Genomic DNA, 288,358 nt, shown 5'->3' with positions numbered 1-288,358 from the left:
GATAGACTCCTCACACTCTCTGGACAAGATGCAGAATCTTATGACCTCATGAAGGGTACCCTGATTGAGGGCTTTGGATTCTCCACTGAGGAGTACAGGATTAGGTTCAGGGGGGCTCAAAAATCCTCGAGCCAGACCTGGGTTGACTTTGTTGACTACTCAGTGAAAACACTAGATGGTTGGATTCAAGGCAGTGGTGTAAGTAATTATGATGGGCTGTACAATTTATTTGTGAAAGAACACCTGTTAAGTAATTGTTTCAATGATAAACTGCATCAGCATCTGGTAGACCTAGGACCAATTTCTCCCCAAGAATTGGGAAAGAAGGCGGACCATTGGGTCAAGACAAGGGTGTCCAAGACTTCAACAGGGGGTGACCAGAAGAAAGGGGTCACAAAGACTCCCCAGCAGAAGGGTGATGAGACAACCAAAACTAAAAATAGTAAAGAGTCTTCTACAGGCCCCCAAAAACCTGCACAGGAGGGTGGGCCCAGAGCCTCTTCACAAAACAATGGGTACAAGGGTAAAAACTTTGATCCCAAAAAGGCCTGGTGTCATAGCTGTAAACAGCATGGACACCAAACTGGAGACAAGGCCTGTCCCAAGAAAGGTTCCACTCCAAACTCCCATCCAGGTAACACTGGTATGGCTAGTCTCCAAGTGGGATCAACAGTGTGCCCAGAGCAAATCAGGGTCCACACTGAAGCTACTCTAGTTTCTGAGGGTGGGGTGGATTTAGCCACACTAGCTGTCTGGCCGCCTAACATGCAAAAATACAGACAGCAACTCTTAATTAATGGGACTAGAATAGAGGGCCTGAGGGATACAGGTGCCAGTGTCACCATGGTGACAGAGAAACTGGTTTCCCCTGGCCAATACCTGACTGGAAAAACTTACACAGTCACCAACGCTGACAATCAGAGAAAAGTACATCCCATGGCAATGGTTACTTTAGAATGGGGAGGGGTCAATGGCCTGAAACAGGTGGTGGTCTCCTCAAATATCCCAGTGGACTGTCTGCTTGGAAATGACCTGGAGTCCTCAGCATGGGCTGAGGTAGAGCTAAAAACCCATGCAGCAATGCTGGGTATCCCTGAACTGGTGTGTGTGAAAACAAGAGCACAGTGCAAGGCACAGGGTGAAAAAGTAGAGCTGGAGTCTGGAAAAATGGCCCAGCCTACCAAGAGAACAGGAAAGTCAGTTGGGAAACCAACTGCAACACAGCAAAAGAAAGGGAACCTCTCTTCTCAGGAAGAAGTTCTGCCCTCTGAGGGAACTGAGCCTTTGGAGCTTGAACCTTATCAGGTTGAGCTCTTAGGCCCAGGGGGACCCTCAAGGGAAGAGCTGTGTAAGGGACAAGAAACCTGTCCCTCTCTTGAAGGCCTTAGGCAGCAAGCTGCTGAAGAGTCCAAAGGCAAGAAAAATGGAACCCATAGGGTCTATTGGGAAGATGGGCTCCTGTACACTGAGGCCAGAGACCCCAAACCTGGTGCCACTAGGAGAGTGGTAGTGCCTCAGCTGTTCAGAGAGTTCATCCTAACATTGGCCCATGACATTCCCCTTGCTGGACATTTGGGACAAACCAAGACGTGGGAGAGGTTAGTCAACCACTTCTACTGGCCCAATATGTCCAACATGGTTAAGGAGTTTTGCCTCTCCTGCCCCACCTGTCAAGCCAGTGGTAAGACAGGTGGGCATCCAAAGGCCCCCCTCATTCCACTCCCAGTGGTGGGGGTGCCCTTTGAAAGAGTGGGTGTGGACATAGTTGGTCCACTGGAACCTCCCACAGCCTCAGGAAATATGTATATCCTGGTAGTAGTGGATCATGCTACCAGGTATCCTGAAGCTATTCCCCTTAGGTCGACTACTGCCCCTGCAGTAGCCAAGGCCCTCATTGGTATCTTTACCAGAGTGGGTTTCCCTAAGGAGGTGGTGTCTGACAGAGGTACCAACTTCATGTCAGCATACCTAAAGCACATGTGGAATGAGTGTGGAGTGACTTATAAATTCACTACACCATACCATCCACAAACTAATGGCTTAGTTGAGAGATTCAACAAGACATTAAAAGGCATGATCATGGGGCTCCCAGAAAAACTCAAAAGGAGATGGGATGTCCTCCTGCCATGTCTGCTTTTCGCTTACAGGGAGGTACCACAGAAGGGAGTAGGGTTCTCACCCTTTGAACTTCTGTTTGGTCATCCTGTAAGGGGACCACTTGCCCTTGTTAAAGAAGGCTGGGAGAGACCTCTCCATGAGCCTAAACAGGACATAGTGGACTATGTACTTGGCCTTCGCTCTAGAATGGCAGAGTACATGGAAAAGGCAACCAAAAACCTTGAGGCCAGCCAACAGCTCCAGAAGTTTTGGTATGACCAAAAGGCTGCACTGGTTGAGTTCCAACCAGGGCAGAAAGTCTGGGTTCTGGAGCCTGTGGCTCCCAGGGCACTCCAGGACAAATGGAGTGGCCCTTACCCAGTACTAGAGAGGAAGAGTCAGGTCACCTACTTGGTGGACCTGGGCACAAGCAGGAGCCCCAAAAGGGTGATCCATGTAAACCGCCTTAAGCTCTTCCACGACAGGGCTGATGTCAATCTGTTGATGGTAACAGATGAGGATCAGGAGGCAGAGAGTGAACCTCTCCCTGATCTTCTGTCATCAGACCCAAAAGATGGTACAGTAGATGGAGTGATCTACTCAGACACCCTCTCTGGCCAACAGCAAGCTGATTGTAGGAGAGTCCTACAACAGTTTCCTGAACTCTTCTCCTTAACCCCTGGTCAGACACACCTGTGTACCCATGATGTGGACACAGGAGACAGCATGCCTGTCAAGAACAAAATCTTTAGACAGTCTGACCATGTTAAGGAAAGCATCAAGGTGGAAGTCCACAAGATGCTGGAATTGGGAGTCATTGAGCGCTCTGACAGCCCCTGGGCTAGCCCAGTGGTCTTAGTCCCCAAACCTCACACCACAGATGGAAAGAAAGAGATGAGGTTTTGTGTGGACTACAGAGGGCTCAATTCTGTCACCAAGACAGATGCTCATCCAATTCCAAGAGCTGATGAGCTCATTGATAAATTAGGTGCTGCCAAATTTCTAAGTACCTTTGACTTGACAGCAGGGTACTGGCAAATAAAAATGGCACCTGGAGCAAAAGAAAAGACAGCATTCTCCACACCTGATGGGCATTATCAGTTTACTGTTATGCCCTTTGGTTTAAAGAATGCCCCTGCCACCTTCCAAAGGTTGGTGAATCAAGTCCTTGCTGGCTTGGAGTCCTTTAGCACAGCTTATCTTGATGATATTGCTGTCTTTAGCTCCACCTGGCAGGATCACCTGGTCCACCTGAGGAAGGTTTTGAAGGCTCTGCAATCTGCAGGCCTCTCTATCAAAGCATCCAAATGCCAGATAGGGCAGGGAACTGTGGTTTACTTGGGACACCTTGTAGGTGGAGGCCAAGTTCAGCCACTCCAACCCAAGATCCAGACTATTCTGGACTGGGTAGCTCCAAAAACCCAGACTCAAGTCAGGGCATTCCTTGGCTTGACTGGGTACTACAGGAGGTTTGTGAAGGGATATGGATCCATTGTGACAGCCCTCACTGAGCTCACCTCCAAGAAAATGCCCAAGAAAGTGAACTGGACTGTGGACTGCCAACAGGCCTTTGACACCCTGAAACAGGCAATGTGCTCAGCACCAGTTCTCAAAGCTCCAGATTATTCTAAGCAGTTCATTGTGCAGACTGATGCCTCTGAACATGGGATAGGGGCAGTTTTGTCCCAAACAAATGATGATGGCCTTGACCAGCCTGTTGCTTTCATTAGCAGGAGGTTACTCCCCAGGGAGCAGCGTTGGAGTGCCATTGAGAGGGAGGCCTTTGCTGTGGTTTGGTCCCTGAAGAAGCTGAGACCATACCTCTTTGGGACTCACTTCCTAGTTCAAACCGACCACAGACCTCTCAAATGGCTGATGCAAATGAAAGGTGAAAATCCTAAACTGTTGAGGTGGTCCATCTCCCTACAGGGAATGGACTTTATAGTGGAACACAGACCTGGGACTGCCCATGCCAATGCAGATGGCCTTTCCAGGTTCTTCCACTTAGAAAATGAAGACTCTCTTGGGAAAGGTTAGTCTCATCCTCTTTCGTTTGGGGGGGGGTTGTGTAAGGAAATGCCTCCTTGGCATGGTTGCCCCCTGACTTTTTGCCTTTGCTGATGCTATGGTTACAATTGAAAGTGTGCTGAGGCCTGCTAACCAGGCCCCAGCACCAGTGTTCTTTCCCTAACCTGTACTTTTGTATCCACAATTGGCAGACCCTGGCATCCAGATAAGTCCCTTGTAACTGGTACTTCTAGTACCAAGGGCCCTGATGCCAAGGAAGGTCTCTAAGGGCTGCAGCATGTCTTATGCCACCCTGGAGACCTCTCACTCAGCACAGACACACTGCTTACCAGCTTGTGTGTGCTAGTGAGGACAAAACGAGTAAGTCGACATGGCACTCCCCTCAGGGTGCCATGCCAGCCTCTCACTGCCTATGCAGTATAGGTAAGACACCCCTCTAGCAGGCCTTACAGCCCTAAGGCAGGGTGCACTATACCATAGGTGAGGGTACCAGTGCATGAGCATGGTACCCCTACAGTGTCTAAACAAAACCTTAGACATTGTAAGTGCAGGGTAGCCATAAGAGTATATGGTCTGGGAGTCTGTCAAACACGAACTCCACAGCACCATAATGGCTACACTGAAAACTGGGAAGTTTGGTATCAAACTTCTCAGCACAATAAATGCACACTGATGCCAGTGTACATTTTATTGTAAAATACACCACAGAGGGCACCTTAGAGGTGCCCCCTGAAACTTAACCGACTATCTGTGTAGGCTGACTAGTTTTAGCAGCCTGCCACAAACCGAGACATGTTGCTGGCCCCATGGGGAGAGTGCCTTTGTCACTCTGAGGCCAGTAACAAAGCCTGCACTGGGTGGAGATGCTAACACCTCTCCCAGGCAGGAATTGTCACACCTGGCGGTGAGCCTCAAAGGCTCACCTCCTTTGTGCCAACCCAGCAGGACACTCCAGCTAGTGGAGTTGCCCGCCCCCTCCGGCCAGGCCCCACTTTTGGCGGCAAGGCCGGAGAAAATAATGAGAATAACAAGGAGGAGTCACTGGCCAGTCAGGACAGCCCCTAAGGTGTCCTGAGCTGAGGTGACTCTAACTTTTAGAAATCCTCCATCTTGCAGATGGAGGATTCCCCCAATAGGGTTAGGATTGTGACCCCCTCTCCTTGGGAGGAGGCACAAAGAGGGTGTACCCACCCTCAGGGCTAGTAGCCATTGGCTACTAACCCCCCAGACCTAAACACGCCCTTAAATTTAGTATTTAAGGGCTACCCTGAACCCTAGAAGATTAGATTCCTGCAACAAGAAGAAGGACTGCCCAGCTGAAAACCCCTGCAGCGGAAGACCAGAAGACGACAACTGCTTTGGCTCCAGAAACTCACCGGCCTGTCTCCTGCCTTCCAAAGATCCTGCTCCAGCGACGCCTTCCGAAGGGACCAGCGACCTCGACATCCTCTGAGGACTGCCCCTGCTTCGAAAAGACAAGAAACTCCCGAGGACAGCGGACCTGCTCCAAGAAAAGCTGCAACTTTGTTTCCAGCAACTTTGAAGAACCCTGCAAGCTCCCCGCAAGAAGCGTGAGACTTGCAACACTGCACCCGGCGACCCCGACTCGGCTGGTGGCGATCCGACACCTCAGGAGGGACCCCAGGACTACTCTGATTCTGTGAGTACCAAAACCTGTCCCCCCTGAGCCCCCACAGCACCGCCTGCAGAGGGAATCCCGAGGCTTCCCCTGACCGCGACTCTTTGAACCTAAAGTCCCGACGCCTGGGAGAGACCCTGCACCCGCAGCCCCCAGGACCTGAAGGACCGGACTTTCACTGGAGAAGTGACCCCCAGGAGTCCCTCTCCCTTGCCCAAGTGGAGGTTTCCCCGAGGAACCCCCCCCCTGCCTGCCTGCAGCGCTGAAGAGATCCCGAGATCTCTCGTAGACTAACATTGCGAACCCGACGCTTGTTTCTACACTGCACCCGGCCGCCCCCGCGCCGCTGAGGGTGAAATTTCTGTGTGGACTCGTGTCCCCCCCGGTGCCCTACAAAACCCCCCTGGTCTGCCCTCCGAAGACGCGGGTACTTACCTGCAAGCAGACCGGAACCGGGGCACCCCCTTCTCTCCATTCTAGCCTATGTGTTTTGGGCACCACTTTGAACTCTGCACCTGACCGGCCCTGAGCTGCTGGTGTGGTGACTTTGGGGTTGCTCTGAACCCCCAACGGTGGGCTACCTTGGACCAAGAACTGAACCCTGTGAGTGTCTTACTTACCTGGTAAAACTAATCAAAACTTACCTCCCCTAGGAACTGTGAAAATTGCACTAAGTGTCCACTTTTAAAACAGCTATTTGTCAATAACTTGAAAAGTATACATGCAATTTTGATGATTTGAAGTTCCTAAAGTACTTACCTGCAATACCTTTCGAATGAGATATTACATGTAGAATTTGAACCTGTGGTTCTTAAAATAAACTAAGAAAAGATATTTTTCTATATAAAAACCTATTGGCTGGATTTGTCTCTGAGTGTGTGTACCTCATTTATTGTCTATGTGTATGTACAACAAATGCTTAACACTACTCCTTGGATAAGCCTACTGCTCGACCACACTACCACAAAATAGAGCATTAGTATTATCTATTTTTACCACTATTTTACCTCTAAGGGGAACCCTTGGACTCTGTGCATGCTATTCCTTACTTTGAAATAGCACATACAGAGCCAACTTCCTACACCGGCCTTCTACATATGTTATGGGATTGCGTTCCCTTACTTCCCTGTTGGACACAAATAAACAAGGCCCTTAATGAACTCACTAATAACAATCGGTTGCACACGTGGGAGTGCTGCCTCCCAGGCTTATTCCCAAAACCCAAAGTAGTAACTGGCTTTGTAGACTTAACACTGATACTAGCAAAAGTGCCTTATAACCAGACCCTGGAAATCACAAGTGGCGCCATTGGCATCGTTGTAGCAGGAGGTGAAGTGTCGGGGTCTGTGGAGAGCGCAGCTGTGCGCCGGGAAGAATATGGAGAACTGAGGAAGAAACCCATAGCTCGACAGTGGGAGGCATTCAAACATCATCGAGACATCTGGACACATCTGAAGCTATTACGACTACATAATGCCCTGAACACAACATAGATATCACAGTTCTAGACTGCATTCACAGGACAGACACCAAGACGCCCTCTCCCTATCATACATGCAGTGTTCGATTCCAGCTCCGCTAACACTTATGCGGCAAAGTTTGATGAATGAGATAAAATAAATACTGTGATAACGGTGTGGTTTCAAGGTAGTGGGGGAAGGCATTGTTTTTGTTTTTCTACAACATGTTCTTATTAAACACCACAATGTAAATAAATTGCACTATTCTACGTACTTTATCTACAACATGGAATCCCTGACTCTGAGTTGGGAACTTTAGCCCTGCGTTATGTACGATACGGAATAGATACTATGAACAATTATGGCTGTAACTTCTTGATGCTAAGAGAAATACAATAAAGTTTGCATAAAAAACAAGGAGAGTTGGCCACCTCAACTGATGATGCTATGTCATGGCATCACATCTTATAGGCCAAATGAGGTACACATCTACCCCCAAAGAAGCATATTTTCAATCAGGTGGGCACACACTCTGAAGTCTCGTTTGGTGACCCTCTTTTTGGTGGACTCTCTGTTTTTAAGTCTGATTTTTTTCAAGCTGAGGCAGGAAATCCCTGCCATATTTGGCTAATTGCAAACTAGATTAAAAATGCCCTGGCCATTGGGAGGAAGCTAACACATAAAACTGCCTCTAGTTACTCTGCATTGTGTACGTCCGGTTGAAGGTACAGCCTTAAAGGGGCAAGATTTAATTTTAGTTCAGGGGAGAAATATGCACTGGTTTTACATTTATATATAAGAGAATTTTACAATCATCTCTGTTCCAACCACGGTTCTCATTACCAGAGTTAGGGCAGGTAATACCTCGCTGGATGTCCCCGGGAGTATTGTTAATACCGGGTCTTACTATTAATGGGAGATCACAAGTTGATCCCCTGTAGCTAGGTATGCAATAGTGAATATCATATAAACCCAAAACTGCTGGCTTTGTACCAGGGACAAAGTCCTTTTAGTATGACCTGAAGGATTTGCCCCAGTAACATACGCAGGTGTACCAATCCTAGTGATAATGGGTGCGGTAATCTTGCATAATTTATGGTTTCTGCTGGGGTCGGTAACTCCAGTTACTGGCCACATATGAGATTACTGGCCACTCATAGTGAAGGCCTAAATATCTTCATAGCAAAGTATGGCACTGATCAGACTAAAAACATATTATTTAGTAGAATCCAGCTACAGGTCCTTATGCTGTGGACCAGTTGGTGCCTCAGAGCTCTTAAGGCAGCAGAGTGTGATATCCACCTGTTGCTCTAATGCTTGTCATCTGCCAATCACAGTATGGAATGAGGGCAAAGACTGATTTAGTCCTTCATTCTATTTATTCATTCAATTTCTACATAGCCTGCAGACCCGAGAGCATCATTACACTGTTCAAGCAACAAGATTGATGTAGAGCATCTATACAAGATCACTTTCGAACAGTCTACAAGAGTGAAGGATAAGTACATCAATAAACAACAGCTCAGTTGAACTAGGAACAGTGAAGAAATAGAGGGCAAGATGGACAGAGGGCGAATATTTACAAAGGTGGTTAAATACTGATTACAGATGAAAGACATGATTTGTATATTAGAAGCTATACATATTTCAAAAGACGATGAGTAACAACACACGTTTTTAAATAAATGTTGTTATTCGCTTTTCCTGGTTCTTTTTATAGGGACACAGTTCTGAATACTTTGATTTCAGATTCCGAGATTACAACATAATCCTTTCTTTCTGTATCTGCTGGTGTACCTTTTTGCAGGTTCTGAAAACATGTATGTTCGAATAGTTCTAACCTACCTGTGAGGGTTTGCTCAGCCATAGTGTCTGACGGCGGTTATAATGTGCATAGAACACAACAAAATGGCAAACAAATCTAAATACAGCAATAGTGTTTGTGGATTTAGAAATATACAGTGGAGTGCGGGGACAATTGTAGGTGCTTGAGTGGTGGGATGGGTCTATGCCAGTGGTTCCCAACCTTTTGACTTCTGTGGACCCCCACTTTATCATTACTGGAACCCGAGGACTCCCATTAAATCATTATGGAAACCGGAGGATCCCCACTGAGCCATTACTGGAGGCCAGGGACCTCGGCCTGAACACTGTTGATGATTTGAGCCACAAAACAAAAAATACAGAAGCAATCATTGATCAAACACATACACAAATGATAACACATTTGATTTAATTTGGAAACAAATTTAAATAAAAAAATAAAAATTTTAATAGGAAGGTTGGAGCTTTTCTACATTTAATTGGAGCCACACATCGTCCATACTATATTATTTTTGATGCATCTACACTACTCCCATCAATCTGAGAATACTAATTCAGTTTTTAGCCTATTTCAATTTTTTAAAATTTTCAATTGTACTTTTAGATACTTTATCACTCTATTAATATGTTAATAATATTTAATTTTCTAAGCAGTTGTGGACACCACTGAGGAGGCTTCAGGAACCCCCAGGGGTTCCTGTACCCCAGGTTGGGAACCACTGCTCTACACAGCCTTGATATTCGGCAGCGCCTTACTTGTATATATAAGAGCAGCATGGCAAGTGGCTTCTCCGCCTATGCTTCCATAACAGAGTATTACCTCCCTCTTGGAAATTCCCTTTCCTTCTGTCTCTTCTGACCCTCCTTTTGGAAGCCTCTGCTGGACTTTGCTATACCCATCACCCTTGAGACCTCTCTTGCACCTACAATTGTCCCCCGATTCACCTTCGTGCTTTCAAAGGGTGACTCCAGATCCCTTCCATGCTTCTTTCCTCCTTCAGCAGACGCTCCCTGCCCAGGGGAGTAGCTTGGTCAGTATGACTGGGGGGGGTGGGGGGGGATGGAAGGGGTTCGGGGGGTTGGGGTTGGACTGTTAGCTTCAGATTTCCGTCATGCTTGCACATAATGTTAAAATACATTATACAACAAGCAGGGTGCACAAGAGGTGCTTAAGGGGCAGTGGAAAGAGTGATGAATTATTTAGTGGGATAACCAACATTTATGAAGTCTTTCCAAACAGAGAGCAAGAGTGTGTGTGTGTTTTTGTCTGTGTGTAAAAGTTCCTGGTGAAATCCGACAGACACCTCACCATACCCAACTGAAAGCACCTGCACCAAACTATTTATCACAAAACACATTTACTAGGGGGTGTAACAACCACCTCCCCTCCCCGAAGCTACGCCCCGGTCCCTTTATCTCACTCTTTAATGCATTTGCTTCTTTTTCTTTGTCACAGGTTTTCGTCTTTCTATTCTTTCTCCTTCGCCACTTTTGTGTTTCCCTTTCTCTTGCTCTGGCTCAGAGTTTGATGAGGAAAAATAATCGCTGGTCCCCAAAAATAAGTATTGGTGGGCCCCACCAGCAACCACCGGCTCAAATTAAGCACTTACAGCCCCTCTTCTCCCCATGTGAGGGTGCTGGTGACAGGGGAGTGAATGTGGCGTCAATCAGGAAGTAAGATAAACAGTGTGTGAATCTGAGCCATCCCCGTGGACTGAAAAAAAGCACTGCAATGAAAAACAATATAGCGTCTAAAGTCACAATATATGTACGACTGTCGGGTAGTCAAATAATTGCACTCGTTGTAGACATGTATTTATCACGTAACTCCGTAGTATTTATTTCTATTGCTTAGCAACAACTGATAATTACCGTCATTTTATTGCCTTCAGAAAAATGAAAGAGTGAGTAAGCTTTGTAAAGGGTCAAACACACATTAGGTGCGGCGGGGCGGGTGGGGAGGTGTTCGTACAATCTCTTGAGCTATCTTACAGACAGCAATTTTGACCTGTAGGTTACACTTGGATTTCTGTATTAAATGCATCAACGGAATGGATGCAGAAACTTTCTGGATTCAGATAGTTCTGTGCAGGGGGTGCATTGACAAACAGATTTAGACATTATGGGCCAGAGGTAGGAAGCATTTTGCATGGTGCAAACTGCGAAAATCGCAGTTTGCGCCATGCAAAATGCTCATCGCGATGCTCATTCACATTTTGTGAGTCGGTACCGACTCGCAAAATGTGAATGCGACTCGCAAATAGGAAGGGGTGCCCCCTGTCTATTTGCGACTCGCATCGCAATGCTAAATTGCTTTGTGACCGCGAACGCGGTCGCAAAGCAATTCGCAGTTACCACTAGTGTCACACTGGTGGTAACCCATTCGCAAAAGGGAAGGGGTCCCTATGGGACCCCTTCCCCTTTGTGAATATTGCCCAAAATGTTTTTTCAGAGCAAGCAGCGGTCCAATGGACCACTGCCTACTCTGAAAAAACGAAACCAAATAGTTCCGTTATTTTTTTTGTATTGCAACTCGTTTTCCTTTAAGGAAAACGGGCTGCAATACAAAAAAAAAACTGCTTATTTAAAAAGCAGTCACAGACATGGAGGTCTACTGTCTTCAGCAAGCCACCGTCCCTGTGAGTGCAGGGACTCGCTATGGGGTCGCAAAATGCGACCCACCTCATTAATATTAATGAGGTGGGTCTTTGAGACCCCATAGCGATTCGCAGACGGTGTCTGAGACACCGTTCTGCATCCGAATCGCAAATTCGGAACTCGCTACATCTGGCCTTAAGTCCCTGTCTACAAGTTCTTCAGCTATACGATGGGGTGTGTCCTACAGCAGGTAAATACCATTACAGCGGATATAGGTATTCACTCACTGCAGTTGATACCTCTTGTTCCGAATGTGCAAGTTGGAAATGAAGTATAACAATGCAAAACTGCGAAATGCGAAACTCTAAGTTTCACCTTTTTTCCTGCTTTGTCTTCAGATAAATTCCAATGTTTGCAGCTGCGACCTACCAGATGATTACAATCTGTGCAGAATAGTTAGGTCATTTCCATGGCTGGTAAATTCCATTACCTAGGAGTGCTGTATTTACTGGGTTCAGTAAAAACATTCTATTCAAATTGTTCATCTTACAAAACAATCATAAAATGCAGAATTGGTACTTCACACAAATTCCGCTTATGTTGCCTTTCCCTGATACGTTTCAATATCGGTATGAGTTAAATGTAAAAACTATGAAGGTGTGATAATTATCACACAACTTGTAATTCCAAGTTTCCACATGAAGGCAATTTAGACCTGAACTTGTTAATCACTGCTGGAGATAGTTCACTGGGCTAATGCTCTAGTGCAGAAATCTGTAGACAGCTTAAAGAGAAGTTCACGGTTTCAAATTCCCTGTTTTACTCTGTCGGTTATTTTTTGCATAGGCAGCAACATTCATGTAAAACGACGTTGTTCACAATTACCTCTTGGTATTCGTAAAACTCATCAAAAGGGTGGGGGGTGGGGGGGGGTGTGGTGTGTGTGTGTGTGTGTGTGTGTGAGAGAGAGAGAGAGAGAGAGAGAGAGAGAGAGAGAGAGAGAGAGAGAGAGAGAGAGAGAGAGAGAGTGTGAACATGATCGGACCTTACATGCAATAATGCATACCTATATTAGCAAAAGCGTATCAACACTTATCTTAATTGTGGAACGCAAGTGGCGGTTACCTCACTTCTCAAGAGTGAATTAGGACATCTTCAAATATCAGACAATATGCCTACACAATAGCTCTACGTTCTGGTATCAAGATATTTGTTTACTACCCAGAATATGTATATAAACCACGACTGTGGTTGTTCTGGAAGGCCACCTTTGGGAAGGTGTGACATCACCAATATACATGTAGTTAAAAGTGGGAGGATATCTAATTATTATGGTGTGAGTAACATGTTTCAAAACTATTCTTTGTGAAGAAGGTAGACAAGCACAAATACATCCGACTTTACCAATAGTAAGGGAGAGTGGTTTTGCAGTAAAGCTTCAACTTTTCAGCCAGGTTCTTACATCTCATATTATTTGAATGAGTTAGAACGACTATGTTGGGTGATAAGACCAATATTAACGACGCTACATAATCACATGACTGTGAAACAAAATGCATTGAAATTCAGTATTTTGTGTGCCATGCAGAAGTGCCTAATCGGTTGTGCCACAGTCCTACAAAGTAGAACTAAAGCAGGCACTGCATCCTGCCTCCCACATCATAGCCAATTTCCTATGACTTGCATTGTGGAACACTACCCTAACCCATCAGTCACTCTCAACTACTTACTGTTGAGAAACTATCAAACAACGTCTATTTCAATAACCCAATGCCTGTTGTGGTGATCAGGTGTGGGTTGTTTGTGCCTCAAAGGCATCTTTGGTCTGCGAAAGTGCTAAGTGGCGCTTTGATTTTGATTGCCACATTACAAAACAAACTTCAAAAAACAAATACAATAAACACTGCCTATGAGGTGAAACCCTAATGGATCAAATAAATACAAGCAAGCATGTCTATCTGTACAATAGAGGGATTTCATGAATAAGACCTACCATGAAACTATCCTTCTTCAGGAGAAAATTCAGGAAGAGGATAACAACCAGTGGGATCCAGAATGCTAGGAAAGTTATGAAGATATATCCAAATCTTTTGGCAACTTTCTCTTCCATTCTCTTTCGAGCATGTTCTTTGGATTTCACAGAGAGGAGGCAGACGGCACCAACGATTTCAGGGATGTCTTGAGGGAGGTGGATCAGTGGCATAGCTGTTTGGCTTTCAGGGGTGCATATGGAAACAGAGAATGGGTTTTCATTAATGGTCTCCTCTTCACTTTCGGTCATCACGATGGCTGTCGGGCAGTAGGGCACTGGAGCAGTAGCCTGGGTTTGGCACTGTAGGCTGTTAGACTTAGAGAGCTTGACACAAGACTTCCCAGCCATTTGTGTGGCTGGTTTCAGAAGTATTCCGCTATCAAAGATTTTATTAGAGTGCTGCTTCACGACAAAAAAGATTCTCAGGTAGTGGAGTACGATGAGAGCCAGGCTGATGATCCAGATGGGAACCAGAATGCAAACCCCAAAGGGGTCAAAGTAATTCTGAACATTTATCGGCTGGTGGCGGCAGGTCAGGTAGACAGGAGTGTGTTTTGCAAATGTTATGGACATAATAGGCACCAGGAACCCTGCAGCCCAGATCATCAAGATCCACCGCTTGATGCGGACCGTCCTCTGCTGTATTTCAAATGGGAAGGCAATGGCTTGGAACCTCTCGGCGCTGATGATGACTAAGGTCAGCAACTGGACACAGCTGCTGAGCGAGTAGGAAAACTGCTGCACGGTGCACACCGTCTCCCCCAAATCCTCACGGCTCACTGCAACAGTCAGCAGCAGCAGAGGAATGTCAAGGGAGCACTTCAAGAGGTCGATGACTGCCAGGTTGACCAGGAGAGCGTTGTTGGCCGTCTGCAAGGACTTGATGCTGTACACAACCCAGCATACAAGGACGTTCCCAATGACACCAGTAATGAAAGTGCACCCCAGAACTAAGATGGACGCAGCCAGAGACATTGTGTGGAGCGATAAGGCCATCTTCCCAGTGGCGTTGGTCTCTCTTTCGATTTCCCCCATTCTTCTTGGATCCTCGCTAGAAAAGCCAGCAAACTGAGCCTGAAAGATGCAGGGGGTTGCAGCCTGCTCAATAAGTTGATAACAAGCAAATAAAGCAGTAGATCCCGAAGGCAGAGAGGCGGTGCGCCCTACTCCCCCTGATCAGCAGCATTTCCTTAGAAACACCTGCTGCACCAGGCTTCAGTTTCCCTGGACACATGAGCCTCTTCTGAGGGCAGCTCATTGAATTACAGCACTCCTTGAATTAAGGGGCAGGTACTTGTGAGCTGAACATCCTCCGCGCGCTCTGCTTGGAATTGAATTGATTTTCTTTTTGTCGGCTTCACACTTACGACAGCAGGCAGAAAAAAAATGAAATCGGCGACTATTTGCACCTGCTTGTGTTTCTGACCAACCCAGAAAAGCTCCTGCACCGAAACTGCTTTTCAAGTCAGAGGAGCGCCAGTTTTTGGCGCTCGACACGTCAATGGGCTGACAGTGTTCCGGGGAACGGTTCAAGAGGCCCCGTGATGAGACCGCTAATGACTTCCAGTTCCACGCTCACATCTATTTCCACGGAGAAAAAAAAACATAATAACACAGCCGGTCCTTGGAGGATGTCAGATTATGATTTGTAATCAAGACCCCTACGTTTTCATTTTTCCTAATTTCCATTTCGCTCCTGGAGACGAAAATGTGTTTTTGGCATGCCGACGAGATGCTGCGTCGAGGATGAGCCTTCAAAAACAGGCAAAAAAATAAGAACTATTCTGCAGAAAGGGGTGAGAGGCGGGCTATTTTAAAAATACCCTCTGGTGTATTCCAGTAAAGTCGTGAATGTCTCTGTAAATGCAGTTTAGGCTTAACTTAACTTTACACAGCGCAGTGCGTAATTTAATCGCTTCCAGGCACTTTGGAGACCTTCTGGCAAGGGGTCGGGCCTTACATTAACTTTTTCAGGCTCAACCGTGGGGAAAGGAACACAGGTAAAATGTAAAGTATATATATACATCTATATATATACATATGGGATGTTAGAATTAGGTTCTGAATTTACTCATACAAAACCATAGAAATTCAGCAGTTAGAGTTCTTTTAAATAACTATAACTTGCACTCTAAAGTAACTATAACTCGCACCCTTGCCATGCACAGTTTTCTTATCAATAATTTTATTGCAAATGTTGCAGTGATAATATCAAAGATGCCATACAAGATATCATCAAGGATATAATATGTGGAGGTAATTAACTGTGCATGGAGAAGGCGAGAGTTATATTTACCTTAGGGCGCGAGTTATAGTTACTTAAAAGAACTCTAAAACCGCTGCATTTCTATTGTCTTGTATGAGAAAATTCACAAGACCTAGCCTGTAGCAGGCCTTGCAGCAAAGACCTTATAGCCACCCAACCGCATGCCACTCACGTCCTTTGGATGTGGGCAGTGCGGGTTGGCCACAGGGCCTGTCTCCATCAGTGGATCTGTGAGTGAATCCGTGAATGTTTGAGTGGGTCTGAAAGTGGGTGTGTGAGTCTGAGTAAGTGTGAAAGTGTGCTGAGTGTCTCAGTGGGTGTGTGAGTGGACACACAAGTCTCTGAGTGCATGTATGACTGAATGAATTAGTGTATGAACGAGTGTGGTCTTTTTTTTTCAAACTTTTCCAAGTTTGCGAATAATTCATGAAAATTCGCGAATATCTCTCATGGTAACGCAAAATTATTTTAAATCCATAATTTGTATCTAAAACACACCTATATCACAGCTTTGGGGTCAGGGTATCTTCACCCTAACCCCTTATGCCACTTTCAGTTTGGATTTTCATCCCCTTGGACCATGTCCTGTGAAATAAACTGGCGGCTGCAACTTCGTAGTCAGGTTGCGGTCAGCCAATTGCAACACTTCTTTTCGCACATGTATACGTGAAAAATTCACTAATTTCGCTAATTATTCACGGCCAGAGAAATACAAATTTATTTTCCCTTCAATATCAGATTCACACCAGATAAGTGAATGCGTAATCTGCATACTAACAGCTAGCTTTCAGCCAAATCTGGTGTAATTCCATCCAGTGGTTCTTCCTGTAGTCGGGTCTAAAGAATCATATGAGAATTAACAAGGGAAATGCAACGGTTATTGAGCCCCCTTTTTCTCGACCCCGCTTGATGGATCACCCAGAAACTTTCCATGCTCAACAAGAATCAGTGAGAACTTTTTTGGGAAAATTTTGTGAAGATTCGTCAAACGGTGACAAAAATATAGGCAAGTCAAAAAACGTTTTTTTTTTTAATGGAAACATGGCCCTAACTATAACTACCTACTGGCATATATTTCACTTAAAAAGCAAAGGTTACAGGGACATTATAGTTAGATTTATATTTTACTTGCAGAAAACCATAGAAATTCAGCAGTTGTAGTTATCTCAATTAACTATAACTCATACCGTAAGGTAACTATAACTTGTGCCCCTGCGTTGCACAGTTTTCTTATCAATAATTTCACTGCAAAAGTTGCAGTCATATTATCAATGATGTCACAAAAGATGTTATGAGTTTTGGACTGTGTGGGGTAATTAGCAGTGCATGGCAAAGGTGCAGGTTATAGAAAACTTAGGACAGAAGTTATAGTTACTTGCGATAACTATAACTATAACTGCTGAATTTCCATGGCTTTGTGCAAGTAAAATATGAACCTAACTATAACATCCCTGTAACCGTTTGTTTTTTAAGTGAATTGCTATGTTTAAAAAAAAAAGTTAAGTAATATTTAATGACTTTACTTTAATCCAACTACCGCTGCGCAAAGGCCGTGCTCTGCAGCCAGCCACCCAAAAGCACCCATTCGTGTGCTACCACAGCCTTCAGCCGTGCTGAGTGGGGGTTGGTATCAGGGCCTGCGGCCTACTCCTTAGAAGCACCCAAACCATGTGCGATGCACTGCCTTGCTTCTGTCTTGAAAATGTCATGGTGGTCCATCAAGAGGGGGGCCGGGAAAAAGGGGCCGTCCCAAAAAGGGCTTTCCCCATGCATTTTCGCATAGGTATTTTTAATACAACTGGAGCCCGAACCACAGGATGGAATTACATCAAATTTGGCAGAAAAAGGCCTCAGGACAGACAATTCATGTAGGTCACTATGACCTGTACCCGGAGATCACATATCAGTGGACACGCCAGACTGCAACAGCATTAGGCACAGCAGTGGAGTGCATCCTGAGACTTTGGAAAAGAAAACTTAGCCATACCCATCGAGTCTTCATTGCAGGAAATGTACAGTGTTGTCTGTTATGAACATATGATTTAAAGCCTGAATGACCAGTTAGATAAAAATCCAGGCTACGTAGTGTTGGACCTGGCTTTTTGACAGGGACATCCCCAAACTTTTTGCCTCCTTCCTCCTATTTTTTCTGACCTGTTGTTGTTGGCTTTTGACCTCTGGGCACTTTACCACTGCTAACCAGTGCTAAAGTGCATATGCTCTCTGTGTAAATTGTACTCTTGATTGGTTTATCCATGATTGACTATTTAATTTACTTGTAAGTCCCTAGTAGAGTGCACTACATGTGCCTAGGGCATGTAGATTAAATGCTACTAGTGGGCCGCAGCACTGGTTGTGCCACCCACCTCAGTAGCCCCTTAACCTTGTCCCAGGCCTGCCATTGCAAGGCCTGTGTGTGCAGTTTCACTGCCACTTTGACTTGGCATTTAAAAGTACTTGCCAAGCCTAGAACTCCCCTTTTTCTACATATAAGTCATCCCTAATGTGTGCCCTAGGTAACCCCTAGAGCAGGGTGCTGTGTAGGTAAAAGGCAGGACATATACCTGTGTAGTTATATGTCCTGGTAGTGTAAAACTCCTAAATTCGTTTTTACACTACTGTGAGGCCTGCTCCCTTCATAGGCTAACATTGGGGCTGCCCTCATACACTGTTGAAGTGGCAGCTGCTGATCTGAAAGGAGCAGGAAGGTCATATTTAGTATGGCCAGAATGGTAATATAAAGCCCTGCTGACTGGTGAAGTCGGATTTAATATTACTATTCTAGAAATGCCACTTTTAGAAAGTGAGCATTTCTTTGCACTAAAATCTTGTTGTGCCCTTCAATCCACGTCTGGCTAGGTTTAGTTGACAGCTCCTTGTGCATTCACTCAGACAGACCCCAAACACAGGGTACTCAGCCTCACTTGCATACATCTGCATTTTGAATGGGTCTTCCTGGGCTGGGAGGGTGGAGGGCCTGCCCTCACACAAAGGACTGCCACACCCCCTACTGGGACTCTGGCAGACAGGATTGAACTGAAAGGGGGCTTGGTGCATTTCTTAGACACTCTTTGAAGTCACCCCCACTTCAAAGGCACAACTTAGTATAAAACAGGGCCTCTGCCCTACCTCATCAGACACTTGCTGGAGAAGAAACCTGAACCAGAAACTACATCCTGCCAAGAAGAACTGCCTGGCTGCTCAAAGGACTCACCTGTCTGCTTTTCTACAAAGGACTGCTGCCTTGCTGTTGGCCTGCTGCCTTGCTGAACTCTTGTCTGGCTGTAAAAGTGCTCTCCAAGGGCTTGGATAGAGCTTGCCTCCTGTTCCCTGAAGTCTCAGGACCAAAAAGACTTCTCACTTTCACCTGGACGCTCCGTGCGCCGAAATTTTCGACGCACAGCTTGCTCCGCGGCAAGAAAAACGCCGCACACCGACGCTGATTGACGCAATGCCTTCGGGACGATCGAAACTTCGACGCACAACCTCGCAAGGACAACGCCGCCCGACTTCCAAGGAAAAATCGACGCGAGGCCTACCGTGAGCTCGAAACTTTGACGCACGGCCTCGCAAGGATAACGCCGCCCGACTTCCAAGGAGAAATCGACGCGACGCCTGCCGTGAGACCAAAACTTCGACGCACGGCCTCGCAAGGACAACGCCGCCCGACTTCCAAGGAGAAATCGACGCGACGCCTGCCGTGAGATCGAAACTTCGAAGCGCAGCCCCGCAGAACGACGCGCAGCCGGAAAACAAGCAGGAGAATCCACGCACAGACCCGGCCACACCTGGTAATCCCAGCGATCCACAAAAAGAGACTGTCTGCGCGCCGGAAAACGACGCACGACTTCCCCGCGTGGAAAAGAACGACGCAAGTCTGTGTGTGCTGAGGAGAAATCGACGCACACATCCTTTTTCCACGTATCTCTTCTCCTGTGGCCCTCTGAGGAGATTTCCCACCAGAAACCAGGTACTTTGTGCTTGAAAGACACCTTATTTGATCTTTAAAGACTTAAGACACTTTATATCACTTTTCAGTGATATCTTTACAAATTCATATTGCAACTTTGATCGTTTTGACCTGCAAATACCCAGATAAATATTATATATTTTTCTAAACACTGTGTGGTGTATTTTTGTGGTGTTATATTATGGTATTGTATCATTTATTGCACAAATGCTTTACACATTGCCTTCTAAGTTAAGCCTGACTGCTCGTGCCAAGCTACCGGAGGGTGAGCACAGGCTGATTTTGGATTGTGTGTGACTTACCCTGACTAGAGTGAGGGTTCTTGTTTGGACAGAGGGCAACCTGACTGCCAACCAAAAACCCCATTTCTAACATTGGTGATCAGCGGTGAGGATAGGACTTGTGTTTGTGCAGTGACATACAGTAGCTAAGTAAATCACTACCTACCCACAGTTGAAGGTCAACTTGATTTTTCATCTTTTTTTGCTTTTGGTTCTCTGATGTCCTCCTGGATATACTATTGATATTTTGGACTTTGGATTTTGTTTTTTGCTAGTAAGATCTTATCAGAATGGGATTGCTTACCTACTCATTCTTTGTTCGTACTGACCACCTCACTAAGGCTGACATAAGGAAGCTTTGCAGACAATGGGGCCTTCCTGTAGCAAGGAGATCTACTAAAGCGGAGATGCTACATGCCTACATAATCTGGGGGGAAGAAAGATGGGCAGAGAGAGAGGCAGCAAGAAACCAAATGACTAAGTACCCCTCAGATGAGGAGGAGGACTACTCACATGAGGAGGAAGACTGCTCACATGAGGAGGAAGACTACTCAGACGAGGAAAGAGACCCAGTGAGAGATGAATGGCTCATAGCTCAAGAACGGTGGGCGGAAGAGCTAGATGAGTTTCTTGAAAGGGCTGAGGCGGCAAGTCTCTTAGCCCTGGAAGAAGAAAAGATTGCAGCTCAAGAGCTGAGCTGTAAAGAGCTGAAACTGGAGGCCGGAAGGGCTGAGTCCAGTTCAGATGGTGGCAGCAAAAATCTTGCATCCAGTACTGCTGAAGAAGGGCACAATCCCAGAGATGTGGTGCTCAACTTGAAGAAGGGAGTTGACACACCCCAGGTGGTTCAAAAGTATGAGGTAGTTCCCGTTATGCACAGGGTCCCTGAGAAGGATTGGGGAACTGGCACAGGGAGTCATATTCCTACTGGGGGGAGGGACACTTTACTGACTCTAGCAGAGAGTGACAGAGAAAAGGGTTCCCCCCTGGTGGACGTCCTGGATATAGAGTGTAGAGACATCCCGGAAGAGTATGGGTTGAGTGTCAGGGACAGACAGATACTGTCTCACCAGTCTCAGGAGGGTGATGTAGAGTGCTTTTCCAAGGCTGAGTTACTGGGTGGTTGGGTGAAGGGTACTGTGGTTAATACATGTGAAGGGCAGAGTGATGTAATTGCTGGAGAGCATATGTCTGGTCCTTATTTTCCAGAGCTACGCCAACACCAGGTGGAGTGTGAGTTCTCTGACCCCAGGGAACTTACAATGGAGGCAGACTTCTGGGTGAGTACCAGAGAGTCTGAAGAGGCATTTGGGGGTGCTCCTGAAGGGAGTGGTCTAGGTGGTTCCCGACCAAGTGAGGTGGGAGAGGATTGTAGTGTCCCAGGTAGGTCTCAGAGCCTAGCCTGTACCGTAGGGCCACCTTTTGAGGGAAGCCCCGCAGTGTCAGAAGAACTTGGGGGGGTGACTGTAGACAGCATCCCAACAGTTCTGGTGTCTGGCAGTACCACTCCTAGTGAGGGGGTGCAGAAGTCCAGACATAGGGTTGAGAGGGGGTGGCAGACCCCAGTGGAGGACCTTGAGAGTCAGGGGGCAGCTCTGAGAGCAGAGCCCCCCAGGAATGACCCAGGTGAGACCGTTTCTGGTTTGGGGGAAACCCAGACTCTGCCGGATGGGCAGAGGTCGGGAGACCTGCGCCAACCAGACTCTTGTGTGGCCCTTGGGGATGGTGTGTCCCTTGTGGGGGGTGAGAGTGCCCCCCAGGAAGTCCTGGCATGCCAGGCACAGATTCAACCTCACGGTGGTGACTCTGGGTTGGATAACCGGGTTCAGAGGTTAAACTCTGATCTGGTGGGGGTAAATGTGCCCCCCAGAAAGTCCTGGAATGCCAGGCAATGGTTCAACCTCAGAGTGGTGACTCTGGGTTGGATACCCCGGTTCAGAGGTTAAACTCTGACCGGGTGGGAGGTAGGTGTGCCGCCCAAGAAGTCCTGCTGTGCCAGGCAATTGTCCAACCTCAGGGTGTTGACTCTGGGTTGGATGGCCAGGTTCAGAGGTTAAACTCTGACCTGGTGGGGGGTAGGTGTGCCCCCCAGAAAGTCCTGGCGTGCCAGGCAGTTGTCCAACCTCAGGGTGTTGACTCTGGGTTGGATGGCCAGGTTCAGAGGTTAAACTCTGACCTGGTGGGGGGTAGGTGTGCCTCCCCGAAAGTCCTGGTGTGCCAGGCATTTGCCCAACCTCAGGGTGCTGGCCCTGGGTTGGAGAACCAGGCTCAGAGGTTACACTCTGACCTGGTGGGAGGTAGGTGTGCCTCCTAAGAAGTCCTGCTATGCCAGGCAGTTGTCCAACCTCAGGGTGTTGACTCTGGGTTGGATAACCAGGTTCAGGGGTTAACCTCTGACCTGGTGGGGGGTAGATGTGCCCCCCAGAAAGTCCTGGTATGCCAGGCAATGGTCCAACCTCAGGGTGGTGACTCTGGGTTGGATACCCAGGTTCAGAGGTTAAACTCTGACCTGGTGGGAGGTAGAAGTGCCTCCCAAGAAGTCCTGCTGTGCCAGGCAATTGTCCAACCTCAGGGTGGTGACCCTGGGTTGGAGAACCAGGTTCAGAGGTTAAACCCTGACCTGGTGGATGGTCAGTGTGCCCTCCAGGAAGTCCTGGCGTGCCAGGCAATTGTTCAACTTCAGGGTGGTGACTCTGGGTTGAATGGTCAGGTGCAGAGGTTACACTCCGACCTGGTGGGAGGTAGGTGTGCCTCTCAGAAAGTCCTGGTGCGCCTTGCAATTGCCCAACCTCGGGGTGGTGACCCTGGGTTGGAAAACCAGGGTCAGAGGTTAACCTCTGACCCGGTGGGGGGTAGGTGTGCCCCCCAGAAAGTCCTGGCATGCCAGGCAATTATTCAACCTCAGGGTGGTGACCCTAGGTTGGAGAACCAGGTTCAGGGGTTAAACTCTGACCTGGTGGAGGGTCAGTGTGCCCTCCAGGAAGTCCTGGCGTGCCAGGCAATTGTTCAACTTCAGGGTGGTGACTCGGAGTTGAATGGTCAGGTGCAGAGGTTAAACTCTGACCTGGTGGGGGGTAGGTGTACCTCCCAGAAAGTCCTGGTTTGCCAGGCAGTGATCCAGTCTGAGGGTACAGACACTGGGCTGGAAGACCAGGTTCAGGGTGTCCTCCCGGACCTGGAGGGAGGGGCTACTGATAACAGTGCCCCTACCATGTTGTCTTCTGAGGAGGCCACTCCTAGTTGGAGGGTGCTGGACCCCAGAAGGGAGGGCAGGGGGAGGGAAGCCTCACCCCGGGCCCTAGTCCAACCTGAAGGTACAGACCCCAGGTTGGAGGGCCAGTTGCAGGTTAACAGCCCTGCACTGGTGGAGGAATGGTACAGGGCAACTTCTATAAGCACCCTGACCATGTTGGACTCTGGGGGTACCGCTCCAGGAGGGAGGGTACAGAGCCCCAGAGGGGAGGAACAGGTTCAGGCTGTCATCCCTGACCTGGTGGGAGGGAGAGTGGTTAAAGGGGGCCCAGCACCTGGGGCTACCGCCCCCCACTCTCCACAGCCACAGTGGTGGGAGAGCTTTGAGAGGCCTGGGGCCTGGCTCTCATCCCTGGCAACTGTCAGTAACCACTGTGGCTTGCTGTCCGGGTGGACAGAGTTATCCCTGGGGAGGGGACAAGTGTCCCACCCCGGGGGTAGAGTGGGCAACACCACTGTGTTGGTCATGGTGGTACTATCCTGCTCCTGGGATACATCTGTGAGCAAAGTAAGGTTAGGTGCTGCACAGATGGGATCCGCAGGTAAGGAGAAAGGTTCCCCATGGGTTGGCTTAGTGGGCCCTGAGAGTATGGACAGAGGGATCCAATTGGAGTCAGGAAGGCGAAGAACTGGAGCATGCCCCTGCTGTTGTGGGCCTGGGTCCTTGTTCTGTCGCCTCAAACAGGGAAGTACATCAGGATAGTGATTGTTCTCCCCTGGCTTTAGGCTTGTGGGGGGTCATGTTGGACCTGGCTTTTTGACAGGGACATCCCCAAACATTTTGCCTCCTTCCTCCTATTTTTTCTGACCTGTTGTTGTTGGCTTTTGACCTCTGGGCACTTTACCACTGCTAACCAGTGCTAAAGTGCATATGCTCTCTGTGTAAATTGTACTCTTGATTGGTTTATCCATGATTGACTATTTAATTTACTTGTAAGTCCCTAGTAGAGTGCATTACATGTGCCTAGGGCATGTAGATTAAATGCTACTAGTGGGCCGCAGCACTGGTTGTGCCACCCACCTCAGTAGCCCCTTAACCTTGTCCCAGGCCTGCCATTGCAAGGCCTGTGTGTGCAGTTTCACTGCCACTTTGACTTGGCATTTAAAAGTACTTGCCAAGCCTAGAACTCCCCTTTTTCTACATATAAGTCATCCCTAATGTGTGCCCTAGGTAACCCCTAGAGCAGGGTGCTGTGTAGGTAAAAGGCAGGACATATACCTGTGTAGTTATATGTCCTGGTAGTGTAAAACTCCTAAATTCGTTTTTACACTACTGTGAGGCCTGCTCCCTTCATAGGCTAACATTGGGGCTGCCCTCATACACTGTTGAAGTGGCAGCTGCTGATCTGAAAGGAGCAGGAAGGTCATATTTAGTATGGCCAGAATGGTAATATAAAGTCCTGCTGACTGGTGAAGTCGGATTTAATATTACTATTCTAGAAATGCCACTTTTAGAAAGTGAGCATTTCTTTGCACTAAAATCTTGTGCCCTTCAATCTACGTCTGGCTAGGTTTAGTTGACAGCTCCTTGTGCATTCACTCAGACAGACCCCAAACACAGGGTACTCAGCCTCACTTGCATACATCTGCATTTTGAATGGGTCTTCCTGGGCTGGGAGGGTGGAGGGCCTGCCCTCACACAAAGGACTGCCACACCCCCTACTGGGACTCTGGCAGACAGGATTGAACTGAAAGGGGGCTTGGTGCATTTCTTAGACACTCTTTGAAGTCACCCCCACTTCAAAGGCACAACTTAGTATAAAACAGGGCCTCTGCCCTACCTCATCAGACACTTGCTGGAGAAGAAACCTGAACCAGAAACTACATCCTGCCAAGAAGAACTGCCTGGCTGCTCAAAGGACTCACCTGTCTGCTTTTCTACAAAGGACTGCTGCCTTGCTGTTGGCCTGCTGCCTTGCTGAACTCTTGTCTGGCTGTAAAAGTGCTCTCCAAGGGCTTGGATAGAGCTTGCCTCCTGTTCCCTGAAGTCTCAGGACCAAAAAGACTTCTCACTTTCACCTGGACGCTCCGTGCGCCGAAATTTTCGACGCACAGCTTGCTCCGCGGCAAGAAAAACGCCGCACACCGACGCTGATTGACGCAATGCCTTCGGGACGATCGAAACTTCGACGCACAACCTCGCAAGGACAACGCCGCCCGACTTCCAAGGAAAAATCGACGCAAGGCCTACCGTGAGCTCGAAACTTTGACGCACGGCCTCGCAAGGATAACGCCGCCCGACTTCCAAGGAGAAATCGACGCGACGCCTGCCGTGAGACCAAAACTTCGACGCACGGCCTCGCAAGGACAACGCCGCCCGACTTCCAAGGAGAAATCGACGCGACGCCTGCCGTGAGATCGAAACTTCGAAGCGCAGCCCCGCAGAACGACGCGCAGCCGGAAAACAAGCAGGAGAATCCACGCACAGACCCGGCCACACCTGGTAATCCCAGCGATCCACAAAAAGAGACTGTCTGCGCGCCGGAAAACGACGCACGACTTCCCCGCGTGGAAAAGAACGACGCAAGTCTGTGTGTGCTGAGGAGAAATCGACGCACACATCCTTTTTCCACGTATCTCTTCTCCTGTGGCCCTCTGAGGAGATTTCCCACCAGAAACCAGGTACTTTGTGCTTGAAAGACACCTTATTTGATCTTTAAAGACTTAAGACACTTTATATCACTTTTCAGTGATATCTTTACAAATTCATATTGCAACTTTGATCGTTTTGACCTGCAAATACCCAGATAAATATTATATATTTTTCTAAACACTGTGTGGTGTATTTTTGTGGTGTTATATTATGGTATTGTATCATTTATTGCACAAATGCTTTACACATTGCCTTCTAAGTTAAGCCTGACTGCTCGTGCCAAGCTACCGGAGGGTGAGCACAGGCTGATTTTGGATTGTGTGTGACTTACCCTGACTAGAGTGAGGGTTCTTGTTTGGACAGATGGCAACCTGACTGCCAACCAAAAACCCCATTTCTAACACGTAGGTTATATTCGCTGGAGATCTCAGAGGACCCACTTTGTCTACGTGTACTGTGAATATGATGTAAGTTACCCCCCATTGCAGTTTAAGTGCAACCTATCTACTCAGTAGATGTATAGCACTCGAAGGTCAGTAAATCAGATCAACATTAAAATTGGACACCCTGCACTTAGGCCTGGTTAAATGCAAACTATGAACCTACAATCAATCTGTCCCTAGGCTAAACATGTGTAGTTGATGCCTGTTGAAGTTCCTGGCCATCTTGAAGGAGAAAAGAGAGAAAGTGTGCCTACAATCTGTCCCTGTACTAAACATTTTTAGTACACCTAGGAGAAACAAAACAAAAGTGAGTTTGTCTTGAACCAACTGTACAAAGTGGTACTGTGGTTCTCATGCCAGCAAAAGAACCTCAGTGAGGGTATTGAAGGAAGGCAAAGTGAAAAGAATGAATCAAGAAACTAACCCTGTGCTAATTCTAACTATGTTTCCAAGTTTAATGGTCCATCTGCAAAAAAAAATAGTATGCCTATAACCTAACTCTATGGCTACTCATGTTGAAAGTGTAGGAAATAGATCCGGAGTCCCAAAAATATATAAAGGTGCTTCTTGTGAGCTTCTCAGGATGTCCACAGGTTTGGTATATCTTCTAGTCACCAACTTACCTTCATAACACCTCTTTGGTAATGGCCATCAGTCTTGCCTGCAAGTCAATATGTTCTTCTTCACTTTGCCTTCAACACACCTAACATCATCCCAGTACGGTTTCCAAAATGTGAAGAAAAGTAACAGATTTTAACAATTAAGTGCCAGTAGTCGATACGTACCATTGTCTTCACAACACTAGTAGGTGTTGAGTCTTACAATTAACACTACAGTTACGGGAAGCTGTGCAAATAAAGCTATATTAGAATGTGTTGTTGAGGTGGCAAACACTTGGAATCATATATGCTGAGTTCCCACTGCAGATAATTATACTGAAGACAGGATTGTGACAGAAGTTAAGTTGCTGTTCTCCCTCTAGGCTTCTCCCAAATATGAAAAGCATTTGTGACCCATCTAAAACCACTATATGTGGCTTGTATGACTACGTCCATGTCTGCGTTTATTTAGGTGTGGTTGGTTAAGTTAAATAATTCAGGGAGGTTGCTTTGTATTCTGATGAAATGAGGACAAGAGAGTCACACCAATGAGTGCAGTAAACGAACTATAGGCCCAGCCAGCCTGTACCGCTAAAGGACAAAATGTGATTATGTCATGTGGCCCCCTGGGGGGAAGGAACTACTGTCTGTATGGGATAGTGGAAACACTAACTATTGAGGTATACAAAGTGTATTGGGCATAGTAAATTGAGTCACAAAGATCAATGTAACAAACTCATGGACTTCCTCCATATACAGCACCTTCAACCAAACCCACTTGAAAACACACCACTGCTCCCCTCTGTACAAGAAACCATCTGTGGCCCCATCTACACACACCAACTACAAGCCCATTTCATTGCTGCCATACCAGTCCTAGAGACACTCAGTAACAGGTGACTCATCAACCATCACAACAGCCACCAATTCCACAAATTCACATATTTATGCATGTTCTTAGTGTTCAAGGTCATTAATCCATTATCTTTGGATCATTTCTCACAATGTTCATGTTTAAGTTGGTAGAGGGTTCCTGCCACTATTCATTTGGCCTCTGACACATTTTTTACATATTAAAATTACTTTATTCTGTTATTGTTGAATACGTTTTTAGAAATGTAGTATTTCAATAATCACGACGTGTTCTTGAATTACTATGCATTCTTGAATATTACCTGGTCAAATTAGTGGAGGGGTTAGTTCAATTTGGACTCAGAATCGAAAATATGACTTTTCTAAGTCCTTAAGTCTGAAAAATGTCAGGAAAGGAACATGACACCTTGACCTGACATTATTTACCGATGCTTCCAATCTCACTTGTTCTTACTATCAAACACAAATGTCCACAAACACCCAGAGCCCCACTGTACTGGGCAAACTGTTTTTCACACATGAACATCATCAATCACCCATGTGCATCATCGGATACTGATGCATTCATCAGATGCCTCACATGCTGTCAGTCTCCCACACATTCCGGCACCCACTCCTGCCATCTGACAACCTTGCACCATACCAGAAAATAATGTACACTATCATACACTCGTATACTCAATCATCACCTATGGATATTATGAGGTGCTACCATGCAGTTAGATATTAAGCACATAGACGTACATGTTCACAATAATACTACCACAATATCGTACATACATACATTAATGCATTCCAAAACGCATACATCCTAACATATACTCACACACAACCAGCAACTCATCACACATTGTTAGGCACCCATGCAGATGATCAGACAAAATAACTTACTCACATAGACCATCGGCCATCTATGCATGTCAAACATACATGCATAACTAACAGACCAACACTCTCAGACAGCCTCATTTATCATGGACACCAACACACACATACAGGAACCCAAGCCCACAATCAGGTACTTTTTCGTGCCAGACAGCCCACATATCACCACACTTGCATGAATGCGGTAGACAACCAACCATGGCAAAAGACACTATTCATGCTTGATCAAACCACCACACATATTATTGTCTCGTACTGGTGTTTATGATTGAAGATCAGCAGATGTAATCAGACACACAGGACATCAATACACACACCCACATAGATGATAATCAACCTTTAATGAAATCTGATACTCACAAACTTTCAAACACACATTCAGGCCATGGGACCATCGTTCAGGCCATCTGACACCCATGTACAGCATCAGACAGCCATGTATAAACGCTGCCTTTACACCTTCTCAAACATCTTGCCACATGTGTGTTTGATGCAGAACCTACCCTGGCATAGATTGAAGACTGCAGAGTATAACCCACAGAGAGAAATAATATTATTTTGAGCCGAAATCGTCAGCATATGCAAACTATTCCTGGGGATTTTCTATCCTAAGAGAAAGTGTGATTGCAGATTAGACACTTAGGGCCTGATCCACAGTGGCAAACTTACACTTTTGTGTACGTTTACGTTTATGTAGGAATTCTCAAAACAGCAGTTTAATAGAAGGTTTATGAGTGGGGAGACTCCACAGTGGGGCCAGTGAACTCGGCACATAAAAAGATATGGCATGACTATCTTTTTATGTGCAGAGTTCTCCACCCCAACTGCGCACTCGTAAACTTACTATTAAAATGTAGTTTTTGAATTCTAAGATAAACGTAAACTTTCACAAAAGTGTAAATTTACCTTTAAGAAACAGGACCTTTTTCTTAGCCTCATATACCCGTGCAAAAATTCAAATACCAATGAGTAAAGACACCCATACACCTCAAAATACTAGATATACCGTTTGTCTCACATGAATATCATCATTCACCAATGCACACGCCAGGCATCCTAACGTGAATATTTCACCCTTGCACAATATCAGATACTGATGCATGCCATCATGTAGTCTGCACACCATAGGCTCCCCCATTCCATCAGACTTGCACATTGGGAAAAAAAGGCCCTGATTCCAGTTTTATTTTCTTCTTTTCTTCAAAATATAGACAACAGGACAGGCTCAGGAAGAAGTTGCTTGCAGACCTGTAATTCAAATCCTATTAATCAACTCCCATACCAGACATTCTATATTCCTATTACCTATTGACATGCACAGTATGAATAATCTAAATTCTATATTCAAACACAAACATCTTATCTCTAAAACAACGCAAGACCAAAACCATGCATTCCACCAGACAACCACACACACCATCAGAGACCCATCATAATGAAAAATAAGTCCTTGACCCAAACATAAGTGTTTATGCCCACCATCTGCAACCACCAGTACAAAATAAGTGTTGGCAGTGACCCAAAGACCCCAAGACACCCTCAGGAACCCATGATGGCTCATTCTCGCTTTGCTCGTTTTTTGATTTGGCAGGAATGCTAAATAAGGTTTAATTGGTTGGTGACATAATTAGAAACTCGCAACCAGAAAATGATTAATGTCACCCGACACTCAAGTATACAATTCAGCTAAAATCAACCATCACACTGCTCCAGAAAGCTATAAATTTCCTAAGTCAATGTTGCACAAAGTGTCTAATATTGCTGCCGTGCTCTGCTGGTGCGGCGTTAAGGCTACACCAAGCCTGTAGTAACATTTTAGATCAAGTAGACGCAGCACTCCTGGAAATTCTTTTTGCAATAGTTTTATTCTCAATAAGCACAGTCCAAATCACTGATGCGTTTCGACTACTAAAGTCTTTTTCACGGTTGATGAGTCCATCATTGTTGTCACTATACATACTTGGTTTTCCTTTACATAACCGACGCATTATAGGTCATATAGTCCCTATAAACTTAATTGTATTTTCATATGTTCAACATATTTTGCCACAAGTGTCTTATAGCCACATTGTATCAAGTCCTGTGGATTGGGGGGATAGTTCCATTGACATAGAACTAGAACAACATTATGCAGTTTACCTGTTTTCCTCATGCTTTTTACTTTCAATATTTCGTTTCTGTTGTTGAAGTGTATTCGCAGTTATCTGTTTTTACCCACAATGCGGGCTCAGTGCCCTTGTCAATAGATAATACACTCACAATTCTACCAAGACTTATTGCTAGCTAAGGGCCATTGTCAGAAACTACTTACATACACGTCTGTACTGAGTACTTAACAATGCTAGCTAATAATCCAGTGCTGCACATATAAATAAATATCTATGATGAGGTTGTGTCCCTTGATTTCTAGTCTAAAATCGGATACTTCCCTGTAACCATCTCTCCTACACACTACGGTGTAGTATGACATATTGTCCTCGATTCATCCCTTAGCAATACCATATATACACCATTCCTATTATTCAGGAATACTTCCATTTCATTGATTTCACTTATTTGCAAAAACCCCTGTGTTTACAGATGCAAGTAAAGTTCCTCATGCATATTAAGTCCTTGTAGGGTCTTTGTATGTAGCCTAATGATAAATTTGGATTCCAGTCTCCGGAGTTTAAGAATTCTGTCCCCACCATGCTCATCCTTGGGTATGCTGGCTGTGCCATAATATTGCATTGCCCTCCAGTTGCTTTCATGATCTTTCATGATCACCTATGTGATGTTTTGCCATGGCATAGATTATATCCCTATTCTGGACAGCTATGATGTGTTCCAAGATCCGTTTCTTAAGTGTGCAGATCGTGCAGCTCACATTCGAAAACATACACCACAAAGGTCATGTCACACGTAATTCTTTGCTTTATGCTACTGTTTGACCCTGATAATCTTTTATTTCTTTTTTGTTTAAGCCAATCTTGCACTCTTTACAGTTTTGGCATTTCACAAAGCCATCCTTTTGTGTATACAACCAGGTCTGATATGGTTTGTTAGTGAAATGACTCCTTACTGAAATATCTGTCAACTATAGCACTTTCTTTGTATGTTATCATTGATTTATTTCTTCTCAAGTGTTCGAATCATTAATCAAAAGCTTCCAGTGTTTTTTGAAAATTCCTTGCATTTCTGTGCTTTCCTTGCAGTATGTGAGCATGAGTTGCATGTATTGATCATCATTTTCAATGTGATTTTCCTTTGTCTCAAGTAAAGTTTTGGCTCTTTTTGTGGATCTAGCTTGATCAATTTCTTGTTTGATATATTTCCATGGATAATCTCTTCTGTGGAATATCTGTTTAACTTCTTCCAATTATCTCTACATTTCAGCATAATTTGCACAATTCCTCCTCACTCTTAGGCACTCCCCATACGGAATGCTCCTGATAAATGTACGTGGATGGAAACTAGTGCGATGTAAAATGCTATTCATGGCTGTGGGTTTCCGATATAATATGGTTTACAATTTGTTGTTCTCTGCATAAACTCTTATGTCTAGAAAATCAATTTGTGTTCCACTCATGTTGTAACTGAATGTCCGACCACAGTCATTATTGTTCAGGATATAGAAATATGTTTCAAGCTCCTTGGATGTCCCATTCCATAGGATGAAGAGATCATCAATTAACCTGAGCCAAATTAATACCTTCTCTACATAATGTTGATTGTCCTGTCCCTAAGTTATTGCTCTGTTCCACCATCCCATCATGAGGATAGCATAAGATGGAAAGAAGGAAACTCTTATTGCAGTCTCTCTTACCTGTCTGAACAGTTTGAGTGAACATAATTTTTTTTTTATTAAACATAACTTTACCATGTTCAGCAATATCCGCAAATGTTCAAGTTCCTGAATATTTCACTGCTTCAAAAAATACTCCACCGCATTTAACCCAATTTCATGTTCAATAGAAGTATAAAGCAATACAACATCAACTGCACATAGCAGATAATCTTCCTGCCATGCCATTTCCTCAAGTATTTTGAAAATATCTCCTGTGTCCTTTATATAGGAACTTAATATTGGTACCAACTGGGCTAAGTAGCAATCCACACATTTTTGTTTTCAAACAAGGAGCCACAACTTGAGATTATTGGTCTGCCAGGTGGACTTGTCAGGGTTTTATGTATCCTAGGTAAAAAAAAAAAAAATATGGTGGGGATTATCAGAAAGTCCATTGGAAGGTATTGGTACTCATCATCATTGATTAAAATCTTATCCTGCTATTTCCTAAGATTTTCATTCAATTCAATTGTCATGTATCGGTTGGATTTTCTTTCAGACTGATCATTCTTCGTGTCATTTAATTGGACTACAACGCCGTCAAGACTTACAATAGCTGCATGGGATTAAACCCAGGACCTATATGTTACTTGGATGAAATACTTGCTACATTTGATTGGCCCTTTTGGAAATGTAAGGAGCGAAACGTGTGTTGGCTATCTCTTTTCAAATCATTATAAGGAATTTGGATGAACAATATGATTACGACCAATGTTTTGAATGTTCTTGCACATTTGAATTGACTCAATTGCCTTAAGACATCATCCAAGAGTGATACAAATATTCAACTTTGGGTGGTTTCAACTATTATTTTACAGTTGTTTAATTGTCAGTATGACTCTTGTAAATAGTCACTTTTCTTTTGAACCACTATATTGTCCCCTTTGTCTGCTGGTTTAATTATTAGGGATGTCAGTTGTGTCAGATGTCCCAAGGCTTGTCGCTCACTCCTTGTTAGATTTTCTGTTTTCATCTCATTAAGTTTGTTCTCCAATTTCTCTAGGTCCGCTATTACAAGGTCATACAACCCATCAATCTTGTTTCCTGGAGTTGGAGCTGGACAAAATTTAGATTTTGGTATAAAATAAGTTTATGTTTGTCTGTGTGGATATCTTAGTTTTCACATCCATGGCTTGTTCCACTGTAAAATCAGTGTTTTATTTAGTTTACTCAGTCAGTTAAACTAAGGTAACTATAACTCGTGTCCTCACCATACACTAACTACCCCATATATTACATCAGTCATGACAGCTGCTATGGTAGCATTGAAATTATCACTGCAACATTTGCACGAAAATTATTAATGAGGAAATTGTGCGTGGCGAGGGCACGAGTTATAGTTACATTAGGGCATGGCTTATAGTTACTTGAAATAACTATAACTGCTGAATTTCTCCCTGTAACCTTTAGTTTTTTCAGTAAATATATACTCAGAAGTGGGGAATTCCTATAGCCGGACACCCAGTACATATTATTTGGGGTCAAGGACAACAAGTTTTCAGTTTTATTTTGTCCTTAGGACAACTAGGCCCAACACCCTGTAGCACAAACCCTTTGGCTGCCAATTTACAGTACCACATTATGGAGCAAGAAAGGGAATTGTCTGCAGTTGGGGTAATATTTGTATCCATCTGTTAATACTTTTTCGAACTTGTATTTATATTTCATTTATGCAAAGTCTTTATTATTAGGGCGAGCGCTCTAAATAAATGTTGTAAGTTCGGACTGCACTACTGACAGTGGTTCCAGTAAAACAATGTGTACACACATTTGCAAAGTTTAACAATATGAGACTGTGTATAATGCTCCCAGAATGCTCTGATTAGATGCAATTATGTGCAAAAGTTTGAAAGCAAGATTGAGGAATCTTTGCTTTCAAAATAAAATGTTCACAAAAATGCAACTAAGGAAACAAAAGCTTAACGTGTTGATGTATGGTAGTCTTTCCAAATAATATTCATAATTTAAAGTCAGTAGCACCATTTTCAACATTATGTGAAACATGAAAATAAACAAGCACTGGCAAAGCCAATGGGTCTGACATTGGTGGTAAGTCATTTGGTTTTGTCAATGCGTGCCTAGTTTAGAGATGGTTTTTGTAAAACTTTATTTTTGTGGGAGCTGCTGGGCCCTCACTATTATAACAAACTTTGGCAAAAAGCACAAATATTTTTTGGTCTAAAAAAAATCACACATTGGCATAGTAGTTCCTAGCATTAAACAAAACTACTTAGTGCACCAATGTGCTCGTTGTGAAAGAGCAGATTGCGATCAGTCACAGTGAAATGTGACAGCAAACAGGTGGACAGAAGATGGAGCACCAGCAAGGACACCTCTGACAGAGCAGCCTTTAAGACATTACTTAACCTCTACCAGTGCCTGCTGAGGGCAACAAAGAAGACAGACCATTCTGCACCCATCAAAACCAGAGGCAACAACACCAATGAACTTTTCAACATCGTTAAAGAATTCTCCAACCCGGCTGTCCGAGAAAACAACATCACACCCTCATCACCTCACCCAGTTGTTCCACAACAAGATTGCATCCATATACAGAAACTTCAAACCCCAACCCACACCTACAGACTTCCTCGACAGATACACCACCACCGTAACCAACACAAACCACACATTTAGCACCTGAAACATCCTCTTCACCCAGGACATCACCTCCACCATGAAATCCATCCATTCGAGAGCTCCCAGAGACCCATGCCTGCACCACATCTTCACTCTTGTAAACCAAACGATTGGCCAGGAAGTCACTACTCTGCTCAAGACCTCTATCACCACCGCAACATTTCCCTATGCCTGAAAACATGCCGAAGTCAGACCAGTACTCAAAAAAATCAAAAACTACTGGCCAATCTCCCTGCTCCCATTCCCAGCGAAGGTACTGGAAAAGACCACCAACAGGCAACTCTTGACATACCTGGAGCAGAACCAGCTACTCAACACCTCCCAATCCAGCTTCTACAGCAATCACAGCACCCAAAACTGCCCCGATTGCAGCAGACAACATCCAAACCCTTGACGGCAGAAGAGAAACAGCAGCTTTAATCCTCCTCGACCTCTCAGCAACCTTCCACACCATATCCCACCACATGCTGATCAAAAGACTCCACCACATCGGCATCCAAAGGGACACGCTCAGATAAATCACCTCCTTCCTCACCGGAAGAACCCAGAGGATCCACCTCCCACTTTTCACCTCCGAACCCAAGGAGATCACCTGTGGTTTCCCCCGGGGCTCATCTCTCAGCCCTACGCTCTTCAACATATATATGTCTCCTCTGGCCAACATCGTTAGATCCCACGGTCTCAACATAATTTCCTATGCAGACAACACTCAGCTCATCCTCTCACTCACCGACGACCCCTCCACCACCAGAATCAACTTCCAAAGATGCATGTGTCGCTGAATGGATGAAGAACAACTAACTGCAGCTGAACACAAACAAGACTGCAGTACAGAACTTTGGCAAAACAGCAACACATGGAATCACTCCTGGTGGCCATCAGACCTAGGACCCACGCCCACTCCCTCCAACCACACCAGAAATCTCAGAATCACTACTGACAACAAGCTTACCATGAAATCACAGATCAATACCATATTCTCCGCCTGCTTCATCACTTTGCACATGTTACATAAGATCTTCAAGTGGCTACCTCTACACACAAGATGCACCTTGACACAGGGCCTCGTCACCAGCTAACTGGTCTACAGCAATGCCCTCTATGTAGGAACTGTTGCACACCTCCTACAGAGACTTCAGACCATACAGAATGCCACAGCCAGACTCATCCTTGGCTTTCCCAGATGGGCCATACAACACCCCACCTCAGGCAATTCCATTGGCTCCCTGTACAGAACAGATGCTAATTTAAGCTGCTGGCCCATGCACACAAGGCCATACACAACCAAGGACCTGCGTACATTAACCACCACCTGAACTTCCACCAACCGTCAAGAAGACTATATTCTTCCTCCCTTTCACTTGCCCATACTCCCCACATCTACCAAAGCAAAAGTGGAGGACTCTTCTTCTCTCACATCGCAGCAAGAACCTGGAACATCCTCCCCATGCACCACCATACCATCACCTTAATTCCGGAATTTCGAATGCCCCTCAAGACCTGGCTGTTTGAATAAGCTTCCAGGACCTGCAAGCGCCTGAGTACCCTAGCGGATGATTAGCCGTGCTTTATAAATCCTGATTGATTGATTGAATGATTCACAGTGAAGTCAGCAGATAGGTGAATAGAGAGACAGAGATAGGATTTCCAACCTTTCTCAGTATGAGAAAAGATTATAGAAGAGCTGGTGAGAACCCGCATAACATGCAAATTAGTAGGTTTTCACAGACTCAAAAGGGCATTCCTATCCTGGAACTATTACTTATGGCTACCTCCAGCCCCAGTATGTAGATTTGCAGAAAGGTGGCAAAATAAGGAAATTGCTAGTATTCAAGTACTACTACAGTTTTAGGCATGGTATAATCAGAAAGGATAGTATCTGAGCTCTTATATAATGAGGTTGCTGCCATAATATGCTACCACACTACATGGCACGAAAGAGACAAGTAGATTTTTTTATAGGGGAAGTAGATTTATGAAGCAGGCTGTCCCATCGACAAATAGATATTTTACAAAATTCCATACCCATATATATATATATATATATATGTATATATACACACACACCGTTGAGAAGACTACGTTCTTCCTCCCTTTCACTATATATATATATATATATATATATATATATATATACACATATATACATATATATATATATATATATATATATATATATATATATATATATATAGAGAGAGAGAGAGAGAGAGAGAGAGAAACAAAGAGAGAGAGCACAAAGTCAGGAGCAGCAGACTAGTTTAATGTATCAGTTACAGATATCGTTATGTCCTACAGTGTTTTGGGGAAATACAACAAGTACTTGTGATCTAATCAGTTTAAATGTTTGATTTCTATGAGGACCCTTTATCACTGGGTGCTCATATCTGAAAATGTTAAGAGAAATAAAACAGTTATATAACCTTTATCATGGCATGAAATGTTATGTATTTCAGATCTTTTTGTCACCGAATGTTAGCATCTGAGTTTCCCCTTTTTCTTTACAAAAATATTATTTCTACATAGCTATGTATTTTGAAATGTCTCTTGTAACACCAATCCCCTATCAGTACTCTCCAAAATATTGAGTAGTCAGTTTGCAAATGACGTTTACCACTGCAAACATGTTGGGTGAGAGAACATTCAGCCTTAAGTAAGCCTTAGTGCAGCCGTGGGTGTCTGTGGGTAATGGGGGGTGACGCATGTATACAATAAGGTACAAAGTCGGTTAATGGCATAAAAAGTCAGACTCGTATACACAGCAATAATAGTATCTTCCGTAATCACAATTTCAATCTCCAGGTTCTTTTTTCAAAGCCCAAAGTAATTTATTCACTTTTTAGGGTCGAGCCTATGAGTGCAAGTGCTTGCGCTTGTGCATGCGTCTCCATGTGATACGCTATTCTATTCAGTAAAGGGCTTGGAGCCCGCCTGTTGCTCGCCATTTGTTGGTTTGCATTACACTCTGCTTTACAGCCTCGCAATTCGTTAAAGCACATCTGGCATCATTTCCGTTCCTTGATGTGGAGGAGGGATCAAGCACTAATTCATGCAACTTAATTAGTGCCTGTCTACTGCTCCTGATGTCATCGAGGCACTATGTTGTTCATTTTAACTTCTAGCACCCCAGAAACAGAAGGCTTGTGACTGGCAAAGACGTGAGCAGCAGGACAAACAAAAATGCAAAGTTTTATTTTTTTAAAGCTAACTTTATTTTATTTTAAGTCATCTTTTTTCAGTTTCCACTCATGTTTTTTTGTTTTTCCTCGTTGGCACTGTTGTCAAAAGATGACAATTAACATTTTTTTTTTTTTGCAGTTTTACTCAACCCGAGTGTAGTGATTTGCCTGGAATCATAGGATGTTGGATCCGATGCCGAGATTCAAACCTAGTTCCTCAGCTCCAAAGTTAGCAGCTGTGGCTATTATGCCATATCCAACAGTTGACCTCCATGTGAAGCAGTCCCCTTTATGGGTGCCTAGGCTCCTGTGACAATTCAAAAGAAGTTGAGCTTTTGTAGATGGTGCAAAATAATACAGCCAGCTGAATGCCCAACACGGTGATCCTGAGTAATCAACAGGCTATGGCGTTGAATACAAGCAGCGCAGACTAGCCTTCTCCCGAGATCCAGAAAATGGCATATGTATGGATCGCTCATCTGTCCTTGAAGGTTTCTTGGCACTGGCCTGCTGATCTGGTGGGACCTAAAAGGATTAGTTGTTAATGGCCTGCCTTATGAGACTGTTATGAACTCAAGATGTCCAATGAGCGTTCTGGTGATGCAGGCTACTACATTTTGCCAATAGAACAGAAGTGATACGACACCATCACCCATGTGTCTGCTCTGGATGTGTATAACCCGAGACACATGGCAACTGAGATAGAGTGAATTAAAGTTCATATAGGGTACCCAGAGTTTGAAAGTGCTATGGGGCCATACAGACGGTAGGTAATAAAGTACTTTACAAATTCATATGACTGTAACATGGCGTGACCTAGACCGCATTAAAATAAATTGAGGCAGATCAAATGAGCCTAACGCCAAATAGGCGTCAGAGCGCCAACAAGCACCAAGAAAGACTTGGGAAGCCCAACGAGAGAGACACAGGTAGTGCACTCTTCCAAAACAAGTGGAGCATCTCCGCAGAGTAATGCACAGGACCCAACATCCTGACCTCTGGTTACCCTGAGAAAGCTTAAGTTGAGGAAGTACTTCTGGCTTGGACTGGATCCAGTTTGACATTTCACAATATTAAGTGGAAAAGCAAGTATAATACTGATGGTTGATAAAAAATGCAAACTCAAACCAATAGACTCCATTAGAGCTCCCAATACCAATTGGAACATGCTGCAATTTTCTCGCTAGAGGTTCTTAAATTGTAGGCCGGGATATAATTCTCAGAAATATTTTCTGAAATAAAAATTAAGCCCTAAATATTGCTTACAAACACTGCGTCCCTTTGGGTGTAGACTTTCTGTCACTAACCAGCTAGTGGGCTGATAATTTTCTAAACAATAGTTATGACTTCATGTTTCTGTCTGACGATATTCTAGTACCACACTGGTGCATTAGATGCTCAAAATAATAAATGCTGACCACTAGTTCCAGTATAAAGCATCCATTACTGGCCAACTGGAATTTTCACCAGTGATGTTTGGTCTTAGTAGATCATCATAGAGTAAAAAAAAACATATTTCCTGGTCCCTAGGTTCCGAGGCTTCACTTGAGTCACCAGCACTGTCTGACGCGTGCCACAGAAATAGGAGCTACTGCCTCATGGGCCACTGCATATAGTGCCTTGTGGGAAAGCTGGCATTAGTTATTAGAAAGATTAGAAACTGCATTTCACACTGAATTGTTGAACGATCCAGTCTTTTGGGCTACTGCTCATCCAGCTGAGGTCCGAATGACCGAGAGCTGCACATCTTTCACAAAACAAAGAATTCTTTCTAAAGCAGGGCCTTCTTATTATTGCATTAACAAAGGAGATTTAGCTACATCAGCTTTATTTACAGTATAGTTTGGAACTTTGTATTTACTAAAAGTAACTATAGGAATAGCATCGTGTTTGGGCTGATCAGAAATGGATCTCATGAAGTTGAAACTTTGCTGCCTTTACATGCAGTTTTAGGTGACTGATGCTTGAACACATTTTCTTACATTTTACCTTCTTGCTTATGGTGACTGTAGCGGAATTTTAATTCGTATACACTATAACTTTGTGTCCCTCGGTTAGAATTGTTCATATAGTAACCTTGTGACTGAAGGCTGAGTCCGTTTTATATGCGCTGTAACCGTGTGTTGGGGTCGGGTGGGCTAGGTGGTATTGGCTTCATTTATAAATAGCAGAATGATCGAGGCTGGTCTAGGATTGTTTTGGCTCCTTTTTACATATATATAAAAGATAAATAACATGCTAGTATTACCACAAAGGTTTCTATTAAAGCCAAAAACCGAAGCCATGAGATGGCAATATAGAACTTTTTTATACATTACCCGCTATGCATTTTTAGGTCGAGCATACAAGCGCTTTGCCCTGTTGAAAGTATTGTAGGCTTTTAACCATGCCCACTGCACACCCATCACTTTCACTCGTTCCCAGGCTTGCCTTTCAAATATCCTTGCTTTATGCTTTATGTTTGTCCCTCCTTAGGGCAGTTTTGTCACTGCCTTGCAGACTGCTTCTGTTACATGGATAATTGCACGATTGCCGACACGTTTGAGTGCAAGCACACTTCTTTTTCTTTTTTCTGTCTCTCCTTCAGGCTTGTGCTCATGGCAGCCATGGCTTTTTTAATCGGCTCGCTTATGTCAACTGGTGTTGTACTTTTCATTTTCAATTTATGTGACAGGAAAAGTCCAGGTAGGAATTTAGAACGCTAATAGCGCTTACTCAAGCAAACTCGAGACCCAGTGCATTGCAAATGCTTGTTCTCTTTTGCAGACATGATGATAAAACTATCTCTGCCTTTCCTCCTGTTCTTGGTACATCTGGAAGATTCACATTTTTTATTAACTTTAACTAGCACAGATTTACTTTTCTTTGCCGATTGTGGCAAGTTGTTACCTCTAATGTCTTTGTAAGCAGGCAAGTGTGAGAAAAAAACACGTCTCTTGGGGCCATATGTACTAAAGCATTTTACCATAGAGACAGAATGGGTAAAACCCTAGTGATACATCTGGCCCTTGGTCTCTACCTCTCCTAGGAATTTTGGGTAACTGAGTCCTTCCTTGCTGAGACTGTTTTTTTCTGTCCTGTAGACTGTTCAATCCTGTGGCCAAAGATGAGGTTTTATTTGGCGAGTTTATTTTTTTCGTATTTACCCCAAAGAGATGTTCAGCTTCTGCGTGTTCAACACTTTTTTCCTGATCATCAGTGTCTGTGTAACTTGTACAGCTGCTCTGAGTAGTAGAATTTATATGTCATTCGGCCATTCCTCCTCTCTGTACATTTCCAGGTTAGAAGATTGTGGGGAGCTGCTACATTGGGCTAATGGGTCTTTGAGGTATATTCAATTGATTTGTTGGAGGATTTATCGATTTAGACTTTCAGTGTGACCATGGATGGTATCTGCATCACTTTCTTGAGGCAGTACATCATTGATATGGGCAGTTTGGAAGCTGACACAGTGCCTCTTTACTGAGCTAGAGGTGCAGGGTTTCGGGTGTAATACTTGCCCCGTTCCACATCCTCTTTTCTTGTTAGACTCGACAGCAGTCCCATGAAGTAAGATTGAGGAGGTAAGATGGTTGAAGAGTTTTGTCATTAATTTTATTAGTGGAATGTTCTTTTTTTAATTCCTTTTATTGCCAGCTTAAAAGCTCATGCTACACATATTGAGCCTATGGAAGTACAGTCTGTGCCCGACCTCTGAAAAGAAAAAAGAAAAAAAAAAACAAACAAAAAAAACAACTTCCCTCAGTTTTCCTTTTATCTTTCCTGAAAGATAACAATTTTGAACTTTTGGTTTCCCCCTTTAGGGCTTATGTTTTGCAGCAGTCTTCCAGGAGACTTTATATTGTGCTGAAGACCTGTTCTATGTAGGTTCTACGACACATAGGTCATCTGCATACGACAGCCAGTTATAGTTCAGTCTTTTGGCATGCTTCTTGAGCCTGAAGATATGTCACACAACGCTGAGAATTTTATGACAAGACCGGAGGCTCTTATTATGCCTTCTTTTCTTGCTTTATTTAAAACAGCAGCAAAAAAGAAAAACCACAATTCCCATGAGCGTGGTGAAAACCAGCCAATGGGAAACAAACGATAGTCCATAACAAATAACCAATGAATAACCACTTGAGCCCTTATGACGTAACTGGACAACTAACAGCCCTCTTTTCTTGCTGCTCGTAATCCAGTTAAGTCGACTTTTTTATTCTTCTCATACTATTGTATATTATTTTCACGGTTACAGGCAACGCGAAATGTTTATCTGGTAATAACCTTCTGTTTGTCCTAGTCGGCATGTTGCCGCATTTCCGTGGTGCCTCCCCGCTCTCCGGCGCGCGCTAGTCTAATTTAACGGATTTAACCGTTCCTCGCTGCGCGCCATTAACTCGACGACGCGCGAGGAACGGTTCACTCTCGTGTGCCTCCTATTATTCTGACATCGCTTTACTTCGCTCACGGCCGCTACTACGTTAAGAATAATTACCGCTTCTCCAGCAGTTTTTTCCGGACACGTCCTTTCCTTCCAGTCCTGCCGTCGTTCTCAGGGATTTCAGTAAGCAGAATTAAACACGCCCTGGGGCGGAGCTGTGGCTTAGTTTCCATTTCCTTTTACCATTAACCCCTTATTAACCAGTTTGCTCTGAACATGGATGCTGGCAGTTCAACCTCACATCAGGAGGATCCTGAGGAGGTTTCTGCTATTAAGCAAGATATCAGCCATTTTATTCAAAATACAGTTCAACAAGCTGTAAATAATTCAATGAATAATTTGTCAAAGACTCTGGAATCTTCCGTTTTGAAAATGTTTAATAACACATTTAATGCCCAGTCTGCAGGGGAATGCAGACAGCGCCCTTCACTTACTTCTAAGACTTCTCATAAATTGGCGCAGAAAGTTTGTGAGGTTCCCTCACCCATGGCAGAGGACGCGGCTCCTCAAAAGGCTCCAATTAAGGAGAAAAGAGTCACTGAGAGCACTGCTCAGAAACGCAAAACAAAATCTAAGAACATTTTGGCTCCTGTAGTCATCACCTCCATTCCAGACACAGATGACGAGGTTCCAGATGTGGATTCAGATGTTGATCCATCTGATCAAGACGATTGTGACTCGGCCCCTGTTCCTAAAAGAATTAAAACTTCTTCTGATAATATTACTCCACTGCTAGACTCGGAAGGTTTGCCTATGTTTGACCCTTCGTTTATATTGCATCCCAACTCAACTGAATGGTTTCCGACTCCTCACGTTGGAGAGTACATTTCAACCAAGTTATTTTGTCCTTTAGATAAACAAACTCGATCTAAACTTAAATCCGAGTGTCCTCGCCCCTCTCTAGAGCATAAGGCATCCGTTACTCCCTCTATCGACCAACCCATCCTCACCTTTTTCACTAAATTTGGCAAGGACCCCAGGAAAGGGGTAGATAAAGCCTGGTCTTCTTGCCAAGACAAATTATTAGACATCATTGGACCCCTCACACGTATTTTTGATATGGCGGAGTCCGCCAGAATCGATGGTTCCACGATGGATCCGGAAGAACTTTCGCTTTGGGTCCAAAGAGTTGTATGTCTGTTAGGCAATGCAAATGCTGCGATTTCGCAAGAACGTCGCAAAGGAATTTTGCTCAAACTGGATCCCAAACTAGTCCATTTGGCTTCACTTCAAGCGCTTTCCAACACAGAAGGTTGCCTATTCGGCAATAACTTTATCAAGGAACTAGGCAAGTACGTGGCTACTTTTACTTCAATCGACAAGGCGCAACAATCTTTAAAGAAAATGTTCAACCAACGGGTTTTCAACAGGGCCGGCAGAGGCAGGAGCCGCTTTGCCGGCCGTTCATATTACAACCAAGGCTCCCGTGGTAACCAATCCTACAAAATTTCTTACCAAGACTTCAGGCCCCAGTTTTATCCACAACGCACCAGAGGTTTCCGTACCAGAGGCTTCAGGAACAACAGAAATGCCACCCAGTCAGGTAAATCCTTTTCCGTCTTCCGTCCATGTGGGCGGCCGGCTTTGTCATTTTCTCCCAAATTGGCTAATGATTTCTTCAGACCCTTGGATTCTCAATACTGTTCGAGATTACACAATAGAATTCTATTCAACTCCAATACAATCAGGGGCTCCCTCACTTCCACGATTCTCTACAGATATGTCCGCTCTTATTTCCTCAGAAGTTCAACTACTCCTTCAAAAGAGAGCTATTGCCCCCACTATACCTCATCCGCTAGGCTTCACCAGTTCCATTTTCCTAGTTCAGAAGAAGAACAAGAAAATGAGGCCGGTTATCAATCTCAAGTCGTTCAATCAATTTGTGGTTTATCGCCACTTCAAGATGGAAACCATTCTCCATCTCAGAGATTCTCTCCTTCAAAACGACTGGATGGTTCGCTTGGATTTACAGGACGCTTACCTGGTAGTTCCAATTCACCCGGAACACAGGAAGTTTCTTCAGTTTCAGTGGCTAGACCAATTTTATCACTTTACATCTCTTCCTTTCGGTGTGTCGTCAGCTCCATGGTGTTTCACCAAGCTCATGAAGCCAGTGACTGCACATCTCAGAGCACAAGGAGTCAGACTTCTAATTTACCTAGACGATATACTTCTCATGAATCAATCTCCTCTTGTCCCATCTCAATCTTACGTGTTCTCTTTTGACAGATCTTGGCTTTATCATAAACAAAGAGAAATCTATTCTTCTTCCTACCCAAACTATAGAATTCTTAGGTTTCCTTATAAATTCAGTTTCGTCCACGTTGCTTCTCCCTTCTGCAAAAATCAAGTCTATAAAGTCAGAGATTCTTCAAATTCTTCGTCATGCGTCCATTTCCCTGAGAACCCTTGCCCGGGTCGTCGCTCTCCTCTCCTCGTCCATTCAAGCCATTTTCCCAGGCCCTTTGCATTACAGGGCTCTCCAAAGGTTAAAGATTCAACATCTCCGCAAAGGGCTTTCTTACGCAGACGTTATTCCCCTAGATCACAATTCCCGTACAGAACTGCAATGGTGGATAGACCATTTAGATGCCTGGAACGGAAGGACTATCTTTCCATCAGCCCCAGATCTTGTATTAGAATCCGATGCAAGCCTAACCGGTTGGGGGGCCCGATGTGGACCAATCTCGACTGGAGGTCCATGGTCTGCGAAGGAGTCCAAATTGCATATCAACTGTTTAGAGATGCTTGCAGGCTCCTTTGCGATCTCGAAGCCTAGCAAAGAACAGGGTATGCTGCGCTATTCTCTTAAGGATGGACAACATTTCCGCGGTCCGCTATATCAACCATCTAGGGGGTACGAAATCCAAACCCTTAGCAGAACTGGCAAAAAGTTTTTGGGAGTTTTGTCTTGCAAACCAAATCTCAGTCCAGGCAGAGTATCTGCCAGGATCTCTAAACTCCATCGCCGACTGGCATTCACGTCATCTTCACGATTCAAGCGACTGGAAGCTCCACCCCGCAATTTTTCAATTTCTTCAAAACAGATGGGGTCCCATGGGGATAGATTTATTCGCGTCACGGCTCAACACACAACTTCCCCAATTTTACAGTTGGAGACCGGACCCTTCAGCCCTGGCCTGCGATGCTTTCCTTCAGGATTGGTCCAAGTTCCTTTCGTACGCTTTCCCTCCATTCGTCATGATCAGCAGAGTTCTTGCCCAAGTCCGACGTCAACAAGCTACCTTAGTTCTTATCGTTCCTTTTTGGCAATCCCAAATTTGGTTTCCAACTCTTCTGGAACTGGCAATAGATTTTCCTTTTCTCATTCCTTCTTTCCCGGATCTTCTTCTAGACCCCCTTCAACGACCTCACAACCTCATTATCGACAATCTTCTTTCCCTGTCAGCCTGGAAAATTTTGGGAATTACCAGTCTTTCCCTTGCATTTCGTCACAAGCTTCGGAATATATCAAACAATCCTGGGCCCCCGGAACTAGGAATGCATACAAGTCAGCCTGGTCTTTATGGCACAGCTGGTATTTGGGAAAACACATCGATCCCCTTTCAGCAGATGTTACTTTTATAGTGAATTTCCTTGCAGCAGAGGCTAGCAAGGGCAAAGCGTTCCGTACTATTAATCTGTACAGGTCCGCCATCTCATCGAATCACTGTCTCATCAATGGAAGACCAGTGGGAGAACACCCGCTTGTTTGTCGACTTCTAAAGGGAGTAACATTTTCTAATCCTCCTCTTCCCAAATATAGAACTTTGTGGGATGTTAACATTGTACTGAATTTCTTTCTCTCCTGGCCCGATAATTCGGCTCTTTCTTTAAAGATGTTATCGGCTAAACTTGCCATGTTATTGTGTCTGGTTTCGCTTAAACGAATTTCTGATGTCAAAGCTTTAGATATTTCTTCTCGTCAGTTTACTCCTTCGGGAGTATTATTTACTATTTCTAGAAGAACGAAAACTAACTTGCATTCTGTGTTTTACCCTTATTTCCCTAATCATCCCAAATTGTGTGTAGCACGATGTTTGAAAGCATATGAGAATATGACTGCGCATCTAAGAACGTCCTCTTCCTCCCAACTGCTCATTTCCTTTCAAAAGCCTCACAAGCCCGTATCCGCAGCTGCTTTGGCTCGTTGGGTCAAGTGGATTATGTCTTTGGCTGGCATTGACACTTCCATATTTGGAGCCCATTCTTCCAGGGGTGCCATGGCATCTAAAGCTTTCTGGGCGGGATCTCGTCTGGAGGACATTCTTAGATCTGCAGATTGGTCTAATGACAATGTGTTTAAAGTATTTTATTGTAAACCAATTGATAATACAATTATGAATGTTATTAATTCGCTTTAAACATGCATAATAAGAGCCTCCGGTCTTGTCATAAAATGTAGATTTTCCTAGTTTTAATGACGGAAAGTCTTAATTTTATTAAAGACACAGAGGCGAGTATTATCCCACCCGTTGTTTTCCTGATAACTACTGTTCTTTATTTATCTTCCCTCCCTTTAGTGCCATCGGCGGTTCAACCTTCCACTTAAACCAATTCCCTATGGTTCGGAGGGATCGTCATCGTCAGCGCTTTCTCCGTATCCTCTGCTCTGTTTGGCGGATCATCAGTGTGCTTCCCTTCATCACCAGTTTCCTGGTCTCATGAACTTTTGTACTGAGTTGTTGTCTTTCATCATGGCCCTGTTAATTTTGGCAGCTATATTTCCTTTGTTTCGTAACAGCTGATTTTAGCGCAAGAAAAGAGGGCTGTTCGTAGTCCAGTTACGTCATAAGGGCTCAAGTGGTTATTCATTGGTTATTTGTTATGGACTATCGTTTGTTTCCCATTGGCTGGTTTTCACCACGCTCATGGGAATTGTGGTTTTTCTTTTTTGCTGCTGTTTTAAATAAAGCAAGAAAAGAAGGCATAATACTCGCCTCCGTGTCTTTAATAAAATTAAGACTTTCCGTCATTAAAACTAGGAAAATCTACATTCATTCACATGATGGTTGAACAAGGGTGTGTTGAGAGCGCAGCCTTGTCTGGCTCCACATTTCTGGTTTTAGGGTCAGTTCTCATGTTATCTTCACTCTAAAATGGACTGAGGTATGCCTAGATTTTCATTATTCCATCCCCCATTAGTTTAACGTTCAGTTCTTGATGCAAGGTCAAACTGAATGATTTAAATTCAGTGAAGCAGTCACTTAACGGACCACTCAATGCCTGGTGTTCTCCCCGATAGGGCCCATCTTTTAGTATATGGAGGATTCCTGTTAATTATTAATTCCCTAATATGGGTTTCCAATTACTCAAGGATTAGTTAAGTGTCATGGTCCTGATGAATCGTACTAGATCATTTTTGACTAGTTAGCAAGAAACATGTGGACCAATCTCTAGAAGTAGCACAGGGGATCTTTTGTCTACTCTCACTATAACTTCATATTGAGTGATTTAGTGATTCTTCTCATTGTTTAGTTGTTTGGGGAGTTTAAACATTGTTTTATTTTCTCCGCCCCCCCTTTTTGTTTTTAACCATGGCAGAGGTCAGACAGTCTAATAAATTGCGTTTTACCTCTAGTCATTTTTAACAGTTTCTCATACCAATCCTAGATCAGTATCTTTGCTGACCGGCTTTCTCTCACAAAAGAAGATCTCCGGCAAAGAGCCCCCTTGTGGGTCCCGTCAGGCATTGCAGCACCGGCCTGACGAGGAGCATAGCCATATGATGAAGCATATCACCATGAGGTGAGTGAGGGCTCTTGCTCCAAATATTTTATATTTCTAGTAACCTGTTGTTTCCAAAGACACTTTGTGTGGAACTGTGTGTATCTTATTAAGACATTGTTGGGAGAAGTACACACAGGACCAGGGATTGTTTCTGAACCTCCCGCCCCTCATTTTTCTGTTGTTTGATGGTGGTATCTTCATGTCCTGTTCTCGATAATTTCACCTCAGATCAGTCTTTTCTTCTCTATAACTCATTAGTAGGCTCATAAGTAGTCTCGTTCTGTGGTTAAAATATTTGTACATGTTTGAGTTTAATTGTGGTGTGTGAAAACTGGGATCTGTAACAACTTGGGTACTTTTTTACTCCTCCCAAACCGCATTTACTACTGTGATCTACCTAATCCATCTCTAGAGATTCTTCCCTCCTCCATCTCTCATTTTACTCATCCCAAACCTCATCTTACTACTATGGTCTCCCACATAAAGCTTTCTAGATTCTTCCCTCTTCTATCCTTCCATTAGCCTCTTTCAATCCAGTTAACAGACTTGCATGTCCACCGCTCAAATTAACTAATGTTTCCCCTATACTAATCTACCACTAATCCTTTTTGGGTTCCGGAGTAGTGTGCAACTCGCCAAAAAGTGCATTGAAGCCTCATCAGGGGTAGTACATGCTATCTACATATAATTACCATTACTTCCCATCTGAAGGATTGCTATGAACATTACTCAAGTTGAGGTTTGTGATGGTAAAGTAGTCCAGAGAAGTAATGTATCCATTCTGGAGATCTCTATGTAGGTTAAATGTTTCAGGTTCAAATCACGACAATCCCACTTAGCTTTTCATCATTCAGAGATCAATACAACTATTACATATGAATTAGGTAATAATTGGCATTTGCAATCAAGACATAACAATGAGGCAAATCATGGACTGCACTGTATAAGTGCATTGATTATTATGCACAAGAGGTGACAGATTATGATGTCTTTTTAAGAACTACACCATCCCTTTAAATCAGTTCAACTGTGAAGTGTTGGTTTGGGGCTAGACTTTGAGCATCTTGGAGAGATGTGTGATAAGTATCACTCCTGATATAATTTCCATAATTTGCTAGGTGATTTTTTTTTTTTAAATAGACACTGCTCTCTATAAATCAGGATTTATTGAAATGTGGTTTGAAGAATAGTAACAGGCTTTTTTGTAATAAACATAGAGGGTAGTTTTAGGGGGACTATTCAAGTTTATTCAGCCGAATTGGGCTTTTTCAGTCAGGTGTGGCTTGGTTCTAGTGACACAAGAAGCACGGGGCCCACAAGTGGGCATACCCGTCGCACCTAGAGTGTTGCACCTGCTCACTATGAAGGTGGAATCAAGCTGAGCCCAAAGAAGAACACACTCTTGCTGTTGTAAACTCCCAAAGCTAGACTCCATTTTGAGCATGTTAAGTTAGCCTGTCTGCCTTTGGTCCACATTTAGCATGTCATTATCTTTTGCACAACTTGTGAAAGTGTCAGTTCATCTAACCATTGACTTTGCTAACACATAAGGTGACAGAAGTCTGCGGCAAGTTCCATGATATCTACCCTTCAAGGTCTGAGAGTGGATGTGTAAAATAAACATGTAGTTCATGGTGACATTTCCATTAAGGTAGCTCACACTGCTTATTTCTCAGATTAATGGAAAGCCCCCACAGTGTAGGGTAAAAGTCAGTGTTCAACCCTTTATAAATCACATGAATTGACCATTAAATTGGAGAGCCATTCATACCAAGTTATCCTGAGAGGTTCTGCCAAATTGCTCCAGCATCCACTCCTATGCAGAGAGGTGATACAGAGAGGAGAGAAGCTAAGCCTAGCTGATGTGGGTTTTCCTTCGAAGGGAAAACACTCTCCTGGCAGAAGTCTGATAACCACTGCTGATCCTCTGAGAGCAGGTGTGCAGAGCCCCAAGAAATTCTAGAGGCAGTTAGCTATTCAGTACTCTCCTAGTGTAGCATATAGAAGTAGTCTTTATGGAATTAGGTTGCTAAGTAAAGTTTTATCATGGTAGAAAGGTTTATATTATTGGTTCTTCAGACAACATTCACTGGCGCTGTTTTATTTATATTCTGTGTAGTTATCACTCATGTACCAAGCAACAGGATGAGACTTGAAACAGAACACTTTCATGTATATAGTGTCTTTTCTTAGTTCAGTATTTGAGTGTGATCTTCCAAGGATAAAAGGGTTTAGAAGAAAAAAAAAAAAAAGAAAAACACTATGTCCCTGACCCTTTTACAGGACTTTTAATAACCCAGAAGGCACAGACATCAACAGGCAGGTATACTCAGTGGGGTTGTGTGGAGCTACAATAATCTACACTTCCCCGGTCAAGTGATGATGCACTGAACTCAGTCCAGGCACTTGTGGGTGGGAAAGCCAAGCCTTGTAGACCTAGACCAGTGCCCTGGGTTATGTAAAATTGGGTTGCTTGGGTTCTGGTTCAGAGAGGTCCTGGTTTGGCAGCTCAGGCTATACTGTTCCTTTTAGACTGACTTGCATGTGGCTTAACCATATCTAAGGTGGCATAATTCCCCAAAAACTATGAAGTGGGATGCAGCACACGTAATTACAAGTGGCTGAGATTAATACAAGAATTCCGCCCAAAAGGTTTTTGTTTACTTCATGGAATCATGTCAGGCATTGGTTAGCATACACTGGTGGATCTTTGTAATGAAAATGGTCAATGTTTGGGACTATCTGATTTTTGGGTGTTCTTACCGTTTGGAGGTCTGGACTACATATGCTTGGATGGAGTTTGAAAAGAAAGATTCCAGTGGATGATTAATCATGTTTTGCTTAGTAAGGGATATCTGTTATGTTCGAAGTGTTTACAACTTAACAAGCTGTCTTTAGTGTTATCTGTCTAGGAGTACGAGTTTAGTGACCCTGGGGTTTGTGGTAAGGAGTGGGGCAATGAGCTCTTTAAGAGTTTGCTTCCCCCCCGGGTATAAGGTAAGTTTGGAGGTAGTCAGCTGATGTAGCTCAAGGGTAGGTCCGAAATGTGAAGGATGCTTGTTTCACTTTCTACCTGGAGTGCTAGAAAACATTTCTTTGAGTTCTGTGGAGCGTTCTAAGGTTTAGAATGAATTTCTATTTGTGCAGACTCAGGCTCTCATTAGGAGTCTGACTCATGGTGGTCGGCAGTCCAACCGCCACATTACGACCGTGGCAGAGCTGCCACGGTCGGACCGCCGACCCCATCAGGTTGCTGCCAGTCGGCAGCCTGGCCATTGTAATCCACCAGGGCGGAGCTGCAAGCAGTGCTGCCCTCCGGATTACAAGTCCCTGATATCGACAGCTTTTTCATGGCGTTTCCACCACAATGGAAAGGCTGGTGGAATGAGGGGCATTGTGGGCCCCCATGCCCAGCCCCGTTGCACATTCCAGTGCTCAAATTATGGGCAATGGAATGCGCAACGGGTGCTGCTGCACTGCCACATTGTCACTGGCTCGATTATGAGCTGGCTATAATGTTAAGGCCCTGTCCACCGCAGGGCCGGCAGGTGGGAACACTGTTTCCGCACGCCAGCCCTGCAGTGAACTCCAAATAGGGATGGTGGTGTTTGGACCGCTCAGGCAATCTCTCGGCGGTTTGAGTTTGCCGAGAGGCCTCCGCCACCCAGCAAACTCATAATGAAGGTCTAAATGTTTTCAGTGGAGTTAATGTGTCTCTTTTGTAGCTGTACAGTTTTGGCAAGGCTTGGGGAAAAGATTATGCATTATGAGAGGAAGCGGAGCGAAGCTAAGGAGGGAATTGAGCATTGTAATTCAAGAGCCAGAATTTGTTGGCATAAAGAAGGGGTGCTGGATACCAGGGCATGATTGTCGTTATTCAGGTATGCTGTTTGAAGGAAGTATAAGTTGATGGATTTTATGGAAGTACTGATAGTGTAATAATTAAATGTTGTCAGGAGTCAGTGAAAAGTTTAAGGGAGGAAGCAGAGGGGTTAATGTTCATATTATTATTCCTTCATCCTTGCTATTAGGAACGTTTAGAATTGTTTCATTGCCTAAATCACTATGTCAATTATTTGTTATGTGGGATGTGGCCTGTGTTTCCTCCCTTTTAAGGCATAATTTGTGGATGAAAGCTGTAGTACTGGGAGGTTACAGAGCTGTTTTTCTGGGGGGAGAGCACTTAAGATTGATGGTGGCAGAAGTTGGTGGTGTCAGGCTTTATGTTGGACAAGGATCAGGAGATTGTTGTGTTTGGGTGAGGGGAAGTAATGTGTTATCAGATGGTTTCTTTTTGTAGCCACTTCTAGGCTTACTATTCCACTGCGTAGTATGGGGGACATGCCATGTAACATGTCTGTGGTGCTAGGTTGTGAGAGACACATTTCTTGTGGGACATATTATAGATTTGAGAACGGAAGTAAAGGTAGTGTCTGGAGCTCTGCTGTGCTTTTGCTGCAAATTGTTGACAAGGTTGTTGGTAGATGCTGAAGGGTTAGACCCGCATGTGTGTTGATGTGTGTTGATGAGGTGTTCAGGAATTATCTAAATGAGACTCTAGGTTCAGGTAGGAGCACTTTATCTTTATCCCACTAGTGTGTACACTAACCAATGGGAATTGTGGTATAGCCCGAGCATTAGGTTTCAGACTTGCTGCTGTGTGTTGCAGGCAGGATTTGAAAGAAGAAAAAAAAAAATAAGAAGAAAACAATAAACAGAGGAGACACTTCAAGAATACACCAATGAGGCAGCAAGTTTTATTCAAATGCAGCTTGTGCTCCTCCTTGTTTATGTACTTCTTTTGTGCATGGAGGACTATGTTGCCCAGCTTGACACCTCCTAACTATTTCCCTATTCTTCACACTTTTTGATGTGCTACTTGATATTGATTTGGCTATCTACCCCTGATTAGGTCAGAAGGCAAAGCAGGTCACAGGGCCTGATTCACGACAGTAAGCTTACACTTTTGTTTTAGTTTACTTATTTTTGGTATTTACAAACAAATGATTTAATGGTGACTATGACTGCGGAGAGTCCGCAGTCAGGGTGGAGAACCCCATACATAAACATATTGTACAGGCCCTTAATTTTATGATCCAGGTTCCTATACTGTTGACAAGCACTGTGGCTATTGGTTCGTTTTGTTAAGCAACCACCATATGACCTTAGGAGTTGATTAGTTAAACATTCTTTAACATTTTTGGAGCAAAAAAAAAAAAGTAGTGTAGCATGCAGACGTCTCCTTTACTGGGGTTGATTGGGTTCATCTTGTTTCATAAAACGTCGTTGTCACTGCTCCAGTGCACAATCTTCTTTTGTCAGCTGCCTTCCTGTGCTGAATTTCTGTCTGAGTTCTGGTGTCTTTCATTCTATCTAACGTCCAAATCACTGTCACAGATGGTGTCTTTTTGACTCCGTGTTGAGGATTCTGTCACAGTGTTGGTGTTGCAGTGTCCCACTGTCAATGTCGTTCTCACACCATGCTCTGCATTATTTCCTTATCATGTCCAGGCCTTCCTGTGTCTCCGTACACAGTGTTTAAGTGAAACACTATAAATTGTGAAGAACGAGTTACACACCTTCAGTAAAAATCCTTCTGGTAGGGGGTCTATCAAACCGCAGCTTTTTCACCTGGTGTATACTCGTCCAAGTGAAAGACTGGATCTGGAAACTTCAAAGCAGCACTCATGCATGCTGGTGGGTGGCATCATACAGCTTTGGCCTAACACCCTTCAAGTGACAAGCAGAGCCATATATACACTCCACCCACGCATGCTAATGTTAGTTACCTTTGTAGGCTGGCCACTCCCTCAGACCAGAGCCTACTGCAGACTGGCATGACCATTATGGAGATCGCTAAACTGGGTCTTTTTAGATGAAAAAGAAGAGACCCTTCCACAGAATGAGAAGGTGGGAGGGTAGGTAAGGAATCTGCAGTTAAGATTATCCACCAGAAAAATCATTACTGTAGGTAAGTAACTGTTTGCTATTCACTTAGGGATTTAAGAGTAGTATATTTAGGAGTACAGACTCTCTGCACATAAAAAGACCTATCTTTGTATGATAGGAGATTCCACACTCTCAAAGATACTGTTCGTAAAATGTTTTTGTGACTAGCAAACAATTGTAAACTTAGATAAAAGTGTAAGTTTAACTTTGTGAATTACACCCTTGGTGAATAAATACCATAGCAGTACCTCCCCAGGTGGGTGGTTTGTGAACTGACTCAGACCAAAAAAATCCTGCAGGACTGAGTGGGCAAAATGCCCCTTTCAGCAGTCCAGACTATCAGAGACAGTAGTGCTTCGTGAACATATGTACCAATGCCCATGTAGCCACCTGACAAATATCCGGGACAGACACTTTGCGTACCAGGCCAGTGGTAGCAGCTTGGTTGTGGTGGAATGAGCATGTGTGCCTTCTGGAGGACTGCTTCTTAGCCAGTGCATATCTTTATGCAGAGAACAACCCGAAGGGAGATTGTCTGCTTTTGCACTGGGTTGCCCTGGTTTGCCCCAGAAAACCCCACAAAGGGGTGCTCGTCCAACCAATGTTCTTTGGTTCAATCTTTATAAAGCCTTAGTGCTTAGGTTCCAAACTACGGAGTCTCTCTTCCTCCTTAGCGGGAGAAGATGGAGCATAAAATGCTGGAATGGTGCTGGCCTGCCTGATATGAAATGGAGTGACCACTTATGACAGAAAGGAAGGTTGTGTCCTAAAGACCAACTAATCTGGAAAGAATCTAGTATAAGGCAAGTTGACAGTCAGAGACTGCAGCTAGCTCACATGCCTAGCTGATGATACTGTGATGAGAAAAACTGTTTTTAATGTCAAACAGTTTCATAGAGAACTGTGTAGTGGCTCAAAATGCTGCATATAAATAAACTGTGAGAACTAAAGTCCACTGCGGCATTACAAAGGGTTTTGGTGGTAACAAGTGTTGCCAATCTTCCAAAAATCGAACCACAACATGTGATTTACATAAAGACTGATTCTGCAAACACAAAAAAGCTGAAAAGGGATGACAAATAGCCGTTAACCATGTCCAAGGCAAGTCCTTGCTGGGCCAACAAGACTTCAGGACATTTGCTTTACACTGAGTCATTTTAATGGTGCCGCACCAAGCCACAAATTTGTCCAAAGGACTGGTGGGCACTGATTTCATACTCAGACAACTCGTGGCCAAGAAAACATCAATGACCTCAGGAGGAAGGTGAAGAACAGTCAACTGCTGCCACTCAATCTCCACACACGCAGATTGCGCAGGCTCGGGTGAAGGACCCTGCCCTGGTGCAGCCAGATGCTCATGCTCAGGAGGTCTTGATACAACACTCTCCTGGTTAAATCCTGTGCTGTTAGGATGACTTGGACCTGGTAGTTTCTGATCTTCTTCAGAACTCGGGGAAGGAGAAGCAGTCACAAGAAGGCATAAAGGAATCATGCGTTCCACTCTAGGTGGAATACGTTTCGGAGAAAGTTCCTCTTTGGGAACTCCAATGTACAAATGTGCTCACATTGCACCCTATTGCCAATGGTGACAATACTGAAATAGGGTTCACCCAATTGAGGGAAAGTGACCTGCACCACCTCCGGGTATAGCTGCCATTCATGGTTCACTAGACTTTGGCAGCTAAGTTCATCCACCCTGGTGTTCAGAGATCCCTCAAGGTGGTTCACCACCTGTGAAATTCCCTGGCAATCGAGTTACTTACAGAGGTGTAGGGATTCCTGACACAGAACCCAAGTCCCCACTCTCTCCAGCCTGTTGCAGTACTACATGGCGGTAGTGTTGTCCGTGAGCACCTGTGTTACCCTTGCCGTAGAGACTCCCATTATAGTAACACGACTGCTGGATTTGGGCAGCAGTACCACTGAGAACGGGGAACTGAGTCCGATCAAGCGCCATGTGACAGCTGTGGGCCTAACCCTCCTGGCCAGCTAGCAGCACCTCACCAGTACCCAAGAGTAAATTTGATTTGTAGTAGCCCTCTGCATGATATTTAGATTTCGCAGGGAAACTGTGGTGGAACAGATCTCACCAATTTCTCTCATATATGTGTCACACATAATAAAAGCAAAACAGTGACAAGGAAAGTGAAACATAGGAATAGTCCCACCATACGGTCACAATAATGGTACTAGAATCCCTCCTTGCACTTCTAATATTCTATACAAGAGCATGGCTGTATAAGCCCTAATCTGTCCATCAGGCCCCCTGGAAGGTACTTGTCTCCCATACCTGTGTTTCTAGTTAAAGAAGGGGTCTGTTGGTCTACTGAGAGTCGTCCCACATGGAGGCAAAGACAGAATCTGTTCTCAGCAGAAACTGCAAGGACGACATGTGACATGCAATGGCAACTAGCTTGAATTCCCCTCTTTCCTGTAGGGGGCAGCAAGGTGTTTTATAACATACATCTGATGTTCTGAGAAAACTGCTGTAGCTTGACAACACTTATATTTCTATGTATAAGAGTTGGGGACACGATGAACACTTTGTGCCATTAATAACTCATAAACTTATCACGTTCAGCCTTGATTGAAGCACAGAGTGAAAGTATTGTGCAGAGAAAGGAATAACAGAATTCTGTGCGAAAGGACAACTGATAAAATAATAAAAACATCACCACCAAAATAAAGCTTTTGCTATAATAATAATAAAAATAAAAATGTCATGTATCGGAGTGAAAGGGAACAAGCTGCAGGCCAGAGCTAAAATAATGTGCCTGTGTAATTGCTGAAGTAATCGGATTATAGCCTCACTCTGATGGTGGGTATAAAGGCCAAGCAAATTGCCCTTAACTCCAAAAAACTGATGTGGATTTCAGCTTCTGAAGGAGACCAGAAGCCTCTGAACCCCACCTCTACCAGATAGTTTTGCAAACCCAGAAGCGATGCATCTATCACTACTGCTAAATCTGGGTGGGGTAAGGAGAAGGGCCTGATACTGACCGAATTAAGGTACCGCAGCCAGCACTGTAGGGCTTTTACAGTTTTCTCCAAAATCTGGATAAAATCTCTTGCCCTAGTGTTGTGCCCACTGGGACTTTAGGTTCCATGAGCCCACATATGCCATCTGTAATATTTTACCAGCAGGATGCAAGAAACCAACAATCCCAGCAGCCTCTGAGTCATCCGCTCTGAGATCAAGGAAAGAGGCTGAACAACTTCTCACACTTGACAGGCAAATGTCAGGGACTCTCTGCTGTGTGGGAAAGGCACAAAACTGCACCATATCCAGAATAGCTCAGATGAGAAGGGGGGGTCTACGAAGGAGTCAGGTCTGACTTTGGCATGTTGATACTGAACCCAACAATATTATGGGATTTGCCTTCGCCTGGAGTGAGCTCGCCTTAAAAAAGCCATTCGTTATAGGAAGACTTGTACACCAACCTCTGAAGGTGTGCTGTGACCACAGACATCACTTAGTGAACACCTGAGAGGCCGTGGTAAGGCCAAAAATGAGCACTGTGATCTTAAAATGCTCCTGGACCATCGCAGGTAGCACAGGTGGGTCTGAACTGTGGAGATATGGAAATAGGCATCCTGCAGGTCCAAAGCCAAATCCAGCCTCCAGGGTCTAGGGCCAACACAACATAAGCATCTTGAATTTTTCCTTCTGCAGGATGACATTGAGATGGCAGAGAAGCCACTCTTCTATATTGTGCTTGCTCCCAAGCCTCTTATCTTACAGAGCCAAAAGGGAGAATGAAATCACGTCCTAGTGCACAGGTTACTTTTGAAACATTGTTTTCTTCCTCAAATTTACCATGGACAATGAAAGAATGCTAGTAGACGAATAGAACAAATTAGTAAATTAAGTATGTTATTTCCATAGAAGATATAACCAAAAACGATGTTTGGAAAATGCATAAATATCTAGAAGCTATAATATCTAAAAGATGATAGTAGCCTGTAGTTCAAAACATGACATTAGTTGAGACTTACAAAATAAGCTTTTGGGATAGTATATCATCCTTAGTTTCAGATTCTATCACATGTAACATAAATCATCACAATGGCTTTTCAGCAGATTGATTTTATTATTCTGAATTTGTAATAAAAGAAAAAGTAACATTGAGCACACATAGTTGAGGTACTAGTTACCCACAGTATGAAACAGGTGTGTAGCTGGAGCACTGTTATCATTCAGCACAGCTATCTATTCAAATGGCATCATGTATTTATAAATCATTATAAAAACTATTGGTCTGTTTTGATTTGTAGGGGTTTTTCAATCAGGTTAAACTGGTCAAGCCTACGTTGCCTTAACTGTTGATGTGGCTAACTTCTCCAAACAAAGCTTGTCTTTGTATTTTGAATAACTCTGAAAAAAGATTACAAAATGAATTTGCAGAAACACCATCTGCCTTAGAACTTTACTGTTCATTAGGCCTAAGGCTAATGTTAAAATGGCAAGAGATACGTCAGTGCTTCAGCAGTTCTCTGAGGTAGACAGAGTGCATGTGATAAGCAGCCATCCAGCTGGACCGCTTACAGAAGTTTCTGTAGTACGGATTGGAGGCCGCAGAATAGTAGTCCTGCCATGCCTGGTAATAGGACCGCCAGTAATCTTCATAAGCTTCCCTTTCATATGACGGGAAACCTGGGTTTCTAGGCTCCAATGTAGCTGAAAACTCTTCCTCCCTATGCTTATGACTGCTTCTCTGAGAATTGTTTGGGATATGCTTCGCTTGACTGCTTTTAGACCGCTTTGTCTTTACTTTCACTGGCTTTTGCCGGCTCATTTTAGATTTTGTGATTGGTCTGTTTTCTGAGAGTCCCTGCAAATCACGGGAGAAATGTTCCACATCGGCCACCGGTGCACTATTTGGCTGAACATGGTCTGTGCTCGATGAAGAAAGAAACTCATTCTGATCCCTTGTGTAATCAATGGGTGGTTTATCAGTTTCATGCACTTCTTTGTCTAAGGGCTCATTCTCAAGATACCGCTCACGGCACTCATAGTCTGATGAGGAGCTGGAGCTGAAGGACTCATTTTCACTCTTACTACCATATGTTGCACGGACACTAGAATTTGCAATGGAGCCACTGCGGCCAGGCCACTCACTGTCGTCATTTGTTTCAGTTTCAGGGCAGTCGGTCCTTTCAGTTTCAGAGCTGTTATTCTTTTTCAGATTAGGGTGGTAATTTCTTTCCTTTTCATAGTCACCGATCATTTCCGTGTTAGGATCCTCACACTGCTGAGGGTATCCATGCTCACCAGGCCCTGTGTAAACCTTGATGATCTCTACATGTTTATCTAAACCCTCCTTGATGAACTGCTCATAATCGTCCACCAATTCAGCAAAAGTCAAGGTGAGGTCACTCTTGTGCTTAAAAGAAGCTAAGGAAAGTATTTTCGGACGTGAATGATCCAAAGTGTCTTGGTCCTCAACCGTTTCAGAGGAGTTCTTAAGTAACTGTCCTTTTCCTGCATCAAGACTTAAACTCTTCTTAAGAGTGGGGACTACAGAGGTGTCAGGACCTGATTTTGTAGACAATTCCTCTATACATCCTTTCATAACAGGGTTCAGTTTTGATTCTTCTGTGGTTGCTTTCAGGGTATGTTTCTGCTTTGGACCCTTCTTGAAATTTGATTTTATGGATTTAGAAATTAAACCAGTTGGGCTTTCATGTGCACTCTGTGGAACTGTACTCGTACTGGTGACAGTCATAGCTTCATTGGGCAAAACGCCACTCTTAGGACAAGTATTTGCTTGCTTGAGAGGTGTCACTTCAACGTCCCACCTGGGAGAATCTTCCATTAGATCAGCTGTGATAGGCTCTGAAAAACATAAGCATGGCACGCGGTCAACTTATGTCTTAACGTCAACACTCCAAACAACTAGAACACACAAACCAAATATGGGCTGAAGAAACATTGGAAGAGTATCGTGCAGAGTTAACGACAATTGTGTATCAAAGCACATTTATCCAAACCTGGCTATAGGAAAGTGGCGTATTAGGTGGTGCCGGGGTTAGCCCTCACAATGTAATACTCCCACAATACTTCAGAGACGGTTCTCAGATTCGAACTACCAAATCCTTAGCTCAGTCCTGGTAGTTTGACAAAGAGCAATCGGGGTTTGTTTACAGAAACGTGTTAAGCATTTCACAGCACAAGCATGGACAAAAAGTAAGTGACAACTCAAAAGTAATCCAACACCAATTTAGAATAATAGAGCTTATTTTTATATATAAATTAGGCACCAAAACCAACAGTATAGGTTTGGGAGGACTAGAGTTATCTATTTTGGAAGCAATAGAAAATCACTGAAGAAATGGAATTTAAACGTTAACGTGAAGTAAATGGGAAAATGTCATAAGTTGCAAAAATGCACTTACTGGATAAGTTGCATTGAACCTTTGGGGGGTTAAGCTAGTGCAGTCACTGAGACCAGACCACGACAGTCAGAACAGTTTTCCTGGCCCGTGGAGTCCAGCTGCAGAGTAGTCCTGGCTGTCCATGGTGCTGAAGGGGACTTGCGTTGAAGTCAGTGGCAAGCATGCCACTGGTGACAAACTAGCACTTTGTACCCTTGCAGTGTTAAGCTAGTCCTGAGCAGTCCAGGGCACAGTCAGTTGACTTCTACCAGGTCCGTGGGGTATGGGTGCAGAGTTGTTCTGGCTGTCCATGATGCTGAACAGGTCTTGCGCTGTAGCTGATTTTACATACACACTGTGTTGTGACAAAGGGGATGCAAAAACTCAGCTGTGGGGTTGTTGCTGACGTTGGTCGCAAGTGCTGGGCAGTGCTCTTCTCTTGCAGCATTGAGTTAAGGGGTCAGCCACCTGATTGGTGACAAACAAGGGTTGGTAGCGGTAACCACAGCAAAATGCTTTGGAGACATCTGGAGGTCCGGCTGGTGTGGTAGCAGCCTGTAACTTTGTGGAAAGCTGCCCTACGACTCCCACAATGCACTTCAAAAACTGGATCCAGTCGATCCCTCTGTGGGCCCGATGGCCAGCGATTCTTTGGTTCCAGAGTGTCTTTTTACCTCCAGTTTGCAGGGTATGTGTGTCCTCCTGCGCAAGGGAGCCTGAGGGTACCTCTGGCGTCCACAAGGATCCTTCTGGTTGGTAGTGATGAGTTTTAGCCAAGGACGATCACGCATTTCCCAGTCTGTTGCCTCAGGGACAGAGTTTCCCTCTTTTGCTTTGGAGCAGTGGGCAGTGTCCAGATGTCACTGATGCAGAGCTTCTGTGTGTCCTTCTTTGAAATTAGTTCATCAAATCTGAGGTTCTGGTGTGATGGGTGTCACTTAAATCCTGGGTTTAGGGGAACTAGGGGTGGGCAGACCAGTGGCAAATGGGCAGCTAGCTCCTACAGCTAATCTGCCACAGAGGTGACCACATCCAGTGTGACAGGTCCCCTTTAGCTACCTAGAACCCTCTATTCTACAACTCCTAAGATGGCAGAAACTAAAATTAAGTGCACAGACTGGGCTGCTCCCCATAGAAGTGTGGTCAGCCTGCTGGGGCTGTGTACAGTCCTGCATACCTAATTTCCCGCCTGTCCACAAGCAAAGGTGCCATTTGGGCAGGGGGGGTGCTGTTTCTGCGCTGGAGGACAGTGCTCATGGCTATCAGGGGCAGTGCACCCTTTGGAGTTCACCGCCCAATGGCTCTCTTTACTAGCCTGGCTGGGGGCGGGAGGTGTGACCTTTTGCCCACCTCAGCCCTTTGTTCTGAATTCTGGGAGAACCTAGGCTGCCAGGCAGGCGGTCAGAACTCTGTCTTGGTGGCAGCAAGCGCAGGAAAAAGTGCGGGCTGCTGGGCCAGAGCACAAAGGAGGGTGGCAAACAGGTGGGCAACCTCTAGTGCGCCACCAGGGTGCAGATTTGTGCTGGGGGAAGAGAAGGCACATTAACACCAAACTCAACATATCTAGGGGGTACCATAATAGAGCTAGCAGCCCTGGTCAACCGTACCTTAAGTCCCATGTTATCCTATGGACTGTCCTGCATTTACAGTGTACCTTAATGGCAAGGACGATATAGAGGCATATAAGCTCATGCTTACGTGCCTGCACCTCAAATATAATGAACCCTGAGCTGCAGGGACTTTTCTGAGGGGTGACTGACATATATGTAAGGAAATGCATGGGACTGTGCCACTCATGGTGAAGGCGCAGTCGAACTTGAGCAGTTTGCACCTCTTTGGTAGTCTTCAATGACAGCCCTGCCATCAGTAGTTTGCCTGGGTCCTCTAAGGTGGCACAACCTTGTCCGTCAGCTCTGGGGACCTCTTTACCACTTATGCACGGAGTACCCTGGGTACCACTTACTAGGGGCTTACAAAGGAGAAAATTTTTGCAATCAGGAATTTACCATGCTGACATGACAATTTAGAGAGAACACATGCACTGGGGCCTGGGCAGCAGGTCTCAGTGCACTATCACAGTCAAAAAAACAGCATCGAGGGGTTCAAATGGGGGCAAGAAGTGGGGGCATCTCCAAAGAGCCCAGTTTTCTTACACTGGCTTACTCGACAACAGTGCTGTTCAAGTACACTTACAGAACCATACCTATAATGCACATAGCACAACTACAAGCACTGGCACACAAAGTATTGTTGGTTAACCAGCCAGGGCTGGATAAAGGTGTGCCTGATGACACAGGGATAGTTAGAATTTCAGTATGTTACCTTCTACATGATATAGTGGAAGAACAAAAGGAATGAATGTAAACAAAATACTGTGACAAAAGAAATAAGTAGTCTCCCAGAACTAGCAGCCAAGGGCATTTTTGTGCTCAGTAGAGGCTGCATAGAAACCCAATGCACTAGATGAAATACGTCACCGAAAGGCCCGGTGGAGTTTCATGTCAAGAACACATGCCCCTGAAAAGGAAGTCTTTATCGAACTCCACTTAAGTGCTGCAAAGATAATCCACTTTGAAAAGCGCAGTATTTGTATAAAATAGTTATAGTGCAAGAGCGAGAATTTCAGAGGCTTCTTTCTCGGAAAGTCAGGCTTCTGTACAACTCTGCAGCAAAGGTTTCCCTCCAGACATGCTTTTTCCCTGCAGATGTTGTTCACTTCTAGGAATCTCGACCATCCTGCACATATCAATAGGATTAGAGAACACCCGCTCTCCACGGTGTGCCCTTTTAGCAGCTAAAGGCAATTGCAATATAGGTTTATCTAGTTAACGTGTTTTGATCCTTCTTCCGCTGGAAAACAGAAAAAAGCAAACAACTGATACGTTAGTTAAGAAAAACCATACTTGCCTGCAAGGAAGTAGGTCGAGAGGAAATGGAAAGTAGAAAACATCTGTCGGTGAGCATATGAAACAACAATAACATTACGTGGTTTTCCATGACATCATCGGCCTTTGGAAAGGGAACCCATACACTAAAGGTCACAGCGCTCAAGGGTACAGACAGCAATGACTAGAAGACTAAGCAGCCCAGTGATTACATGGCAAATACTTTTCACATCTGCAGTTTTACACAGTGGCGAAACCGACATGCGCTACTCAGAGCTGTACAACGAGGGAGCTGATCCGTTTAACAGCTGGACTGCACATAACTAGAACCGTTCTCCCTCGGATGGGTGCAGCACAGAACATGGCAGCCGTGAGAATGCAAGATGTTTGTGAATATTAGCAGTTGGTACAAAAAACAGGAATCAACAGTAGGAAATAACCTGGCCCCAAATTATGACAGCACCAAGAAAACATTCGACAACGTTGTCTTGCTTTATGAGGCAGAGGCAGAGGCACCTAGCAGGCTAAACCAAGAAATTACTTTCATCATTCAGGCATGGCCTTCTGAAGAAAATAACCAACGATGGACTGAACTGCACGCATTTATTAAAACTACAGTACAGAGGGCTTGTGACCACTGTGAAGGGCACAAGGCCAGAAGGAGGGCTTCAAAATTGGCCACATAATAATTAGCAGAAACCTCGCCTGAGCGGTGTCTTTCAAGGCTCTCAACCAAGTTAGTAGCAAGAGTTGGCACTGCAAGGCTGGCTTCAAATGAATATTCCTTGATAATTACAAGTATTTACAAGTACAAGCATTACACGTAGATAGCATGACAATGTATATGTATTTCTGTGGAAGCAAAGAACTGTATATTATCACTGTTGCTGGTTAACTGGGCAGATGACAATTGCAAGGTCAAGCTACGCCTAAAAAAATTCCAAGACTGCCCTCCTCCCATCTGTGCTACTGCCGGAGAAAACAACATAATTTATATAGTTATCTAAGAGACTTTAATAGATTTAAAATGTTGTGTGTGCCCCTGAAAGTTCAAGCTCAGGCAGTTGGACTAATAAGCAAAATGATCAAAGCTACATTGAGGGCAAGCACATTTTTGTAGAAGAACACAACTACTGCCCAATCAAAACATCTACTCCTGGCTCCCAACGTGGGAAGTGCCAACGGGACTCTAGTGATGCTCATATAACTGTCTGGCAACAGCTGCACTGTCAAGCCAGACCCTAATAAGGTACTGGTCATGGAGTTCGGCCTTTCTGAGGGTAGAAACCCATCACACAACCTCCCAGTTTAATAAAATGCATTAATCAAATCAATTACACATGCACCTAATAAGGCAGGTAACCTGCCTACACATCTATGCAGGAGGTGATGGGCCTCAAGAACCAGATTCCCACTGTGAACCACCACCCAAAGACAATTCACTACATATTCGACATTCCTAAAGAATAAACTTGAAGGTCTCAGGACCAGACTACCCCTTTATAAACAACCTAGTGAGAATAAACTAGCACACCCACCCACCTCAACGTCTTCCAAAGACACAATGTCACCAGAAGAACCTTCATTAGATGAATCACAACAGCAGACCAATAATTGCACAAATGTATGGAAGGCAAAGTAGATACTTTCCATGACAAAGAAGATCAACAGTACAGATGCGAATTACAAAAGAGAAAAAAATAAAACAGTCTCAAGATTTTTATGAAGGTCTATACATTCAGTAACACATAGAAAACATTTAACCAAAAAACGTTATTAATAAAGCAGAGAGCCTGTCTTAAAGAGTAAGACATCACAGCTGTAGAATGCTGAAACTATCTCCACCATCTTCACTACGCTGATTTACTAGGCGTTTTTGGCACACTTATTAGAAACACACCAACAGTTTATTTAAATATTTGGGGTGATGCCATCTGCGGCGGGGCAGCTGTTTCAATCTACCCAAAACCTAAGAGAGACCCAAATGAATTTGGCTCTTGCAAACCTTATTGCATTTCTCAATGTCGATATGGTGCGGCCCAGTGAAAAATACCTGTATAATTACTGCACCTATCTCTGGACAAGTAGATTGGTACTATGGGACTGGTCAATGAAATGACAAGAACTTCATTTTTGATTTATGGTGGAGAAGTAACACCTGCCTGTTGACAGCTGATGTGAATGGGTACTGAATGTCTATTTGGATACAAAAGTTGACAGATTTGTGAATATGTTTAGACTTGCTAGTTTTTGAGTGTGTGTGAAACTGCAGCCCCAAGTGTAGTTTGCAAGTGACCCAGGTAGCTGCACTGTTGGTCACTGGTGCTCGCAGTTTGCCAACGGGGAGGTTCAGGTGGCAGGGCTGACTGTCCGGATATAGCACAGGTGACTGAAGAAGGGTCCCTTAGCCTTAAAGAACCAAACTCAAGAACCAAAAAGTGGGTGCAAGCACACTAGATTTGCTAGTGAGGGTGATCATCTCCAGGAGTTGATGCTGGCGATGAGAATTGGTGGCTGAGTTGCACAGTGAATTGCCAGCAACAGGTGCTCAGAAGTCCATAATGGCAACATAAGGAAAATGACGGGGCAAGTTCAGAGGCAGCCTTTGGTTAACAAATTGGTCAAAGAAACTCTCTTGCATGGTGCGTCATTGAGAGAGGGTTGGCAAAGCAATTCCCTGCATCAATGTCTTTTCTCTTGGGTGGGATGGGCTTCTGCCACAGCACTAAATTAATGGAACAAGCTCATCCCACAAAAAGGAGAATCTCATTGTGGGGGTTGCTGTTGGTTGGTCTTTGTGCATCTAGATGGTAGTTCAAATTGGGTCCACAGCACATGCAGCACTCAACCTCTTTCTACTCTGAGATACAGCAACAGTAGGCTTCTTAATCATTTTTAAGAGTTTATTCTTGAATCCAAAGGAGGACAGCAATAGAGGTCCTGCCCCTGGTTCCATCCTTCCTTTGAGGTGGGGCATGGAATTTCTCTTAGGTAAAAGACAAACGGATATTCTGATCATAAACACCAGTTTATATTCCAACATTGTCGCAGTTGGTGCCAGGACAACCAGCTACTATGGTCACAATCTGTGTCAGGCCAACCAACAACTCAGATCATGAGCTGCGTTAAAAAATTTTTAAGGCAGAGAGCCAAATTCCAAGAGCACTTTTCAAGGCATACAGCCAGGTTCTATGGTAGCAATGCATGGCATCATATTTTCAGTTTCTCAAAATATCTAGTAATGGGACACAATATCTGGTGATCGGATGAATCTGCAATACTTTTGCAATATGCAAATTCCCTCCATACAGGTGACAGGCAATTCAAGGCTGTTGGGTGGGCAGCCTCAGTTTCTCTGAAGCTAGACTGCCACAGCTGAACACAGGTGATGACCAAAGAGCATTCCCTATTAAGAGAATTTGGTCATGCCCTTGGCTCCATCTTCAATTTGCTGCCTTCAACTGCCAAAACTGTCATTACCTATAGGGCACAATAACCTCCCTTCATGAGGTATATATGGTGTGATTTTCCTACTACAGCAGAGTTAAGTATCAAAACTTTATTTTGCAGTGGTATTATGTAGAGTCTATTTTTGACTTACAGTTCAAGTATGGGCGCCACATTTAGAACTAATGTGTTGGTCATTTCTGAATGGTAAAACAACAAAACACTGAGGACAAAAGTATTCCTTAATATCCTTCTGGTTTATATGGGCGGTCATGCAGAGTGCGGCACACTGCAGGTGAAATAAGCTGCAAGCATACGGCCCTTTGACACTACCTGAGGAGCTGTAATATCCTCTTAAGAATAAAAAAAAAAAAAGATGAGGTAAGGAGAGGAAAGGGCAACTATTGAAGGAGGAAACTGAAAATGAAGACTGATCAATCAGCCCTGACATTGAAGCACACTTATTTTTAGGGGGGTGTACACAAATAATCAGACAATGCAATCATTCACAGCACAATTCAGTGATTCCATCGCTGACGTCAGCACTCAAGCGCTTGCGTCTACGTACTACATCCTCCTCAGAGACCTGAACTTCCACCTCGAGAACACCAATGACAGCAACTCCACCGTCCTGCTCACCAACCTCAGACTCAAACAGCTCGTCATGTCACCCACCCACTTCGCCGGACACACGCTCAACCCCATTTTCTCTGCCAGCAGCCACGTCACCTTCAGCCACACCACCGAACTCCACTGGACCGACCACCGCTGCATCCACTTCATCTTCGAGAAACCCACCACACACCACCACCCGCAACAGATTCCCCGCTGCAACTGGGACAAGGTCACCAACGACCCGCTGATCTCTGCCCTCGCCCGAGCCCCACCAGCCGACACCACCGACACTGACACAGCTGCCAGAAACCTCAGGCAATGGATCGACGACTGCGCCAACACTCTCGCCACAATCAAGAAACCCCCAAACAACCATACTGTCAGAAAGGCCACCTGGTTCACCATCGACCTCCGGACCTCCAAGCAGACTGGTTGAAAGCTCGATAAGAAGTGGCACCTAGAACAGACACCGGTCACCCACACGGCCCTCAAGAACGCCATCCGCAGGCACCAGCAGCTCATCCGGACCGCCAAGAGATCCTCCTTCAAGGAACGCATTGACAACAACGCGCACAACAGCAAAGAGCTCTTCAACATCGTGAAGGAACTCTCCAACCCCAGCTCCAGCACCAACGACATCCCACCTTTGCAAAACCACTGTGATTTCCTTGCCACCTTCTTTCAACGCAAGATCGAAGATATCTGTCAGGACCCCGGCGGCGCGCAGGCATGAGCACACCCTCACCGTTCCCACTGTTGTTCTCTCTGTTCGGCCACACGGTCCCCGCCTCTGTCTTCCCTTATCAACATTTGCATACCGCTCTGAGCCACCTCCCCTTTGCAGTAGAAGCCACCTGTCAGGACGTTTGGGCCGTTGGTGGCTCCAGTGCTCTCATCATGGACCATGGACACCAACACGACCTATGAGGAGGTAGCAGAGGACTTTGTTTCCCAGCTTTCCTGGGTGGCGGCCATTTTGGGTGTGGTCGGGCTATATATAGCTGCCACACCCTTCCAGCCGATGCTTCCTATTCTGAGCTCTTCGGAGGACCCGGTGTTTTCCCTCGCTCCTGATTTGGCCTGGTTCCACCCTATGCCTTTAATGCGAGCGGCCGGCTCACGGCGGTGAGAGATTTCCAATGGGCCTCCCCGTCCTCTTGGTGAACTCCGAGTTCGGAGTTATTTACTGGTATTTGAGAAGACCGAGAGCGTTGCTAGGCAACGGCTGTTCCCTCGGCCGCTTCTCGTTTCATTACAATAACACTTCCTTCCTTGGAACAAAATAACAGTTCTTCGTGTCATTTCTTTTGAATGGTTACAATGTAGTTCTTGCGCATGTTTCACATTGCCCTGTGAGCGCGTTATTTTATTTCTCTCTATGTACGTGCTATGAATCAACAGTATCGCTATATTCTGCAATGTTATTTTTGACTAAAAGGACAGTGATAATAGTGGTTGTTGTTTTCGCCCACACATTTAGTGAAACAAGTGTTGTGTGACGTTTGTTATTAAGACTACTGAATTTCAGGTTTTCTCTGAGTGCGTGTTATATCAGCCTATTGTTTCAGTAATGATTTATGGTTCTTGGCATAGGAGGATTTCGGTGAGAGAGATTCTCATTCTAGTGTGGAGCTCCTGGCATATGCTCATTGTGAGAAAGGTTGTCGGTGGCCTGTGTCCTTTGGCGCAACTCGAATTTCTGGCACATGTGTTGTGAGAACCTGGCATTCTACTTTTGCTTATAGCCCACAGACGCTCAGAAGAGCCATTGAGTGTAGTAGTTCTTTGCTGGTATTTTAGATTGAGAGCAATTTCAAAAGTGATAAAGGCCATTAATGTGTATATTTCTTCGTTGCATGGTTATTAATGCATGTTCTGTATTAACCTTTTCCTTTTCAGATCTCCCTCCTGGCTGTTCCTTTCCGGTTATCCTTTCCCTCAACTAGGCCCCTCCAATGTTCAATGCTATAACAGCATCTGACTTGGTGTTGCCTGGAGGTGGGCCTCTTATCTAGCATCATACAGACCCCGAGGATTCGGACCATCATGTGCTGTCGGTTCGGGGTGTGGAAGGTGAGTCGTTCATTGAGGTATGCTGGTCCGGCGTTGCGGATTGCTTTGTGGGCTTGGGTGAAATGAAAGGGCATGACCACTTTTGGCAAAAAGGAAGCCCAAGTATTACTTTCTCAAGATAGATGGAACAGTAAGGTGGCTTAGATGACAGTGCCTGCAGTTTACTCACCCTGTGGGCAGATGGCCACAAGGAAGGCTGTATTTAATGCCAGAAGCCAGAGAGGACAATTATGGAGCGCCTCAAAAGGAGCACACACTAGGAAAGTAAGATCTAAATTCATATCCTATTGGGATTTACGAATGGTGATGGAGGAAACATATGGGTAAGACCCTTAAGGAACCTAGGGCCATATGTACGAACACATTTTCCCATTGACACTGAATGGGAAAAACCTTTTGGTACATCTGGCCCCTACTAACTATAGAAGACTTAAACAAGGAGGTTTAGTCATGTAATCTCAGAAATGCAGATATAGCAGACAAACACACTTTGAAGGTGCACAAACCAGAGCCCTGCTGGGCCAAAGAAAGTATAAACAGTAGGACCTTGGAAAGGGGAAGAGAGGGGGTAAAAAGACTTGTCCGTACACCATGCCACAAATTTGTTCCATCGATAGGCGGATTCAGTTTTGGTGGAGGGACGCCTAGCTACCAAGATAACATTACAGACTTTGGGTGGAAGGTCAAAAGCTGACAACTTCGGCCGCTCAATCTCCATGCAAGAAGGCGGAGACTGGACAGGTTCGGGTGGAGAACCCTCCACTGTTGCTGGGACACAATATCCTCCCAAAGGGGCAGCCTGATCTGAGGATTTATGGCCATGATCAATAGCTCAGGATACCAGACTCTTCCTAACAAGTCCAGAGCGCCCACTGGAACTTCAGGTCGCACTGCAGAGACCACATAAGCCATGGAGGCCATGAAGCCCAGCAGTCTCAGAGTCATTCTCACCGAAATCCAGGATAGAAGCTGAAACATCAGAATCATAGCCTGAATATCCTGGACTCGCTGCTCGGGAGGATAATCCCGAAACTACAGTGTGTCCAGAACAGCTCCGATGAAAGGGGGCATCAGAGAGGGAGCCAGGTGTGACTTTGGCAGGTTTAAAGTGAATCCCAGTGAATGCAGGAGCTCTGCTGTAGTCTGGAGGTGGTAGACGACAGCCAGTCATAGAGGTAGGGGAAGACTGAAACCCCTGACCTGTGCACATGAGCTGCAACCACGACCATCACCTTGGTGAACACCTGAGGGGCGCTGGTAAAGCTAAAGAGGAGCACAGTGAACTGGAAATGCTTGTGGCCTACCATGAACCGCAAGTAACGTCAGACGGCAGGCAGGGCAGTAATATGGAAATAGGTGTCCTGCAAGTCCAATGCTACCATCCAGTGTCCTGGGTCCAGGGCAGCTAGAACCGGAGCCAGAGTGAGCATTCTGAACCTCTCCTTCCATTGAGGAACCGAAGATCCCAGAAAGTAGCAGGAGTAACAACCATGACCTACTTCTGGTGCAGAGGCCCGCTTTATGACTCCCTCGGCCAAGAGAGCTGTAACCTCCTTGCGGAGAAGTGCCAGGTGATTGTCTGTCATCCTATTGTCATCATATTGTAGGATGGTGGCATGAATGGAGGAGTTGTCTAGAAGGGGAGGGTTTAGCCCCTTTGACTATTTGCAACACCCATCTGTCTGATGTGATGGACTGCCACAGGCGTGTGGAATTTAATAAAATATCTACTTATCCATTTTGACAGGTTGCTTCTTAAATCTACTTGTCCTGTACAAAATGTGCCATGTAGTGAGGCAGCACATTATGGCAGCAATCTCAATATGTAAGAGCTATGATAATAGCCTCTCTGACTATGCCAGAGATACTACTATAGTAGGGCTTAAATACTTGCCTACTACATAATAATGAAGGCTTTTCATTAATGAACCATAAATACAAGTTCGAACAGTATTAACATATGGACACACATATTACCTCAACTGCACACAGTTCCCTTCTCTGTAAACTGGCAGCCAAAGGGTTTGTGGTGCAGGGGGTTGGGCCTACTTGTCCAAAGGACAAAATGAACTTGTTGCTCTTGACCCCAAACAATATGTCCCGGGCATAGGGCGATAGGAATTCCACACCCCTGCTTCTAGCGGGGCAGGTGATGGTGCATCCTACCTCTGACTGGAACGTGGAGGGGAATCATCAAACTATGATGGTTTGGAGGCTGCTGGCGGGGGGGAGGTAGGGGACTGGACTGGCCAGACCGATGGACATGAAGCCTTCCACCCCTGGCTAAGCAGAGACTCCAAAAGCAAAAAATACAAATGATGTACGGAATGGGGAACAAATCAAACATTCACCCCCAGTCACAGATCTGGGTTTAATCCATCAATTCTTTTGCTCACCATGCCACCCTAGTTTGAACCCAGCCATTGTAATGGCATGCGGGATTCAGCCTTCGTTGTAAAAGCTGTTTCCCCTACAGGAATAACCATTATTTCTATGACAAAATGAATCCCCTTATTCAGTTCCTTTATATATTAAATATTTTAAGTTTTACCAGTTTGATTCAATCAAGATGACTTCAGGTGTGCCACAATTTTGTGATAAGTACGTGTTAGCGCTTTAGTTGTTCTATAGAACACACTGAATGCTGCAGTAGAACAATAGGGAATCAACTGACAACCTACTCCTGTAGGAAAAACATGTTTTACTGAGAATGTCAGACTCATATGGCTAAGAAAGATGGTGTGAATTTACATAACATACGCTCTCATTTTAGCTTTTGGAGCACCTTCCATAACATCTATGGGAAAATCATGAGAAAACAGTTTGAGAGTAAACATGATTCATGAAATCCCAGCAGGGTAAACTCTTAGAATACACCACAATTCCTAAAATTAGTATGGTATCATCATCAAATGATTTATGTTGTAACTAAAATTTGTTATCACCCTTCATATGTTCTTGTTTTTGTGACCCACAAAACCTGCCATTCACTACGCTACATTTCAATGGGTGCTATTATGGATATTGGTCCCAAGATGGCTGCCAGCACTTCCTGGTTAAGGTGCTGGCAGCCAACCAGATCCCACCAGGAGATCTGTGAGTAGGCTCCACCCAGATATACAAATTAGGGTTTCCATTAATATCTCAAAAACTACTGAACAGATTTACACCAGATAAGTGAAAGCGTAATCTGCGTACCAAAACATACCTTTCTGCCACATCTGGTGTAAGTTGGTCCAGCAGCTCGTGCTGTAGTTGTATTCAAAGGTCCTATGGGAATTAACATCGGAAGCAGATGTTTTCTTAACCCTCCTTTTTCTCGGCTCCCACTTGATGGTTCACTCTAAAACTTTTCATGCGTAACAAGAATCACAGGGGCACTTTTTTAAAATAAATTTTATGAAGATTCAGCAAACGGTGCCAAAGATATAGGCAAGTCAAAAAAAGTTTTTTCTATGGAAACATGGACCTAACTATTTTGGCAAACGCCAGTAGGTCATATACATATATGTTTTTTTTTCTCTCTGAAAAACACAAATGTTACAGGGATGTTATAGTTAGGAAATAGAGTTTAAAAAACATAGAATTTCACTTACCACTTGCACAAAACCACAGAAATTCTGCAGTTCGAGTTATTTCAAGTAACTATAACTCACGGCCTAAAGTAACTATAACTCGTGCCCCCGCCATGCACAATTTTCTCTTCCTTAATTTGACTGCTAATGTTTCATTGATATTTTTATTGACGTTATAAACATTTTCATGAGTGATGTATTATCTGGGGTTATTGGCAGTGCATGGTGAGGGCACGAGTTATAGGTACCTTAGGCCTCAAGTTATAGTTACTTGAAATATAACGGCTGAATTTCTCTGGTTTTGTGCGAGTAAATTCAGAATATATCTATAATGCCCCTGTACCCTTTGACTTTTTAAACTAATTTTTATGGGATTTTTAAGGTAAAGTAAATTTCATTACTATACGTTAATCCAACAATGCCACACATGGCCTTTGGCCCTACGTGGCAGTGGTTGGCCGCAGTTGAAGTGTTGGCAGACAATCAGCTATCAGCACGGGGATAGTTGGATCTGCACCCCTAGATATCTATCTTTTTAAAATTCTAATATCTCAAAAACTACTGAACGTATTTACACCAAATCACAAAAGCACACCTTCTTGTCTAAGAGTTGACTTTCTGCTAAATTTGGAGTCATTTTGTCCAGCGGTTCTGGCTGTAGTCTTGTTCAAAATCCCTGTGAAAAAATGCAGGTGAAAATCGCATTTGGGAGCCCCACCCAGCTTGACGGATCACCCTGAAACTTTTAAGACAGCAGCTGATCCTACTAAGACGTACGTTTTGAAAATGTAATGAAGATTCGTCAAAGTTATAGGCCAAACACAAAACACTGTTCCTACGGAAACTAGGCCCTAACTACAACTATATACTGGCGACTGCTAGCGGGTAATATCTATATATAGATAGAGGTCATGTCAAGAAAATCATCATTTACCAGGAAATGAGATTCAGCTTAAGCCAGCAAGTGCTAAACCAAAAAGGCCAGCAGGTAACACCCGTTTTCCATTTTTAACATAACATTTGTAACAACAAAAACCCAGTCCAGCAATCTTTTTTCACCAATGCCTGTAGTCAGTCACATACACTGCGCTATTCACGTAAACTACACACAAGTGTTTCTCATCATAGGACAAAAATATAAACCAACTCCATAAAGGGAAACATACACACACACACACACACACACACACATTTCTCCCATCAACAATTACAATACATGTAAGCATCAACACTGAAGGAATGAATGAGAGAAAAATCTACACGTTTAATAATAATTTTGTTTGGAAATGTCCTTGTGCGAGTATTTTGCATTTCCCTGCCAACTTTAATACTATTCTGTCACCTTGCTCCCTCCTAGGATTTCAACAGTGGTACAATCGAGGTGGGAGCTGTAATAACGGCTGTTACTTACTACACACTTAAGTCCATTTCTTGAGGTGGATAATACTATACTAATACTTAATTAAAAAAAAAAAAAAACGTCTATCCCCTATAGGAGTTGCAGAGGCTAGAATGGCAATACATGTGGTTTCATAAAGAGTTTAAAAGATACATTGTTTATACAAACAAAAAAGCACTAGCTGAATGGATAAAAAAACACAAATACAGTAAAGTGACTGAGAAAAAATACAGAAGATGTGCCTAAAAAAAGAAAAAAGTGACCTTGCAGTTTAACATAGGTTTTCCTTTCACATTTCAAAATAAGTGCTAATTTATACCAAGCAAAGCATTATTTAAGTAAGTAAAAAAAAAAAAAAAATAACAGAAGTGACAGCAGACAGCATAAACGTTAACTGCATTTTATAAAAATCTTCTGCATTCATGTTGGCACAAAATCGACCTTTCAGAAGATAATGGATGCTGTACACTTATAATGGCTTTGTCATTTAACTCAATCATTACTAATTAGGAGCAGGGAACTGGATATGAATAGAGGGGACAGTAAAGCCATACCAGGGAGGCAGAGCAGTTGAAGGTTGCACTTCTGAGCAATTAGCATCATCATGTTCTCCTCTTCTCCACGGCAACAGTAGGTTACGGCTAGCCCATGTGTTCCTGCAAATCAACATGTAAAAACATGTTGTTTAAATGTCTGAAATTCAAACGGTGGAGGCGTTTTCTTTAAATCCCAACTGCACAAATGCTATTAAATAGTGTACTTTTTGATGTGGTCACTAAAAACTGACAAAAGTCTTTGAGCTTTTATAGATATTGTCAAAATTACTTATCGGTAAACTGCATTACTTCGATTCAACATGTCTCATCACAGGGTTAACTTAATGAAGTACGAAATCTGGATCTGGAAAAACATTTCTGTATTCATCATAATCACCCCAAACCTGCTCCAATTCAGAAAGAGCTGAAGACTTACTTCTTTAAAGACCACTACTTCATAATTCATAATTCATTAACCAACCACAATCCACCATCCTCCTCTATTTCCCGTTGACTTCATGCTTGCCTTTTATCATGTATAAGACTCCGATGCCTTTTGGCTAGGTTTGCACTACATAAATACTATATACATTGTGGGAAACTGGTACCGTGTTGCAGTACCCCCCCCTGCTTTTTGCCTGGTTTCTGTATGCAACTTGGACTGGAGTGCACTGGGATCCTGGTAACCAGGTACCCAGTGCCGGTGTTCTTTCCCTAAAATTGCAAAGGCATTGATACAACTGGCAAAACCTTTAGCTGCCACTATAAGTCCTCAGTAAATGGTACTTAGGTACCCACCACATGGGGTACTAAGGGTAGGTCCCTAAGGGCAGCAGTACATATTGTGCCACCCTCAAGGGCCATGCATCCAGATACACTCAGAACTGCCATTACAGCCTGAGTGTCTTGATGCAATCCCAAAATGCAGACCGACATGGCACACAGGCTGTGTGCGCTGTCCACTATACTAGGCATGTAAAATAGGTAGGTCACTACTCTGGCAGGCTTTCTAGCCTTAAGGCAGGGTGCACTAAACTGTATGTGAGGGCAAAGCTGAATGAGCAATATGGCCCTACTGTGTCCCTGCCAAACATGGGACATAGTAAGTGAACAGAGCAGCCATTTAAAATGGATGTGCTAGACACTGGTCAGTACGAGTTTCCCAGCTATATGATGGCTATTCTAAACCCTGGGTTGCTTGATATCAAACAACACAGAATGATAAATCCAAACTGGTACCAGTATCAGATTTATTACCTACCAGTATTGGATTTATTAAAGAATATAATCAGGGGTCACTTAGAGGTGCCCTGTGCAAAAGCTAACTACCCTGTGATGGCTGCTGGCTGGTCTCAACCAGCCTGCCACCACCAGACAGGATTCTGGACCATGGGGAGAGAGCCATTGCTCTCTGGGGCCAGAGAACAAAGCCCTTCCTGGGCAGAGGTACTACCCCACCTCCACTAGGAATATGCACAGCCCTGCCTAAAAGCTTTTAGGGGCTTACTGCCCTTGAAACTCGATCCCCAAGCCTGCTGCTAGCAGCAGATGGCCTCCCCCATCGAAAACCCCCACGTTTGGCGGGAGCAACGGTGGGAAAACACACAATGGACAGGAGAGGTGGTCAGCCCCTGCTTGCATCACCCTTAAGGTGTTCCATGCAAGATGACCTCACCATTTCATTTTCCTCCATCTTTCATGGAAGGAAAATAGTCAAACAGGTGTAGGACAATGACTTCTGCCCACAGGAAATGGTTACTTAGTGGATGTAGCCACCCTAAATTAGATGACCCATGGGTCACTACTAGGTACCCCCTAAAATGCCCACTAAATACGGTATTTAGTGGGCATTCATAGACCAAGAAATCAGATTCCAAAGACAAAAGAATACCAGCAACATAAAAGACCCAAGGCTCGAGAACTGAAGTCCTACTTCACCAAGAAAAGGCTCCAAACCCTGCCTGCTGCACCCAGAACTCGACAAGTGCCGCTGAAGGGTTGCTTGGACATTGGACAGGCTCTATGAACCCCCGGAGGACCTCCACTCTTTACAGATCGCCAAAGATCTCCCTCCAGAGTAGAGGCATCACTTTACAACATCAAGGAACCAAAGACCCAGTGAAGGCCACTTCACTGACTGGCTGCTGACCAAGGAACCGGACATCGCAGCCGGATGAAACTTCGCCCATTGGACCGAGAGGACAACCCCTGCCAGTGTGCCAAGTTTGGTGCCACTGCACCCTCCAGTGGGCAGACTGTGCAATAGCCCTAGCTATTGGTCACCTCACATCAGACACCCAGAAGGACAGTTCATTCCAGACTGAAAAAGGATCAGGAGGAAGTACCAGTCGAGGGACTTCAGGAACCACCTGGACCTTCCGCCAGAATGCCCCTGCTGACCTGCAAGCGACCCTCGAAGAGACCTACCTTCTGCTTCTAAGAGCACCTTTGCATACAGCTCCTGGCTCACTGATTCGCTCTGCACACAGCCGTCCTGTGCCCTGCACCAAATATCCGGCTGTGCCCTAAAGGTCCTCCACCCCTTGTGACATCGACACTCTAAGGGGACCTACCAGACTTACTTTTAAGTCCACCTGTGCAGTGCTTTTCCAAATGGTCCCCCGCAGTGGCCTGGCACCAGCTCTAATAACTTTCTGCAGCTGCTACCACTGAAACCAGGAGCGGGCAAACTTCTCCAGCTGTTCCATAGTGTCTACAGACGACCTTAATATACCAGCAAAAGTAGACATTGGTAAATGCACTGCCTGATTCATAAGTATTTTCTCCATTAATTAACTTGAAAAATTGATAACTTAAAAAGTACTTACCAGATTTTGATGATCTTGGTCTTACATTTTTTTTATAAAAATTGGTCTCAAGTTATTCTTTTGAGTATGCAGTCTCATGTTTTGATATGAGTACAACAAATGTTTTGCACTTCTCCAAGATTAGCCTAACTGTTCTACCAAACTACCATAAACATTAGAGCATTAGGTGGTCTAGTCTTTACCTCTGTAAATCAGTGTGTTGTTGCCCGGACCCTCTGCACAGTGTGCCTAGTTTTGTACACTACATAGAGGGCCAGCCTCCTACATTTGGTGAATCAGAGGTGGGATAAAGACTTTGCATTTGCTGATATAACTTTGTCAATTTGTGAGCACACGAATAACTCAAATTGTCTTTAGCTAAATTGCTTTTTTTTTTTTACCAATTGGCAAAATTTTTGCAAATTTGTAAAATAACGGTTAGGGCCCTGGTTAGGTCCCTACAACAGTAGTAAGTGTTAGTAAGGTAAAGGAGACACATGCTGAGAACCAGAGCCAGGAACTTGACCTGGCCCCTTACCAGGCATATATCTATGACCGTTTAAGGAAACTCTATAGACTGTGTCAAATTCCTACTAGCAACAAAGTCCCTGTGCAGAAAAGCTTAGGCTTCCGGTGGCTCAGTATGAAAAAGATAACCCCACAGATGAAATAGATGATGATGCATCTGTGGGGGTAGAAGATTCTGTGGACAATGGGGGAGAAGGTAGCTCTTCTGCCCCAAGTCCAAGAGCCCCCTAAGAGGAGGCTGTGGCTCTAGACAAGTTAGCCCAAAGGTTGGCCTTAGAGACTCCACTTTTAGAATAAAAAAGAAAAGAAGAGAGATGGGCTTAGCACCAATCTCTGGTGGCAGAAGCAAGACCTTTCAACCTAAGATTCCAAAAGTAGTTGTCCCCCCCCCTACCAAGAAGGAGATAATATCCAGAAATGGTTAATTGCCTTTGAAAGAGCCTGCGTTGGGAAAGATGTCCAAAAGAAGCACTGGATCACTCTGTTATGGGAATTATCATCAGGAAGGTGCAGGGATAAGTTCCTGACACTGAGTGAAACAGATGCTAACCCCTATGATGTCATGAAGGGTGCCCTGATTGAGGGCTTTGGATTTAGCAGTGAGGAATACCGCATAAACGTCAGGGGGCATCAAAAATCCCACAGTCAGTCCTGTGTAGAGCTTGTGGACTTCTCAGTAAATATGCTAGGTGGTTGGTTAGAGGGCAACAAGGTACATGATTATGAAGGGCTGTACAATTTGCTGATGGAACAACACATTTTGAGTAGTTGTGCCAATGAAAAGTTGCACCAGTACCTAGTAAATTGGGGGTCAGTCTTCCCCCAAATATATGGGAGGAAGGCTGATCATAGGGTGAGAACTAGGGTGTCCAAGCCAAAACTGGAGGGGGTGACCAAAAGACAGTTAGGGAAGCCCACCGCCCTCACCCCAACAGAAAAAGATGGATTACCCTGGAAATAAAGAGAAGGAATCCTTAGGCCACCACAAATCTGTCCAGGAGGGTGGGCTCAAAGACACCTCACAAAACGGAGTGGTTACCAGGGTAAAAACCGGGATCCCACTAAGGCATGGTGCAACAACTGTCAAAAGACAGGACACCACAGCAAAGAAACCTCTTGTCCCCAAAAACAAACCCACTAGTAAGACCCCAGGGGTAGGCAGTGTAGCCACTATGGATGACTCCTCAGATGAAGAGGGCCTCATAGCCTTTAACTGGAGAGTGGGCCCAACAGGTGAGTTGGTGATTCCAGAGGGGAGTAGACGCTTCCACCACCTACTAGTGAATGCTGTAGGGACACTGCCGTGGGGACACCTGTGCCAGTCACACAGTTGTGCATGACAGGCTGGTCCTCCCAAACCAGTATTTCACAGGAGAGGCTGTCAGGGTAAGTGTTATCCCAGGGAAAGTCACTGAAAGGCCAGTAGCTGTAGTGCCTATAGAGATAGATGGGTCTCTTAACTGGAGAAGGGTGGTGGTCAATACAGACCTCCCCCTTGACTGTCTTGTTGGAAATGACCACCCAGAGGCTGAACAGAGCCCAAAACAGAAACTGGTCCAGCTCCAGTCCTCTCCCAAGAATTCTGGAGGTGCTGCCCCTGCAGTGTGTGCAAGTAGGCGCCAGAAGAAAAAGAAAAAAACAAAAAGGGAAGGTGGACAACCTTTAACTAAGGCACGCGAGAGCTAAGGAGTTTCTGCTCCATTAGGGAAGAACGCCACTATTGGAACTGGTGAAGCCCAGCTTGACCCCCAAGAAGTCCCGATTAGTCAGGCAACTGTTGAGCCCGAGTTGGTGGCTCCTCAGCTGAGAGAAAGAGTGGAAGAAGGGTGTTCTCTGCAGGATGTAGAGACCCTCACTCCCTTGCAGCAGACAGGCACCCTGAACTCAAAGAAGCCTGTAAGTTAGCCCTGTCCCCTGTGGGTGTGGCGCTAAACTAGTGGTTCTGGGCACTGACAGCTGTCAGTGGCCTCTGCTTGATGCTAGCCTTTATGGCTGTACTGCTTGGCATAGTAGTCTGACCCCATACTAAATATTAGGTTAGGTCCCCTGACCCTGTTGGTCATGGTGGGGTTACTCAAATTATGGGTGACCTCTTTGGGTAAGCTAGGTGATGCCATGGCTAAGATAGGGATAGCTGAGGCGGACACCTCTGACCCAAAGACAGAAGGAAAAGGTGCAGTTACTGGTGGTACATTTCAGATTGGGACCTGTAGCTATAGAGGTATGTCAGTTCCCCAGAGGGAATGACCTGGACAGTAGGATGTGAGGCAGAGTAGGCCATGCAAATAACAAGCCTGTTTCCCTTCTTTTCCATGCCTGACAAACTAGGAAGCCTCTCCTAGATATTGGCTGAGTCTCCTGGCCTGTGGGGACTTGTGTGAGAAACTTGCACCCTGTGCAGTACCCCCCACAAACACTTTTTGCCTGGTTTCTGTATGCAACTTGCACTAGAGTGGACTGGGATCCTGCTAACCTGTCCCTAGTGCTGATGTTCTTTCCCTACAATTGCAAAGGTATGGATACAAACGGAAACACCTTTAGCTGCCACTTTAAGTCCCTAGTAAATGGTACTCAGGTACCCAGTGCATGGGGTACTAAGAGTAGACACCTGAGGGCAGCAGCACATATTGTGCCATCCTCAAGGGCCATGCATCCAGATGCAACCAGGACTGCCATTGCAGACTGAGTGTCCTGTTATAATCCCAAAATGCAAAATTGACATGGCACACAGCCTGTGTGCCCTGTGCACTATAGAAGGCATGCAATATAGGTAGGTCAACCCTCCGGAAGGCCTTCTAGGCCAAGGGCAGGGTGCACTATACTGTATGTGAGGGCACAGCTGAATATGCAATATGTCCCTACTGTGTCCTTGCCAAACTGGGACATAGTAAGTGAACAGAGCAGCCATTTTAAATGAATGTGGTGGACACTGGTCAGTAGGAGTTTCCCAGCTACATGATGGCTACTCTGAACCCTGAGTTGTTTGGTATCAAACAACGTAGAATGATACATCCAAACTGGCACCAGTATTGGATTTATTACAAAATGTACCTAGGGGGCAAAAGCTAACTACCTTGGCATGGTCGCTGGCCAGTCCCAACCAGTCTGCCACCACCAGACATGATTCTGGACCCCTGAAGAGAGAGATATTGCTCTCTGGGGCCAGAGAACAAAGCCCTTTCTGGGCAGAAGTGGTACCCCCACCTCTCCCAGGAATGTACACAGCCCTGCCTAAGAGCTTCAAAGGGCTTACCACCCTTGAAACATGACCCTCAAGCCTGCTGCTAGCAGCAGATGGCCTCCCCCATTGCAAAACCCCTTTTTTGGCAGGAGCAATGGTGCAAAAACACACAAAGGACAAGAGGGATTGTCAGCCCCTGCTTGCACCACCCCTAAGGTGTTGCACATGAAATGACCTCTCCATTTCGTTTTCCTCCATCTTGCGTGGTAGGATAACAGCCAAGGAGGTGTAGGGAAGTGAGCTCTGCCCACAAGAAGTGGTCACTTAGTGGATGTAACCAACCCTAAGGTAGATGGCCTGTGGTCACTACTAGGTACCCCCTAAAACGCCCACTAAATACAGGACTAAGTGGACATCTGTAGACCAAGAAATCAGATTCCAAGGACAAAAAAGACTAGCAACAAAGAAGGCCCAAGGCTCAAGAGCTGAAGTCCTAATGCTCCAAGTAAAGGCGCCAAACCCTGCCTGCTGCACTTAGGACTTCACAATCGCCACTGAAGGGTTGCTTGGATGTTGGACTCAACAAACCCCTAGAGGACCTCCACTCTTTACAAATCGCCAAAGATCTCCCTTTAGAGTGAAGGCATCACTCCACAACATCAAGGAACCAAAGATGCAGTAAAGGCCACTTCACTGACTGGCTGCTGACCAAGGAATCAGATACTGCAGCTGGATCAAACTTCACCAATCTGACTGCCAGGACAAACCCTACCAGTGTGCCAAGTCTGCTGGCACTGCACCCTCCAACGGCCAGACCGTGTAATAGCCCTAAGTACTGGGCACCTGACGTGAGACACAGAAGGACAGTCCATTCTGGACTGAAAAAGGACTGTGAGGAAGCCCCAGTCGAGGGACTTCAGGAACTATCCGGACCTCCAACCAGAGTGCCCCTGCTGACCTGCAAGGGACACCCAAAAAGACCTACTTCCTGCTTCCAAGGGTCACCTTTGCACAGCTCTTGGCTCACGGATTCGATCTGCACCCGGCCACCCTGTGGCCTGTACCGAAGATCCAGCTGTGCTCCAAGGGTTCCCCACCCATTGCAACCTCGACACTCGAAGGGGACCCACCAGACATACCTTTAAGTCCACCTATGCAGCTCTTTTCCAAGTGGTCCCCCGCAATGGCCAGGCACCAGTGACTTTCTGCAGCTGCTCCCATCGAAACCGGGAGCTGCCCAAACATCTCTAACTGGTCCATAGTGCTCACCGATGACTGATATAGCTGCAAAAGGTAAAAGCACTGCCTGATTTTATATACATTTTCAAAGTATTTTCTCCATTGAGACCCATAGGGCGTAATTACGCACAAAAGACTATTTTTTTTATTAAAACTTCAAAAATTAATAATTTAAGTACTTCCCCGATTTTGATCATTTGCTCCTACATTTTTAATAAAAATTTGAGGTATTTTTATCGAGTTATTCCTTCAAGTGTGTGGTCTCATTTATTGATACGGTGAGTACAACAAATGCTTTGCACTTATCCAAGATTAGCCTAACTGCTCGACCAAGCTACCATAAAAATTAGAGCATTATTTGGTCTAGGTTTTACCTCTGTAAACCAACGTGTGGCTGCCAGGGTCCCCTACACAGCGTGCCTAGTTTTGTACACTTCATAGAGGGCCAGCCTCCTACATACATATGTACATACCTATCCACAAAGAAGATTTCCAGGTGGGAGAGTGATAACATTAGTACAACTTGTTTTTCTTCAAAGAAACTTTTTGAGTTACGGGACAGAGTGACTCCCCCTCTCGGTAATACTGCGCATGGACATTGAGTTCTTTCTTAGATTGGTTCTCTGCCGTCGGGATAGCGAAGTAGTGAAAATAGAGAGTAGAATAGAAAAGATGTCCATGCTATGTATTTACATTATTTACATATTATTACATTGCAACATCTACATGCGTCCTGGGAGGAGGAAGGGTGCATGTGAATCTATAGTACTACGTGCCACAAACAGATGTCTACTGGTAAGTAACATTTTCTGTTCGATGGCATGTGTGCCTGTAGATACACAACTGTAAAGCAGTCCCTCCATAAAGCGGTGGCTAGCGAGCAGGAGTTGCAGTTGTTTGAAAAAGCATTTTGAGTACAGCTTGTCCAACATTTGCCTGTTGTCGACCAAAGATGTCTACACAATGTTTTGTAAATGTGTTTGGTGTAGATCATGTTGCTCTTTACAAATATCTGCTATAGGTATGTTGCCTAAAAATGTCATAGATGTACCTTTTTTCCTAGTGGAGTGTGCTCTAGATGGTACAGGTAATTGTCATTTAGCTTTACTATAGCACGTCTGAATACATTTGACTATCCATCTAGCTATAGTTGTTTTAGATATAGGCTGTCCTTTGTGTGGTTTGGAGAAAGCCACAAAAAGTTGTTTTGCTTTCCTAAATTTTTTGTTCTATCTACATAATACATAAGAGTCCTTTTAACATCCAGAGTATGTAGAGCTCTTTTGGCTACTGAATCTGGTTGTGGAAAGAAAACTGGTAATTCTATTGTTTGATTAATATGGAATTGTGAAATTACCTTTGGAAGGAATTTTTGGATTTTTTCTTAACACAATTTTTTTGTTATGAACTTGAAAGAAGGGTCCTTCCAAAGTTAAAGCTTGGAGCTCACTGACACATCTAAGGGAGGTGATCGCGATTAAAAATGCTACTTTCCATGAAAGGAGTTGTAGGTAACAGGAGTGAAGTGGCTCAAACGGTGGAGCCATAAGCCCTGTCAGTACAATGTTAAGATTCCAAGATGGACATGGAGGAATTCTTGGTGGAAGTATTCTTTTTAGTCCTTTGATAACTGGAATTCTAAACAAATAAATATGCGGTCTGTTTTGAAGATATGCAGATTTGGCTGCTAAATGTAAATTAATAGATGTGTACGCTAGATTTGCTCTTTGGAATTGTAATAAATATTGCACAATGTCTTGTACTGTTGGTTTGAGAGGGCCAATGTTTTTTGCTTGACAATAGCAAACAAAATGTTTCCATTTTCCAGCATAACATTGTCTAGTTGAAGGTTTGCCTGCTTGTTTAAAAACATCCATACATTCCTGTGGTAATTGTAAATATCAAAATTCTATGACCACAGGAGCTATATCACTAGGTTGAGTGATTTAGGATTTGGATGTCTTATTTGACCCTGTTTGTGTGTCAGGAGGTCTGGTTTGTTGTGAAGCTTCTGATGTGGAACAATTGAGAGATCCAAAAGTGATGTGAACCATGGTTGATGTGCCCATGTAGCAGCCACTAAGATCATGTTGAGGTTAAGATTGTTTGACCTTCCGGACCAGAAAGGTTAAGAGTGGAAGAGGAGGGAAAAGGGTAAGAACGGGAGAAGGGGAAAAGTGTAAGCAAATATCCCAGACCAACTCCTCCATTGAGCATTGCCCTTGGATTGAGGGTGCAGGTATCTGGAGGTGAAGATTTGGCTTTTTTTTATATTTTGCAAAACGGTCTATTTGAGGTGTTCATCACTTTTGAAAGTACTGTTAAAGGACTTGTGGGTGGATTTCCCACTTGTCTATTTGTTGCTGCATCCTGCTCAGTAGGTCTGCAAAGTGATTGTCTGTCCCTGGGTGATATTGTGCCACTAGTGCTCCCCAGTAGGCCATGGGCAAGGATGGAAGGGAATCGCTTCCCTATCCAACCTCCCACCCCCCGAACCAGTGACGCTTGATGACATCAGTGCGCCATCGCGCGCTGAACTCATCAGAGGCTGCCCTATCGGACTAGAAGCTTAGCTTCAAGCGCGATCGAAAGAGAAATGCTTTCATTTCTCTTCCGATCAGGGGTGGGGGCAGGCAGAGAGACATGAAAGGAAAGGAAAGCCTTTTCCTTTCCTGTCTTTCTGAGCATTCCTGCAGGCCGATCGCATAGCGATAGGGCTGCAGGCATGCCCAATAGACACCAGGGAGTTTGTTGTTTTTTGATATTGGCATGAGGGGAGAGGCCCCTTGGGCAAGGGTTGCTCCCCAAGGGGGGCATTTTTTATAAGGTCATTTCTGCCCCACCCGTCCCCCGGGGGCCAAATCGGCCTATTTTAATTAGACCGATCTGCCCCCAGGGGGGCAGAAGCCACTGGACTCCAGGGATCATTTTTTTAAATTATTTTTTAGACGTGGCTAGTGACCCCTTTATGCAAGAAGCGCTACCCTGGGGTGGAGATGGGGTTAAGGAGGAGGTAATTTTATTTTTAGGCCATTTCTGCCCACCTTGGGGGCAGATCAGCCTATTTTTCCCAGGCCAATCTGCCCCCAAGGGGGGGCAGAAACCACTAGTCACTAGGGATTTTGTTTGCGCCAATTTTACGCAAGGGGAGTGACCCCTTAGTCAAGGGTCGCTCCCCTGTAGGGCAAATTTATTTTAGGCCATTTCTGCCCCCCCTAATATCTCTATTAGGCCGATCTGCCCCTGGGGGAGTGGAACCACTTAGGCACCAGGGATTGGGGGCCACCCCTTGGGCAAGGGTCGCTCCCCATGGTAGGCAGATCGGCCTATTTTTGTAAGGCCCATCTGTCCCCAAAGGAGACAGAAAGCCTACCAGACACCAGGGAAGATTTTTTTTTTCTCCAAAATAAGAGGGTTGGGGTATGGCTATATCCCCATCCCAAATAAATGGGGACAAAGGTTTTCGGCCCACAAATGGGCAGATTGGGCAATTACCCCCGATCTACTCCCAGAAAGCGAACTAGATGCCAGGGAATAAAAAATATAAAAAATTGGGGTGGTGGCTACCAACCAGTATGGGCATGGTTATGCCCCCACCCCAACTGAAGTGATAACAGTCTTTCAGCTTTCCCCCTGCACACTAAAAGAGCTTATCCCATTGGCAAGCAAGAGGACATTTAATTATTTTGAGTTATGGTTTTACATTCGGGCAATGAGAGCTAGTCTAACTCTCAAAATCGTCCCCCTTGGAATGGTGAGGGATGCACTTTTTGGACTTTGGGACAATGCCATGTGGAAAAATCTACGAGACAGACACATCTGAAAACTAAGCATCTGGGTGAGTCCAGGGTGGTGAGCTTCACATGCACTCTCCACCATTTTCTTACCAACAATGCCCTACAAACCTTCAACTTTGCTTAAAATCACACATTTTCCCCACATATTTGTGACAGAACCTTCCGAAATCTGCAGGAATCCACAAAATTCCTGCCACCTAGCATTGTGTGATAACATTTGTAAGGAAATGCCTCCTTGGCATGGTTGCCCCCTGACTTTTTGCCTTTGCTGATGCTATGTTTACAATTGAAAGTGTGCTGAGGCCTGCTAACCAGGCCCCAGCACCAGTGTTCTTTCCCTAACCTGTACTTTTGTATCCACAATTGGCAGACCCTGGCATCCAGATAAGTCCCTTGTAACTGGTACTTCTAGTACCAAGGGCCCTGATGCCAAGGAAGGTCTCTAAGGGCTGCAGCATGTCTTATGCCACCCTGGAGACCTCTCACTCAGCACAGACACACTGCTTACCAGCTTGTGTGTGCTAGTGAGGACAAAACGAGTAAGTCGACATGGCACTCCCCTCAGGGTGCCATGCCAGCCTCTCACTGCCTATGCAGTATAGGTAAGACACCCCTCTAGCAGGCCTTACAGCCCTAAGGCAGGGTGCACTATACCATAGGTGAGGGTACCAGTGCATGAGCATGGTACCCCTACAGTGTCTAAACAAAACCTTAGACATTGTAAGTGCAGGGTAGCCATAAGAGTATATGGTCTGGGAGTCTGTCAAACACGAACTCCACAGCACCATAATGGCTACACTGAAAACTGGGAAGTTTGGTATCAAACTTCTCAGCACAATAAATGCACACTGATGCCAGTGTACATTTTATTGTAAAATACACCACAGAGGGCACCTTAGAGGTGCCCCCTGAAACTTAACCGACTATCTGTGTAGGCTGACTAGTTTTAGCAGCCTGCCACAAACCGAGACATGTTGCTGGCCCCATGGGGAGAGTGCCTTTGTCACTCTGAGGCCAGTAACAAAGCCTGCACTGGGTGGAGATGCTAACACCTTTCCCAGGCAGGAATTGTCACACCTGGCGGTGAGCCTCAAAGGCTCACCTCCTTTGTGCCAACCCAGCAGGACACTCCAGCTAGTGGAGTTGCCCGCCCCCTCCGGCCAGGCCCCACTTTTGGCGGCAAGGCCGGAGAAAATAATGAGAATAACAAGGAGGAGTCACTGGCCAGTCAGGACAGCCCCTAAGGTGTCCTGAGCTGAGGTGACTCTAACTTTTAGAAATCCTCCATCTTGCAGATGGAGGATTCCCCCAATAGGGTTAGGATTGTGACCCCCTCCCCTTGGGAGGAGGCACAAAGAGGGTGTACCCACCCTCAGGGCTAGTAGCCATTGGCTACTAACCCCCCAGACCTAAACACGCCCTTAAATTTAGTATTTAAGGGCTACCCTGAACCCTAGAAAATTAGATTCCTGCAACAAGAAGAAGGACTGCCCAGCTGAAAACCCCTGCAGCGGAAGACCAGAAGACGACAACTGCCTTGGCTCCAGAAACTCACCGGCCTGTCTCCTGCCTTCCAAAGATCCTGCTCCAGCGACGCCTTCCGAAGGGACCAGCGACCTCGACATCCTCTGAGGACTGCCCCTGCTTCGAAAAGACAAGAAACTCCCGAGGACAGCGGACCTGCTCCAAGAAAAGCTGCAACTTTGTTTCCAGCAACTTTAAAGAACCCTGCAAGCTCCCCGCAAGAAGCGTGAGACTTGCAACACTGCACCCGGCGACCCCGACTCGGCTGGTGGCGATCCGACACCTCAGGAGGGACCCCAGGACTACTCTGATTCTGTGAGTACCAAAACCTGTCCCCCCTGAGCCCCCACAGCGCCGCCTGCAGAGGGAATCCCGAGGCTTCCCCTGACCGCGACTCTTTGAACCTAAAGTCCCGACGCCTGGGAGAGACCCTGCACCCGCAGCCCCCAGGACCTGAAGGACCGGACTTTCACTGGAGAAGTGACCCCCAGGAGTCCCTCTCCCTTGCCCAAGTGGAGGTTTCCCCGAGGAACCCCCCCCTTGCCTGCCTGCAGCGCTGAAGAGATCCCGAGATCTCTCGTAGACTAACATTGCGAACCCGACGCTTGTTTCTACACTGCACCCGGCCGCCCCCGCGCCGCTGAGGGTGAAATTTCGGTGTGGACTCGTGTCCCCCCCGGTGCCCTACAAAACCCCCCTGGTCTGCCCTCCGAAGACGCGGGTACTTACCTGCAAGCAGACCGGAACCGGGGCACCCCCTTCTCTCCATTCTAGCCTATGTGTTTTGGGCACCACTTTGAACTCTGCACCTGACCGGCCCTGAGCTGCTGGTGTGGTGACTTTGGGGTTGCTCTGAACCCCCAACGGTGGGCTACCTTGGACCAAGAACTGAACCCTGTAAGTGTCTTACTTACCTGGTAAAACTAATCAAAACTTACCTCCCCTAGGAACTGTGAAAATTGCACTAAGTGTCCACTTTTAAAACAGCTATTTGTCAATAACTTGAAAAGTATACATGCAATTTTGATGATTTGAAGTTCCTAAAGTACTTACCTGCAATACCTTTCGAATGAGATATTACATGTAGAATTTGAACCTGTGGTTCGTAAAATAAACTAAGAAAAGATATTTTTCTATATAAAAACCTATTGGCTGGATTTGTCTCTGAGTGTGTGTACCTCATTTATTGTCTATGTGTATGTACAACAAATGCTTAACACTACTCCTTGGATAAGCCTACTGCTCGACCACACTACCACAAAATAGAGCATTAGTACTATCTCTTTTTACCACTATTTTACCTCTAAGGGGAACCCTTGGACTCTGTGCATGCTATTCCTTACTTTGAAATAGCACATACAGAGCCAACTTCCTACATTGGTGGATCAGCGGTGGGGTACAAGACTTTGCATTTGCTGGACTACTCAGCCAATACCTGATCACACGACAAATTCCAAAATTGTCATTAGAAATTGATTTTTGCAATTTGAAAAGTTTTCTAAATTCTTAAAAGACCTGCTAGGGCCTTGTGTTAGATCCTGTTTAGCATTTCTTTTAGAGTTTAAAAGTTTGTAAAAGTTTGAATTAGATTCTAGAACCAGTTTTAGTTTCTTAAAAAGTATTCCAACTTTTAGAAGCATAATGTCTAGCACAGATGTGAATGTGGTGGAACTCGACACCACACCTTACCTCCATCTACAGATGAGAGAGCTAAGGTCACTCTGTAAACTAAAGAAAATAGCAATGGGCCCCAAACCTACCAAAGTACAGCTCCAGGAGCTTTTGGCAGAGTTTGAAAAGGCCAACCCCTCTGAGGATGGCAACTCAGAGGATGAAGATAGTGACTTGGAGGGAAATTCCCCCCCTCCAGTCCTACTTAGGGAGAGCAGGGCTTCTCAAGCCCTGACTCCACAAATAATAGTCAGAGATGCTGGTTCCCTCACAGGAGGGACCAACAACTCTGAAATCACTGAGGATAACTCCAGTGAAGAGGACATCCAGTTAGCCAGGATGGCCAAAAGATTGGCTTTGGAAAGACAGATCCTAGCCATAGAGAGGGAAAGACAAGAGATGGGCCTAGGACCCATCAATGGTGGCAGCAACATAAATAGGGTCAGAGATTCTCCTGACATGTTGAAAATCCCCAAAGGGATTGTAACTAAATATGAAGATGGTGATGACATCACCAAATGGTTCACAGCTTTTGAGAGGGCTTGTGTAACCAGAAAAGTGAACAGATCTCACTGGGGTGCTCTCCTTTGGGAAATGTTCACAGGAAAGTGTAGGGATAGACTCCTCACACTCTCTGGACAAGATGCAGAATCTTATGACCTCATGAAGGGTACCCTGATTGAGGGCTTTGGATTCTCCACTGAGGAGTACAGGATTAGGTTCAGGGGGGCTCAAAAATCCTCGAGCCAGACCTGGGTTGACTTTGTTGACTACTCAGTGAAAACACTAGATGGTTGGATTCAAGGCAGTGGTGTAAGTAATTATGATGGGCTGTACAATTTATTTGTGAAAGAACACCTGTTAAGTAATTGTTTCAATGATAAACTGCATCAGCATCTGGTAGACCTAGGACCAATTTCTCCCCAAGAATTGGGAAAGAAGGCGGACCATTGGGTCAAGACAAGGGTGTCCAAGACTTCAACAGGGGGTGACCAAAAGAAAGGGGTCACAAAGACTCCCCAGCAGAAGGGTGATGAGACAACCAAAACTAAAAATAGTAAAGAGTCTTCTACAGGCCCCCAAAAACCTGCACAGGAGGGTGGGCCCAGAGCCTCTTCACAAAACAATGGGTACAAGGGTAAAAACTTTGATCCCAAAAAGGCCTGGTGTCATAGCTGTAAACAGCATGGACACCAAACTGGAGACAAGGCCTGTCCCAAGAAAGGTTCCACTCCAAACTCCCATCCAGGTAACACTGGTATGGCTAGTCTCCAAGTGGGATCAACAGTGTGCCCAGAGCAAATCAGGGTCCACACTGAAGCTACTCTAGTTTCTGAGGGTGGGGTGGATTTAGCCACACTAGCTGTCTGGCCGCCTAACATGCAAAAATACAGACAGCAACTCTTAATTAATGGGACTAGAATAGAGGGCCTGAGGGATACAGGTGCCAGTGTCACCATGGTGACAGAGAAACTGGTTTCCCCTGGCCAATACCTGACTGGAAAAACTTACACAGTCACCAACGCTGACAATCAGAGAAAAGTACATCCCATGGCAATGGTTACTTTAGAATGGGGAGGGGTCAATGGCCTGAAACAGGTGGTGGTCTCCTCAAATATCCCAGTGGACTGTCTGCTTGGAAATGACCTGGAGTCCTCAGCATGGGCTGAGGTAGAACTAAAAACCCATGCAGCAATGCTGGGTATCCCTGAACTGGTGTGTGTGAAAACGAGAGCACAATGCAAGGCACAGGGTGAAAAAGTAGAGCTGGAGTCTGGAAAAATGGCCCAGCCTACCAAGAGAACAGGAAAGTCAGTTGGGAAACCAACTGCAACACAGCAAAAGAAAGGGAACCTCTCTTCTCAGGAAGAAGTTCTGCCCTCTGAGGGAACTGAGCCTTTGGAACTTGAACCTTATCAGGTTGAGCTCTTAGGCCCAGGGGGACCCTCAAGGGAAGAGCTGTGTAAGGGACAAGAAACCTGTCCCTCTCTTGAAGGCCTTAGGCAGCAAGCTGCTGAAGAGTCCAAAGGCAAGAAAAATGGAACACATAGGGTCTATTGGGAAGATGGGCTCCTGTACACTGAGGCCAGAGACCCCAAACCTGGTGCCACTAGGAGAGTGGTAGTGCCTCAGCTGTTCAGAGAGTTCATCCTAACATTGGCCCATGACATTCCCCTTGCTGGACATTTGGGACAAACCAAGACGTGGGAGAGGTTAGTCAACCACTTCTACTGGCCCAATATGTCCAGCATGGTTAAGGAGTTTTGCCTCTCCTGCCCCACCTGTCAAGCCAGTGGTAAGACAGGTGGGCATCCAAAGGCCCCCCTCATTCCACTTCCAGTGGTGGGGGTGCCCTTTGAAAGAGTGGGTGTGGACATAGTTGGTCCACTGGAACCTCCCACAGCCTCAGGAAATATGTATATCCTGGTAGTAGTGGATCATGCTACCAGGTATCCTGAAGCTATTCCCCTTAGGTCAACTACTGCCCCTGCAGTAGCCAAGGCCCTCATTGGTATCTTTACCAGAGTGGGTTTCCCTAAGGAGGTGGTGTCTGACCGAGGTACCAACTTCATGTCAGCATACCTAAAGCACATGTGGAATGAGTGTGGAGTGACTTATAAATTCACTACACCATACCATCCACAAACTAATGGCTTGGTTGAGAGATTCAACAAGACATTAAAGGGCATGATCATGGGGCTCCCAGAAAAACTCAAAAGGAGATGGGATGTCCTCCTGCCATGTCTGCTTTTCGCTTACAGGGAGGTACCACAGAAGGGAGTAGGGTTCTCACCCTTTGAACTTCTGTTTGGTCATCCTGTAAGGGGACCACTTGCCCTTGTTAAAGAAGGCTGGGAGAGACCTCTCCATGAGCCTAAACAGGACATAGTGGACTATGTACTTGGCCTTCGCTCTAGAATGGCAGAGTACATGGAAAAGGCAACCAAAAACCTTGAGGCCAGCCAACAGCTCCAGAAGTTTTGGTATGACCAAAAGGCTGCACTGGTTGAGTTCCAACCAGGGCAGAAGGTCTGGGTTCTGGAGCCTGTGGCTCCCAGGGCACTCCAGGACAAATGGAGTGGCCCTTACCCAGTACTAGAGAGGAAGAGTCAGGTCACCTACTTGGTGGACCTGGGCACAAGCAGGAGCCCCAAAAGGGTGATCCATGTAAACCGCCTTAAGCTCTTCCACGACAGGGCTGATGTCAATCTGTTGATGGTAACAGATGAGGATCAGGAGGCAGAGAGTGAACCTCTCCCTGATCTTCTGTCATCAGACCCAAAGGATGGTACAGTAGATGGAGTGATCTACTCAGACACCCTCTCTGGCCAACAGCAAGCTGATTGTAGGAGAGTCCTACAACAGTTTCCTGAACTCTTCTCCTTAACCCCTGGTCAGACACACCTGTGTACCCATGATGTGGACACAGGAGACAGCATGCCTGTCAAGAACAAAATCTTTAGACAGTCTGACCATGTTAAGGAAAGCATCAAGGTGGAAGTCCACAAGATGCTGGAATTGGGAGTCATTGAGCGCTCTGACAGCCCCTGGGCTAGCCCAGTGGTCTTAGTCCCCAAACCTCACACCACAGATGGAAAGAAAGAGATGAGGTTTTGTGTGGACTACAGAGGGCTCAATTCTGTCACCAAGACAGATGCTCATCCAATTCCAAGAGCTGATGAGCTCATTGATAAATTAGGTGCTGCCAAATTCCTAAGTACCTTTGACTTGACAGCAGGGTACTGGCAAATAAAAATGGCACCTGGAGCAAAAGAAAAGACAGCATTCTCCACACCTGATGGGCATTATCAGTTTACTGTTATGCCCTTTGGTTTAAAGAATGCCCCTGCCACCTTCCAAAGGTTGGTGAATCAAGTCCTTGCTGGCTTGGAGTCCTTTAGCACAGCTTATCTTGATGATATTGCTGTCTTTAGCTCCACCTGGCAGGATCACCTGGTCCACCTGAGGAAGGTTTTGAAGGCTCTGCAATCTGCAGGCCTCTCTATCAAGGCATCCAAATGCCAGATAGGGCAGGGAACTGTGGTTTACTTGGGACACCTTGTAGGTGGAGGCCAAGTTCAGCCACTCCAACCCAAGATCCAGACTATTCTGGACTGGGTAGCTCCAAAAACCCAGACTCAAGTCAGGGCATTCCTTGGCTTGACTGGGTACTACAGGAGGTTTGTGAAGGGATATGGATCCATTGTGACAGCCCTCACTGAGCTCACCTCCAAGAAAATGCCCAAGAAAGTGAACTGGACTGTGGACTGCCAACAGGCCTTTGACACCCTGAAACAGGCAATGTGCTCAGCACCAGTTCTCAAAGCTCCAGATTATTCTAAGCAGTTCATTGTGCAGACTGATGCCTCTGAACATGGGATAGGGGCAGTTTTGTCCCAAACAAACGATGATGGCCTTGACCAGCCTGTTGCTTTCATTAGCAGGAGGTTACTCCCCAGGGAGCAGTGTTGGAGTGCCATTGAGAGGGAGGCCTTTGCTGTGGTTTGGTCCCTGAAGAAGCTGAGACCATACCTCTTTGGGACTCACTTCCTAGTTCAAACTGACCACAGACCTCTCAAATGGCTGATGCAAATGAAAGGTGAAAATCCTAAACTGTTGAGGTGGTCCATCTCCCTACAGGGAATGGACTTTATAGTGGAACACAGACCTGGGACTGCCCATGCCAATGCAGATGGCCTTTCCAGGTTCTTCCACTTAGAAAATGAAGACTCTCTTGGGAAAGGTTAGTCTCATCCTCTTTCGTTTGGGGGGGGGTTGTGTAAGGAAATGCCTCCTTGGCATGGTTGCCCCCTGACTTTTTGCCTTTGCTGATGCTATGTTTACAATTGAAAGTGTGCTGAGGCCTGCTAACCAGGCCCCAGCACCAGTGTTCTTTCCCTAACCTGTACTTTTGTATCCACAATTGGCAGACCCTGGCATCCAGATAAGTCCCTTGTAACTGGTACTTCTAGTACCAAGGGCCCTGATGCCAAGGAAGGTCTCTAAGGGCTGCAGCATGTCTTATGCCACCCTGGAGACCTCTCACTCAGCACAGACACACTGCTTACCAGCTTGTGTGTGCTAGTGAGGACAAAACGAGTAAGTCGACATGGCACTCCCCTCAGGGTGCCATGCCAGCCTCTCACTGCCTATGCAGTATAGGTAAGACACCCCTCTAGCAGGCCTTACAGCCCTAAGGCAGGGTGCACTATACCATAGGTGAGGGTACCAGTGCATGAGCATGGTACCCCTACAGTGTCTAAACAAAACCTTAGACATTGTAAGTGCAGGGTAGCCATAAGAGTATATGGTCTGGGAGTCTGTCAAACACGAACTCCACAGCACCATAATGGCTACACTGAAAACTGGGAAGTTTGGTATCAAACTTCTCAGCACAATAAATGCACACTGATGCCAGTGTACATTTTATTGTAAAATACACCACAGAGGGCACCTTAGAGGTGCCCCCTGAAACTTAACCGACTATCTGTGTAGGCTGACTAGTTTTAGCAGCCGGCCACAAACCGAGACATGTTGCTGGCCCCATGGGGAGAGTGCCTTTGTCACTCTGAGGCCAGTAACAAAGCCTGCACTGGGTGGAGATGCTAACACCTCTCCCAGGCAGGAATTGTCACACCTGGCGGTGAGCCTCAAAGGCTCACCTCCTTTGTGCCAACCCAGCAGGACACTCCAGCTAGTGGAGTTGCCCGCCCCCTCCGGCCAGGCCCCACTTTTGGCGGCAAGGCCGGAGAAAATAATGAGAATAACAAGGAGGAGTCACTGGCCAGTCAGGACAGCCCCTAAGGTGTCCTGAGCTGAGGTGACTCTAACTTTTAGAAATCCTCCATCTTGCAGATGGAGGATTCCCCCAATAGGGTTAGGATTGTGACCCCCTCCCCTTGGGAGGAGGCACAAAGAGGGTGTACCCACCCTCAGGGCTAGTAGCCATTGGCTACTAACCCCCCAGACCTAAACACGCCCTTAAATTTAGTATTTAAGGGCTACCCTGAACCCTAGAAAATTAGATTCCTGCAACAAGAAGAAGGACTGCCCAGCTGAAAACCCCTGCAGCGGAAGACCAGAAGACGACAACTGCCTTGGCTCCAGAAACTCACCGGCCTGTCTCCTGCCTTCCAAAGATCCTGCTCCAGCGACGCCTTCCGAAGGGACCAGCGACCTCGACATCCTCTGAGGACTGCCCCTGCTTCGAAAAGACAAGAAACTCCCGAGGACAGCGGACCTGCTCCAAGAAAAGCTGCAACTTTGTTTCCAGCAACTTTAAAGAACCCTGCAAGCTCCCCGCAAGAAGCGTGAGACTTGCAACACTGCACCCGGCGACCCCGACTCGGCTGGTGGCGATCCGACACCTCAGGAGGGACCCCAGGACTACTCTGATTCTGTGAGTACCAAAACCTGTCCCCCCTGAGCCCCCACAGCGCCGCCTGCAGAGGGAATCCCGAGGCTTCCCCTGACCGCGACTCTTTGAACCTAAAGTCCCGACGCCTGGGAGAGACCCTGCACCCGCAGCCCCCAGGACCTGAAGGACCGGACTTTCACTGGAGAAGTGACCCCCAGGAGTCCCTCTCCCTTGCCCAAGTGGAGGTTTCCCCGAGGAACCCCCCCCTTGCCTGCCTGCAGCGCTGAAGAGATCCCGAGATCTCTCGTAGACTAACATTGCGAACCCGACGCTTGTTTCTACACTGCACCCGGCCGCCCCCGCGCCGCTGAGGGTGAAATTTCGGTGTGGACTCGTGTCCCCCCCGGTGCCCTACAAAACCCCCCTGGTCTGCCCTCCGAAGACGCGGGTACTTACCTGCAAGCAGACCGGAACCGGGGCACCCCCTTCTCTCCATTCTAGCCTATGTGTTTTGGGCACCACTTTGAACTCTGCACCTGACCGGCCCTGAGCTGCTGGTGTGGTGACTTTGGGGTTGCTCTGAACCCCCAACGGTGGGCTACCTTGGACCAAGAACTGAACCCTGTAAGTGTCTTACTTACCTGGTAAAACTAATCAAAACTTACCTCCCCTAGGAACTGTGAAAATTGCACTAAGTGTCCACTTTTAAAACAGCTATTTGTCAATAACTTGAAAAGTATACATGCAATTTTGATGATTTGAAGTTCCTAAAGTACTTACCTGCAATACCTTTCGAATGAGATATTACATGTAGAATTTGAACCTGTGGTTCGTAAAATAAACTAAGAAAAGATATTTTTCTATATAAAAACCTATTGGCTGGATTTGTCTCTGAGTGTGTGTACCTCATTTATTGTCTATGTGTATGTACAACAAATGCTTAACACTACTCCTTGGATAAGCCTACTGCTCGACCACACTACCACAAAATAGAGCATTAGTACTATCTCTTTTTACCACTATTTTACCTCTAAGGGGAACCCTTGGACTCTGTGCATGCTATTCCTTACTTTGAAATAGCACATACAGAGCCAACTTCCTACAACATTTTTATCGGGGAACGAGGGGGAATGTTGGGTGGTAGGAAATTTGTGCTGGTGCAGTGATCCCACACAGAAATGTGGGGGAACTGTGATGTTTTTGGCAAATTTGAGGTGTGCTGACAATTCTGGGTAAGAAAACACTGGGGGGATCCACGCAATGAACACCTTCCTAGACTCCCTCGGGCGTCTAATTTTCATCAATGTCTGGCTTTGGTAGGTTTCCCTAGATGGCTGCTGAGCCCAGGACCAAAAAGGCGGGTGCCCTACCCAGCCCCCCAAAACAGGTGGTTTTGTATTTGATCATTTTGATCTTTCCACGTAGTGTTTTGGGGCATTTCCTGTCACGGGCGCTATGTCTATCAACACAAGTGAGGTATTTTAATGGGAGATTTGGGGGAATGCTGGGTGGAAGGAAATTTGTGGCTCCTCTCAGATTCCACGACTTTCTTTCCCCAAAATGTAAGGGAAAAGTGTGTTTTTTGCCAAATTCTGAGGTTTGCAAATGATTCTGGATAACAGAACCTGTTGTGAGCCCCACAAGTCACCCCATTCTGAATTCCCCTAGGTGTCGAGTTTTAAAAATGTGTAGGTTTGCTAGGTTTCTCTAGGTGCCAGCTGAGCTAGAGGTCAAAATCCACAGCTAGGCCCTTTCCAAAAAAACACGTCAGATTTCAATGTAAAAATGTGTTGCGTTTCCTGTACCGGGCATTAGGCCTGCCCACACAAGTGAGGTACCATTTTTATCAGGAGGCTTGGGGAAACACAGAATAGAAGAACAAGTGTTATTGCCTCTTGTCTTTCTCTAAATTTTTCCTGCCAAATGTAAGACAGTGTGTAAAAAAAGATGTCAATTTAAGAAATGTAAAACACACAGAGAGAGAATGTGGGAGTAGGGGGCAAACAGGGAACACACCCGTACTCTGCTCCCAAAATACAAAAACACAACTGGGAGTACGGGGTTCTTGTAAGGGGGGCGAATCACTAGTATGTCAATTATAACACTAGGCCCCTTTTGTGCCCATTTTGGAAATACAAAGGTTTCCTCGATACCTATTTTTCACTCTTTATATTTCACCAAATGATTTGCTGTATACCCCGTGTACAATGAAAACCCATTGCAAGGTGCAGATCCTTTATTGGCTCTGGGTACCTAGGGTTCTTGATGCACCTACAAGTCCTATATACCCCCACACATAGAAGAGTCCAGCAGACCTAACAGTATATTGTTTTCAAACATTTGTCATAGCTGGAAAAAGTTATAGAAGAAAACGTGGACAGAAATGCCTCTTTTTTCACCTCAATTTAAATTTTGTTTTTATTTTAGCTGTTACTTTCTGTAGGAAAACCTTGAAGCATTTACAAAATGACCCCTTGCTGAATTCGGAATTTTATCTACTTTTCACACCTATTTCTGTCACTAACTAGAAGGAGGCTGAAATCACCAAAAAAAGTAAAAATGGGGTATGTCCGAGTAAAATGGCAAAATTGTGTTAAAAAAGATGTAGTTTTCTGATTCAAGTCTGCCTGTTCCTGAAAGCTTGGAAGATGGGGATTTTAGCCCCACAAACCCTTTGTTGATGCCATTGTCAGGGAAAAACCACAACCTTTCTTCTGTAGCCTTTTTTCCCCCCATTTAAAAAATAAATAAAAAAAAATAAAATAAAATAAAAAAAAGCTCTATTTTGTCTAATTTCTTGGTCTCCTCCAGGGGAACCCATCAACTCTGGGTACCTCTAGAGAACCTAGGATGTTGGAAAAAAAGGATACAAATTTGGCATAGGTAGCTTATGTGGACAAAAAGTTATGAGAGCTTGCCAAGCTCCCATAGCTTTGGCAGTTTGATGGTCTATGTTTAATTTTTCAAGTGATCCACTCGTGGCCCAAATAAATGCTCTTTATCAAAGGGCATGTTTAAAACTGCCTTGTACCTCCACTTTATAACCTGAACATCTGGGCCAGGCATGACGCCTAATGAGGACGCTGGCGTTAACACTGCATGCTGCTGTATCAGCAGCCTCACAGATACATCTAATAGAGTTGTTGGAAACTGTTTTCCCTCATTTACAATTTCTACCCCCTTAAACAATGTTCTTCTGGTAGGTACTGTAAAAGCTCCTCCATGGCATCCCAGTGAGCTCTATCATACAGGGATAACAACGCTTGTACATTTGCAGTTCGCCAGAGATTGGCTGCTTGAGCTGCCACTCTTTTCCCTGCTGCATAGAATTGTTTTACTTTGTTTATCAGGAGGAGTGTTTTCTGTTGATTTGCTATTAGCTTTTTTGCGTGCAGGAGGCAACAATAGAGTCCGGAGGGATCTGTGTTTTTATAAATAAAATATCCCCTAGTGCAGCCTTATAGTGTTTATCCACTCTGGGAGTTAAAACCCTTGATCTAACAGGCTTTTTAAATATTTCATCTGCATGTCTGAGCATTCCTGGAATCACTGGAATGAACAGACTTTCCTTAAGTGTTGCACCTTAAGGGTGTCAAATAAAAAATCCTCCTCTATTGGACCAGTGTACATATGTACATTGTGAAATGCTGCTGCCCTAGCTATAACCTGTTGATCTGAGGTGGAATCTTCAGGTGGTGAAGGCGTAGCTGGGTAAAGATCTGGATGATTTGGTGTAATAGGATCCGGGTCATAGTCATCCCATGGGTCTAATGTATCCCCTAAATCTTGAGTTCCACCAGGTGGTGAACTAGGTGGTGTGAACCCTAAAGGAGGGGGAGATGTTGGTGGAGGAGTATGTTGTGGCGAAGTTGGTGGAGAAGTTTTAATAAGAAAATGAGTCTTTCATTTAGTAGTCTTTTTTGGAGGAGGAAAGGAATCAAGACTCTCTTGGAAAGGTAATTTCCTCTTTAAAGGCGGCAGAGGTGATGTTATAATCCACCCGTTCCTTCTAGAATTTGAAGTCTGCGCTGCAGAGCATCCATAACTTCTAGAATTGGTTCCAAATGTGATGGAGTTGTGGTTAAAGACTATCCAGAGTCTCTGAAAGTCTTTTCTAATATTTTCTGTTCCAAAGTTCTTTTTGGACAGAACATTTTTGGTGCCGAAACTGTAGCTGGATGTTTTCTCTTTTTCGGTGGCAAAGAGGTTGATACCAAAGTTGTCGGCACCGAAGCACCATGTATTTTCAGTCTTGTTGGAGCTGAAATGGAGGTGCTGGAGGTCGATGCCGAAGATTTCTCTTTGGCTTTTTTCGGTTCCGAGCTGGAATGTGGGGCTTTCAAATAAGTTTCTCAGCTCCGACCATTGCTGGAAGGCAGTGGCGGACTGGTGACCTTTTTTGTTGTTGTTTTGGTTGATGGAAAAGGGGTCATTTTACTCACAGTTTGCGCTGCCTAAAATGGTTGACTCTCGATGTCCGACTGCACATCAGAGTCTGAATCTTCTACTGAGAAGGCCCACTCCTGTTCTAACTCTTCTTGCGCATACTCTTCACCTAAGATGTCCGGTGTGTCACCTGGAAGTCGAAACGCCATTTCCATCTGACAAGTTCTTTGATCTCTAAGTGTCTTCTTTGATCGAAAAGAACGGTACTCTTCGCAGGTCTGCTCGTTGTGGTCAGAAGAAGGACAGAAATTACACACCTGGTGGTGGTCAGTGTGTAAAAAGTTTGACTGGCATCAAGGTCAAAACCGAAATGGAGTACTTTCCATTAGGGCTGCATACTTCGATGTCATGTGGAAGAGGTAGGCCCGAAGAGGGGCAGAGAGGGCCTGTTTTCGTCCAGAAAGGCTGAAAAATGTAATTCCTCATGCAGAAATGGAACCGAAACAATAAAGTGAAGAATACACAATCAAAAACAAAACCGACAATGATAGAAAGACGGAGAGAACACCGTTTTAGACTGTATGGAGCTGAGAACTCTGAGCGAGAGGAACACACGTCCGAACCTGATGACGGAGAGAAATAATCTAATAAAGGATTCTATGCCCATGCACAGTGTTACAGAGGGGAAGAGTCACTTGATCCGGTGACTCTAAAAGTTTATTTGAAGAAAAACAAGTTGTACTACTCCAAACCCAGCACTAGATGGCGAGCTTGTGCACAGCATGTGTATCTACAGCTACACAGGCCATCGAACAGTTACTTCTGACTGCATGTTAACAAGAAAACACATTTCAACATATTTTCAAGGACCTCAATTGCCATGAGCTTATCATCCCAGACCACTTCTATACCACTGTGCTACAATGCTACTCTCTTTTCAGTTGCTTCGCATATTCCTTGAACAAAATATACCCTTTTTGCCCTCAGCCTTGATGAGGAGGAGAATAATTTGTTCAGAAGAACCTGTTGCTATATTTTTTATCCCCATAACATGACTTGCTCTGAAAGGCCACTCTTTTCTCTGTCCAAATCAAAATGTCTCATACCAAACTATTCAAGGAATATGTCCTGGATTCAGACCATCTGTCCTACAATCATGATTGATCCCTGACTGTCTTTTGCAAAAGTTCATAGAGGTCCCTTTCCTGATAATCTCTAATTTGAGAGGTGGACTTCATTCCTGAGAAAACACTGACTCTGAACTGTCATTAAACCCCAATGCTCTTATTAACCCCTCTTCTTGCCTCAAAAAATAGCGTAAATGGGAAAACAGACTCAAGAATCTTTCCATTTCCAGTATTTCCATCTACAAACCAACATTGAAGCTGCCATGTGAGAACTTGAAATATCCAAATCAAGAAAGACAGGAACTGAGACACTGATGCACCATTCTGTACAATACGTGGGAACAGAGGAAACATACTGGGGCTACCCCAAAGTCCTACAAAAGGTTCAGAAAAAATAGCATCCAAAAATAGTTGGAATACATAGTACATCCTCTTGGGCCTGGAGCCAGTTCAGGGCGGGCAAAACATTCTTCCACACCACTGACACAGTCTCTGCTCCAACTTCATGCTCTTCTCAAATGAAAGATACCATATCTCGGTCTATTCAAACACAAATGTCAATACACTAAAGAACTTTATGAAAGCCACAAAAGAGAATAGTTCTTTATACGTTGTGTTTTTTAAACAAATATTTGTGATAACTGTCTGGCAGTCAATTTGCACTCAGTCCAAGCAGAGACCCTCACTCTAGTCAGGGCAAGAGAAATATTCACTTAAGATAACCTCTGTTCGCCCCCTTGGTAGCTTGACACAGTCAAGCTTATCTCAAAGACAATGTGTGAAGAATTTGTACTAACACACACAGTAATACAGTGACAACACTACAAAATAGACACGACACTAGTTTAGAAAAATAGTCAATATTTATCTAAATCAAACAAGACCAAAACGACAACAATCCAACATACACAAGTAAAGTTATGAATTTTTAAAACAACAGAATCTTACTACATAGAAAGTAATGGAAACATTGTTGTAACTCAAAGTAACTGGTTTGCGTCAAAAATAAAGCTGCACGGGCGAGCCTGCATCAGAAAAGTCAGCAATGTGTCAATTCCTTTCTCGCAAGTGAGGCGGTGCATTGTTTGTTCCCCGGTGGGGCAGACTATTCATCTTTTCTCTCTCCCACAAGAGAGCGATGCATCGATTACCAGACGGGGTGCCTTGGCTCTGCAAAGGTTCACGTTGATTTTGATGCCCAGCGATTATGTGTGCGAAATCCGGCTGCATGGTGATGGAAAACCGCGCTGCGTGGGGTTGCACAGTTTTCAGCAGCTGTAAGCAGGTATGAGGTCATTTCTCCAGCCGTGATGCAGGTGTTGCGTCGATTTCATAGTCGAAATGCAGTGGTGCGTCGATTTTTCCGCCACGATTAAGGCGGTGTGTCGTTTTTTTACAGCCACGTCGCAGGTGGGGCATCAAAATGTTCCCCACACGGCTTGTGTGTGTGGATTTCAGTCTTTATTCCACAAGCTTCATCTTTCAAGGGCCCAGGGACTGGACAGGGCACCACTCGGCAGGGTAGGAGTCAAAGTAGAGTCCAGGTGCTGGCAGAGGAAGTCTTTGATGGCCCTGATACTTCAAAACAAGAGGCAAGCTCAGTCCAAGCCCTTGGAGACACTCCACAAGCAGAAATATACCACAAAGTCCATTCTTTGTCCGCAATCAGGCAGAACCGGCAACTGTAGGCCAACCCAGCAAACCAGAGTCACAGGCAAAGAGGCAGTACTCCTCCAGCTCTTCAGCTCTTCTCCTTGGCAGAAGTTTCTCTTGGTTCCAGAAGTAATCTAAAAATCTGGGATTTTGGGTCCACTATTTATTCCCCTTTCTGCCTCTGAAGTAGGCAAACTTCAAAGGAAAGTCTCTGATGTTCACAAGATCAGACCTTGCCCAGTCCTGGCTCCAGACTCATACAAGGGGGTTGGAGACTGCATTGTGTGAGGGCAGGCACAGCCCTTTCAGGTATAAGTGACCACTCCTCCCTCCACTCTAACCCAGATGGCCCATCAGGATATGTAGGCTACACCCCTGCTCCCTTTGTGTAACTGTCTAGTGGAGATTCACAAACAGCCCAACTGTCAGTCTGACCCAGACAAGGAATACACAAGCAGTCAGATTCACAGAATGGTTTAAGCAAGAAAATGCCTGCTTTCTAAAAGTGCCATTTTCAAACGGACAACTTAACAAACAACTTTACCAAAAGATGTATTTTTAAATTGTGAGTTCAGAGACCCCAAGCTCCACAACTCTATCTTCTCCCAAAGGGAAACTGCACTTAAGTTATTTAAAGGCAGCCCCAGTGTTAACCTATGAGAGGGATAGGCCTTACAACAGTGAAAAACAAATTTGGAAGTATTCCACTGTTAGAATGGCACAATCATTACTGCAGGCCCACTGGTAGCATTTGGGTTACAGACCCTGGGCACCTCTACTGCACTTTACAAGGGACTTACTAGTAAATCAAAAATGCCAAACATGGAAAAGCCAAGTACACATACAATTTACACAGTTAGCACTTTCACTTTAGCACTGATCAGCAGTGGTAAAGTGCCCAGAGTATCAAGACCAGCAAAAACAATGTCCAGCACACAGACAAAGCATAGGAAGTAGAGGCAAAAAGACAGGAGACTTTGCCAAGGATGTCAGGTCTAATAATACTCATATGAAAACTCTGGAGATATCCTGAGTCTGAACAGAAATTACGAAACCAACAATATAATTGTACTATCTTAATCTCAGGTACCATACTCTCTTAAAACAGGGAAATTAAGGAAGGTATGTTGAAGTCCACTGGTGCAAGATGTTCGCCAGAGTATCACTGCTTGGTGGATTCCTCTCAAACAGACCTTTAAATGGCCTGGTACAGTACTAATATTGTGTATTAATCACATCACTTTCTCCTGTCAGGGCCTCTTTCTGACAAGCAGAGGTGGGCACATTCCACTCCCGACTCTGTATTCGATGCTTTAAAGCACACTGTGAACCCCTGAGATCAGCCTTGACGGAACCATCTGCCTTCAACCCATTGTAGATGAAACATGGACAACCATCTGTTTACGTTTTCTAGAGGAACTGGCTTCAACAGGGAGAGGTCTTTTAAAACCTTGCCCCAAATATAGCACAATATGTGTTTGGTCCACAACCCCTTGTATTACTAAAAGTATTTCTATCCTGGTGCCAAGTATGGCCAACCCTGCTTAACGCCAGCCCTCAAACCAGCTCATGTGCATTCAGGATAGTATGTCCAAAACCAGCTATAATCACTTTCGTCTGGCTGCCAACTCTTGACCATATCAAGCACACTAGACTTGTGATCGATTTCTCGTTATTGTTGACAGCGATCAGGGATGGTTTCCAGCAAGGGACAGCAGACCATGATCCCTTTGATTGGGTTCTAAAACTGAAAGCCCTTTTGTTCTAAAAAAGCAGCATGTGCTCTTTAAAGAAACCAGTGCTGCTTTAAAAAAGGTTTTCGGTTTTTGAAAGATTCAGGGGTAGCAGGCAGTGGCTCCCTTCCAGACTCCCTTCTCATGGAACCGCGTCTCCTTTTCAAATCAGTTACCATTCCAATACAGGAGTCGGTGACTCATTAAGGGTTTGCAACAGCAATCACAGTTGTAAACCCTCTGACATTCCTTTGAGAATACACCCCCTTACATTTGTGATTTGGATAAGATCGCACAAGTTTTATACATTTTAAGTCAAAAACATAAAAGGGCTTCTGTACATAAAGAAAAACCATTTTGCAGCCTCAAATCCTATGATTTTGAGGATTACAAGGTTTGCAATCACAAAAGGGGTTTATACACGAGGTCCAGTATTGCAAAAGATTAACAAAATGCTCACACAGATTCCACTGGTGCATGAAGAAAGACCAACCCCAAAGGAGGGCATAAAAAATAAATAAATAGTATGTTTGAAAGACAAAATATTCCCTTGAAATAGTAAAGGTAACTGGTCCAACAAGGGTTAGTTAAAATAAAACAAAGACTCTTTTAGGAGGGAGAGGCAGTCGTTTAGGGTTTGAGGCTGGCAAGAGTGCTGCACGCCTACACTGCATGTGATAAGGAGTGTGATGCGGACTGCTGGATTAGTAGGTAATGAAAATGTAAAGGAAAAAAGGGACTATTAAGGCATCACTGAATGGGTTACATTGTCCTCATCCACCAGTCACCTCTGAAGCACTTTCACAGGCTGGTTTATCATTCAACCTTCTTACAATCCAAAGTTATGCCCCAAAAAAATCAACAACAAGCCTCACACTGGTCTGTCTGGTTGAACAATAAAAGGTCTTTTTTTAGAGGTATAAATTCCTACCCCTGTGCTACTCACTGTAGTAATCAAAGGGAGAACTCTGCACATTCTCTGATTTGCTTATCAAACTGACAAAGTAAGTTTAGCTTTTCTGGGTTTATGTAGCAAAGCCATTTGTTAGGGTGCATATTACTTAATATGATACTGCCTCGAGTTTTCAATAAATATGAATAAGAAGTTACATGATATCACACAAGAGTCCAAGGACATGTATCTTCACCTCTTGTTATTTTATCTGCCTTACTTTGCCTATCCTTGTTCTTTGGCTACCCTAACAGTTTGGTGCTGTAAGATCACTAGGTTCAAATTGCAATACAGAGAAGAGCACCTTCCAACAAAGAAACTGCCTGAAAAAAAGGTCCAACCTAAAAAAGACCAGTAACCAAGTTACATCATGTACAAGAGCAGAAAGTCAACACTATGTACTAACTGAGATGGTCAGCCTAATGTCGGTTTCTGGTCTTCTGCCAACATTTTAAAAAGGGTCAAAGTGTCTCATTTTTAAAAAGCAATATCTACTGAAAGATCACTGGTAGAAAATTCAAGAGAGGGTCTCAAGAACATATGCTCTCTTATCTGAATTTCTTATTATTGTATTAACACATGGACAACCACAGATGTTTCTGCAAGGATTAAATACTGTTAATTACAGAGCACATTACCATAGCGTCCAGCTCTTCCTATACGGTGCATATATGTTTCCCAGTCCTGGGGAACATCCAGATTAATGACCAAGTTCACTTTCTCTGCATCGATTCCTCGTGATGTCTGAAAGGTAAAAACAGAGTGGCTCGTCCACTTATCAGTACTTCCAGAAAGGTGCCAAATACTTTAAGAAAGCATTCACACATGTTGGCGATCAAAAATGTATGTAGGATACCCAATTAGGATAGTATGGATAAGAACAGACCAAAAAACAAGATTAAAGCATGGAAAGATATCTGCAATAGACAATCTGGCTGTAGGATTTCACTTCATAACTTTAGATAACACATCAACTAGCTAAAAATAATGGTGTTCATAGGGCGAACAGTAAAACAAGGATTCAAATAATGATCTGGATTATTCAAAATGCTCTTTATGACTGGCGGGCATAGGAACAGCCAGCAAACTTTGAGAAATGATCATAGGGCACAAGACTTCTGAGGAAGAGAATGCTGTATCTATAGTTTTGGTCTAGTCATCTAAAGACGTCAGAATAGTATTTTTAGTTGAAAGTAACTTGAAGATACTACCGTATTTATCGGCGTATAACACGCACCGGCGTATAACACGCACCTCATAAACTTAGATTTCAGTATGTACTATGGGTCCTTAACATTATATCGGCGTATAACACGCACACATCATTTGCCCCCTATTTTCAGGGAGAAAAAGTGCGTGTTATATGCCGATAAATACCGTAAATTAAAAAAGTTGTGTTATACAAGCCCAAAGTAGTTAATTCTGTGATTTTAGGGGCTTAGAGTAAAATTTACAACCATGCTACTTCTCTGAATATTTTTACTAGCCCAGAGATAGCGGTCAAGTCGTGAAGAATCGCTGCTATCCTTAAGCCACCAAGGCGAATATTACGCCTAGGATGCACTTTTCCCATTTGCGCCACGGCGCACCTTCAAATACGTGCGCTGTGCACAAACAGGGTAAGTGCGCCCTATTATTATAGAGAATGCACTGCCCTCAGGGAGGCCGCAAACTTGGGCTGCCCTGGAAGCAGCGCATTAAAGTGAAATATGGAGCGGCTGCTTCAAAGCCACTCTGTGTTTCAATGTGGAGGCAGCAACTTACCTGCACTTTAAAGAGGGATAATAGATCCCTTTGCAAAAGGGTGCAGTGAATGGCTGCACCTGCCTGCAAGGGGATGTCGGGGGTTAAGGGGCATGGGACTTCATTTCCCCCTCCAGAAGGCTGCCATCAGAGGGTGCACTGACCGTGCACAATCTTTTTGTCGTGCATTTTCAGTGCTCCTCCCCTTCTTTGCCTGTGCCCGCATCCATATTAGGCGTGGGATCAGAGGCAAAGAGAGTCTCTCATTTGCATGAGGGCACGCCCCGTATCCAAAGGAAGTAACGCCATCTTGTGATAGCGCTAAAACTACATGGGCCATCCCTATCAGTGTTACAGCAGAGGCTGCACAAGCGTCTGCAGCCCCTTCTATAATATCAAAGTACCCTGGGGTGTGCACAAAGTGGGTGCACATGCTCGCTGGGTCCCTAGGGCACTTTCATTAATACAGCTTCGGGAGTTGGAACCATGGTAACTTGCTAAATTATTTAGGTGATACTGTTATAGCATTACTACCAACTCATGCCTATTCCATTATGTCACAATTGATACATGGCCTCTAACAGCTTTCAAGTGTCTCCAAGATGAAAACCATGTGGGGCGATTAGAGCATGAAGGTGATTAGTACTAGCTGATTACCCATCTTTGGGGACATGCTCTGAACTGGTTAGAAGGCCTTGATTGCTGCTCCTGAGTTGGTTTGCTTAACCACCATCACGTGCTCTGTATAGACGGATACCTCTTGTGGCAATAAAGTGTTAAATGTCTCTTAAAATGTTATTGTCATCATTTTTATGCCCACAGGAAAATATGCATGCATTTCAGAGGTCTTAAAGAGGAGATTCAAATCGAAGATGATGCACCATGTAATCACATTCTTATCGAGGTTCGCCTCCGGCCGCATCCAAAGCAAAGTCTTGGATTAGAGTGTGCCAGATATCCTCACATTCAGAGAAACCCCTTCACCACCTGTTTGGCCTCCCTGGAACAGCATGGAGTGGCATCTTCCATCTGTAGCAATGGGATCAGGTGGGGGAAAGTATACAACAATATATGTACAGTATAATTTGCATATCATGTGTTTTCGCAGTAAATTAAGATTCCTAATTCAGGTACCCTGAGTGATTTTGTGAAGGAACCTTAAAAAGCGATTTGCAGAAATTCTGTAAATCACTACTAAAATCCGGATGTTGTAAAAATACTTATATGCCTAAAATTCATAACTGTGCATATTCACAGTTTTATTTTGACTCACCAAATCAGTTGAGATCAGTACACGACAATGAAACTGTTTCAATTTTGCCATTGCATCCAGTCTGTGGTCCTGGCTCATGCTTCCTGTTGAAAGAAACCAGCAGTTACGACCATAGTGCAGATACGCTCTCTTGACACAGGTTACAGGAATCGTTTTTTTTCTTACTCTTTTTGGTTTGTAAACTGTCAGTATTACTGTTAGAAATAAATATTTTTGTAAATGTTGTTAAAACCTACTCTAAAACAACGTAACTTAAAAAGCTCCTTTTACACTTTAAAAATTCAGCACATTTGCTAGTAAAATGTAGGTATCCTATGTATACTTTAGGCATGCAAGCTGCTTTATTGCTGTTAATTTTAGCAATCTGTTTATTATGCTACATTAAGTGAGAAACTGTAAGTAACCATTTAAATTGCTAATATTTTACACCTCAAACGTGCACTGTAACCCATCAAGATTGTTTTGAGTAAGTACCACTATAAATGCAGGTAGTCACAAAAACCAAGCCACTTGCAGGTGTAGTATGTTATGCTTATTTGTTGAGACACAAATACCAGTGTTTTCTTGTTTCTGCATGTTTTCTTTAGGCTCAGGCCAGGACAGCGAGTAGCCAGGTTTTCTAAGTTTACTACCCAGGGCCAATGAGAAATCATGAGGCTGAGGAGGCAGAACTAAAATGGAGCCTGTTCCGCTCAAGTGATCAGTGAAGAGACTCCAGTATCACAGAGATTTGACTCTGCTTTCATAAACGCAGGAGAGCCCATGCTAGGCACCAGTCAGAGTGGCTTGACAACCACAGAGTAGGGTGTAATTTCCTATTTTAATAAGAAGAAGCTATGAAAAACCTCCTCTGTGGAGTACCGCAAGGTTCTTAGCCTGAACTCACTTTCAAGCATACATGATCCCTCTAGCCAACATTATCCGCTCCAAGAGCTAGACGTCCTATCCTACAATGACAACACTCCACTCATATTCTTTCTCTCAGGCAAGGTAGCAACTGAGAACAAGTTCAGATAATAACAGAAATCGCCAACTGGATGAAGACCAGCTGTCTCAAACTTAACACCGACAAGACAACATTTGTGACCTTTTGGGCAAACACCTCACCATGGGACTCCACCTAGAGGCTGGCAAAACTAGGACCCACAATTACCAAGATTGGTCGGGATCGTCAATAGCAAACTTGACATGACCACCCAAAGTCAATGGTGTCACAGCCTCCTGCTTCCACACACTGAAGATGCTAAGAAAAATCTTCAAATGGCTCCCAAGCAGCACCTGCACAAACATCACGAGTGCCCTCATCTCTAGCAAACTGAACTATGGGAACTACCCTTTGTATGAAAAAAACATTTTTATTAGGCAATTTTATAGATTTACAGTCACAGCATAGAACGTAGCCGGCAATCTGTAAGTAAGGCATACGGTTGGCAATACCATCAAGCAATATATTCTCATGAAGGACACACCACTTAAGACAGAGGGGTGTAACACACTAGCTAATATAAGTGTGCAGACTGCAACATCCGAGTGAAGAACTCCCTTTATGGTGGGGTCAACAAGCATCTCACTAGGTGACTACAAACCATCCAGAACTTAGCAGCCCGATTCACCCATAATCTCCCATGTAGCTCACCTATCGCACCACACCTCAAAGAGCTCCACTGGCTTACTATACACAAGTATCCACAATTCACTCCCACCTTCAAAGCACTATACAACTTTCACACAGCCTACCCCAATGCTCACATGCATTTCACAAACCATCCAGACATCTCAGTTTGGCTGGATTCCTACTTGCACACACCACACACATAAGCAGAACCTAATCTGGAGATCGGGCCTTCTCCTACATCACTCCTAGAGGGTGGAATGACTTACCAATACACATCAGAGCCCCCTCCTCACTTCTTGAGTCCTGCAAGAAGCTGAAGACTTGGCTCTTTGAATAGCCTGTGCCACCCACCCTACGCGAGACTAGAATCACCTGCCCAGCACAGGATACCCATCCAGTTGCACTTTACGAATACACATAGCATAACAAGGAACCAGGCTCCAAGTTACTCATATAGGGCACACTTTAACGGTTTGTGCCACAGGGTATTAAAGCCAGGTGAGTGAGGGCACAGCAAACTGTCCCAGAGTTTGACCTGCAAAGGGTACAGCACATCAATACAACGGACCTGCAGTTTTGAACAGTTGCTCCTTATTTCAATGGAAACACATCCAGCATTATTTTTAATAGGGCCAGGGATCCCTCCGTAAAAGGATGCAGTTTATGACTACTCCCACCTGCATGATGATGGTTGTGGGATCTATTGGAGCTCTCTTGCGTTGTACACATCACAGTGTCTGAGAAATCAGTGCTCCTTTCCCACAGACAGCTTCTTTGGCCCTGCACTCTTGCATGTCACAATGTCTGGGTATCAAGACAAAGGGACTTCCTCATTTCCATGGAACCACTACCCCACACAAACAAGGGTACAACCACTGGGGATTGCGCCCACTTGGCTCAGCCACACAAGCATTTTTGGCCCTTTCTGTAATACCAAGGCTTTAACAGCAGATGTAAACACCTACTGCACACTGAGGGCTCAACACCTAATAAAGCTCACTGAGCACCGCAAGTTATACTGCTAACAAGACAGACTTCTGGTAAACATACACTCCCTTAATAGTTGTGCATGTTAATTAATGCTTGTTAGGACAATTTCTAAGTAGGGAAATAAAAACATGAATAAAATTGTAAAAAAAGATGGTGGTTAAACTTGGGTTTGCACTGTATTTAGGGCTGGATACTCTAGTTTTAAACTGACCAAAATAATGCTATGCAGTGTAAAAACTTCGAAGCAAGAGAAAAACAACATTGATTTATCAAGTTGCTCTATACCAACTGTAATTAAGGGAAGAACGGAAATTGACGTGAATTTGGAGGTGAAAAGGAGAAGAGATATAGGATCACACCTTTGTGCAGTGATAAAGGAAAATACATTTCTTTCTGGGAACTGCCATCGTTAGAACTGGTTAATTTCAATTTATTTTACAAATTGTTCACATAGGAAATAAGATCTCACCTCAGCATGCACAGAAAGTGAGCGTGAATGACTTCTTGGAAACTGGAATTGTTTCATTGTCTTCGATTGGCCCACACACATTTAGCAGTTACATTCAGCTTCATAATCACCCACAGTGTGGCAGTTCCCAGTGGCCCACTACTCTATATCTACTGACATTGAGAACTCACAGATAATCTGAGAACACTTAGGTTAAGGTGGTAGTGGCTGCACACATTCCACAAGTACTGCGCAGTAACATTGTGTACGCTCCATATTTGTTTGGTAAACCAATTTCCTTGTTTGTCTTCCTGTGAGATAGTGTATACCGAAGAACACTGGTGTAACAGTTTTCATGTACAGTCTACAACAGTTGTGTTCTACTACGGAAACTAGTGACTGCAGTGGGAGAAGATGTGCCAATCGTGAATGCAGAAAAAGAAGAAAGGATACTTTTGAGAACGTGGAGGAAATGTAATTGGTTCTGACCTAAACCACCCCATAGACTAACCAATAGAAGCTTGGCTAGTTGCTTTCTAGGACTTTAATATAACAAAATTAGGTGATGTAAGTTCAGTTCCTCTCTGTTCCTGGCTGTTCTCAGTTGTGCTCTCTTATTTTGTTAGTGGTGTGTATTTGGCTTTCTGCCATGGACAATTCAGATGCATTAAGGCCAAACATTACTGAATTGTTCCCTATTATGTCACTGTCCAATGAAGAAGACCAGAAGATGCTCCTCTGAGGAAGACATTGATGTTTGCTGATCCGTTTAGAAGAGGTATACCCAAAATGTGCATTTGCCTTTCTTGCAGATTTTTATGTTTTCTCTTTTAGAAATCCAACCGATATTTTTGGTTAGCGCCATAGTCTAAAGTTTTCCAAATTCACTTTTTTGTGTTCTTTTCTTTTTACATGAAGCCCAAATATGTTTATTGGATTAGAGTAATAGTTCAGGATGCCACAAACTAAATTTGACTGTTTTATATCAATTGATTGTAAGCAATTCATCTGTGATAACTAAATGTATTCTGCCTATCATTCATCTGTTATTGTTGTTATTTTGCACGGTGGTCCTTGATTGCTTAATGATAAAATTTCTGATTAGACTGCAAGATTCTTTAGAAGATTTGGTCACCCTGTATTATTAAGGTACTCTTATTATTCGGTCTTGCATTTGATTTACGTGATTTTAGCATTGTTAATCTAAAGGGCAATAAATGTTAAACTCTACTAAACTGGTGTGGTGATTCATGGCCACATAGGTCATGGTGCGTATAAATTACTGACTCCAATACTGAAAGTGATGTTTATTGATTTGATCTCATTGTTGTTGACTATCTCACTCCTATCTGAGTCCAAAGATTTGGGTCGACCTCTAACGGTAATTGATAAGTAACCTATACGTGTCACCTTATAATTAAATTATAAATAGAAATATAAGGCTGGACACACCCACGAAAGCGACAGGAGCTATTGCCAAGTAGTGTATTTAGACCACAGGTTCCAAAGTCCGAAGTCTTAGCTACATCAGAATTTTACATTCCCACCACTGCCAAAGTCTGAGGCACTAGGGTAATAAAGCATACACTTCAACTAACAAGGAACCTTGAAGAAAGAAGCGCTTGGCCTTCACACTGTTGCCAAGATCCAAGGAAAAACGTCTATATATGTTTATCTCTCTCTCTCTTTCTGTCGGTCTCGGTCTCTCTTTCTCACTATTTCTATCTCTATATCTCACTGCAATCATCCCACGTCAATTAGGCCAATTTCCCATTAGGTACTGCACCCACTAACTAGAAGATATGGCCGCAAATTGATGGTTGAGAACAGACGACAATATGGAGAGCCAACAGAGAACTGATGTCCCAAACGCACAATATTCAATTCAGAAAGTAGGCCACTGTCTAGTAAGAGTTGTACTGCCTAGCCCACCCTGGGAATATAATTGGTGTTACTGTTCATTCTCAGATGATGCTGAAGACTAGATCAGTTCTCTAATATCTGATGATTTTTAATATTAAAATAAAGGAGACAGAGGAAACAATTTATTTTAAATTTTCTAGTGCTACATTTCTGATTGCACTGACGAACAGATACCTAAACAGGTCAATCAGAAGTCACTTTTAGCTTTTCTTAAATTGGTCATGTCTGGAGATTAACTCTGGAGGATCAACCTTAGTAGCGGTTTGCTCACGTGTACTGTGGAGTTAAGTTAACACCGCCAGTTTTTTTCATCAACGCATATTAATTTCCGTCAAACACTACTGTTCGATTAAAAACTTGTTTAATCCTCATAAGCTGTGAAAATGGTAAGTGATCCAAAGCTGGGGAGAAGTAATGAGTTGTTACGATCACTCTTTTTTAGCAAATTATGAAGCATTTAAAGAATGTGATGTTATTTCTAAAGGATCATTAGCAATACTCTGTAGTAATCTCACTGACACCCTAATAATTTGAAATAATTTCTGGCACAAAGAGGAAGCCAGAGTAGATCTTTCAGGAAAGATGTGTAGTACGTAAAAAGCCTACTGCCTAAGTGACCAAAAATGCTGCCTGGGCTCAATCACTTAAAGACGGTTAGAAAGAAAAGATTTAATGGCCAAACAAGCAACACTGCAATGGTCTAGAAGCAAGCTGACATCAGCTGATATTGTAGAAAGACGACCACCAGCAATCAGAAAAGGCAGGGAACTAAGTTTTTTTCTTTATTGAAAAGAGCAGGAAGAAATAGGCGCTAAGACCTGAGCTGACCTTTGAAGAGAAGGCAGCCATCACTGCCTCTGTCTTATTGGCCTTAAGTTCAAGCCTGTGTTTGCTTGTCCACTCTGTGACCAAAGTATACACTGCCCCCAGTGGCTTACCATCATCTGAACAGCTGTTAAGTTGTTTACATAAGTGTATAGTTGGGAGGCAATAAGGGCCTTGTAAGCCTCACTTATTGATTAAAGAGAAGAGTGCATCTTTCTACCAGACACTGCAGGAAGTAAAGGATACAACACAGAAGAACAGACACAAAGAAACAAGATGAGGGTGGTCTCAAAGGATGTATAACAATGAAGTATGGCTCGCCCTGGGGTCCAGACTTGGAAGCAGGCCCTCGGCAGTGTACGGATGACAGTGTTAGCTGTTGCAGACAGATGTAAAAAGATCGAAAACATATTTGAGCTGACGAAGACCCTGTCCCAGAATAAGGTTAAGTGCAAAACATCATCATAGGCTCAAACGCACTCCCACTTCTAGAATTCCCTAGGTTGAAGCGGAAATGGACTGCAGAAATTTTGTCGGCAAAATAAGTAATACATTGATAAAAAAAAGATCTGATAATGTGGCAAAGAAACTGACAGATTACACCATTCATATACTACTTTAACGAGCTCCCTTTCTTTATTATTGGGCTGGAAAGTTCTGCAAGCATCTTAATCCTTGCAAACCATGTGGGTGGCTCTCTTGTGGATAGGAAGGCAGGACAATTTTTTCGGTTTGGCCTAATGACAGTTTTAGTAGGCTTGTCAGCTTTACTTTTTGGAAAAAAATAAGAAAACAAATACTTATACAGAAACACACACAAAGAGGCTTTGAATCGTCCCACTCATCCGTTGGTCTGTTCAAGTGTCATTCATTTTTTGTTCAACGCACTACACAATAGAGCACAGTGCACCATGCCAGTCCACTTAACCCACTGGCGGTCTTGCTCTATGACTGATGCCATTTCTTTCCTGAACACATGTACAGTCATCTCAGTAGTAGTTCACTTATGTTCCATTACTGGTAGCCCAATGTATACCCCTCAGTGCCCTTACATAAATATGTGAGAACACCACGGGGTGCCTACTCCAGTGCATTCCACTCAGTGCCCTTACATAAGTATGTTCAGTAGTCTAGGAGTATGCCCTGCTCTGTTGTGGTTTAAACAGGGCTGGAAGAGGGAACAGACACTCTGGGGCTCATTCCGACCCCGGCGGTCAAGGACTGCCGGGGCCGGGGTCGGCGGGAGCACCGCCAACAGGCTGGCGGTGCCCCGCAGGGCATTCTGACCGCGGCGGTTTGGCCGCGGTCAGAAGAGGAAAACCGGCGGTCTCCCGCCGGTTTTCCGCTGCCCGACGGAATCCTCCATGGCGGCGCAGCAAGCTGCGCCGCCATGGAGGATTCCGACACCCCATACCGCCATCCTGTTCCTGGCGGTTCGCCCGCCAGGAACAGGATGGCAGTATGGGGTGTCGTGGGGCCCCTGGGGGCCCCTGCAGTGCCCCGTAACAGGGCCCCACAAAGAATTTCAGTGTCTGCTGTGCACTTTCGGAGCCGGCTTCCTCGTGGGAAGGGGTTTCCCGCTGGGCTGGCGGGCGGCCTTCTGGCGGTCGCCCGCCAGCCCAGGGGGAAAACCAGAATGGCCTCCGCAGTCTTTCGACCGCGGAGCGGCCATTTGGCGGTTCCCGCCAGGCGGGCGGCTACCGCCGCCCGCCAGCCTCAGAATGAGGCCCTCTATGTTTAGAAACCACTGCAGATTAAACTTTATCTGCAGTAGTTTTTTTATACACAGAGGGACTTCTTCTTCAAGCCCTGTTAAATAAAAAAACACTGCAAATTAATTCCTTGGGCACAGTGGCAGAATTTAATTAGTAATTCTGCGTTACAAGAGTAAAACCTAATTACCAAGTCCCTCCAATTTCGCTGGCGGAATTAAAATTCTGCCCACCCCTAGTTTTTTCTCTGCATTGCTTAATCAGCCCATGGGCTGCATGTGCGTGGCAATTCTACTTATGGGCTTGTAGGGCTGTTTAGGTAAGCGAGAGTGCACACCATTCTTTGCAGTCCACCTTTACTGTGATGTCAAAAGGATCAGTGCTATCCAAACTTAACATCCTTGCAGTAACTGTAGCAGATCGGAGACCCTGGCTGATACCCTGAAACCGGTCCCAGGATGCTTGTTTCCAGTCCACGGAGGACCTGGCTTGGCAGTTTGGGCTGTACTGTTCCCATGGCGTCAAGACTGATTTGCATATAGCTGGGTCCAAACTGGGGTGGCGTGGTGGGCAAAAAAAACAATGGATTAAACCCAGATCTTTGTGACTGGGGGTGAATGTTGGCATTGTTCAGCATTCCGTCCAGTAGCTGTTCTTTCTGCTTTCATTCCAAGATCCAGGCACAGAGCTAAGAAGAGGTTCTACCAAGAATTATTACAGTGCAAATCTTCTCCCCTTAGAGTTAGAAGTGGTTACCAGCACCAAAATCATTTCCTACAAGGGTAATCAGTCACATTCCAAGTAACAAAATTCCTATCTGTCGGCTTTAATACAGTGGTATAACAATCCCCTCTCAAATGGCTATTATCTTTAACATATACTTTTCACAATGAGTATGTCATGCCTACTGTGCTTATTATAAACTTTGCAAAATAAACAGATCAGACCTATGGCATCTGCAATATTTTTCCTAGTAACTAATTAGGCATGTAGCTGTTATTCTTGATTTGTCACCGTAACCAACTGAGGCGTCCTTTACTGAATTTCAATTGTCCTACAAGGGAAATTTACAGCTGGCACAGCAAAATACTCTCTCTCCTAAATCCGTCTAACAAGGATTCTGACAGTGCAATTCTTCGATAGACACAGCTTGTCGGATGGTGTAACCAGCACCAAAGCCTTGTAAACTATTGTAATCTGAATTCCCTTGGGTCATCCGTCTATATGCCTCAACCAGTGGAAGAGCTTCTGTTGCCACCACTAACATCCCTCCCTTGGCGATCTGATGATGTTGGTGTTTGCCTGGTGTGCCAACATCATGAAATGCAGCCGGAGACGTGACAGAAGCCAGTTGCTTACACCACGCTGGGAGAATGGACCCCCTTTAGGTGAGTATGTCTCTGGGGGGAGGAAGGGCTTTGGAGGAGATTGTAGACAACTGGTATAGAGGGAGAAAAACTAAAAAATTCCTTTAACCCTGTGCTTGTTTGGAGTGGATTCCTGCTCTTGATCGTGGTGGTGGTCCTGATTGTGGAGCAGTAATCATACCACTGGATCACCTGGGCTGTTGGCGCGGGGGGAGATGGGCGGGGCATGGCCAAGGGTCACTCCCTGGGGGACATACTGAACATCCATGGCGTGCCCTCACCAATCTATTGGGGGCAACCGTGAGCGTAAAGGTGAACTGACTGGTCTGTATCGTTTTATATTTTTTGTTCAGTTACACGGTTGGCAGTAGTTTGATGAATTTAGTTAGACCTGTTGTGCTTGTAGTACTAGTTGGTTTGTGCTTTTTTTGAAAAAATAAAAATAAAAAAAATGCGGTGTGTGTAGACAGGAGTCTGGCTGGCAGTGTGTGTGGACTGGTGCCTGGATGGCTGTGTGCGTGGAGTGGCGCTAAGCTGGCAGTGTTCGTGGACTGGCACTTGGCTGGCGTGTGTGACCTGGCATTTGGCTGGCAGTGCGAGTGTGTAGTGACTGGCTGTGGGTCACTACACACACATTGCCAGCCAAATGCCAGTACACACACTCAGCCAGCCGGTGTATGAAAGTGACGAGTCCGTGAATGACGCTGTCTGTTGATGTGAGTGTTACAATGTGCTGGGCCCGCGGCTCGAGGTGTGAATGGTTTTGTGTGTGTCACGCATGAAAGGTGTGTAAATGATGTGTAAAGTGGCTGGTGCCTTGCCTTGTCGCAGCTTTACTGCTCCAGAGCTGTTTCATTGGTTCAGTTTTTTGAACTTTCAACTATTAACAGTGTATTTCATTTTTGTGAAATCTTGTTACTAAGATTTACATTCTGAACCTTTCACTCACCATTGTGTAAAATCCAACTAGTATGTGTGAGTACTTGAAGAATAAATGGTTGTGCAGTAACACTGGTCTTTTTCTGCCAGGGTGTACACTGTCTCAAGGGAAAATCTACCAACTCTAGATATTTTCGTAAAGTAACCATCCAGGAGAGTGCAGGGTGGTGTGCCTCTTGTGGATTCCATCACATTTTCCTACCCACAATCCTCAGCAAACCTCAACATTTGACTAATAGCACATATTTTCCTTGCATTTCTGTGCCATATTCTTCCAGATTCAGAAGAAAACCACAAACTTCCTACCGCCCAGTGTTTCTCCACTTGTCCCAGTAAAAATGATGTCCCACTTGTGTGGCTGGGCCTACTGCCCACAACAGGACCAGATCAAACTAACATCAATGGGAGTCCTCTCAAAGGGACAGTCATTGACCATGCTTTGATTTGTTCTGCCGCAGGCACTAGGCCCAGCCCCACAAGTGAGGTACCATTTTTATAAGAATATTTGGGGGAATGTTGGGTGAAAGGAAGTTTGTGTCTCCCCGCAGATTCCAGAACTTTCGATCAAAGAAATGAGAGGAAAATGTTTTTTGTAGTCAAAGTTTGAGGTTTGCAAGGGATTCTGGGTAAGAAAACTTGAGAGCCATGAAAGTCACCCCATCCTGGATTCCTCTAAGTGTGTTGGCTGAGCTAATGACCAAAATCCACCACTGGGTAAAAAAAAAAAGCATTAGTTGTCTGTGGAAAAATGTGATGTGTCCACGTTGCATTTTGGGACATTACCTAACACGGGCACTAGGCCTACCCACACAAGTGAGGGACCATTTTTAATCCAGAGGCTTATGGGAGCACTGAATAGTTGAACAAGTGTTAGAATCAACTGTATTTGTTTGCATTTGCACCCTCCAAATGTAAGACAGTGTGTAGGAAAGAAGTCAATAAGAGAAATGCCCTCTAATCCACATGCTGGTATGGTTACCCACAAATTCAGAGATGTGCGAATAACCACTTCTTCTAATCTCCATATCTTGTGCCCATTCAGATACCTATTTTTCACTATTTATATTTTACCATATGAACTGTTCTACACTTGGTACACAATGAAAAAAACATTGCAAGGTGCAGCTCAGTTATTAGCTCTGGGTATCTCGAGTTCTTGGAAAACCCACAAACCTTATATATCCTCGTAGGCGGGCATAGCAGATGTAATGGTACAATGCTTTTGTAAAATTGACCATTTTTTCCATACTAATTTTCAATATATTTTTTTAATTCAACATTTAGTTTCTTTAGGAACACCTTGAATGATCTACACAAATGACCCACTGCTGAATACAGAAATGTGCTTAGTTTACAGAAAGGTATAGCTTTCCGGGATCCACCATGGGTTTCACACCAGTTTCCAGCACAAACTGGAAGGAGGTTGAAAGCACAAAAAAAATAGGAAAAAATGGGCTATCTCCCAAGAAAATGCCAAAACTGTGGCAAACTTTTTTTCCTCCCCATAGTCAAGTGTCTCTGTTCCTGATAGCTGGAAGATGGTGATTTTAGCACCGCAAGCCTTTCGTTGATGTCATCTGCAGGAAGAAAGACACTTTCTTCTGAAGCATTTTTTCCCATTTTTCCCCCACAAAAACAAAATCTATCTATAATGTGGCTAATTTCTCTGTGAATCAACAAACCCTGCGTACCGTTAGAATTCCCAGGATGTTGGTAAAAAGGACTCACATCTAGCATGGATAGCTTTTGTGGACAACAAGCGTGAACTACCCCAAATAGCCAAAAAAAGGCTAAGGGTGTGGGCTTATATAAAAAAAAATGTATATGGCTGTCAAAGAATTTAACATACAATTATGTTTATTTGTGTTCTGTATTTAGCCAAACTAACAGGCCTGGGTGTCACGTGCTACACCTCTAGCCAGAAGTGGCATTTAAGTCAAAAACCCTTTGCATTTTGGGGTTTTTGAGCCCATTCACACACTGTTAAATGCGAAACTGCAAGGCATAAATTACAATGGACTGGGTCTACAATACAAGAGCTGGCTGGCTGAAGGTGTTTCGCAAGAAATGGGTCCACCTGAAAGCTAGAAATATATTCCACAATTATGTACAGCTATCCCTTTTAAAAAACACACTTAGATCCAATTGCCAATACGTCATTGGCAATCTGGTATCCCTAATGAACAAGTTAGTTACTTTTGATAATACTCTTTGTGGTAGAGACTATCTAGACACAGATTTCCCATCTTCTTAATATTCCCCAAGCGTCAGACTGGATCAAGAAACTTTTCAGCAGTACCTGGAAGGTGGTGCTGTGTGGCTCCTCATGGACACCATTCCGCTCCAGAAATTACATGTGAAGCATCACTGCCGTGAACTGACATCCGTTGCTTTAGGGATGGTCAACACACCCAGACAGAGCCCCAAAAGCAAATTAGTGCGACCAGTGTGCAGGTTTCTAGACTTGGGATCTTACTTAAGGATAAAGTTCACCAAAGAACGGGGAGGATGGAAGAGTAAGTGAGGAATCTGCAGCTAGGTAGTCTCTACCAGAAAGAGCATTATGAAGGGTAACTTGCTTTTCTGTTAAAGACTTCTAGCCACAAATTCCTCACCTTTTAAATAGACACCAAAGAAGAATGTATTAGGAGATGGGTCTGTGAGTGGACTTAAACCAGAAAGCAGGACTTAGTGGGCAAAATACCCCTGGCGGTGAAATAGACTGTCCAGACACTAATGCACTGTAAACATATGGAGTGACACCCACATATCAGCCCAGCAAATGTCCAGAACAGAGACTCTGCATATCAACATAGCGGTAGTAGATTTGGCCCTGGTACAGTGAGCACTCAGTCTTTCTGGAGGCTGCATTCTAGCCAAAGTGTAGCAGACCTTAATGCAGAGCACCATCCAGCTGGAGATGGTTCTCTTCTGCCGTGCTTTGCATTTTTTCACACTAGAAATGTGGATCATACTGTAGGAAAGTACCATCTTGCCTGGCATGTTACCTCCATTTTTTACCTGCATGTCTGTTGTTTTTGCCTGTGTCACTGGGATCCTGCTATCCAGGACCCCAGTGCTCATAGTTTGTGGCCTATATGTGTTCCTTGTGTGGTGCCTAACTATCACTGAGGCTCTGCTAACCAGAACCTCAGTGTTTATGCTCTCTCTGCTTTTAAAATTGTCACTGCAGGCTAGTGACAATTTTCACCAAATCTAATTGGCACACTGGAACGCCCTTATAATTCCCTAGTATGTGGTACCTAGGTACCCAGGGTATTGGGGTTCCAGGAGATCCCTATGGGCTGCAGCATTTCTTTTGCCACCCATAGGGAGCTCGGACAATTCTTACACAGGACTGCCACTGCAGCCTGAGTGAAATAACGTCCACGTTATTTCACAGCCATTTTACACTGCACTTAAGTAACTTATAAGTCACTAAGTGTGAGGGCACCCTGACACTAGCCAAGGTGCCCCCACATTGTTCAGGGCAATTTCCCCAGACTTTGTGAGCGCGGGGACACCATTACACGCGTGCACTACATATATGTAGCTTCATAATGGTAACTCCGAATATGGCCATGCAATATGTCTAAGATCATGGAATTGTCCTCCCATGCCAAATCTGGTATTGGGGTGCCAATTCCATGCATTCCCAGGGCTCCAGCATTGACACTTGGAACTGCCATATTAGCTCTCTGGTGTTTTCTCTGCAGCTATCGCTGCTGCCAACCCTCAGACAGGTTTCTGCCCTCCTGGGGTCTGGGCAGCCCAGTCCCAGGAAGGCAGAACAAAGGACTTCCTCGAAGAGAGGATGCTACACCCTCTCTCTTTGGAAATAGGTGTTAAGGGCTGGGGAGGAGTAGCCTCCCCCAGCCTCTGGAAAGGCTTTGAAGGGCACAGATGGTGCCCTCCTTGCATAAGCCAGTCTACACCGGTTCAGGGATCCCCTTCCCCCTGGTCTGGCATGAAACTGAACAAAGGAAAGGGGAGTGACCACTCCCCTGTCCATCACCACCCCAGGGATGGTGCCCAGAGCTCCTCCAGTGTGCCCCAGACCTCTGCCATCTTGAATGCAGAGGCGTGAGGGCACAGTGGAGGCCTCTGAGTGGCCAGTGCCAGCAGGTGACGTCACTCCTGATAGGTGCTTACCTGGTTAGGTAGCCAATCCGCCTCTGAGGGCTATTTAGGGTCTCTCCTGTGGGTTTCTCGTCAGGTAAAGAATGCAAGAGCTCACCAGAGTTCCTGTGCATCTCCCTCTTCGACTTCTGCCAAGGATCAACATCTGTCCAAATTTGGTGGAGGTAAGTCCTTGCCTCCCCACGCCAGACAGTAATCCTGTGTACTGCGTGATCTGCAGCTGCTAGGGCTTCTGTGCACTTTTGCAAGGATTCCTTCGTGCAAGGCAGAGCCCAGGTCCCCAGCACCCCGTCCTGCATTGCTCAACTCGCTGAGTTGACCACCAGCTTTGTGGGACCCTCTTTTGTTGTGTAGAGACGACTGCCGTACTCAGATTTCTTGAACGCCTGTTCAAGTGCTTCTGCGAGTGCTGCCTGCTTCTGCGTGGGCTCTCTGTGTTGCTGAGCGCCCCCTCTCTCTCCTCCTCCAAGGGGGCAACCTCCTGGCCCTTCCTGGGCCTGGGCAGCACCCATTATTTTCAACCGCGACTCTTGCAGCTAGCAAGGCTTGTTTGCGATCTTTCTCCAAAGAAACAACTCTGCATCCTCCAGCATGCTGTGGGACATCTTCTAACCAAAGGAGAAGTTCCTGGCACCTTCTGTTGTTGCAGAATCTTCGGCTTCTTCCACCTGGAGCCAGCCCTTTTGCACCTTCATCCGGGATTTAGTGGGCTCCTGCCCCCCCCACCCCTCTGGACACTTGCGTGATTCTTGGACGTGGTCCCCTTCCTTTGCAGGTCCTCAGGTCCTCAGGTCCAGGAATCCGTCTTCAGTGCTTTGCAGTCAATTGTTGCCTTTGCAGAATCCCCTATCTCGATTTTACTGTCTTTCTGGGGTAGTAGGGTAACTTTACTCCTACTTTTCAGGGTCTTGGGGTGGGGTATCTTGGACACCCTTAGTGTTTTCTTACACTCCCAGCGACCCTCTACACACACTACACTAGGCCTGGGGTCCATTCGTGGTTCGCATTCCACTTTTGGAGTATACGGTTTGTGTTGCCCCTAAGCCTATTGTGTCCTATTGCATCCTATTGTATTCTACAGTGTTTTCACTACTTTTCTAACTGTTTACTTACCTGATTTTGGTTGGGTGTATATTTTGTGTATTTTACTTACCACTGAAGAGAGTATATCCTCAGATACTTTTGGCATATTGTCACTAAAATAAAGTACCTTTATTTTTAGTAACTCGTGAGTATTGTGTTTCTTATGATATAGTGCTATATGATATAAGTGGTATAGTAGGAGCTTTGCTTGTCTCCTAGTTCAGCCTAAGCTGCTCTGCTATAGCTACCTCTATCAGCCTAAGCCGCTAGAACACTACTAATAAGGGATAACTGGACCTGGCACAAGGTTTAAGTACCATCAGGTACCCACTATAAGCCAGGCCAGCCTCCTACACATCCACTCAGTGTTCTTTCGTATGATCTATGTAAAAGCACAGAGCTCACTTAGAATCCAAACAATGGAGAATCTCGGTCTCCTTGCAGGGGTGAGGCGGACCATAGAAAGCCAGCAAGGTGATGCTCTGAACAACATGTAACAGAGTCACAAGTTGGGGCAAGAAAGAATGTCTATATAAAATCAGACTGTCTGCGAAGAAGATGGCATATGGGAGATTGACTTAGAGAGCTTGAAGCTCACTCACACGCAGATCTCATGTTATGGCATTGAGAAACCCTGCCTTGAGGGTGAGAGCTGCAAGGAGCAACTGGGAAGTGGCTCGAAGGTAGTGCACATCAGACAGTTAATGACGAAGATACGGTGTGACTATAGTATGACAAAGTGAGAGGGAGGAAACAAATGTTGCATGTATTTTCAAAAGTGCATAACACCTAGAGACTTAAACGATGAGGGATGACCCGGCAACCATATAACAACCCAGAGCAAAGCTTTGCCAGGCTAGCATCAAAACAAATAACAAAATATCAGATAATTGTGCCTGAATGGGATCTATCTGCTGAGCCCTGCACCAAGCCACAAATATGTCTCAACGTCAAGATGACTTCAACCACAGCCGGAGGAAAGTCGAAGGTAGTCAGCTGTCACCGCTCAATCTCCAAGCATGAAGGTGGAGATTGTGAAGGCCTGGTTGCAGAACCCTGCTCTGTATATTAGACAGCAGATCCTCCCAGAGAGGCAGCCTGATCAGAGAACAGATGTTGAATCCCAGGAGTTCTGGATACCATACACTCCGTGAACAACCTGGAGTGACTAGGATGTCTTCAGCCAGGTTGGTCCTGTTCTTCTTCAGAACTAGGGGCACACAGCGAAAAGGCACAAGTTCAGAGTTCCACTCGATGCGGAATGCATTTCTGAGGAAGAGAGGAACTGTAAACTACAACGCGCAGAGATGCTGACATTGTGCATTTTCAGCGGTGGAGAATAGATCAAGACAAAGTTCTTCCCATTCACGGAACAGACCTTGCGCCACCTCGGAGTGTAACTGTCCCTTGTGATCCACAGGTTTTTCACCATCAGGAAAATTCCTTGTTGGTCCAGTCATGATTGATTGATTACACAATTTATAAAGCACATGGCTACACATCAGGTTTTTCAGCGCTAGCTAAGGTTACAGTAATCGTCAACCAGACCTCCAAGAGCTATATACTGAAATTTTCAAACAGCCAGGTTCTCAGCAGTTTGCAGAATTCCAAAAGGTAGTTATACATCTTTCAAAAGTAATGGGAGGTTATTCCAGAGTTTGGGTCCCAAAACACAGAAGGAACGACTGCCTCGACGAACCCTCTGAGTTCTAGGGGCAAAAACCAGATAAGTCATGTCCTGAGGTGCAGGGTATCTGTCCAAAGTGTTTGTGACCCCACCCTGGTCTGCTTGTTGCAGCACAATGTGAGAGTGGTGTTGTCCATTGGTTGCCAATGCCTGCTCCACCAAGCTTTCAGGGGAGGGGTGCTGAAATAGAAATGCTGAGTCACCCAGGGCAGGGCAAGGCAGTGACGTTGCGCAATCTGGTGAATAAACGGCAGGCCAGAGCAAAGTTTGGCACATGCCCCCAACAAAGTATCTGTAAGTGACTTACTAAAAGGGGCTCCCTGCGTTTCAATCCCAGTTAAAGGATCTCAGTAAGAACACTGGTCTTGATCTCCAAGGTGGGAGCCTGGAGGTGAAGGACTTTGGCTGCCCTAAGCATTACCATAGCGTAAGAAGTACTCTCAGTGGCAGGGCCAGGGGGTGAGAGAAGCCCTGACTTAGGTGAGGTATCAAGGCCACTAGCCTCCTGTAAGTGGTCATACCAAATGTGCTCATGATAAGGTTGGCCAGTCTCATCACCCGCATCATATTCATTGTCTGAATCCATGCCCCACAGGGAATGGAGGGTGTCCGTTCATCATTGTGGATCAGATAAAGTGGAGGAAGTGGGGCCTCTATGGTGGTCAAGGATGGCTTCAGTCTAGGATGGACTGGCGCTGATTCAGCATCAAAGAGGACAATCGGAGCCTCATCTTCCGGTGTTGATAGAGTTGGCATAAGTGTCGAAGTATCAGGAACCAATGCAGACCGTAGTGCTAGGGGAGGAGTAAGTACTGGAGCCAGAGGCAGCCCCTTCAGGGTGCAGAGGATCCATCAGGTGCTGAGGGTGAACTTGTCAGCTGTAGTTCAGATGAAGAACCTCTCAGCTCCCTGGGGCCTGCAGGAACACAAGAGGAGTCAGTAAGGATCCAAAGATTCAGAGCATGACCTTGTAGTACTCTTACCTATTTAGAAGTGATGGATGGCCCTGTAAAGACAGGTTGTGCTGGAACACGGTGCAGCTCCAAAGACTTTAGGAGCAAGATCGAGAACTATGGGGTTGCTCCTGTGCCTTCTCAGGAAGCGTAAATGGTGGGAAGGGGCAGAGGCCCACTTAGAATTCTTAATTTTCTTCAACTTATCCGAAGATTTTGATCGAAACGAACATCAACCTCTAGAACTACTCCTGTTACTTCTAGACCTTGAATGGCACCAGGACAGAACTTTCGACTTGCACTGGTCTCACTGCAGAATCTTCCGGTATTTGGTGAGGTGGAATTTCACCTCATGGTCTCATAGACTTCGAGTTCATTGACATGAAGTCATTGCAGGCCTTAGAGTTGTGACTCGGCCCAAGGCACCACAGGCATATCTGATGAGGATCTTCATACATTTGCTTGTGAAAGACCTTAAAGGGTTTAAAACCTGTTGTTTTGAGGAGGTCACATATCTCTTGCATACCGAAAAATAATTTTCAATGTGCACTGTAAGGTTTCATAGGGACTTGAGGTTATTCTAGAAGCATATCTGGTAGCATGGTAAGAAAGGAACTGACATCAGCCCTGGGAGTGGCACTTATATAGACTCCACATATCATTTTCGGAGTGGGGCGGAGTCAGTGTGGAGTTGCACAGCACCACCTTCCTGCGCCTAGGGGACTGCTGAAAAGATTCCAGAAAGTGGCTACAGAGAGACCCTTTACCAGAAATGGGAGAGAAGGCTTTGACAGTTATTTGATGCCCCACTCATATGACACCTAATCTTGGGCAGGAAATGACAAAAGTAATTACTGATGGCCCATTACAGAGAAGCCCTGGGCCACTCTGTTTGCTTTCACTTGCATCACAGCATTCATTTCTGAATTAAGACTGTCTTTGTTCCCCAAGGGCATACTAAATGCTCCTCTAAGCTTGAGCTTAGTACACCCTTGGAATAAATTCACGCGCCACTCCTGAGGGAGCCTGCTCCATGCTTTGAGGCGCTCTCAAGGATCAGAGGATGCTTTCCTGGGAAAATCTCAAACTTTACAACAATAGTATAAGCTGAAGCATCGGAGGGTAGTAACTTGACCGCATCCATCAACACATTTTGGGGCCTGCAGCCTGCCTGGGTCACAAGACAGGGTGTAGTTGGCAGTTGGGCTTTGTGTAGTCTTCCTAACCAGCCACACACAATGGGAGCTTCGGTGTGACTGAAAGGGCCATCACTGGCATGTTGGGAGAGAGGAGCTGGACCCCAGCCTCACTTAAACCTGAATAGGCTGTGTCCTGTCGCCACACAAAGGGCCAACGACCCTGCATTGTCACTTCAGACAGTTGGAGCCAGGGCAGTGGGGGCAGCGCCTCTAGAAGTTTCTCCCACGTTGAAGGCATAATTGTGTATAAAAGAAGGACCTCACACACCACCACTTCAGTACACTTCTGGACATGTGAATACTCTGCCAGGAAAAAGGACTGCTGTGTTGCTAAAATGAGCATTACTGCTGGACGACTGCTACTCTGAAGGAGCTGCTACCTTGCTGTACTGACCTGCTACCCTCTTGCCGAGGGGAAAAAGAATTGAACCTGCAACTTCATTTTTAATCCAGGTCCCCAGAGTGACTCAAAGAGTTTGTTTGCTGGCCTCCTGATCTGAGCCTCAGTCTTCTTCATAGCTCCTGGACCCGTCTTCAGCGAGTTCTTGACCTCCAAAAAGGCACCTCTCAGCTCCTAGGCCCTAGGTGTGGCTCTCAACCTCTTAAATTCAAGGTTTCAAGCTCTTCGAGATGGCAAATGGGCCCATTCACACAAGAACCATAGCACTTACACAGAAAATCAGCATGAGCTGCCACAAGGTCATCTCTTCGCACAGTAAGCATCGATCGCCTGTGTGTGTAGACAATGCATAGAACAAGCCTGCCCGTCTGCAACGCCCAGCCTGCTCCTAACCAACCACAGACAGCAAAGCTCTCCTTGCTCCCATTGATGAGCTTTCACGCAAACTGGACTCTTGGCACACAACTTGAGAAGGTAAACCTTTAACGGGTCTAATCTGAGACTGTTTTTGACCTGCGCTACATTGCGAGCGGCTTGAACTTTTGACTCTGACCCAGTCCACCGTGACCAGATATCCCCGGTTAGCACTTTATGCTTTTAAGAGCTATTTTTCAGTTTATTATTTAAAAATTTATAACTTCAATTTGATACTTTATAAATTGCCTCCAAGTTAATCCTGACTGCTCTGTGCCACGCTACCAGGGGGTGAGCACCAGTTAATTTGGAGTTTGCTTGTGCCTTACCCTGACTAGGATTGGTGGTTGTTGCTTGACCAGGGCTCACACCCCAGTCAACCAGTAACCCAATTTCTAGCACAAGGTCATGGATAAAAAAAACAACAGTATGGTATTTATGGACTCCAGATGTGTACTTAGGCAAACTTAAATAAATACACTTGGGCCTTTTCTTGGATGCCCTTGCCCTGCCACCACCGTCCCCAGTGCAAATTCTAGGTATTGAGTTGGCATTCAGTCCTCCTTGATATTCGCAGTAGAAGTATTTGCTCGTTGGACAGTGTGATCTCTTCTCTTTCCTGGGGTGAAAGAAGTCCACCTCCAAGATCCCAGTCTGCTGGCACGCTGGCTAGTCTGCACTGAGCCCCATTGAAATAGTCTGGATTGTGGATGAGGCTGCGCACTCCAGCTCAGTTCTTGAAGATCAGGACAGCCTGGCTTTCCTTGGTGGTTGATGAACATCCAATAGCCTTGAGCCTGATACGCTTCACAAACCTGTACTTATTTTTTGGGACATTGGTTAGCAGTTTGTTAGGAAGTTGTACATACTGAGGGTCACGGTTGTTCTAAAAAAGCAGGATAACCTTTAAATGCAACCTTGCCCCTTCCTTTAGACAGCTGCATGCAAGGTAGATGGACCGTTGACTTTTATCCTGCATTTTATAGCAGTTAGAGATCAAGGTCAATAGCTTGACAGTGGACATCAGCAGTACTGAGATATTCAATAATTCATACTTTAAAAGTGTTTTATATTGGTCGAAATATTTATTCCTTTGGCGTCTAGCAGTCCCAGTTGGCCTACTGCTGGTTAACACACTGGTGAAACTTCAGAGTCTGCTATTTTTGGAACCATTGATCACAGACGAACCATTGATCATAGACGAACTGTCTAAGGAACAGTGGGGGTGTATGCAACCTTTCTGGAAAGGTTCACTAGTTTTTAAGCAAGGATATTGTGGGATTACTAAAAAGGAATCATAAACCTCAGGACTTACAGGGGCTCTCTATTGTTGTACGCTCTACGCTTCTTAAATTTTACAAATTCTGTGTATTTTCAGACATCTTCAAAGCCCATCATGGAGATCTCAATACCCAAGCATGAAACCCAGAGCGCTGGAGTCAAATAGGGAGACTGTGGATCTGTATAATAACTCCTTTGGTTCTTCCACTCCCAAGTAGGTTATTTATAGTTTAACAATGGGAGACAGCCACCAGAAATTGGCAGAAGTCCAATCCACCCCATTAAGAGTATACAGAAATATAAATACTCTAGATATACATTTGTAAGCACTTAAATAGAGTGGATGGGACTTCTGCCAAATTTTGGCAAATATCTTCCATCTACCAAACGCAAAATCATAATCGACGTTCTTTTGGTTGACGCAGGATAGCAAGCTCTCCAGACAGAGTAACTCTAGAGTTTATCACCAGACCACTGCATCAGCTCTATAACCATCACTTTCCTTTACTCAGGAAGCATCTGCAGTTACAACCATGTAAGGTACAAGGGTTAGCCATCCTTGGAATCTTCACTTGGGGCCTCAAATTGTGGATGCGTCTGTCACTGTAGTGACACAAGCAGCCTTCTTGGGAAGGACTCTGTTCCATTCCTCAGTGACTGACAAGGAGTTTTGCAATAAGAATTTGTATATGCACTGTCCCATAATACTGCTGCCCTATTCTATGAATGATATATACTGACACACAGATGCTGTGGCACCTAGTTCCATACTTGGAGAAGTTATTCATGATTTACAAAACAACGGTTTTGCTAATGTACTCATTTTTGTACTTCTGGATGTTGTAATAATGTGTATTGCAAAAGCACATATTTGCTCCCTGGGATATCTTGGCACCGAATAAAAGATGTTTATTGTCATCCAACGTAATATCAATCATTTTATCAACCTCAGAAAGATGAACAGTTGTTTGAAGCTGTTGAGATTCAAATGCATATTTCTGTACACACACACACACACACACACACACTGCTGCACAAACACAGGTGTGCACACATATACACACAACCATGTGCTCACATGCACATGTGCACGGACACTTATTTACACACTCTGCACACAACATGTATTCACAAAAAACACACATTTACCCCAACTCAGTGGGACTAATTTTATTGACTTTAAGAACCTGAAAGGCTGGGTAAAGCTGCTGAGATTCAAACACATTTCTACACACACACACACCAGTTCACAAACACACAGTCATATACACAATATCATGTCCACACACACACACACCCATGAGTACTGTAATGCACACACTCACAAATTCAAGTGCATACTCACCTGCCCACATACACAAGCTTTCATGTGTGCACACTCACATATGCACCCACATGCTCATGTGCATACACAGGCTCACAAGCACACAAAAAATTGTGTACACACACTCATAGGCCCACACTCATGCACATTCACACATGCATACACACACACACACACACACACACAGTTCTATTCACACACATGCAAAAAACATTAAAAACATATTTTGTTTTCTGTAGAATACAGACTTTTTCTGTGGTAGAAGAAGAGCAGCCCCCACCATCATCCCCAGGCACCACCAGGCAGGCCCTGCACCCCACTGCTTGAAAGCAGCAGGGTACATGGGGATGCTGGAGACCAGACTGAATGTTGGACCAGGTGGATCCAGGAAGAACAGAGCAGGATGACTCACGAATAACTCCTTAGATCGGACTCAAACAAAAGTCTGGCTGTTTTATTATGTCTGAGGAAAGCTATTTTGCTGAGAGGTAGAGGAAACACTATCAGACACAAATGTTTTGTCTGTAACTCCAATCATTGTTCACTGAGGAGAATTATGAGAGGGGTCAATGTGACAGCACTGATTTCAGACCACACCTGTGCCATGAGCCCTTTGACAGCGTCCTACTCTGTGTCAGTTAAGTCACCCTGTATGTAACAGGAAACCAACTGGAGCTTGTTACTCCTTCACCCACCAATCACCGAGATATATATTGTAGCCCTTGTATTTCCCTCTGGGAATAGTAAGTTGCCACCACCAGCAGACATATGGTGAACACTCTGAAACCTTTTTTGCTGCATACCTATATCGCAATCAATTGGCTATTTTAGCCACCTGCAACATTTCCTTCATTTATGGTATACTGGGATTAGAAGAAGTGTATTTTTTATAACGATCTTTGCAAGGAAGTTCCTGTAGACACTGGTGCTAAGCAAATACTTCTTGGTGCTCAGGTTTTGCCATGACCTCAGTCTCCTCCCACAACCGTGATATGATCAGTGAACAGTAAAGCTGATCGGTTCTTGGACAAGCAGGCATCTCTGGGGATATGGTCTCTTACTTTGTCTAGAAAGGATAAGTCTCTGTGGTAAAAGTGCATGGTGCAACATATTTGTGGATTCCTTCCAGGGGATAAGCGGATGATGTTGGTATGCTGGAGTGGCATACGTCACCATCTTGGAAGTCTGTGTAGAATGTGCCTTCATATGAAAAGTTAAAATTTTGTGTTGTGGTTCAGTAGAAGCGCGAGTTTCCATATCAAATTCAATGCATTCCAAGTCGGGATCTACCACTTCTCCAAAGAGGATTTCAATACGAAATGGCATGGCAAACTGGCTTGGACAATCTGCATTATTTTCTTTTTAATTCTCTATAGATGAACTAGGACTTCAGGATTAGAGGAAACGGGTTTCAGCTGTGCATCTTGCATTTAGAGGCATCTTGCATCCTGTGTGGAATATTATGGAAAGCACCACTTCAAGAGTACAAATGTACCTAGGATGTTGAAGACTTAGGGCCTGATTTAGAAGTTGATGAAGGGGAATACTCCGTCACAAACGTGACAGAGAATCCGTCCGCTGTATTATGATCCCATTGTATCCTATGGGGATCGTAATACGGCGGATGGGATATCCGTTGAGTATTCCCTCCGCGACTTCAAAATCAGGCCCTGAGTCGTGGCAAATTGGTGACATTTGTACCAACTAAAACTGGTAGCACAGATAGGAACAGGCTCCATCTGCAGTAAGTGTCTCCACCAATATACAGGGGTCCTCTGTCCAGTCCTCAAGTTGAGCACCATACAATTCGTTGTCTTCTGTGTGACATTTTATAACACAACCTCACCAGGAGGAGACTGCCTTGCAGAAAAGGAATTGAGATAATAAGACCAGTAAGCTTGATACTTGTACCTGGATCATATACTTCAATACGTATCACCATTACATGACCCTGCAACATGAAGCTATACTGCATAAAGCTCATACTGCTCGTCTTTTGTACCATGTTTATGAAACTTATTTTATTCCCCTTCTTTATACAGGGACGTATCAGTAAACATTAAAAGTCACTTCATTGCCTTTTTTGCACATAATTTTATTTTATGCCGACATCGAGCGTACTTAGCGTTACAGGCACAAACAAGCATTGGCATAGCCAATGTATGTCACTACTTTGGCATTCACATTTTTGTGCACCTGAAAATCTGCAATTTGGACTTTTCCGTTGCATACCGTAGGCAGTTATTTGAAGTCACTCAAGTTAGGACATTAGTACTTTCTGTAGCAGGCAGCACAATTGTGGCCGTTACCACGGCTCCAAACATTCAACTTGCCCCTTTTTCACAAAACTAACACTCTAGAGCAGGTGTAAGATATACACTCTGCAGAGGTGGATGTAGATTAAGTATAGTAGGTATAGCAGGAAGATAGGAAGGAATAGTAGGGTAGGTAGTATACTGGGTATAGTAGGTGGGAATGTACATTATGGTAGGTGAAACAGTGTAGACATTGTAGCTCTAAATAGGTATTTTTGGTAGGTATGTTAGGTATGCTATGTAGGTATGATATGTTAGTTATGGTAGGTATGGAAGGTTAAGCAAAGTAGTTAAGTCTGTTAGGCAGGTACGGTAGATATATATTGCATGATGGTCTGGTATGATAGGTAGGTTAGGTTTGGCAAGTTGGTGTGGTAAGGTAGGCATGTAGGTAGCTTAATCATGGTAGCTTTACTGCGGTAGGCTAGAATAGGTATGGTATGGTCTCAATTTAAAAAAAAATAGCTATTAGATTAAAAAAAAAAAAAAAAAAAAAACTTTTCCTGAACAGGCTGCATTACCGGAGTAAAGTTGTGCCCACAAAGAAAAAGTTACTTATCTTTGGTAATGCTCTTTTTGATGGTTGCTTTATCTAGCCACACATTCTTCACCATGGAATATTTCCCCGGTGCCAGACTCAATCCGGACATTTTTCACAGCATTTCTCCTGTGCACTGTTAACTGTGCTACCTACAACATGTGTGTGTCTTGAGTTGTACATATTTGGCGAATAATCTTCAGTGAACGTCTTTGTGAGAGTCTCACACTATAAGAATTGGTATTTTATGTGAGGTTATGTTGGGCTTCTTAAAACAACTTAAGGGATTTGGGATGGGATATTTAATAATGAATTAGTGATACATGAGGGGTTTTAGTGTGAGAGTAATTGATGTTTTTTTTACATATTTTTCATTTTTATATTTTGTGTTGATCTTGCATTTTATATGTTGAGAACATTATAAAATTCTTGTCATGGGTGCTGACCGATTAGCTCTCCGGTCGTTGTATATACGTGTAGATTACACTACCAGGTAGAAATCAAATGGAGCCCATACATTTCGAGGCCTACTAGTGGGTCTCATAATTAGCCAGTACTCAATCAAGTGTTCCTGTCAGTGTGTCACATCCGTTATTCAGTCTTCATCTTTGGGTAAGGCCACCCTCCCCCAGTGTTGAGCGTTTCGCCATAAGGATCAACACTAACAAGCCTTCGCATCCCAAGAGGTTCATCTGTCACATAATCTAACAAAGCCACAGTGGGGTGGCAGGCATTTCAGTGCTAGTTGTTTCTTTGATTTTCATGTAGACATTTTCCAAGTAGTGCCTGTTTTGAGGATATCTAAACACCAAGTGGAGAAAGTCATCCTGGCCCTCCCCACATTTAGTACATTTCGTATCGCTGGTAAGCCTCATTTTATAAAATTGGAGGGGTGCGCAGTATAATCTATACAAGTATTTAATAGGGATGAGACAGTCTGTACTTTGAGATAATGCACAAGTTTGGGTGCAGTCATAATGCCATTGTTGATCAGTTATGTCTACAGCGAAGTCTTGTTGCCAATTGCTCAGAGTCTGGACTTGGTAATTGGGTCTGCAGCCTGCATAGTAGAGGAGGGTCATCTGATGAAGTTTCTTTGGTGAGGGTGCAGTTAATAGGATGTCAAGCGCAGGGAGCCTAGTAAGTTTCTGATGGAAGAACAGGTGTGCTTCCCAGCACACACTGCACAATGGGTAATATAGAAAGTTATCCAAAGATGAGCATTCTGTGGCAGCCCTCAGAGAGTCCATGTCAAAGAAAGTTGCATTTGGGAAGAGGTGAAGTACAGTAGTGAACTGTAAGTGGCATATCCACTAGCATGCTATATCCATGAGTGTGGGGGACAAGACCAGATTCTGTGCTGGGAACAGGGTCAAGACTGATTTGCATATGGCTGGGTCCTAACTGGAATGGCATGGGCAGCAAAAAAACGATGGATTTAGGCCCAGATCACTGTACTGGGGGTGAATGTTTGACAATGTTCAGCATTCCGTCCATCACTTGTTGTTTTTGCTTTGTGGCCCTAAGTGGGAAGGGTATGCCCAGACGTGGGTCCTGTGCTTCCCATGCCACTGGATTCAAGCTAGCCTGGCTGATGAGGGGTGAAACCCCGAAACCGGTCCCAGGATGCTTGTTTCCAGTCCAGGGAAGACCTGGCCTAGCAGTTCGGGCTGGACTGTTCCCATGGGGAACAGGGTCAAGACTGATTTGCATATGGATGGGTCCTAACTGGAATGGCATGGGCAGCAAAAAAAACGATGGATTTAGGCCCAGATCACTGTACTGGGGGTGAATGTTTGACAATGTTCAGCATTCCGTCCATCACTTGTTGTTTTTGCTTTGTAGCAATGCAGGTGAATACAGGACTGGCAGGCATGCCTATCTGCAAAGCCCCGGCACAGATTATACAGCCCGGTGTCAGTACTGTCAGTGCCGCCTTCTGGGCCAGTCAGGGCCATGCATATTATCATATTTAGTTGGCAGGGGGCAAGGCTATTCCATTCAATGGTTACCTGAGGGACAAAGGGTACAGGGTGTAGCCACTGGTGCACGTATTGTGCTTGTACACAGTTGTGGTAGAAGTCCATATCAAGGGCAAACATGCCTACCTGCTCGAATGGGCAGGTTGATACTTCTCATGACAGTCGCAGCTGCCCACCACCCCAAAGGTGATTAATGAAGACCCCAGCCAAACAAGGAAAGCCACTTCTAGGGGAATTTGATGTTAAATTCAAGAGTGGCAAGGGCTAAAGGGAAGATGAATGATTTGATCCCATTAGCGGTGAACCCAGTGAGCCACCTGAATAGAATTAATTTGTGCAGGATGGGTGGTAGTTTAATGTCCGGCTCCTTCACGTACACTGTCACATCATCAGCGTACATGAACACTATGAGTCCCCGCAATGTGAAGTGGAGCCCACGGGCAGAGTGGTACTGACGGAGACAAGCTACCAGGGGCTCCATATTGATTGCAAAAAGTATTGGGGACAGCAGCCAGCTGTGTGCTGATTGGGAAGGCAGGTGAGACCACACCATTTACCTTGAGAAGTACAGTTGGTTTGTAGTGGTTCAACCCATCGGAAAAGCCCACCACTGAGGCTTATTTGTTTTAGAAGCTAGAAGCGGTAGGGCCACTCGAGTGAGTCAAAGGCTTTGGTCACGCTGAGAAAGATAGAAAGGGTTTGCAGATCAGGTGCCAGGGAGTGCATCACGGCAAACAAGGCCTGGCCAAACAATGCCGGAAAGGAGTTTCAGCTGTTTGTCTGCGATGAGGCGTGCTAGAATTTTATAGTCAACATTGTTCATTACAGTGGTCAGCATGAGTTGCACAAAGTGGCTCATTTGTCTGGCTTGAGTATGGTCACTATGAGCACCTCATGTATTGAGGGCTGCAATTCTCCAATGTGCCGGGCCTCCTCGAACGCAGCCTTCAGATGCAGGGCCAGAATTTCAATGTATTCTTTATAAAATCGGACTATCAGGCCAGCTGGGTCAGAAGACTTTCCTCTAGGCATGCTGTGGATTGCCTCTACAATATCCTCCCCTTTGAAGGGTATGTACAAGTACTGTCTATTGGCGTAACCCATCCACAGCAACTGGATGGAATGTAGGTATTCTTCCAGAGAATTACAAGTGAGAGAGATGTGAAGTATATATTGTTTGCAATACCATACCATAACCTTTATGCTGTCGCTGGTAGAGTGGCATTGGTTCTTGCTATCCAGCATCTCAGTAAGGTATAAGGTGGTCTCTGTGGATCTAAGCAGCGAGGCCAAGATTTTGCCAGTTGTTTCCCTCCCCATAGCTCCTGGAGGTAGCCTCCTTGTGCAAATAATGTTTCCCTTTGAGCTTTCTCCTGTTAGAGCATGAACAACTGTTCGTTACAGAGTTTCCGTAACCAATTTGGTATCTTTTCAGGGGCCACTTCACAGAACAAGGTGGCAGGAGCACAGCAAGGTATCCACCAGAAAATCGTTAGCAAAGGTGAGTGACTTGTTCTCCTTATGGGTACTTCTATTCACAGATTACTCAGATTTCAATAGATACCAAAGCAGTACCTCCCCAAGGTGGCGAGTCTGTGGGGTGGACTCGGCCAAAAATGTCTGGCAGAGCCGAGAGGGCAAAGATTCCTTCCGGCAAGACCTGGTTAAGGGAGTAATGCTTCTTGAACATATACATGCACATGTGGCATTCTGACAAATATAACATGCACTCCTCACACCAGTACAGTGGCAGCTAGATGCCTTAGCCCTGGTAGAAGGGGTCTCACCCATTCCGGGAGCTGCTTCTTAGCCAATGTGTAGCAGATCTGAATACAGAGGACCACACACCTACACAAGGTCCTCTTCTACAGAGACTTTCCTTTCACTGCTTTAGAGATCCTCACAAAATGTCGATCATCTACTTGATGATCCTTTCTTCGATCAATTTAAAAGAAAAAAGGCCTTTGACCGCCAACCGACAGAGCACCTCCCCCCACCTCCCCCTCTTTGGAGATTTGAGCAGTAGCAAATGATGGTAGAGTGATGGATTGGCAGATGTGGAAGGGAATCAGAACTTTTTGGCAGGAGGGCCACCCAACACCAAGGCACCAATGTGTTGGGGAAAAAGGTGCTGTAGGACGGTTGCATTGAAAGTTCTGTTGTTGACTCATGAGACAAGCAGACGTAATTGCAATAAGGAAGACAGTCTTCAAAGTTAGCAGATGCAGTTTCGTCATCAGGATCAACACTGCAACAAGCCTTCGCTTGCCTTCAAAGGAATGAGATGTACAGAATCAATAATTATACAACGGAATCATGTACAAGGATGCATAATATCATGTAATAAATTATGTGAATCATCCTAAATGTGGTAAAAATGTTAAAAACAAATACATTAATACAAATGTATTGGTAGCAAGAGTTTGGCTTCTGGTCAGACCGTTTGAGTGGTTTACAAGCCATATGGGAAGAAATTCAGGTTGAGTGGGATTTTGTACGTTTATTTGTTGGTTTGGGATCTGACAAAGGCGTTGGCGCCAAGTCATTGTCCGGAGGCATCAGCACTGCTGTTGTTTGTGGGAGGTGCGGGAGTGGAGGGAGGCTGGAGCCAGCATGGATCAAGGGGCCGGTGTGGAAGTCTGTACCAGAGTCGGAACAGGCCTGGTAGCAGGTTTTAAGTGAGCAGACAGCATCAGGGGAGGGTAACCTGATAGGAGGTCTTTGTGGTTCCTTGGGGCCCAAAGGTGCATCACAGGGAGCCCCAATCCCACTGAATAGCTGTAGCATGTCCTCTTCAAAGTCCTCAATGTGCAGCAAGGTTGACAATGGCCAGGGAAACTCTTAGTGTGTTGGGATCAGCTGAAGAAACAGATCAGTGACCAGAGACCTCAATGGAGTATGACTTGTACCTTGATGCTCTCACATCTTTCCTTTGGAGTCGGAGTGGCAAGATGGACTACCGCCCCACTTTGCTTCTTTTTTTCTTTTTCTTTTTTTTCATAGGCATGTGAACTTGGACTTACTGGAAGACTGAGTGGGGAGTGGAATGTTTGGAATTCGGGCCTGCAACGTGGAGCAGTACCCAGGAGAAGCAGCCAGGTGCACTATCACATGGCTTAGAGATGTGTCCGAGCCCAGACACCAAAGACTCACTGTGGGGATCCATGACAAACATCTGCTTCGTGCATTCACGGCATGGTCTGAATACTGCCACTTTTGGTGGAGAAATCAGTCTCTGGCATACTGATTGAAGTTTGGAAGTCTTCGGAATACTGACAAATTTGGGAAAGAGCTTCAGATCCATGTTAAAGGGCATAGAAAGAAAGGGACTGACATCAATGTTCAGGGGTCGTGCTTTTATATGAGTCTGTACTCTCACTTATGGGGAAGTGTGGAGCCAGTGAGGAGATGCTCAGCGCCACCTGACAGCGCACAGGAACTCTGCTATGAAAACATTCCTGATCCACTCTAGCACCTGGGGAATTTTCTAAGGTGAAGAATCTGTGGTGGTTTTGCATTGTAAGTGGTGAACTTAAAAGGTGCAAACTGTAACATATTTCACAGTAAATTCTTTTAACGAAAGGCCAGAATTAATTGTTGCATCTTTAGGAAAGCCTGCTTACACATCTTTTTTTGTAAATGAAAACACTGTAAGTTCAACAACATGGTGTCATGACAGCAAAGTAAAACAAATGAATGCTCCAAGGCGTTTAGCACTGTGCCTTTTTCATGCATGGCTTAGGCATCCAAACAGTAAAGCCATAAATTAGCAATAAAAATAATGTGCCAGCAAAGTAGATACACCAAACAGCACACACTGTGGGCTCATTTTCAAGCTATGTTGCATCTCCAGTTAAACAAAATAACTACTTGAGGCCATCACCAAATTCTAATGGGAACTCAAATGACCATCCTTAACTTACAAATGGGACAATAGAACTTTCCTCAATTGACAGGTAACTAATTCAAGCAACAAGCCATGAAAAACACACGAAAGCCGCTGGCTTTTGAAAGTTGCCCGAAAGACCATTCTCTCTTTATACTTCGTGCTGTTCAAAGACGAGAGCTCTCACAATAGACAACTATAACTGTAGCAAGACTTTAACAACATAAATAGTACAGCATTTTCATACATACAGAATTTGAATGCAAAACATTTTTTTTCAAACAAGACTTGTGAAAAATGAAACTATCAAAATGCCTTGAAAATATCCTTACCAGATATACACACAGCAGGAAATCCTTTCGAGGTGAGGATATCAGCAAGATGCTGAGCTCTGAAAGGAGGAAATAAAATTGAAAGAAGAACATTTTTAAAGGCGGCCACATTTTACCCCAGGATGACAGGTTGTATGCCATGAAGCGTTGTGCTGCAACAGTGTGGACAGAAACCTCTACAAATATTACCTGGTTTCACAAGTGATACAACCCAAGCAGTATTTATTGCTCTAGTCAAAGCCCTTGTCACTTGCGTCTGGATTAACAGAAGGCACAAAAGTCACATATGATCCGAGATTAATTTTAATACTTCCTGTTCTAAATGTCTGCAGTTGTAGCCTTAGGAACACATCAAAATACTTGTTTAATATGGATGATAAAGAGGTCCAAAGTAAAACAGTGTTGTGGGGGCATCAATATATCCAGAAACTAATAAAACACATCCTCTTGACGTCAGTTTTATCTTCAACACTATGTGGCAGAAAAGCAATGTACAGCAATACAAAATACAGAAACTGATAATTAGGGACTGCTAAGGTTCATGTTATCTGTCCATTTTTCATGCACTCACTATACACAAGGCAGGCATGAAAGGATATGTGTCCCCTAGCGAACATTTCTGGTTATGTTCCCATTTGACTTGGAGCAAAAATAACTTAGTGGATTGAGTAGACACTGTAAAGACAAAGTCCTAAGATAGCACATTCAAAGTAGATGACATATTCTCTTCTGGTGTCAAGTATACCAGAATACAAAATATTGTGGTAAATAAACAAGGAGACTGGGTTTTGTTGCTGTGCTCCATTGCCCTATCGCCTACCACAATTGGGACTTAGAAGAGGACAGAAAAACCCAGCTGCTCTGCTATGCTGGTAAGACTGGAGCTGTACTGACCTGAAAAGACCCATTACTCATAGAAATAGCAAGTTTCAACAGGCTGGAGCCTACGTGGATACTTATTTGATTGTCAAGACTGTATTTAGCAGACCTGCCAACCCACACACAAAAAAAAAAAAAAAAAACAGTGAGGAGAGGGGCTTCGGAGGAGTGGGGCCTAGTACCTACAGCAATCTGAGAAGCACTGGGGTGTTTTCACTCTCCTTACTGCAATATCTTACGATTCATCGTCCTAATTTGCCTCAGAAATTGCCTGGAACAATCTTCAGTTTTTCCTCAACTCAAAAAACCTTAACTAACAAATCTGTTCAAATTACTAATGACCAGCCCCTTTTTCGTTTTCGTTTCCCTGCCAAATTCTTGAAAAAGCAAACCAGAGCCGTCTTTTATCGATGACAATAACCTTCTCCGATGGTTGCTGTCTGGTTTTTGTTCCAGCCATGGTAAGGCACTGTGCATCTTACCATCTCTTCAATTTTGGACAAAACAGGGTCTGTTACACGAATCCCACTTGGCCTCTCCCCAGATTTCTATATGGTCACACATATATCCTTATTTCACTTCTCTTCACTAGTGGGATCTGCAAGAAAGGATGGCAGACCTCTTTTCTTGCAGATCATAATGAAACTGTTCATCTTTCTCTGTTCTAATAGGCCAGTCTCTTATCAAAGGCCTGTTTTTCCCAAATACACACACATATGTGTGTATATATATATATATATATATATATATATATATATATTACACACACACACACACACATATTTCTGATTAGTTCTTTTGTGTGTGATCTTAAGCTGTCAAAGTACAGTCAAGACAGGTTTTGTCCCTGTATGCAAGCATAACAACGATAAGACCTTCTGTACTTCCCCCTCCATTTGGTCTTCCTTATGCTGGCAGTCAGTGCATGGGGCCATACCTGTCAAAGTCACTAAAGTCCTTCTCTACTCAGGTTGGTCCGCTACCTTAGAATGCTCTGAAAGTTTATTCCTTTGCCTTCCATTGCCTCTAGAAAGACTATAGTTTAAACTCATTATTTCTCACTTGGACTTCAAGAATTCTCTTTATTTGGGCATCTCTGCCTACCTGAGTAATGGACTTCAAGTGGTCCACAATGTAGCCATGTGCCTCATTGTAAAACTTCTTCCCAACCTGTGGCACATCCTTTTCCAAACACTTTAAGAAACTACACCAGCTCCCAAACACAAGGCACTCTATTTTCAAGTCCCTTTTTGTTTGGCATCATGCCACAAATACTTACCTTAGAAAGAAATTCCATAGGTACTGTCCCAGTCGGCTGCAGCCCATCATATTGAGCAGGGGGTGGTGGGGCACGCCCCCTCATCTTTCCAGCATGACAAGCACACTTTATTTTCAGGCCAGGCAGCCAGGAGCAAGACATGGGTTAAATAAGCAGGCTCCTGGCTGCATGAGCTGAAATTTGCCAGGCTGAAGAAGTCACAGTTCTTGTGGGCATGACCTCTTTAGCCTGGCAAAGCACCATGAGGCCTTGTGACAAGCATCACTAGTTGCCTCAGACTTGAGCGTTTCACTTCTAAGCCCTCGAAGTCTCACTGACCCTATCCCACTCTGTGATGAGTGAGGAAGGGCAGCAGTCCCAGCCCCACTAGGATCTCTGAGGTTGAGCACTGTGCGTGCAAGTAAGTACAATTTTATTTTTAATGTTTGGTGGTGTGTGTGGTGTGTGGTGTGTGGGTGTGTGGGTGTGTGGGTGTGTGGGTGCGTGGGTGTGTATGAATATTTGGGAGTAAATGTTGTGAATGGATGTGTGTGCACACATGAGTGTGTGAAAGTTTATATGTGTGTTTGTGCCCGACCACAACACTCCCTGCTAAAAGTACAGGCCGCCACTGGTCCCTGTTGCCACATTCATTCTGCCTTAGTTTTCCTGCTCTCTCTCCCAAAGTCAGGAGAGCTTGGGCTATTGACCGCATGTTTGCCTTTTTGGCTGCTAGGCTCTGGAACTTCCTCTCCTTCTTTGTATAAGCAAAATCCAGCACCATTTTACTTTTCAGAAACACTTGAAAAACTTGCATTTCAAGTCTTCTTAAGTCTCACCCCCGCCCTTCTCGTTAGGTAGCAGTGCATTCTATAAATCCAATTAATTCATACTTGAAAGACCTATTTTGGCGCCTGGTTCCATTCATTGTGTCAGTAATCCCATTTGTTGGAGAAGTGACTTTGAAGACAGTGCAAAATAAAATAATACATTTTTGATTCCCTGCTGCATTGTGCACTCGCAACCCATAATCCACCAATATTTAACATTTTTAACCATCACGTAAACTACAGATTCTGTGAATCATGAATTACTATCCGGATTGCATTTTTTGGACACTCATATTCGATTTGAAAAAATAAGTCTATGATAAGCTTCAGTTGAGCTCTGGCACTTTGCATTAAAAAAAAGCTCTGAAGTGGCCCTGGCAGATTTGCTTCTATTTGGGATGGGCTTCTCATGGTGACGGTCTACATTTGCTCTGTTTCATTACTGACTGGAGTGATGGATGGGTTCTGAAGGTTTACTTTTACTTACGCAATACAAGTCCTCCCCTATGTTGATGTCGGACAATTTGAACATAATTTCTCGTTTTATTTAGACTACTTCTGCCGGATTCCACTTAATGCACTGAGTAACATGTTCATGAAAAGTCGCATATATAATATGTAGAGATCCTGGGAACCTAAAAGACTGCAAATGCCACGAGCTATTACCCAAAGCAAAGATACTCATTTATCTATCTCAGAAAGGAAGAATAACCTATCCTAGATTCGAACAATTGACGAAGAGGTTCTGCAGCAAATCCATTAAGCAAATCCATTAAGTCAAGCAACCATTTTGTCATTGTCTATTTCTTTACTGATATACATAATGCAGAGTGTCATTCCAACAAAATACCACGTTGTGGGAATGCCCCTGGCCAGACAATGCAGTCACTTTTACTGTTTTTTGCAAAACAACAAAGTACACAAAATTGGAAAAACATATTTGCTTAAAAAACAGATGCAAAACACACCAGCCTGTGTGTACTAAAATTTGAAAAAACATTAATCTGTCAAGCTTGGTTTTATGTAAAGAGGGACACTAGCATTCAATTCATTCTTATTTCCAGAAAAAAAACACTGTTTCATCAAGTTACAAATTACATATAAAATAGTTTTGTTTGGTGCAGTGAATATACAAAACAGATATCGCTTATTCATAACCCAACATGTACATTTTCTGGGTGTTGACAAAATTAACAGTAAACATAGGGCTCAACATTCACAATGTTTTATCAGACATCACTAGACATAAATCGCAGTCATCCTGGAACCCTTTATTTGCATCATTGAGGGATTAAGCTTCAAATAAATAAAGCAACATACTTGGAATAAAACAAAGCGTTCTAGAACACATCACAGTGTATATGTGAACCAAGGAAACTACAATAAAACAGAATTAAACGATAAAACAAATCACAGTATAGATGTACATCTATGTTTTGAGGTTTCAATAGTTTTAACATTTAGTAAGAGTTTGCGTTGCAATATATGTGTAGTGAATTCTCAATTAAGCGGATGCCCAATAGTAATGATTTCTAGCGTCTTTTAAATTAATTCTATGTTGGAAGTTCTTGTTTATATTTATATGTAACTGGGTACCAAAAGTGGACAGACATATTGTAAATTCATGGTGCGACTTTAAGACTAACCAAATTGCGATAATCTCAAATGTTTGTATTTTCTGCTCACTTGCTGAAAAATACCCTACGTTATAGTTTGATCTGAAATCCTTTGACAATCACTTACGGCCAGGGGCCGAACGAAGCAGTCAATAGAAGATTATGGCATCCTCCATAAATTTCACACAAACTATATTTAAAACCTATTTGAAAGCCTGGCTCGCCTGCACCAAGCCAACCAGATGTACACAGCTAGTGCAAACTGGAAGAAAGGGTGTAACTTTTTACAAAGACAGAAGGCACATCTAGGACTGTGGTGGCAAGTCAAAGAGATTCTGCTTCAGCTCCTGGCACTGAATAGACAGAAATTGTAAGTCTCCTCGCTACCCACTACAAGTTCTGTGGATGCAACACAAGGATTTGTGGTCATTCCACCAGCTAAGAAAAAGAGCATGCACAGTATTGAAAATGTCACTTACCCAGTGTACATCTGTTCGTGGCATCAGTCGCAGTAGATTCGCATGTTCTGCAATAGCTCGCCATCTGGTGTTGGGCCGGAGTGTTACAAGTTGTTTTTCTTCGAAGAAGTCTTTCGAGTCACGGGACCGAGTGACTCCTCCTTTTGTCTCCATTGCGCATGGGCGTCGACTCCATCTTCGATTGTTTTTCCCCGCAGAGGGTGAGGTAGGAGTTGAATTGTAGTAATAGTGCCCATGCAATGGAGTGACTAAGTATGCACCTATTTAAGGTTGAGATGATACATATATAAATAATTGAAGGTAACTTCCAAACTGCTACAGGCACCCGGGGAGGCGGGTGGGCACATGCGAATCTACTGCGACTGATGCCACGAACAGATGTACACTGGGTAAGTGACATTTTCAGTTCGATGGCATCTGTCGCTGTAGATACGCATGTTCTGCATAGACTAGTAAGCAGTTATTTCCCCAAAAGCGGTGGATTAGCCTGTAGGAGTGGAAGTAGTTTGAAATAATGTCCTTAATACGGCTTGACCTACTGTGGCTTGTTGTGCGGATAACACGTCTACACAGTAGTGCTTGGTGAATGTGTGAGGCGTAGACCATGTGGCTGCCTTACATATTTCTTGCATTGGGATGTTTCCTAGAAAGGCCATGGTAGCACCTTTCTTTCTGGTTGAGTGTGCCCTTGGTGTAATGGGCAGCTGTCGTTTAGCTTTAAGGTAGCAGAATTGGATGCATTTAACTATCCATCTGGCTATACCTTGTTTTGAAATTGGGTTTCCTGCATGAGGTTTTTGAAATGCAATAAAGAGTTGTTTAGTCTTTCTGATGTTCTTTGTTCTGTCAATGTAATACATCAATGCTCTTTTCACATCTAATGTATGTAGTGCCCTTTCAGCTACGGTATCTGGCTGTGGAAAGAACACTGGAAGTTCCACTGTTTGATTTAGATGGAACGGTGAAATAACCTTTGGCAAAAATTTAGGATTGGTCCTTAGGACGACTTTATTTTTGTGTAGTTGTATAAAAGGTTCCTGTATAGTGAACGCCTGAATCTCGCTTACTCTTCTCAGGGAAGTAATGGCGATGAGAAATGCCACCTTCCAGGTTAGGAACTGTATGTCGCAGGAGTGCATGGGTTCAAAAGGTGGACCCATAAGTCTAGTTAGGACAACATTTAGGTTCCATGAAGGAACAGGTAGTGTTCTTGGTGGTATAATTCTCCTAAGGCCCTCCATGAATGCTTTAATGACTGGTATTTTATATAGGGAAGTTGAATAGGTAGTCTGCAGGTATGCAGATATTGCTGCAAGGTGAATCTTAATGGAAGAGAAAGCTAGGTTAGATTTTAGTAAGTGAAGCAAGTAACCCACTACATGTTCTGGAGTTGTGTGTAATGGTTGTATTTGATTAATATGGCAGTAGCAAACAAACCTCTTCCATTTACTTGCATAGCAGTGCCTGGTGGATGGCCTTCTTGCTTGTTTTATGACTTCCATACATTCTTGGGTAAGTTGTAAGTGCCCGAATTCTAGGATTTCAGGAGCCAGATTGCTAGATTCAGCGATGCTGGATCTGGGTGTCTGATCTTTTGGTTGTGCTGTGTCAACAGATCTGGCCTGTTGGGCAATTTGATGCAGGGTCCCACTGATAGGTCTAGCAGCGTTGTGTACCAGGGTTGCCTTGCCCAAGTTGGTGCTATCAATATGAGTTTGAGTTTGCTTTGACTGAGTTTGTTTACCAGGTAAGGAAGGAGAGGGAGAGGAGGAAAAGTGTAAGCAAATATCCCTGACCAGTTCATCCATAGGGCATTGCCTTGGGATTGTTTGTGTGGGTACCTGGATGCGAAGTTTTGGCATTTTGCGTTCTCCCTTGTCGCAAACAAGTCTATCTGAGGTGTTCCCCAGAGTTTGAAATAAGTGTTCAGAATTTGGGGGTGAATTTCCCATTCGTGGACTTGTTGGTGATCTCGAGAGAGATTGTCTGCGAGTTGATTTTGTATCCCTGGTATAAACTGTGCAATTAGGCGAATTTGGTTGTGAATTGCCCAATGCCAAATTTTTTGTGCTAGCAGGCTTAACTGCGTGGAGTGCGTCCCTCCCTGCTTGTTTAGATAATACATTGTTGTCATGTTGTCTGTTTTGACGAGAATGTATTTGTGAACTATTATTGGTTGGAAAGCTTTTAGTGCTTGAAAAACTGCTAGAAGTTCTAGGTGATTGATATGCAGTTTTGTTTGATGTACGTTCCATTGTCCTTGTATGCTGTGTTGATCGAGGTGTGCTCCCCACCCTGTCATGGAAGCATCTGTTGTTATTACGTATTGTGGCACTGGGTCTTGGAAAGGCCGCCCCTTGTTTAAATTTATGTTGTTCCACCACAGAAGCGAGAGGTAAGTTTGGCGGTCTATTAACACCAGATCTAGAAGGTGACCCTGTGCTTGAGACCACTGTGATGCTAGGCATTGTTGTAATGGCCTCATGTGCAGTCTTGCGTTTGGGACAATGGCTATGCATGATGACATCATGCCTAGGAGTTGTAATACCATCTTTGCCTGTATCTTTTGTGTTGGATACATGCGTTGTATGATGGTGTTGAAATTTTGAATTCTTTGTGGACTTGGAGTGGCTACTCCCTTTGATGTGTCTATTATGGCTCCCAGGTATTGTTGTACCTTGCGTGGCAGAATTTTGGATTTTGTGAAATTGACGGTGAACCCGAGTTTGAAGAGGGTTTGTATGATCTGATTTGTGTGATTTGAGCACTGTATGAACGAATGGGCCTTGATTAGCCAGTCGTCTAGATATGGGAACACATGTATTTGCTGCCTTCTTATGTGTGCTGCGACTACTGCTAGACATTTGGTAAAGACTCTTGGTGCGGTTGTTAATCCGAAAGGCAGTACCTTGAATTGGTAATGTATTCCTTTGAATACAAACCTTAAGTATTTCCTGTGCGATGGGTGTATTGGTATATGGAAATAAGCATCCTTGAGGTCTAAAGTTGCCATGTAGTCGTGCAGTTTTAGCAATGGCAATACTTCTTGTAGTGTGACCATGTGGAAGTGGTCTGATTTGATGAAAGTGTTCACTACTCTGAGGTCTAGGATTGGTCTCAGCGTTTTGTCCTTCTTTGGTATCAGAAAGTACAGTGAGTAAACTCCTGTGTTTATTTGTGTGTTTGGCACTATTTCGATTGCATTCTTTTGCAATAGTGCCTGCACTTCTATCTCCAGGAGATTGGAATGGTGTGTTGTTAAATTTTGTGCTTTTGGTGGTATGTTTGGAGGGAATTGTAGAAATTCTATGCAATAACCATGTTGGATAATTGCTAGAACCCAAGTGTCTGTAGTGATTTCCTCCCATGCTTTGTAATAATGAACTATTCTTCCCCCCACTGGTGTTGTGTGGAGGGGGTGAGTGACATGTGAGTCATTGTTTAGTAGTAGGGGTTTTGGGGCTTTGAAATCTCCCTCTATTTCTAGGGAATTGCCCTCCTCTATATTGTCCCCGAAAACCTCCTCTATACTGTCCCTGGTAAGTGGACGGTGTCGCTTGTGAGGTGCTGGCTTGTGTGCTTTGACCTCGAAACCCCCCTCGAAAGGGCGTTTTACGGAATGTGCTGTAATTCCCTCTGCTCTGCGGGGAGTAGAGTGCGCCCATGGCTTTGGCAGTGTCCGTATCTTTTTTGAGTTTCTCAATCGCTGTGTCCACTTCTGGACCGAACAGTTCTTTTTGATTAAAAGGCATATTGAGAACTGCTTGTTGAATCTCTGGTTTAAATCCAGACGTTCGGAGCCATGCATGCCTTCTGATAGTTACAGATGTATTAATTGTCCGTGCAGCTGTATCTGCAGCGTCCATGGAGGAACGTATCTGGTTGTTGGAGATGGCCTGTCCCTCCTCAACCACTTGTTTTGCCCTATTTTGGAAGTCTTTGGGCAGATGTTCGATGAGATGTTGCATCTCGTCCCAGTGGGCTCTGTCATAGCGCGCAAGTAGTGCCTGGGAGTTCGCGATGCGCCACTGGTTTGCAGCTTGTGCTGCGACTCTCTTACCAGCTGCATCGAACTTGCGGCTTTCTTTATCTGGGGGTGGTGCATCTCCAGATGTGTGAGAGTTGGCCCTTTTCCTAGCTGCTCCTACAACAACAGAGTCTGGTGGCAGCTGTGTTGTGATGAAAACCGGGTCCGTAGGAGGCGGCTTATACTTTTTTTCCACCCTTGGTGTGATTGCCCTACTTTTGACTGGGTCCTTAAATATGTCTTTTGCGTGCCGGAGCATACCAGGGAGCATAGGCAGGCTTTGGTATGAGCTGTGGGTGGAGGAGAGTGTGTTGAACAAGAAATCATCCTCGACCTGTTCTGAGTGGAGGCTTACGTTGTGAAATTGTGCTGCTCTAGCCACCACCTGAGAGTACGCGGTGCTGTCTTCTGGTGGAGATGGTTTTGTAGGGTATGCCTCCGGGCTGTTATCTGACACTGGGGCGTCGTATAGGTCCCATGCGTCCTGATCTTGGTCACCCTGGCTCATGGTGGTGTGAGCTGGGGAGTGTGATGGCGTTTGTGCTGGTGAAACGTTAATTACGGGCGGAGGAGAGGGTGGTGGTGTAACTCTTTTCACCACTTTTGGTTGTGGTGCTTGTTCCGTCTGGAACTCCAACCTTCTCTTTCTCCTAATGGGGGGAAGGGTGCTTATTTTTCCTGTCCCCTGCTGAATGAAGATACGCTTTTGCGTATGGTCCACATCAGTTGCTTGTAGCTCTTCCTCAAACCTATGCTTTTGCATTTGGGAGGTTAGCGAGTGCTCTTCTGTATAAGAGCCTGAAGCTGGGTCGCTTGCAGTTTGTTTCGGCATCGAAACTTTGTCTGCGTGTTTTTTCGGCTCCGAGGTGACTTTTTTCCTTTTCGGGGCCGAAACCTCTCGGCGTCGATCTGTTTCGGTGCCGCTGTCTCGGCGTCGAGCCGTGTCGACACCGGCATCTCGGTGTCGAGGCTTGTCTCCAGCACTTTCTCGGTCCCGAGAAGGCTGCGTGCCTGTGTCTCGACCGGAGTCGGACGATCTCGGCACTGTTTGGGCCTTTTTCGGTGCCGAAGGTCGGTCACCGAATTTATGGGTCGATCCATGGCCTGGTGGCAGTGGCGTCCCCTGGGCCTTGTAAATGTTTCTTTGTGTGGTTTTCGACGTCTTACTCACGGTTTGTGTATCGTCGAATCCTTCGGAGTCTGAGTCTTGGATCGAGAAGGAACCTTCCTCTTCTTGTTCCTCGAACTCCCGTTGGGCTGTCGGTGCGGACGCCATTTGAAGTCTTCTGGCTCGACGGTCTCGGAGTGTTTTTCGGGACCGGAACGCACGACAGGCCTCGCAGGTGTCTTCGCTGTGCTCAGGTGACAGGCACAGGTTGCAGACCAAGTGTTGGTCTGTGTAGGGGTATTTATTGTGGCATTTGGGGCAGAAACGGAACGGGGTCCGTTCCATCGGCGTTCTTCAGCACGCGGTCGGGCCGACCAGGCCCCGACGGAGGATCGAAAAACTACCCCGAAGGGCACCGGAGCTCTTCGATCTTCGATGCGGTGTGGAATCTAAGTACGCCGATCCCGAACGCAACAATACCGACGAAAATCTTCCGAAATTAACTAATTTTTTCCGTTCCGAAACTCGGAGCGACAGGAACACGTCCGAACCCGATGGCGGAAAAAAAACAATCGAAGATGGAGTCGACGCCCATGCGCAATGGAGACAAAAGGAGGAGTCACTCGGTCCCGTGACTCGAAAGACTTCTTCGAAGAAAAACAACTTGTAACACTCCGGCCCAACACCAGATGGCGAGCTATTGCAGAACATGCGTATCTACAGCGACAGATGCCATCGAACACAGTGTTTAATGTGAGCCTGTGGTTGCCACTGTGGCCCACTGACACTCATCTGCGAGGACCAGAACTTATTTTTCCACATTAGGCATTTACTGCGAGCAAGAAAGGGAAACACACAAAAACTGGAAAGACGGAGGGAGAGAAACATGGGAAAACGTTATAACAGGGGGGAACAGGAACCTGCAAGAGTGAGATAAAGGTGCAGGGATTGTCTGGTGGTGGATTAATGAGGCATGAGGTGTATTCTAGACTACACAGCCTTAATATTCGGTTCGTCGACATTTAAAAACATCAGTCATATGCTTCTTAGCAGAGTTCTGGGCACCATCATTAATTATTTCACAAATTAAGCAATGTAGTATAATTTTAGATTAAATGCACCTGTCATTTCCACAAGAAAGAGCATCCATGTTTGCTCATGACTTAATGTACTTTTTTCATTTGTATTATGATACTGGTCAGGGTATCAGACTAACATCCGCATAAAGTCTGTTATGGCAAGAATGATGCACTCCGGGGGAGCCAAGGGCCACCAGGTCAACTGTCAGATTCCCTCCTTTGCAGAATGAATATTAATTTCTTATAGAAACACAGCACACAAGAGGCAATAGGAATCATTCTCATCCCATCTCCGTACTCCCTCCGTTAACATGGTTGGTCTTATGTTTGGCTGTAAGCAGCATTTTCTGAATTCTCGTTGCTCCTATGGAGAGGATCCCAGCATTCAGTCATATAATAATGGCAGATTCACTTGTTGAATGGTTCTCTTGCTCGCAAAGCAAATGTTGCACCAGGTTTGTGAAGTATGAGAGTTGCAAACGTTAATAGATTTAAACTGAAGGAGTTTGTAGAAAGTGTATACTTTTTTCTGGAGAACAAAAAGAAACTCGTTTATGGCAAAGACAAGGGCATGTGTGGTATTAAACAGAGACAGATTAAATGGAAAAAGAATGAGGCCAGTAACCATTTGATATCAAATGTGGCTTTTCTGATACCCGATAACTATAACTTGACCTGTTTTGAATCAATGCTGGTATATTTCAGCTCTGGCACATACATGCGTCATCAAGGCTTTATATTAATTGCCAGCACCCCTGGTGGATGAGGTGCTAATTTGATTTCAGATCACAGCTGATGCTTGAACTCTGCCAACCATGGCTGCATTGTATAAATCTGAAATCATTTACCCTCTGAGTAACAGGAGCTGCGACAGCAGAAGCAGCCAAGAGGCAGTTCTCAGGATCCAGTGACTAATTTTGAAGCAGATGGAACTGGATCATTTTTGAAAGCCCAGGACCTTGTGTGTGCTCTTAGTTTAAAATGAAGGGCGGAGTGGTCAAACATTCAGATCCAGAACAGACAGCACTGATGTACTGTCGCTCGTGCAGTTCAACTGTTCAAGTAAGAGAAGTGCCAAAAACAAAGGAGAGTTGCTTTTTCCTCAAATTTATTTTAATTTACACATTCTTGAGTACTTAAGAGCAACCACCATTATGTTATACTCCTCCTAACCATACGAACAGGTTCCCTATCTTAAAAGATGGTAAGTTAAAACTTGGGGCCCTATTTAGAATGTGCAAGACCGGGTATTCCGTCACAAAGGTGAGAGTGCCAGGTTCGCTGGCCCTATTTTGAGTTAGGTGCAGCACCAGGTTTACAAGGACAAATTTATTCTGTCAGTATAAACATTTCCTTCGACGGCCCGAGGGAATAAGGACCACTGGAGCTAAGTTGGCTGACCATCCACCCTATTTTGAGCGGGCGCTCGGATGGCTCTTTAGCTTTTACTGTCCATGACCTCTAGGAATCTCCTGTCAGGGAGGTCCAGTACAAGTGGAAAACTGCCCCCCACACAATAGGAGAAAACTCCAAGGGTGTTGAGGTCATTACATTTTTTACCTAACAATAAACTCCCGCTTTAGGAAAATAAAAATAAATAAAAACTTTTAAAAGATTGGTGTAAATGTCCATCACCACTGATTGACGCACACAAAACTTTTGAACGGGCTTGCATTAACCACTGTGGAAGTGGTTCTTACAAACTCAGAGTTCACTGCCAGCCCTGCAGTGAACTCTAAATTTGGCAGACACAGTAAAGGTAAGGTGGCAGACAAAGTTCCATTCTAGGCCTTCTCTCGGTTCACCAACCTCTAACTCAGGCCCTGAATTCCAAATTCCTGTTCACTGCACCGGTTACAGGCAGCCTGGGATGACCAATGCATATGTTTGGTATTTTTGTATACTGCATTCAAGGCCCGTGAGTGAAAAGGTGCTTCACACAGAGCAAGTGTATGTGAGTAAAACAACGGCAATACGAATATCTTTGAATAAGGAGGCAAACCCATGGCAGTATACGAGACATTGAGGAGCTAATGACATTAAAGGATTTGCAGTTACAAACAGATTTAAACAGCAAAGGCTGCTTAATATTCAGGGGTGTACAGCCTGGGTTTAGTCAGTTGATGTCTAGAGTCTTGGTAGTCCTAGTAATGTAAGTAGATCATATGGGAAAACTATAGCCAAGTTCATAGTCCACCTGAATAAAGGTATGGTGACAGAATACATTACAAAGTGCTCTCATGGTGAGTATATCATAATCGCAAAGAGATAGAGAAAGGATTCACTTTCCAAAAAAGCAGATAATTAAAGTGAACTTTAAGTACATGGGTCAATGTAGAACAACATAGAAACCATACACCAGGCAGTCATGCATAGCTTAGCAGAAAAGTCACAAATCAAGATGGAAGAACTCGTGAAACACACCGAAAAGGAAATGTTTCAGATCATTTTTAAAAGTAGGCAGGGAAATGGTGGTATGGGTAGGCAGGACAGAGGGAGTTCCTTCCTTTGGGCACACAGCTGGATAAAGACTGGCTTAAGATTCTTGTTTTACTAAAGACGGCTATTTTCAGTAGCAGAGTTTTAGAGCTGTGGAATTTCCAGATGCGATTAGAAAAGTTCAGTTTCTGTGCGAAAAAGTGTGAGTATTTAGCGTGGGTGAGGTTGTGGGCTATGCATGCAACTTTGCACGTGGATCTATCATTGATGTACAGCCAGTTTAGAAAGTGAAGGTCTGGCATAATGTAATCAAAACTTCCAGCCTCAGGGATTAGATGCAATGCTGCATGCAGAGAGGAGTTAACTGGTGCCCGATAACGTTTAGGCACAGCAGTTAGGACTGATTCCAATATTCTCATATGGACAGAAACAATGCAGGAATTAGTTCCTTGAGGTTTTGTCCCTGGAAAGTACATATGGCATTTAACTGCAATTTCCATGCCAACAAGTTTTCGGCCATGACTTCACTTCACTTCACTTCACTTCAGGCGGCAAAGAAAAACATAAATTCGAACTTTTTTCTGTTTTTGAGACACAGTGCATACATAACGCTGCTTTTGCTTGTTCTTTATTGTCCCCTATCTATTTAAAGTGCATCTTGGCACACACTTGTGTAACGAGATTGCACGTTACTGTGCGTATATCACCCTCTATGCTCATGGTATGTTAGACATGAAGCTTTAAACTACAGAGAATATGGAATTAACCTACGATGGGACTTTCTAAACGTAGGCATGCCTCCTGTTAAAGAAGCAGGCCTCAGCACTGACCTCCCATCCATTTTCAACAATCAGACTCAACCAACCCAACCAGTAGTTGGCTTTTGCTGTACGTGTGAGTCAGAGAAAGGACTGTTGATTTTTCTTGACGCAGTAAATGTGAGTAAACGTGTCTTAAAAAATACAATATTTTTAGCATAAAACCATAGAACACTTCAACAACGGGGATGACAAAGGGTTTTGCGCTCATAAGGCCTGTGGTACACTTTACACTTAGTTTAGAGTAGATGGAATATAATTCAACAATTCTGCTGCAAGCACAGAGAAGGCACGTCTTACCCAAAGCCCACATTTGTGGGCCTCGCTACACAGAGCAATGCTTTATCAGCTAAACTTGATTCTTTGTGGAGTGGTAATTCTTAAAGCATTGTCTCAGAAAATAGGTCTGTGCTATCTACTGTCTTCTGGAAAAAACAAAGCACTTTGAAGTAAATGTATCCTTATCGCGTGTTCTGAAGATGTTCCATTTGATGTTAGCCAAGGTCCCTTCTGTTGCACTTCAAAGAAGGTGACCTATTATAAGCAGGTTATTAATTATCCCATAGGTAATAGCTGTTTGCAAAAACCAAACGGGATATATGACAATAGCATGTATTGGTAGGACTTTCTGGAAATAATACAAATATCACACAATTTTCTTGCAGACTTGGGTGATAGAAAACAGTACTCACCTCTTTACTAGGTATTCCACTGAAAGTTAATTAGCCATCCATCCACTTACCAAGGTGATGTTTTTTGTATCAGGATTCCCCCTCGAGTAGGATTCACACAGGGAACTCCTCCTCAATAATATGCATGAGGCAGAATTTCAGCAAATCCTAATGAACAGCAGTTTTGTGCTGTGACTGAACAGTATATCACTGCCATGCATTATCTTACCCAGCATAAGCTATGACTGATATAGCCCCAGGGCCCCTTAAGCCTGCCCTCAGTGTAGGAATGAAGAAGCTGGCTACTAACACGTGCCTAGTAATGAAGAATTATTGGACTGCAGTAGTAGACAATATAGAATAGATCACTGGGAGAAAAGATGTGGGGAATATAGAGAGTAGCTTATAGGGAAAACACACATGTCCAAGAAAAAAAGTGGCATTGAAATTTCCAGACCTAGCGTTGTTATTGGCTAAATAGTCCATTGCAACGGCATGGCAGGCACATAAACCTCCAACGCTGCACAGCTGGAAGTGGGATGAGCTATACTGGGCAGACACAGAAAGCAGAGTACTTCGAAGGGAGAAAGGAGAGAAATGAGTAAGAAACTTATTGCAGGACTGTAGGATGAAATAACCCCAGCATAAACAGAGGGCAGGGGCACAAGGATGGATCACCTTAAACCAACCATATCACATCATTTGAGAAGTGCTTCACTGTCTGGGAAGTAGGTGAATAAAAAGAAAATGCTCCTCTGGCTTTATATAGGTACACAACACAGTTGCATTGGAAGCATGACCCGCAATCAAACGATAGCCAAACCGCATGGCAAAATAACCCCTGTTTTGGTTCTGGAGTAAAGAAAGAAACTAGCCACCATAGTAGGATTACAGAGAAATGCAATTTGGTATCCTTAGCATGATTCACGGGAGCAGCACAAGAACTAGTATGGACGACAAATGGCCTGAATTGAAGCGCTGATACGCGCCAACATAAAGAGAGCGCTGATACACGCCAACATAAAGAAAGCAATGTCTGTTAGAATTGAAAATCGAATTTGGAAAAGCTCCTAAATTACCAATACAATTTGGGTTGTTCGTATTTGTATGTAAATGAAATAAAATACTTAATTGTTGGTCTATTTTTTGACGTATACTTCTTATTGTATTTCTAAGTATTGTTTTGAAGTCCTAATTGTAGACATTGCTTAGGTCAAGGTTCCCAGCTTCTAGTGTGACTTAGTTGTGGTCCCTTGCGGTGGTGACTCGGTGGGGGTTTCAGTAATGATTAAGTTGGGGTCCCTGGATTCAAGTAAAAATTCGGGGGTGTGGGGGAAATGTTAGCCTACAATACGCACAGAATATGAAACACCATTCCAGCTCAAAAAGATTTGAAAAGCAAAATGAATTACTGCACAGAACAAAAATCACCTCCATGAGTCAGAAAAAGTACATAAACAAGCGTCACCTGCTGTGTAGGTTGGAGAAGACCAGTGCTTGGTTGAAGGGGATTTTGCTGAACAGCTCCTGCAAATGTTGAACCTTCTCATCAAATATTTTATGTGGCAACGGGAACGAATTTACCACTTTGTAATACTGCTTCAATCCTACCGAGAAAAGAAAGGAGTAGCAAAACAATCTTTCCATTTATTTTTTAAAAACCCAACGACTGATTCATGCTTCCTTTTCTTTATATACATTGAAACGTCATCTTTATTGTATGTAGGTTCAAGGATACCAGACGACGCCAAGTCACTAAGGAACTAATGTTTCACATCGGTGGGTTTCACTTTATAGGCCACTGCCATCTTAAACCTTGATTCCATTTGGATCATTTACTGGCAGCTAAAGTCAAGCATGACTACAGCTCCCAGCCAATGTTAACTTGCCAACAAGTCCAGTAAATGTTAACTTATCAAATGAATAACAAGGACTAAAAATCAATGTCCCAAGAGACAAGGTTTCACCTAGTACCTCGACTACAAAGCAAATGTAAGTATTTCTTATAGATGTACAAGCAGGTATAGGGAAAAACTAAAGACTAAACAGCATAAATCACTCAAATACAAAATTGTACCCAACCACATCTATACACATTATTTTAACAGTAAATAGATACCACGTGTTTCCTTTGGAATTTATTTCATTTCAGGTTGGTTTCTAAAAATGTAACCGATTATGGGACTGCCACAGCTAAGACAAAACGTACATTCTAATCAATAAACCTCCACAAAACTACAACAAAGAATTATACAGGCATGTGGATTAGAAGCCCTCAACTGCCAGTGACTGAGGGGCCAAAGAAATAGGTCGACAGTTTCAGATACTGCATGAATAAAAGCTGCTTTTAAATTGGAGAAGAAAGAATGGGTCCAAGACAACTGGGCTGGAGACGAATATTCATTAACAACGAAACAGAACTGAGGCAAAATGGGAGAAATACATATAATGTTATTACGTTCATTGAGTACAGCACACCAAATTAGTCATTCATAAACACATTTTTTTTTTATCACATAAAACTGTAAAAACCGGACGCGACCAATGGTAAACAGTTTTCACTTTACAAAGCTTTTCTATTTCTCCTCTTAGTTCACAGAGACTAAAACACTTTCAGTCCTGCACAACCAAAGTTCAGGCTGTGGAACCTGACTCTTGGTGGTGAGCTGCTCAGACATACTCAAGGATACACAGTCAGAAGTCACCAAGCCGCTCCAATTAGAAGGCATGTCATCGCCTACTCTTCTCACTCTCTAAGGTGCTGCGGGTGGGTGGGAGGCCGAGACTGAGAAAGAAGCGTACAAACCTATTTAGATTTAGAAAGACCACTGTGTCAATTTTCCTGACACGCATATCCCATTCTCTACTCCTAAAGCTATTTATCACTAAACATATAATGATAGTGCCAAAGAGACAGTCTTGCAAACTTGAAGAAAAATTGTCGGAACAAGTTTCTTCTACCAATAAATCACCTTAAATACTGATATCTAGTACGATAATCAATATATCAGTGCCACAACGTGAAGATAATGTAATAAACAATACTCTTTTAGTCTTCTAGGAATGAAAAGGGGACACAGGAAGAGAAAAACAGTATCTGAAATCGTAAAAGTGCACTCGTCGGAAAACACAAAAGACAGACCTAAAGTCAGAATCAACTTCAACACCAGCTGCATAACATACAATGCAGTATTTCCTTCCCCCATCATACATTGTGTCCACCAAGTAACCATCTCTTCTAAAATTTGAAATAAAGCTCAAGCCCCACCTCTTCAAACAGCACCTTGTGGCTCTGTAACCACCCACATATCAGATGTCACTGAAGAACACCATCACATCACTCGGTAATGCTGCACTCAACCACCTTAGAAAGTGCTCTCACTCCAACTCTTGCTTATCTTGCCTGTTTTCAATCACTTCTGTTTGTTTTCCCCCTTTAAAACATGAGACTCTGTTGTTGCGTAGCTATGGGTGTACCATACAAAACCCAAGAGACACAAATATATCCTTACAGTCAGACTTCCAAGTTTAGACACTCAAAGGTATTAGAAGCAGTCACCCATACTCTTTTCAGTCTTGAGCATCAACCCAGTCTCATCTTTATCAAGTTGAATCTGAACAACTCTCTCTTGCGAGAGAAAGAACAATTTTTGGCATGGTCCACTGACATCTGGCCAAAAGTTGGAGAAACATGGGAGAAGAAGTCAAGAAAGAAAAAGTGAGGCTAAAGTGCCTAACCTGAAGGACCCACTGGTTCGATGTAATCTTACATAAGCCAGGCAGGCAAAGCCAAATTTTGCCATCCTAGCAGTCCCAGATGGTTGATGTAAAAGAAACTAAATTGGCTTAGCGGCAGCTCTGACGGGTTAAGAAGAGAAAGAAGACTGCTGCCTCTGCTAGTGACCATGCCCTCTGCACCACCTCTCCCTTTGGAGTCATGATAAGGTGGGACAGTTTGCTAGACAAGTAGTGAGGACTGTCTCGGACAGTGGTCATGACTTCGAGGAAAAGCCACAAGGCGTGAGACTTAACTATTATTATTAAAATGTTCAAAGGCTGAATCTGCTTTTTCTCCAAAGAGCCTGGCTCCATCAAAACGAGGCTTAAAAGTCTCTGAGAAACCAAGTAGTGCACCCAAGCATGGCACTGAATAAAACATTGGTGTCAATGGCTCTGGTGATGCAATCTAGGGTATCTAGGCTGACTATGAATATATACTAAACCACATCTTAGCCCTCATGTAAAGTCTGGGAAAATTAGTTGAATGTGTTTTTTTTCCTTTGTCTTCGGCAATTAAATTTTACTCATTTACTTTGACTCTCCTATGCAGTCTACCCTTTTACTTCTGAGACAAAAGAGGCTGACTGCATAATTAGCTCAGTGCAGAAAGATTGTTAACAAATACAAAGGTACTGTTGAGGTGTAAACGGAGTAAACTTGAACCGTTTTTGCAGGACAGGTTCCCACCCTCTGCACAAGTCTGTAGAGGCCTGCTGCGTTCCAGGAGCTAGAAATGAAAAGGAAACCTTTACCACATGGACCACTGAGTTCTCCTGGGGCAGTACATGTCAAGTCCCCAAGTGGAGGTGGTTCCAAACAGCATTTACAATGCAATATGTCTCGCATTTGCTTGAGGTAGAGCTATTTTCGTTGTAAATTCATAGCTGGACTTTTCTTGCCACATAAATTAGTCAACCCTGCTTCATGATTTAGGTCTTTTCCTGCAAAGTAATTCCAGTGGCTCTGCATGTAACTAAAGCACTTCCATTTACATTCTTTCTCTATCTGCAGCCAAAAATGAAAATGGTGCCATTTAGCATCCTAATTTAAATCTCTCAATTCCAATAGAATGCCACTTTCACCACCCCACCATCAAAGTTGCTGGCTGGCTAAAACAATTCCCCCCCAAAAAAGACACAAGACAGCCACGGAGGAGTAACAAGAGAAATAAACTAGAAGGGTCACTCAAATGTATCAAGAGTGATCTTTTATAGTGTACTAAGGATGTGAAGCTGGCCTGAATCATGGTCATAATTGTAATAAGGAGAGATTAATAAATAATATATACAATTATCATATAAACCCAATAAATATCTTTATCAGAAATATATTTTTGTTATTATTAGACTATAATGCTGGGAACAGCCTCTATAGGACACTACAATGAAAATAGCATTTGTAACAAACATTGTCATTTAACCATATAGTTACCCTCTAGAGGGCATAACCACATGAAAAGAAAATGCGAGAAAGTAATGCATTGTAGTCATATATTTAGCCCCTATAGGGCATAGTGCATTACACATTTTTAGGGCTAGCATGACTTCTGCAATGAAATTACAAACAAGGCCTTTAGAAACACAAAGTACTCCCAGCTGTGAAACTAAAGCTACAACCATGAGAGCGCTTAAAAAGACACTGAATTGTGGGAGGGGTTATTATTTTGGGGTCCCCACTAACGCAGTGTGGGGACCCAGAGATGATGTAGACAGAAAGAGCACATTGCGGAGAAAGTTTGAAAGCGCACCCATTGTCCTAGGACCTCCACAGGCTGTGTTATGAGCAAAAATGTTTTGTAAAAGTAATGCTGAGACGGTTTCATGAAAAAAAGAAAAACGTAGACCCAAAAGTGACAAATTCCTAAAAACTTAACTGCAAGAAGAAAAAAAATTAAATGACATGAAGAAAGGGAAGAATTTGATTTAGAATTAAAATATCTGATCGGTAGATCTGTGTAAATGGTTTTAAAATGCAATTATCAGTAATGCATGGATTACCAATTTTTTTTATTTTAAAAAGAGCCATGTAGCAGAAGTTTAGAACAAAATAGTGCACATTAATATCATCATCTTTCTTAGTATTTGCCAACGCTTTGCTCAAAAACACTTATACGCACCTATGAGACCCGGATCCGTGGCGTTCAACCTAACGAATGTTGGATCCCTCATGTATCTGGTCAGAGCACTGGCCATTGATTCTGGGTAAGTGGCAGAGACAGCCAACATTTGCTTGTTGGCAGGCAGAGAGGAATATATCCAGCTGTGTGAAATAGGAAAAGGCAAATGTTAAAAATGCTTTGCTACACTGTTATATAATGTGTTTCTTGGCCGGCGTCTTACTTGATTTGTTCTTGGAAGCTGCCTTCCTCCAGCAGTTTGTCAGCTTCATCAAGAATAAAAAGACGAATGTTGGCAGTGTTTATGTAGCCAAGTTCTATCAACTGCTTGATTCGGCCTGTGGCGAGAAGAGAAAAGTTATATTAAACTCTGATAAATGATACAGGATTTACAGGAAAATGTTCCAGCCTTCAACTACCTATTAAGGCAGTGGTCTTCAAACATTTTAATGCTAATCTCCCCCCAGTGGGGGAAAAAAAAATCATTGGGCCCCACTGCGAATTTATCACAATTATTCTATTAAATTGGCAACGTTTAAATATGTATAGATTTATTTACACAGTACAGTTAGGTTCTGTTATGGTTTTATGAATGTAATTAAATACATGATGCCAAACATCCTATTCTGTATAAAGAAAAATGTTCCTGGAGGAATGATTTATATTTCAATCAACAATAATGTGATAGGCAGTCAAATGGTTCATCAGTCATACAAAAATACAATATACGAATGGATCCATAAACTGTGTTTTTGTTTTATGCAAAAACTGATTAATTTTTTTACTACATACTATTCTGGTCAGGCAGTCCTTAATAACGTGTAAAAGTATTCACAGTGTGATTATTAGAAGTGGGGGTGGGGTTTTTGAAGAGTAGTTGGAGTGACTTCCCTTTTTACACAAACTCCCAGCTTGGATATAAATGACAAAACACGTTAGTGATGGCCCATTACACAGCCGTTTACTGCAGCTCATTTTGTTCAGGTTAAAACAAAGTCCTGTTATTAGTATAATGCTTCTTTAGGCCAGTGCCTGGCACCCCCCTGGGATTGAGGACACCTAGGAGGGCCTGCCCCTCCACCCCAGTTTGAATACCCCTGTATTAAGGGGACTTGATTGAACCGATCTGCACATGTGATGTAGGAAGAATAGGAACACATCACATACATCACATACATACAAACATAAATTCCCAAATCCCAATACAAACATTTTAGGCTAGAGATAGTTGTAAACCAATGTAAGTAGTGAAAGGCTTAATACATGACATGCTAAAAAAGACAGACAGTGGGTTCAATAGAAAAGGCAGGTCATATTTAGGACAAACAAACACTTATTACTTAGGAAACTTATACACATGCTGCATTGTTAAGTTAGCTGTGCTGAAACACACAAGAGGACCAAGCAACATTAGAATGAGAGTTTTTCTTTGGAGCTGCACCAACTGTCGCTTTCAAAATCTTCACTTAGCACGTGCAGGGTGGAACAAAAGGGTGTATCCTGCCTTAGCGCAAGGGTCCTAAAAACCACAAGTCATTCATATCTTGGTGAGGGGAACTGTGTAAGGGCCAGATAAATATTTGCACAAGGCAGGGCTACTGTGAGCATCATGTAACATATAATCACTTGTCGTGCAGAAAGATAGAGATATTGAATGACGTCAATGTTACTTACCCACCCATGAGGTGACCAATAATCGTGCATGTGCTCTTCTCAAGAGGTACCTCTCCCCTATTGTCTTATCTGTACTGCTTGTTCTTGCTTACGTCAATGCTGAACTTGTGACCGTAGTTTCTTGTGGTTTTTAAAGTATAAATACCACTGCTTGTGAACTAGAACTTTGAATTTCAGTTATGGCCTCTATGTTGAGGCTGCCTGTCGTTCCCAGCTGAAAATTGATTAAACCTATATTACTTTGTCAAATTGATCTGTCTTATTTTATTAACAGATTTCCTTCTTACATATTGGCGAGCCAGCCAGGAGCTCTACTTTGATCTCACCAACTGCTGGATTGGTGGCCCTGCCTGTCTCCAAGAGGTGATTTGCGCACTTTTTAAAGAGGTAAGGGAGATGCCAACATTTAAGTGAAAATCTATGATTTCGTGGGGACGGATGGGACTCAGGTGTTTGGCATTAAGGTGGACAAAGTACGAGGTCTGTTCCTTTCATTTTATAAAGACATTTACAGTTTTGACACTCCCATGTATATAATTTTGGTGTTGGCATGCAAGATTGTGTATGAATTGATGCAATATTAAGGGATCCCGGTGGTAAGTCCGGAAAATACAGGGAACTTGACTAAGCAGTCAAAAGTGGTCAAGAGTAGTGTTGGACTTGGGGCTGAGCAATCATTGTATGTTCTAAAGAACATTCAAGTCAACCTAACCCAGACCTTAAGTCAGGAAGTCACAATTTGTAGTTGCAAATAGTGAAACGTTGTCCCCTCTATGAATCCGGAGGGAAGCGACCAATAGTAGTCTGTTTGCCTTAGTATGAAATTAAGAATTACTGTTTATGTATATGCATGTATAGATCGAAATGTGGCCACATAATAATGTCAATAGACAAGTTTATGTTATTTAGTGTATAATTTAGGAATAAGTATCAGACCACCTATTCTTATAAAGGTTAAGTTATAATAGTATACTCAAAAGTAAAGTAAATTGACTGGACTGGGCAAATGTCCCAAAAAGTCAACTAATTAATTCCACATCCCTGAATTAATTATTAATTTTTATAACGGTCAGGCTGTCGCCCTCTGCAACAAAACTGACCTTAGTAGACCAACAATATCAATACCATAGAATCATTTTTCTTTAAGTCAGAAGTTTATGAATGCCTAGGTATTTATAGTATATCACTTCTAGGCCTTAAAACAACCTACATTGACATAAAAGAAATGCCCGTTATACAATTATAAATAATTATTCAAAGAACTAATACAAGTACATTGTCCTCCAAGTTAAATGTAGTATAGTAGCCTCATGAACCCCAAAACAAATACTGACACTACTAACTATTATCCCCATTATGAAACTATAGAGCCTCAAGATTGGAGGCTAGATGAATTATCAAACAGTATAGACTTGGGCATACACACATCTTGAGAGTATACAAATAGAAGAATTATCAGCTACCATACATAAAAATATATTTAACTACCTTTCAGATAGCTGTGAACAGGACCTTCGCATATTTAGAATAAAAGAGTTTGTTTTGAAATCTACAAAACCTGTTAGTGTGGAATTTAGGATATGAGTAACTTATAAACATGTATATATATATATATATATATATATATATATATATATATATATATATATATATATATATATATATATATATATATATATATCACAATAACATTATTGTTTGTTGTGTCAGGCAAACAAACCACTTAGGCCACACATAAATGCACCTATCTACTATATATATATATAAATAAACAACGTCTTTCAGAGATTAGGGATATATATATCTGATGCTCACCTTCACAGCCTAATAACAGTTTATGTAAAGTCTGGGAACACCCCAGGAAGTAAATAGAAGTCAATTTAGAGTGAAAACCATATAGTACAAAAGATTAAGTTCATTAAACAGACATAGGGTCTCCTTTAGAACACATGGTTAAAGTGTTCTCAGAAGATAAGGACATGATAGGAAAATACTGTAAGGAATGGCACAAAGCAACAATAAAACGTGCACATGTGTGGCCCAAAGAGGACACATTCGATAATACAACAATAGAACACATGGCCACCTTCCTACAGAGTAAATTCAAGAGAAATAAACTAGAGAAAAGGAAGATCACACTAGACCTATGGAGGGTCTTTTGTGAAACAAATATGAACGAGTCAAAGACAAAGCCTCAGACCCTCCCTTCGGCTCCTCCACCCCCCTATCAAGAAGTGCAATTAAGGTTAGGCAGTGCAAAGGTACAGGGCACGTATCAATCAATCAATCATAGAAGTTTGTAGAGCGTGCTACTCACCTGAGAGGGTCTCAAGGCGCTGGGGGGGGGGGGGGGGGGGGGGGGTAGGGCAACAGGGGGGGGAGGGTTGAACAGCCAAGTCTTGAGATACTTTCTGAAGACCAGTAGGTCTTTGGTTTTGCGAAGGTCGATGGGGAGGGCGTTCCAGGTTTTGGGGGCGAGGGTTACGATGCAACCTGGTGCCCCACACTCACTACCCACCTCTTCACATCCCCCTGTTGTGGGATATACAGACCCCGAGTAAAGCCCACCATTAGAATCTTTTTATGAACATAGAGAATATGTTCACCCATGTCCATGTCCTCAAATGGCCAGTACACCACAGGAAATGTTGGGTGGGGACAGTACTAAATACATAGGGACAGTATATGCCACATTTACACTTAATTTGGAGGACGAGATGTCCCCCACTAGGAAAAATGAAGGTATACCTAATGAGGGGTCAAGAGATCCACAGAGAATGGATGGGGTTAGACAGAAAATAAGTGTTTTGCAAAAACCAAGTACCAACATTAAATATGAGACAAGCTTACACACCAGAAAGTCCTCCCACAGAGTGCTCGATGTTCATGCACCCAGGATCAGAGGAGAATAGTGTAGGCAAGGGGGTCACAGTGCAGGAAGATGGACGGGTAGACCAAAGAGCGGCTTGGGAAAAGGAGGAAGGGCCCTTGAGGCAGTCAAGGGCCCTCACTGGACCACAAATGATTGAACAAGAAGTACTAGAGGACACAGTCTCCACACATAGCAGCTTAGGTGAAGAATATCTACATTTAGAAAAATCCTACAAAGGATCAGAGGGGGCATTAGATGACATCACTGAACATGTTAAAAGAATGTCCCTGTTTCAGGACCATAACAGGGAACAGTCACAGTATGCCTGTGAGGGAGAAGAAAACAATAAGACAGGACAGACTTTACAAAAGAAGCCAAGAGAATTACAGAGATTAGTATTTGATGGGGCGCATGCACGCCCATATTAGAGAAAGGGAACATTTGATATGGCAGGAAAAATGACACTGAGGAAAGACATGGCAAATGCATTCCCTGTATGCCCTGGCAATAATTTGATGGCCAATTAAATAGTAGCTCAGTATGAAAATAGTTGGTATAATGTTGTCCCTTTTACTGACAACCTAGCAGGTTGGACAGAAGGATTGGCATCAAAGATGACACCATGGCCGCAAGAGGGTTCCTTTGCACCCCCAGACATGGCAAATGCAAAAATTTGCATTTTTCAGGGCACAGAGAATCCTTACTGGGATTATCCCTATATGCAGAAAAGTCTAAGAGTGTGGCAGAAATATGCTAGTAAGTATGACTCTCGTCACCCTACTGGCAATAGGACTACAGTCCTGTCACAACTGCCCTTGATATTCAAGGGGCCAGGAGCACCTCAGGATATACCATGGCCCCAGATGGTTGAAGAAAATCATAAAAACAGTTGCCACAACTTACTGAGGGTGCTGGCAAATGGATAGTAGCTCTGGAAAAACATACCGCAGGGATTACTCTTGCAATAGGGGGACATTAAGAGTTTACTAAGTTCCCTTATAGTAGATGAGACAGACCTACTGTTTACAAAGGCAGGAGTAAAGGATGTGACATTCACCAACCCAAAATGTGATGGGGCACCCTTTAATAGAGTAAGGGGAATTGTTTGGAAACAATGGAGGGCAATGTATCCAGACAGGCCATACATTGGGTCCCTTATGGCACAAACAATGCAGCCAAATGAAGACCCAGCCCAATTCCTTAGCAAAATGAAGGAACAATGGACAAAGGAAGTGGGGGAGAGTTGGGATGTAACTGGACAGAATGCAATACTATTTTACAATATAGTGAAAAAGGGTCTGCCAGTTGAAGTGCAGGATAAATTAGATAATACAGTGGCCTTAGAGGCCAAACCATGGACAGAGATACAAGCACACATAATACATTTTTGTAAGAAGAGACAAGAAAAGGAAAAGAGCGAGAAAGATAAAATAGATAAAGCAGCAGCTAAATTGGTCCAGCAGAAACTGGCTAAGAAAACAGAGGAAGGAATTACCACTGCCACCACCCAGTTAGCTGCAGTGACCCTTGGAGTGCCCCCTTCAGGCACACCAATGCAACCCTACCAGTATGCTCAGAGAAGCAATAACAGGAATAATGGAAGAGGAGTGCGAGGAAGGTTGGGGGGAAATAGAGTAAACACATTCCAGAGTGGACAGACATGCCACTATTGCAAGATGACAGGACATTTCATTAGAGGCTGTAGGTTTAAAAAGGAAGAAGAACTTAGCAACCAGACAAGGGCAAATTATGGACAACAAATGACACCACCTGGTGGCATTGTAGTACAACCTGCCACAAGTCCCCAAGTGGTACATCTCCCACAGCCCCAAATACAACTGCAGCCTCAACCCCAGATACAGCCTCAGCAGTTACAGCAATCAGTGCCCCAAATACAGTATAGGCCACAGCAGACAGGACAGTGCAGCCCACCTTGCAGCACCAGAACTTACAAGGAGGGGTAACTGCCAGGGGAGTGTACCCATTCCAGCAAAACTACATGGGAGGATCTGCCCAATGTAGGTGCCCAAGGAGAATTCTCATGTGTCCAGTCTTATCGGTAACCCACAGGCCAGGCCAGGAACCCACTGTGATGGTAGCTATAAATGACAAGGAGTACATCTTTCTCATCGACACTGGGGCCACTAGGTCCTGTATCCGTAAGAGGGGACTGCCATTGTTAAATTGATCAATGGACACACAGGGGTTCTCCGGGGCTATAATGAGGGTTCCATTCACTAAACCTGTGGAGATGGAAATAGGGGGGAGGTATGTCGATGGACGTTTCTTATTCTCCCCAAATGCACCAGCTAATCTGCTAGGACGTGATCTCATGACAAAATTAAACATGACTATTCACTTTGAAGAGGATGGGACTATGATCTGTTCAACACCTGGAGTATCTAGTACACGCATCATGACAATGGTTATACACACCCCAGATGGTAACCAAGTTAGAGCCAGACCTGTAGATATTTTAGCCTTTACTAGAGTAGTGCACACCATCATAGCAGAAACGCCAGAACTGACAGGGAAGCTAGTTGAATTACCCAAGAGCTTTCTCTTTAGACGACAGGGCCCCTATTTTGAAATATTAGACAAAGACCTAATTCTGGAAGTAGAGGCTCTAGAAGTGTCCCCCACCTTTGGGACACTGATGGCAAGTGATCACACTGGTGCGATGTGGGCATGTGTCATCTTTTATGACCCCAACATGCAGGTGGGCGACATATCAGATGACCATTTGTTTGCTGATGACCTTAGAAGGACAGAGATTGCTTTTCAAAACAGTGTAGCTCTACGCACCACACTACGCCTGTTAGACCAATAAATGTTTCTAGTCCTATCAAAGATAATGACCTTGCGCAGGTACCCTCCAACTTGTGGACAAAAGGCCCTTAGGATATAGGCCTCATCCGCACAGCAGTACCATTCAGAATAATTTTGAAGGAAGGAGCAATACTGCCAAGACTGAGACAATACCCTCTATCCAAAGAAGCAGAGGCGGGCATTGCACCTGTTACACAGGCATTGGTGGAGCATGGAGTCATATACCCAGGTGTATCCCCCTGCAACACCCCAATTTACCCTGTAAGGAAGGCCAAGGGAAATTTGTGGCGCATGATTCAAGACCTGCCCCCCCCTTAATGACATAGTGATACCAGAATTTCCTGTAGTACCTGACCCTTCCATCATCCTAACCAACATACCACAAGATGCTAAATACTTTTCAGTCATAGAATTGAAGAATGCATTTTTCAGCATTCCCCTGCACCAAGACAGTCACTATTTGACTGCATTTTCCTATCGTGGTTCACAGTACCTTCATTCCCGATTACCTCAAGGGTACTGTGAGTCCCCTAGTGTCTTTAACAGGACGGTCAAGAATTACCTCACCAAATTTCAATGTGACAGCACAGTGTTGCAGTATGTCGATGACCTACTGATCTGTAGTCCAGCAGAGGAGCAGTGTAGAAAGGACACTGTGTCCCTGTTACGCATCCTTGCTCAATGAGGTTACAAGGTGGACAGGGACAAATTACTGTACTGCCAGGAAGAAGTTTAATACTTAGGACAACTACTGTTGGCATCAGGCCACTGAATTATGCCTGGGAGAGCAGAATCCATTCGGGAGATGACAGAGCCTGAGACTGTGAAAGGAATGCAGAAGTTCCTAGGCTTATGTAATTATGTCAGACAATGGGTTTTCGACTACAGTACTTTAATATCCCCACTGCTTGCATCTATCAAACAGGCGAAAACACAGAAAGACAGGAGAACATGGACTATGGAGATGGAAAAAACCTCCAGTAAGCTAAAACAGAGATAACAAATGCACCAGTGTTAGGAACACCAGACTACAACAATTAGTTTTTTTCTTTTTTGCCACTGTAATGGCCAGGTGATGACGGCTGTCCTCACCCAACAGTATCCTTTAGGGCACAAACCAATTGCATATTTTAGTGGCCTACTTGATTCTGTAATGAAAAGCCATTACCCTTGCGAACAAGCACTAGCCACAGCAACTTTTGCAGTAGAGAAAACGACCCCATTGTCATGGGTGCACCTCTGACACTGTATGCTGAACATGCAGTGTTTGCAATAATTCAGAAAGCTAAAACAACACTAACAACACAGAGAGTATCAGGCTACAAGATAATATTATCATTACCACCCTTGAAGGTGGTTAAATGCCACATAGTCAATCCTGCTACCTTCTTTGCACACCCCATTTCAGACACTGACGATGTCCATGATTGGGCCACATATACTCCAGATGAGTGCAGCCAAGCAACAGAAGACCCCAGTCCAGGTAGTGTTGTATATTTTGTGGATGGGTCTTCCACAATAGATCAGGACACAGGGGTAAGACATACAGGTGGCTGTAGTGGTCAGAGCGATGCAGCACAACTCTTCAGACACACTGCAGATAACCCAACAGATAACTTTGCCATCTCAATATTCAGCCCAGGCTGCTGAATTAGTAGCATTAGTGGCAGCCCCCAAACAAGGGGAAGGAGAAACAATAACAGTATACTCTGATTCAGCCTATGTCACTACAACAGTGCATTCCAGTATTATGCTGTGGAATAGACGTGGATTTCTCAAGTCTGATGGAAGCCCTGTCATGCACTGCCCCCTTTTAGAGGGCTTGATACAAGCTTTAACACTGCCACATGCAGTTGCAGTAGTGAAATGTGCAGCCCACGCTAAAGGTCAGGATTTTGTGTCCTGTGGAAATGCTCTGGCTGATTGGGCAGCCAAAGATGCAGCAAAACGCCCTCTTAGTTACACACATACCACAGTTTTGTTAGCTAGTGAAACATTGACACCTTCTGACCCTTTGAATACATCCAGACATTACACAGAGACCGCTCATTTGCATATAAGAGAGATACAAGAAAATGCACAAGAGCATGAGAAACAGTTGTGGGAAGCCAGAGGATGCACACAGACAGGAATAGATTTAATATACAGACAAATGTCAACAGGGAAACCCGTCATGCCCCAAGCACTGATACTGATACTGATAGCTCTAAACCAGATACATCTTCCGTCACATACTGCTAGAGACAATATGTTCCTCCAAATATGTCAGAATTGGTTTGTCCCTAACTTACATGAGATGCTTACAATGTACATACACACCTGCACAGTGTGCCAGCAGTATTCACCAAGTCCCACCTTTAAGGTAATAGCTTCCACAATACCTCGCCCACAAGGTCCCTTTAAGGAACTGCACATTGATTACATTGATATGATTGACAGATGCAATCATTATCGCTATCTTATAGTTGTAGTCTACCCATTCTCAAGGTAGATTGAAGCAGGACCTTGTGTTCACTGTGATGCCAAGTCTGCTGCTAATTTTCTGGTCTGTGAGGTAATACCGCGGTGGGGTGTCCCTGAGGGAATCAGATCAGACAATGGCACCAACTTTGTCAATAATATATTTTCTCAACTCACCACCTTGTTAGGAATAACACACAAATTGTCCTCGGCTTATCATCCACAAAGCAATGGAATTGTGGAGCACCTTAATGGCCTCCTCAAGAAAAAAATAAGTAAACTAAGTGCGACATTAAAAAATAAATGGTTATACTGTCTCCCATTAGCACTCTTTGCTTTGAGAAATACCCCAGGATCAGATCCCCATTTGACTCCTCATCAAATAGTGATATGTCTAGTTGATGGCACAAATGTGCTCATTGTTCTACCTAAGTTGGAAACTGAGAGTGCACCTGAAGTTGTACAAACTGAAATAAATGAATACATGTCTAGGCTAAACAAAGTTGCAAAGTTCTTCTCTAAACAGGTTACACGTGAAGCCAATAAGCACACCCACACATCTCCTGTAAAGCATCAACAAACACCATTACCTTTGGGAACTTTAATATATATTCGCAAATTTGTAAGAAAGTGGAAGGACTGCAAGTTAATTGGACCCTTCCCAGTGTTAGAAAGCACGGCTACAGCAGTGAAAGTCCAAGGCCACAAACCATGGTACCACCTCCAGGACATCCGCCTGGCCCCGACCAAGCCATCCATCCCTTTGGACACCGAGCAGGAAAAAGAGGGGGGAGAACAGGAGAGGCAACCGGAGTAAAGCCTCCCTCTAAAGCTCCAATATTAGACCATTCTTCTTTCCAGTTATGTATTTTATGTTTCTTTTTCCTCCTCGGTGCACGGATATTGATGTTTTTAGCCTGTGGATATTTTTATTTTTTTGATCCTATATCAATTATTACACGCATGCGTAGAACTGTTGATAATGATATTGGTCATCACTCTAAAGAGGTATCCCCAAACATTACACATCGTCTCCTGCACCTATTTTTATCCAGAATGAGAGCACAACTACAACCAACTCACATTAGTCCTGTTACTGGAAAGACTTTCCACAGGAACATAGACTATTTAATGATGCCCAAATCTTTTTTGGTAGCATCCTACCATTTATTCAGGCAAAAGCAACTGCTCGCTGGCTACAGATCACACGATTTGAGTTGATGAAGACCATAAATGCAACCGAAGATGGGTTCAGTGCTATCAAGGAAGAACTCCGATCCCTTAGGCTGATGGTAATGCAACACAGATATGTACTTGATTTATGACGGCCATGGAAGGAGGGGTGTGTAAGAAGATCGGCCTGTTGTACTTATGTGCCGGCCAATGATATGGACAATGGGACATTAACTCAGGCCATTCAGACATTGCATGATCTACAAAAGAAAATGATCGATGAGGGGGGTGCCCCTGATGGGTGGTTCGAGGGCTGGTTCGAATGGGTGCCGTCCAGGATGTCGGGGTTGTTCAAGGCCTTGTTGCCTTTGATTGTGTTGTTGCTCTTGATGTGTCTTGTTTTTCAGGTAATAATAGCATGTTGCAAAAGGATGACAGCTAAATTAGGAGGGACAGAGTACTGGGTATGTGATGATTCCCCTAGTTTCATTATTAGATGGGAAGGTAGGAAAAGTAGTTGAATAATCAACTAGAGGGGGGAATGATGTAGGACGAATAAGAACACATCATATACATCACATACATACAAATATAAGTTTCCAAACCCCAATACAAACATTTTAGGCTAGAGATAGTTAAAAACCAATGTAAGTAGTGAAAGGCTTAATACATGACATGCTAAACAAGACAGATTGTGGGTTCAATAGAAAAGGCAGGTCATATTTAGGACAAACAAACACTTATTACTTAGGAAACTTTTACACATGCTGCATTGTTAAGTTAGCTGTGCTGAAACACACAAGAGGCCCAAGCCACATTAGAATGAGAGTTTTTCTTTGGAGCTGCACCAACTGTTGCTTTCAAAATCTTCACTTACAGGGTGGAACAAAAGGGTGTGTCCTGCGCCTTAGTACAAGGGTCCTAAAAACCACAAGTCATTCATATGTTGGTGAGGGGAACTGTGTAAGGGTCAGATAAGCATTTGCACAAGGCAGGGCTACCGTGAGCATCATGTAACATATAATCACTTGTCGTGCAGAAAGTTAGAGATGTTGAATGACGTCAATGTTACTTACCCACCCATGAGGCGACCAATAATCGTGCATGTGCTCTTTTCAAGAGGTACCTCTCCCCTATTATCTTATCTGTACTGCTTGTTCTTGCTTACGTCAATGCTGAACTTGTGACCGTAGTTTTTTGTGGTTTTTACAGTATAAATACCACTGGTTGCAAACTAGAACTTTGAACTTCAGTCATGGCCTCTATGTTGAGACTGCCTGTCATTCCCAGCTGAAAATCGATTAAACCTATACTACTTTGTCAAATTGATCTGTCTTATTTTATTAACAGATTTCCTTCTAACACATGTGAAAAGCATTTGAGGTGGGAGGAAGTTGTGCCCTTTCCCCTGCTCCCTAAGGCTTGGTGAACTCATCCCTCCTCAAAAAAGACAAGGTTTTTCATTGCCATTAACCATTGGGTTCTTCTCCCTGAGGAGGAGCCTGCCTATCCTATGGACAGACAAGTCATGAGGCCCTAAATGGCGAAGCGCGCACCATATCTTTTCCGGCCCCAATAGCGGTCACTCTACGGCACAATGCCTTGAGTTGAGTGGTGGGGGGGATTAAGAAGGCCACTCCACTATGGGGCACAGCATAGCTGGGCACACTGGAGACAAAGCGTGTCTTTGACAGGTGGGACCTTACTGGCCTCTCTAGTGTGGGAGAACTGTGGACACAGGATCCTTCAATGAGAAGACCAACTGGCATCCACTGAGGCCTACTAATATTTGCAAATACGCCATGCGCTACACAAGGCATTACCGAAAGGGATGGAACTCCCTGAATCGTCACCACTTGAGGATAGATTATGAGATGAAAACATGTCCAGAAAGGCAATAACCCTTACATATTGCAAGCTGGTTAACAACTCGCCAGTTACTCTCACTCCACTGAGGGAACAAAGGCATCAGGACCTTTTGGGCCTTCAGGATGATGAGTGACTTGAGACCTTGGCATTCCCACAGGAGGTAGCTATTAGGTCCAGATTTCACCTTGTGCAGTTAAAAATGTTACATAGATGTTAATATGCATGCACTACCTTAGTAAAGATGGGCATGACAGCAACTCCACTCTGTATGCGAAACTGTGACCAAGTGGGAATGTTTTTCCGCATGATATGGTGTGGCCCCGCCATTCGGTTCTACTGGGAATCAGTGGTCAGCTACCTGAAAAAATTTAAGCAGAAGCAATGCAGCGGCCTCCGCAAAATGGTGTCTCCTAAACATCAGGGAAACAACTGACCTCCCCAGAATGGATTAGATCTGGAAGACCTTGGGGTTAATGGTTGCAAAGTGCAACATGGCGTGGATGTGGAAGGCCGAACTGGTCTTTAATTGAATGGTTGGAAGAGTGACATCGACTGGTCCATGCTGGCTTTGTTGGGAGAACCCAACCATTGGAAATTAATTGTCAATGGTTGGGGGGGGGGGGGGGGGGGGGCAGTGAGATGGGGGAATCTCGTAAAACTGCTGTCATATTGTAACATTTGGCTGTGTCATGGTGCTTTTGTGCATGCAGTTTTCTCACTGTGTCTTGTTTGTTTCACTTGAAAAGAAAAGAAAAGAAAACAAGGTCTTTATCCGTTTGGAGATCTTTTGAGGTTTGCATCGAAAGTCAATAGGTGGCAATCAGTAGCTGTATGTAGGAAGCTACACCTTTCTTATTCGGACCATAAATCTAGCTAATGTGGGTGATGCTCCTATAAACATGAAACGTAACTAAATCAACTTCCTATTCACCAATGATACTCTCCCTGTTAACATCATAGGTAATAAGACTTGGCTCATAATCATACAACATTGCCTGTACTCTTACCATTATTTTTGGTCAATGTTTTATTCTCTATCCCCACAGCAATAAATAACTAAACTGACTGGTAAACCAATGCATTTTATACAACCAGCCAGGCATGTCCCCCACTTCCACAGTTTGCTTAACAGCTGTATTGACAGGTTTGAGTTTCATCATTACAGTACAGTATTTCCAGGACTGCTGCTCAGAAAGTCATTAATTTTAACCCAATGAAGACACCATGAAGTACCTTTTCAACTGGGTTGAAACATTATCAATGTCGGTTTGTGTTGTTTTCTTCTACTAATAATCATCTTGGGACATGTTAACTAGACTGACACTCAATTTTGTGCAACCTAAAAGACAGCCGCTGCTACATTGCATTCTTGTTTTACAAATACGAACTTTATTTTTTGCATGTTTGATCCATAAACACACTGAGCAGTAAACCATGATGTAATGTAGCACCCTTTATTTTGCTTTTTGGATTTATTTGTGCTTGATTCTAGAGCATTATCTTACAGTTTATTACACATATTGGATGTTGTGGAATTGTAATTAGTTTCTGGGATACAGTACAGATAGAGTGAGAGACCACTGGCCCTAAACCGCTTTGCTAGTGGAGTGTTTTCTAATGAACCACTGTTGTCTGGATACTCGTGTTCACATTCCCAGGGATACATAGTGACCCAACTGTATTGAATATCCAGCAGAATTAGAGACACACCATTTCTAGTGTATACTTTATAATCCACCTAACAAAAAAAACAGAATCAGCTTTTAATAACAGTGATAGCTTTTAATAGGGTGGTCCAGAGTTTGAGTGTTCTTAGTCAATCAGTTCTGAACAACAGGATCTGCTAAAAGTTTGAGCAGTTTGACTGCAACAAAGAGAAAATGGTATGACACACTGGTGAAGGGGAAAGACATTTTATGAGATTTATTTTCACACAGACTGTTTACATTTGTAATCCTCTCAGTTTCATGATATGATTTAGATTCTGCAACACAGCTTGTGAAATTGACTATGAAGGTTTGTGTCTTGTTTTGCCAGTATCTATAGTAAACACATTATGATAAAAATGTTCAGATCAATTTATATTGAAGATATAATTGCATAAATGAAACATGACAACAAGACAAATACTTATGCAGTGTTAGCAATGCTGAGGATGTGATTGTTCTTATGGCATAGCTACATTCTATGTTGACATCAATGCATACTGTGAATTTGAATCTGTCAGTTCAGCTGTTGGCTGTGCCTGGCCCAATTGCGTATGGGATTATGCCCTTTTCTTTGTGAATGCAATATTCATGGGTGTGACACTTATTAGTGTTACATTGCTTTGCCAAGGAAGGGAGATCTGTTGTAATGTATTGCCTGATCAATTTGGCGAGTAAGGAACTGTGCTTCTGTAACTTCCATCATGGCGGGACGACGCAGGAGAGAGTCAGCTCTCAACTAACAGAGAGCCGAGAACCGCAAGGGAGCCGGAAACCGGACGGCTTTGGCCTGAAGTATCGGCACCCAGAAGCAGAGCCGGCCGCAGCATTTTGTTCTGAGCGGCTTAGTGGGAGGCTTAGTCGCCCGTCCGCCTCCTTGTACTGCTCCTGTGCTGCGAAGGCTGCTGTTCCTCCGCCCATCAGCCTCATCAGCCCTTTGGGACCCTCGGGCTCATCCTGCACCGTTACCGCATCTGCTGGCCTGCTGCTCTGAAGCTGAGCTGGCCTGTGACACGGTAATTCATCCTGAGCGGCAGAGCGACCGGGAGGCTAGATTGCCAGCCCCCAGCCTGCTTTATTGTGCCGCTCCTACGCCACAGAGGCTGCCCGACCACCATTTTTTGGCCCTATCAGCCCCTTGGACACTTTTTGCACCTTCACTGCACCTGTGCAATTACGCATCAAGGAGCCAGGAGGTGGCTTGCAGACCGCCCCCTCAACAACAGAATCGAGGGGAGGTCCAGCATTGGACAGTACAGGCCAGCACTGGCTCACGTACAGCGTGAGCCTTTCCGTGGAGGCTGTGCAGGCCACACTAGCTGCGTAACCAGCCCATTGCCAGCGCAGCATGTTCCAAGAGGAGCTGCAATTTGGGTCACGAGCTGGGAGCTCCCAGTCCATACGCCTCAAGCAGAGCAGCAGAGACCCTGAGACTGTGAAGGGTTGCCGTACTCGGGTCCAGTGAATCAGGCGGTCTCTAAAAGACTGCCTCCTCGCGAACCGTGACCACGGTGTCCTACCCAGCGCGACAAGCCATCAGTCAAGACACGTGCAGTACGTTCAACACTTCAAGCTTACAGTGGCAGGAGCTGCACTTCTGGGAAAAGAGGTAAAAGACTGCTGGGAGCCTCAAGTAGCCTACGGGGCTCCTAGTGTGAAAGGTACAATAACTGCCAAAAAATGTATATCAGGTCGCCTACTCCCCGGAAGATCATGTTCTAAAACCAAATCTAATCCCCTCCGCAACAAGGGAGCACTACCCCCGAGGTTGAAATCTAGAAATCAAATCTTTTCTTTTTGGGAAAAGGAGAAGGCTCCATTGGAATTTCCGAAGACTAGGCTTTTTAGCAACAGAGTCGCTTCCAATGCTTTGCCAATGGGTGACCCACCGCATTCTAGTCTCAAGGGGCCAGCATGTGCCGTCATCTCCGATAAGACCATTCAGGTCTCCATCGCTTCCTCAGTAGATCTTTCCAACACTGAGGCCAATGACTCACACAAAGCAGCTTCATCACCCCACAGGTTTCCTCTCCCTTCTGTCCGCAATTCATCCTGCTCTGGCCATAATAATAGGGGGGGATCTGCCTGTTGGTGCCGTAATGGAAGCCCCACCCCAAAGAGTTGATTCAAGACATCGGTCGGATGATATCACACTTCCAGACCTGGATTCAGAATTATATAAAAGATATGGTCTTCAACGGGGGGAACCAGTCTCCATTCTTCTCCTCCACCGCTGTCCACGAGCCTGCAGCTTTTTTAGTAGTACGTCCTCTAATCATCCTTCACTGTGCTCACATCTCTCAGCGACACATGATCTGAGGATAAACGTTAATCTCCAAAGCAACCCCCCCGGATCAAAATATTCAGGTTTCTTCATCTCTCCTCAGCTTAGAGCAGAGGTCTCCAAACTTTTTAATGCCACGCCCCCCCAGTTGAAAAATAAAAGTCATTGGGCCCCCCTCAGAATTTTTCACAATTATTTTATAAACATGGCAATGTTTAAATATGTCTAAACCTATTTAAACATTGCAGTTAAGTACTGTTACCTTTTTAAAACTGCAATAACATGCTTCTGCTTAAAACAAAGGCCTGTAATCTGTATAATATTTATTTTGGCCAGAGTCTGGGGCCCCCCCTGGGAACACTTGAGGCCCCCCTAGGGGGGCCCGCCCCCCAGTTTGAAGACCTCTGGCTTAGAGAGACTTCTGTCATCCATTTTAAATCTATTAGAAAAAATTATTGGGGATCTGACTGCATCTTTGACACTGTCACATCCATTTAAAAATAACTAATTACTAATAAAGGAGATATCCATTAATCAAGTACATCATATAAAGAGGGAACACCAGGGCGGCCTGGCATCGTAATGTCTAAGAGTTCCCACACTGGGATTGACTTTTGCTCACAGGCCGGAAAGCCTCAGATTAATGTACCACCAACAAACTCAGCTTCCATGGGCAGCCCGGTAGACTCTATCCGATTTGTACTGAGTGACTTTTCTTTAAATGAAAGCCTGAATTGTGGTTCCCAAAGCATAGTACAGGAAGTATTTCCGATTTTTAAAGCCTGCCCAAAAGCTAATATAGTAATCGAAGAAACCTGTCTCTCACTGCAAAAGCAACCGGGTCAAACAAAGTACAAGAGTACTAAAAAAACGGATTCAAAGAATAAAAATAAAATAAAAAAAGGTCGAAGAAAGGTGCGTTTTACTGAAGCACCCCTCCCGCCACAAAAGCCTCTATTCTTGGAGGATCCTGCTCAATATCTCCGTTCTATGAACTCTGAATCTCATGTATTGGATGTCTCCCTTCATTCCCCTCAAGGGCCAAGCATGAATGGCCCAACCATGAGTTATAACATGCCACCGTTACAATCAAGTATGCCACTCCTGAATCCGCTGGCGCAACCGTTTGGGGCCTCAGCATGGCTTAAACCCCAACCGCATCGGTCGCCACTCAAAAAAAAGGAAGGAGACACTTAATTTTGTGAAGACTTTGGTTTTAGATTTCATGCTTCTATTCAATATAGATTTATATCTAAACAGATCTCTGCTTTTAAATTGTTTCGGAGATAGAATCTTTCAGTCTAATTGAGAGTAATGATATACATGTGGTATCTATGGAGGACTCGGGTTTTGGCCCAATAACAAGAGTGTTCTAATTCTCCAAATCGATTGTTAACAAAATTCTAAATAACTCTGAGCGACTGCAATGCAAAGGTATTGATGTGGTCCCCTTTCTGAGTAAGGATTCACAGTGTTCCCACGAATGGTCTATCCTCCCACACCTAAGTAACCCTGACATCTACTCCCTTAGACATCAAGATTTAATAATCACCCTAGGGAAGCATGGCAGGCAAGTGTCACTAAGGGACTCCCCAATGAGTTATCCCCTAGAACCAAGTGACAACACCCACTCTTGGAATTGGTTACCTGCCACACTAAGCAGCTTTTCCACATCGTTTCATCTAACAGTACCAACTTATTAGCAATGAGCTTACTATCGTATCCTGGAACGTTGCTTGTATAAAAAATAAGGGGGAAAAAAAATAGAGTTCTTGCACTCTTTAAATGCAGACGCAATTTGCCTACAAGAGACTTGGTCTACCGGGGAGCTCTTGTGCGATAAATATTACACTCTCTGTTGTAACACTACCCCCTCAAAGAGAGGCCACGCTAAGGGTGGGGTAGCCTGCTTGGTGTCCAATCAACTTAATTGGCACTATGAATGTCTTCGGGACCCTAGTAATCGGTTTATGGTTATAATCTTACATGGTGTTGGAGCTGGTTTTGAGGGTGCTCCCTTGGCATTAATAAACTCCTATATCCCCCCTGGAGCTTCACATGACAGCCTCTTGGCTAAGATATTTATTTTTATTAAGGAGCTTTACGACAGGGAGCCTGCAATTAGAATAGTCATGGTTGGAGACCTAAATTGTAACATTTCTAATCCTGCCCTCTTACAGTTCGACAGATGAGGTCAAAGAGGAAGCTTTTGGAATTCCTACATGTGTTTTTCCCCATAAAATAAGAAATGATAAGCGGGGCAAGCTTCTCCTTTAGCACTTAGTAAGTGACGGTATCATAGCAAATGGTAGACTCCCCTCCGATTCTCCTGCTCATTACTAAAAAAAAAAAAAACACAGGGTGGCTCTGCTATTCTAGACTATGTGGTAACCAGCTATCAGACATTTTCCCTGGTACTTGATATGAAAGTGACAGAGACAGAATTCAGCGATCATAATACTGTGGTAGTGTCTGTTAATCCGAAAGTTCCCCCTGCTGATCCTTGGAGCATAAATGGGTCGAAATCCAAATTTAACATTAGAAATGGTAGAGCGCGTTGGTCCTATGATAGGATCAAGGGGCTGAAAGGTACTCTAGATACGGTCTCTGGTAATCTCAAAAACTGGGCAGGTAATGATTTGGAGAAATTCTCAGAGCTTATGCAGCAGCTACCTATAAACACTAGACAGAAGAATCAGAATAAGCACACAGTAATACCCCGCACCCTTCTTTTTTTAAATAGAGAAATGAATACCCTTACTCGTAAGCAACACAGGGAATTCCCCTTAGAAAGGCAGATTCGGTTGGACCTATTAAAAAGAAGGTGGCGACGTTTAAGAGCACGATTTAGAAGAGATGCACATGATAGATTCTGGATTGATATAAGGGGAGCAGCTTTTAATGGTAGCAGTGGGGTGTGGTGTGGTTCAAGGGCTGGCTCACTTCCAACGGTTATCAACGAAGCTAGTTGGTCTACTTTCACATCTGGCCTCTATACGTCTAACTGAATCATCATGGAGCTTTTACCAGCTAGTAACGATCGCTCATATACCCACCCCTCCTGGGAAGAAATTTAGGAGATTATTAGAGACATGCGCAGCTAAGCAATGGGTCCAGACGAGATCCCCATTCAGGTAATAAAACATGACATTCTTACCTGGAGTAAAATCTTGTACCAGGTCTTCCAGTGCTGCTAGGAAACTAGAAAAATTCCCCATCCTGGAAGGGTAGTATTATTGTTCCTCTATTTAAGAAGGGGGAGCGCAGCTGTCCCGGGAACTATTGCCAGATTGTTCTGTTGGATGCGGTATGCAAAATATTTGCTCTCTCAGATTAGTGACTGGGCAGAAAGTAACAAAATCATTCCTCTAGGACAATCTCGCTTCAGGAAAAAGCATGGTACAATTGATAACATCTCGGCCCTTCAGGTAATAAATGAGAAATACGTCTCCCTGAGAGGTGGAGTAATTTATGCAGCCTTTATTGATTTTTCTACAGCATTTGATAAAATAGATAGGGCCAAGCTGTGGAGAAAGCTCTCAAGTTTTGGTATGCCAGGTATCCTTCTAGATCTGGCAATCGCCCTCCATTCTTCCACCTGGTGTAGGGTGCTGCTGGGGAAAATAGAGGTTTGTCCCAGAAAATCCAAACCTAGAATGGTTTAAAACAAGGGTGCATGTTGGCCCCGCTGGTCTTTTCCTTATACATTTCTGATTTACCCTCTCACTTAACCCGGAGCAAGGGTTTTGCCCCCATTTTGGGAGGAAGATCAATAACCGGTTTGCTCTATGCTGACGATATAGTCATTCTGGATCGTACACCCACAGGGCTAAACAATCACCTCCAAGCCTTATGGCAATTCACTGAAGCTCACTTGTTAAAAATAAATTGCTCCAGAAGCAAAATATTGTGTTTTCATAGGTAAAAGAGGCTTAAGATGATAACTTCCGTTGGTCATTGGGAGCCCAACTACTTGAAAGGGTAAACTCATATCTTCTTGGGTAAAGTCTTTTGTGGGAACCTCTGCAATAGGGCACACACTGAACGTAACCAACACAAGGCCCTATCCCAAGCTAACGGTTTGCTCTCTACAGGGCAACTGGTAGGAGACATTTTAAACAACTTTTAGAAGTCTATAAAGTAAAGATACCCCCCTCCTTACTTTATGACCTAGAGCATGTAGATGTTGCTAACTGGGGTTTCTAAGACAAACTAGAGGGCCGTATCCTGAGGAACCCAACATCTGTAAACTCAGCCCTAACGGCAGCAACCCTCAGGCTTGAGATGGGCTTGCATAGTGCTTACGTGCAAGGACTGGCCGGGGTAATACGTTGGGTGTTTAATCTGATGAATAGGGAAGATTATTCTCTGAGGGCACTATTAAAAAAAGAAATCTTAGCTGGCAGTAGGGCGAAATATACAATTGACCGGAATTTCACACATGCCACACATCTATTATATTTAGATCCTGCCTCTATTCATACATTTTTCCAGCTACAGCTAAAATCCATTATTAGGCAAGCATCCTGGTCTGCAGGCCTTTGTCTAAATAAGAAGGCCTGTGCTCACAGGCAGGGTTTCCAATCTGTGTCCAACTCTTCAATACTGAAGAAAATGCAGCCCTTTCTTAGCTGGACCCCCACGGGGTCAGACAATTCTGGCTCCTTTTGCGACAGGGGCTGCTCCCTTTTAACACTTTACGGGCCAAACGGTATGGGTCCTTGGCAAGTTGTAATTTCTGTAAAAATGGTGACCAAGATCTGAATCATGTTGTTTTCATCTATCCAGCCCTGCTGTCATTTCGACGTAGCTGGTTACGCCCCATCTGCTTACAATTTTCTCTACGCACTGCATCTGAAGTTCTGCAGGCCTTCTTTGCTCCTACAAACGAACTGTTCTGCTATAAAATGTGTAACTTAAAAAAAAAAAAAAAAAATACGTTTGTATTAATTTTGATTTTTAATTGTTTTATAAAATTGGGAAATGTAATTTGCACATGAAAGGTCTTGGGTGCTTACACCATGGTCTTTTTAGATTATTATTTTATGTGGACCTCCATTGGAGTTCCGTATCATAAATAAAATAAACTGAGTAAACTGAGTATTGTACGTATGTAGTGTTAACTATGCTAAGGCTGTGATTCGATTGTGTTGACATAGCTACACTCTAGGTTGACATACAGGCATTCCGTGAACCTGAATCTGTTGTTTAGGCTGTTGGCTGTGCCTGGCCAATTCCATATGGGGTTGTGTCTCTGATAAAATAAACAACTTCACTCTTATATGCAAGAGTTAATCTTCGTTAACTACAACACAAAGCAAAAAAGAAGGTATCAACAAAGGAATCTTTACGGTAAACACCATGCAAGTGGCTCAAAGCATATAGAGCCCATCTATTCTATCAGATTATCCATTTCTTTAATGAACTACATGATTTAGCTGGGATGCAAGTTTTGTAGTCTGATTTTCTTCAGTACAACTATGCTGAGCTAGTGCATATGGGCATTGAGAACCCAAAGCAACTAGGTAATCCCAGTGAGCAGTATTACCATTTGCTCAAGGAATCAAAGAAGCGGGTACTTCTGCAAGGCTTTTTGGGGTGGGAGGGAAGGAGGAAAAGGCATGGCTAGTCTTGGATGGCACCGTGTGTGAGAACACTTAGGCCCTCATTACGTCAATGGCAGTAATGACCGCTTATCACCGTGGCGACGGCTGCCAAAACACAGTCGTCGCGGCTACCTACCGTCTACCATATTATGACCGTAGCCGGAATTCCGCCAGAACGCTGGCGGAATTCCGGCTACGGTCATGGCGGCGGACTGCGGTAAGGTGGCGCTGCTGCTGCCGCCGCAGACCGTATCATGATCCATGATACAGCCTGGTGGTGATCTGCTGGCAGACGCTGCTGCTGGCAGCAGCGCCACGTCCCGTCTTCTGCTGGAGGACCCCCTGCAAGCAGGTAAGTTGTGTGCTCTGACAGGGGAGGGGGTGGCATGTGGAATGCGTGTGTGCATGAATAGGTGTGAGTGTGCATGTATTTTGTGTTGTGTGAATGCATGTGTGCTTGTATGTATGTCAGTGTGTGTGGATGTGTGTGTGAATGTATGCATGCATGCATGTGTGGGTGAATGCGATTATGAGTGTGTGTATGCGTGTGTATGTTGGTGCATGAATGTGCGAGTATGTCGTGCGGGGAGGTCTGGAGGGGGTCGGGGGAGACCCCTATCAGTGTCAGGGAAGGAACTCCCTGGCACCGATAGTGCCTACCGCCATGGTTTTCATGGCAGTAAGAAAGCCATGAAAACCATGGAGGTAGGTGGGGTCATAATCCAGCGGGTGAGACAGTGACGGCTGCCTGGCTGGAGACTGAAGTCTCCAGCCCGGCGGCTGTTACCGCCCTGGTGAACGGAGTGCTACATTGGCAGTTTGGCTTGAGCCAAACCGCCAATGTCATATTTTGGGGAAGGTACCACGAGCCTGTTGGCAGTACCTTTCTCCAAAATACCACTGTCCGCCAGAGTTGTAATGAGGGCCTTAGTTTAGTTAGCATATTTATCACTCAAATAATGAAAACACCCAAACAGCATTATAATTTTTGAAAAATAAATTACATTTGCTGAGATTAAGGAAATACGCTTAATAACTATGCCATAAAAATGCCTTAAAATAATCGCTTTTAGTTAAGTACTGCAATTAACCTGTAACCTGCTATGCTTTCTTTCTGGGTCTGTGTGTGTTCAAGCTGAAGACATAGTTGCAGATTTAATTTAGAGAGTAGAACTTGCATTTGTAGTGGTTAAAGATGCAGCAGTGAAGGTGGAGGTTCATAGGCCGCTCCCATGTCAGTATTGCTCAAACAGGAGCAGAGCAAGTGCAGCTCCTCCGCTAGGGCAAAAAAGCATCTCCCTGCCGCCCTGCCCTCCCTCCCCCAATACTTCCAGCAGCATCAGCTGAAAAGCTTTTACTAAAAAAACAATAACTAAAAGTGGTGGGGCCACGGGCCATGAAGAGCACTGAGGGTGCATTATCTTTGGCCTGCCGTCTAGGGACGGCCAAATACACAAGCACAGTAGGCTCTCTCCGGCCTGGCACTGTGTTGCCGGGCTGGAGAAAGAAGGCACAGGCTCACAGTCTGCCTGTAAACTGCAGCATAGAACTAATTTCTAAGATACTTTGGAAAATACAAGGACTCAGATACACTTCCATTTACCTGGGTACGGCTGAATTAACTGGCGAGTGCCACATTTGTGGAACTGCAAAATTAGGAAGGCGCAGGTAAGTTTTAAAACATTTACTTACCACGCACACTTCCCTGCGAGCTCTACCCCTTCGTTGAAGCTGCCAGGTTGACAGCAACCTTCCGCACACCTCTACCAGCATTGAGAATCAACAGATGTGCACAGTGCTGTTACTACGAAAGTAAAGGCGCATCTCTACAACGACATGCAGTAACTATTCCTACATTTTACTGTCTATGTCTCTAAGCTGCAACCATATAGAGCACATTCGCTGATCCACATAGCTTGTTGTTTAAAAAGAAAAATCTGAATTCTCGCTGATCCGCACAGCCCATAACTAACGCAGATTAAGTTATTATCTTTTCTGATCCACACAGCTTATTAGCAACATGGATCTAACGTTATTAACCCCTGTTGAGGAATTACATTGAGAATTAGAAGTATTACTATTTATAATATGAGGACGCCTCCCACTGGATTTTCGTGTGCTAACAATGATTAGCACGCTTATAAACAAAGTTTGAACTTCATAACTGTTAATACACTTTGTCGGATACAATTTGAGTCTAGTTTTAAAGGCAAAGTTCATTTACATATTTTACTGCTGCCATGAGTTCACAAAAATATTTCTTGTAACCACTGCAAGCACTCTGGCCGGCAGGCGGAGACCCCTGTATGAATTGGCTTGATTGGATATCGTATTTTCTAAATTACTTAGAAACTAAAAATATTGATGGTAAAATGGTCTCCAGAAGAAAAGAAACAACTCTTTTTACATTCTATTGGCCCTAAGGGTTTGAAAACTTATGAGCAATTACATATTAGTCAAGAAAGTGGTTATTGGAATGTTTTTGATAAAGCTATTGCAATGTTTGACAAGTATTTTGCTCCCTATATATGGGGAGGTACTGTTAGATATACATTCTTTCACAGAAACCAAGGAGCTGATGAAAGTATAGATTAATCATTTTCTGTTTTACGAAATGTATCTCTTGAGTGCAAATTTGAAGGTTTACAAGAACAGCTTTTTCGTGATCAAGTGGTCATGGACACTATAGATTCCACAATTCAAGAGAGACTATGGATGAATGGGGATGGCGAATTAAAATACATTTTAGCCATTGTAAAAAAGGCGGAATTGTCAAGTCCTAGTGTGAATGAGCGATGGGCAAAAGTGGCAGTCAATCAGATGAGGTGACTGAAAAGATTAAAAGTAAGGAAAAAGTTTCTCCATCAGAAAGGAATAATAGAAATAGTAAAAAAAAAAAAAAAAAAAAAAAATCCTAAAGAAGTTATGAGGTGTTCCTATTGGGACAGGGATTCACATCAGGATACCAGTAAATTATGTCATGCCACAAAAGCAAAATGTTTGTCTTGTGGAAAAGTAGGGCATTTTGCCAAAGTATGTAAGAAAAAGAAGAATGCAGAAGTAAAATGTATTGATGAGGAAAGCAATTCAGATGGGCATGAACAAGTTAATAGGATTTTTAATATGAAAAGATTTGTTTGTGCTTCATGTATGTGGTAGAAATGACAAGCTGAGGAAGAAACCTATTTGTACTATGAGCACTGGAGGAGTGGAAGTCCAAATGTATGCACATACTGCATCTCCTCATACTAGAATTAATGAGGAGGTATGGAAAAAGAAGCGAGTAAACCACATTGGTGAAAAATTATTCACTACTGACATTCATTCTGAAGGGTTCTCAGGTGAGAAGATTGATTTTTCAGGTGATAAAACATTAGTATTTAGATTAAAAAAACAGACAAGCTACAGGAGAACTATATATTGCGTCTGAATTAGGGTAGCATGATTAAGGGGATATAAACGTGATGTTAAATCCCAACAATTCGGAGTCTGTAATGATTGTTGATGATAGTGAGCACATAGGAAACAGAATATTTAAAAATATCCCTCAGTTTTCTCAGGGAAAATTGGAAATCTTACAGAATTTGTACATCATATTGTTTTGAAAGAAGAGGTACACCCTAAAAAGCACATACCTATTCTCTTAAGGGAGGAACAACAAAAGGAGTTGGATCAACTGTTAAAGGCTGACATTATAGAAGAAATAGAGGTATCTGAGTAGATTTCACCTGTAGAAATGGCCAGACGCAGTAATGGAAAAATGTGATTACGTGGTGATCTACGCTTTCTCAACAATAATATTGTGGTTGACAAATTTCCACTTCCAAAATTCTCTGAGATGCTTGCATTAGTAAATGGTGCTAAATGGTTTACATCAGTTGATTTATCCACAATTTATTATCAGATATCTCTTCACAAGAATAGCAGAAAATATACAGCAAAACTCCAATGTGCTGTTATCAATAGAAAAGAATGCCCTTTGGATTAGCATCTGCTTCAGCAGCATTCCAGAGATTGATGCATACATTATTTGGTAAAATGAAAAACGTTAAATCTTTTCAAGACGATATCCTGATTTAAGGCAAGGATAGGCAGAAACATGATGCTATTTTAGAAGATGTGTTAGGAATACTAAATGACAGAAATTTAACTGTGGAATTCCCTAAATGCAAGTTTGCAGTGCATTCAGTGACTTATCTAGGCCATGTGTTAAGTGAAGAGGGTATTTCTCCAAAACCTGATTTGACTGAAGCCATAAGCTGTGCTTCTGCACCCATTAACATGGAAGAATTGAGATCTTTTTGGGTTTGGTGGAATTGTATTCAAAGTTTGTAAAGGATTTTTCAGGAAATATATATAATATTGGACAATTGTTGAAAAATAAAAATAAGTTTTTAGTCCCTGTAATGCCAGAAGGAACTTGAGGGCATCAGAAACGCTATTATCCGAGCCCCAGCCTTGAAAAATGTTGATCCTGACTTGGAAAACTAGGTTACGGTGGTTGTTAGCAACAAAGGCTTTGAGGGAGTGTTGACATAAAAGGACTCCAAAGGGATAGAGAAAATTATTGCTTATGCATCCAAGGAATTGCGGCCAGTAGAAGAAACATTCTCTGTTATAGAAAAAGAGACGCTTGCATGTGTCTGGGTGTGGGAACACTTCAGGTCTTTTATTTGGGGTAGACAGTGTACTACTAAAATTGATCACAAACCACAGGTTTAAGTATTAACAACTGAAGGAATATTCAAGGCCTCTGCATGGATCTCAATGAGAGTGCAAGATTTTATTTACAAGGTTGAGTATGTACTTAGCAAAAGCAACGTTATGGAAGAGTTTTATCCAGAATTCCATTGGATAATAAAAAGTGTGAAAAGCAAGGGTGGGATGAATTCTGCATTGCACTTGTACATGGTCAAGGTACAAATAGTATTAAGGAGGAAGAAAGAATGTACTAAGGATTCTGTGTTACAGAAGTTAACATGCTGCATTGAAGAAGACTGGCTGAAGAAAATTGTACAGAAATAGGGCTTTTTTTGAAAGTAAGAAACAAATTAACTGCAGAAAAAAGAATGGTACAAAGTGGAGATCAAATGATGCTATCAGTTGTCCAGAGAGGGAAGATTGTGATTTTGTGTCATGAAGGTCATGGAGGGATTGTCAAAACTCAACAAATTATAAAAAGATGGTTTTGTGGCCAGATTTAGACATGTCTGTGGAGAGAATGTTTAGGGAAGACCTAGTATGTGTGAGCCTATAGTTCCAAAACAACCTTGTGACACTCTTGCTTAGATATCATGGGTCCTATAGTACAAAGTGAGAAGTACGTAATAGCCTTGATTGATATTTTCTCAAGATGGCCAGTTGTAAAAATTGTGGAAAGAGTTGACACTGCTGCTGTATTAATGTTTTTGGATGAAGACTTTTTTTTTTGCTTTTTGCAATAAGGCTTACCTGTACAAATAATAATTAGTGACAATGGACTTCAATTCACGTCTAACAAAGCTCAAAATTATTTTGATAGAGTGGGATAAAACACAGAACCACGTCATTCTATAATCCAAGTGGTAATAGCATGATAGAACAATTTAATAGGGTAATCAAGAATGCTCTGCAGTTAGCTATAAAATGGTTGGGAAATTCAAGTATTTAAAACAGCTTGGATGTACAGAACAACTATTCATGATGCGCTTGGGGTATCACCTTTTGAGGTCACGCGAGGTAGGGAGGCCAGAACCAAAGGTAATATAGAGTGGTTAGTATGTTCTTTCTTATGAAAGGATCAGAAAAAGAATTGTTGACACCCATTTAAAGTACAAACATAATGGGCCTGATTAGACCTTTTGAGGTGTTAATCCGTCCCAAAAGTGACCGTAAAGTGACGGATATACCACCAGCCGTATTACGAGTCCATTACATCCTATGGAACTCGTAATACGGCTGGTGGTATATCTGTCACATTTGGGACGGATTAACACCTCCTCCAAAGTTGTAATCAGGCCCAATATCATTTAAGGAAGAACTCAAAAGAAACCATAGACTAAGTGGGAATGATGGTTAAGGTTAAAACAAACCTTGGAAATTTAAGAAAGGAGAGTCTCAATTTATGGAACCTTCAAAGGTAATCATAGTGTTGCGCAATGCAGTCATGTTAACCGGTTCTGTGCCACGGACATAATGGTTACGTCCTGCGGCACAGTGCTTGTGTGCCCAGGACGTAACCACTACGTCCTGGCAACAGAGCCCAGAGGAAGCGCTAGCGCTCCCTTTGTGTTCATAAGGCAGGGATGGAAGGGGAAGCCCTTCCCCTTCCAACCCCGACAGCCCCCCAATCCGCCCGCCCCCCGTGACGTCAGCGCGTGATCGCACGCTCACCATCACAGAGACCTCCTCCCATCGCGCTGGAAGCTCAGCTTCCAGTGCGATCGGAAGAGAAATGCTCAGCAAATATTAGCGCCAGGGCTAATATTTTTTTGTGTTTTTTTTTTGTTTGTTTGTTTTTTTTTTAGAGATGGGGAGCGACCCATTAGGCAAGGGTCGCTCCCCTGGGGGGCAAATTGTATTAAGAGCATTTCTGCTCCCCTTGGGGGCAGATCGGACGATTTTAGGTCAATCTGCCCCAAAGGGGGGCAGAAACCACTAGGCACCGGGGATCTTTTTTTTTGCGTCAATGTCACAAAATGGAAGCTACCCCTTAGGCAAGGGTCGCGCCCGGAGGGGGTGGTGGGACAGGGAGGAAAATTTATTTTAGGCCATTTCTGCCCCCCCCCCCCGGGGGCGATCGGCCTATTTTTATTAGGGGGGGGCAGAAACTTCTAGGCGCCAGGGCTAATTTTTGTGTGTGTGTGTGTGTGTGTGTGTGTTTTTTGTTTTTAAAGAGATGGGGAGCGACCCTTTAGGCAAGGGTCGCTCCCCTAGGGGCAAATTGTAGTTAGACCATTTCTGCCCCCCTTGGGGGCAGTTCGGCTGATTTTTGTTGGGTCAATCTGCCCCCAAGGGGGGCAGAAACCACTAGGCACCGGGGATTTTTTTTTTTTGCGCCAATGTCACGCAAGGGGAGCGACCCCTTAGGCAAGGGTCGCAAATATATTTTAGGCCATTTCTCTTCCCCCCCCCTGAGGGCAGATCGGCCTATTGTTATTAGGCCGATCTGCCCCCAGGTGTGGCAGAATCCTCTAGGCGCCAGGGATAAAAATAATATTTTTTTTGTTGTTTTTTTAGAGGTGGGGAGCGACCCCTTAGTCAAAGGTCGCTCCCCTGGGAGGAAAATTATATTTAGACCATTTCTGCCCCCCCATTGGGGGCAGATTGGCCGATTTTTATTAGGCCAATCTGCCCCCAAGGGGGCAGAAACCACTTAAGCACCAGGGGGGGCGTGTGTGTGTGTGTGTGTGTGTGTGTGTGTGTGTTTTTTTTGGGTAAGGGTCGCTCCCCATGGGGGCACATTACTGTTGGCCATATCTGCCCCCCCATTGGGGGCAGATGGGCCTATTTTTGGAAGGCCCATCTGCCCCCAAGGAGGGGCAGAAAGCCCAGCAGAGGCCAGGGAATTTAAAAAAAAAAAAAAAAAAAAAAAAAAAAAAAAAAAAAAAGAGGGTGGGGGTATGGCCATACCCCCACCACAAATAAATGGGGCCAAAGTTGTTCTGCCCACCAGCGGGCAGATGGGGCAATTACCCATGATCCACACCCCGGGGGGGGGCAGAAAGTCTACTAGATGGCAGGGAATAAAAAAAAAAAAATAAAAAAAAAAATGGGGTGGTGGCTACCAACCAGTATGGGCCTGGATACGCCCCCACCTCAACTGAAGGGGGGGGTAACAGTCTTTCAGCTCTCCCCCGCACTCTAAAACATCTTATCCCACAGCAAGCAAGAAGACATTTGATTATTTTGGGTTTTAGTTTTACATTTGGGCCATGAGAGCTTGGCTTACTCTCAAAATCGTCCCACTTGGAATGGCGAGGGCTGCACTTTATGGACTTTGGGACGCTGCCATGTAGAAAAATCCACAAGACCTAGACACATCTGAAAACTAAACATCTGGGTGATTCCAGGGTGGTGCGTTTCACATGCACCCGCACCATTTTTGTACTCACAATCCCCTGCAAACCTCCAACTTTGCTGGAAATCACACATTTTCCCACGTTTTTTGTGATGGAACCTTCCGGAATCTGCAGGAATCAACAAAATTCCTACCACCCAGCATTGTCTCATCTATACCGATAAAAATTCTGCTGCACTTCTCAGCCTAAAAATGTTTTTTTGCAAACTGCCCTTTTGGACCCCTTTGGTTCCCCCTCAATATCGACATGTTTTTGTCTCTTCCTTTTCACAAGCACTTGGCCCACCTACACAAATGAGGTATAATTTTTACCGGGAGACTGAGGGGAACATTGGGTGGTATGAAATGTGCCCCATTGCGGTGATCCCACACAGAAATGTGGGAAAAATGTGATTTTTTTAGCTAAATTTGAGGTTTGGTGAGGATTCTGGGTAAGAAAACATTGGGGGATCCATGCAAGTCACACCTCACTGGACTCCCTCGGGTGTCTAGTTTTCAGAAATGTCTGAGTTTGGTAGGTTTCCCTAGAAGGCTGCTGAGCCCAGGACCAAAAATGCAGGTGCCCCCGCAAAAACAGGTAGTTTTGTATTTGATAATTTTGATGTGTCCAGATAGTGTTATGGGGCATTTCCTTTCGCGGGCAGTAGGCCCACCCACAAAAGTGAGGTACCATTTTTATCGGGAGACTTGGGGGGGGGGGGGACGCTGGGTGGAAGGAAATTTGTGGCTCCTCTCATATTCCAGAACTTTCTGTCACTGAAATGAGAGGAAAAAGTGTTTTTTGGGCCAGATTTTGAGGTTTGCAAAGGATTCTGGGTAACAGAACCTGGTCAGAGCCCCACAAGTCACCCCATTTTGGATTTCCCTAGGTCTCTAGTTTTTACAAATGTGCTAGTTTGCTAGGTTTCCCCAGGTGCCGGCTGAGCTAGAGGCCACTTTGTAAAAAACACCTCTGTTTTCTGTGGAAAAATGTGATGTGTCCACGTTGTGATTTGGGCCATTTCCTTTCGCGGGCGCTAGGCCTACCCACACAAGTGAGGTACCATTTTTATCGGGAGACGTGGGGGAAGCACAGAATAGCAAAACAAGTGTTACTGCCCCTTGCCTTTCTCTACATTTTTTCCTTCCAAATGTAAGGCAGTGTGTAAAATGACGTCTGTTTGTGAAATGCCCTGTAATTCACATGCTAGTATGGGCACCCCGGAATTCAAAGATGTGCAAATAACCACTGCTTTTCAACACCTTATCTTGTGGCCATTTTGGAAATACAAAGGTTTTCTTGATACCTATTTTTCACTTTTTATATTTCAGCAAATGAATTGATGAACCTACAAGCCCTATATAGCCCCGCAACCAGAAGAGTCCAGCTGACGTAACGGTATATTGCTTTAAAAAAATCTGACATCGCAGGAAAAAGTTACAGAGTAAAACGTGGAGAAAAATGGCTGTTTTTTTCACCTCAATTTCAATATTTTTTTTATTTCAGCTGTTATTTTCTGTAGGAAACACTTGTAGGATCTACACAAATGACCCCTTGCTGAATTCAGATTTATGTCTACTTTTCAGAAATGTTTAGCTTTCTGGGATCCAGAATTGGTTTCTCACCCATTTCGGTCGCTAACTGGAAGGAGGCTGAAAGCACAAAAAATAGTAAAAATGGGGTATGTCCCAGTAAAATGTCAAAATTGTTTGGAAAAATTGGGTTTTCTAATTCAAGTCTGCCTGTTCCTGAAAGCTGAGAAGATGGTGATCTTGCCACCGCAAACCCTTTGTTGATGCCATTTTCAGGGAAAAAACCACGAGCCGCCTTCTGCAGCCCTTTTTTCCCTTTTTTTTTTTAAAAAAAAAACAAACAAATTTTTCACTGTTTTTTGGCTAATTTCTTGGTCTCCTTCAGGGGAACCCACAAAGTCTGGGTACCTCTAGATTCCCTAAGATGTTGGAAAAAAAGGTGCAAATTTGGCGTGGGTAGCTGATGTGAACAAAAAGTTGTGAGGGCCTAAGCGCGAACTGCCCTAAATAGCCAAATAAAGGCTCGGCAAAGGAGGGGAAAAGGCCTGGCAGCGAAGGGGTTAAGTGATGGTAAGGTTTAGAATTTGGAGAGGATTGCAGTTCTTAAGGATGGTGTGGTAAATAAAGAAAGTATCCCTAGTTAGAATGCCAGACAGGATTGGGAAGACGAAGACCAAAGTGTTGTTTACAAGAGGAAATTAGGGCTATTGAGGGCAACATTGGGAAGAAGAACAGATGAGAGGTCAGGATGGTAATGTGGTCTGTAACAGTCATGAAAAGGAAAGTCATGGAGTAAATTCTAGCGATACGAGCTTAGAGGGGTTGGAAGAAAGGAATATAAGTGGTAAAATGGATAAAGAAGGGTATGACAGATGTAGAGTGATGGGAAAGGTAAATTATTTATGGAATAAATTAAAATGGCAATCTGAATATGAAATGTAGTAATAAATTGTAATGTACTTTTATTATGTTCTTTATTTTTTAGGGTCGAGCCTGCGTTGCATGCGCTCGCGCATGCGTATCGCAGCGAGACGCTTTTGTAGTTAGAAAAGGGCTCGGAGCCCTGTCAACTTCACGTCAGTGTTTTTTATTGGTTTGTGGGCTTGCCTAATAAAATCTGCTTGCTATCATTAGTCGAAGGCACGCATACGTCATGCTTTTTCCGGTGGCTAGCCCTCCTCGAGCGCAGCGACCAAGTACAGAAAACATGCGAGGCTCGCTGTTTTCCATCGGGCTCGTAGACTTCTTTTTCTCTAATTTACGAGCGCGATCTCGCTTGGCAGAAGTCGAGTGCTTTACATAGTTAATTTCACTTTTTCGGGTTATGTACATGAATGCACTTTTGCCCGATAGGTGAAAAGTCGGGTTAAGAGTTTACAACGCGATCAGCTCTAACATGAGCAAACGCGAGACCCGTTGCATTGTAAATGCTTGTTTAAATTGTAAAGGAGGAAGATGTGTTATGTTTTGTAATCTTTATAGCATTGCACGTGTTCCACAGCGCTGTCTTTCTCTTGACAACAAGGGAATTGTAGATTGTGAAGGCAAAATGACAGTTGTCTGAGGAGTCAGAGGAGCCACGAGCCGGGCAGAGGTCATGTATTGGTAACGTTGTTTCAGTTTATAATAAACATTCTTAAAATATTTGTAAGGAATACTCATTACACAAGGCTTTTAATCCCATGAGTCCTCTGCAAAGGTGTACAGTCGTCAAACCAGAAGGTGACGTTTGAATACAACAAATGGGTCAGATTATCTGCAAAATAGCAGTAGCTGGGTAACTCCAACTGGCCACTCCGACTCAAAGCTGATCCCAAACTTTTGGAGAAAGTTCTAAATTAAATGCATTTCCTTTAGGTGTGTCACTGCTTTGAAGCCCTAACCGGTCTTGATCATTCTTTAGGGCTGTGGATACCTACCCAACCTTGCTGGCTAATTGACCCTAAATTTAGGTTTGCGCAAGGAAAACCCAATACATGCAAGTTAATCCTAACTAAATAAGGGAATAAGAGACCCGTTAGGGCTTGAAATATGTGCAGAAACATGTTGGCCTTAGAGTAGGTGGCTTGAGTCATAATTCTCGAATTTGTTTTTAATATTACCTGTGGTACCCAATACTAAAGGTGAAATGCCCGAGTACTGCAATGTAGGTTTAAAATAGTGCATATGGCTATAGTTAGGTGTTAAACTGGTACTAATGAAGTGCATCTAATGTCCAGACTGTGCTTATGCGTTTAAAAATGAGAAAATAGCGAGGTAATACTATCACAATATGTGCAGCATAATGCCCCATAATTTGCCCTTACTTCCTGCAAAATTTACTTAACCCTGTCGCATAGTTTGGCCCTCTCCTGCAGCAGAATTCCAGTGGACCGGACTATAAATAAGGTGACATTAGTCCCATTACGGAACGGTAGTCAACCAGGGTGACTGAGGTACCACTTTGGGTGTACACACATTACACCATAAAGTGCAACACTGTATTGGTGGGCAGAAGACAAGTCTTTTGGAACACCTGACACGGGACTCATGACAGAATACACTCTGGGTGTGCTCGAATGAGTAATGGGGAGCAGGCACCACCCGGCCACTCTCCCAGGACCTTCTCTGCCTACAGTTTAGGTATCTTAAGCATGTGCACCATGTTTCTCTATCCATTGTATGTTATCTGTATCGTTTGTATTAATCGGTCTGCGCCTTGAAGCTTTTTGTAATGGCATTTATTTGTGGTTTACAAACAACAAGCAGGCCAATCTGATATTTAAACTGTGTAAACAATACAAAAAATAAAGACTTAAATGAGGGCATGAACTACACTACTCCACTTGAATAGACATCATCCCCATTGACCCTACAAATCCTGAACGCCTTGAGAGGAAAAATATACGAAAAATGTTATGTTAACATTATGCTAATTAGGTTTTTTTTAAAGCACCATTGGGTCTCTTGGAGCTCACAACAAAGGAAACAGTATCAGGAAGCGAGCAATTATTCAGAGAATAAAAGAGTTGTGTTTTTTTTCTAAAAACGACGTGACAAGTAATGATTTTAGGACTCAATGGCAGTTCATTCCAAAGTTGAGGTGCAAGGACAGAAAAAGCACGCCTCCACCTCCCAAACTCTAAGACGAGCAAGATATGATAAACAGAGTGATCGATCACATGTACACATAGCTGGAGATCCAGTACAGATTTGGATTTTTGGGGCGAATATATTTGCCTGGCTTTAACACTTTGTAAATAATAAAGTCGCCACTTCAGGGCTTTTTTTTGTTCACATACAGGGTGTTTCAATAATTGATCCCCTTAAAGCAGAAATGTGGCTCAACCACCTTCTAGCGTAATAAATTGGATGATGGGTTTAGCGTGCGCATGTGAAAGGTACATAAAGAAATTAATGCAGAAACATGGGTATCCATCTTTAATTTGGAGCCAATTTTGACTGCCAATTATTTTAGATTATTACTGCCGGAAAAAGTCAACGCAACAAGAACATTTGACTTAGCCAAACTGATTTTCTGCCATTTTTGGACCATACGGTCCTTAACTCTACAAAGATATTCTCTCATACCCATTCATTTGGAGAGTCTGACAGTCAGATGGTAGATCAACGGAGTGTCATCTGTGTATAGCAGAATTGACTACCATACCTTCTAATTTCTCTAGAGGGGGGTTTATACGTAGAGATTGCATAAGGGCAGAGAGTACTGATCTTTGTGGAATACTTGTGTGGATAGAATCAGAGGGTGATGTGTGATGATCAACAATAACTATGAGCCCAAAAAGGAAGTAAGCCACTCTGATACTTGTCCATACAGTCCAGAGATGTTGAGTCTGGCAATCAGAATGTTATAAGCAACAGTGTCAAATTCTGCTGAGCGATAAGACCGAGGTAGAGCACTGATATTACCTTCATCTGCTGCAATAAGGAGGTGATCAACAGCAGCAATAACAGCTTTCTTTCCAGGTGCAGGGAGTTTGCTTGTGGTTCTCACTTCCTTTATCCATGAGAGTAGAACTATACTTTTTCAGATATAGGACATTTCTTAGAACCAGGCTTTTCACTCAATAAGCTCATCCTTTATTTGAAACAGCACAAATTCAGGATTATTTAAGTAGCACCAAGAGACTCTTTATGAGCGACAGTGCATTTTATAAATGGTCAAAAATATATAAATAAATACCACATTTCATGCTTCTATTGCAGCAGAAGACAGTTTGGGAACCATCAAGAATTAGGTTTTTGCTAACTAAGAGGACAATGGTTACCATATATGGCTTCCCAACAATTTGGCTACTGTCGGCAAAAGACTGATTGGTCTGTAGTTAGGCAAGACAGTGGGGTCCAGATTATGCTTCTTAATGAGTGGCTTTTTTATTCCATGTTTTACTTCAGTAGAAACAGTAAATGTACTAAGGAAAGGTAATAATATTCCAAATCGTTGCCGTTGTGCAGGGGATACTTTGCTGTAAACAATAGAGTTTCTGGTTCCTGAACTGCACACCCTGATAGTTGTTAACATATCGATCTGATAAATGTGTGTGTGCCCTCTCTTCTAGATTGCTAAATTTACAGTATTATGTATGCTAAGTGTCCACAGTCAAAATAGTCCTATAAATAGACTCCTCTCATATGCTCAGTCCTTCCTCAAATTCACACTTGTGTTCCACGGTTACTTTGCAATTAGAATCCTTTTATTCCTTAACCAATTGTGCTGATCATCACAAAGTTGTGTATACTCCTTTTGTGCTCTGCATAGTCTCAATTTGTTACATCACAAACATGGTCATGCTTCACAATCCTAAATTGTTCTTCATTACAACTGGTCCCGGATGCCTTTCGGACATAAGTCCTTCGCCAAGGGATATAAGACAACATATCAGTCTACAAACAGTCTGAACCATGATTGAATTTCTCACTCGCGAGCACGTAGAGAAAGACAAAAATAAAACAAATAAAGAACACACAAAAGCCCAGGTTAAAAATCATAAAAACGGAAGTCAAAAAAGTGTTAAACCAAAACTAGCATTTCTCCAGCATACTGCTATAACAAACGTTGATATGTTTTAATCTGTAATTTAACTAAGCATTTTTCATTTGTTACAGGAGAAAAGCTCTACCACAACGTCATAGTAAGGGGGAAGGATTTGGATGATTGATATCCCATTTTCCAGAACACCCTTCCACAAAAGTCTCATAGCAGTTTATATATTTCCTCAGCCGTAAATGCCCTGCACTTGCATTTCTCTGTTTCACACTTAAACCCGAACATCACAGACTCAAAAATTTAGCAAATTAGCAAGTAAAACAGCTTGAATCCAAAGGATAGCTGCACTGACCTGGAGAGCCAACAGCTATGTGGCATTTCTTGAGCCTGGACTTATCCAGCTGCAAAGGGGTCCCTCCAATGAAGACGTGGCATTCCAACCCCTCCATCTTCATCCCGATTGCCATGATCACTGAATGAATCTGCACAGCGATTTCTCGTGTGGGTGCCAACACAAGGATCTGAAAAGGAAAAAAAAAAAATTCAGCAAAGGATCTTAAAATTATTCTGTGGTAAAACATTAATGACATCCCATAAATTCACATTGCACACAGTCATATACAGGCCTGGTTACCGTTAAAAGGAGCACCCTACTAAATAAAAGTATTTGGGGTGGAGGTTGAGATGATGTATTTACTAAGTACATTCCTAAATTCAATAGGGGAGTATGTAGACTTTTTTTTTTTTTTTTAGTTTAGTTTAACTTACTTTATGTGATTTAACCTACAATAACTTCTCTTCAAATACCTTTTCTCCACTGCACACTGTTATTTTCTCGAACTTTAAAAGCAACAGACTCTCTTCAATCACAAGGAACCACTCTTACATGCAATCAACAAAAGATTACAAAGGCTTGTAAGCCATTAGCAAGGAGCTCTCCGTGTCATTACGGAGCAAACTAGGATTCCAATGAGAATACTAGGCAGCCTTTTGTCTCCAAGTTATTGGCAAGGCATAGATCCTTCCCTCTTTCTGCAGGTATCTGGCCAGTTTATGGCACGTGTCCTAAAAAGCAGGGCAAATGTCAATGAAAAATAGGAAGATTCTCTAGTTCAAGGAAGTTAATTATTGAACAGCCCAGGCTTGTGTTTAGTACACAAGAAGGTCTATCAAATACTTATCTAACGTTTTACCAATTACAACCCTTCTAAATGGCAGTGGCGGCTGGTGTCATTTTAAAGTGATGGGGCATAAAAGATGGGGATGAGAGTTCCGTCGTAATTGAGCGAAGTAAGTGAGCTTGACTGACAGAAGCAGAGGTTGGGGTGTCTGCCCCACCCATCCCCCCCAAGAAATTTGTTAAGGGTAGGCAAATGGTGCATTTTGAAAGCAAATTTGAGAAAGCTTGAAGGTAAATATCATGTACAGCTATTTTTGCACAGAATACAGGCTCCTTCACTTTGGCACTTTGTGTTAACCTGTACCTCAGTAGGCTTATCTGTACATAATGGTAGCGCCTACAAAACCAAATAACTGTATTTGCTCACATTGGCATATGTGACTCAATGTGCGCTTACCACATGTTGTTATGTTTACAACTTAGCCAATAGCACGAGGTGGGGGATTAATACAGCTTTAAGAAGAGACAAAGCCCGCTCTATGTAAATTTTAAAGAATTTGTAACAGTAAGTGACGTTCCAACCAAATCTAAAAACGTAAAATCGTCCTTAAACTATGGGTACAAGGGAGGAGCCCTACATTTTTTCCACATACCAACAAAAAATAAAATCCTTAAAACTTACGCACCACCAAGTCTAACAGTCCACCAATGTTTTACAGTCATTTTAACAATTCCTCAAAGCATTCCTCCTAATTTACAACTGAACTAAACAGTTTGAAGCCAGTTATTTAATCTGCACCTCTGCTAGGCCGGGAGGCATCAAGTTCTTTCGTAGTAAGCATGGGAAAATTAGAGATGGCACAGCAAAAACACAAATGGCCAGCACATAGTTTGAGGCAGTGCTAGTGGTATGAAGCCCTTTAGAAATGCTGAAATAAAAGGAAGGATTCAGTTAGCCCAGGTATACTATGTTTTGTGAGCGCTACAGTGGGACACTAAGTGGGGATCGTCAAAGTAAATTGTTTGTAAAAGCAGTACGAAGAGTTTTCATGTACAAAAGGTATTTTTGAGCCAAAGGATGGAAAAGCACGTTACCAAAATATTTGGCAATGCAGTTCTCCAATCTGGTAATGTATGCACGGTGTTCCCATTCGTGCAATGCAGTACGTGCGGATTTAACTATAGTGCAGGCCGAATTTCAGTAAATTTAGGAGGACTTACTTGATTAAGCTGGAAAGCATGTCTGCAGTTAGCATGCCTATCTGAAGGCATTCTGTAGAGTTCCTGATTATTTTCCCGTGGCTTCAGGGTGCTGGTCAGAGTAAACATGACTCGATTTGCGCACCATATCAAGCTGATGCCATGCTACCACTCTCAACTGATATATATCTATATCTATATCTATATCTATATATATATATATATATATATATATATATATATGAGCTTGCCTAGGGAGTACAGATGTACTCCTCGGCCTAACACTTTTCCAGACATTTCACCATTGTGTAAAAATGAGCTCACGCCCCAGTCGCAGAACCTGGTGCTGGGCCTCAGTGATCTTCTCAATAATGTCAGTGTAAAATATCACCACATTTTATTATCTTCATTCCTGCACCGTATTTTGGGCAGGTTTATTCCACGAGCCCCAGACATAACTATTGTGATAGAAAAAAATACCTGAAATAGCAGCAAACCGTTACACACGTGCACTGCATTTGCCTTAGAGTTGCTAAACTTTAAACTCACATGCGGCGATTGCATTAATTATCGCAGCGGAATGTAAGGGCAGCTACTATGAATTAGACCAGGTAAGAAGAACCACAGTAAATTCTGAGGTAACTGGAATCTACATTAGTCATGTTTTTGATGATATCCCGCCCCATACACTTCTACTCCTTTTCTGAACTACCCAGTTGATTCTAATGCGCCTTAAGGTGATAATTTTGTAATTAACTACGTAACTGCTTTCCCTAGTTTTCATTAAAAAAAATGTATACACAGATTTTTTTAATAACTAGCTGTGCCAGTATGCGCCTTGGTCTTGCTATACTTCTCAGGGTGATCCTCATACTTTAAAGAAACAGCCATTCACCTGGGCCTGGAAACACGCACTCGCAACTGGAGGACACAAAAAAAACTTGAATGCTTCCTTCAATCTCACTTCCCCAGCCCTGACATTACATGTAACAATAAGGGCATGTGACTCTGTAAGAAACAGAAACATGGCCAAAAAAAGTAAAGCCACACAGTGATTGGCCATGTTTGCAGTACTCCCACCCCTGCGCTGCCTTCTGAGCCTGCCTGAACTGCCTTGAACACAACCAACTGCTGCGTTGCTCTCAAGCTAGTTTCAGTAGTAAACAGCATGAGAGCAATGCAAGGATTGGTGGGAGTATATGAATCTAGTGGTCCAAAGAAAGTTGTGCTTGTGCCCCTGGCCCCTAAGCAGAGCCGGTTCAAGAGGAATAAAGTGCACAAGTCAGGTTGGTCAGAGTAGAAGACCTGTCCAACTCGACATGCGCACTTGTCTTGAGTCTGCCAAACAGAAGGATTTGCTCCACCCTGCACAGATACAGGAGCAACACTATGCCCGATGCTGCCTTGTGGTAAATCAATGGTGTTTTTAATTAATGTTATGTGTGTGGTAGCTCTCAGCAGGGGTGGAATGTCAATGCCCTAATGCTCCTATGAAGGCGTCACCCGTGCTAAATGGGTGAAATCTCAGGAACCATATGAGTTTTAACCAATTAAAAATAAGACATCAGTGGTGGTGCTCATATCAAATGTGTGTTGTAGCATAAGTGACTAGCATTGTTAAGGCAACAGGAAACCACGTATTACAGCAGAGGCACTTTTAACTAATCTTCAGTGGGGCGTTGTGCTTGAAAAAGAACCAGACATGCTGCTCTAACAGTAAACTACTATTCTTACTATCACTTCCATACTTTGCAAATACTTAGATTGTCACTCAATGTTGCTCTAGCTTTCTGCTACCATTGCATTAAAAATAAAACTATTACAGTGGCATGTACATTGGAGTGTTGTGTCACTTACATACTACTGAGTTCATTAAGGAGTATGTTAGTGAACATTATGTTCAACGGTCATTGTTCGGGGCTTGGCTCACCATTTGAGACACAGATGGAAGTCCAAGAAGGACTAGAAGGCAGTTGTTTACTTTCAAGGCTGGAGAGAGTGAGGAACGCTCAGTAGATTCAGCTATGAAAGCAGTCCTAAGGGAACAGCAAACCACTTTCTTGCAGGCACGTTCATGATTTGTTGCTGTACCGAAGATATCCACCTCGCCAAACCATAAAGTACGACATTTTTAAAAACTTCTTCGGAATTGTTGGTAAAATTGAAATATTTTTAGACCGTGCATAAAATATTTTGTGCTGTAATATGCCTATCTGGCTGCATTTAAAAACAAGGAATGGACAAGCAAATACACCTGGGCCTATTGTGGTAGGCCACAAACACTGCATTACACATTTAAAGCCAGATAGAGAATGTAAGAAACCAAAGAAACTAAAAGACAAATCATAATGAAGGCTTCTTTGGAATCGGACCTTTATCTGACATAGAAGCAGGGAGGAATGAGCAGGAGGAAAGAGGAGCAAAAGATAAAAGGAGGGAAAGTTAATGTTGGCTTTTCTTTTTCACATATTGGGACAGCCTGAACTCAAGATTGCACTGAAGTCTGCCACTATCTACATTGACATCATCAGCTGAGGCATCCCTTTATATCAAGAAACAAAAGCCAATATTGGAGGGGGGGGGGGAAATCGACCGACAATGGAATAAGCTCTGTGGACCGCGAGCTCCCAGGGAAGTCATATGAATCCAGCCCCATCCTGCTAAATAATTGACCCCCACAGCCCCTAAAATGTGAGGACATCCCTGCCATGTTGACCTGTTCCCCTCCTGCCCGATGCTGCTGCGCTCCAGAAGCGGCCGGACACCGCTGACTGATCTGCACCAAGCTCCGAAGGGAGCAAGATGGTGGCTGTGACTGAAGAGGGGCACTGCAGGAGAAACTAGGTCACTGCCAGGCCCTCATTACTTACTCCAACCCGAGCTTTGACAACTTTCCAGTGGGCCAACTCTGTTGCTGCTGGGTCCCCCCTGTTGCCTGGGGGTCCATGATCATGCGATGAGTCACTGCCTTCAGAGCGAGTCCAAGAAGCGGCCAAGTGGCACTTGGCTTGCTGGTCTGGTGGACCCTGCTAGGACTTAACTTGGATACCTTCCAACTTCTTGGCTGCCTGTTCCTCACCTGTGCTGCCATTGAGACGACGGAGGTGAGGCATCGGAGTGCCCATCGGCCCTGGGGGAGAAGCGTCCCGGTGCATCAACTACAGCATGGGGGAGTTGAATGGTGAGGGACCACGAGAAATACTGGTTCTCCTGGCCCTCGTTCCTCCTGCCCACCCTGTAGCTTGCAGTCTGCCCTTGCGGCACCAGGATTCACAGGTTAGGGGGGGTGGCGGGGGGGGGGGGAAGAGGGGAGTGTTTGGGCCTCCAGAGCGTGGCTGGAGGGCAGCCCCGCTGTGCATGTGACCCAATTGCTGGACTTTAAACAGAGGGAAGCATCCTGACTAGCCATGTATCAGACAATGGGCCTGCTGCTGCTTCCTGCTGCCCTGGCCAACCTGTGATGCTTTGGTCCTCTGGTCTGTGGTATGGCGGAGCTACTGTCCTGCTTGACGAAGTACGAGAGCGCTTTTGTCTGAAGAGGAGCTGTGTCTGCAGGCCTCCCTGGGGGTGCACTGCAGACGGGGGAAGGAAATCGCAGGGTGCTGTAGTGTCTCACATTGCCTCGAACCACTGTCTCCACTTTACTTTTACTAAGGTCCTTACAACATTCATTACCACTGAGAAACATTCTGCTGGGGTTTAGTCGCTACAACCGACTGGACAAATAATTGCGCCTGCACCTTCAAAGCACCTCAGTGGGCTTAGGGAACCCCTCACTGCACTGCCAACCACAATGTTCTGATCAGTGACATTCTGTGTCCACTCACCACTCTGGCCTACTCAGTGCCACTTATCCCCCCCCCCCCCCTTCACACACACACAAAGATGCGCAGGGCAGAGGGGAGCTTATTCCAGCTGTCACATCCCTCCAATGACCAAGATGATGGGTCCTCCCACACCATGGACACTTCCTCCAGGCCTACTTTGGACTGTATCCTCCCTGCCATTACTGAAACTAGGGATGCCTTGGAACATAAAATGGATAACGTGATGGAGGACTTGAGCCTCCTTTGCGATAACCAGCACAAACTCTCAGAGATTCTTACCACTGCGGAGCACACAACACGAGAGATGCAGTCAACAGTAGGTACCATCCAGGATCGTGTAACAGATGTCACCAAGAGATTTCGACTCCATGCTAGGATCTGTCTTTCTGTCAATGCCTTGGGGGCGGTGGGGTAGGGAAATTGTCTGTTCAACTGAGCATCCCGGTTGGGGGGAGGGAGTCCCACTTCCATGTTTTTCACTTCTGGCCCGATGGCTAGTGCAGGTGCGGGATATAAAATCTTAACTGGGGTCTTAATACTATGACAAAGAGGTATAAGATTCAAGCATACTTAAAGCGCAGGGGAGTCCATATAGCTATGATTCAAGAAACTCACCTAATCGCTTCAGAGGGTGCTGCTCTCCACAACTGGTGGTGGGGCAACTTTTCTACACCACAAATTCTGCCTTTGCCAGGAGTGCATTCATATAGGTTCGACCAGGGGTACCGTTCCAGGTGGTAGAACAGCAAGTTGACAAATAGGGCAGGTTTGTGATCATTAGCGGGTAACTGGGGGGTAGAGACATTATGTCGGTTAATTTATATGCCCCCAACAATGATTAGGCCCGGTTCTTAGATAAGCTATTCAGTGTGGTAGCTCAGTGCATGACCCACGCTGTTCTTCCAGGAGGGGACTTTAATTGCATTGTTGACCCACCGTAAGACCTATCGCATGGCCCTGGAGGGAATCCCCTGGATTGTGCTTAGCAACTAAGTTCTGAGCATGGTTGTAACAGTGGGGGTTCCTCGATGCTTGGAGGCACTTCAACCCAGCAGACAGTGACTACTCCTTCTATTCCAACCTACATGTGGATCTCAACATGTTTCTCTGTAAACCACCCCTGCAATCATTAGTGACCCAAGTTGAATATTTAGCAAGAACCATAACTGATCATAATCAACTACTTCTGACACTGGCCTGGAGGTTGTCCAAGTCTGCCATTCTGACATGGTGCCCCAAATGTGAAAACGTCGCAGACCGGTCTTTCGATCTCTCATCAGGGAGTGGAATAAGACCAGACCGTACTTTGCAAAAAATGATCATACGACCTCCTTAGTTCCGACAGAATGGGAAGCCTTCAAAGTTGTGGTAAGGGGCCAATGCACAGCACACTTTTGGAGGGGTGCGTAAAAAGCTTGTCACTGAGGTACTTACACAGGAACACCTCCTTCAACAACTGGAACAGGACACGTATGATGAACCCGATCATCAGTAACCATTCTTGAAAGCCTGTGAGAAACTGATGGAGCTTGTGGAAAAGCTTAGGTGTTTTGATTACAATTAATACATGGCCAAGACAAATTTAGAATACCAAAAATCGGGGACAGAACTGGCCTGGCTAGCAAACCCTTTCAAAAAGGGATCTGTGACCCTAGAGTTGGACAATGAACTGGCTGGTAGGGAGTACCAGCAATCTGAGATTAATTAAATGTTTCGGAAATACTCTGCATTATAGGCTCGTTGGGAGCAAAATGCACCCACATCCAAGTCCACATATCTGGAGCAACACCCCCTACCCTCCCTTCCTCCAGAGGCAACAGCTCATCTGGGAGCAGACCTTACTGTCAAGGTAATAACATCTGTTATGGCTGCTATGGCGTGTGGCATGGTATCGGGGTCTGACGGCCTCTCAGTGGAATTCTACACCACATACGGCAAAGTACTAGAGCCCTAATTGCTTAAAGTATATGAAGCAGGAAAAAAGATTGCTTGTTACCTCCTACTACTAGGGAGGTGCGGATTGTTCCACTGCACAAGCAGGGACAACAGACCACGGCTGTCAAGGCACACAGGTCCTTGTTGAACATAGACTATAAAATTCTGGCTAGAATATTTGCTTCAAGGCTCTTGCCCTGTATGCATAGCATCATTCATGCAGTTCAGACAGGCTTCATCCTGAAATGCATGCAACATTGCCCTAAACAGCCAGAGGGTCACAGCGCTTCTACTAGTTGAGCAGCATTTGAATCCAGAGGCAGTAGTTATGTATGTGAATATAGAGAACACCTTTGACAGCCTTGATTGGGAGTATCTCTATGCCGTGATGGGGAAAATGGGTTTTGGCACAGGTTTTAACTTAACAAGGCTGTTGTATAGCTCACCTGTGGTGTCGGTGAAAACGGGGGAACTGATCTCGAAGGCCTACTGTGTGGGGTATGGCATGAGGAAGGGGTGCCCTTTATGCCCCCTGCTCTTTGCCATCGTAGTGGAACCTCTGGCATATAAAGCTAGACAAGGGTCACACTACACTGGCATAACGGCTCTAGGGGTCACCCATCACACCGCACTCTATGCCAATAATATTTATCATTGAGGAAAAGCAACATGAGTGCATATTACAGGAGCATCACGTCTATTAGACGACTTCGGGATGCTATCAGGATTGTGGGTGAAGTGAAACAAAACCTGCTTTTTCCCCACTGCAACCCATGGACAAAGTGGGCATGAACTCTGGAGGTCCCCAGTGGGAACAGTCCTTGTTTCGTTATCTGGGAGTTCGTCTCCATAGAAACAAGACTGACATCATGAAAAGCAGCTCAATAAGTCACTTTCACTATCCCGGATAGGATGGATTGCGGTGGCAAAAATGGTAGCTTTGTCCAAGCTCTTCGCTACTCTCCCCATAGTTGTCCGCAGGAGTAAATTGAGATAAAGTAATACTCTACTGATTGCTTTAATAATGTGGAATAGGGGGAAGATTCAGAGAAGCGTTATCAAAGCTCCAGCACTCTAGCCTGGATGGTGGCCTTGCAGCCCCAACTTCGAACCCTAATAGTTGGTTGCACAAATCCTGTGGGTGGCACGGTGGGTGGCGGCTGGAATTCAGAATGAACAAGCAGATGGGGCTGATACTCCCTCACACAGGTGGCTGTCCCAGGTGCTGGTGGATCCTAAAAACTTAGACCCAAAGCTGGAAGTTTAATTTTTTGTGGCTAGGCACTGCTGGCTGCACTGCCTACACAAGACCAACACTGTGACAATCCCCCCCACCCCACACACACCTTCCTAATCACCAGTAGGCGGCTATTCGCAGCTTGGCTGGCTCTTGACCTTCCTGCCAGCTGAGGCGCAGCCACAGTTCGCAGACTGGGCGGAGTTTGGCTTTGCGACTCTCTGTGAACTCTACTCTGGAGGAAGTTGCAAACCTTTGAAGAGCTACAACTCACATAAACCAGTAGAGCGGCTATGATAGGGTCTTGCTCATGCTTGACAGCTGAAAAATGTGATAATAAATACCTGCTACACTAAAAAACAAACAAAAAAAAATAAAAATATGGGAATAGAATACAGGTATGAGATAAAGAATTCCATGTCACAATGTGATTTAGTGGGTGCACTCTTGAAATATGAAGCCGTCCCTTGTGTTGCGCAATGCACCGCTCAATTGGAGATGAAAGGATGCACCCAAACAGCCAGTAGCATCAGGTGGGAGAACTGAGCAATGAACTGTTGGTAAAGAAATTCCACAAATTAGTGGGATGCTGGACATCCGTGCTGCTCTGCAACCAATGAGAGCCATAAGTTACTAGAATGGTAGGACAGGGGGTGGAAGAAAGAATTAGAAGGACAGTAAAACAGTGCAGCGCAGCAACAAAAGTATGGAAGGAACTCATTATCGCTTCAATTCTCAGCACATTACAAAATGAGGCTTGCCAACAACTGGTCAACCAACTCTGCACAAAACGTACCTGTGTTTCTACATTTTCCAATATTAGCGAGTCCAAAGCAATAGTTGAAAAGACACACGTCTTCCCAGTGCCAGACTTGGCCTGCACTATTAAATCTGTAGGGGAAAAAAAAAAAAATAATACAAATGTCAAATTAATGTTATGGCTGAAAGTCACAAATGTTGTCTCAGAAGAACTGTACTTTCAAAGGTGCGATTTTTGCAATATTAGAGTAAGCAGGGTGCAATTTAGGCGACCTGAAGCCAGTAGCGCCAGGAAATTACATCAGTGTGGGCCATTTTTACAATTATTTGTGGTCAAGCTGGGGACAGGTCATGGAGGTTGGAGGAAGAGGGGAATTTACTTAGCATGAGCATAAAGGTTGCCATGGATACAAAACAAAGATTTAAACCTTGCAATTCGGCAATGGAAGACCAGTAACAGTATTTTAGCGACGTTCAAGATTCTGATCAACCAGAATTGTAAAACTAGGATTCTTTATAACTACATCTCAGGATGTATTTTAGGGGGGTGTCAAACAAAATATTGCAAAATAAGGATGTTTGCTGCATGGAGGTAAAAGGAATAGCAGATGTTTTAATGCTTCACAAATGTGTTCGATGCTGTATTTCTTTTAAGCAGAGGTGTCAGTAAAATGCCTCTCAGTGAAGACAGGAAAAACAAAACAAACTCAATGAGTCACTTTTTAATGCGTAAGAATAAGACTGAGGGGTCCATTACGACCCCGGTGGTCGGCGATAATGTGGCAGTAAGTACTTACCGCCACTTTATGACTTTGGTGGGTTGGCTGAAGCCGACCTGCCAATGTACCACTCCGACCACCACAGCAGTAACAGCCACCGGGCTGGAGATATTCATCTCCAGCCTGGTGGCTTCCATTGTGCCACCTGCCAGATTTTTACCCCACCTACCGCCATGGTTTTCGTGGCATTCGTAACACCACAAAAACCATGGCTATAGGCCATATTAGTGACAGAGAATTCCTTCCCTGTCACTAATAGGGGTCTCTCCCCTACCTCTCCATATACCCACCCTCCACCCCCTACCTCTCCAAGCCCCCCAACCCCACTACATCCACGCCCCCTTCACACATACATACACGCATGCATACATCCAATCGCAGACACAGCCGCACACACTTCCAAACAAATAAACGCTAACAAAATAAAAAACATGCCACTTTTAGCAACCTCGCATCCCCTTGTCTATTACATAATAAAACTACCTTAGAAAAAACAGTACACTCTTCATGGCTCTCTCAGCCACCAAGACCACCACCCACACACACAGACCCAACAAAATGCCTCCTTAACCTGCTGAAAGAGGAACACTATATTGAAAAGCAAGACTATTGTGAGCCTCAAACAGTTAGCACAACTAGCAACATTCCTGCTTCAAGATCACATTATACTACTTACCCTTCTCCTAAACAAAACAACACTACCACTAACACACCTTTTCTAAACTGCCAGCTCATAAATGCTCGATCACTCTCAAAAAACAAGCACCACATCTACGACCTGCTCACAGACACACAACCTGACTTACTATTCATAACGGAATCCTGGTTGGGAGATGACATGGCCCCAGTGTTGCACGAAGCCGTTCCTCCAGGCTATCAAACCACCACACAAAACTGTAAAGGCAAGAGAGGAGGTGGACTAGCTATTATATTCAAACAGGCATTGAACCTCAGTAAAACAGACATCTCCATACAAGGTTGTGAAGCCCTCCTTACCAGATGCCACCCTACTCCAACTTCCTCCTGTAACTTTCTCCTCCTTTACAGACCTCCACCTAACAACTCAACATTACCAGATGCTTTTCTAGACACAGTCTCAAACCTTATTACACTATACTCCAACCTATGCATTCTCTAAACACTTGGTTTGACAAACTCAATATGCCCCACCCAAAAGCTATCGCCACTGGCCTAGTATCATTGAACCTACATCAGATTGTACACAATCCCACACACATCGCTGGACACATCCTTGATGTCGTTTTTGCTAAGCCTGAACTAGGTACTATTCATAGCATCATGCCAATCACTTGGTCAGACCACCACTTGATAACTTTCCGACATACAACTCCACAAATCAACACACCCCACAACTACTTACATACATACATACATACACCTATCGACCATGGAGCAAACTCAATTTGGATGACTTAGAAACACAACGAACAGCCAACACAGATCTAGATACAATTAATTCTGTGCCAAAACTTTATGAGTGGCTACAGGAAGCTTTTGATATCCTAATACCACTCAGAAAAACTAAACATGACAAAAGAAAACCAACAACTTGGAGAAACACAGAACTTAAAAAGATCAAGCAACAAATCAGAAAGTTGCAGCGGACCTGGCTCAAAACAAACAACAGTCAAGACAAACTGCAGCTTCACAAACTTAACAGGATATACAAATCATCAATCAAAAAAGCTAAAAAAATTTACTACTCAGACAGAATTCAAAATGCTCAATCTACAACCAAAGAATTTTATAAAATTCTCAATGAATTTCGAAAACCTACATGCATGGAAGGAAGTCAACCCACTACTCAAGATTTCACAAACAAATTGGCAACTCACTACACAACCAAGGCAGACACATTGGACTACTATTTAAAACAGAAGAAAAACATCAGCACCAACCCCTTTCCTAAAATACCCTCTAAGAATAAACCAACCCAACCTCTACAGTCCTTCAAACAAATATCCCAGGATTAATTTATGGATGTTGACAAAGCAAGCAGACCTTCTGGCTGCCCTTCTGACCCTTGCCCACCACAAATCTTCAAGAACATTCTTCTATCTACTTCTGCTGCCACACCTGTAAGAAGAATCATCAACAACTTTTTAACTTCAGGAACTTTTCCTGTAGACCTGAAAAAGGCATACATACGACCTTTATTAAAGAAAACAAACTTGGACCCGCAAGACCCCAACAACTAGAGACCAATCACAAATGGACCTTTCCTGGGCAAATTGATAGAAAGAGCAGCATTCGCCCAGATATCACATTCATTGAAGGCAATTCTATACTGTCAGACTTCCAAACTGGATTCCGCCCAGGAAGAAGCACTGAATCGGCACTCATAGCAATCTGGGATGATCTTAAAAACACAGTCGACCGAAATGGAGTTGCTGCACTACTTCTCTTGGACTTCTCAGCTGCCTTTGATACGGTTGACCATGACACCCTAATTCAAAGACTCCACGAAGCCGGCATACAAGGGATTGCTCTCGACTGGATTACTTCCTATCTTCAAAAAAGATCTAATATCATCCACTCGCCCCCCTTTTCATCCAAACCCTACCTCACAAAAGCAGGGTCCCCCAGGAGTCAATCATCTCACCTTTGCTTTTCAACATCTACATGATATCTTTACCAGAACTGATCAATGATTTCCATCTCATATGCTACAACTATGCACATTACACACAAATACTACTTAAATTAGAATGCCCCAAACACATTGAAAACTCACAAATCTTCAGTTGCCTCAGAGCCGTTGATCAGTGAATGACCTGGAGCCATCTCAAACTAATTACCTCCAAAACGGAAATACTCATATGTGGTGACTGGAAAAGTTATGACCCTCGCCTTAGAACACCACCATACAAGAAAAAGACTATAGGTGGTACATCCTTCTCCGTTCAAGCAGCCAAACTATGGAATTCATTATCCCCAACTATAAGAGCCACAGAGAACTTTCTTGTCTGCAGAAAACTTCTTAAGAGTTGGCTCTTTCCTTCATAACCACCATATTCAAACAACTATGGACTGCATATGCCTATGTTAAATATTTTTTTCAGATTATGTGTATATTTCTAGTTATGTATAGTTTCTTTAGAAAATATGTATTGCTACTATTTCATAAGAATAAAATACATACACACTCTTTAAACCTGCTTGACTAAGTATATTTTACCGACGGTTCTAATTATGTATTGTATGTGCATGTGTGTGTATTCATGTGTGAATGTATGTATATATGTTGTTTCTGTGCTTGGCATGTTCGTGGGTCATTGCATGGCTCCTGGGTGGTTTGTTATACTAGGTATCTATGAATTTCTGCTCATCTTATCACACTTCTCTACCCATCATCATATGTCATGTCTCTATCAAACTATCCTCCATTCTCAATCTGACTCATCCCAAATCCTTTCTACTACTTTCATCTCCTAAATAACTCTGCCTAAGCTCTTCCCTCCGCTTCCACATCTAACTCACCAAACCTCATTCTACTACCGTGACCTCCCACACAGCCCTACTAAATTCTCCCGCATTTATCTCACCCTGCTACTATGCTCTCCCTAACCCTTCCACATACTCTTCCCTCCTCCATCCCCCTTAACTCATCCCAAGCCTTTGGGTTGAGTAAATTAAGGATATACTCCCAATTAACACTTCTGCATTTCTTTCCTCCTCCACCACCACTCCATTACTCCTGTCAATCTAACTCACAAACTCTCATATCCACGGCTCAAATTAACTCATAATAATACTAAAACTGTACTCATTATTTCCCCGATACTAATCCATCACTAATTCTTGTTGGGTTCTAGAGTAGCGTGCTACTCACCGAAAAGCACTTTGACGCCTTGTCAGGGGTAGTAAGCGCTATATAAATACGATTACAATACAATACAATACATGCAGACACGCATTCACATTTCACAACATACACACACTCACACATCCGTACATGCGCACTCAACACTCAAAACACACCCGCATTCACGCACACACACATACATTCACACAACAACTCTGCCCCCTCCCCCATCGGAGGCCCAACTTACCTGGATCCAGGGTGTCCTCTGGCAGGAGACAGGACGGAGCGTTGCTACCGCCAGCAGAACACCGCCAGGCCGTATCAGGTGTCATGATACGGCTGGCGGCGGTCTACCGGCGTGGTGCAGCTTGTGGTAGCAGCACCGCCTTACCGCCATCCACCAGTATGGCCAAAGATGGATTTCCGCCAATCTTGTGCCGGTAATCCGGCTGTGGTCATAATATGGCAGGCGGCTGGTAGCCACGGCTATTGGCGGCCGTTGCCGCGGCGGTAAGCGGTTTTTACCGCCGTTCTTGAAATGAGGGGATGAGGGTCTTTAACGTATGAATGAAGCATTTATGCATAGTTTGGCCTTGAGATGATGCTATGTAATGGGGCATCTCATGTTGTCCTGCTACACTTATGTGGCTCATGGATCTCTTTTTGATATGATGAGCAAGTGGACAATAACTTCTGACCGAACAACAGCATGACTTATTAAAAATGGTCAAACACTACAACCCAGGTTTTATAGTCAGAGCTGAAAAATTATGTAGGAGAATCTGGTCACGAAAACAAAGGAGGCACCTGACCACATGCTTCCCCCAAAAATGATAATCCGAGGAAAGGTTGTACAACACCACACTACCAACATACATGTATTCTAGCGTGCTGTAAAAACATGCTTTGGAAAGCCAACAGGTCTGGCCTTGGCAAACCTGCAACTTTATTTCTGCAAAAATATGAAAAAGGCACTAAAAGTAAAAGTAGTAAAAAAAGCCGTTTGACATTATATTCAATAGGTAAAAAAAATAAAAAATGACCCAAAGAAATAAAGTAATAAAAAGTAGAGTTTGGCCTTCAGCACTGTAGAAGTGAACTAGTTTTAGGCAGATGTGCACATGTGCCCAAACAAAATACCCTCACTCGCAGTAAGGATGCTTAATTCTGTATGCCGTGGTGGGCTGTAGTAAAATGTGAATGATATTTTAGCAGACCTGTGGATGAAGGGAGTACATGCAAAACCCAAAATTATATATATATATATATATATATATATATATATATATATATTAGGGACTGATGTGGCTCTTGCCAGAGGGGAGTACTCCATCACAAATGTGACGGATAGCCCGTCCGCTGTATTAAAATCCCATTATATCCTATGTGGATTATAATACAGCGGACAGGATATCCATCACGTTTGTGAAGGAGTATTCCATCTGCCGACTTCTAAATCAGGCCCTGAGTTATTTACACAAATGTGATAGGCAGTCGAGCCCTTATCTTAGGTGCAAGATGTAGTAAGACAGCTGTACCCTTCCATAGATGTAGAGTCTTTATTAGACAGGCATATACTCTCATATGTGGTGCTACCTTCACCAGTCAGCAGATAACTGCTAGCAAATGGAACTCCCACCATTCAACCTTCTTTGTAAGAACCTAGAATCTCTACAGAGTATTTTTAAGCAATAACATAAGTGCAATCATGAACAATAACATTTTAACACATCCCTCTCTGTTAACTATGAAGAAATGAGGAACTGAAACAACTAGAAGTGTCAGGAAGAGAAATAAAAAATATATAATACATTCCATTTAGGACAAATAACTTAATAATAATAAAATTGTGATTTAAGGTATATAGAAGTAGGCATATACACCAAGAGCAAAACCCAAACCCCATGTAACATAATCTTGCAAAATTGCAAAAACACAGGTGGCCTTCGTGGCCCGGGAATTCTACTGACCATGCTACTTGCCCTGATTTAGGGCCCAATTATGACCTTGGCGGATGGGATACGTCAATGGCGGATATCCTTCCTGCCATTTTACAAGTTCCATGGGATATACAGGGAGTGCAGAATTATTAGGCAAGTTGTATTTTTGAGGATTAATGTTATTATTGAACAACAACCATGTTCTCAATGAACCCAAAAAACTCATTAATATCAAAGCTGAATATTTTTGGAAGTAGTTTTTAGTTTTAGCTATGTTAGGGGGATATCTGTGTGTGCAGGTGACTATTACTGTGCATAATTATTAGGCAACTTAACAAAAAACAAATATATACCCATTTCAATTATTTATTATTACCAGTGAAACCAATATAACATCTCAACATTCACAAATATACATTTCTGACATTCAAAAACAAAACAAAAACAAATCAGTGACCAATATAGCCACCTTTCTTTGCAAGGACACTCAAAAGCCTGCCATCCATGGATTCTGTCAGTGTTTTGATCTGTTCACCATCAACATTGCGTGCAGCAGCAACCACAGCCTACCAGACACTGTTCAGAGAGGTGTACTGTTTTCCCTCCTTGTAAATCTCACATTTGATGATGGACCACAGGTTCTCAATGGGGTTCAGATCAGGTGAACAAGGAGGCCATGTCATTAGATTTCCTTCTTTTATACCCTTTCTTGCCAGCCACGCTGTGGAGTACTTGGACGCGTGTGATGGAGCATTGTCCTGCATGAAAATCATGTTTTTCTTGAAGGATGCAGACTTCTTCCTGTACCACTGCTTGAAGAAGGTGTCTTCCAGGAACTGGCAGTAGGACTGGGAGTTGAGCTTGACTCCATCCTCAACCCGAAAAGGCCCCACAAGCTCATCTTTGATGATACCAGCCCAAACCAGTACTCCACCTCCACCTTGCTGGCGTCTGAGTCGGACTGGAGCTCTCTGCCCTTTACCAATCCAGCCACGGGCCCATCCATCTGGCCCATCAAGACTCACTCTCATTTCATCAGTCCATAAAACCTTAGAAAAATCAGTCTTGAGATATTTCTTGGCCCAGTCTTGACGTTTCAGCTTGTGTGTCTTGTTCAGTGGTGGTCGTCTTTCAGCCTTTCTTACCTTGGCCATGTCTCTGAGTATTGCACACCTTGTGCTTTTGGGCACTCCAGTGATGTTGCAGCTCTGAAATATGGCCAAACTGGTGGCAAGTGGCATCGTGGCAGCTGCACGCTTGACTTTTCTCAGTTCATGGGCAGTTATTTTGCGCCTTGGTTTTTCCACACGCTTCTTGCGACCCTGTTGACTATTTTGAATGAAACGCTTGATTGTTCGATGATCACGCTTCAGAAGCTTTGCAATTTTAAGAGTGCTGCATCCCTCTGCAAGATATCTCACTATTTTTGACTTTTCTGAGCCTGTCAAGTCCTTCTTTTGACCCATTTTGCCAAAGGAAAGGAAGTTGCCTAATAATTATGCACACCTGATATAGGGTGTTGATGTCATTAGACCACACCCCTTCTCATTACAGAGATGCACATCACCTAATATGCTTAATTGGTAGTAGGCTTTCGAGCCTATACAGCTTGGAGTAAGACAACATGCATAAAGAGGATGATGTGGTCAAAATACTCATTTGCCTAATAATTCTGCACTCCCTGTAATAGAACTTTTAATACAGCGGGCGGGATGTATCCCATCCGCCAAGGTCGTAATCAGGTCCTTAATCTTAACCCAATCACCTGGCACAATTCTAGGCTTGTTATTCTCCAATGTAATCTTATCATGATCGCTGTGATCATCCTTCCCTTCCATCAAATCACGCATCCAAGAGGGATTGAGATTAGCAATGAGTTTACTTCCCCTCATGACACAAAATGGAATCTTTCCTGTAGTCATGTTTTCAGTAGTGCGATAGGCCCACACTAGATCCAATATCAGAATCTCTACAGCCACTCTGTTGACCTCCGCTAACAGCAGTTCTCCCTTAATCATGCGGTTTGCCATTTCCACAATTCCATTCGACTGGTATAATGCTGTGCGCAAATGTTTAATACCACAGGACATCAAGAAATGTTTCATCTCTGCCAAAGTCAACTGCATCCCATTGTTAGTGATTAAAACAACGGGAAGCCCTCTTCTCAAAATACTTCTCTTAGGACTCTATGGTTGCTGTTGTAGCGATTTCAGACATACATTTCACGACCAAACATTTGAAAGAACATCAACCATTACCATAGCAAAACGTCTACCACACCCCAGCTCTGACAAAGGTCCATGCATACACTATGCTACTGACTGCCAGGATCATCTATATTACCACCATCTGTTTTCTCAATCTCTTTTCACTTTTCATGCATGCAGAACATTGTTCAACCCATTCCACTACATAGTTATCCACTCCAGGCCACCAGAACTCCATCTGGAGTCTTTTTTTTTGTATTGGTCTGGCCCAAATGTCCCTCGTGTGCAATTTCAAACAAGCTCTTGTGTACTTCTGCAGGCAGAATGATTCTTGCCTTCTCGCAACACCATTTTCCCCGCTTGCTTCAGAAAGCTCATCCAATAACTTCCAGTAGGGTTGCACTATTTCAGGAAGAGTGCTGTCTCTTCTCTCTCCTTTTCTTATCAAATCTATCATGTTTTTTAACACATTGTCACTCTCCAGAGCCGTAGACCAGTCTACCTCGTTCACTATTCCCTTACTTCAGTGGACCACACATGCACAGTGGCCTCAGCTCCTTTTTGTTCACTCTCTATTACTCCGTTTTCATCTACACATTGCCAGTCAAGTGCCATGCGTGAAAGCCAATCTGCCTTAATATTTCTCAAACCAAGAATGTATTATATCTTATAATTGTACTCTTGCGGAATTGAGGCTATCCCAGCAAGGCTTGCTGAACCTTTGCCAGTACCTCCCAGTGATAAATTCTCAAACGTCTGTGACCAGTACGTAGAGTGATTTGACATCCCCAGACATATGTGCGAACGTATTCCAAACTCCATGTTGCTGCCAAGGTCTCCTTCTCAATAATGGCAACTCAGAAGTTGTTAGAGTGTGTGAGGCAAAAGCAACAGTTTTCTCTGTGGAGCCATGTAACTGGGACAAAACAGCACCAGTCCCAATAGCACTAGTATCTACAGTTACCATAGTTTTCTTTTTAGTGACAAAAGCTAGCAATATGTTTGCACTGCACACTTTTTTCTTTATTTGTTGAAAACATTATAATTGTGCAGGCTGCCAAACAAAATCCACACTTTGTGCATGAGAATTTTCAAATTCTGTCTTGCTAGTAAAATTCTTTTAAAAAAATCAGAATAATATTCAACTAAACCTAATAAAGGAGTGTAACTGCTCCTTCTCCTTTGGCATTGGTACAGATGTAATGGCAGCTAACAAATCTCAATTGGGTGTGACATCATCGGTAAAGGTGTTATCAAGATATTCCACTTCTCTTACTAAGAAGAGACATTTCTCTTGTCTTAAGGTCAAACCAGATTCTAAGAGAAGGTCTAATGCCAATTTCAAGGTGACATTGTGATTCTCTATAGTATTTCGAAACACCAGAATGCCAACTTGAAAGTAAAGGACATTGTCTAAGCCCTTAAAAACCTCACTCATCATCCTCTGGAAGACACTAGCTGCTGATGATAAACCAAAAGGCATCCTGGTGAACTGGAAAGTGCCTTCCACAGTGATGATTGCTGTTAAAGCCTTGGAATTTTTGTGAAACAATATTTGATGGTACACATGTTTGAGATTCAGTTTTAAAAAAAACAAAAAAACTTTGCACCTTTAAGTAGCAGAATAAGTCCATTGATGTTTGGGTTCAGCCCTCTAAAGTCAACACAAAATCTCTTTTTTTCCCATAATCACTACCAGAGATATCCATTCAGATGTCTCCACAGGTTGTATACCACCACCCTCCTTCATTTCCTTGAGCAAATCTTTAACTTCTTCTCTAACCAATAATGGCACTCTCTTGAGTTAGTGCTGCACAGGCATAGACCCTTGCTTCAACTTAATTTTGTGTACTGAGGATCAATTTTAAAAATGATGTTCTTTAAGTGATGTAGATTTGTTACAGTCTCGTAACCCTTTTGTGTTGAATGCCACTGCACAAAGCCAACAAAATCTTACTTGAAATAGGTAATTTTGGGGTTCTCAGCATCCATGCAGAGAATAATTCTGTATACCTGCTTGTTAGAAATGGGGTTTTTGGTTGGCAGTCAGGTTACCCCCTGTCCAAGCAAAAGCCCTAACTCTAGTCAGGGTAAATCACACACAATCCAAGATTATCCTGTGCCCACCCTTTGGTAGCTTGGCACGAGCAGTCAGGCTTAACTTAGAAGGCAATGTGTAAAGTATTTGTGCAATTAATCATACAATACCACCATATAGCACCACAAAAATACACCACACAGTGTTTAGAAAAATATATAATATTTATCTGGATAATTGTAGGTCAAAAAGAATAAAGTTGCAAGGGGAAATTGTAGAGATATCACTGAAAAGTGATATAAAGTGTCTTAACTCTTTAGAATATAAACAAAGTCTCTTTCAAGCACAAGTACCTGGTTTAGAGTGGAAAAATCTCCTCAGAGGGCCACAGAGGAAGAGGTGCGTGGAAAAAGGAAGTGTGCGTCAATTTCTCCCCAGCACACACGGACTTGCGTCGTTATTTTCCACGCGGGGAAGTCGTGCGTTGTTTTCAGGCGCGCGGACAGTCTCTTTCTGTGGATCGCGGGGATTACCAGATGTCCCGGGTCTGTGCGTGGATTTTCCTGCTTGTTCTCCGGCTGCGCGTCGGTCTGCGGGTCGAAATTACGATCTCACGGCAGGCGTCGCGTCAATTTCTCCTCTAGACGTCGGTCTGCGGGGCTGCGCGTTGAAATTACGATCTCACGGCAGGCGTCGCGTCGATTTCTCCTCTAGAGGTCGGGCGGCGTTGTCCTTGCGAAGCCGTGCGTCGGGTTTTCGGTCGTCCCATGAGCGTCGCATCGATCAGCGTCGGTGTGCAGCGTTTTTCTCGTCGCGGAACAAGCTGTGCGTCGAAATTTTCGGCGCACGGAGCGTCCAAGTGGTCCTGAGATTTCAGGGAACAGGAGGCAAGCTCTATCCAAGCCCTTGGAGAGCACTTTCACAGCCAGACAAGAGTTCAGCAAGGCAGCAGGGCAACAGCAAGGCAGCAGTCCTTTATAGAAAGCAGACAGGTGAGTCCTTTGAGCAGCCAGGCAGTTCTTTTTGGCAGGATGTAGTTTCTGGTTCAGGTTTCTTCTCCAGCAAGTGTCTGATGAGGTAGGGCAGAGGCCCTGTTTTATAACCAAATGTGCCTTTGAAGTGGGGGAGACTTCAAAGAGTGGCTAAGAAGTGCACCAGGTCCCCTTTCAGTTCAATCCTGTCTGCCAGGGTCCCAGTAGGGGGTGTGGCAGTCCTTTGTGTGAGAGCAGGCCCTCCACCCTCCCAACTCAGGAAGACCCATTCAAAATGCAGATGTATGCAAGTGAGACTGATTACCCTGTGTTTGGGGTGTGTCTGAGTGAATGCACAAGGAACTGTCAACCAAGCCCAGCCAGACGTGGATTATAAGGCACAGACAGATTTAAGTGCAAAGAAATGCTCACTTTCTAAAAGTGGCATTTCTAGAATAGTAATATTAAGTCCAACTTCACCAGTCAGCAGGATTTGGTATTACCATTCTGGCCATACTAAATATGACCTTCCTACTCCTTTCAGATCAGCAGCTACCACTTCAATACTGTATGAGGGCAGCCCCAATGTTAGCCTATGAAGGGAGCAGGCCTCACAGTAGTGCAAAAACGAATTTAGGAGTTTTACACTACCAGGACATGTAAACTACACAGGTACATGTCCTGCCTTTCCCCCACACAGCACCCTGCTCTAGGGGTTACCTAGGGCACACATTAGAGGTGACTTATATGTGGAGAAAGGGGAGGTTTAGGCTTGGCATGTACTTTTAAATGCCAAGTCGAGGTGACAGTGAACTGCACACACAGGCCTTGCAATGGCAGGCCTAAGACAAGAAAAAGGGGCTACTTAAGTGGGTGGCACAACCAGTGCTGCAGGCCCACTAGTAGCATTTAATCTACAGGCCCTAGGCACATATAGTGCACATTACTAGGAACTTATAAGTAAATTAAATAGTCCAATCAGGTATGATTCAATGTTACCATGTTTAAAGGGAGAGAGCATATGCACTTTAGCACTGGTTAGCAGTGGTAAAGTGCGCAGAGTCTAAAAGCCAGCAAAAACAGTGCCCAAAAAGTGGAGGGAGGCAGGCAAAACGTTAGGGGTGACCACCCTAAGGCTGTCAGGTCTAACATGTGTCCCCCCCAGCTGAAAGTGGGGAGAGCTACCCGACTTCCTGGGAGCTCTCATCGCTGAGGCGGAAGTATCTGGAGAGACCATCAGCATTGGCGTGGTCAACCCCGGGGCGATGTTCCACTGTAAAGTCCATCCCCTGTAGGGAAATGGACCACCTCAAGAGTTTTGGATTCTCACCCCTCATTTGCATGAGCCATCTGAGGGGCCTGTGGTCTGTCTGAACCCGGAAGTGAGTCCCAAACAGGTAGCTTCTTCAGTGCCCAGACCACAGCAAAAGCTTCTCTCTCAATAGCACTCCACCTCTGTTCCCTTGGTAATAGCCTTCTGCTAATAAAGACTACTGGTTGGTCTAGGCCCTCCTCATTCAGCTGTGCTAGGACCGCCCCTATGCCATGCTCTGAAGCGTCTGTCTGCACAATAAATTCCTGGGAGTAGTCAGGGGCCTTGAGCACGGGGGCCGTGCACATGGCTTCCTTCAGGGAGTCAAAGGCTTTCTGACAAGCCTCTGTCCAATTCACCAAATTAGGTTGTTTCTTGGAAGTGAGTTCTGTCAAGGGTGACACAATGGTACCATAGCCCTTGACAAATCTGTGGTAGTATCCTGTGAGGTCTAAAAAGGCTCTCACCTCAGTCTGCGTTCTAGGTGGTTGCCAGGCCTTGATAGTTTCAATCTTGGCCTGGAGTGGCTGCACCTTGCCACCACCCACTAGGTGTCCCAAGTACACCACAGAACCCTGCCCAATCTGGCACTTACTAGCCTTGATGGTCAGGCCTGCCTGTTGCAGGACCTGAAGCACCACCTTGAGGTGGAGCAGGTGTTCCTCCCAGCTGGAACTGTAGACAGCTATGTCATCCAGGTAGGCTGCACAGAAGGCATCCTTGCCAGCCAACACCCCATTAACCAACCGTTGGAAGGTAGCGGGGGCATTTTTCAGTCCAAATGACATCACCCGGAACTGGTAATGGCCATCAGGGGTTGAAAATGCGGATCTTTCTTTAGCCCCCTCAGTCAGGGTGATCTGCCAGTACCCTGAAGTAAGATCAAACGTACTCAGGAACTTGGCAGCGCCCAGCCTGTCAACGAGCTCATCAGCTCGGGAGATGGGGTGAGCATCAGTCCATGTGACTGAGTTGAGACCACGGTAGTCCACACAGAACCGGAGTTCTGGCTTCGCACCTGGGGTAGTAGCCTTAGGGACCAACACCACTGGGCTGGCCCAGGGACTACTGGATTTCTCGATAACCCTTAAAGCTAACATCTTGGAGACCTCCTCCTTGATGCTGGCCTTCACCTTACCGATAACCTGTACATTTTGTTCTTCACAGGGAGACTGTCACCGGTGTCAATGTCATGAACACATAGGTGGGTCAGTCCAGGAGTAAGGGAGAACAGGGGGGAGAACTGCTCCAACAGCTCATAGCAGTCTCCTTTCTGGTTTAGAGTCAGGGAGTCAGAGAGAATGAGCCCTTTCTCTGATCCATCACCTTCTTGGGCAGAGAGGAGGTCGGGGAGAGGTTCACTCTCCTCTTCCATTCCTTCATCTGTGACCAGAAGCATGTTGACCTCAGACCTCTCAAAATGAGCCTTTAGTCGGTTAACATGGAGCACCCTTAGGGGGTTCCTAGGGGTTTGGAGGTCCACTAGGTAAGTGGCCTCCCCTTTCCGCTCCTTTACTTCAAATGGTCCAGACCAGCGGTCCTGGAGAGCTCTAGGCTCTACTGGCTCCATTACCCACACTTTGTCTCCAGGTTGAAACTCTACCAGGGTGGCCTTCTGGTCATACCAGCGTTTCATTACCTCTTGACTGGCATCAAGGTTACTTTGGGCCTCTTTCCAGAAGCGGGTCATCTGGTTGCGGAGGGCCAACATGTAGCTGACCACATCCTGAGGGGGCGCCTTTGGAGCTTTCTCCAACCCCTCCTTGACAATGCTTAAGGGTCCCCTGACAGGGTACCCATAGAGAAGCTCAAAGGGACTGAACCCCACCCCCCCTCTGGGGGACCTCTCTTTAAGCAAAGAGAAGGCATGGTAAGAGGATGTCCCACTTACGCCTCATGGCCTCAGGGAGGCCACCAATCATGCCTTTCAAGGTCTTGTTGAATCTCTCCACAAGACCATTAGATTGGGGGTGATAGGGTGTGGTGAACTTGTAGGTTACACCACACGCATCCCACAGAGACTTCATGTATGAAGACATGAAGTTAGTGCCTCTGTCAGACACTACCAGGACATTTGACTACACAGGTACATGTCCTGCCTTTTACCTACACAGCACCCTGCCCTAGGGGTTACCTAGGGCCCACATTAAGGGTGACTTATATGTAGAAAAAGGGGAGTTCTAGGCTTGGCAAGTACTTTTAAATGCCAAGTCGAGGTGGCAGTGAAACTGCACACACAGGCCTTGCAATGGCAAGCCTGAGACAAGGTTAAGGGGGCTACTTAAGTGGGTGGCACCACCAGTGCTGCAGGTCCACTAGTAGCATTTAATCTACAGGCCCTAGGCACATGTAGTGCACATTACTAGGGACTTATAAGTAGATTAAATAGTCCAATCAGGTATGAGCCAGAGTTACCATGTTTAAAAAGGAAGAGAGCATATGCACTTTAGCACTGGTTAGCAGTGGTAAAGTGCGCAGAGTCTAAAAGCCAGCAAAACAGGGTGCAAAAAGTGGAGGGAGGCAGGCAGGCAAAAAGTTAGGGGTGACCACCCTAAGGCATGTCAGGTCTAACACTGCTACACTGCTACTCATTGCCAAAATGTAGTAAGACAGCTGTACTATTCCATAGGTGTATACAGTATTTATTAGACAGGCACATATTCTCATATGTGGTGCTCCCTTTGCCAGTCAGCCGGTAACTGCCAGCAAATGGAACTCCCACCATTCAACCTTCTTTGTAAGAACATAGAATCTCTACAGAGTATTCTTAAGCAATAACATACGTGCAATCATGAACAATAACATAACAAGACTTTGAAGTGGTTTACCATTTTAAGCATTGTGACTCAAAAGGCTAGGCATGAAAAAAAATAATTGGCAATGCCAATAGGTCTTACCATTGTGACCTATTAGCTTTGCCAATGTTTTTTTAGCCACGCTGCACAGCATCCCGGATGATTAAAGAAAGGGCTACGGATGAAACAGAAGCAATGGGAGGTTCGAAGGGAAGCATTGGGGGGGGGGGGACGAGGGAGGAGGGCGGTTGGGGGTTGAAGCAACAGGGTAAATACAGAAGCAACACGCAATAGTGGGTGGGTCAATCACCGAAGAAACTTGGAGGTTGTTAGGGGTGAGGGGGGAAACAAATGAGTAAGCAAAACAGGGAGTGAGGGGAGAAAAGAACATGAGAAACCACACAGAGAAGGTGGGAGGGACAGCTGAAGCAACACAAGGGAAAATGGAAGGGACAGGTAGCTCTGTCAGTTGAAGACTGTGCTGTCAGGAAAGGTATATTAGCACTCACAGAAGAAATGAAATACATCAGTCATATATGAGTAGATGTAATTTCTTCCTGTCAGACACCGCAGTCCTTGGAAATACAACACATGGGAAGATCTCAAGGAGGGCCCTCACAACTACCTTAGCTGTTGACGACTTCGAGATATCGCCTCTGGACACTCTGCAGAATGGTCCAACACAACCAAAATCTTTTTGCTGCCTGAAGCAGAGGAAGAATCAGAGGGCCTGACTCGGTCTATGCTCGCTCTCTTTAACAGCGCACCAACCGCAGACAGAGGCACCACCTGTGCCCAAGTCTGGCCTTCAGACTCGTCACTCTCTTATCAAGTCAGAAAGTTATGAATACCTTCTTTACATCTTGCTCCATACCTGGCCAGAAAAACAATGTTTATAACCTGCCTGTGATCTTCTTGATGTCCAGAAGCCCCACTGAAGGTACTGCATGGGCTAGCAACAACAGAACGTTTCTGTGAGCTTGACAAATCAGCAGACCCTTGCTGGATCCGAGTTTTGGATTTGTGGGTTCATATTGGAACAGCCCAGACTCCCAGAGCAACTAGTTCTTGGATCACCTTGCCCACACCCAGTAGAGTAAGACTCTCTTTCTGTGACTGGCTGAAATCCTCTCTGGATGGTCCTCTAACAGCTGGAATCTTCTGGAGAAATGGCAGTGACAGAAGTATCCAACCCATGAGCTGCCTCATGGGCTACATTCTCCTGTCTGGAGCAGCAGGAATGGGCACCACAGCTGACATTTTAAGCACCTGCCCATGTCTGCACTACATTAATCTATGCTGTCCTTTTCACCCTAGGAGTGACCACAGCTTCCTCGTGAGGAGGACATGCAGCCTGTGCCATCATTGGAGATGGTGTCTATACCAAGAGGGCCTCTAGAATGGACACAATCAGATCACTGCTCAGCAGGCACCTAGTATCCTGCTTCCCTTGCACAGATACTTCAACCAATGCCTTCCTGCTGTTGACATCTATCTCAACTCTGGCAAGCTGGTACTCCATGTCATCCCCAACCCCTTTAGACTACCAAGCTATTGCCAGTGGTAGCATTGAGAAGCTTGCTGGTTTGAGATATAACTTTTCAACGACACTTTGGTAGGCACCAGTATCCTTTAGGGCAGGAACCTTCCTATCATCGATATCCAGCTTGCTTACAAACCCCATGATGTTTGGGTGAATCTGTGTAAGAGCATTTACATCCCTTTCGACAATGTCCATAACAACTATGATAAGAACTACTGGGCTCTCAATGGTACCCATTACTAATAGCACACTGCATACCAGAGTTGAAACTGGCACCGCGTCCTTAACTGAGCAATCCTCCTTATAACGCTCCTGCTCCCTTTAAAACTGTTTTTTACCTTGGGCAGGGATAGAGTTGCTCTCCCTACCTTCCCCTTCTGGTTCTGACCTGAATCCAGGTCTCCTTAGGCACCTATCCTGCCAAGGACACTTGAGAACCATTCTGGTCATTCCGGTGAGCTGTTCTTCCCTTTTAGACTTGGAATCATGCTGCTCTAGGACCTTACACAGCCTGGTGGCAAAACACGTATCAACCAACACAGAAAGCTTGTAAGGATAATTCTCAGCCAGGCCATACAAGCTGGGTCTGAGCAGGTTAGAGCACTCTTCCCTGAGCTGCTCTATCATTAATGGTTTAGGCACTGGTAACCCACTGCTTCTTTTCATCCTAACCACTCATTCCAGTCACAAACTATTTCATGTATTCATTTCTCAAACAAATCTCTATCCACCTTCTTGCTGTCATGGAACCGGTGCAAGTATTGAGCCAACTTCAACCCAAACTGTCTAATAAGACCATCTTTCATGTGCCCAAATGTCAGACTGACATTTTCAGGAATCCATCCAGTGGTCTTAGTCCTTTCCAAAGGGAGGCACCTTAACAGATTTGCTGCCTTGAATTTATCATTCAGACTTCATGCCTTGCATGCAATTGAAATCTTTCAAACTACCCTAGCACGTCAGCGCCTGGCACATGCATGTGTATAAGTTCATTTGGTACCTTAGTGGTGGATTCCTTGTGCTTGCAGTGGGAAAAACTATTCCCAGAGCTAACCCCTTTCTCTGCTGCTAACCTGAGCTTCTCTTGCTGAAGGGCAGAGGTACCCAAACTTTTTAGAACTATGACCTACTTTTTATAATGACAAATTTTTTAGAACCACCTAGCTTTAAAGAACATTGGGAGGGCAGATTTTTTTAATGTAACTAAAACTTCATGCGGTAGAGTATTCACAGACAGCACAGTTTCCAATGAAATGGCCACTAACTTTGCACCGACATACAGGTTTACTGATAGAAGTACATAGCACAAAATAATAATGTGTGGAGATAGGGGTTTTGAATATTTATCATTTGGGCACCACCAAGTAAAATACCTTGATCCTCCTGGAATCCTTGGTTCCAGCACACTTCAGAATTAAATCAAAATGTGCTTGATTTTTGCTTTCCTAATTTCTGAATGTATACGTTCATATACATGGATTTACCTTTTGGTGTGTGTTGCAAAAGCAAGACATCCCAGAGCCTTCCTTTCCCATTCCCTCAACTCCTGCAATATTGTCACACAATTTACGTTAAGAACTGCTTTTCATTTGCAGTGAGAGAAAGAAAAGTAAACACTAATCCTACAGCTGTTTATTAGAAGATGTAGCTTGGTATTTGACCTCTGTCTTTGAAGCACCTGGCAAATGTGACATATTAAAGCACAGAATTTAAAGGCATCTTTATTTATTGCTCCCACTTTACCGACCCACCAAAAGTTAGCTTTCATTGCGACCCACATTTTGGGAAACCCTGCTCTAGGGTTATCCATTCCTTCTCTCATAACCCATCTCTGTTTTTGTGCTGCTTCGGTTCCCTTTTTCACTCAATCTCTTCATCTCGCCTCTTCTTGCTGGTCTTCTACTCTGAGCTACTCCCTCTCAAAAACACTTCTTTATCCTCTCTCTCTTCCTTAGTCCTCTGGAACATTAGTTCAAGTTTCAGAGTCTCAAAAAATGAACCTCCCTAGCAGTGCAATCTCTCAGACAAGGAACCTGGACATCCTAGAGATAAGTTGAGAAGACTGTCTTAGGGGCACTATCGAGAACAATTTCAGGCACCCATGGGAGACAGTCCAGGTGGGGTCTGCATTCAGGGACTCGGACAGCTAGTATCCACAGAACACTGGGGTATCCTCTACTGAATCCTCCCCTGAGTTTCCTTCAACCTTGCCTACCCTTTGCCATTGTTTCACTATAAATCTAGAATGATGTTCCAATCCTTTGAAAATTCCACCTTGATCCCAACACATCCTTCAGTTCATATAGGGATACGTTTTTCATGTGCGTTTCTTCTGATTTGCTGTCTGCCACCGTTAGGTGCAGTTTTTTCACCAAAAAGCTGAACGTATCAACTGCTACTGTCATCTGCTGGAAATGGGGTTGTTACTGGGCTTCGACTGTGACAATCGAACCTTTTACCTGGGGGATTAACCATACTGCTTAACCCAAAACTGATCACCAAGTACACCCCTTCAGCATCTAACCCTCAGAGTAACAGACTCGAACAGTTTAGGGATTACTGGAATAAACGGAAATAAAATAAAAAAACTTAATCATATTAAGAGTCCAAATGGAAAAACTCTTGAAAAAGAAACATAGCAATATATATGGAACGTGTAGGATGAAGAATGCTAAATTTTACCCGGGAGGTCAGCTGCTTAGAAAAAGTGAACATGCTGACCCCCAGGCATGCTGAGTAGCAGATGGGACACAATGCTGACAGTGTATGGTGTGGGACTTGCACTAACAAAGATGATGAATGAGATGGATTTATGGAGATAGGAGGCTGTGTCCGAGACTTGGCATGGCTCAAAGGGACTGACTTGCAGAGCATGGGACCACTGGGACCCATTAACATCTCCTTAGCTGCATCTGCGACTGCAGTCCAGGGACTACTGGGTGAGACTGCACAATTGGCCCCATATTACTCTCTTAGATATTGACCATATGGTAACAAGGGTATTTTGTTCAATCCTAGATCATGAACCAAGTGCAACAGCAAATGATCAGCACAAAGGTGAAATGCCAGGATTCCCTGCACAGTAGGTGGCTGCTGGAGGTGCCACTAGATTCAAGTTCTAAGCATCAAAGTGGATACATTTGTTGGCTAAGGTGGTTGCATGCAGAAGAGATGGATTTAGTCAGCAGTAGTACCAGGCATAGTTGTAGAGAAAGATGGACCCTACAGTTCGGGTTGCTTCTGCTACGATTTTTAGACATTCTTCGGGGCACTTTGCATCTGTAGCACTATGTTTAAATTCCTGCTTTCAAGTCAGACGTTAACTTAGGAATAAGGGGCCATATGTACAAATACTTTTTCCCATAGACACAGAATGGGGAAAAACCTTTGCTACATCTGGCCCAAGGAGTTCTCTTGTTTGAGTTCTAAAAGTAGTCAAACTAGCAGGCAGTTGGCATTCAACGCCTAGATAGCTTCTCAAAAACATAAGCAGTCGATAATAACCTCTAGAGAAAACTTGTTGAAGACGGAAAAATAAGATACATGGGAAGAAGCAGATGTTCTCAGAGGCTCGTGAAATGGAAGAGCCAAAGGAATTAGGCAACTGTCAGTCAATGGCTAAGAAGCGGAAAATTTACCTAATGTTAGGCAAGCTTGATACAGAAATAGCATACTTTCACTACAATCTGGAGATGTCCATATAGGAACTTGATTATAATATGGGGAAAGATGAATATAGGTTTGATCAAGTGGAGGTGTTTATAAGCGAGAAGGCTCATGAACAAAATGAACTGTCAGAGAGAATAGCAGTCCTTGAGTATCAGCATCTTAGCATGATGGAAAAGCTTGAGGATAGTGAGCTTCGTTCACGAGGAGGAATACCAAAATATTGATATAGATATTGATATGGTTTATTAAACGCAGCAAATGCCTAGAGGGTCTTGGTGCCAACATCAAGACAGGTAAAAGGACCACAGAAGACCAGTCTTAAAAGAAGAGTCCGAAAATAGCCAAGTTTTGAGTTGCTTTCTAAAACTAAAAAAAAAAGTCACCAGTGGAGAATACAAAGCTCCTTCCGCCCCAGGAGATTATTTTACAATTGGGGACCCCACTGTATTACTCCTAGGGTTACTGGGACTGAGCTACAGAACCATGCTAAGGCTCTCTTCCACTATGTATTTACAGAAGTCGAGGACTTCAATGTCAAACTTGACAAGATGCGTAAAGTCTTTTTTGCTTTTTAGGTTAGAGAACATCTTGCCCCATGTTCTCACAAGGGTGCACTTTTTAATCTGAAGGAATACATCAATGTGGCTGCAAGATCAAAGAAGGAGATTCAATTTGAGGGAGGCAGGATTGTACTACATAAAGAGATTTTAAGAGCAACTCATGAGAATAGACTTTCGGGGTGTCTCATCATTTCTGCTGCTTATGCACAGTAGTAGCACTATAACTGTGCAGTAATCAAGGCTGGAGTGAGTTAAAAGTTCTGGTGTTTGTGGATGGACAGACCATCCTTGACAAAATGTGAGTCAGGAACAAAATAATTGTGCCAGAAAACTATTTTCTCTGCCTTGAGTAGCTGGGCTCCTATGGTCGACCACTCACTTCCAACCTTGCAGGCTGTCTCGCTCATGCTCTTCAAGAATAAACCACAGACCAAGAAACAAGCCATCATACTCAAACACTTTTGACTAAAGTAGGAGATTTATAGGTTTTGTTGTTTTTAAGTCAAGTATGATATTTAAGTTTCCTAATCTCCAAAGTAAGTTGACAGGGAAAATGAATTCTATGATAATTTCTCCAAATCTTTTTCTTAGGTGTTCTAAAATGATAGACACTAGCTGGGAATCCTGCATGGTCTGTAGATGTTCTGACAGCAGAAGCTTTCTGTGCATGCTACAGCATTGCAATTATGGCTCCTGAAGTGCTCGTGTTTTCACTTTCCACTCTTGCTGAGAGTACAGCGTGGTTTCCCAGATACCTAAGGAATGAAATTAGAATAGTAAATTATTCTGTACTTAAGCATTTGGGTATTCTGTGGGTCTTCTATTTCTATGCATCCCCTGAGAAAAATCGGAGAATACTTCAGGGAAGGCACAGAAAGACGTGAGAACTTCAGCCATTAAAGTACAGGTATTCTAACTACTAAAGCTGCCAAACTCTTTGTTGCCTTCAAGAAGTACTGGTACTTCTAATCTTCCTCCTGAAACACTGGGAGGAGGCAAAGAAATGTGCCTAAACATTCAAGAGACGGATGATTTGCTATTCCAACTAGAGCTTGAATATTTAGTGAAAGTGTAGCTTTTGGGCCCTTGCAGTACTATATGCAAAGAGGAAGGCTGAAAATAAAGGCCCAACAGTGCATCTGTGCACTGCAATGACCGGCACAGGACATGGCGCACAGTATTATAACTGCAATTATATAAAGAGCATACTACCCCTTATGAAGCGCTTTTAGCAGTTAGCATGCTACCATGTGGCCCGCTGTTAGCAATCAATCCAGGGCTTATTAATTATTGTTGTAGATTTGTTGGTTATTGGGTTGAAAATAAGCATCAACAAGACTAAGCATTGCCATTCCATTCATTGACAGCTCACTCAAGGGGAGTACTAGGGTACAGCCCCACCAGCCTAAAGTAATAGTGAAGCTGCTCTTTGAAGACAAAGTGGCTGAAATGCAAACAGGTTATCTGACATAGGTCAGCTCATCTTTTTACATTTCCGAAGAGTGCACCGCCAGAACCAGAAAGTGGTTTGCCCATGTCACCCCCTATAACCTGGGCTACAACATACAATAATAAGAAGATGGTATGTACTGGAGCACAACTATGACCTATGTTACTTAGTCACAATGAAACAATCAATTATCATTGGAAACATAAACACCTATCATGTTGAATGCCTTGGGAGACCAGAAGCAGGCTAACACTGTATACATATTGCTGCATCTACTGTCTGTAATATATTGTCCTATAAATTAATTTTGTGTTCACAAAATTATGTTTATTTAGGTGGGTATGCCCGATATCATTGGCATGCTATTATCGCGTAGGCTCTCATTATCCTAATGAGGCTACTGAATTCAGGTGGCAAAATCACCTGAATTGTGGGGAACTGAGTCCAATCCCACACCATGTGACATCTGTCAGCCTAATCCAAGTTTTCCGGCTAACTAGCAGCTCCTCATCTCTGCCCAAGAGCAAAGATGATTGTGGCAACCAGGCGCATGACAGAAATGACTCCTCAGGGGGAATGGTGGTCAATCATATCTCATCCTATTTCTCTCAGTTACATTAGTCTCACATATGCAAAGACAAACAGAGGCAGAGAATGGTTCAATAAGGTTTATTGAATTAACTGCATCTTAGATAAAATGGCATGAATTGCAATAACTAGGTTGATTAAACACGCTAGAAGCAAAATGGTGACAAGAAGAGTGAAACACAGAAAGTGTCCCTCCATACTGTGACTATGCGTAATATATGTGGTTCCTTCCTAAGCTATGTTAGAGCACAGCATGATAAGCTCTAATCCGCTCTTCATGTTCCCCCCCCTGGGAAGATATCATCCCCCATAACTGAGCAAGGAATCCTGTTGTTTAGAAAGACACCATGAAGGCCAGGGATCCGGTAGTCTAAGCAAGCAGCTGTAGCGAAGGCAATCGACATACAGTTGTGGTCATCTGGCTGGAATCTCCCTCTATGGTGTATGGGACAGAGAAGTGTTTTTATAATAAAACAGTTGATGTTCTGAGAACATGTCCCCACGTAAAGATGTGTATGTTTCTGGGAATGTTTGAGACACAGCGTACCACTTTACCCGCAACTCTATCTGGCTGCAGCCTTGAGAAAAGCACAAAGTGAAAAGAATGTCCTGCCTGTTTTGACTCAAGCTACCACAGGGCTAGGCGCAGGGTAACTTAGTGACTTTTGTGGTTCACCCTGACAAGGCTTTAACAGGATTGTCACTCTCCCTCCCCCAACCAATAACCCAATTTCTTACAATGTGTATATTCATAGTCCCTGATGAATTGTAGATATTGTATAGTTGGCATCATCACTAAATTACATTAAGGAGCAAATCATGTTTGATTAAATCATCAAGTTTCCATTATAAATGAGTGAATATTGTGGACAACTAACATAGGCTATAAATGATCCCTACTACACACCGACTTATCAACATTCTGTGCAAAGTGTACAAGTCATTAGCACAATGGGCCGGTGCTCAGCTCCATTAATTGCATGTGTGAGGGGTGCTTTTCAAGTTAGCCTTCTCACACATTCAACATTTATATGCTGTGCATGTTCTGTGAAGCACATAATGTCTAATTAAAGGGGACACATTTTCTGCAAAGCTCTCCATGCTGTATAAGAAACCAGGACAGACCAGGTGCACACAGAGTTCGTCCTCAAGTCCCACTGTGACTTGATAGGGCTGGCATAACTCTGAGGTGTGAAAGGGTCAATGTTGGTATTGGTACATGGATCCAATCTTCATAAAAGGTCTTGCGGGCTGCAATTCTAGCACTGGTCACCATTGCAGAGTTCGTCACTGAGTTGTCCTTCTCTTTGTCAAGGACTTTTTGTAATTTAAGGGGTGGGTGTGTAAGGTTTTTCTTTTCCACAATGGTATGCATACTTTTTTTTTTTTTTGTACATCTATCCAGTTTGTCGTTTTTGCTTGTGCTGATTGCTGGCTATCGGCATTTTAAAACATATCTCTGTCACCATTGCCATAATATACTTTTCATGTGCAATGCAGCACCGTGCAGTCTCTGCAGCACTACAGGGAGTGCAGAATTATTAGGCAAGTTGTATTTTTGAGGATTAATTTTATTATTGAACAACAACCATGTTCTCAATGAACCCAAAAAACTCATTAATATCAAAGCTGAATATTTTTGGAAGTAGTTTTTAGTTTGTTTTTAGTTTTAGCTATGTTAGGGGGATATCTGTGTGTGCAGGTGACTATTACTGTGCATAATTATTAGGCAACTCAACAAAAACAAATATATACCCATTTCAATTATTTATTATTACCAGTGAAACCAATATAACATCTCAACATTCACAAATATACATTTCTGACATTCAAAAACAAAACAAAAAAAAATCAGTGACCAATATAGCCACCTTTCTTTGCAAGGACACTCAAAAGCCTGCCATCCATGGATTCTGTCAGTGTTTTGATCTGTTCACCATCAACATTGCGTGCAGCAGCAACCACAGCCTCCCAGACACTGTTCAGAGAGGTGTACTGTTTTCCCTCCTTGTAAATCTCACATTTGATGATGGACAACAGGTTCTCAATGGGGTTCAGATCAGGTGAACAAGGAGGCCATGTCATTAGATTTCCTTCTTTTATACCCTTTCTTGCCAGCCACGCTGTGGAGTAATTGGACGCGTGTGATGGAGCATTGTCCTGCATGAAAATCATGTTTTTCTTGAAGGATGCAGACTTCTTCCTGTACCACTGCTTGAAGAAGGTGTCTTCCAGGAACTGGCAGTAGGACTGGGAGTTGAGCTTGACTCCATCCTCAACCCGAAAAGGCCCCACAAGCTCATCTTTGATGATACCAGCCCAAACCAGTACTCCACCTCCACCTTGCTGGCGTCTGAGTCGGACTGGAGCTCTCTGCCCTTTACCAATCCAGCCACGGGCCCATCCATCTGGCCCATCAAGACTCACTCTCATTTCATCAGTCCATAAAACCTTAGAAAAATCAGTCTTGAGATATTTCTTGGCCCAGTCTTGATGTTTCAGCTTGTGTGTCTTGTTCAGTGGTGGTCGTCTTTCAGCCTTTCTTACCTTGGCCATGTCTCTGAGTATTGCACACCTTGTGCTTTTGGGCACTCCAGTGATGTTGCAGCTCTGAAATATGGCCAAACTGGTGGCAAGTGGCATCGTGGCAGCTGCACGCTTGACTTTTCTCAGTTCATGGGCAGTTATTTTGCGCCTTGGTTTTTCCACACGCTTCTTGCGACCCTGTTGACTATTTTGAATGAAACGCTTGATTGTTCGATGATCGCGCTTCAGAAGCTTTGCAATTTTAAGAGTGCTGCATCCCTCTGCAAGATATCTCACTATTTTGGACTTTTCTGAGCCTGTCAAGTCCTTCTTTTGACCCATTTTGCCAAAGGAAAGGAAGTTGCCTAATAATTATGCACACCTGATATAGGGTGTTGATGTCATTAGACCACACCCCTTCTCATTACAGAGATGCACATCACCTAATATGCTTAATTGGTAGTAGGCTTTCGAGCCTATACAGCTTGGAGTAAGACAACATGCATAAAGAGGATGATGTGGTCAAAATACTCATTTGCCTAATAATTCTGCACTCCCTGTATAATCACAGCCTACGATTGGACCTGACAGTGCCAGGTTTAGACTCTGTTCATCTCATTCCCCGTGCCCTGGTCCCCAACAACTCTTTCTAAGCTTCTCACATTAATGAAAGCCCAGTTTATAGTGTCATCGTAAACGGAAGTAAGATTTTGCACAGTTAAGGGAGGCATCACTTATACTCCGTCTGATTTAATCATTCAAATGTTGAATTCTGAAGCCTCCTGTTACTGCAATTGTTTACCATTGTAATACGAGTAACAAAACATTGTGGCTATGTAATGTCATTTCTATACCTTTAATTTCTTGCACACTTTTTTAATTCAAGTTGTGGTAGGCTTGTTAACTCTTCAGAATTTAGGTTTGCTAAATAAATATGATTTTATTAAAATATATAAATCATGGCAACCTCCATCCTCCCAGTGTGTTTTGGTTTTCAGGAAAATATGTGGGGAAGGACAGTTTTAAAAAATGAATTAATGTTTTTCTGAAGGGCTTATTTTACCAATACAACTAACTCTCTCCTGCATTGTTCTTTGAGGAAGAAGATGTAGCCTTGCAGACAAAGCTGCTTACCTTGAAACTAGAACACCTGGTTTGAATTCTGGCCTAAATTTAGTATCTTGAGACTCTGGACAAATCACTTAATCTTGGTGTACCTCAAAAAGACTGAATCTGTTGTAAAGCAATCTAATGTCCTCGGGCCATGTTCACGCTATAAAAAAAAGATGTCAAAATATATGTTAGCAGAAAAAAACAGCACCAATTCACATAATTAGAAGGGAGACCCCAAAGGCTGTTCTCCAAATCACGTTTTAAACGTCGGCTGTAAGCATATTACTGTATGTGGCGGAGCCTTGGGTCCCTTGGCTAGAAGATAATAAAGAGTGGTTAGAATATGCCTGATAAAGGAAATACCCTTTGTAATATAAGCCAAACTACTGGCATTGGGGTGAGTGTCCCTGAAATCCATGCGAGTCATTTCATGACTTGGCTATGGTTCTCACGGAAAACACTGATGATATTTTAGATTAGCGCAAAATGGCATTAAGGTCACATATACAGTTTAGCAACAATATCTCAATTCTTTGAATAAAACAAGCCTATAGAACAAGCTCACCAGTTTACTGTGTCGATATAGGGGCTTCATCTTTTTGCATAAAGCAGTGGTTCCCAACCTGTGGTCAGTGGCCCCTCAGGGGTCTGTGACACAGTCCCAGGGGGTCCACAGGCCTGGGCTCGCAAGAAAGCACTTTTCCAGCTGGGGTCTCTCACAGAACACATGCATGTTTTTATGTTTATTACTTCCTTTGTGCAGCACTTTTAAAAGCACTTTAAAGTTCATAGTACAACCAGCAGCTTTTAGGCGTCAAGATAACTATTTTGATTAATGTACTTGCCAGAGAGAGAGAGAGATGTAAGTTTTATCTAGTGACAGTTTTGACTTATGTAAGGTTGGGCAGATGGTTAATGTGCCTGCTTCAAAGAACATGTAGCAGACAAAGATCTGTATTTTATGTACATAGCACAGTGGGTTACTGCTTTTGTCACAGAAATTATTTTGTTACTGTGCAGCTCATAAGTTATGATCATAATCTAGCACAGTGAGCTAGGAACTGCTGTCAATGAGCTGCATGCAAACTGCATGGCACAAATTAGAAAGTTATGTTTTTTCCCCCCAGTTTTTCGTTTTCCTTACACTGATAAAAAAAGGTTTGCTTGCGTAGAAATACCTTATTATTAAAGTCAACGCTGACCACAGTGTTATGTTCTGAATCCTGAGTTTGTGCTTCTCCAGACGAAGCACTCTTAGAAAATGCCTATCAGTGTGGATGACGTGTGAATCCTACACCTTGTAGTCCCCTGTAAAGTGCTCCAACACCCCACGATGGTACGAGATGTGCTATAAACAATGTGACAGGTGGGCTATGAAAACATGAAAGCCCCTTATTGTTTTACTTCTTTTTCCCACAACGTATTTATGTGAAAAGCCTTTCTCAGATCTTATGTACCTAACAAAATAAAAACAGATATCACTTGGGGAATGTAGACTCAGACCTGAGGTTTTAGCTTTCCTAAATAAAACAGCACATTGAAAAGTTAGTCACTGAGATGAAGCGCCAACTTTCCCATTAAAATTGTTCTTTTTTTGCATGTTTTTTCAATAGAAAATATTGATATCTTTAGTAAATCGAGTATTTGTTTGGTGTGTACTTGTGTTTGTATTTTTTGAAAATTACTGTTAATGATTGTGATTTAAATCGTACAAATTGCTTAGGGGGTGGGGGGGGGGGTCTCTGGCTTCCAGTAGTGATTTAGTGGGGTCTTCAGGAGTCAAAGGGTTGGGAACCACTGGCATAAAGGACTGCAGAAGGAAAGGTGAAAATTAGCTGTTGCACATTTGCTAAAGTTATCATATCCTCTGATAGCATAAAAGACTCAAATGAGGGGTGGCTCACCCACAACCAGAGCCTTAAATGTATAGAATAATAACTATCTACATTTGGGTACAAAGGCAATTATTGCAGGTCCTGTTTTGGCAATAACAGGTATTTTTCAGAATAAAGGCGATCCTTCAGTAGCAAATAGAAATCCTCCTTGGAGGAAGAAGGGACCATGCACTAGGGTAGATTTTTCGTATAAATCAGACATTTACTAGCAGGTGGAATAACTGCAAATTTCTATTATGACCTCAACTTTTACACTATCATGCACAGTGAAATAAGTAATGATAGTGTATATAATAAAACAATGCAATGACAATAACAGAAGACACTATCAGTACAGCACATGAATAGATTTTTGTATTGCAGTATGCTCTGATGCAGTGTTCTTGTAAGGTGCATTGTGCTTCAAGACATTTTACAGACTGAACAGAGAAACTTGACAGCCAACATATCTCCTACTATGAAGGAATAAGCTGTCGTCTGGTTGCTATCCCAACAGCTGTAATACCAGAAAAAAAGCAACTTTGGTCTGAAAAGGGCCAGGCTGTGAAGTGAGGCCCAGTGCATGATCTCGAAAGAGGAGTTCTTGGTGAGCCTAGTATGACCCAGAGCTTCCTCCTCCATACAGAGGATTTTTTTGGGCAAAACGTACTTTCACTGCCTGAACCTGTAAGGTTTCCAACTCCTTTGGGATAGCACTGCATGTACATGCCTATAAATTTTTGTTAGCTGTATTATACTACCTAAAACCGCAAATTTTGCCTTTTGTATTTTTCAACTCTACCTACTCCATGATGATGCTATGTCATAATAATATATGACGGAGTTTTGACTAGCAGTCAGGGAAAAAAAATATGAAACGTAGACGTGAAAATAAATGCATGATAAAAGACAGTCTGAAAGTGGATTTTCTCAACTGCCTACTTCACATATAGCCTTTTAATCATTTTGAGAGAAACTATGTTAAAAAATAGAGAACCTAATGCTTTTTAGTAAAGAACATTTTGTAAACATTTTCTTGTGGGATGACCTCACCAGCCTACTCTGTTGCAGTTCAGTTACGACAACCCACTTTCAAAGATCACCCGTCGCCACCGATTCCATCCCTTACCTGGCCCGCATTTCCACTTTGTGGAGATCGGTATTGCTATTGCTTTGTAGCTAATTTTCACTGTATGTAAGGCTCCCTATATACTTAATCCAAAGGTATGATAACCATTCAAAATCGTGTTGTTTTAGGTTTCTTTAAAAATATTAAGTAACAATTGCCCAAGAAACAATAAATAAACGCGTGCGATATTCTAGGTAGAAACAATTGAGTGCATTACAACAAAACAACAGGATACGAATTCACAGCGGCACCGGCTTCGCAAACGTAGCAGCAATACTGGTATAATTTCCTTATCACCTGAAAGATGTTAGTACCACAAAGGGAAACAAGAAGTCTAATTATATTCTGTCAGTAGCACCTTATGAAAACAGATCGTTTACAATGACCTATATAACACATTTAGTATACGAAAAATAGACATGTCTCCATGCTCTTTGAGCTTTCGCCCTCAAAGCATCCTTCAGTGAATCCCAACATTTATGATTTAAAGGAAACGGGTGCAAAGCATACTTCGTAGGTTAAAGATAATACACGGATCAATGTACATATTTCTGGTCTAGCGACTGCCACCACGTTTTCAGTCCTAAACAATTCAACTGCTGTAGCTTTGACACACGTACTACCACAACAAGGTGGCGGCCAATTCGGTCCTCATCTACTGGCTCTGTGCTACACATACAAATAATGCGGATGGGGCGTGGCAAACAGCGTGAATTGGTACAGCCATCCATATTAGATCTGGAACATTTCGTAACTTTGTCATTTGTTCACGGCCATCTTGGAACGGTAAACGGCTATTCACACGCTACACCTTTAAAAAAAAAAACACGAAAGCATGGCGAGCCACTCACCCAGGCCGCATCTCCCCAGTGGGATGGCTTTCAGTTGTATGGGAGACGGTCTCTCGAAACCAGCCGCCGACAGACCCTGCAGGACGGTATGAGACAGTAGGAGCGAGCTGAAGTCCACATTCTCCCCTGAGACAAGTACATCCCCGGTGCGCTGCCGTGCACCGAGTCTGTGTGCCGCCTTTTTCCAGGGCTCGGCCATCTTAGATTTGGGAAGAAGTGTGGAGGGAGTGTATTTCTTTCTTTATAAAACAAAAAAAACTTTATTGATATGTTGCTCACGCACACTCGATGTTTAATTTAGGGATTCCTTGATATCGTCCAGAAAATCCCGCGTTAATTCGGAAATTGCATCATATTGTGATTTCAGGTATCATCAGGATGTTCGGGTCTGAACGATGTTCTTTTTTGCTTGGATATTGCTGATTTCTAAAAACGCACTGTAAATATCAGTCATCAGAAGTTACAACTATTCTTAACATTAAGCACTGACAAAACTAATAGGTTTAGCACCTGGGCCCACATGCACTCTGTATTTTTCGCGCAAACGAAAAGTTATAAACTAATATGGTTGCCACCTTCAGAAAATTACCGTCCATATGTATTTCCTTTGGGGTTCTTGAAAGGCCACGTGCTGTAATATATATCTGTGTAAATCTACAAAAATTGAGCCTCTATTTGCTTTAAAGACCAGTTAGCAGCAGTCTGGACAGCATAAACATTATTTTGATGTGTTTTCCCCCAATGCTTTTAGTTTGTCCTTCAAAAGGTAAAACCATCAGATTTAATGTTTTTTCGAATTTGTACCTCTCTTTGCAGGAAAATACCAACAAGTTTGGCAAAATACAAATCAGGTGGCATCCCTATCACACCTCTTAGTTCGCAACCTCATTTGGAGGGAGTTAGCCTCCCTGGACTCCTCACTAGCGGTGTGCGGAATTTGATTATTTTGCATTTGTGTAATTATGCGAAATTTTGTGAAAATTGTGTAATTATGTAAAATGGAAAAGCAAATGTCTCAGTGGTGGCAGTTTTAAGATGTGCAACACCAAGGATGGCATCATATTTAATGCAGTGTGTACATGCACATTCAAATATTTTTGAAGAGGAAGACAGGCGTGTGTCTGACTCTTGTATAGTTACTTAGGAAGGAGGATTGCCTGCGTTCCAAATGACCCCATAGGTTTGCAGTTTTATATGAAACTCAGTTGAATACAACAGAAAATAAGGTATTGCAATGTCCAGGGGGTTCTTAACCTTCCCACTTTAGAATATTATCTTGTTTAGTCACAAGTAGTTGTCATTGAAGCTATAGCATTCCACCTTGAAATAATCAGTTCACTGACTTAAGTCCGTATATCTAGACACAATTTACTGTAAAGATATTACCATTTGGGACTCACCGTCAATATTGTCTTGTAGAACAAGTGACAACTATGTTTTCACAATTCTAAGTTTGAAGACTGATAGCACAACACTTGCAAAGGCAATCCGCAGGATAAGAGTCAAAGTCACCAATGGCATGAGAGTTTGTATGCGAGAGGGAGTGAGAATAGCATATTTTTGCAGATAGGAGGTCACAAAGAGTAGGCTAAATAGGCATTGGGATGCGTGGGAAAGGAGGAATTAAGAGGTTGTATGAAAGAAGACTGTACAGAGGGTGTCACAGGGAAAAATGCATTGGGGAGAGTTTTAGTGAGACAGGCACATCTGATGGTTTGGTGGACGGAGGAAGTAAGAGGAATATGCAGTAGATAGAGTGGGGTGTTTAGAGAGAGAAGAGTGTCAAAAGAAGGTAGATCTAGAAGGTTGAAGGAGGTGTAGAAGACAAATGTCTCTAACAGCCAAGAGAATGTAAAGGGACAGCAAGAGCAGTATGAAGAATCAGGTTTAAGATCTGAGATTGTGAAACACTGAGGTTGAGGAGAGTATGGGGAGCAAGAAAGGAATCAAACAAGCATTGGCAAAGTAATAGGTCTCACCTATGCAAAAGCTATTGGCTTTGTAAATGTGTTTTAGTCATGTTGTTCACCAGCGTGGCTGCTGTTCAGCATGACTAAATGTTAGTGGCATAGAGGAGAGTGACGAGTGTAATAGTGAAGAGTGACGTAGAGTGTTGTAGATTGGAGTGGCAGAGAGTGGAGTCACGTAGAGTGGCATGGAGTAGAGTGGACTGGTGTAAAGTGCATTGGTGTAGAGTGTTGCAGAGTGTAGTGGCGTAGAATGCAGTGGCATTGAATTCAGTGGTGTGCAATGCAGTGCCGTAGGCTAGTGGCGCAGAGTAGAGTGCGGTGGCTGAGAGTGCAGTGGCATAAAGTGGTGCAGAGTGGAATGGCATAGAGGTGAGTGATGCAGAGGGCACTAGAGCAGAGTGGAGTTAAGTGGCATAGAGCGCAGTAGTGTAGAGTGGTGTAGAGTAGCACAGAGTGGTGTAGAGTATAGGGCTGTAAAGTTCAGTAGCATAGGGTGGAGTAGTGCAGAGTAGAGTGGCATAGAGTGTAGTGGCAGAAAGTGCAGAGTTGCAAAGTAGAGTGTCAGAGTGCAGTACAGAAGATTGGAGTGGCGTAGAGAGCAGTGGCATAGAGTACAGTGATGTAGAGTGCAGTGACAGTGCAGTGTGTAGAGTGCAATGGCATAGAGTAGAGTGGCATGGTGTGGCATTGAGTGCAGTGGCATAGAGTATTCTGTTTCAGAGTAGAGTAAAGTGGCATATAGTGGAGTGGTGCAAGGTGGAGTGCAGTTGGGTAGAGTGGCATATAGTATAACGGCGTAGACTAAAGTGGTGTAAAGTACAGTGGTGCAGAGTAGATTAGAGTTGCGTACAGTGGATTTGCATAGAGTGCAGGGGCATGGAGTCGAGTGTTACAGCGTAAAGTGCATTGGCGTATAGTGTATTAGCACAGAGTGCAGCGGCATAAAGTGCAGTGTTGCAGACTGGTGTAGAGCACAGTGGCGTAGAGTGGAGTTGTACAGAGTAGATTGGTGTGACCTAGACTGGAGTGGCATAGTGTGCAGTGGCGAAGAGTGCAGTGGTGTAAAGCAGAGTGGCGAAGAGTGAATTGGCATAGAGTAGAATGGTGCAGGGTAGAGTAGAAAAAGATAGAGTGAAGTGGTGCAGAGTGCTGTGGCATTGTTGTGTAAAGTGGATTGGTGCATAGTAGAGTGCAATGGTGTGGAGTGGTGCAGAGTAGAGTGGAGTGGCTTAGAGTGGAGTATTCATGGTGTAGTAGCACACTGCCATTACAGACAACTCATTTACAATTGAAATGACCATTACATTTGCACAGACAAACCGCTTTACTAATAAAACTATACAGTGAACAGACGTAAATGTTAAGAAATTGTATCACATAATTTAATGCTTTGTTTTGATCATATTGAAGCGTTTGTTTCCAGCACACTTCAGAAATAACCAAAAATGTGCTTCATTTGTGCATTCGTAATTCTGATATATTCTTGAAATACGTAGTTCATTTAAATATTATCATGTGCTAGAAAACATTTCTTTCCAACCCCCTTTATCCAGCAAGATTGTCACTTAAATCCTCTCACTTTGAAGTCAGAAAAAGAAAAAGAAACAACACTCTCGAAAGACAGTGACTGGCATTTGACCTCAAACTTTAAATGCACAGCAAATGTGAGATTTACAGACCTGTTTACAGAAAAAGAGCACTAGGAAGGATTCTGTAAATAATGTTTTGGCAAGGGAAGGACCAAACACAAACTGTGCAGCCTAAATCAAAGCCAGCAAATAGAAAGCAAGGAAATGTGAGTTACAAAACACATAGCCAATGGCAAGCAACAGGCCAAATTCATTCCAAGGACAACTTTCTGAATGTCTCCAAGATGTCTTTAGCAAACCAGACAGCTCTGCTATTTGGTAAGCTGCAACCTAAAAATGAACAAGAGACAGGGAGACATAATTGTGAAGGTCTGTCCATACATGATTTTTCACACTGACACTTTAGACTATGGGTGCATCTGTGTTAATATACTTATGTTATGATCTGCACTATTCACAACGAAGCCAGTACTGAGTCATTGATGTGTCTTGATGTGCATCATGCATGCACTGCTATCTCGGCTGAGACATCTTAAGAGCGTTGAAATTACATCCCAATTCTGACCTGTACTACCTTGCCAACAAATTGTGTTCACAAACCTCTTAAATTGCACCTAATCTGAATATATCTGTGTCCGTTCATCAAGCAAGGAAACATCCACCAAGCTGTCTGTAGGATCATGCTTCTGAATGATGGAATGTTGTGAGGGTGGAATCTTGGGGTGCTGGGATTCTGGGAGAAGAGAGGGAGAAGCAGAGAGGGGCAGAGCTAAGGTGGAGGCTTGAAATGTCGCTGGGGGTTATATGGGTTGTTATACCATCTTCTTTGAAATAAAAAGCGAAGAAACTGAACCAAGACCACCGTGTGATTCCTACATAAACTGGCGACGAGGATTATTCTGCGCAGGGAGCAGAAATGACTTATAACCCCCAACCCCTGGATACAACAAACATTCCCAACCAAGCAGGATTTTCTATTTGTGGCGGAAAGAAAATAAGCGATTGATCTTAAACAAGAAACTACGGCAAGTAGTCTTCATCCTGCAAGTAAGTTTTATTCTTGTCAACTAGCGCAATAAAATTTGAAATAATACAGATATAATTCTGCAACCGTAAGTTTTCTAACAAAACTGTTTACACACACAGTTACTCTGGTGTGTTTTGGATGAACTTAATGCACTTGGAAGTCCACTAGCGGCTGTTACGCGGCTGTATTCGTTCAAAACATATGAACGTTATTGCTCTGCTGCGTTGCCTGTAGACTTTGATTATTTTCAATGTCTCCGCGTGGCACAGCGAACAGCGCACGTGTTGCACAGATGCGCATCTAGCAGAGCGAACTCAACGCGCGTGTTGCATACACGTGCATCAAGCCGCTCATGTATAAGTAATCGATCCAGTTATTTGTGCGCGTGCCACGTGCGCGCCAGAACGAACTTTTGTTTTTTATTTATTAACAAAAGGAACAAACTATACTTACCTTGGTATCTTCGATTACCAGCTGTTTCAGCTACTACGACCATTCTCCTCACTAGTATTCCCCCTCTTGTTTTTGACTTTCGCCACTCCTAAAAAAAAAAAAAAAAAGGACTACGCTGATTGAATGAAATAAAAAGGTGGAAACTATAGAAGGACTACTGGATAGAGGAAAGAGGAAGGAAAACAGTAGAGACAAGAAAAGGACTATTAGTTGCATACAAGTACAGGAGGAAATTCTACAATCAACAAGCAGAGACATTTAATTGAACCAAAGCATTGTTGTTTTAGATTGTTATTTTAGATTGTTACTTTAATTTCTTACTTTAATTTATTATTTTAATATATAATTGTATTTTTTTTTTTTTTCTTACAGAATGGCTGAACAAAATATGTCTTCACCACCGTGTTTCCTACCAGTACCTGGTGAACCGTCAATATCGTGGAAACAATGGAGAAATATATTTTCCACGTATTTGTTGGCCATTGCGGGAGATAGATATACCCCTGTAAGAAAACAGGCGATATTGCTTCACCATCTTGGAGCGGAAGGGAGAAGAATTTATGATGACCTACCTGAAATACCTTTAGGTACTGGTGATGTTCATCCTACTAATGTATATGAAATGTCATTGCTGATGTTAGAAAAACATTTGACTCCCAAACTAAACACTGTATTTGAGCGTCATAAATTCTTCTCCCGTGTTCAAGGCCAGGATGAAGATATTATGTCATTTGTAGCAACTTTGAGACGATTGGCAGTCACATGTGACTTTCGTGATTTATCTGATTCCTTGATTCGTGACCAGATAGTGCGTTGCACAAATAATAAGAAAGTGAAAGAGAAGCAATTATCAATGGATCCTACACTGGAGGAAAACATACAAGTAGCCAGGAGTATGGAACACACGGCTACCTGGATGAAGGAGATAGAAAAGTCCAACACACAGATAAGAGATGTTGATGAAAAATCGACAATAGGAGTGAAAGAAGTAAAAAATTGAAAAAAAGGGATGGCCAACTGACAATGTGGAAAGGAAAATGGGCAAGAAGAAGAATTTGAACATATGTTTTAGATGTGGATGTTCAGGTCACATTGCGTCTAGTGCTAAGTGTACTGCACGAAACTTAGTATGTAGATCCTGTGGGAGGAAGGGGCATTTGGGGAAGGTTTGCAGATCTAAAGGGAAGACGTCAAATACTGTAGTGTGAAATCTATAGATAATTTAGATGATGATCAACAAGAGATTGTTTTACCCATCCATGAGATTGACGAAACCAACCAATCAGTGGTAGAACCTGAATGTGTGGGAAGGTGGAAGAATGAAAGTTCTTACAAATTAGAAAAACCACATTGTCACGTGCTCATGGATTCTGTGATGGTGAAGGTGTTGGTAGATTCTGGTAGTCTATTCACGTTGATTTCAAGGGAGACTTTTGAAGGTACACTAAAAAAAAGAGTTGATCATTTATTGAGAACTGATGTGAGAGCAGTTGGTTATGGAGGCAGGAGAATAGAAATTGTAGGAATGGAATGGATGGATATTGTATTTGAAGGCAATGGAGTCCATGGTAAGGTTTATGTCATGAATGAAGGGTCAGATCTCCTAGGATGGAGACATCAGAAAGATTTGAACATTGTGCTCGACCCAAATGCTGCAAGTCCAGTCATGGTTATGGAACAAGCAGCCAACGTAGATGATTTGGTCCCCAGTGAACAATGGACAGAAGACTTAAAGTCTAGGTTTTCGAAAGTTTTTACCGACCAGCTTGGGAAGTTAAGAGGATTTACACATCGTATAGTCTTGAAAAGCAATGCGGTTCCAATAGTACATAAGGTGAGACCAGTCCCGTTTTTAATGAGAGAACCATTACGATGCGAATTAGATAAGCTTCTTCAACAAAAAATAATAGAGCCTATTGAATCGTCCGAATGGTTGGCACCAATAGTTCTTGCACCCAAGGATGGGAATAAGATCCAGTTGTGCATTGATTTAAGAGACCTCAACAAGAATATTTGGGTGGATAGACAGCCTCTGTCGAATATTAATGAGATGTTGAGTGTAATGAGTGGTGGAAAGGTATTTAGCGTGCTGGACATGTCAGCTGCATATCACCAGGTCAATTTACATCCTGAATCTAGACCTCTGACTTCTTTTGTAACACCTCTTGGGGCATTTAGGTATTGTAGGATGCCCTTCGGCTTGGCATCAGCTTCTGCTGTTTTCCAGCAAATAATGCAAAACATTTTTAGAAACCTAGATAACGTCCTATGCTTCCAAGATGATATAATTGTAATAGGAAACTCATTAGAACATCATGATGAGTTACTACTGGTAGTATTGAAGAGGATAGAGGATCATGGCTTGACGGTTAAAAAAGATAAGTGCCAACTAAGAAAAAATTGTGTGATCTACTTAGGACATGAGATTTCGGCTGAAGGCATTACACCGAAGAAAAGTATAGTGGAGGCAATTAGAGATGCCCCGTGTCCTACCAGTAAGGATCAGTTGAAGTCATTCTTAGGGCTAGCGGAATATTGCTAAAAATTTGTATGCAATTTTGCGGAACTTGTAGAACCCATGAGGATTTTACTAAAGAAAGGAGCGATGTTTGAATGGAATGAGGATTGTGTAAAGGTGTTTGAGCAGATTAAGGTGTCCATTGCAAAAGCCCCAACTCTAGGTCACTTTAATGTTACGAAAAAGACAATTATTTTTACTGATGCCAGTAACGTGGGATTAGGGGCAGTGCTGATTCAGATGGTGGATGGTGATGAAAAAATTATTGGCTTTGCATCGCGTAGATTGCAAGGAGCAGAATTCCGCCATAGAAAAAGAGGCATTGGCTTGCTGTTGGGGAATAAACCATTTCAAGTACTATTTGTGGGGGCTACCCTTTATATTGAGAACAGATCACAAACCTTTGTTTCAGATTTTTAAGTGTGGTCGACGTTTGGAAGGTGGTTTAACTCCCTGGATTTCTAGGTGGTTATTGTCCGTTATAGAGTTCAATTTTATGGTAGAATATGTGAAGGGAAAGGAGAATGTAATTGCAGATTGCCTGTCACAACTACCTATTGAGGAACGGGGAATTGGAAATTATGAAATGTGTAGCGTGCAGTTAGAGGCATTCCTGATTGATGGAGAACTTGCTCTAAGTAAGGAGGAGTGGGATGAAGCTGTAAAAGATGACTTAGAATACAAAAAGTTGAAAGAACTTGTGCTTGATCAGAATTTCGTCATAGTGGAGGATGACTTGAAGAAATTTTTAGTAGTAAAAGATGAACGGAGTATACAGGGAGAAAAGGTTTTGAGAAGAAACAGAATAGTCCCACAGATGAAATTGAGGAAAAGATTGGTAGCAATTGTTCACGAAGGACATTTGGGTAAAAGTTCAACTAAAAGAAGGTTGCGGCAATTTTACTGGTGGCACTGGATGGACAGAGATGCGGTGGAAGAGTGCCAGGCTTGTAGGAACAGCGACAAGTCGAAAACAGTGAGGGAACCTTCCCTAGGTCAAGTGCAATTTCCCAAGGCACCATGGGAGAAGCTAGCTTTTGATTTGGTGGGGCCAATAGAGAGGTTAGAAAAAGGTAGTCGCTTTGTCATGGTCCTTGAGGATTATTACAGTAAATGGTTCCGTATTAGATGCACTGAACAAATTACTACGGACAAAGCAATTGAATTTCATAGGGACTCAATTTTGGAGGAAGGGGTTCCGAAAAGTTTGGTTACGGACAATGGTGTACAATTAGTTTCAGCTGCTATGACCAAATTTCTCAATGGGCTAAGGATAAAACATGAGAAAGTTGCGTTATTCCGGCCTCAAGCTAATGGTCAAGTAGAAAGAGTGAACAGAATTGTAGTGGAAAATATTCAGTTGTCTTTGGCGAATGTGTTGAATTGGAGACATGAGCTGAACAAAATGTTATGGGCGCATAGGAGAACACCTCATTCTGTGACAGGTGTGTCACCTTTTATTGCTCTTAGAGGGAGAGAGCCAGGTACTAAGGAATCTCCTTGGTGGATCAGTGAGAAAAGACAAGTAGGTGTTGACCAGGAGAAGTTGCAGGCAAGGGTCATGTATTTTCAGAAGAAGAACAAGATGAGTTATGACAAAAGAAAGGGTGTTAAATTTGATGAAGTGAAATATGGGGATCTCGAGGCGGTTAAGAAGGTAGGAATTGTAAGAAAAGGTGACAGCAAATTTCACGCACCGCAAAAAGCAATTTCTGTATAGAATTCGGTAGTCAAGTTGGAAGACGGTAGGGAATGGAGTACAGGAAATTTGTGCATAATTAAACGGAAGTAGTGACTGATACTGATGGTCATACATACTACTTCTACTGTCATACCAAGCTGATATGATGAGCAACCTGTGGTGTGCTGGTAGTGCAAATTATACATTGTCATTGTTTAGGAGTCTATTATATGCTAATTCTTGTTTTCCATTCTTTCCCATTTAATGTCATTTTTCCTTCTTCTTTTTTTTTATTTATTGTAATTAAATTATAATTATTATAATTCATAATGGGGAAGATGTGTAGGATCATGCCTCTGAATGATGGAATGTTGTGAGGGTGGAATCTTGGGGTGATGGGATTCTGGGAGAAGAGAGGGAGAAGCAGAGAGGAGCAGAGCTAAGGTGGAGGCTTGAAATGTCGCTGGGGGTTATATGGATTGTTATACCTTCTTCTTTGAAATAAAAAGCAAAGAAACTGATCCAAGACCACCGTGTGATTCCTATACTGTCATAATGCACCTCTTTGTGAATTGAAAGTTTTGTATTGAGGCATCTGCAGAGGTCTTACAAAATCTCGGTAAGACATGGCACTGCATATTAACAGAAATACCTAACCTAGAGAGACAGGGAGGGTGTTGCATTATGTTGGAAAATGGGTTATTGGTAGGGCAGGTAGGTACCTACACCTAGCAACAAGCCACTAACCTCCACATAGGTACAGTTAGGTCTCAGTAAATTAATCCCAGCTCAACCCTTGGTAGCTTGGCAACGAGCGTCAAGGCTTAACTTAGGAGACAAAGTGTAAAGCATTCAAATATCACAAAACAGTAATTAAATAAAACACAGGAAACAGTTTAAAAATCCAAAACCAATTTATAAAAATAGTTTATATTTTTATCTTTAAAATGACACAAAAACGATTAAAATCTGTTCAGGGGAACCGGAGATATGAATTTTTTAAAGAATTATTACTTTTCTAGCGCTTAGAAACAAAAAGCGCCAATCGGGTCATCTGGTTGCACCTCGACCGGGGCAAAGTCAAACTTTCAGGCTGACCGCGATGGAGCCCTGCTCGGCTACAGGTCGCGGGAGGCCTCGGTTAAAAAGTTACCTTCTGACTTATTCTTTATTTTGAAGTTTTTCTTCACCGGGACGAACCTGCCAGTTGAATCCGACCTCCTGGAGCCCTTGTCCGGATACGCGATGTGGGTTTCCTCGGTGGAGACTTTTACCTTCGGACTTAGTCGTTTTTTCGAGATGAAAATCCTTCGACCGGGGTAAACCTGGATCTTGATCCGACGTCCATGGAGCCCTTCTCAGATACGATGGCTGGGAGGTCCCGGTCAACTTTTTACGTTCGGACTTAGTCTCTTTTTTGGATGTTTTTCTTTACCGGGACGAACCACGAAGTCAGGCCGGGTCGCGGTTGAGGCAAGCCGGCTAGAATTTCCGCGGCGGGTCGGTCCCTCTCTGGAGCTTTTTTCCAAAAATTCTCAAATCTTTTCCAAACTTCTGGGGCTTCACCCAGATGTTCTTTTAAGGTTCTTTTGGGGTCCACAGCTCACCCCAAGGGTCCAGAAGTTCTGTGATGGTCCTTGGAGGGTGCGGACTTCAACTCCCAGAATGCACCTGGCGCAAACTCCTTTTTGGCCACTGGACAGTGGTCAGCTGGTCGCTTTCTTCAGGAGTTGGTGCAGGGGACTCTGGTTAGCAATTTTTCACCTGTAGCAAACAGGGAGTCCCTCCTTGAACCAGTTGAAGCCAGGCAAAGTCCTTCTTGTGGTGAAGCCCAAGTGTGCAGCTGGTGCAGTCCTTCTGAGTGCAGGTTCCAGGTGCAGGCCAGGGGTCCAGCAGGGCAGTCCTTCTTCTTCTTTAGTTCCTTTCTTGTTGAATTCTGGAGGGGATCTGAGGTGTGGGGGCAGGTCTGCCAGTTTTATTCTTGCTCCTGGGTGAAAAGCAGGGGGGCCCTGGTTCTCCAATCAGGTACAGGGTCGTCCCCCTGTGATGACCACTTCCTGGGAAGTGTGGCAAAAATCCATCCCAAAAGGCAACAGTCTCTAAAAATCCAACATGGCTGAATCTGATTTTTAGAGGTTACATCTGGCTGAGCCCACCCACTGGTGTGGCTAAAAATCATAAACACATCCCTCTCCTGCCCTCTCCTAATCTAATCAAGGGAGCACCTAGCTGTCTGGGGTTGCAGGATGTGGGGGTGTTGCTGGGTGCTCCAAATGTCCTTCTCTGCCTTTGAAGACCAGTTTGGCAGCCCTCCCCCTTCCTGCCTCACCATCTGCTGAGGGGAGATTCTCTCCCCCAAGCACATTCCTTTGTGTGAAGCCAGGCCACTTCACACCTCATCAAAGTAGCCTGGCAGAAGCTGCTGCAGGCTGGCCAATCAGAGCACAGCAGCAAAAACAATGCAGAGCTGAAATTGGCAACTTTTTAGGTAAAGTCTAAACTTTTTACCTGAACAAGTTATATTAAATCCAACAACTGGAAGTTGTGGGATTTATTACAACAATTAATTTGATACCAAATTCTTGGTATGTAACATTTAAGGAGACTTTAAAATTTAAAATAAAGTCTGCCCATTCTAGCCTATGAAGGCCATTTACTTCAATGAGGGAAAAACGAATTTGGCTGTTTTTACCTCACCAGGGTTTATAAATCTATTTTTATAAAGTCCCTGCTTATAGTTACCTGGCACCCAGCCCTAGGGGCACATAGGGCACACCTTAGGGGTGACTTATATGTAAAAATAAGGTAGTTTAAGACTTTGGAAGTACCTTTAATTCCAAAGTCGAATTTGTATATAACTTTATTTTAAAAGCAGCCAGCAAGGCAGGCTTGCTTTTAAAATGACACTGGGCACCTCAGCAGTGCACCTAGGTTTGCACCACCTATGCTGTGGTCCCTAAACCTACATGCCCTACCATATACTAGGGACTTATAGGTAGGTTAACTTAGCCAATTATAATTAGCCTAATTTGCATATCCATTTTACACAGAGCACAGCCCCTGGGACTGGTTAGCAGTACCCAGGGCACCTTTAAAGTCAGGAAAACACCAGCAAAAAGTGGAAAATGGGGGCAAAAAGTTATGGGGCCTCTGCAATCAGCCCTGTTTTCTCACACAGTGACAAATGGAGACAGGAGCCAGTAGATGATTGGAAATCTTCTTTATTCTTTCACTGGGAGTCGAGGCAGCTCCAAGGCCATATACCATGAACCAACTGCCACAAAATTCAAACTAAACACATCGGTCAAGCACAGTTCCACCAAGGGTTCTATTTCTACATTCTATCTACTAACAAAATCGCCTATCCAATAAGGAGGACGTCTATGCCCACCATCTGAAACTCTAGACACATTAACTGCATTTGTCACCACTCTAACCAGGCACACTGGATTGGTCTGTGTTTTCTTGAATGTTATTCACTAATTGTTATGTCGTGGATCTACCCACTAAGCCAGAGTAGGACATCAAAGAGCAACCTCCACTTTTTTCTCCCTCTTCTTCAAAAACACCTCCTTTCTGATAAAAAGAAACTCTCCCCAATTTCTAACATTGACCATTCTCAATTTGGATACATTCCGGCACACCAATTACACTCTTAAAGGACTTTAGAATTTTGACAGACTTGCACACACTTCACCAGACTTCACCTTCACCCAATCTCCTTTTTGAATCAGTCTCTCACCATTTGTTTTCCTATATAAATCACCCTTACCCTACCCTTATTTCTACAACATTTAAGCAACCTGGAATTCAGCTTTGTACCTGGCGGCCAACTTCTCACCAACTGAAAGCGACTCTTGGCTGATGGAATTGCAAAAGTGGTGCAATGACCCTACAACACATCCTGCAACTCTTCTTCCAAATTGAGGCCTGACTTTAATGTTCTTTTCATCATCCTAATCACTCTCTCGACCTGTTCATTCTCTTTGGGATTGTATAGAGTGGTGTCAGTGTGTGCTATTCCACAACTTTCAAGGAAACTCATTCCATTTGCTGTAAGCTGTGAATCGTCCGTAACCAGACAGCTTGGCATCTCAACTCTACCAAAGATCTTTTTCAACATCTTCACGAATTACTGAGTGGTACTATTTCTCACGAGCGCTATTTTTATCCACATCAAATATGCATCAAAGCAAAGAGTGAGATATCTTTGTTCAAGGAAAAAGTGAAATAGCTGAACAAAATCAAGACAAACCGTATTGAAGGATACATCATTGTTCATGAAGTGTTGTTCCTCATTGTTGGGCTTGGCACTTTCTTCAAGGTCATCCTTGTTGCCCTTTAGCTCTCTGCACACTTTACAACCGCTAACTAGTGGAAAAGGGCTTGTGCTCTCTCCTGTAAACATGCTAGAATTGGCTTACACCCAATTGGCATATTGACTTTTAAGTCCCTAGTAAAGTGGTACTACATGTTGGTACTACATGAAGGCTGCGGTAATCCCGTTGGATCTCTCCATGTCCTTCGACATAGTGAGTCACACTGTTTTAGTAGATTGTTTAGACAAAATAGGTATTGGAAGGTCGGCACCTGACCTGCTGCTCTCCTTTCTCTCAGATAGAAAACAGTTGGTCTTTCTTGGAGACTATACATCAAAACCCTTTTCACTGCCTTGTGGTGTTCCACAAGTGTCCTCGTTGAGTCCCACCCTCCTTAATGTTTATGTTGTCCCCCTGGCCAGGCTGATTTGCTCTTTTAGTTTCTATACAATTTGTATGCAGATGATACACAAATCGTGGTGTCGATTTTTAGTGATGTCAAACACTTCAGTAACTGTATGAGCAAAGCAGTTAAATGGATGAGGGAAAACTGTTTTATATTAAATTCAGAGAAAACTGAGGTCCTTCTGTTCAGGAAAGAGACCTTGTTTCGGAACACGTCCTGGTGGCACCAACATCTGGAGCCCCTTCCCTTGCCGGTCCATAAAACCGGGAACCTTGGAGTAATCTTTGATATAAATTTCACTTTCTTAGATCACATGAACAAGCTCACCACCTCCTGCATTTTTCTGCTAGAACTCTGAGAAAAATTCCCCTATTCAATATGTTTGATCTTCAGAAATCGGTAATCATTGACCTTGTGCCTTCCAGGTTACACTACTGTAATGCCCTTTATATGGGTATCCATCAACGATCTCTGGATAAACTCAAATTTTACAAAACGCAACAGCTCCTTCCTTATTGAGAATCCCAAAGTTTAAATCTGTTGCACATGTATTGTTTGAGCTACACTGGCTTCCCATTAAGAAGCGAGTAGCCTTCAAGGCACTTTGCACTGCTCACAATGTTCTTCATGACATAGGTCCTGAGTACCTTAAAAGAAAATTCAAATGGTACACACCTAGTAGAGCGCTTCAATCAGCCACCTTGAGAACAGTGGAAACACCTAAAATAAACAAGGTGTCCTGGGTTTGCAGAAGCTTTACTTCCTTCACTTGCAAACTTTGGAACAAAATGCCTCTGCATATCAAAGCCCAGTCTCATTTTATCACTTTTAGAAAACAGCTTAAAACTTGTCTTTTTCATTTAGGTTACCCATTTAGTTTATATACTGTTACATCTAGCAGATGCCAACGGCAAGATGCCTCTGGGCATTTGTGTGCTTTATAAACAATATCAATATCAACATGTGCCCAGGGCCTGTAAATTAAATTCTACTAGTGATCCTCCAGCACTGATTGTACCACCCATTTAAGTAGACCATTAATCATATCTCAGGCCAACCATTGCAGCCTGTGTGCAAATTTTTAAACTGCCATGCTGTAGGAAAGTACCATCTTGCCTGGCATGTTACCCCCATTTTTCACTGTATATATGTTGTTTTAGTTGTATGTGTCACTGGGACCCTGGTAACCCAGGGCCCCAGTGCTCATAAGTGTGCCTGAATGTGTTACCTGTGTAGTGACTAACTGTCTCACTGAGGCTCTGCTAATCAGAACCTCAGTGGTTATGCTCTCTCATTTCTTTCCAAATTGTCACTAACAGGCTAGTGACCATTTTTACCAATTTACATTGGCTTACTGGAACACCCTTATAATTCCCTAGTATATGGTACTGAGGTACCCAGGGTATTGGGGTTCCAGGAGATCCCTATGGGCTGCAGCATTTCTTTTGCCACCCATAGGGAGCTCTGACAATTCTTACACAGGCCTGCCACTGCAGCCTGAGTGAAATAACGTCCACGTTATTTCACAGCCATTTTACACTGCACTTAAGTAACTTATAAGTCACCTATATGTCTAACCTTTACCTGGTAAAGGTTAGGTGCAAAGTTACTTAGTGTGAGGGCACCCTGGCACTAGCCAAGGTGCCCCCACATTGTTCAGAGCCAATTCCCTGAACTTTGTGAGTGCGGGGACACCATTACACGCGTGCACTACATATAGGTCACTACCTATATGTAGCTTCACAATGGTAACTCCGAATATGGCCATGTAACATGTCTATGATCATGGAATTGCCCCCTCTATGCCATCCTGGCATAGTTGGCACAATCCCATGATCCCAGTGGTCTGTAGCACAGACCCTGGTACTGCCAAACTGCCCTTCCTGGGGTTTCACTGCAGCTGCTGCTGCTGCCAACCCCTCAGACAGGCATCTGCCCTCCTGGGGTCCAGCCAGGCCTGGCCCAGGATGGCAGAACAAAGAACTTCCTCTGAGAGAGGGTGTGACACCCTCTCCCTTTGGAAAATGGTGTGAAGGCAGGGGAGGAGTAGCCTCCCCCAGCCTCTGGAAATGCTTTCTTGGGCACAGATGTGCCCAATTCTGCATAAGCCAGTCTACACCGGTTCAGGGACCCCTTAGCCCCTGCTCTGGCGCGAAACTGGACAAAGGAAAGGGGAGTGACCACTCCCCTGACCTGCACCTCCCCTGGGAGGTGTCCAGAGCTCCTCCAGTGTGCTCCAGACCTCTGCCATCTTGGAAACAGAGGTGCTGCTGGCACACTGGACTGCTCTGAGTGGCCAGTGCCTCCAGGTGACGTCAGAGACTCCTGCTGATAAGCTCCTTCAGGTGTTAGTAGCCTATCCTCTCTCCTAGGTAGCCAAACCCTCTTTTCTGGCTATTTAGGGTCTCTGTCTCTGGGGAAACTTCAGATAACGAATGCAAGAGCTCATCCGAGTTCCTCTGCATCTCTCTCTTCACCTTCTGATAAGGAAACGACTGCTGACCGCGCTGGAAGCCTGCAAACCTGCAACATAGTAGCAAAGACGACTACTGCAACTCTGTAACGCTGATCCTGCCGCCTTCTCGACTGTTTTCCTGCTTGTGCATGCTGTGGGGGTAGCCTGCCTCCTCTCTGCACCAGAAGCTCCGAAGAAATCTCCCGTGGGTCGACGGAATCTTCCCCCTGCAACCGCAGGCACCAAAAAGCTGCATTACCGGTCCCTTGGGTCTCCTCTCAGCACGACGAGCGAGGTCCCTCGAATCCAGCGACTCTGTCCAAGTGACCCCCACAGTCCAGTGACTCTTCAGCCCAAGTTTGGTGGAGGTAAGTCCTTGCCTCACCTCGCTGGGCTGCATTGCTGGGAACCGCGACTTTGCAGCTACTCCGGCCCCTGTGCACTTCCGGCGGAAATCCTTTGTGCACAGCCAAGCCTGGGTCCACGGCACTCTAACCTGCATTGCACGACTTTCTAAGTTGGTCTCCGGCGACGTGGGACTCCTTTGTGCAACTTCGGCGAGCACCGTTTCACGCATCCTCGTAGTGCCTGTTTCTGGCACTTCTCCGGGTGCTACCTGCTTCAGTGAGGGCTCTTTGTCTTGCTCGACGTCCCCTCTCTCTTCAGGTCCAATTTGCGACCTCCTGGTCCCTCCTGGGCCCCAGCAGCGTCCAAAAACGCCAAACGCACGATTTGCAGCTAGCAAGGCTTGTTGGCGTTCTTTCGGCGGGAAAACACTTCTGCACGACTCTCCACGGCGAGAGGGATCCGTCCACCAAAGGGGAAGTCTCTAGCCCTTTTCGTTCCTGCAGAAACCTCAGCTTCTTCTGTCCAGTCGAAGCTTCTTTGCACCCGCAGCTGGCATTTCCTGGGCATCTGCCCATCTCCGACTTGCTTGTGACTTTTGGACTTGGGCCCCTTGTTCCACAGGTACCCTAGATTGGAAATCCACAGTTGTTGCATTGCTGGTTTGTGTCTTTCCTGCATTATTCCTCTAACACGACTACTTTGTCCTTAGGGGAACTTTAGTGCACTTGGCACTCACTTTTCAGGGTCTTGGGGAGGGTTATTTTTCTAACTCTCACTATTTTCTAATAGTCCCAGCGACCCTCTACAAGGTCACATAGGTTTGGGGTCCATTCGTGGTTCGCATTCCACTTTTGGAGTATATGGTTTGTGTTGCCCCTATCCCTATGTTTCCCCATTGCATCCTATTGTAACTATACATTGTTTGCACTGTTTTCTAAGACTATACTGCATATTTTTGCTATTGTGTATATATATCTTGTGTATATTTCCTATCCTCTCACTGAGGGTACACTCTAAGATACTTTGGCATATTGTCATAAAAATAAAGTACCTTTATTTTTAGTATAACTGTGTATTGTGTCTTCTTATGATATTGTGCATATGACACTAAGTGGTACTGTAGTAGCTTCACACGTCTCCTAGTTCAGCCTAAGCTGCTCTGCTAAGCTACCATTATCTATCAGCCTAAGCTGCTAGACACCCTATACACTAATAAGGGATAACTGGGCCTGGTGCAAGGTGCAAGTACCCCTTGGTACTCACTACAAGCCAGTCCAGCCTCCTACATTGGTTGTGCAGTGGTGGGATAAGTGCTTGAGACTACTTACCACTCTTGTCATTGTACTTTTCATAAGAGAAAAATATACAAAACAAGGTCAGTGTATATACACATAGCCAAAAAGTTTTGCATTTCCTCTTTTCACTCTTTTCTAAGTGCTGAAAAGTACTTCTAAACTTTCAAAAAGTTCTTAAAAGTTTTAAAAAGTTTTTTTTCTGTCTTTCCAAAAAGTTCTGAAAACTTTTTTCTCTTTTTCTATCACTTTAACTCTCTCAAAAAAATGTCTGGCACAGGCCAAAGTGTTGATCTGTCCAAACTTGCATATGACAACCTTAGCTGGAAAAGAGCAAGGAGTCTCTGTATAGAGAGAGGTTTGAGTGTAGGGAAGAATCCTTCCTTGAAACTGTTACTTAACATGCTTAGAGAACAGGATAAGGCCATAGGTGCCCCATCTGTTGAAAAAGTACCTAATAGTTTTCAATCTGATTCAGGGACTCCCCCAGGAAAAGATTCAGGAAAGAAACTTCCTAGCCTGCCCATTACTAGACAATCTAGCATAGATGGTAATGATGATGAGCCACACCAAATAAATAGTGTTGTCTCACATCATAGCAAAAGCATTTATTCTCACCATACTGGTAGTAATGTTTCTGTAAACCAAGCTGTTAGGGTGCCTTCTGTAAGGGACAGGTCTCCTTCTGTTCATTCCCATCATAGCTCTGTTTCTAGAAATGTCCCTCCCACCAACCCTGATGACAGAATGTTAGAGAGGGAACACAATAAGTTGAGGGTGGAACAAACCAGACTGAAGCTTAAAAAGCAACAGCTGGATTTGGATAGACAGTCTTTTGAATTAGAGAAGGAAAGACAGAAGTTGGGTTTAGATACCCATGGTGGCAGCAGCAGTATTCCCCATAGTCATCCTGCAAAAGAGCATGATTCCAGGAATCTGCACAAGATAGTTCCCCCTTATAAGGAGGGGGATGACATTAACAAGTGGTTTGCTGCACTTGAGAGGGCCTGTGTTGTACAGGATGTCCCTCAAAGGCAGTGGGCTGCTATCCTATGGCTATCATTTAGTGGAAAAGGTAGGGATAGGCTCCTTACTGTGAAAGAAAATGATGCTAATAATTTCCAAGTTCTTAAGAATGCACTCCTGGATGGTTATGCCTTAACCACTGAACAGTTCAGGATAAAGTTCAGAGAGACCAAAAAGGAGTCTTCACAAGACTGGGTTGATTTCATTGACCATTCAGTGAAGGCCTTGGAGGGGTGGTTACATGGCAGTAAAGTTACTGATTATGACAGCCTGTATAACTTAATCCTGAGAGAGCATATTCTTAATAATTGTGTGTCTGATTTGTTGCACCAGTACTTGGTGGACTCTGATCTGACCTCTCCCCAAGAATTGGGAAAGAAGGCAGACAAATGGGTCAGAACAAGAGTGAACAGAAAAGTTCATACAGGGGGTGACAAAGATGGCAACAAAAAGAAGGATGGTAAGTCTTCAGACAAGGGTGGGGACAAATATAAAAATGAGTCTTCATCAGGCCCACAAAAACACTCTGGTGGGGGTGGTGGGTCCAAATCCTCCTTTAATCAGAACAAGGAAAAGATACCATGGTGCTATTTATGTAAAATAAAACGCCATTGGACAACAGATCCCAGTTGTCCAAAGAAAGGCACCACTGCTCCTACCACTACAACCCCTACTGCTACACCTAGTGTCCCTACTAATAGCAGTGGTGGTGGGAGCAAACCTACTAATAGCCAATCCAAGGGAGTAGCTGGGCTCACTTTTGGTAATTTAGTTGGGGTTGGTCTGATTAGGGAGACCACAGAGGCTACTTTAGTCTCTGAAGGGGCTATTGATTTAGCCACTTTGGTTGCTTGCCCCCATAACTTGGAGAAGTACAAGCAACTAACCCTAATAAATGGTGTTGAGGTCCAGGCCTACAGGGACACAGGTGCCAGTGTCACAATGGTGATTGAGAAACTGGTGCACCCTGAACAACACATACTTGGACACCAGTACCAAGTAACCGATGCTCACAACATAACACAAAGCCACCCCATGGCTGTTGTAAATCTCAACTGGGGGGGGTAACTGGTCCAAAGAAAGTTGTGGTAGCTTCAGATTTACCTGTAGACTGTCTATTAGGGAATGATTTGGAGACATCAGCTTGGTCAGATGTGGAGTTGGAGGCCCATGCAGCAATGCTGGGCATCCCAGGGCATATGTTTGCTTTGACAAGGGCTCAGGCCAAAAAGCAAAAAGGACAGGGAAGCTTGGATCCTGGAACAATGGACCAAGTGCTCCCTAAAGCTAGGACTAGTAGAAGCAAACCACTTCCTACTATCCCTCCCTCTACAGTGGATTCTACTTCTGAGGAAGAAGAATTCCCTCCCTGTGCAGAACCTACACCAGAGGAGCTGGAAGCAGACACTGCTGAGCTTTTGGGTGAAGGGGGGCCTGCCAGAGAGGAGCTGAGTGTGGCACAGCAAACCTGTCCCACATTAGAGGGTCTCAGACAGCAAGCTGTCAAACATACTAATGGGGATGTCAGTGACTCTCACAGAGTTTACTGGGAGGACAACCTCTTGTACACTGAGCATAGGGATCCTAAACCTGGAGCTGCCAGGAGATTAGTGATTCCTCAGGAGTACAGAAAGTTCCTCCTAACACTGGCACATGACATTCCCCTAGCTGGGCATCTAGGACAAATGAAAACTTGGGACAGGCTTGTTCCCCTGTTTCATTGGCCTAGGATGTCTGAGGACACAAAAGAATTTTGCAAGTCCTGTGAAACCTGTCAAGCCAGTGGCAAGACAGGTGGCACCCCAAAGGCACCCCTTATCCCACTACCTGTGGTTGGGGTTCCCTTTGAAAGGGTAGGGGTTGACATAGTTGGCCCCCTTGACCCTCCTACTGCTTCAGGCAATAGGTTTATCTTAGTGGTAGTGGACCATGCCACAAGATATCCTGAAGCTATTCCTTTAAGGACCACTACAGCACCTGCAGTGGCAAAGGCCCTCCTGGGAATATTTTCCAGGGTGGGCTTCCCAAAGGAAGTAGTATCAGACAGAGGAAGCAATTTCATGTCTGCATACTTAAAGGCCATGTGGAAGGAGTGTGGTGTAACGTACAAGTTCACAACACCCTATCATCCACAAACAAATGGACTGGTGGAGAGATTTAATAAAACTCTCAAAGGCATGATTATGGGTCTCCCTGAAAAACTCCGCAGGAGATGGGATATCCTTCTACCATGCCTCCTGTTTGCCTACAGGGAGGTACCCCAGAAAGGAGTGGGCTTCAGCCCCTTTGAACTTCTTTTTGGACACCCTGTTAGGGGTCCACTCACACTTGTAAAGGAGGGTTGGGAACAACCTTTAAAAGCTCCTAAGCAGGATATTGTGGATTATGTAATTGGCCTCAGATCAAGGATGGCTGAGTACATGAAAAAGGCCAGTAAAAACCTTCAGGCCAGCCAAGAGCTCCAGAAGCAATGGCATGATCAGAAGGCTGTTTTGGTTCAGTACCAACCAGGGCAGAAAGTGTGGGTCTTGGAGCCTGTGGCCCCAAGAGCACTCCAAGATAAATGGAGTGGTCCCCACACAATTGTTGAAAAGAAGGGAGAAGTCACCTATTTAGTTGACTTAGGCACTGCCAGGAGTCCCCTTAGGGTGCTCCATGTCAACCGCCTGAAACCCTACTATGACAGGGCTGATCTCACCCTGCTCATGGCAACTGATGAGAGACAGGAAGAAGACAGTGATCCTCTACCTGATCTCTTCTCTTCCACAGAACAAGATGCTCTTGTGGAAGGTGTAGTTTTGGCTGATTGTCTTACTGCTGAGCAGAAAGATAATTGCATAAATCTCCTAGGACAATTTTCAGAACTCTTCTCTACTGTGCCAGGCACCACTTCTTGGTGTGAGCACACTATAGATACTGGAGACAGTTTACCTGTCAAAAGTAAGATCTATAGGCAGCCTGACCATGTCAGGGACTGCATAAAGCAAGAAGTTCAGAAAATGTTGGAACTAGGAGTGGTTGAGCACTCTGACAGTCCATGGGCTTCTCCTGTGGTACTGGTACCAAAACCCAATTCTAAAGATGGAAAGAAGGAAATGCGGTTTTGTGTAGACTATAGAGGTCTCAACTTGGTAACCAAAACTGATGCTCACCCTATACCCAGGGCAGATGAGCTCATAGATACACTGTCATCTGCCAAGTATCTAAGCACTTTTGATTTGACTGCAGGGTATTGGCAGATCAAATTGTCAGAAGATGCTAAACCTAAGACTGCATTTTCTACCATTGGAGGACATTACCAGTTTACTGTAATGCCTTTTGGTTTGAAAAATGCACCTGCCACTTTTCAGAGGTTGGTGAACACAGTCCTGCAAGGGCTGGAAGCTTTCAGTGCAGCATATTTGGACGATATAGCTGTCTTTAGCTCCAGCTGGGATGATCACCTGGTCCACCTATGGAAAGTTTTGGAGGCCCTGCAAAAGGCAGGCCTCACTATCAAGTCTTCAAAGTGCCAGATAGGGCAGGGTAAGGTGGTTTATCTGGGACACCTTGTTGGTGGGGAACAGATTGCACCACTTCAGGGGAAAATTCAAACTATTATTGATTGGGTTCCCCCTACCACTCAGACTCAGGTGAGAGCCTTCCTAGGCCTCACTGGGTATTACAGGAGGTTCATTAAGAACTATGGCTCCATTGCAGCCCCTCTTAATGACCTCACATCCAAGAAAATGCCTAAAAAGGTATTATGGACAGCAAGCTGTCAGAAAGCTTTTGAGGAGCTGAAGCAGGCCATGTGCTCTGCACCTGTCCTGAAAAGCCCTGGTTACTCTAAAAAATTCTATGTCCAAACTGATGCATCTGAATTAGGAGTAGGGGCAGTCCTATCACAACTTAATTCTGAGGGCCAGGATCAACCTGTTGCTTTTATTAGTAGAAGGTTGACCCCTAGAGAAAAGCGTTGGTCTGCCATTGAGAGGGAGGCCTTTGCTGTGGTCTGGGCTCTGAAGAAGTTGAGGCCATACCTGTTTGGCACTCACTTCATTGTTCAGACAGACCACAAACCTCTACTTTGGCTAAAACAAATGAAAGGTGAAAATCCTAAATTGTTGAGGTGGTCCATATCCCTACAGGGAATGGACTATACAGTGGAACATAGACCTGGGAGTAGCCACTCCAATGCAGATGGACTCTCCAGATATTTCCACTTAGACAATGAAGACTCATCAGGTCATGGCTAGTCTTATTGTCCTTCGTTTGGGGGGGGGGGTTGTGTAGGAAAGTACCATCTTGCCTGGCATGTTACCCCCATTTTTCACTGTATATATGTTGTTTTAGTTGTATGTGTCACTGGGACCCTGGTAACCCAGGGCCCCAGTGCTCATAAGTGTGCCTGAATGTGTTACCTGTGTAGTGACTAACTGTCTCACTGAGGCTCTGCTAATCAGAACCTCAGTGGTTATGCTCTCTCATTTCTTTCCAAATTGTCACTAACAGGCTAGTGACCATTTTTACCAATTTACATTGGCTTACTGGAACACCCTTATAATTCCCTAGTATATGGTACTGAGGTACCCAGGTTATTGGGGTTCCAGGAGATCCCTATGGGCTGCAGCATTTCTTTTGCCACCCATAGGGAGCTCTGACAATTCTTACACAGGCCTGCCACTGCAGCCTGAGTGAAATAACGTCCACGTTATTTCACAGCCATTTTACACTGCACTTAAGTAACTTATAAGTCACCTATATGTCTAACCTTTACCTGGTAAAGGTTAGGTGCAAAGTTACTTAGTGTGAGGGCACCCTGGCACTAGCCAAGGTGCCCCCACATTGTTCAGAGCCAATTCCCTGAACTTTGTGAGTGCGGGGACACCATTACACGCGTGCACTACATATAGGTCACTACCTATATGTAGTTTCACAATGGTAACTCCGAATATGGCCATGTAACATGTCTATGATCATGGAATTGCCCCCTCTATGCCATCCTGGCATAGTTGGCACAATCCCATGATCCCAGTGGTCTGTAGCACAGACCCTGGTACTGCCAAACTGCCCTTCCTGGGGTTTCACTGCAGCTGCTGCTGCTGCCAACCCCTCAGACAGGCATCTGCCCTCCTGGGGTCCAGCCAGGCCTGGCCCAGGATGGCAGAACAAAGAACTTCCTCTGAGAGAGGGTGTGACACCCTCTCCCTTTGGAAAATGGTGTGAAGGCAGGGGAGGAGTAGCCTCCCCCAGCCTCTGGAAATGCTTTCTTGGGCACAGATGTGCCCAATTCTGCATAAGCCAGTCTACACCGGTTCAGGGACCCCTTAGCCCCTGCTCTGGCGCGAAACTGGACAAAGGAAAGGGGAGTGACCACTCCCCTGACCTGCACCTCCCCTGGGAGGTGTCCAGAGCTCCTCCAGTGTGCTCCAGACCTCTGCCATCTTGGAAACAGAGGTGCTGCTGGCACACTGGACTGCTCTGAGTGGCCAGTGCCTCCAGGTGACGTCAGAGACTCCTGCTGATAGGCTCCTTCAGGTGTTAGTAGCCTATCCTCTCTCCTAGGTAGCCAAACCCTCTTTTCTGGCTATTTAGGGTCTCTGTCTCTGGGGAAACTTCAGATAACGAATGCAAGAGCTCATCCGAGTTCCTCTGCATCTCTCTCTTCACCTTCTGATAAGGAAACGACTGCTGACCGCGCTGGAAGCCTGCAAACCTGCAACATAGTAGCAAAGACGACTACTGCAACTCTGTAACGCTGATCCTGCCGCCTTCTCGAATGTTTTCCTGCTTGTGCATGCTGTGGGGGTAGCCTGCCTCCTCTCTGCACCAGAAGCTCCGAAGAAATCTCCCGTGGGTCGACGGAATCTTCCCCCTGCAACCGCAGGCACCAAAAAGCTGCATTACCGGTCCCTTGGGTCTCCTCTCAGCACGACGAGCGAGGTCCCTCGAATCCAGCGACTCTGTCCAAGTGACCCCCACAGTCCAGTGACTCTTCAGCCCAAGTTTGGTGGAGGTAAGTCCTTGCCTCACCTCGCTGGGCTGCATTGCTGGGAACCGCGACTTTGCAGCTACTCCGGCCCCTGTGCACTTCCGGCGGAAATCCTTTGTGCACAGCCAAGCCTGGGTCCACGGCACTCTAACCTGCATTGCACGACTTTCTAAGTTGGTCTCCGGTGACGTGGGACTCCTTTGTGCAACTTCGGCGAGCACCGTTTCACGCATCCTCGTAGTGCCTGTTTCTGGCACTTCTCCGGGTGCTACCTGCTTCAGTGAGGGCTCTTTGTCTTGCTCGACGTCCCCTCTCTCTTCAGGTCCAATTTGCGACCTCCTGGTCCCTCCTGGGCCCCAGCAGCGTCCAAAAACGCCAAACGCACGATTTGCAGCTAGCAAGGCTTGTTGGCGTTCTTTCGGCGGGAAAACACTTCTGCACGACTCTCCACGGCGAGAGGGATCCGTCCACCAAAGGGGAAGTCTCTAGCCCTTTTCGTTCCTGCAGAAACCTCAGCTTCTTCTGTCCAGTCGAAGCTTCTTTGCACCCGCAGCTGGCATTTCCTGGGCATCTGCCCATCTCCGACTTGCTTGTGACTTTTGGACTTGGGCCCCTTGTTCCACAGGTACCCTAGATTGGAAATCCACAGTTGTTGCATTGCTGGTTTGTGTCTTTCCTGCATTATTCCTCTAACACGACTACTTTGTCCTTAGGGGAACTTTAATGCACTTGGCACTCACTTTTCAGGGTCTTGGGGAGGGTTATTTTTCTAACTCTCACTATTTTCTAATAGTCCCAGCGACCCTCTTCAAGGTCACATAGGTTTGGGGTCCATTCGTGGTTCGCATTCCACTTTTGGAGTATATGGTTTGTGTTGCCCCTATCCCTATGTTTCCCCATTGCATCCTATTGTAACTATACATTGTTTGCACTGTTTTCTAAGACTATACTGCATATTTTTGCTATTGTGTATATATATCTTGTGTATATTTCCTATCCTCTCACTGAGGGTACACTCTAAGATACTTTGGCATATTGTCATAAAAATAAAGTACCTTTATTTTTAGTATAACTGTGTATTGTGTCTTCTTATGATATTGTGCATATGACACTAAGTGGTACTGTAGTAGCTTCACACGTCTCCTAGTTCAGCCTAAGCTGCTCTGCTAAGCTACCATTATCTATCAGCCTAAGCTGCTAGACACCCTATACACTAATAAGGGATAACTGGGCCTGGTGCAAGGTGCAAGTACCCCTTGGTACTCACTACAAGCCAGTCCAGCCTCCTACACATGCCGACCTGACAAAATAAACCATTTGTTAGGCCCAAACCTTCCTTTTTATTACATATAAGCTGACCCACCCACCCACACCCCCTGAGTTGGCCCTGAGTAGCCCAGAGCGCAGGGTGTAGTGTCTTTAATAAGTTGGACTTGTACTCTTAAGTTTACAAGTCCTGATCGTGACAAACACTTGCATTTGTTTTTCACTACTACAAGCCCACATCTTCCATAGAATAACTGTGCGAAATTGGGTCAGGGAGGTACACCCCCTATCCAAGCAGGAACCACAATCCTTGTTGGAGTGAAGTCAAAAGCAAACCCTAAATTAACCTGTACTCAACCCTGAGGTTAACCCCTATTCAAGCAGGAACCACAATCCTTGACAGAGCAAAATCAAATTCAAACCCTAAATTAACCTGTGCTCAACCCTAGGGTAGCTTAGCACAGAGCAGTCTGACTTAACTGAGGGACAATATGTAAAGTATTTGTGCAGTAACACAGTGAAAACACACCATAAAAGGATCCTACACCAGTTTAGAAAAATAGAGTATTTTTTCATAAACAAAACAAGACTAAAACAACAAAAATCTAAATAGTAGAATCAGAGATGTGCACGTTTGCAGATTTCAGTAAATAAAGCACCAAAAAGCACAAAGTGCCAACTGTGGATGTATCTGGTTGTGCCAGACCGGGACAAACTCACAAATTCAGGCCGACTACAGTGGAGTGCAGGCCGGCTCTAGGTACCCAGATAGTCCCACTGGAGAGGACTAACTTTCATCCTGTTTCAGAGTGTTGCAAGGTCCTGCATCAAGGATGTCACACAGCGTAGATGATGCGTTGGCTCTGAGGAGCTGCAGACCTGCGATGCGAGGTCCTGCATTGTCAAGAATCCCGTTGAGGAGGGTTGCTATTCAGATCTGGTGTTGGGGATGCGTCACACAGTCAAGGTGATGCGTCAGCTCCAAAGAGGCTGTGATGCGAGTACCTGCGTCATGGTCGAGGCTGCCGTCAATTAGACTTAAGTGATGCGAGGGCCTGCGTCTGTGAAGTTTCGCACATCAGCGGTTCCAATGTGGGCTCCGAGGTTGATGCAGAGTCCTTGCACTGGGAGAACCCTCATAGCAGAGGCAATGCATTGGTTCTGCTAGTGTTTGCACTGCACAGCAGAAGAGATGTGTAGTTTCTGCTGGATTCACAGATGTACTGGCAGAGCACCAGGTCCACGTCCAAGGGTCCAGGACTGGGGTGGCACCACTTAGCAGGGTAGGACTCACAGGTAGAAGAGCCGAGGTGCTGGTTTGAAGGTTGTTGGAGCCTTCAGAGCCAGAGGATCTAGTTAGGAAGCCATAGCCTTAGAGCTACTTTGGGATCCTTGGTTCAACATGTGCAGGTCCAGTCCTTCTCACACAGACAAGAGTGCAGCAGGCACCAGGTTAGCACAGCAAGGCAGCCGTCCATCAGAGTAACATTACTTTCATCAGCACACCAATCCTTCTTTCTGGCAGGGTATCCACAGGTCCAGAAGTGTACTGAAGGGTTGGTGTCTGAGGTCCAGTATTTATGCCCAGTTCTGCCTTTGAAGGGGCAGAGTCTTCTAAAGGATTCCCTTTTGAAGTCCCCAGGTTTCCTGCCTTCCCAGCCCTGGTTCCAGACTAACTGCAGGGGATAGTCCCTGTTTTCTGTGTAGACAGAGCACGGCCTACTCGAGTGTAAGTAGGGCTGTCCCCAGTTTTGCCTTCCATCCTGCCAGATATATCCCATCCAGAGACACCTAAGCTCCCTATTGTGTGTGGTTGGCTAGGAGAAATAGAAAAAAGCCCAACTATCAGCTACACCCAGTCATGTCACCCAGAGGCGGGTAGAGGCACAAAATGGCTAAGGTAGGAAAATGTCAATGTTCTAAAAGTGCTATAAAGACCAAAGGTCTCTAAGCTGAAGGTAAGTAACAACCATTACACTGGGGAAGCAATTTAGCCCAGGAAACATTCAATCAAATGTATATTATTTATTTACACAAAAACTCAATATTAAAAGGAAGGGTAATTCCCTTACCTGGGTGTTTTTGTACTGGTGCAAATCATATGCAGGCAAAAAAGAGGTGACGAATCATAAACAATATGGTCACAATTTCCTTATACAACATAACACTACTGCACCCAATCTCAATTACATATATTCAAAAAGATCAGTGTGCTTTAGTCAACAACATTTCTATCCACATAAAATGTTAGGATCATCATCAGAACAGCATAATAATTGTCTGACAACACATAACAATACACAAAGGAATTAGCTATGCGGGTACCAGTATGAGGAAATAAAAAAAAGGAGTGAAAGAAAAATAGAGAAAAAAGAAGAAAAAATGAATTTGCAAAGGCTCATAGATATGTTTGCATAAATAAGGTGCTGTGCAACTGGACCTTCATGCTGGGGTCACATGATGTAAAAGGTGGCACAAAGCACATTCGAAGTAAAGTGGCATGGGTGAAAAAATCATTAGCCGGTCTGGTACTGGAAGTGAGGGTCCTAGAATATCCGTTAGGGCTAGGGCAGCCACATACAGCCCACAACAATTCAAATTAATTTGAGTGTGAGGAGTAAATACCACCAATGACAGTACATCAAAATACAGCATATTGAGATCAAGGTTTTGCTCATAAGATCGAATATCCTTCTCATACAATAGACTGCAGGTCATTGTGAAAATCTGGAACGTGCACAAAATATGATGTCATGCATGTTTAACTAATTTACTATCTACACCATCTTGATTGTTCTAATGTGTAACAGTACATGGCAATTACAGCAATGCAATGGCTCACTCACACTAGCATCCCAAGCAAAACACAGCTATAACCGTGTGCCCATTTATAATGGCCACAGATTAAAGATCCCAGGCTTGAAATAGACTCACCTTGGTTGGAAAGTCAGATTACTGAGTCGATGCACATGCAGTACATCTAGCGACAGGTCAATGTCCCTTGCTTACTCACATACTGTGTTCCTACACGAACACCATTGTGCATTGTACAGCTCTTATTTGTGCCATCTAGAATGCCTGATTGTTCACTAGGTAACAGAGCTGAACAGTCATGTCTATGATCAGAAAATATCAGATGCTATCAGCAGTACAATCACTACCAGCCTAGTCTGACCACTCTTTAAATGGAATATGGAAATCAAGTCAACGAGTTGTATGTACAAGTAAGGTATGCTATGCAGCAGCTATCAGAGTGATTGCTGGGAATCATGTGAAGGCACTGTCTTCATCTCACACAACTGCTTCAATACCCCCATTTTAACCTGAACTCTGTCTAACTCCCTCCTAAGGTAACCTTGCCATTGCCAGAGACTGTCACCCCCCTCTGGGTGAAGGCTCCAGTGAGGAAAACACCCTTGGATGTTGGGACACTTACGGAGAACCTGGCCCATCAGGGACACTTGGTCATTCAACGACTCTCAGCCTCGCCCTGCCCACATCAACTCCTCTCAGCCCTGTTGCATCGACATCGCAGGCAACCATTTGCCCCCAAACCTGTCGCCCAAGGACTGTATCATCTATTGTGTGCCCCTCAGTACAGGTACCTGAGTCTAGCCTTGCCATCCCTGACAGCCTCAAATGGACACCACTGAGTTCCCAAGGCATGATGGGCCAAGCCATCTCCATGTTGGGGGAAATTTAAATGCTGCAGACGGACCACCACCAGGAAGTCATGGTGTAGTGGCAGGCACAAAATGCCTACCTGGCTTCCATTGCAGGGGTGCTGAGGGACATAAATACCACCCTGATTAGGTTTTGTACCTAACAACTGGCCCCTTCCACTAGCAATGAAACATCAACCCCTTTCACATCTGTGGCTGCTAGTGGAATGGAGGCCCTGCCAAGGGACTGGCATGCCTCAGACACCCCTCCCTCTATAGCTGAAGAACACCCCCACAAATGTGGACGACCACTCAGACATCCAGCAGGAGCAGATGCCAAGACTAAACCCACTGCCAGGAAGTGAACCTCTCCTCAATTGTCCCCTTTGTGTGCCACAGATACACCCTGTTTACTAATCTGAGACCTAACTTCATTTTCCCATGGTGCAAGGAGACTGGACTTATGTTTCCAACTAGTGTAGCAGCCACCCTGAGGATTTCATCCACCATTAATTCACCCATGACTTTTTTGTTCATTTCTTTCCTTTTATAGTCACATATATTCTTTTGATATGCACAATAAATCACACTTAAACACAGGTCCTGTGTATGTGTCTTTTATTATCCATGAACAAGTTATACATGCCAACTCTAGTCTGATTATATCCCTCTTTATTATTCATTCATTGTTATGAATGTTGTCAAACAGGGATTACATCAGCATGTATAGGTAGAAAACTGCACATAGAGCATGACTGAGGGTAGCAACAAAGGTGTATACTAAGGTGTCACACAATGCAAAAACACAGGATACAGAAGTTAGGGTCATGGTACACTTCATACAAGGCAGGAGGCACACTGAAAGGTCTTCTGTATCACCTGGTATGCCTTATCACATACCCATACCATAGATTCAAATTCACATATCCCATGAAACATACAAAGATGATTATTGAAGTACCCAGCCCTGACACATTTCACTTACATTGGTCCCATACCTTTAGGATTGTCACTCACCCATATCAGTCTACAGTGACATGACCTTAGTCTGCAAAGTAAGAACGCAATGACAGCTAGGTCCAATGTAGATCACAAACACGCAACCTATTCTGATGCAAGATGCTTTGATCCAGCATTTACATATAAGCCAGACACATTTCCAGACCCAACATACACCATTTGACATTTATCCAACAGGTGAAATATACGGTAAAACACTTTTGCACCCCAGTGCCCTGATGGTATAACAATCTCGGTTACACCCCACTTAAACAACACTAATATAACCTGGTTTCAGTCATGTCCTCTTCTCATGTCTGCCAGCCAATCCCATCTGCTTCTGACACTGTCTTTCAGTTGTCAAGGTTGCTAAGCCAAACGCGATCTAGGAAAATCTGTGAGTGAAAGGGAAAAGGGATTTGACCATAGCAGAATACATTCCTCACATCAGAGAAGGCATGTCCAGAAGTGTAAGTTTGCATCTGCTGTTACAATACATGATACTGTAGACCACTCTGTCCTGTACACAATACAAACTTTCAATCTGTATACACAACTCAATCATAGGCATTGGAGCTCACTACACCCCCACAGATGATGCAAGAAAGGCGGTGACATGCTTGCCATCAACATCTGCTTACACAATTATATCACAGCAATAGGTCAACTTCACATACCCATTTGTTAGTTGAAGTAATGATTGATGAGATCTGCCCTAGAGTCTCCTGCTTCATCTTCCTCTGGCTCTTCATCACTTGGCAATCTGCATTTCCACCCACAGGTTCTGCTGCCTCCCCCTTATCTGATATAAATGGTATCTGTCGTCTCAGGGCAAGATTGTGGAGCATGCAGCAGGCAACATTTATTTGACGTAGGTGAGTAGAGGGCTCCTCCTGATTAGTCCAAGCACCTAAATCTTAGCTTCAGGAGCCCAAAAGTCCGCTCAATTACACACCTTGTCCTCCTGTGGGCCTCATTGTAGCAGACTTTCCCTGGCATGATTGGATACCTCACTGGTGTCAACAGCCAAGGACTGTTTGGTTAGCCAGAGTCATTTGTGCACAAAATGGTTGAACAACACAAACATGTATGTGGGGCATGCAACATTGTGATGGCAGGAGACATCCATTGCAAACACACATTTCACTTTTAACTAGCCAGCCAGGCCCTCTCTGTATAGAGTTGTGTCATAAGCAGTGGGACATTGCTGTTTTGCCTGATGAAGGAATCATGGACTGGTCCTGGATACTTTGCTGCAACTTGTGAAATGTTCTGGTCTGCTAGACACACCACTTGAATGTTTATGGAGTGGTAATTCTTCCTGTTCCTGTACACCTGTTCATTGGCACTGGGGGGGACCAAGGCTACTTAGGTGCCATCAGTGGCTCCAACCACATGTGAAATGTGTCCCATAGCATAAAAGTCTGCCGTCACATAGGTCAAATCCGCTTTTTGAGGAAACCTAATGTAGCTGTCCAGGTGTTTCAACAATGCACACAGTACATTTTTCAGAATCAGACTGAACATGGGCTCAGACATCCCTGTAGTTGGAGCCACTGTATTCTGAAAGTAACCAGTGGCCAGGAAGTGTAGCACTGACAAGACTTGAACAATGGGAGGTATGCTATAAGGATTGGAATGCAAGGCATCAGATCTGGCTCCAACTGTTTACAAAGATCCATGATAGTATGACGATATGTCTGAATACAATCTCTTTCCTCCATGGTGTACAGGTCTACTAGTAGATGGTGCACTGGTGGTCGCCTCCTCTCCTCCTGGCAGGGTAACTATCTAAAAACATGTAAACATAGTATGTGGCATGCAAACATCAAATACAGTTAACTAAATTACTCGCACATAACAGCTGATGAGGACGGCTACTACTGCTGACATATACATTACAGCACATATCTATGCATCCAATGACACCCTCCTTGGTGCACATTGCTCAACTAACTATGGAATGACACTTAAAAATTCACCTGTTACTGTACGTTTGAAAGACCAATTGTTTGGACATGTTTCACACACATTTGTTAACATTATCAACATTTTTGAAACACATAGGAACCACTGAGTAGTTGTACATTGCTATCACCATATGTCCTTCAACAACACAGCATTTACAGGACAGATGCACAAAAAGCCACCTAACCCTGAGGGCAGTACTGTACAGATGTACAGCATAATATGGGGTATAATTAATGACACTGATTATTAAACACTTCCATACATGAAATGTACTCAAAATGGCAGCCGCCTGACCTACTGTACTGGACATGTGTAAGTGACCCAAGTCCGCCGGCGGAAGTCGTCATAGCGGTAGGCGGTCACAACCGCTGTGTTATTTGCCGTTGGAACACATTGCTGCATTTGGCGGACTTGTGCCAATGGCCATGTCTCCCAGCGGTGACGGTAATGTACGTGGCGGGCGTGAACGTAATCTTCTGCAGTATTGCTCACTTGACTCCTGACACTGCTGCCAGCAAGACCTCCACGACCTGAGCTTCTGTGTACGGCCTCTGGGCGCTATCATGGCACGTGCTCACTTGACTCCTGACACTGCCGCAAGCAAGACCTCCACAACCTGAGCTTCTGTGTACTGCCTCTGGGAGCTATCATGGCACGTCTTGCAGGTGTTAGGTCCCCTGTCTTTATCTCTGAAGAGCTGGAGAAGCTAGTGGAGGAGGTCCTACCCCTGTATGAACAGCTATATAGTGCACCAGAGGAGCTGGTGAGACAATGTCATACCAATGTGTGATAGGTGTGGTTTATGAAGGTGTACTGTTAATGTAAACTACTGAAGGGGTTGATGCATGCAGATGGTATTTTGTGAAGTAGTGTGAGCTGAGAGGATGGGCATGTGTGCCTACCTGCTGTTACTGATGTGTTCTGTCCACTACTATTGGTATGGTGCATGTGGACATGACTTTCTCCTTTTGTCTGTGTCATCCATGTAGGTCAATGCCCATCAGAAGAAGGGAATCTGGCATGCCATCGCCAAGCAAGTGCGGACCCTGGGGGTCCACAGCCAGCTGTAGGAAGCGGTGGGAGGACCTGAGACACTGGGCCCGGAAGACCACTGAGACCCAGTTGGGGATGTCCTCTCAACGAGGGAGGGGGGTGTCTGTTGCACCTTGACCTCCCTAATGGCCCGCTCTTTGGCGGTGGCCAACCTTGAGGTGGATGGGCGTTTGAGCAGCCACAAGGGGGTAAGTACTGACAGAACCCATGTACTTTCCTCTGATAGTTTAGTGTATGCTGTCTAAGTATTGCAGGTGTGACGATGTTGTAGGTGATACAGGTATGTTGACTTCTGGGACTACATGGCACTCCAGTGGCCAATATACAGACACAAATGTGGCAATTGTATTGTGTATAAAAACATGTTGATCATCTGTTTCTAGCAATTAGTATGACTGCATGTGGAGATGCACTTGTGCCGTAGTCATATGTGTGACTCTACTCAGCCATATACATTTGCCTGCTATGTCAGCCTTCCCACCTTTTATCCCCAAGTCCATTCATCCAATGGAGTAATGTTGCTCTAGGGTTTCTGACCACTCCTATTTCACTGGATCTGCTCTATGTGCAACATTGGGTCTGACAGATGAGTTACAGCGACAAGTAAATCTGTGCCCTGATTTAGGTGGACACTTCCTGTGAGGTTGTGATCCAAATCAGGCTTTTGTTATGGCCAACATTGCACTGTCCCTATGAGGTTTGAGGAGGTGTCCCCATTGTCATGTCATATTCATACAATGGGAAATGTGAAGTTTGATTAGGGTGGACATCTGACAATGTGGAACTCATGTTGTCTATTAGATCTTCACATTTCATGGTATTACATTAACATGTGTACAAATAACTTATATGCCAATGTGTTTGTTATAGAGAAGGCAAGTGGCTAGGCTTCTAAAACCATTAGCCCATATGTATTGTCCATGCTAGATATGCCAATGGCATACCTATATGAGTGCTACATGTGCTATTTGCTGCCTACATCATGTGTCATCTGGTGGAATGGTATGAGCCCTTCAAGAACATTGTATGGTGTCCATAGTTTTGTTGGTGTAACTATGCTCCATGTGGTTGTATGTGGATGTATCATGTGTGCTAGGTAGCCCCCAGTTGCAGTACATTGAGTAGTTGTCTATGTGACAATGTATCTCATTAGTGGGTGCTGAAACTCCTGATGAATCTCTAACTACTATTTATATAGATGATTCTCAGGCATGTAATCTACATTTGTAATTGCCCACTTTATAGGAATGCCACATGTAGTGTATTCATCAGAGATTTTTGCCATTGTGTGAGTTATGTACCGAATGATCAGTTAGGTATGTGATTGGAAGGCAAGATGCTGTGTCGTATGTGAAGTGAGATGACTTACCTCTCATGGAACATGACTTTTGGTGATGGGCTGGGCAGGTATGGAGTCAGAGTAGGCATGATATTGTGTTATCAATCACCTACATTTCCTTAAACTGATATGATGTTGAACAGTGATGAGCTGTATGTGGGTAAATGTTTTGGTTTAGTCAATCCATCATGTGCATGATGCTTTTGAGTAACCGGTGATTTGATGGGATGGTCAAGCAGTGATCAGATGGTTGGCATATGTTGTGGGTGAGACTGTTGTTGAATGGGAACGTTGGAAGTACCTTCTTGTGACATGATGTAGGCTCTGAAGGGTTTTTACCTGGAACTTTCCTAGCAGGAGAGGTATAGCTACTGTTCATGTTTTAATGTTTGTGTGTGTGAAGACTGTGATGACCCTCTTTCTCTCACTTTCTCTTGGTTTATGTGCATTAGTATCGGCAGGCGAGGGAGACTGGGCATAGATGAGTGGGGAAGCTGCCGGCCACAGGACCTGAAGTGCTGAGACCACCGACCGCGAGGGACCCAGTGGCCCAGATGTTGAGGGGAGTGGCACAGGGGAGACAGGATCGAGTTCATCATCCTCGGAAACCTCCTCCAGTGGCCATTCCCTGGAGGTGGCAGACCCATCTGGGACCACCCATAAGCATCTTTGTCCACCACCCCCTTTCTACCACAGCCTCCCTGTAGCTCCCCACCCAGTTGCCCGTGCCTGCTCACCCAATAGGGTGGGCGTCTCTTTTGCCGCCGGCACCTCTGTCCCTGCCCCTGTCAGACCTGCTGCCTTCAGTGAGGAAGATATTGAACTCCTGAGGACCATCTCTGTGTGTCAGTTGACCATCGTGAATGCCATCCAGGGACATACAGCTCAAATCCAACAGAGTAATGCGTTCCTGGAGGGCATTTGCAGTGCACTGGCTGGCCTACAGAGATCCTTTCAGGCTCTGGCCTCCACATTGATGGCAGCCAGTCACCTTTTGTCTTCTGTCCCCCTCCATCATCCCATTCCCAATTCCAAACCCCTCTTCCCGACTCAGCCAAAGCACACAGACAGACAAGCATGCATCCACCTCAACATCCAAGGGTAGCTCTGACAAACCATGCATCACAAACACACCACCAGCATGCACACAAACAACATACACCTGCAGATAGAATCTGTCCTGACACCCACACCACCCCCAGCATCACAGAGTACACCAGACACACCTGCCGACACCACACCAACATTCACAGATCTAGTCACTACACCTATCTTACCTACAGACAGCACGAATGCAGACCCTCAAACATCCACCCAGTCACCACATCCGCAGACACTACAACCACAGACACGCTTACACACAGCACATCCAACATACCTGCAGTCACCACTCCAACAGAAACTCACCCACCCACCACGGCATCACCCAGCATCTCCACTCCTCCTAAGACAACTAAACACCCACACATACCCACCCAACAGACACCCACCACCCACAAACATACCTCACACAAACATGCACCCAAGTCGTCCACACCAACATCTCAGACAACTACTCCCTCTCCCTTCACACCTAAACCCTTTTGCTATGGGTGTCCCCGTGTGTGGAAAAAAAAAAAGCTTTCCTTTCAGAGTTTGCCCTTTTGCCTACTCCTCTCCCACCCGTGACACCCCTAGACGTTGTGTCCCTCCTCAGTTCTGTCCGTTCCACCTCTAAGGCCTCCCCTGCCCTCCCCCACCAAGACGTCTATCCCTCCCAAGAGTACCCAACCCTCCCCTAAGCCTAGACCTAAACTGCCCCCCTCCCAAGCCCAATCCCAAAGGTCCCCCTCCCAATCTGAAGCCCAAACACCCCCCTACCCTCCCCTAATCCCTGAGGTGCCTGTCTGCCCCTTGATGCCCCTACCTGTGGAGGTTACAATGCAGTCAGGAGTCAAGTTGGGGGCACACGCATGTGCATTGTGTGCATGTTGCACATTGTTATTTTGGACTGGCCTCGGACATTTTTAGAATGTGTTCCCTTAATACATATTTGGACCGACCAGTTGTTAATTTTGAAGTTACATCTTTGTCCTGCATATCTTTCTTTGGGCAGATTTGTTGCTGGCTGACATTGTTTCTGCGTGAGAGTATTTGTATGTCAGAGGTTGTTGTGATTCCTGTTTTGTCTGGGCAGCATGTGAGAGTTTGTGCAGTGCATTTGTCCACCAGTGATGGGTGTGTGTTGTGTGATGGGCATTTGTATGTTGGGGACATGTTTTTGTGATGGCATTGAGTGGTGTTTGTGTTGACATGTTTGTTGCAGTGTTGTGTGCCTTTGTGTGCTTGGACTGTGTGCGTGAGCATGTGTGGTGAATGGTATGTCAGATACGTTATGATGTGTGTTTATGGGGTATATTGAATGCTATGTTGTGTAATAGCGTGTGTTCGTTCCCTGTTGGTGGTGGTACGTCGTGTTGTATGTGTGATTTGTCAATGGGTAGTGTCTATTGTGGGTGCTTGCCAATGCTTTGCTGGTTTAACAGTTGTGGTGTTGTAGTGTCGTTTGGTGGTGTTGTGTGTTGTGCTTGATTGTGCCGGTGCTGTATTTTTGGGGGTAGGTATGTGTTTTTGATGTGTGTGATGGCCGGAGTGTGTGTGTGTGTACTGTGTATGTGCAGGTGTGTATGTGGCTGCCTGTGAGTGTGCATGGCAGTGTGTGGGGCTATGTGTGTGTGTGTCGCCCTCGCCACCCGTTCCCGATTGGTATGTTGTGTGGGCATAGGCACTTTGACATTTTACATCAGTGACAGGTAAGTGTGTGTACTCGCTGTTGCTGTCGTTGTCACAGATTCCGAAGTCGTTGAGTGAGCAGGAGCGGCGGGAAGATGTGTAGTTCTGGTTCCATGGCATCTCCAGACGAGTATGGCTTCCTTTTGTACAGTTGGTTTCCATCTGGATTTACGTGATGGTGCAACCGCGGCGGAAACCTTGGTGATGTGCAGCATCGTAATCTGTCTGGTGCGAACATGGTCTCCTCCGTCTTGCAGGTGGCTACCCTCGTCCGTGGCGGCTTGACCGCAGTGGCGGTGCCAGCGGTGGTTTGACTGTATTCTGTTGTGAATACCGTCACGGTTATAATTTGGTGGTCTTCTTCGGCAGCCTGTTGGCGGTAAGACCGCTAACATGGTAGTCCTGGGACCGCCAAACTTGTAATGACCCCCAAAGTGTTATGCAAGAGATAGTATGGACTAACAAATCAAAATGAACACATGGCCTTTAACCACAATAACTGTTTACTATGTACACTCGATATAGAATCTTTGTACATGAATAGTCCCCAAACAGAAAGTACTGAGGTAATTAGAAAGACTTTGGAGAGTAGGACACGCTCACATCTGGTCCCCACTGATTTCATTTTAGAGTTATTACATCTGATCCTCTCCAGGAACTCTTTCCAATTTGAAAACAATTTCTTTCAACAGATTAAGGGGACATCCATGGGAGCAGTTTGTGCCCCGAAATTTGCCATCCTATTTATGGGGAACCTGCAGACTCAGACAATTTTGTCAGATAAAAACGTATTAACACCTCCTCCAAAGTTGTAATCAGGCCCTTAGTCTTAGTTTGGAAAGGAACTCCTGACTTTTTCTCTGCATTTGTCACATGGTCATATGCGAACTGTAATGGACTTAATTTCACCCCACATTACAGCAAGGAGATTCCTTTTCTAGACCTTATGATTAAAACCCAAGAAGGCTAGCTCTACACCTCTTTATATTGCAAGATAACTGACAAGAATATGCTACTGGCATATTCAAGTAATCATCCCGAGCATTGCGAGACTCCCTCCAGTATTCCCAATTTTCAAGGATTAGACGTAACTGCTCTCAAAAACATTTTTTTTTTTAGCGAAGCAGAAGCACTTAAAACTAAGCTACTTAAAAGAGGGTGCACCAAGAAGCTGGTAACAAGATCAATAAAAAGGGCCTGGTATTGCCCACTTCAGGCACTCTTCACCCTGAAAAGAAGAGGGGATTCTGAAAGATTGGTATGCATTACCACATTTTCTCTGTTCTCTGATCAGGTTAAAAAACTATCTTACGCCACTGGCAGGTATTAAATGCAGGGGAGATCTTGTTAGACTGCCCTATTTTTGCATTTAGCTAAGCAAAAATATTAAAGATCATTTAGTAAGAGCTAGCCTCCCAGCCCCCAAGAGTAAGCGTACACTGAATGATGGCTGGGGCTTGATATCTGTGGTTGGCCATAAGAAATGTGGAATGAGTAGCATCTGTGAATATGCAATTGAGACCAAAGATGTTATATACATAAATGTGAAAATTGCATTGACTCATTTTAGTATCTGTAGTGCAGCAAATGCTATTCATTTATGCAATTACCTGCCTGTGTGGCCTTGTGTATATTGGTCAGACTACACAGAATTAAGGATACAAATATGTCAACACAGAAGCGATTGAGGTGCACAGTGTCTAGTGCACCATTGATGGAACACGTTAACTTTAGGCCACACAGAGAATGACCTTAGCTGGCAGGTAATAGATGTGATAAAGTTGTCTGAACGAGGTGATGACATTTCAGCTCTCCTGAATAAAAGAGAATTTAAGTGGATCCTCGGGATTGCTAGCCCCCACAGTGGACTGAATTAAATGGAGGACTGGACATCCCTGGTCTAATTTCAGCAAGATATGTGAAAATAGCCTGGCGCAAATTTGGAGATCCTTCTGCACAGACAATTGCCTGGAATACTGAACTGACAGCTTTTTCAGGGGACTTAAATCAATGGAGAACAGGATAACCATGGAAAAATCATAAGCTTCCATAAGTGGCAAACAGACTCTGGATAATTCTGGAGATCACTTTGTAGAGGCGAATTGCTAAGAATATTGAACTGTTGTCAGTATCCGGGCTGCTGATAACTGCTTGGGTATTGCTTATTGTATTTATAATTTTCTTGCTTTTCATAAACCTTGTCTTGTAGTGACGGTAATAAGAGTTGTTTACTCCAAGCAATGTCAGTGCTAGATGTATGCGGAAGAATTGGAAGTCACAAAGGGCATTCATTGTCCAATTATTTATAGCAATGTTCTTTTGTTCTGCCATATTAATATTGTGCCCATTGCTTGATATATATTGCAACCTGAGTTGACAAAGAATGTGTTGAGCTCCATAATATTAAGATAAGTGGTTATTATGATTTTGATAACAACCTTTTCATGACTTTGTCTTTCCCTTTGCTATTTTTGTGCATGTATGCCTCTTTAATCTTGCATAAGGTGCTGTTCTTTGCACCACTTATGTATGGCTGCCACCCCAGCATCCGTTTTGTGGGCTGCCCTCTTTTGACTTCCAAAACTTGTAGAGTCAGTCAGATCTGAGACACAGGTGGTGTTTGACGTGGCTCGCAGTTATGCGGTTCTGTGGAAAGACCTCCTCACGCTATCTCCCAGTATCTCCCGGGCCACAATAAAACACTCAAATCATTCTTTCTCCTCCTTTCCAGCACTACAGCTTGATTCCAGTTGCAGCATCAGTTAATTTTGTGGTAAGATTCCTCCCACGTTTCCCTGTTGGCCCACACACGGGAGTCGTCTATTTACTTTATTTCAGCTGTAATTATCAATGAGAGGCAGACTGCGGGATCACATTGTTTGGCTTCCTGGACCCTGTAAGGAAATTCTTCAGAAATAATTTTTGTTTCTACACGAGTAGCAACTATTTATGGCTAATTTCTTCCTGGTTGATTTCAGTAACAGAGGTTGGACCGCCTTTGTATCTTATGTTCTGGATCTGTTGGTTGCTCATAAGTATCCTTTCAGGTATAATTTAATGCATGGACAATTCTGTTGGTCACCTAGTGGGACGATGAGAACAGGGCGGTTAATTTATGTTATTATGGTTTCCTCCTAGCTCCTGCGGTCTATAATAGGAGGATAAATGATCATATGAGCAAAGCCTTGATATCCAAATGCTGCATTTTGATGTATTTTCATTGGTTGATTTTCACTCTTCACACTCAAATTGATTTAAATTGTTTTGTTCTGCATGTGGCTCCACTAGCCCTAATACATTTTCTAGGAACCTCACTTCTAGTACCAGCCCAGCCCACGATTTTTTTGATTTTTTTTCACCCATGCCACCTTCACTTAGAATGTGCTTTGTGCCATCTTTTACATCGCATGACCCGAGCATGGAGGTCCAGGTGCATGGCACGTTATTTATGCAGACATTATTTCTATGAGCCTTTACAAATTTAATTTTTCCTTCTTTTTTTCTCTATTTTTCTTTCACTCCTTTTTTTTGTTTCCTCATACAGGTACCCGCATAGCTAATTCCTTTGTGTATAGTTATGTGTTGCCAGGCAACTTTATACATTCCTGACATTTTATGCGGATCAAAACGTCGTCAACTAATGCACACTGATCTCCTTTTAGAATGTATGTAATTGAGATTGGGTGCAGTAGTATTATGATGTAGCAGGAAATTGGGACCATGTTGTTTGATTCGTCACCTCTTTTTTTGCCTGCATATGCTTTGTACCTGTACAAAAACACCAGAGTAAGGCAATTAGCCCTACTTTTTACATTTAAGTTTTGTGGAAATACATTTATGATTACATTTATACATTTGTGTGTATTTTTCCTGGACTAAATTGTTTTCCCAATGTATTTGTTGTTACTTACCTTTGTTCCTTATAGCACATTATTACCGTTGGTCCCTAATTATTCCTGGGTCTTCCTTGTTCCTTTAAAACAAAATTCTAAAAGTGACATTTTCAAAATTGGAATTGAAAATCCAACTTCACAGTGAGAGAGGATTGTTCATTCCAATTCCAAATACAACAAACATTAACTGTTTACCTGCTCACATTTAGAAATTAACACTTGTTAAATGTAACAAGGACATGTAAAACGTGTAAGTACATGTACAACATTTTAAACACACTGTACCCTGCCTTCTTGGCAGTTTGGGGGCTACATCAGGGGTGACTTATATGTATTAAAAAGAAAGGTTTGGGCCAGGCAGAAGGTTTATTTTGCCAGGTCGAAGTGGCAGTTTAAAACTGTACACACAGGCTGTAACATCAGGCCTGAGAAATATTTACAGGGTTACTTAAATGGATGACACAGTAAGTGCTGCAGGCCCACTAGTAGCATGTCATTTACAGACTAAGAGTACATGTAGTACCACTTTACTAGGGACTTATGAGTACATTAAATATGCCAATTGGGCTAAGCCAGTGTTAACATGCTTTAAGGACTGAGCAAGTAACGTAGCACTGATTAGCAGTGGTAAAGTGCATGGAGTCCTAATGCCAGATAAATTAGATCAGCACAAATGGAGGAGGAAGGCAACATTTTAGGGGGAAACCACCCTCAGGCTGACAGGTATAACAATAACATTGGGTTACCGTATTACATTTAAAAAGTGATAACTCTCAATTGGGAGCAGGTAGACCGTTCGAGTTTGCTGTCTAAGGAATTGTAATTAAAAGCCTTCTTTAATGGTGGTGTCAAATTTTTAATCACAATTCTGAAAATGCCACTTTTAGAAAGATGACATTTTCTTATCCTAACACTTTGGAGCCTGCAGCCTTATCCTGGGTCATGTGACTGGGTGCAGCTGACAGTTGTTCTTTGTGTATTGCTCCCAGATAGTGAGGCAATAGGAAGAAAGGTGTTGGCTGAATGGGCTTGTTTGAGTTAATGAGGGGTAGGCTCTGTCACCTGCCACACTTGCACATCACACATACTCTGCCTAAGTACTCTCACAAAGGCTTTGTCACTAGTCTTTTGTGACCCAGAACACGCCGGGCCAGGAAAAGGAGGAAGGGGATGCCAGACCCCTGGGGGTGAGGTAGAAACCACGAGAAGCTTCCTAGAATTCATAGTGGGCACCAGTTATAAAAATTAGACCACAGGCCCTAACTCTTCAGCAAAAGTCTGGACCTGTGGACTTTGCCAGGAAGAAAGAATACTGTGCTGCTAAAAGTACTTCCGCTCTGCTGGACTGCTGCTCTGAAGGACTGCTGCCCCACTGTGCTGAACTGCTGCCTTTTTACCTGGGTGAGAAGAACGGACCTGCATCTCTAAACCCAGGACCCCATAGTGACTCCAGGGGCTTGTTGGCTGGCCTCCCTAATCTGAAGCCTCAAGGAAATAACAGGCTTTCAACAAACTTGAACCCCGCGAATCCTGCCCAAGTGGTGTCACCCCAGTCTTGGACCCTTGGAAGTGGGCCAGAAGGTTCTCTGCCAGCCCATCTGTGGATTCCACAGAACCAGCACATCACCTCTACTGCTCGGCGCATTGCCCTCAGAACCAGCGCACGGCCTCTGTTGTGCAGAAGTCCTGATGCAAGGACTTTGCATTACCCATCACAGCCCATTGAAACCACTGCTGCGTGATGTATTTCCACGCAAGGACATCGCCTCGCCCAATGCAGCTCATCGAAACTGCTACAGCGCAACACATCTCCACGCAGAGACATCAGAATGCCACACCTGAGTTACATAGCCTTTAAGTGGGACTCTGCATTTCTTTGCTTCCAGGGTTAAGATGGTGTGTTCAGTGGACCTAAGTGGGTTCCTGTAGCCTACGCTCAATCTTGGTCAGTCTTACCTTTGTCTCTGTCTGGCACTACCAGATAACTACAGTTGGTGCTGTGTCCGTTTTGACGTTATATTCACTGAAATCTTTTAAATTGCATATCTCCAGTTCTACTAGCTGGAAATTTGTCATTTTGACCGTGATAGGTTCATAGAAATTCACTCACTTTTTCTAAATTGGTGTGGGATTTCTGTTGTGCCATGTTTTCACTTTATTGCTGTTTGAAGTACTGCATACATGCTTTGCACATTGCCTCTAAGTAAAGCCTGACTGCTCTGTGCCAAGCTACCAGGGGGTTGAGCATAGGCTAATTTCGGGGTTTACTTGTGAATTAATCTTGACAAGAATTGCAGTACCTGCTTAAGAAGGATTTCACCCCCTCAACCAGTAACCTAATTTCTTACACTCATCAAGCACTCCTAACCCTATTCTTAGCTGATTCCCTGCCTCAACACACACTCTATATTCGGAAACCCACTTTGTTGCCTGATTATTGATGCAGGCCAACAACACCTCTCCTTTTAATCTTTTGCATTTCATCAATCGCCCAAGATGTTCTTCGTGAGCTAGTATTACAAGTTTTGACCTCAAACCTACAAGAGGAGCAAATCTCACTCCTCTCATAGTAGCTATGTCATTAAATGTGGATAATGTATCTAAAAAATGATGATGTGATCTGGCACCTTCAGTAAGGGTAGTATCTCCACAGGACCCTTCATTTATAAATAATTCTCAACAACCTTTCATCTTATCTGTCAAATCTTCTTCAGAAATACTATCTTTCTACTGCATCCACAACACTAGCTACCACTTCATCTTTTCCCAATAAAGTATTACCACATTGCACATGTAGCAACTTAGACAGACAATTTACAACTTTGTTTTCACCCGGTAACATACTTTCCTATCTGTTTGCCAAAATGCAGTCTTTTAACTAATGTGCGCAGTCTATCTGATCAATTTATAGTACCATTAGTTTTTAAAACAATGAATAAATATTTATGATCTGTTCATTATCTTATTTGGTCCCCTTAAACATAAGTTCAGAAATAATTGGTAGCCCATGCAGAATCCAGTGCCTGCCATTCAGTCTCAGAATAGTTCCTCTTGGAACTCAAGAACAAGAAGCAGAGGCCATTGTCCTTTCAACACAGCCAGATATTTGTGAAAGAACTGAATCCATGCCCACCTCTTTGCCATCCCCTCTGATTATGGTCTTCCAGCCCACTGGAAACTGAGTCAGTCCACTTGCTCTGGCAATCAGATTTTTTAAACCTCATTAAAAGCCTTCTGTTCCTTTACTCCTCACTCAAACACTTTGCCCTTCTTCAAAAGTAGTCTCAGAGTCTCGTGGTTGACAGCAATCCCCTCAAAAAATGCAATTAGCTCCATAAACAACATTAACTTATCCCTGTCATCCGGAATCTCCACCTCCTGCTCCAAAGATGTGCACTTTTGTCTATTCAGAGTGAGACCAGAAGTGGCCAATCAACTCAATACTTGTTGCAGTACTTCATTTTGCTGCTCAGTAGTCTCCTTGAATAGCAGGATGTTGTCTTGCAAGAATATTATGTTGTTGAGGACAGTAAATACATTTGTAAATAACCTTTGAAAACACTGGTCACAGACAACACCCTGAAAGGCAGCCAAGTGAACTGTAAACCCCTTAAGTTGTGATAAAAGCTGACAGTGCTTTTGATTCCAGGCGCAAACTGGTGGAAAGCACTTCTCATGTCTAAGTTGGCCAAGTACTTATCACCTGACAAGAATAGAACCATTTTATGTAGGTTGGGTAAAGGGAAACAATCTGCAATTACAATCTCATTGGGGCTGCAAAGGTCCACACAAAACCTCAAATTTCCATCTGCCTGTTTTGTGATCACCATTGGCGATAACCATTCAAGCTGCTTCAACAGTTTATGTAATCCTTTCTCCTTCCATTTGCTTAAGTATGTCCTTGACTTCCTCGAGGACGACCAAAGGCATTTTGCTGGGAGAATGCTTTATTCGTACCATTCCTTTTTGTAACATTTCCTTTTGGACATACTGTTGTGTCCGTTTTCAAGGACTTTGGCAAATATCTTTAAAATGTCATCAAGTCCTTTGTCAATTATTCAAATGTGGTTCTACATACATGGGCTAAGGTGTTCAGAACTTTGAGTTGGCAGGATAAATTGATAAAAGAGCTGCCACAATGGACAGAAATGACCCTTAAAGAAGATGCTCAGATAAAAGGATATAAAACATAGGTGTCACAAAATTAAAATAAGTGAAAACCTTCAGTGAGCTACAATCTAAATTCAAATTAGCCATCTCAAAATATTTTGGGTGCTTATAAATTCTGTATATGCTAGAAAGTCATGGGACTGACTGGAAAGCGATCCAAGCTCACTTCTGAAGGCAACTGGCTGTCACACCATTTTTTCGCACTTGTGACAGGGAATTATGTCTACACAGAGACTACTTATTCTTAAAAATGAATCTTTAATTGATGACAAGAACAGATTGGATTTTCTATAATCTCAGAATGAATATAGGTGACTATAATTGATTCCTAATTATATATGCCATGTTCTAGTTGCTGAGGATTGATCATGTGACACTATCTGAAATGGCTCTGAAGAAGTTAAGTGAGGATGAAGGAAACACTTTCTCTGTTTCTTTTTATGCATAACAATCTTTGGATAAATTGAATAAATGATGTTTGGATTAAAACCATGCGTTTATGAAGTAACTAAATAAAGAGTTTTTGATTTGCAACAGCAACCAGGACTGTACAATGAAGGCTGTTTTTCTTGGAATCTTGATATGCGCAATATATAGGTTTCGTAAATTATACTCTGTTGAAGTACTACTGCTCTCATTGAAGATATAAGACTACTGATGGGTGAAATGGAAAAAAGCTGGTTTCAAATACACACAGAACAATAATGAATAATCTACCCAATTCCATTTAGGAGTTACATCAGAGATTGACAAGGAATCTGGGTTAATTTGATGATGGGTGTTAGACCTGTCAGCCTTATAGTGGTCTTCCCTCAAACTTTTTACCTGCTCCCCTCCAGTTTTGCTGAATTTGTCTTTGTTGGTTGCAGTGCTAAGGTGCTTGTGCTCACTCCGTAAAACATGGTAAAATTGGCTTATGTCTGATTGGCATATTTAGTTTACTAGTAACACCCTAGTAAAGTGGTATACCATATAGCCAGGGATGGTAAATCAAATACTACTCTTGGGTGTGCAGCACTTATCCTGCCACCCACTTAAGTAGTCCCTTAAAACATGTCCCAGGGCTGCCATTGCAGCTTGTGAGCATTTTTAAAAGGTCAGTTCAACTTTGCAAAAAAAATAATAATAATACTCTGTCCAGGCATAAAACTCCCTTTTTTAATACAAATAAGTCACACCTTAGTTAGGCCCTAAACAACCCATAGGGCAGGGAGTACTTAAAAAGTTGGACATGCTTTTTAAAGTTTATATGTCCTGGTAGTGGAAAACTCCCATATTCGTTTTTCACTACCGTGAGGCCTGACTCTCCTATAGGATGACATTGGGTTACCTTTTTACATTTAGTAAGTGATAGTCTTTGTTTGGGAGCTAGTAGAAATTTAATGTTTGGTGTCTAAGGAATTGTAATTTAAAATCCACTTTAATGGTAAAATCTCAATTCTTAAAATGCCACTTTTAGAAAGTTGACATGTTCTTCTCCTAACCTTTTGGTGCCTGAGGCCTGTTTCCTGGGTCACATGATTAGGTGTATTTGGCCGTTGGCCTTTTGTGCATTCCTCCCAAACAACCACACTTTAGAGGGACTGAGTATTGGTAGGGTGGATCATCAACGCTAGATGGGGATGGAGCTGTGCACAGCCCCACTTGTACTTCAAAGCACTGCCTCCGATCACACACAAAGAACTAGCCTATTATAACTGCAGACAGACTGGAATGAGGGCAGGGAGGCATGAAATTGCAGACACTGCTATATGAGGAAAAATCCAGATATTTCTTCCACTTCAAATCTGGCACCAGGTATAAAACTAGGAGCTGCACACCCACTTTTCAGTTCACTTCTACACCTGCCAGAGGACTCGCAGGCGACTGCCCTGCTGCCTGTGGCCTGCTGTGTACTTCAGAGGACTGTCCTGCTGAACCAAGATGCCTGAAGCCTGCCCTAGGTCCTCAGAGAACTGCCCTGAGGCCTGCTTTC

General features: G+C 44.0%; 3 protein-coding genes across 3 annotated transcripts; 1 reads left to right on the top strand and 2 right to left on the bottom strand.

Annotated features, from left to right (window-relative positions):
- Positions 1-13,600: 13,600 nt before the first annotated feature.
- Positions 13,601-14,713, bottom strand: LOC138301634 (opsin-3-like). Its single transcript, XM_069242148.1, has one exon. The coding sequence runs from the start codon at positions 14,711-14,713 to the stop codon at positions 13,601-13,603; it is 1,113 nt and encodes a 370-aa protein (XP_069098249.1).
- Positions 14,714-58,657: 43,944 nt separating this feature from the next.
- Positions 58,658-240,423, bottom strand: DDX20 (DEAD-box helicase 20). Its single transcript, XM_069238660.1, has 11 exons — positions 240,201-240,423; positions 209,067-209,161; positions 199,304-199,472; positions 162,144-162,258; positions 161,921-162,063; positions 157,493-157,631; positions 140,821-140,879; positions 109,468-109,550; positions 107,090-107,195; positions 75,514-75,615; positions 58,658-60,426 (listed from the first exon to the last, which is right to left on the bottom strand). The coding sequence occupies exons 1-11, from the start codon at positions 240,397-240,399 to the stop codon at positions 59,066-59,068; spliced, it is 2,571 nt and encodes an 856-aa protein (XP_069094761.1). The 5' UTR covers positions 240,400-240,423; the 3' UTR covers positions 58,658-59,065.
- On the top strand, positions 240,185-249,959 carry LOC138299937 (uncharacterized). Its single transcript, XM_069238661.1, has 3 exons — positions 240,185-240,286; positions 240,502-240,567; positions 245,612-249,959. Exon 3 carries the CDS (start codon positions 245,613-245,615, stop codon positions 246,237-246,239), a length of 627 nt encoding a protein of 208 aa, XP_069094762.1. The 5' UTR covers positions 240,185-240,286; positions 240,502-240,567; position 245,612; the 3' UTR covers positions 246,240-249,959.
- Positions 249,960-288,358: the final 38,399 nt, after the last annotated feature.

Source organism: Pleurodeles waltl, chromosome 6 (genome assembly GCF_031143425.1).
Source record: "Pleurodeles waltl isolate 20211129_DDA chromosome 6, aPleWal1.hap1.20221129, whole genome shotgun sequence".
In the NCBI taxonomy this organism is placed as follows: domain Eukaryota; kingdom Metazoa; phylum Chordata; class Amphibia; order Caudata; family Salamandridae; genus Pleurodeles; species Pleurodeles waltl.
This window is presented reverse-complemented; position numbering and strand designations above follow the sequence as displayed.

Excerpts from the sequence above, each read along its gene's own strand:
- LOC138301634 (XM_069242148.1), bottom strand. The coding sequence starts at position 14,713 with ATGGGGGAAATCGAAAGAGAGACCAACGCCACTGGGAAGATGGCCTTA.
- DDX20 (XM_069238660.1), bottom strand. The coding sequence starts at position 240,399 with ATGGCCGAGCCCTGGAAAAAGGCGGCACACAGACTCGGTGCACGGCAG. Across the intron at positions 157,632-161,920 it reads CACGGATCCGGGTCTCATAG|GATTGAAGCAGTATTACAAA; the intron begins GTGCGTATAAGT and ends TTTTCTCGGTAG. Across the intron at positions 109,551-140,820 it reads TCCTGCTGTGTGTATATCTG|GAAGCATGAGCCAGGACCAC; the intron begins GTAAGGATATTT and ends TTCTTTCAACAG.
- LOC138299937 (XM_069238661.1), top strand. The coding sequence starts at position 245,613 with ATGGCTGAACAAAATATGTCTTCACCACCGTGTTTCCTACCAGTACCT.